The 288,358-nt window shown below is 46.7% G+C and overlaps 1 long non-coding RNA gene across 1 annotated transcript; it reads right to left on the reverse strand.

The window, feature by feature from the left end:
• Positions 1–6,529: 6,529 nt before the first annotated feature.
• On the reverse strand, positions 6,530–224,477 carry LOC141270919 (uncharacterized). Its single transcript, XR_012321768.1, has 3 exons — positions 224,366–224,477; positions 8,990–9,050; positions 6,530–7,456 (listed from the first exon to the last, which is right to left on the reverse strand). It is a non-coding gene; the product is annotated as an uncharacterized lncRNA (long non-coding RNA).
• Between the last annotated feature and the right edge of the window lie 63,881 nt (positions 224,478–288,358).

Raw genomic sequence — 288,358 nt, forward strand, 5'->3', positions numbered from 1 at the left:
ACTAGTGCATGCCCTTATCATCTCCCACCTCGACTACTGGAACCTGCAATCTATCTTAAATTCTGCTGCCCGACTAATCCATCTGTCATCCCGCTATTCCCCGGCTTCTCCCCTCTGTAAATCCCTGCACTGGCACGCTATTGCCCTAACTTTGGCATACAAAGCCATCCAAATCCTGTCTCCTCCATACATCTGTGACTTAGTCTCCCTGTACTTCCCTGCACACAACTTCCGATCCTCAAAAGATCTCCTTCTCTACTTCCCTCTTATCTCCTCTTCCTACAATAGCATACAAAAGTTCTCCCGTGCATTACCCCTACTCTGGAACTCTGTACCCCAACATATCAGACTCTTGCCTACCATGGAAACCTTCAAAAGGAACCTGAAGACCTACCTCTTCCAACAAGCATACAACCTGCAGTAACCCTAGCTCCACCATACCCTCACCTACTGTATCCTCACCCATCCCTTGTAAATCGTGAGCCCTCGTGGGTAGCATCCTCTCTCCTGTACCAGTCGGTGAATCATTTTTGTACAAGATTATTGTACTTGTTGTTTGCTATGTATACCCCTTTTCTCGTGTAATGCACCATGGAATAAATGGCGCTATAATAATAAAAAATAATAATTATGATATTTGTACTCTTGGTCAATTCATGCCACTTTTCCTGGTGTCTGCCCCTAATTTGAGCTGTGTTGTCAGCTTTTGGTCCCCCCTGAGGGTTTTGTCTATGTGTTTTATTTTGCTATATAAGTAAGCATAATAAATCCTGTGATCTCATTCACACCTTCACTCAAAAGTAGGCAAAAATAGTTTTTACTAGAAAATTCAATTCATAGAAAAGTTATTCTCCACAAATTTAATGTCCCTTATTGTGCTCTGTGGTATCCACATTCCAGAAATAATAAACGTAAGATATAAAATCTAAAAAGAAATACTATTACTCACCACTTACCTCTCTGGCTGCTCCCGATGCTCATTGCCCACTGTCTGGTCCTCCACACCTTCGTAATGTAGCATCTCCGGCCTACTGTATGCTCTAGAAAGCAGCTTCCAGCCATGAGCAGGCCCCAAAGTTTACTATGCAAGTGAAGTGACCTCTGAGGCATGCAGACAGGAGTCGCGAACCTGTGTTCACTCTTCACTGGGACTTCCACCTGCGCGTCAGAACATATGCACTGAATGCCAGGGCCTGAGGGAACACTGAGTTGAAGATGCCGTGCGACTGAGGTGCGGAAGACCAGACAGTGGTAATGGAACAGCGGGATCAGATAGAAAGTTAAGAGGTGAGGTGAGTATGGCTTTTTTTTTTCTTTTTAACCTTTTGCTAGCTCTCTACTAATTAGCAAGATGTTGGCTGAAGATTACCACCATTTTGCTGAATTCTCACTGGGTGAATTACAATAAGGCCTTCTTTACAAGTTCGTTATTCATTTTCGCATGTGGTCCATTTTATAAGGACTGCAAATATGGACACATCCATTGTATTCAATGGTGATACGCACATGACAGGTTTTTCACACGGACTGTGTGAAAAACCCGCAGACATGTCCTTTTTTTTCACGCACCCCAGAGACGAAATGCGTGCCGCACACGTGCACATTGATGACACACAGATGACATTTGTGTGTCATCAGTGTGACACATACCGGCACCTGGGAAAAGCCGTACAGTTCACTCTGTCTCCAGGAGCCGGGTGCTAAAGGCAGCTCTCATCATAGTCGCCTGGTCTCCTTGAGATTAGCGCGACCAGGCGAGGCTGATGGGAGTTTAAAAAAAAACAGCTGAGGGAAAGCAGACAGCTGGGGGCTGGTGGTAATAATCTGGGAAAGGGGCCAATAGCCTTAAAGGTTCCCTGGCTATTAATATCAACCCACAGCTGTCTGTTTAGCCTTTGCTGGTTAGTAATTATAGGGGGACCCTACGTCATTTTTTATCTGGGGTCCCCCTCGTAAACTAACCAGTAAAGTCTAAGCACACAGCTGTGAGCTGCTATTAATAGCCTGAGAACTTTTAGGGCTATTGGACCCTTTCCCAGATTATTAAGATAAACCCCCAGCTTTCCCTCAGCTGTTTATGAAAATTACAGGGAATCCTCATGCTGTTTTTTTTTATTTATGTATTTAAATAATAAATACAAGTCAAGAAAAATAAGCACACAAAGCACTGATTATATATCACACTGACATATTTCTATCTATCCATCTATCATGCTTCTCATCACTATCTAACTCTATCTTTGAACATCTTTAATACATAACACTCTTTATTTTATAAGCTGCATTTCATTCCATATGTGTCACACTGACAGCACACTTACAGCACATGGACACACGGACAGCACATGGGCACACAGACGTCACATACGTGCACACGGATGGCACACAAACACGGACCACGGATCTCACCAGCATTGGTTTTTCCAGTACCGGAATCACCAGGACGTGTGAAGGAGGCTTAAGTCTCTATTTTTGAAAAAGTCGATTTTTGTAAAATTTGAGTAGTAGAATTTGATTCCACTTAAATTCGCTCATCTCTATTGTTCCGTCTGTTATCCAATAATCCACACCAAATCCACCATTTAGCTTCAGGTGCCTCACATCTCACTTATCACAAAATATACTCACAGGAAAAAACTCATTACAATGCACATATAAAATTGTGGTGAGGTCAGCTGAACAACAGCTCAGAGTTTCGCCATTACAGCTTCTTCCAAGGGCATGACCTTCACTATTTCACTTCATTTTATGTTTTGACAAAAAATGAAAAAGCAAAACATATCTTACAGTATCTTCCCCTCATCAGTGCAAAAAGTTTCTAAGCAGTTCTGAAGAAACAAAAGGAAGAAGAAAAAGTAGATTAACTGCTGTGCTGCTGGTAAATAAATATTCCAAAAGCATACTATAGTAAGTCTTTTAGTTTGATTTGTCACGCCCAGGGGATGGGGATGACTCGGCGCCCGGGCCTTGTTGCCTGACTTTGGGGGATGTCGCGGTAGTAGGCTCCTGGGCCCGTACCCTGGGCCTCTCTTTAAAAGAAAGGGGTGGATAATTATGGTTATAAGTTCGTGACGCCACCTGTGGTTTCTGGTGAGAACCACCAGCGCTGCTGCAGCCCACTGAGACCGGTGTTAAGGCAGCTTGATGGTATAGCTCCCCACAGGTGGAGCTTGGCCTCAGGGCAGCGTAGGGAAAGGGGATGCAGGACAGGCGAGACCCAGCCGGGTCAGAGCAAAAAACAGGGAAAGACACGATAGTCACTTCAGTACCTTTTACTGATGTTATTCAAGGCACAATCCGGAGCACTGTAGGGTGAAAGGTGCCTATCAGGATCCTCCCCAGTGAGCGGGTATAGAGCCTCCTGTTTCTTGCCTTTGTGTAGTAAGTTTCTGACCTGCCTGGAGCTAGGCCTAACTTTGTCTCTGTCCTGCACCGGCTGACTTTGTGGTAGGGCCTTCTCTTGGAGTGCACACTCCCAGCTTGTGGGGCCTCCGTGACTCCTGGCTCTGTTACGTATCAGCTCTTGGGTGATCCTGGGACTTGAAGTCTTCCAGGGGTCTCCGGTTGTCTCTACAGGGGGGTATACGACCCTGTAGACGTGGACCCGGTGTCCGGTATATGTTTTCTGGGGTGAGCTTGTACAGCTCCTCAGCCCCCAATGCTACTCACTCCTCTAGCCTTCGGCCTACTCGGGGCCCTCACTAGGCTATACACACTGGCAGCTAGCTGGCTGCTTCTTCTGCTGCTCTCTGAGCGTCGGCACGCTCCTAGCTCACTAACCTGAGCAGCAACCGAGTCTGGACGTTTCTCCACTGTAGGCTGACCTCTCTCAGGCTTAACTACTGCAGGAACTCTCTCAACAGACTAGACTGAGCTGGACTCTGTATTCAGATCTGCACTTGCTGAACTCTCCAGAGGAACTAGCACCACCTTCCCTATTTATATCCCTAACGGGCTCCCTCTGGTGGTCTGAGGTGGAAGGTGGAGGTGTGTGTGTGCTGTGGGGGCCTCTTGTGGAGGAATCCGTTCATGCACCCCTCTAGGATCTGTGGCACTCGTGTGCAGCAGGGGCGCCACAGGTTCTCTAGGAGTTTTGAAGTCGTACGGACCTCTTCTTCAGGAGGACTACAATGCTAAAACACAAAGATGTAATACACATTTAAATAGTTTCCAAGGTGGGTGCCAAAGAGACTTGGGGAGCCGACCTTTGGAAGTTTTCTTTAAAAACTGCTCTTGTTCATTACTAATAAAGTATGATGGAAAAGGAAATTAAAAATATGGTTAAGGACACAAAAATAGGAGGGAGGGGGAACTGAATAACTGAATATAAAAAGTGAAATTTGTAGGGCAATTCTAGAAAAATTAGAATAAGGAGAAAGGAGCATTTAAATAAGGGCGCATTCAAGTGTTGGATTACCAAGTATAAGCGGTATCTGTGATAGGCTATGGGGCTGTTCCCATGTCTGGGATTTTTTGTGTATTTTTCACAGAGACATTTTGATCAGAGGGTCAGATTAAAATCGGCAATGCAAGTCAATGGGTCTGTGAAAAAATGGTACAGCACTCTGATATCATCCGAGTGTGGTCCGATTTTCATGGACTGTGAGAATGGAGAATGTGGAGAAATTTTTTTTTAATTTCTCCAAGTACGAGAAAAACGAATTACACTTGGATCGCACTCTTATCAAACTGTGATCAAAATAATCGGTGTGTTTTTCTCGTACATGAGAAAAACGGACTTCTGAATGAGGCCTAAATGTGAGAAGAAAAATACATTCAAGTGAAGTATATATGGGGGTTGAACACTGAAAGAATGTGGTGTACTTGTGTGAGGCAGGGAAAGATGTGCAATTGCGGAGCCTCTGGTGAACTCCATCTCAGGATATATAGTGAAGGTTGTGGACATGAGTGGGAAATGAAAAGTAAAGAAATGAGAGTATGGAGAGGATAAGTGAAAAACATAAAGTCACAATAGTGCCTTGACTGTGCGGACAGCACGAGGGACGGACATGTCATGACCGGGTACGGCTTTCTTACCGTATTTAACTGGTTCCACCTTCTCCAACGCTATACCTTACCCCCCCTCCCATGAATAAAAACACTTCAATACAGGATTCTTTGGATAAATTTGGCCACAGCTACCATTTTATTAACAAACAAACATTAACATATTAACCATAATAATAATACCAGATAAATTAAGAGGGGAGGGTTCTTGGAGCTAATAGGTCTGGCTTGTATAACACGAAAGAAATCCAACCGCCATCTTACCCTCAGCCGTGCACCACCAGCTCGAGGGCACCATACTTTCACAATACGTGAAAGATTAGTCACCTAAGAGCTCCCAGGGTAAAAACCCCGTCCAGAGCCCTGACCAAAAATTGCCAGACCACCCCCCATGTAACTTCAAATTACCTGGAATTCTCGCAAATTCCTTCTATCAACAAATCCGTACCAACTCCAAGAACCCCATCCCCCACCAATCCAGCCACTGTGACAGTCACTAAGACTCACCACCCATCTAAAAAACTGCCCTATACCAACTAGCCATATTCCCTGCATTACAGAACTTATAAATAACGCAGTAAAAAAGAGGGTGGGTGGGCGGGACTTCTCTGTCTGAGTCCTACAGAAGAATGGCCCTTCCCACACTATTCCCCATAGCCACACCTCAATCCTTATGGTGCCCGCCCCTATACTTCAATACCCAATCCTAAACCCCCGCATCTTCCGAACTCAAATCCTCCCGGCCAATCCCAGTCATGGGGGGCTTCCCTCTAGCTACGCCCGACTCCAGCCCCCTCCTGGAAACACAGCACAGGCACGAGAAGACACATCGAGCTGGAGGTAAAAAGAGCTTTTGTAATAAATTGCAAAACAGATTTGAACAATAGGTATAAAATGGTGAATATGTAAAATGAATTATTATTTATGAAAAAAATGAAAAATACGCGATATGTGTTGATGTCTGGAAAAAAAATGAACGAACACCTAAATGATGATAAATGTGAGATTTCATAATAGAAACAGAAGGAATGAAATGAATGAATAAATTTGTATAATGCACAAGAAATAAAAAAAAAAGAAGCTGTGTGTGATCTGAAAAGGGGAGAAAATATATAATCGACGAATGAAGAGAAGATAAGGGTGGGGTGGGTGAGAGTGTTATCTATTTGGCTTGTGTAGTGGAAGAAAGACCGTTCTATGCTTTCGATACAGACAGGGAAAAATAAATTAATATAACAATTTTCCATTGTGGGAGATACAAGGATACACATATATAGTTCTGCAAAAAGGGGGCTGTGTATTTAGATAGTGTCGCCACTGAATTTTGGGTCTTCTATCCTTTGGATTACGAGCTTGGAGAGAATGAAGACACAGGACAGGATGTTTGTGTCTAAACATACTCTATAAACTTTATTACAAAACACAGGGCTAATATACACCCTAAAGGCAGGAAAACGATTTGCCATATATGGTTCGATTATACAGTTTAGCTGAACAAGCGAAAAAGCTAGTTTCTGTATGCTTTAAAATATTTAATTAGACTTATCTAGTTAGCAAGGTCATTTCATCTTTCTGCAAGAACACATTATTGCTACAAGAAGAAACATCTGGCCAGGGAGAATCACGTTATCTTTTTAGCAAGGACACGCTATTGATACAAGAAGGAACATTCATAGCTGTTGTTTTCACCTAAAATAACTGTCAGACTTATATAGCATAGATGGGGCCTTTAAACTTGAGGGACTCCATCTTCTGCTATAACATTCCATCCTTTTGTTCCTTCATTTATCAATACGAATTTCTATGTTTTCTTTTACTACAACGCTGAATACACATTAGAAAAAGCTTAAAAAACAAATAAACCGCAAGACACATTAGCAAAACCTGTAAAATAGCTTGTACTATACCAGCCAACCACCCACCAATACCTTTAAACCAATTTGCGGGATTTAGAGAGGAAAATCTCTGTGTGGAATTATTAGCCAAAGTATCTGAACAGTTCACTCAAAAGTTTATCTCTTCCCATGAGACCGGGACAGCGAGAAAGGGTATGCTAGTGGACGTCACAGGGGCATGTGTACATATCCAACAATTAGCAATGGTCTGGTTTTGCTCCTTTAGTCCATCGATTAGAGCAAGATGGTGTCTAATGAATCTATTGTCATCTCCATCCATGGTGCCTAACCTAGTCCATGCACCTGTGGTCGCAAGGATGCAGGTAAGTATAAACAATGTCATCATTCTTTGTCTGCTGGTTCTCCTAGTATCTTTTTGCAATGGGACGCGTGGATCCAGGTCTCTTTTCCCTCTAGCTTAACGGCTGTACTTGTGGTCAGCAGAACTTGAAAGGGTCCGTCAAACCGTGGATCTAGGCTTTTCCTCACGTGTCTTTTTATAACCACCCAGTCTCCAGGTTGCAGCGTATGGCTGCTAGAGTCTTGATCTGGATCTGGAAGAGAACTGAAGACATTATCATGTACTTGCTTAATCTTTTTGTGTAAAGCCCTCACATAGGAACTTAGCACATGGTTGTTCATTTCTAATGCTTGCGGATAGAAACACCCTAGGCTGGGTACGTTGCCAAACAATATCTCATATGGAGAGAGTCCAGTCTTTCTATTAGGCGTGTATCTTACTGAAAACAGAGCAAGTGGTAAACAGTCCGGCCATGGTTTTCCTGTCTCAGCCATGGCTTTCTGAATTTTTAATTTCAATGTCCCATTCAGTCTTTCCACTTTACCACTACTTTGTGGGTGATATGGGGTATGGGATGCTTGTTGAATTCCTAGAGCTGACATGACTTCATTCATTATTTCACCTATGAAGTGTGTACCTCTGTCACTCTCAATTACCTCTGGTACCCCATACCTGCAGACCACCTCCGCAAGCAGTTTCTTTGCGGTTGCTGCAGCCGTGGCTTTGGCAATCGGGAAAGCCTCTGGCCATCCTGAGAACAAATCAATACAGACCAACACATATTCCCATGATCCTGGCTTTGGCAGCTGAATATAATCAATTTGCAGTCTCTGGAATGGATAGAGGGGCCGGGGGGTGTGTTTGGGTGGTGTTTTAACTACTCTACCCTGATTATGTGTAGCACATATCATGCACCCTTGTACCAGGTTTTCAATACAGGTGGAGAATCCTGGTGCCACCCAATGTTTCTGCATCACACTCATCACACCCGTTTTAGATTGGTGTGTCGGCCCATGTAGTATCTGGGCAGCTGCTGGGTACAGTGCCCTTGGAAGGCATCATCGTATCCCTTTCCCCCATACCCCATTTGCTTCATTCAGGCATACACCTTCCTTTAACCACTTATCAACCTCCTCCTTTTGAGCCTGAGCCTGCATTTAGGATAAGATGTCCTCCGACACAAAGGGGTTTTTAGGGGCACTTAACTGAGGTACTGTTGACCCTTGTTGCGGCTTACAGACTGCTGTTTTTGCCGCTGCATCTGCCATCGCATTTCCTCTGCTTACCTGGTCGGTGCGTCTGGTATGTGCTCTTACCTTTATGACAGCTACTTGTTTGGGTAGTTGTAGCGCATCAATTAACTGCTGGACCGCATCAGCATTCTTAATGGGGTGTCCTGCTGCCGTCAGGAAACCTCTTGACTTCCATATTGGACCAAAATCATGCGATATACCGAATGCGTACCTAGAATCTGTGTAAATGTTAACAATACTACCTTCCGCTAGTTTACAGGCCTCGGTTAGGGCCCTAAGTTCAGCTTCTTGAGCCGACTGGTGTGGGAGCATTGGTTCTGCCTTGATTACTGCATTGAGGGAGACAACTGCATATCCAGTATGGAAGGTACCTGAATCGTCCTGATGACGGGATCCATCTACAAAAAATTCAAAATCTGCATTTTGTAATTCATGTTCAAATACAGTAGGTAAACCTGCCGTTTCTTGTGCCATCATTTGTACACAGTCATGAGGAACTTCCTCTCTTGGATCTTCCTTAAAAAGCACAGTACCTGACTCCTCCTTTAGATCCGAGAGAGGTAACAAAGTTGCTGGATTCAGGGTAGTACACCTCTGTAAAGAAACATTGGGAGGCATTAACAGTGCACATTGTAACCTGAGATGACGTGCTGCTGAGAGGTGAGCGGGTAGCACTTGGTTCAATATAGTGTAGACATCATGAGGTGTTAGAACGGTGAGCGGGTGGTCAAGAACAATGTCTGCGGATTTATGGAGTAATAGTCCAACAGCATGCAGAGCACGTACGCAGGATGGTGCACCTCTGGCTACCGCATCCAATCTGCCACTAAAATAGGCAACAGGTCTCTGATTATCACCGTGTGTTTGAGTTAAAACTCCTGCTGCATGTCCAGCTTGTTCATGAAGGTACAGAGTAAATGAGAGCTCATAATTAGGGGTACCCAAAGCTGGAGCGGCCAAAATACGGTTCTTGAGAGAATAAAAACAGTCTATTGTCTCTGATGTTAGTACAAAAGGTGTTGGGGTAAGACAGTCATAGAGGGGCTGCATTAAAACAGAGACGGCATGAATCCACTGTCTGCAATAGGAAACAAGTCCAAGAAAAGTTCTGAGGGCTGCAACATTAATGGGGACGGTGAATGCCTGTACTGCTTGTTTGCGTGCATTTGTTAAATAACGAGCTCCTGGTGTAATGCAATGTCCCAAAAAGGTGACTGAAGATTTACAAAACTGAAGCTTATCTTTCGATGCCTTGCAGCCAGCGTGATAGAGAAACAGCATAAGCCATATAGTTGCACTATGACATTGTTTCCTGGAGGGGGCACAAATGAGCAGGTCTTCGACATATTGCAAAACAACGATATGTGGTTCAGACCATCCCTCCAGTATTTGCTGCAGACTTGCAGTGTACATTGTGGGTGAATTCTGGGCACCCTGTGGCAACACTGTCCATGTATATTGACTGCCCTGGAATGTGAAAGCAAACAGGTACTGGCAGTCAGGATGTAATGGTACACTGAAAAATGCATTTGCCAAATCAACCACTGAAAAGCAAAGAGAGTTAGAAGGTATCTATGACAGAAGAGTATGCGGGTTGGGCACAACTGGTGTTAGAAGTTCTGTGGCTTTGTTAACCAACCGGAGGTCATGGACCATTCTATATGCGGCTGGTTGTCCTGGCACACTCTTTTTCTTTACTGGGAACAGGGGAGTGTTGTAAGGGGACTGGGTTTTGACTAGGACTCCTCTCTGTAGTAATTTTTGGACCTGCTGGGCTATGGCATTCTCCTGAGCCGAGCTAAGGGGATACTGCCTCTGTTGAGGCAAGATGGCTCCTGGTTTTAATTTCACCATTACTGGTTGAACTCTTAACCTACCAACATCTGTTTTGTCTGAGGCCCAAAAATCATGTGGTACAGCCTGCTCCAATATCGGGGGAAACTCATTTGTCTCTTCTATGCTGGCAATATCTAGTGACATAATTTTGCAAAGGGTACTTGGTTTTAAACCTGGGGTCATGGTGACAGTGCCATCGGGATGATACTCAATATGTGCTTGTAATTGGGACAACACATCATTTCCCAAAAGGTTACATTGGCCTCGGGGCAATACCATGAGCTGGCTATGTACAGTAGCTCCTTGAATTTGCAGGGGAATTCTTTTAGTGACAGGGAGCAGGACAGACGGGGAATTGAAGGGTGTGGCAATGACATGATGTGAAAAATCAGTGTCAGTATATGGCCAATCACCTTGTGTAATTACTGAATTGTCGGCCCCCGTATCTACTTGGAAATCGATTTCATGTCCCCCTGGTAGGTTCACCTGCACTATACAACTGGGAGTTGGGGGTAAGGAGATGAGGGGGTTCATGTGCAAGCTACCCTCATCCTATGGGGGCGTTGTTTGGTCGGCTGGAGGACCCGTACTCTGAGCATTTGGATACGGGTTGGACCTACAGTTCTTTCTAAAATGTCCTGGCTTTTTACATCCATAACACAGTTTCTGTCCTCCTCCTTCAGTCCGTCCTCTGCCTCTGTTGTTTCTGGGGGTTGTCTCTACTATATGTATTCTGGCAGCTCTTTTTGCCTGCGCTATGTCATGTTGTGCCCCCTGAGCTATTCTAGCTAAATCTTCTGCCTTCACTGATCTCCAGTCCGGTCTACTTGCTTTTACCTTCTCTGTAATCTCTTTCTTTAGTCCATTCATGAAAGCACTTGCTAATACCCTCTCACTAGTCTTATTCCCGGGGTTGAACCCCATTTCTGACCAGGTTTTCTTTAGTGCATAGAAATAATCCTTAGGATCTTCCTCCTTTCCCTGCACTCTATCTTCTAGTGTAACTTGCTTTTCTGCTTGCCTGTCTTGACATGCTTTTACCAACGCTGCTGCGAATAGGACTCCAGCTGCTGCATCATTAGATTCTGCATCTACGGGTCTGGTCCTATTGGCATACTGTTTTTCTGTCTCATCTATCAACCTATCATAGCGGGCTTCATCTGCCAATTTTCCCTTAATTACCCCCTGCAGATCTATTCTAGTGGCATGATACGTATCCTGTATGGTGGTGATCATTCTAGCAAAACCCATAGGGGACTGGGACGGATCTGGCAGCTGGGAGATCAGTGCCAACTGCTCTGAAGGGCTCCATGGTCTATACATTAACATTGTACGAGCTTCCTGACCTGGAACCACTGCATCCCCCCCTGCTGCTGCTGCTGCTGCTGGTGCTCCTGGCACAACTACCGTCCTCATTGGGAATTGTCTAGCTGGGTGGGGTCTCGGTCCTCCACATGCCACACAGATGTCTACTGTCAAGGGATTCTGCTGTTCACATCTGGGGCAAACCCAACATTTAGTTCCTGGGAATTCTGGTACTGGGTTGGGGGTGACGTCGGGAGCGGACAGGGAGGAAAATCTGTCATTCCAGTTTTTGTCAGTCTGTAACGTCCGTCTCCTAATTCTTCAATCTTTCCTTCAAAATAAGCGCATGCATTCATCCATACATCTACTGTCCCTAACAGACCCTTATCTTTCAACCATCCATGATAGGAGTTAAAGAAGGATTTCCATTTCTCTCCATTCATCTCTCCATTCTCATTCATTCCCGCTTTACACAATATTTTGTCAATTCCAATCTGTGCCTGTTTCCCTTCTCTGCGTACTGCTAAGTCTTTGGCTATAATGCCTTCCTTGGCATTTTGGTTCCCCATTTTTTCGGTTCTCCTCACCTAGAAGAGACTCCTCAGTCACTTAGACAATGGTCACTTAGACAATGGGCCACAAAGGTTTCTGAACCATTCCACTACTAGCCTCTCTAGGACTTATACGCCAACCAGAAAAACAGACCAAAAACATCAATCCCGGGACACATCTACAACACAATCATCAGATCCATACTTTCATTCTTAAATTCTCCAAAGGATAGAAGGCAGGACTGTCAATTTATCTGAGGGATTCTACTGGTTCAAAGGGACCTGAGCCAGACAACAATCTGTTGAATTACCTGGGGAGCCGACCGCTCGGGGGTGAGGGAGTCTCTTCTATGCAGTGATATAATTAGGTAGAATATAACAGTTATTCTTACCTCAGCGCTGTATATATCACCAACAGAGAGCTTCACTCGTCCCACGTCTCGGACCGGTCGAGCACCCTTGGGTAGATTAACTCAAGGTCCCTGTTCGAGGCGCCAGCTGTCGTCACTGAATTTTGGGTCTTCTATCCTTTGGATTACGAGCTCGGAGAGAATGAAGACACAGGACAGGATGTTTGTGTCTAGACATACTCTAAAAACTTTATTACAAAACACAGGGCTAATATACACGCTAAAGGCAGGAAACGGATTTGCCATATATGGTTCGATTATACAGTTTAGCTGAACAAGCGAAAAAAGCTAGTTTCTGTATGCTTTAAAATATTTAATTAGACTTATCTAGTTAGCAAGGTCATTTCATCTTTCTGCAAGAACACATTATTGCTACAAGAAGAAACATCTGGCCAGGGAGAATCACGTTATCTTTTTAGCAAGGACACGCTATTGATACCAGAAGGAACATTCATAGCTGTTGTTTTCACCTAAAATAACTGTCAGACTTATATAGCATAGATGGGGCCTTTAAACTTGAGGGACTCCATCTTCTGCTATAACAATAGTTAATAGCGTTTTGAAAGAAAAGAATGAAGACTGGGGTTTAATATATACAATATCATTCATGTGTGTAAAGAAACAAAGATTAGTGTATAATTTCGTGAGAAAAAGAAGTAAAAAAAAGAAAAAAAGGTAATATACATTTGTGTAAGGGGTGAACATTATAATAGAGATTATTTAGGAGAGAGACAATATCAAGACCTGTGAATTGTGCATAACAAGGGAAATAATAAATAAATATTAGAGATGAACAAATGTTTCAATATTCGGTTAGGATTACAATCATCGAATTTGCAATATTCGCCGATTTATTTGTCGAATATTCGCCGAACATTACCAAACGCCATAGGATTCAATGGGGGGCAAAAATAAACGCATACACAACACCTTTAAATGGGCCAAAAAGCTGCCAAAACACATCAAATTAGAGGCAGACACCAGGAAAGTGCCATCAAATGACCCAGAGTACAAGTATTATAATTATTATTATTATTACAGCGACATTTATTCCGTGGCGCTTTACAAGTGAAAAGGGGTCACCGACTGCTACAAGAGGAGAGAGGACCCTGCCCTCAAGGGCGCACAAACAAACTACAAGGGATAAGTGAGGATACAGTAGGTCAGGGTACAGCTAGTCGTGCAGCGGTATGCTGGAGCCAGGGTTACCGCAGATTGTACGCTTGTCAGAAGAAGTGGGTCTTCAGCTTCCTTTTCAAGGTTTCCACGGTAGGCAACAGTCTGATGTGTTGGGGTACAGAGTTACACAGTAGGGGAGATGCACGGGACAAATTGGTGAGAGCCTAAATGAAGGTAAGCTTCCAGGAGCTCACAACTGAGCAGATTAACCCCTGCATCGATTAATATGAAGGCGAAAGGCTTCTAATGAGTGCAAGAGTGGGAAGAATCAGACACTGCGGTCTTCTGCCTCCTCTCTCTCACGGTAAACCCATGACACCTTGCAAGCTTCAACACAATGTTCACAACGTAGACAGCAGCGGTGGTCGGTCTCCTAGACAACAAGCTAACTCCTTTATGATGATAGAGGCCACCATCTGCTTAGATTGCTGCTTGTACTTTTCTGTGGGAATGAGCTAGTCTTCAACCAGCTTGGAATATTTCCAGTGAATTATGGCACACCATGGTATTAGCAGTGCACCCAGTACCAGAAGCGAAGCCATCCACAATTTCCTTCTCAGGAATTTTATTTGGTAGACTGAGGCTGTGTGCCCACGTAGCGTTTTTCAAGCGTTTATGCTGCGGAATTTCCGCAGCGGAAACGCTTGTGAAACGCTAGGTAATCCGCACTCTATGGTCCCCAAGGGGATTCCGCATGTTCTATGCACATGCTGCGGATTTTTCCGCAGCGTTTATGCTGCGTACAAAAATCCGCAGCATGTCATTTAATTTTGCGGAAGTGCAGCAGAACTCCCGCCATTGACTTGCATTGAGACGCACAGAAACCGCGACTGTACATTTTTACAAGCGGCTTCTATGCGTCTCTATGTGCGGATGGTACCCAGTTCTGGAGGAGAGGAGACTCTCATCCAGACCTGGGTACCATTGTACCTGTAAAAAAAGAATAAAATAACAAATAAAGTTTATACTCACCTGTCCGGCGTCTTCTCTCTGAATGCCAGCAGCGCTGAAGGACCTTCGGTGACGTCACAGTCATGTGACCGCAGGCCCTTCACCGCTCTGTCTCGCGATATGCCGGCATCCAGGAACCAGACAGGAACGAGCGCTGCAGCCACGCCGGGGCCTCGGGGGTGAGTATAGCTTTATTTGTTTTAATTTTTACGGTTCACACTGTATAAATCCATGCTGTTTGCATGGATTTATACAGTGTGACCTAGTTGTCAAGCACTTTCCAAGTGATGCTATCGCCTGGAAAGTGCTTGTCAATCTGCATGCGGAAACGCATGTGAACCCGCATGTGGATCCGCATGTATTCTGCTAGAAAAATGCATGCACAATCTGCATGCGTTTTTTGTGTGCCAGGGAGATGCAGAAATGCTGCAGAAATTTTCTGCTTCATTTCTGCATCGTGGGCACATAGCCTGAGTGGCTGCCCAAACATTAGTTTCTCACAAAGGAGCTGAAGACACCGAGTGGCAGTAGGTGCAAGTTTCTCCAACATGTTAGATATCAAAGGGAGAACAGAGAGAAGAGAGAGCAGCACCATGGCTCAGTAGTTAGCACTGCAGCCTTGCAGCACTGGAGTCCTGGGTTCAAATCCCACCAAGGACAACATCTGCAAGTGGTTTGTATGTTCTCCCCGTGTTTGCGGGGGTTTCCCTCAGGTTCTCTGGTTTCTTCCTCAGTAAAAAAGCAGCCATACAGTGTCCAAGAACCTTCACACAGACTTTTCTTAGCCAGGGATGCTTCTCGGCAGGGTTGGACATGCCCATCAGAGAACCGGAGAATCCACCGTTGGGCCCTGGCTTCTCCTTCAGGAGAGTTCATAGCGCAAACTTTGCAGCTGCTATGGGGCTCTTGAGCGGGGGAGAAAGGTGGGCTCTCAGAATCAAATCCTCTGGTGGGCCCAATGTTCTTCAGTCTGACACTGCCTCTCGGTGACAGTTGTATTTCACCTCAGCCATATTTTTTAGTTCGGTGAAAGGACTGGCATAGAGGGAAACCATATCTACTCCGACTGCCATTTCTCCCAGGAAGTCCTCTAATGCAGCTTGTTCCATAAGCAATGGCAGCCCGTTCCACATCATCTCACACTTCTCGGTGGTGCTTAGTCACACACAAAGATCTTTCTTGACATCTAAAATTTCATGACTACAGAGTTGGGAAATGATTTGATCTGCAATGCGTTTTGAGAAATAACTTGCATAAGCAAAGCCATGGTTTAGGCTGCTGAAACTCATACAGCTTTCCCACAGACTGAAAGAAGGGTATCAAGAGTTCCGAGACAGCCAAGACTTCCCTGTCCTCACCAAGAGGATGACTGTCCATGTTCTCCTCCTCCTCCTCATTATCAACGAATCTACGTTGAGATGAGGCTGGGCTGTGTAGCATCACCCTGTATAGTTCGTTGCTCCGCCTGCAATGCCTCCTCTTTAATTGTGAGCAGCGAGCGTTTCAGTAGACAGAGAAGCGGGGTGGTGACGCTAATTATGATGTCATCGCCACTTACCATCTTGGTGGAGTCCTCAAAGTTTTGGAGAACGGCACACATGTCAGACATTCATGCCCACTCATCAGCTCTTATGTGCGGAGGTTGACCTGAATTCCAACGGGTATGTTGAAGCTGGTACTCAACAACTGCCCTCTGCTGCTCACAAATCCTTCCCAACATCTGCAACGTTGATTTACAATGTGTGGTCAAATTGCATACCAGTCGGTGAGCTGGAAGCTGCAAATGCTGCTGAAGCACTGCCAGGGTGGCGGAAGCTGTAGGTGACTTTCTTAAATGGGCACACATGTGGCATACTTTCACAAGCAGCTCTGGCAGATCTGGGTAAGTTTTGAGAAACCGCTGAAGCTGAGCACATTTAGTGCTCGCTCATCACTAATGTGTACCCCGTGTGGAGAACAATATAAGCACCAAAGAATTAAAAGATGAAATGTAGCCTGCTTTATATACCATATAAAGTAAGAAAACCAATTTTGATTATATCATGTGTACCAGTATGACAACTATATCTGCACCAAATAATTAATTTCACTAGAGTAGAACTAGTATAATGAGGACCGACAACTCTTCCACTACAGCCAACCCAGCAGATGGAGACCCAATCAGGATTCTCCACATTTTCAAAACTTATTGGCAGACACCAGCGAAGTGGCATCAATTTCACTACAGTAGAAATTTTAGAATTAGGAACGACACCACTTCCGCTACAGCCAACCCAATCAGGAGTGTTCACATTTTAAAAAATTAGGGCCTAATACACCAAAGTGGCATAAATTTCACTAGAGTATAAGTAGTATAATGGAGACCGACACCTCTTCCACTACAGCCAACCTAGCAGATTGAGACACAATCAGGAGTGTTCACAATTTAAAAAATAGGGCCTAAAACCTGCAGCAGCAGAAAGAGCAGTCACAGAAGCCATATCACAGACTGCAATTCCGCAAGATCAATGCAGCACACTAAAAACTACAACATCGCCTAGTCTGTACAGTCTGCGATTGGGGTGCAAAAGTCCTTGGAGATCCATGCCTTGTTCATTTTGATTAAATGTAGGCGGTCTACACTCTCATGGGACAGCTGGCTGCGCTTGTCCGTCAGAACACAACCAGCAGTGCTGAAGACACGTTCTGAGAGAATGCTGGCTGCCGGGGATGATAAAACCTCCAAGGCATGACAGGCGAGCTCAGGCCATTCATCCATTTTTGAAGACCAAACTGTAAAAGGGTCCAAATCCTCCCTGATGGTATTCATATTGAGCTCTAGATACTCCTGCACTATCCTCTCCAGTCATTCACCACGGCATGGACAAAGACCCCTATATCGAAGCAAGTCGATGACATGAGGGGTGCGAATGGCGGAAGTGCGCACACAGCTGAAGCAGCTCATCCAGGCCAGGATAGTGGCGGAGAAATCATTGTACCACCAGGTTGAGGACATGAGCCATGCAAGTCACGTGTGTGAGCTCGCCTCGGCCTAAAGCCGCCAACAGGATCGCACCGAAATCGCACAAGGCCTTCCCTGGCTCCAGGTTCAGCAGAGACACCCATTGCTCAAACTTAGCCTGGAGAGCTGTCCACAACTGCGATCTCCAAGGCATATTAATTTGAAGACTGCCTGATTGTTGTGAGTACTGTCTGCGCAGTCGGAGGTGGTGTGGATTCATTCTGCGCTGTTGGAACGCGTGTCTCATTAAGGCAAAGGTTGAGTGCACAGGTGGAGGCCCTAGAGGAGGTGGAGGAAGCATGAAATACAGAGGTTTTTTCTGCTAGCCTTAGGGATTCCAAGATTTGTGGAGCAGCCCCTTCCCTGCCTGCCCCAACAGCCACCAGAGTCATCCAGTGCCCAGTCAGCGAGATGTAACGCCCTTGGCCATGCTTACTCGTCCAGGTGTCTGTGATGAAATGCACCCTGGCAGACATAGATTTACTCAAGGAACAGGTGATGTTGTCTGCGACATGCTGGTATAGTGCAGACACAGCTTTCTTAGAGAAGTAATGGCGACTGGGCAACTGGTACTAGGGGACTGCGACGGCCATCAGCTTTCGGAAACCATCTGTATCTACCAGGCAGAAAGGCAGCATTTCCGTGGCCAACAGATTGGAGATGGTGGAGTTCAACCTCTTAGCTTTCCATGTGTAGGATGAAACAATCTTTTACGTGACCACAACTACAGGACTGAGGGCTGGCTGCAGTGCTGAGAGAGGGCAGAGTACGGTGAACCGGATAAACTGGTGGACCATGAGTGAGGTGCAGGCGCAGATGTTACGGTGGATTGAGAAACATGTGCTGTGCTCGGTGAAACAAACACAGCAGGCATGTCCGCTTCCATTACAGCTGACGGGCTGTCACTCAGCCTAACTGGAGCGTGTAAAGAACCAGAGGTTCTGCGGTGGGAGACACAATACTTGGCACGGTAACAGAGGAGAAGAAAGAAGCAGAAGATGCATTTGATGGGGCGGCTGATGATTGTTGAGGTCCGCTGGTCTGCATTTCAATGCAGTGAGATTCCCAGCGTAACGCATGCTGATTGCGCATTTGAAGGTTCATGCATGTAGTAGTCAAATTATTGCACTTTTTCCCTCTACTGAGTTTTTTATCGCAAAGTTTGCAGATAACGTGAGTTGGCTCATCCTTTGCGGTGACAAAAAAGGCCCAGACTGGGCAACGCTTGCAGCCCCTGCGAGCTGCAGACCCGCGACTGCTGCTGGCCACAGCCACAGTTGTGGCTAAGGAAGAAGTGCTCCTGGTGCTTGTATCACTTCGTGTCTGCGCCGTAGGATGAAATGTATCCTCCTTCCTCCTCCACCTCCTCAGATGAGCTACTTGGCTGCGTGACTATGGGTTCACGCCAAGTAGGATCTTCAAACTCGTCATCATCCAATGTGTTATCCTATTCCTCGCCTTCAGAGTGACCCTTCTCCTCTTATTGACCTGACAGCACAGTACAGTCCGCATGAGCCTCAGGTATCTGAGTCTCATCAGAATCACCTCCCTCCCTGGTGGTTAACGTCTGGCGATGAGGGTCAGGAACCTGCTCGGATCCTACTTTGTCCTGCCCCCAATCCAACCTAACAAAATTTTGGACATCGGTGCAGATGCTTTCCTCCTCTTGACTCTGTGAATATTTGGAGTATACTTCTGATGCCCATGGTATAGAATGGGTGAACAGTTCTACAGATTCGCCCATCTGTGGGTTGCTACAGTCAGTTGGACAGTTGTGACGCAGGGAAAAGCAAGGTTAATTGGGGTGCCACCTCTGTGGACTCTACTGTGATGTTGAGGTGGAGGAGAGGCCACTTGAAGCAGGGCTTGCCATCCACTGGAGCACCTGCTCTTTCTGGCCCTTATCAACAAGGCATATCGCTGTGCGGCTGCCAAAGAAAGGGAGTGGAGTAGCCCGTCCAGTAACAGAAGTTGTCAGTTGTCTTCGGATAGGACATGACGGTGTTGGTTCACTAGTGCTTTCACTAACATTACCCCCTACCCCACGTATACCTTGAACACCAAGCCTATTCCCCCTTCCACCACTACCTCTATTTTTTCCACTCATGTTGCTCAGATAGTGTGGTAGGAGCATGCTATTAGATAAACAAAATTAGATTTTTTCCTCTGCAACAGTTCCGCACACATCTGAATTTCACCGGCACTAAATGACAAGGTAAGATATGGCTTTCTGTAAAACGTCATTAACAGAAGAAAGTATTTTTTTACTATGGATGAGGCCTATATAACATATGAGATATGTTGCGAACAATTTCAAACTGAGATGCCCCCTGCTGTATAACATTAGGAACATAAGAAAGTGTTTTTTTTATTGTGGATGAGGCCTGTATAACATACGAGATATTCTAAAAACTATTTCAAACTAAGATGTTCCCTGCTGTATAACATTAGAAATAGAAAAAAGTATTTTTTTTTACTGTGGATGAGACCTGTATATCATATGAGATATTTCCCAAACTATTTCAAACTGAGATGTCCCCTGCTGTATAACATTAGGAATTGAAGAAAGTATTTTTTTTACTTTGGATGAGGCCTGTATAACATAGAATAAATGCTCCAAGATATTTCAAACTCAGATCTAGCCTGCTGTATCACGTTAATCAAAGCAAAAACTTGATTTTTTTCACTCTGCATAAGCTCTGCATACAGCTGAATTTCACCGCAACTAGTGTAATACGTTTGCAACACAAAAAAATATTTTTTGTAATCTGGCTAGCAACAGAAAAAAAAATATTTTTTTACACTGAAAACAGCTGACGTTCAGTGCCACTAAAGTAGTAGGTGGCTTTTACCAGAGTGCATCATGTTTGTGACAGAAAAAAAACAATTTTTTGTAGTCTGGCTAGCAACAGAAAAAATATATATTTTTTTACTATGAATTTCACCCACAAAAAATGACAAAGTGGGCTACTATAGCTTGCACTATCACATTAGCAAATGAAAAAAAAAAGAGTTTTGTGCTCTGCACTCAGGAGCTCTGCAGAGTCTGCATACAGCTGAATTTCAACTCCACAAAATGAACAGGTGGGCTACTAGGGCTTGCTTGCTTGCTGTATCACATTAGCAAGTGAAAAAAATAAATTGAAGGGATACTGGTGCATAGAGCACAATACAAGCAGTGCACAACACCATTCTATGCCATGGACCCTGCTGTTTTTGTCTGAACCTGAGTAATTACACAAGAAAAAAAATGTGCTCCAAGGTCAATTTTACAGGCCAACAGCAGAGTACTTATCTAAACTATCTGACTTCAAAACAACCACCTATCTATCTAGCTAAAATCTCTCATTAAACAGGAGCACACATCAGCAGTGACATGCATAAAATGACGCTGAGGGAACATGGTCGCTCTTTATATAGAGAGGACATGTGATTTCAGCAGCCAATGGCAGAAGCCCTTGTGTCTAGACAGTGTGGATGCTTCTTGTGTTCTGATCTAGCCGCGGCTTTAAGTGGCTTTGCTCACTTAAAGTTACAGGAAGAAAAAAAAAAAGATAACAAGTGCGCTGCTCCTCTGACCTCTTCTGAGCTCTCCCCAACCCCTCCACTCATCTGACACATCCCCCTGCTCATCATACACAAGCACTATGCTAGCCAAACTGTTAAAAACACTGTAGTTTCCCCGCAAACATTTTCCCGCACTTATTCATAGAACGCTACCGATTTTCCCGATTTTAAGTAAATATGCTCGCCTTTTCGATCACGAATCCGAATGTGCCATATTCGTGTCGAATTTAAATTTGGAGATCGGATTTCGAACGTATTCGCTCATCACTAATAAATATATAGGGAAATGCTTAGTTAATATGGAGAGAATATGACAATTTGGTGATGTAAAAAATATATATAAAAAAATGGAGATACACATATCTATATATAAAGTATGTATAAGGAGTGCATCTGTTCATAGTGGTATATTACTGTCTTGGATATCGCTTGATAAGTCTTCTATAATAGAACATATTCAAAAAATAGAAATAAAAGATGTTTATTAGCATGAATAATAAATACAATTAAGATAAAAGGGATAAAATATGTGGTAAAAAGGATGAAAGATATATGTGTATGTGTGTGTATATATATATATATATATATATATATATAAAATGAATATATATACAGATGTGCTCAAAAGTTTACATACCCCGGCAGAATTTTTCCTTTCTTGGCCTTGTTTCAGAGAATATGAATGATAACCAAAAAACTTTTTCTCCACTCATAGTTATTGGTTGGGTGAAGCCATTTATTGTCAAGCTACTGTGTTTTCTCTTTTTAAATCTTAAGGACAACCAAAAACATCCAAATGACCCTGATCAAAAGTTCACATACCCTGGTGATTTTGGCTTGATAACATGCACAGAATATGACACAAATGGGTTTGAATAGCTACTAAAGGTAACATCCTCACCTGTGACCTGTTTGCTCGTAATGAGTAACCAAAAACATCTAAATGATCCTGATCAAAAGTTCACATACCCCAGTTCTTAATACCGTGTATTGCCCCCTCTAACATCAATGACAGCTTGAAGTCTTTTGTGGTAGTTGTGGATGAGGTTCTTTATTTTCTCAGATGGTAAAGCTGCCCATTCTTCTTGGAAAAAAGCCTCCAGTTCCTGTAAATTCCTGAGCCAGAGTGGCTCAATGATATTGAGGTCAGGAGACTGAGATGGCCACTCCAGAACCTTCACTTTGTTTTCTGCTGTAGCCAATCACAAGTCGACTTGGCCTTGTGTTTTGGATCGTTGTCATGTTGGAACGTCCAACTACGTCCCATGCGCAGCTTCAGGGCTGATGAGTGCAAATTTGCCTCCAGTATTTGCTAATAACGTACTGCATTCATCTTTCCTTCAAGTTTCACCAAGTTTCCTGTGCCTTTGTAGCTCACACATCCCCAAAACATCAGCGATCCACCTCCGTGCTTTACTGTAGGAATGGTGTTCCTTTCATCATAGGCCTTGTTGACCTCTCTCCAAATGTAACGTTTATGGTTGTGGCCAAAAGGTTCAATTTTGGTCTCATCACTCCAAATTACCTTGTTCCAGAAGTTTTGAGGCTTGTCTCTGTGCTGTTTGGCGTATTGTAGGCGAGATACTTTGTGGAATTTGCACAGTAATGGCTTTCTTCTGGTGACTCAACCATGCAGCCCATTTTCTTCAAGTGCCTCCTTATTGTGCATCTTGAAACAGCCACACCACTAGTTTTCAGAGAGTCATGAATTTCAGCTGATGTTATTTGTGGGTTTTTCTTTGCATTCCGAACAATTTTCCTGGCAGTTGTGGCCGAAATTTTGGTGGTCTACCTGACCGTGGTTTGGTTTTTACAGAGCCCCTGATTTTCCATTTCTTAATCACAGCTTGAACGCTGCTGACTAGCATTATCAATTCCTTGGATATTTTTTCGTATCCCTTTCCTGTGTTATACAGTTCAACTACCTTTTCCAGTAGATCCATTGACAATGTTTTGATTTTCGCCATGACTCACAATCCAGAAACATCAGTGGCTGGATGATAGATGCAAGAGTCTATCTGGATCCCAGAAACTCACTCAGCTTTTATGCACACACACTGATTATGAGCAAACAGGTCACAGGTGAGGATGTTACCTTTCAAACTGCTGTTCAAACCCATTTGTGTCATATTCTGTGCATGTTATCAAGCCAAAATCACCAGGGTATGTGAACTTTTGATCAGGGTCGCTTGGATGTTTTTGGTTGTCATTAAGATTTAAAAAGAGAAAACACAGTAGTTTGACAATAAATGGCTTCACCCAACCAATAACCATGAGTGGAGAAAAAGTTTTTGGTTATCATTCATATTCTCTGAAACAAGGCCAAGTAAGGAAAAATTCTGCCGGGGTATATAAACTTTTGAGCACAACTGTATATATATATATATATATATATATATATATATATATATAGTGGGGAAAATAAGTATTATTTACACTGATATAAATATATACACTGCTGATTTTGCAAGCTTTCCCACCTACAAAGAATGGAGAGGTTTATAATTTTTATCGTAGGTACATTTCACCTGTGAGAGACAGAATCTAAAAATAAAAACTAGAAAATCACATAATATGATTTTTAAGTAATTAATTGCATAAAATAAGTATTTGATCACCTACCCACCAGCAAGAATTCTGGTTCTCACAGACCTGTTAGTTTATCTTTAAGAAGTCCCACTACACTTATATACACATTCATCTTTCACACACTCCAATCACCTTTTTTCATGGTTAGCACTACACATACCTTAGTCCCTCATTCAATACAAATTTATTAGACTCTATCCATTTCCACATTATTAAGTATACTATTAAGAGTCACTGTCCTTGCTTGATACAATTTTATTAGTCTGCATACATCATTTCACCTGTTTCACACATTTGACATCATGATGAGGGCTCCTACTTTACATAATTCAACACCAACAAAATATACTCACCTATTTTAGAATAGGTACACCACCATAGAGGGATGATTTGATATGACAATCGTTTTCATATATACTACGCTTTGTGCGCATGCTTGGATGGGGACTCCTGGAACTTCCCGACACGTCTAACAAGACGCGTGCGCAACCACCATGGTGCGGCGCTGAAGGAAGTATCCCGTATGAGGAGGATGGTCATGAGCGCATGTGATGCGCCCCCTTAGCTGTGGGGTACTCAGTGCCGGGCCGGTCGTTGCTAGGGGAGATGTCACAGTGGCGGTGACCCGGTCCGTGACCCAGGGCGGTCAATCAAAAGGGGATATTTACAGGAGAATTAAAGTTCTTATATACAGTTCGTGACACCACCTGTGGTATGCGGCTAAAGGGAGCCGCCGCTGCAGAGCAGATCCTCTGGAGCTGGTGAGAATGCAGCAGAGTTGGTTTAGCTCTCCACAGACAGAGCTTAGCTCCAGGGCAGTGTAGATGTTGCTGTTATGGTGTAGTGCAGAGGATGGCGCAGATAATGATCACAGAGACAGTAAGGTGCAGTCCTCAGGGTTTACTCACGGTTTCTTAGACTTCCAGTTACCAGTACTAGAGTAACTTCCCACGGCGTCCTGTGCTTACTCAGGGAGGGGTTCAGAAAACTCCCAGGTCTCTCCGGAGTACGTAACTGGACCCCCTTCTGTGTGTTCCCTCTGGTCATTTCCCTGCACCTCACATCCAGTGTCTCAGGCCAGAGGCCGCGGACCTTGCCAGGCCACGTCTTCTCTGTCCCCTGGGTCCTCTATGGCCACCTTTCTGGTGATTAGATGTGGCTTGTGGCTGCAGTACCTGAAATACTGCAGCCTCCAGTTTCCTAGTTGAGGCTGAAGAACTCTGCTAGTTTAGGGACCGGTCCCCTCTGTGCGACCTGACCCCTCTACCTCCTGGTAGATTCAGGCGTACGGGTGGCCTCCAGCACTACCCATACCCCTGGGTCCCTTCCACGTTCCTGGAGCCTTTCCTGCTCCTCTCTCTCTCTCTTCAGTCCTGGGCCTCTCTGGCTAGGCCCTCCTGCTGAGCAGAGCTCCTACAGAGCTCCTGCTCCCTCTACTTCTCCTCTCAGACTGTCTACACTCCCAAGATGGCTTCCCACTTTATACTATTATCAACAAGTGCTCCCCTGATTTACTTCCTCCACCCACACCCACTACATGGTTCCCCCTACTTTGGTTCCCCCCACTCCAGCCAGGGACATGGCTCAGCAGGAAGCGACGCATCTTGCCCCTCCTGCCGGTCTGGAGTAGTGTAGTGTTGGATGCAGGTGTTAGGGTCCTGGGCAGTACTCCTTCCTTACCTGAGAGTGAGATACCACACCTCTGGGTGAGATGCAGTACCTCTGTGGCGACTGAACCCTCAGGGGCGACACATATGCGCCGTCTATAACACACCTCATCATCATTCTTGCACGTGACTGCACACTCGGAGCCTTAAATGGGCAATGAATCACATATATACCTACCTCTTAGTCCCCCTGACGAAGAAAAAGGGCGAAACACGTGTTGGGGCGGCAGGGGGAACATCTCATCTGCATCCACCTATTTATATTATTTTATTTCCCTACACTCATCCAATGGTGGCTTATATTCCACCCAGGCATACCACAAGAACTTAAGGCATACAACATTAGTGCACCATCTTGTGGTGAAGCTCTGCATAAGTAGTAGATTCATTTTATTGGCACCCGATGATGTCCTTTTTTTTTTTGACTTGGTGCTACTTTATAGGGGCTGTACTAACTTATGTTTAACATTACCTGTACAGTACCTATATGCTACATTCTAATTACTATGTGAAATTCATGTGATTAAGTGAAAGATTGACCAAAATTAACCTTGTTGCTGTATGTACTACAGATATACAGTTGGTACTTTTCTAGATGATTACGTGTTGTGTATCCCCAGCTGTTTTAGTTGCACTCTGATTTTTTGTATACTGTTTTTACTATATATATATTTCTTGAATAAAGATTATTTTAGGTTAAATAAACTCTTGCGTATCTTGAGCCATAATTATGCTTGTGATCTTGTTGTTGCATTGCTATATTTCAGTTCTTGACCATGATACTGATATGATTCCACATGGGAAATTATTGTATCTAATATTGTTATATTCTGTTTTATAACAGAAATGGTTCTCTTACTATGGATCTGAAAGCCAGGGAACAATCCTGACATGACAGGGCATCTGATCTTTTTAAACAGAGTGCTTCTCATAATTTTAACAATACCCACATTGACCATAAGAACCTTATGAAAAAATTCAAGTCAGGTACACAAAAAAACTCTAGTATGGTTGACTAAAGCATCTTTAGAAAATTATGGAAAACAGAAAATTATACCCAGAGGTCTAAGAATCCAATTATACCTTATGTTTGGATTAGATGACACTAGTTTGACTTCTAGGTGGGAAGCAGCTGCAACCACTTGTTCCCTAGCATTCATAGAAATCATTAATGATAAGAATGCTTCCATACTAGAAGAGATAGATAATGAATTGAACCAGCTTCAACATCAAATGATCCAAGACATCCAATCAGAACAGCTGGATACGTTTTATCAAGATCTTGGGAAAGAATTGGAGAAGTGGGAACAACAAATCAGCACTCATAAGATGAGAAAGTATCGAGGGATATGAATGATTACGATTGCTAAAAAATCTTCTATTATCAAAACAGAACAACTGAGAGTAATAAAAAGCCCCTCTACTACATTATTAATCTCGATCTCCAGCAATGCTGCCTCTGTACAGGAGCATGAATTCGCAAATCCAAAATGCTTTAGAGCAAGATATGGTGGGAGGGGAGAGGGAAATTTCAAGGAGGGCAGGAATCAAATTATGGAAGAAGAAGAAATGACCAACCAAAGGAAATCAATTTATCCTTACATTCACTCTCTTCTCATCAGATTGAGTTATTGGAAAAGGGGCTAACTTTCTCTCCCCCTCAACCCTTAGATGCCTTTATGCAATAAAAGATGTACACCTCTTTGCGACAAAACTGATCCTAAAAAGGTAACGCGAAAAATCCAATATGGGACACAGATGATGAGCAAGCAGCTCTAGCAATTCTGGAGTCCCTGGCCGAAGAAGAACCAACTAACTTGGTAAGTACATTTCCAACATACCTTTTTCACAAATCTAGAAAATTCCCTAACATCAATACCTGTTCTGCGCTAAATGTCAAACTTGTTACATGGAACAAATAAAACATGACTATGGTCCCAATCATGCAAATAAAAATCAAATGAAAATTGTACAGGAAATGCAGGGATGGCATGACGTAGTCTTTAAATTGGTGGACAAGGAGGGGGGGCAATCTGGTCATTTGGCCCAATGACCTGTATGGGAAGCAGGCTTATAAATTATTATTAGATCAGAATTGCTATAAAAAACAAAACTACAATCCACTAACGGTATTTCAAACCAAGTTGGTTGAGATATTGGAAAAAGCATATGAGGAGAGCATTATTCCTAAAAAAAACTTTTAGAAGTAATGAAATCACTCAGACCAAAGTTCTATTAAATTCCAAAGGTCCATAAAAATACAAAAATCCAAAGTGCTGATTTATTGTGTCAGGGAATGACAGTTTATGCAAGGTGATATGCCAGGTAGTAGATCACTATTTAAAACTTATTGTTGCTACATTACGCTGTCACATCCAAGACACAACTGCAGCATTGAAAAGGTTAGATGAGCTTCATCTGGAAGAGGAAAATGATCTTGGTAACGGCTGACGTAGAGGCCTTACGCACCTCTATTAAACACGCACAAGGCCTAAATGCAGTTTCATGGTTTTTACATAATAGCAATCTGTACTCGACCCTTATTGGATTGATCATGACCTTATTGGAATTCATATTAACCCATAACTAATTTACATTCAAGGATCAAGTCTTCTTAGAACTACTAGGAACAGCAATGGGGGCATCATGAGTCCCATCATATGCTAACTTGTTTTTAGGATTCTGGGAGAGGGAAATTTTGCAATGTTCCCCCACTGCAGGCACAGACAAAATACATAATTGGATAAGGTACATTGATGATGTACTTTTTGTCTAGGACAGTTCCAACGAATGTCTGAGAGAAATGATGTCTGCATTAAATACCAATGACCTCAATATTAAACTCACTTACACCTATGACATTGAGGCAACTGCTGATGGCTGATGATCAGAACAGACATCTTCCGAAAGCCAACAGCCACCAATTCAATACTGCATGCAAAATCATCACACATGCAGGCAATGATTTGGGCAATACTAGTGGGTCAATACTTAAGAGCTAAGAAAATATGCTCTACAGAAGAGACCTACAAAAATCAAGCGTCTGACCTATACTGGAGATTCAGAGAAAGGGGGTATGGTCATAGGCTGATTAGGCACGGCTAATAGGAGAGCGCTGAGCGTAACTCTAATAATTGGAAATGTTCTTGAATAAAGATTATTTTAGGTTAAATATATACTCTTGTGTATCTTAGGGCTTAATTATGCCTGCGATCTTGTTGTTGCAGTATTTTATATACACATATATTATCTTCCTGCTCTTTGTTTATTTTGTTTCTATACTCAGGGAGTCTACGCTATATTCAGTGAGTCTACTCTATTTTCAGGAAATCTATGATATACAGGGGAGTCTACACTCATGGGAGAATATACAGTGGGTACGGAAAGTATTTGGTCTGACATGCACTGTGAGCTGTGAGGTCTTATATAGACAGGTGTGTGCCTTTCCAAATCAAGTCCTATCAGTTTAATTAAACACAGCTGGACTCCAGTGAAGGAGTAGAACCATCTCAAGGAGGATCACAAGGAAATGGACAGCATGTGACTTAAATACAGTATGGGTGTCTGAGCAAAAGGTCTGAATACTTATGACCATGTGATATTTCAGTTTTTCTTTTTTAATAAATTTGCAAAAATTTCTACATTTGGTTTTTTTCTGTCAAGATGGGGTGCAGAGTGTACTTTAATGAGTAAAAAATGAACATTTTAGAGTTTACCAAATGACTGAAATGAAACAAAGAGTGAAAATTGTAAAGGGGTCTGGATACTTTCTGTACCCACTGTACGTTACTCTTAGGAGTTTACACCTATTACAGGAAAAAAAATGTAAAACAAATAAAAAAAAATGTTTTGCTTTTTTTTACAACTATTGGAGAAACTATGAAGGAGTCATGAAGCTAGGAAGGTCTGATGCTAGGGTTGGCCTTAAGTTCTCTCTTAAGATGGTTATGTGTGGAAAGGAGATTCAAGGTATGTTTCTTCTTGTGTTGTTTTGTTGTATAACAACAAAGAAATTATTCATCAAGACCTGAAAACAATAATCGAGGCTATGTGTGCATGATCAGGATTTGAAGCAGAAATTTCCTGAGCGTTTCTGCATCTCCATGGCAGGAAAAATGCTGCGGAAATACCGCGCGTTTTTGACGCTGTTTTGATGTATTTTTTAAGCATTTTTGTACATCAATGAATGCATTTTGGAGCAAAATTAAGTTATTTGGTGGGACATTGCTTAAACACTTGGAATACCGTCAGAACTGGGGTGAGTATATTGGCTAATTTAAATGATTAAAGAATGTATCTGTTGTGCTCCAAATAAAGTGTTTGCTCTGTGTCTGTGTGTTTATTTAACTCTTTACTTTACTTTAATTAGGTTTGGTCATGAAAAGGTCTGATTGACATCACCAAACAAAAGAGCTGGATGTCAGCAAGTCCCATTCACCCAATCTTCATTAGCATTTATATTAATGTAATTTATGCGGCTGCTGTGAGCTGCTATTTTTAGCCTAGGAAGGTGCCATTTGCAAACATGGTCTCTGGCTATTACTAACAGCTCACAGCTGTTTCGTTAGCTGCTAGGTCCCCACGAACAGCAACGAGCAGCGCTTTAGACACAGCATATTTTTGTTGCGTCCAAAACGCGATGTTCTAATGCCGCACTTTTGTTGTCGGTACATGTGAATCCACCGCATATAATGACACTTCAATCAGTCAAAATCTGCAGTGGAGACTGGCATGTCCCCAACAGAAATTGAAATGCTGCAGATGAGTTTGGATACGTGTCCATGGTCAGGAGCCGCTGCAGGTTTGACGCTGCGTGTTTATACAGCGTCAAACCTGCAGCGTTCAGATGTTACAGCATAGTGGATGGGATCTCTAGAAATCCCATGTCCACTATGCGTGCATCGGAGGCTGTGAATCACACGTGGACACTGACATGCGGTGCGTCTTTCAGGACCGCAGCATGTCAAATTCTCTTGCTGAGTTTCTAGTCTCTGCAACAGAAATTTGACCACTAGAATGTATTGAATGCGATAAATTCGCATGGTTCAGTGAACACATGTGGATTTACCTGCGTTCAATAGAATGCAACTTTTTGGGCGCAGCAAAAAATATCCGTCAAAAGCGCTGCTACGTCCGGATCATCGGCACAGAGCCTAAAATTTAAAAAAAAATGGCGTGAGCTCCAGCGTCATTTTTATAACCAGCAGAGGGAAAGCCAATTGCTGGAGGCTGATATTAGTAGCTGGGGAAGGGGCCAATAGCCAAAAATGTTCCCTGGCTATTAATATCAGCCCACAGCTGTTTGTTTAGCCTTTACTGGCTAGATTACAGGGGAACCCCAGAAAAAAATTTACATGGGGTCCCCCTATAAAATCTAACCAGCAAAGGCTAAACAGACAGCTGCGGGCTGATATTAATAGCCAGGGAAGGGGCCATGAATACTAGCCCCCTCCGCAGCTATTAATATCACCCCTCAGCAGTCCCAGAAATGGCGCCTCCATAAGATGCGTCAAATCTGGCACTTAGGCGCCGCTCTTTCCACTGCCCTGTAGCGGTGGCGAGTGAGGTAATGGGGTTGGGGTTCACATCAGCCTTGTATTGGTGGCTGACATGAAGCCCAGGTTAGTAATGGAGGGTGTCTATAAGACGCCCCCATTACTAACCGTGTAGTAAAGTTATTGCCGCTTTTTCAATAAAAGACATGGCCAGAATAAAGTATTTTAATGAAATAAAAAACTCACGTTTTTTTTTTTTTTTTTTAAATTATTGTACGGGTCCACGAAGCCATCGATCTTCTGAAAAAGACGGAAAATAACAAACAACCATATCCCTCACCTGTCCGCCATCAACGACGCAGTCTACGTACCGCCAACGATTGTCCCACGGCAATCCGGGTCACTTTTACAGCAGTAACATCAGCAATCACTGATGTCACTGCTGTAGAAGACAGCAATGTATACTGACAGGAGTGTAAAATCACTCCTATCAGTATACATTGCTGTGCAGGAGGTCACTGGGGTTCATCAGCAGAAGATCAGCTGATCAGCCCCGGTGAGCTCTCACTACCATCACCCTGGGAACATCTCACGTGACCGCAGGTCCTGGAAGCACAGTATACTGCGGGGAGCGAGCGCGCTCCCAGCAGTATACAGCCGGCCGCCGGGGAAAGAACATCGCCGGGGACCAGGAGGATACCGGGGGCCGCCGGACAGGTGAGTATATGGATTTTTTTTTATTTTTTACTTTTTTTTTATCTTTTTTCAACTGCCGGGTTGTTCCTGGCTCTTTGAGGAGAACTACTGCTCCCCTCAGCAGCGCTGCTCTTGCTGTTATCAGCGGGAGCGGCGGTCGGTTGAGAGAAGTTGTAGTCCTCCTTTCCCAACCCGGGTACCTTCCGCACCGCGTTACCGGAGCGTTTCCCACTCATTGGCTTTAATTGAAACGCAGCAAATCTGCAGGTATAAATATTATACCTGTGGATTTTCTGCGTTTCAATTAAAGTCAATGGGTGGGAAATGCTCCAGAAACGCTGGGCACAATGGTCATGCTGCGTTTTTTTCCGCAATGCTAATCCTGAGCGCAAATTTCGGCATCATGTGCACAGCACACCAGGATTAGCATTGCTATAGCTGACAGACCTATTAACAAGCATTTTTGCAGCGTTTCCGAGGCGGAAAAATGCAGCGAAAACGAAACAAAAACGCTTTGTGTGCACATAGCCTAATATGGCCTCAGTATTAAGAGATCGCTCACTTTGGCGAGTAGCCAGTGTATAACTCGGACGAGTGCTATGTGATATTTCATCGTATAACACTCATTAATATGTTATACTATGGGGCAGTGCTGAATAGAGTTTATTTTCACATGCCGAGTCGGCATGAGAAAAAAAAAGACACTGCATGCTGTGATTGGCAGCAGATATTGGATGGCGCGCACCCAAAAAAGTCTATGGGTGCATGCAAAACATTGGACTACACTCGGATGTCATCCGAGTGCAGTCCGATATACGCCGACTCACACAATGGAGATTCTGGAAAAATTAAGTTCTCCATCTTCTCCACACCTGTGATCTGATTCCCGCATGTGAGTTAATCGAACCACAGTAAAATGACACTTGTCTCACGCTAGCAGCAGGGTTTAAGCCAAGGGTCATTTGCAGATAGCATCCGATTCTCTCGCATGAGAGAATTATAGGATGCAACTCGCCAGTGTGAGGCAACCTTTACTCTCACAGGGAATTTGCATACTGGGAAGTGAAAGGTAGAAGTAGTACCAGCTCCTATAGTGCTCTCAGGCTGTGTGCCCACGTAGCATTTTTCAAGCGTATATGCTGCGGAATTTCCGCAGCGTAAACGCTTGAAAAACGCATGTATATCCGCACCCCATGGTCCCCAATGGGATTCCGCAAGTTCTATGCACATGCTGCGGATTTTTCCGCAGCGTTAATGCCGCGTTCAAAAATCCGCAGCATGTCATTTAATTTTGCGTTTCCGCAAGCGGAATTGCCTTTGTCCAATGCATAAAATACGCAAGGCAATTCCGCATGTGGAAAACGCGTGATAAACGCGCGAAAAATGCGCGATAAACGCGTGCGGAATTCCGCATGCGTTTTTCCGGGAGAGGACTTGCATTTATGCAGCAGAAATTTTCTGCTTCATAAATGCAACGTGGGCACATAGCCTCAGAATCAAAAGGGACCCACCTGCTTAACTATTGCTGAACTATTATGTTTGTGTAACATCCACTTCGCACGGTACTGAAATAGCATCTTGGGCCCGAGTAAAAAGAGCGAGCAGCACTTTATCAGTCTGTTTAATTATTATCAACATAAAAAATGAAGGCGGCTGTAATTAAGCACTGACCCGCAAACTAAACAACGCAGTAATGGGCAGAGGAACAGCACCGCGCTGCTGCACCAGGCGATACCACAATGTGATTTATACTTGTCGAGACGCCTACAGTATTCACAGATGGAGCCGAGCTGTATAAACATTGCACATTCATACTGTCGCTTTCATTAGAGCCTGAAACGGGCTCCATGCCCATACAGACAGCAATAAAAGACTACGAAGATCTGTTATTATTATCTGTTCATCTGTTCAGTATGATTCTAGGTGCACGGCGGCACGTATAGCTATTCCTTCATAGTCAGTGCCGCAAAACTCCTCCGTCTTTACAGCTGAATTAACACATTTTTTTACTTTTTAAACACTCTACAGTGCAGCTCACCATTATTGGCACCCTTTCATTTTTTCATAGACTGTACAATATCTTCAGAAATAAATGGAAATGTACCAAAGTTATATCCTCAGGCTTTTTTAATTAGTGGTCCAAAGTAATACCACAATAAAACATTGTTTTTCAACTTCCATGAATGAGGTTTCAGGACCAGGGTGCAACCAATTATACAACTAATTATACAGAAAATGGCTAAAATCCACTAAAGCTCAATGGCAGCCTTGGGCTAAACAGATGTGTAGTCTTCCTCTTGAATGTACAAGATGTTCTTCTCTTATTCCATGAAACTCGTCTGATTGTCTTATGTGGAGTTGAGAAGGAATTTTTCCCTTAATATTGGGCAATTCATGGAATTTTTGCTTTCCATTGGATCTACAGTGCTGGTCACCATTATTGGCACCCCTTCATTTTTTTCATAGACTGTACAATATCTTCAGAAATAAATGGAAATGTGCCAAAGTTATATTCGCAGGATTTTTTAATTAGTGGTCCAAAGTTATACAACAATAAAACATTGTTTTTCAACTTCCATGTTGCAATTTCAATGAAGAAACAGAATAAACAGCATGTGCAGCAATAAAGGCACCCCTATTTAATACTTGGTTGCACACCCTTTGGCATTGCTGACCGCCTCCAAATGTTTCTTGCAGCCATCTATAAGCTTCTTGCACTTCTCAGCTGGAATTTTCTCCCACTCTTCCTTTGCAGTTTGTTCAAGCTCTTCGATGTTTGCAGGGTTCTTTTTCCCGATGGCAGATTTCTGCTCACCCCAACAATTTTCAATGGAATTGAGGTCAGGAGTCAGACTTATTGCTGCCCATTTTAAAATAGTTCATTTTTTCTTTTTCAACCATTTCTGTGTACTTTTTGATGTGTGCTTTGGGTCATTGTCTTTTTTGATCACGCATGATCTTCGACTCAAACCAAGTTTTCTTACACTGAATAGGACATTTCGCTCTAAAATCTCTTGATAATTCTCTGATTTCACGATTCCTGTGATATGGTCAACGCCTCCAGTACCAGACACAGCAAAGCAAACCCACAGCATTATGGATCCTCCACCATGCTTACTGTTGGTAAGGTGTTATTTTCCTTATAAGCATCAATGCGCCGTCTGTAAGCAAACTGTTGCTTTGCATTGCCAAAAAAAGCTCTATTTTTGTTTCATCTGTCCACAAAATATCTTCCCAGAAGGATTGTGGTTTGTCAAGTTACTCTATGGCAAAGATCAGTCATTCCTTTTTATCATAGAATCATAGAATGGTAGAATTGGAGGGGACCTCCTAGGTCATCCGGTCCAACCCCCTGCTCAAAGCAGGATTCACTAAATCATCTCAGACAGATGTCTGTCCAGCCTCTGTTTGAAGACGTCCATTGAAGGGGAACTCACCACCTCTCGTGGCAGCCTGTTCCACTCATTGATCACCCTAACTGTCAAAAAGTTTTTTCTAATATCTAATCTGTGTCTCCTCCCATTCAGTTTCATCCTATTGCTTCTAGTCTTTCCTTGTGCAAATGAGAATAAAGATGATCCTTCTTCAATGTGACAGCCCTTGAGATATTTGTAGACAGCTATTAAGTCTCCTCTCAGTCTTCTTTTTTGCAAGCTAAACATTCCCAAATCCTGTAACCGTTCCTCATAGGACATGGTTTGCAGACCGGTCACCATTCTGGTCACTCTTCTCTGAACTTGCTCCAGTTTGTCGATGTCTTTTTTAAAATGTGGTGCCCAAAACTGGACGCAGTATTCCAGATGAGGTCTGACCAAAGAGGAGTAAAGTCCGATAATGACTTCACGTGATCTAGACTGTATGCTTCTGTTAATACATCCCAGAATTGTATTTGCCTTTTTTGCTGCTGCATCACACTGTTGACTCATGTTCAGTCTATGATCTATTAGTATACCTAAGTCTTTTTCACATGTACTGTTGCTTAGCTCTATTCCTCCCATTTTGTATATGCTTTTTTCATTTTTATTGCCCAGATGTAGTACTTTGCATTTTTCCCTGTTAAAAACCATTCTGTTAGTTACTGCCCACAGCTCCAGTTTATTTAGGTCTTTTTGAACCCTCTCTCTCTCTTCTCTAGTGTTAGCTATCCCTCCTAGCTTTGTGTCATCAGCAAATTTAATCAGTTTACCATCAATTCCATCCGTTGACAGAGGATACTACTAGCTATATTTTATATGGGGGTACTTTTTATTTTTTTTATTTATTTTATTTTTTTTTTTTTATTTTATTTTGTTCTTTCCAGTTCCATCTCCCTTTATGGAACGATATCTGATGGGTGTATTCTCATTAGAGTTTTTAATGTTATACACATATTTATGTTGTTCTTACCTACTGTGTACACTTACTTGTTAGTAAGTAATATTGCTTTTATGTAATTACTCCATTTGACTGATACCTTTGATTATTTATACTTTTCTGTCCAACATTATCTTTTTGCCCCTTTTTTTTTTTTTTCTCTCTCTTTTGCACACGGCCTCAGGTGCAAAGGTTATGTTTGGTTTTTTTCTGCTCTTCCTTTTTGAACCCTTTTTTTTTTTATTTGCTGTCTGTATATAAATGGAGTGTTTCAGTGCATACATTGATATATCTGTTGGTGCCCTGATGAAGGGGTGTGGAACACCCAGAAACGCGTAGGCATTTACCAATAAACAAGGATTTTATTATATGTTCCTGATTTGAGGATTTTTCAGTGGCGCGGACGTATATCTCTACCTTCACCGCCTTTGGATTTATTCTGGTCCTGTGGGACACCCATTGGAGATCCGCTGCAGCTGCTTTTTATATGTTATGGTGGTTGTGTCCTTACACAACCAAACCAGGTGAGCACCACCTTTTTATTATTTATTCCTATGTCTACAGGTGAAACTCTATTGGTCTTTGCGTTCTCTCTCTCTTTGTATTCACCTTTTTGAAGATAGGAACAACATTTGCTCTTCTCCAGTCTTCTGGGACTTCTCCTGTTCTCCAAGAATTTTCAAAGATTATGGAGAGTGGTTCTAAAATTTCTTCTATGATCTCCTTCAGTACTCTGGGGTGTAATTCATCTGGACCTGGAGACTTGAACTCATTTACTGTATGTTCCCTAAATATTCCCTCACAAACTCTCTGTTTACAGATAACTTGGATTCTTCTATTCCTTTAATAGGACAGTGAAGATCAGTTGATGTTACATTTTCTTTCTGAGAGAAAACAGATGCAAAATAGGAATTAAAAAGTTCGGCCTTCTCAACATCCTTTCTTACCATTTCACCATTTTCATCCTGTAAAAATCCTATAGCATCTTTAACTTTTCTTTTACTTTTGACATACCCCCAAAATCCTTTTTTATTGCTTTTGACATCTCTTGCAAGCCTTAATTCATTGTCAGCTTTAGCTAACCTGATACGTGCCCTACAGGATCTGTAGACTGCATTATAATCTTCTTTAGATATGCCTCCCTCTTTCCATTTGATAAACATTTCTTTCTTTCTTTTTAGCATGTGTTTAAGTTCTGTGTTAATCCATCCTGGTTTCCTTAAATGCTTCCTATTCTTCCTACTTTTCGGGATTGTTAACGATTGCGCTTTGAGAATCTCATTTTTAAAAATTTCCCAGCCTTCCTGGACATTTTTGTCCTTAACTCCTTAAGCCCCGAGGGTGGTTTGCACGTTAATGACCAGGCCAATTTTTACAATTCTGACCACTGTCACTTTATGAGGTAATTACTCTGGAACGCTTCAACGGATCCCCCTGATTCTGAGATTGTTTTTTCGTGACATATTGTACTTCATGATTGTGGAAAAATTTCTTCGATATCACTTGCGTTTACTTGTGAAAAAAAACGGAAATTTGGCGAAAATTTTGAAAATTTTGCAATTTTCAAAATTTGAATTTTTAAGCCCTGAAATCAGAGAGATATGTCACACAAAAGAGTTAATAAATAACATTTCCCACATGTCTACTTTACATCAGCACAATTTTGGAACCAAAATTTTTTTTTGTTAGGGAGCTATAAGGGTTAAAAGTTGACCAGCGATTTCTCATTTTTCCAACAAAATTTACAAAACCATTTTTTTAGGGACCACATCACATTTGAAGTCACTTTGAGAGGTCTTTATGACAGAAAATACCCAAAAGTGACACCATTCTAAAAACTGCACCCCTCAAGGTGCTCAAAACCACATTCATGAACTTTATTAACCCTTCGGGTGCTTCACAGGAATTTTTTGAATGTGGAAGAAAAAAATGAACATTTAACTTTTTCCACAAAAATGTTACTTTAGACCCAATTTTTTTTATTTTCACAGGGGTAACAAGAAAAAATGGACCCCAAAATTTGTTGTTCAATTTCCCCTGGGCACGCAGATACCCAATATTTGGGGAAAAAACACTGTTTGGGCGCACGGCAGGGCTCGGAAGGGAAGGAGCGCCATTTGACTTTTTGATTGTAAAATTTGCTTGAATAATTAGCGGACGCCATGTTGTGTTTGGAGAGCCCCTGTGTGCCCAAACTTTGGAGCTCCCCCACAAGTGACCCCATTTTGGAAACTAGACCCCCCAAGGCACCTTTCTAGATGCATAGTGAGCACTTGGAACCCCCAGGTGCTTCACAAATTGATTCGTAAAAATGAAAAAGTGAAAAAAAAAACACTTTTTCATTTTTACGAATCAATTTGTGAAGCACCTGAGGGTTCCAAGTGCTCACTATGCATCTAGATAGGTGCCTTGGGGGTCTAGTTTCCAAAATGGGGTCACTTGTGGGGGAGCTCCAATGTTTGGGCACACAGGGACTCTCCAAATGCAACATGGTATCCGCTAACAAATTGAATGGAAAATCGGCTCAAATTGTTAGCGGACACCACGTTGCGTTTGGAGAGCCCCTCTGTGCCCAAACTTTGGAGCTCCCCCACAAGTGACCCCATTTTGGAAACTAGACCCCCCAAGGCACCTTTCTAGATGCATAGTGAGCACTTGGAACCCCCAGGTGCTTCACAAATTGATTCGTAAAAATGAAAAAGTGAAAAAAAAACCACTTTTTCATTTTTATGAATCAATTTGTGAAGCACCTGGGGGTTCCAAGTGCTCACTATGCATCTAGATAGGTGCCTTGGGGGGTATAGTTTCCAAAATGGGGTCACTTGTGGGGGAGCTCCAAAGTTTGGGCACACAGGGGCTCTCCAAACGCAACATGGTGTCCGCTAACAATTTGAGCCGACAATTTGTTAGCGGATATCATGTTGCATTTGGAGAGTCCCTGTGTGCTCAAACATTGGAGCACCCCCACAAGTGACCCCATTTTGGAAACTAGACCCCCCAAGGCAGCTATCTAGATTCATAGTGAGCACTTGGAACCCCAGGTGCTTCACAAATTGATTCATAAAAATGAAAAAGTGTTTTTTTTTTCACTTTTTCATTTTAACGAATCAATTTGTGAAGCACCTGGGGGTTCCAAGTGCTCACTATGCATCTAGATAGGTGCCTTGGGGGGTCTAGTTTCCAAAATGGGGTCACTTGTGGGGGAGCTCCAATGTTTGGGCACACTGGGGCTCTCCAAACACAACATGGCGTCCGCTAACAATTTGAGCCGATTTTCCATTCAATTCGTTAGCGGACACCATGTCGCGTTTGGAGAGCCCGTGATGTGCCTAAACAGTGGAGCTCCCCCACAAGTGTCCCCATTTTGGAAACTATACCCCTCAAGGATTTTATTAAGGTGTATAGTGAACATTTTGAACCCAGAGGTACGGCACAGAATTTGTTTACATTAGGTCATCATATTGAATAAGTTGTCATTATTCTTGAGCGCAAGTGCTCGCTACTTGAGTTTGCATCGGGTACTCAGGTATGCACCATGTACAGCGTGTGCTCGAGTGACATGCTCGAGTCCCTGCTCCGCATGTTTCACGGTTATTAGACACCCAAAAAAAAACATGCGGGGATCGCTCGTGCATGGCAGGCAATCCCTGTAAAGTTTTTTTGGCCGCGAAGCATATGGGGCAGAGACTCGAGCATGTCACTCAAATACCCACAATACTCAATGCATACCAGAGCACCCAATGCAAACTCAAGTAGCGAGCACTTGCGCTCAACACTAGTCGCCATATCGTCATCTTTTTTTCTTACTTTTGAAAAAAATCCCAACCCCAGCCCTAACCCTAGCACAACCCTAACCATAGCACAACCCTAGCCCTAGCACAACCCTAGCCCCAGCACAACCCTAGCCCCAGCACAACCCTAGCCCCAGCACAACCCTAGCCCCAGCACAACCCTAGCCCCAAACCCAGCCCTAACCCTAGCCCAATCCTAACCCAAGAGTTTATTTTTGATGCCATTCCTTGTGCGGTATAAGTGATTAGACGACTTTATTCTTCAGGTCGGTGTGATTACAGCAATGCCAGAATCATATGGGGTTTTTATGACTGACAGCTGTCACACACTAAAAGACGCATTTTTTGTAAAATCTAGTTTTTGCATCGCCATATTTTGAGAGCTATAATTTTTCCAGATTTTGGCAGACAGTCATGTGACGGCTCGTTTTTTGCGGGATGACTTGACGTTGTTATTGATGCCATTTTCAGGCACGTGACATTTTTTGATCGCTTTCTATTCCGATTTTTGGGAGGCAGAATAAACAAAAACCAACAATTCAGGAATTTTTATTTTTTTGTTTTTATTCTGTTCCGCGTGTGGTAAAATTGATGAGGTAGCTTTATTCTTCGGGTCAGTACGTTTACAGCGGTACCACATTTGTATCATTTTTCTATGTTTTGGCGCTTATACACAATAAAAGCTATTTTATAGAAAAAAATATTTTTTAGCATCGCTTTATTCTGAGAGCTATAACTTTTTTATTTTTCGGCTGATGGAGCTGTATGGCAGCTTGTTTTTTGCGGGACGAGATGACGTTTTCAGGGGTACCATTTTTATTTATATGCGTCTTTTTGATCGCGTGTTATTCACTTTTTGTTTGGCGGTATGGTGATAAAGCATTGTTTTTTGCTTCGTTTTTTTTTTTTTTTTTTACCGTGTTCACTGAAGGGGTTAACTAGTGGGACAGTTTTATAGGTCAGGTTGTTCCGGACGCGGCGATACCAAATATGTGTACTTTTATTGTTTTTTTTTTATAATAATATTTATTGATGGGTACATTATATTTTTATTTTTGGTGGATTATTTTTTTTATTTTTTTTTTATATTTTTGCAATTTTTTTTTTTTTTTTCCACTTTCAGACAGTTTATACACTTTGTTACTTTGTCCCACTCTGGGACTTTCACTTTTTTTTCTCTGATCGCCTGCATGGCATAGGAATGGAGCACCATCCCTATGCCATGCAGGCTGTCAGCGGTGCACAGTGTGAAGATTGTTTGGAGATGCACTGCGCATGTCCAAACAATCTTCCTGCTGTCTGGTGACCCGGATGTTGTCATGACGACATCGGGTCGTCATGGCAACACCCGGGAAGCCTTTGCAGACTGCGCTGGAAGCCGGAAGAGGAGGTGAGTATCGGCGATCACCTCCTCTTGCCCCCGCAATTCCGCGATCGACTTCGATCGCAGCATCGCAGGGGTTAATGTGCTGGGAGCGGTGCAGGACCGCTCCCTGCACATAGTACCGGGTGTCAGCTGTGACAATCAGCTGACACCCGGCGGCGATCGCGCCCGCACAGCCTGTGTGCGCGCGCGATCGCGATGACGTACTAATACGGGTCTGGCTCTTAAGTCCCAGGGCACAGACGCGTATTAGTACGTCAGATGTTATTAAGGGGTTAAGGACATCCAGCCATTCTCTTTCTGAGTCGCTTAAAATCAGCCTTTCTGAAATCTAACCTTGAAGTTTGAGTCTTCAGATGTCTTCCTCCTCTAGTTATCCAAAATTCTATAATAGCATAATCGCTGCCTCCTAGGGTTCCAGCCACTTTTACCCCCTCAACCATTTCCTCCCTGTTTATAAGGATTAGATCCAAAGTTGCAGATCCCCTTGTTTTCTCCCCTACCTTTTGGAAGATAAAGTTGTCAGCAAGAGAGGATAAGAATTTGCTTGACCTGTTAGTTTTACTTGAGAGAGATTCCCAACAAATGTCTGGATAGTTGAAATCTCCCATGACGACTACGTCATATTTTTTGGAGAACTTGGTCATTTGATACATAAAGAGTTCATCCATATCTTCAGCTTGCCCAGGTGGCCTGTAGTAAATGCCTGCAATGGTGTCCTTTCCGTTGTTCTCTCCTTGTATTCTTACCCAAACAGTTTCCACAGAACTCCCAGTCTCTGCTTCAATCTCTGTGCAGATATACGCTTTTCTAACATACAATGCAACACCTCCTCCTCGTTTATCAAGTCTGTTTCTTGCAAATAAGTGGTATCCTTTTAGCCTTGTATTCCAATCATGTGTATCGTCCCACCAAGTTTCAGTGATTCCAATGACATCATATTCCTTTTCCTGCGTTAGTAGTTCCAATTCTCCTTGTTTGTTGCCCATGCTTTGTGCATTTGTATAAAAACATTTTAGTTTGTGATTGGTTTCTCTTCCTCCCATATTTTTATTATTTAGATTTTTTTTGTCTTTGTTCTTTCTTTCCACTTCCAATAGCAGAGATCTCAATAGTATTTGTCAGCTGTATATCTTTTTCTGGCCTTTTGCTTCCCTTCCCACGTTGTTCTAGTTTAAAGCTCTTCTGATGAGTGTAGCAAGGCGACTTCCAAATACATGTTTTCCAGTCTTCGTAAGGTGCACCCCATCTCTAGCAAGTAGTCCATCATATAGGTAATTCATTCCATGATCCAGAAATCCAAATCCTTGTTGACGGCACTGTGGCACCCCAGAGGGTCTGGTTGCCACAGTGGTAGTAATACCATGTCTGGGAGCAAAACAGGAGTTTCCTGGTTAGGGACACATTACATGCAACACCTCCTGCTCCAGACCAGAAAGGGGAGGATCCTGCCCTTTATAACTGGGTCTGGAGGCGGGGTTAGTCGGTCTAAGTCTAAGTCTAAGTCTGAGTCTAGTCTAGTGTCAGGAGTGAGATAGGACAAGAAGGAGCAACGAGCCAGGGACTGGAGCTGGAGTTAGCTTGTCCTGGCCAGCATACACAGAGAACCGGACACCGGAGTCCAAGGCTGTGGGACCCTTCAGGCCCCGCAGCAGATACCACAGGGCAGGGGATTGCAGGTCTCTTGGTGTTATGATCTGCTATAAGAACTAAGGAAAGATAGGAAAACTGTCCCTACAATAAGACTAAGCTGATTCCCTACGATGCAGCGGGCAACCTGTTCCTTGTGAACAGACCCGCCTTCGTCCTCAGCTAGTCTGAACGCAGACCTATAGATATAAGGGAGGGGTCCCTAAAAGTACTAAGGACTGGGACAAAATTGGACACCTCCTAGCAGAAGTTGTAGCGGAGCAAAAAGACAAAAATACTTAGAGGTCCAAGGACCAAGCAAACTATAGAGATAGGTACAAAGCACCTGGCTAGATTAAGAGTCAAAGTAACACTGAAGTCCAGCAAAGCCAGAAGGGCGGAGCTGGAATAAATAGGCAGCAGGTCACGTGACCACAAAATAGAAAAAAAAGCTAACAGGAGGGTTCTAACAGTACCCCCTCTTCTATGAGGATCCTCCGGATCCTCCAGGCCCAGGCCTATCAGGAAACCTCCTGTGAAACGCTCTGATAAGTCTAGGAGCAGAGACATCATCCGCCTTTACCCAGGAGTTATCCTCAGGACCGAAACCTTTCCAAGCGACAAGATACTGCAATCTCCCTCTATGCCTTCTGGAATTCAGGATACGAGAAATTTCATATTCACCATCTTCCACCACCGGAGGAACTGTGACAGTGGCATTCCCATCCGATACATCAGCTTTTTTCAACAAGGAAACATGAAACACCGGATTAATCTTCCAGGAGGAGGGAACCTCCAACCTAACAGCAGACTGGTTAACCACCTGAAGCACCTTAAATGGTCCCATAAACTTTGGACCCAATTTCTTAGAAGGAATTCTCAACCACAGATTATTTGAGGACAACCAAACCATGTCACCAACCGTAAACAAAGCCTCTTGACGTTCCCTCTCAAAATACCTCCTAGACTCTCCGCCAGCCTCTTGAAGGCCACAACGCACATCAGTCCATACTCTCTCCAAATCACCGGAAAAATTCTCCTCCTCCGGCACAGCCGACACCAATTTGGAGAACGAATCAAATGACGGATGTCTCCCAGTACAAAAAAAAAATGGAGAACACCCAGCAGAAGAGGATGTATGGTTGTTAAGAGCAAATTCAGCAAGTGGCAGAAACTCAGACCACCCCTCTTGATTGTCTGCCACAAAACAACGCAAAAACTGCTCACCATCCTGGTTCTTTCTTTCTGTCTGTCCATTAGACTCATGATGACACCCAGATGAAAATGTCAAATGGACTCCCAACCTGTCACAAAAGGCACGCCAAAAATGAGCCACAAACTGAGGTCCCCTATCAGAAACAATGTCGGTGGTTACGCCATGGAGTCTGACAATTTCCTTGACAAAAGCCTTAGCGAGTGTCTTAGCGCAGGGTAATTTAATGAAAGGAACCAAGTGACACATCTTGCTAAAACGGTCCACAACCACCCAGATGACAGTGAAACCCTCGGACACAGGAAGATAAGTAATAAAATCCATTGCAAGATGCATCCAAGGTGCACTAGGAACCTCCAGAGGGCAAAGCAACCCCGCAGCAGGAGCATGTGAAGCCTTTGATCTAGCACACACCGTACATTGACGCACCCATTTAATGATTTCCTTCTGCCACCCAGGCCACCAAAAACTGCGACCTACCAGTCTCTTAGTCTCAGAAATTCCTGGATGACCTGCCAACCGAGACTCATGATACTCCACAAACAACTCTCTCCTAAAGGTTCTAGGTACAAACAACCTCCCATGGGGAGTGTTAGATGGGGCATCCTCCTGGGCTTTCAGAATCCCATCTTCCAAAACAGAGTCCAATGCTGCTATCACAACTCCTTCCTGTAAAATGCTCTCCTCCTCCTCGGTACCAACCATGGGAGAAAAGCTGCGAGATAAAGCATCAGCTTTTACATTCTTTGTACCCGGGATGTAAGTAACAGAAGAATTAAACCGCAAAAAAAAAAGTGCCCACCTAGCCTGACGGGCATTCAAGCGCTTGGCAGCATCTAGATAGATCAGATTCTTATGATCAGTGAAAACCTGAATGGGAAATTTAGCACCTTCCAAGAAATGACGCCAATGTTCAAATGCGAGTTTGATAGCCAGCAATTCCCGATTAGCAACATCGCAATTAAGTTCGGTTTCAGAAAATTTTTTCAAAAAAAAAGCACAGGGATGAACCCCATCCTTGTTCTCCTGAGACAAAACCGCACCGACCCCCACCGAAGAAGCATCAACCTCGACCAAAAAAGTTCTGCCCCTGCATAAGGATGGGGGCAGAACTGAACCTCTCCTTGAGATAAACAAAAGCTTCAATGGCCTCAGCAGTCCACTGGACCGTATTCGCACCTTTCCTGGTGAGATTGGTCAACGGCTTAACAATTATAGAAAAATTCTTAATGAATTTTCTGTAATAATTGGCGAAACCCAAAAATCTCTGTATCGATTTTAAACCAATAGGCCTAGGCCATTCCTGCACAGCCTGAACCTTCACCGGGTCCATCTCAAAGCCCTCGCTGGAGATAATGTAGCCCAAAAAACTAATTCTCTGCACAGCGAACTCGCATTTCTCCAGCTTAGCAAAAAGTGAATTGTCACTTAATAACTGCAATACCTCACGTACGCTCTGCCAATGAGACTCCAGATCTGGCGAATAAATCAAAATGTCATCCAAATACACCACCACATTCTTACCAATCAAAGGTCTCAGGATGTCATTAATAAGGTTCTGAAAAAACGCTGGTGCATTGGTAAGACCAAAAGGCATAACCAGATTCTCAAAATGACCCACCGGAGTGTTAAAAGCAGTCTTCCATTCATCACCCTCCTTCATTCACAACAAATTGTATGCCCCCCGGAGATCAATTTTAGAGAACCACTTGGCCCCCACTAACTGGTTAAACAAGTCAGGAATTAACGGCAGTGGGTAGGAATTGCATACGGTAATTTTATTAATTTTGCGAAAGTCCAGACATGGACGTAAACCGCCGTCTTTTTTTTTACAAAAAAAAATCCAACAGCCACAGGTGACTTAGAAGGTCTAATGTGACCAGCAGCCAAGCTCGTCTGTATGTATTCCTCCAAGGCTTTTCTTTCAGGGATAGTAAGATTAAATAAGCGACTCTTGGGAAGAGTAGCTCCAGGAACAAACTCAATGGTGCAATCATAGTCCCTATGAGGAGGTAGAATTTGCGACTCCTCCTCTGAAAAAACCTTCCAAAAATCCTGAATAGGTATAGGTAATTCCCCTCTTTCCACAGCAGCAATGCGACCGTTACAACATTTATCATAACACTTAGGACTCCAAGATTTAATCTCGTTAGTAGACCAGTCCAGTAAAGGATTGTGCAGTTTTAACCAAGGCAAACCTAACACTACTGGAGAAGGTAAATTATTTAATACCACTAAATCCAAATTCTCTTGGTGAATACCATTAATAGTGAGGGGAAATTCAAAAACCTTGTGAGTAACACATTTCAAAGGAGTGTTATCAACAGCAACCACAGAAATAGGAGATGACAAAGGTTTAGGTTCCAATTTAAGTTTTTCCAAAAATCCCTTATCAATCACATTCAGTGTAGAACACCAATCCACAAAAACCTGACATTCAATCAACTCCTCCTGCAATGATGTACTCCCTGAACGAAATACTCCCTTAGAGTTTAAACAAGCAATACGGGCGTAACTGACCTTTTTTTTTTCTCTGTTTAACAGAAGCTCACAGTTCTTAACAAAAAGGTCAGATTTACCACAATAAAAACACAATCCCTTGCATTTCCTGAGAGTGGAGTGACATCGCCCCAATCTCCATCGGTTCTCCATCGTGCGAGCAGACCCTCTGATGACTAGGAGCTGCTATAACAGGAATTTTCTCCTCATTAACCCTGGCACGCAGTCTCCTGTCCTCCCGTATAGCTAATTGCATGGCTTCTTGCAAGTTTCCAGGTGCAGGGAAATCAATCAGCAGATCCTTAACCCTTTCACTTAGACCAGCAAGAAACAAACATTTTAACGCCGAATCATTCCATCTCACTTCAGAAGACCACCTTCTGAAGTGTGTACAATAATTTTCAACATCACCTGACCCCTGCTTTAAACATCTCAGTTGTGTCTCAGCAGAAGAGACTCGATCAGGATCGTCATACAACAACCCCATAGCAGAAAGAAAATCTTCCACGGATCTAAAACACGGATCATTAGGTTGGAGAGAAAAGGCCCATCCCTGTGGTTCCATGCGCAAAAGTGACATGATAAACCCAATGCACTGTGATTCTTTCCCAGAGGACCTGTCTCTCAAATGAAAATATAATAAACAAGCATTTTTAAAGGAAAAAAAATCTTGTTGGTTACCATAAAAAAAATCAGGCAGTCCTACCTTCGGTTCAACAAAATGCGCTCCAGGACAGCTACTCACGTGTTGCTGGAGCTCGGCCACCTCAAGAGACAATACCTGTAGGCGTTGAGCCAATTCCTGAACAGACACCATGCTGATCTCCAGATCTCGTTCCTAAGGATTTTTATTTTTTATTTTGGGCTGAACTTACTGTTATGATTTGCTACTAGAACTAAGGAAAGAAAGGAAAACTGTCCCTACAATAAGACTAAGCTGATTTCCTACGATGCAGCGGGCAACCTGTTCCTTGTGAACAGACCCGCCTTCTTCCTCAGCTAGTATGAACGCAGACCTATAGATATAAGGGAGGGGTCCCTAAAAGTACTAAGGACTGGGACAAAATTGGACACCCCCTAGCAGAAGTTGTAGCGGAGCAAAAAGACAAAAATACTTAGAGGTCCAAGGACCAAGCAAACTATAGAGATAGGTACAAAGCACCTGGCTAGATTAAGAGTCAAAGTAACACTGAAGTCCAGCAAAGCCAGAAGGGCGGAGCTGGAATAAATAGGCAGCAGGTCACGTGACCACAAAATAGAAAAAAAAACTAACAGGAGGGTTCTAACACCTGGCCCAACAGAAGCCCGGAGGCTCAGCCACACGAAAGGACCAGTACCGCCACAGAGGAGCGAGGAATGCACGAGGTCCGAGTCGTCAGCCATACGGGTGAGCACAGCACGTTACACTTAGGGACATGGGCTACAACACGACTATAAGCGGGATAGTACAGTCAGAACGGCAGGCCAGGAGGATTCTAGGATTGCTCCCAGACTGACCAGGCCCTCATCCCTAGCAAGTACTCCCGTTGGGGCCTATATAATTGCCACCAGTAAAGACCCTAGGACTGCACTGCAACGACTCCGTGTTATCATTACTGATCCCGGCACTATCACCACCATCATCCATACACGCTGCCCTGAAGCTTCACTCTTCCTGTGGGGAGTCACATCACCTTGCTGCACACACCATCAACTTCAGTGGACTGCTCCGCAGCGGCAGTTCCCAATAACCGCATTCCACAGGTGGCGTAGTCGGACTATACATAAACTACCCTGGTTTGACCGCCCTGGGTCACGGACCGGGTCGCCGCCACGGTGATAACAACCCCCAGCATCTACAGGCCTGGCTCCGGGTACCCTCATGGCCCAGGGGGCGCGTCAACTTTGGCGTTGTCGGCAGGATTGCGTGCCCGCTACCACCGGGTACTGCGTGCCTTCACAGACTGTGTCGCCTACCGTGGTGAAGATTTCCCGCCATTTGTCGCCAGTTTCCCGCCATTGGCCGCCATTTCCGGATCGCTGCACGGGAAGAAGAGGGGCGTAACCGCTGGAAACGCGCAAAGTCCAAAGCCCTGCCCCACGCACGGACGCAGCGCCAGGTCCTGGAAGGAGCCCCAGCGAGCGCTGACGTCAGAAGCAAGCGACGCCAGGTCCTCAACGGAGACTATCGCCTGCGGAACTGCGGCCTACGGAAGAAAAGTGAAAGAAGGTAGGCCACAGTTCACTAGGGGGGAAGCAGACGCCCAATATGGAGGGAACTTCAACCACCAGCGCGGCCGCTACAGCGGTAATGCCATTCTCCATGCCATATATACCGGGGGCGGCGTGGTTGCCCCAGTACTCAGGAGAGTCGCACACCCTGAGTGACTTCAAGGAGAGACTAAGCAGTTTATTTAAAGTATACCCCCTGTACGTGGAGCAGAAAGTGAGCATCCTTATAGGCCAGTTGATTGGTGCAGCCCAGAGAGAAGTAAAATCCTGGTCAGCCAGAGAAAAAGGGACTGTAAAAGAGATAATGGCCCGCCTAAAGGACACTTCTGACACCCGTACTACAGCAGAGATAAAGATGAAGCTTTATGGGTGCAAACAACGGGCACAGGACTGTGTACGGGACTATGCTTTAAACCTGCAGGAGGCGCTGAGGGCCATCAAACAGGTAGACCCTGACAGCGTGCGTGATGAAAACAGACTGTTAACTGAGCAATTTATTGAGGGTTTACTGTCCAGCGCCCACCGAACCCAGCTGCGCTAATGGCTGTGCAAAACCCTGACTTGGACTTTGCTCAGTTTAAGGACAGGGCCATCTGGGTGCTACGAGAACCAGCACCAGGTGGCGCTACAGCTCACCGGCGCCGAGCTATCACCTACCACCAGGAGGTGGCACCCTTTTCCCCGGAGCCTGTAGGAGCTGATGCACAAACTCTGGACAGTCCCCCATCAACAGACCTGCACCATCAGGTCCAAGAGCTAACTAAAAGTGTAGCTGCGCTAACCAAAACTGTGCAGTCCTTGCAGGTGTATCCCAAAGGAAAGATCCAGCTGGCTTCCCGTCCGGAGGACATCCCGTGGCGCCGACAGAAGAGGATTCCACCATCCAGAGGGAGGAACAGCGACCAGGACGGACAACCCATCTGCCGCCGCTGCAACCAGCCAGGACATTATGCAAGGTACTGTCATTTAAACGAGCAAAACCTGGGGCAGAGGGCCAACCCCCAGGCATAAGACCACCAGGCACATCAAGCTGGCGAGACAAATATGTGGGAGGACGACCGGTCCTACCTGTCGTGCTGAACGGCTTTCCAATGAGCGCGTTGCTGGACACTGGATCCCAGGTGACCACCATCCCCTACATTCTTTTCAAACGGTACTGGAATGACTCCGACATTACCCGCCGTCCAGATGAACATTTGAGCATTTATGCCAGCAATGGTCAACCCGTACCTCAGGTGGGGTTCAAAGAAGTGACCATAAAAGTTGGCAAAGTCGAACTGCCAACACAAGGACTGATTATTGTCGACATTGATCGCCGAGAAAGTCATCCCATGATAACCTTAGGCACTAATGTCATTGAAAATTGTCTTGCAGAAATAATTGTCTTATTACAGCAGGTTGCGGAAACCGCCAGTTCCAGCCAGCAGCGGGTTCTACAAAGAGAGATCAGAGCCCTGATCAAAAGACAACAGGTAGAACTGTCTGGTGGTGAAATTGGCAGTGTCAGGATGAGTGACCCATTCCCTATTGCCATGCCCCCAAGAAGTGAAATGCTGATATGGTGCCGGGCAGCAATCGGTCTCCGGGGTAGAGATTACCAGGCCCTGGTAGAGCCCGTCTACTCTGACAGTAGGCCCACCATTTTGACAGCCCGGGGGGTGGTTGATGTCCGCCATGGGAGAGTGCCGGTCCGCATCCTAAGTATTGAGGAAAAAGAAGTCCATTTGCCCCGGTATGCCACCCTAGCCAAGCTATTCATCGTCAATCACAATTCTATAAAGACAGTGGAACCATTGCCTCCATCCAAACAGGCGGAGGATAATGGCTCCAAGGGACAGATGGAGGACTGGTGTCAGAAGCTGCATGTGGGCACTGACTCCACCCCTCAACACCAAAAACAAGGAGTATACCGGGTGGTCCAAGAGTATGAAAGGGTCTTCAGTAAACACCCGCTCGACTTCGGGCAGGTAAAGGGGGTTTGTAGCACCCCGAGGGCTCGGTTGCTACAGAGGTATTGCACCTCACCCAGAGGTGTGATATCTCACTCTCAGGTAAGGATGGAGTGTGGATCAGGACCCCGACACCTGCATGCATTACACCACATTTCTGGGGGGCAGGGCGACCGATATGCTCCAAGTAGAGCACGACAGTCCCTGTCCCTGGCTGGAGTGGGGGGAGGGAACACCGAGGAAGGGGGAACCCTGTAGTGCATAGGAGGGAGAGGGCAGTTCCTGGGTGCACCTAGAGGGAGGTATAAAAGGTGGGCACCATCTTAGATCAGTGTTCAGTGGAGTTCAGACAGAGAAGAAGAGGGAGCAGGAGGTGGGAGCAGAGGCTCTGCATGGGCTTGGCTCCGCAGACAGGCCTGAGAGTGAGGCCGGGGCCTAGAGGAGAGAGAAGGAAGGAAAAGGAGCGGAGGAGGCTCCAGGAACGAAGGGACCCCAGGGGTGTGGACCGACGTGTCGCCACCGCACGCCCTAATCTACCTACGTAGGGGGGTCAGGCCAAAGGGGGAGACCGGTCCCCGAAACTAGGGGAGGCAGGGAACTACCCTCAGGTAGAAACCGGAGGCTGTGACATTTCACGTGGCGCAGCCCCTCGCTACACCCGCTAGGAAGGCACCATATAGGGTCAGGGAAACTGGCGCCAAGGTTTACCAGAGAAGGCCCGAGGCAGCCGGAAAGAAGCGAGGTCACTGGCGGGGTATGACAGGCCAGAGAAAGGACACATAAAGAGGGTCCTGTGAAACGCGCCAAAGTTATCTGGGAGTAGGCCGAGCCCCTTACCTGGTGAGCACAGTGCGACGAGGGACGTTATGACAAGCTGTAGTAACGTGGATAAAGAACTGTGAGTAAATACCCTGGACTGCATTACAGGACTCTGTGTCATTACTGCTGCTCCCGCGCACCATAACCCTCAACATCTCCACTTGCTGCCCTGAGGCTATACTCCTCCTGTGGGGAGTTATACTATTTCCTGCTGCACTCACAACATCAGCCTCAGCGGTCTGCCCTGCAGCGGCGGTTCACTCTGACTGCAATCCATGGGTGGCGAAGTCGGACATTTAATCACAAAACCCTATAAATAGACTGCCATTTGGGTTGACCACCCTGAGCCACGGGACCGGGTCCCCGCCACGCAAGGACTACAACCCCCAGCATTCGCAACGGGTCCAGGTGGCTAGCTGCAGGCCATCGCGGCCCCGTACAGCCTCAAGGAGCTGATGGCTCAGCTCCCTGAAGAAGACCCAGAGTTTCTCTGAACTGCGTTGGAGGATCTGGACCGGAGGATGGTCCAGGCGCAACGGGAAGCTGTAGCAGAATGGAGAGAGGAGATGGCCCGGCAGGTCGCGGCCCAGCAGCACGGGACGCCGCCAGCACCGGCCAGCGAGCCAGCCTCTGAGGACGAGGAGCGGAGGCCGGAAGCCGAGAGCAGCGCAGCCCTGGAAGCAGGTAAGAGGGACACCCCTGCCACCAGCTCTGATGCCACCAACCTGCCTCTGGACCCTGTCGCGGAGCCAGACGTCCCGGGCGTCGCTGCGCCTCCCCCGCTCCCACCGCCGGCACACAAGCCCCAAGCCGTGAGCACCATCGCCGAATCAAGCCCCAGGCCGTGCCCCCTGACCCTGGGTGCGGTCGGAAGCGGCCTGCTCCAGACCCGGTCGCAAGGCATGACCTCCCCAGGCGCCTTCCAGCAGCGTGCACCCCCGGTCCAGACACTGCCACCTCTAGGGACCGACCTGTACAGCCAGCTCGCCGGGCCCAATGGAGAGCCGGTCCCCTTACCAGAGGGATGGGTTCACCCTCGTCAGCGAAAGAACCTGTCCACAGAGGCCGAGGCCCCGCTTGCTCCGCTCCTGCCCGTACCACAGCCAGTCGCCATCCCCCAGCTCCCGGAGGAAGAGGTCCAGATCGAGTGGGACCAGACCGGGGAGGATCTGATGGGGTTTTCGCAGGGACGCGGGCGGCCGCAGCTCGCAGGAGGGAGTTCTGTGAGTGGGAAATCAGGCAGCTTGAGAAGGAGGAGCGGGTGCGGCGCCAGAAGACGGAGCAGCTGCAGGCCCGGAGCGCAGAGGAGAAGACGCGGACCCGCCGAAACCCCCAAGCTGCACGCGGTCCTAAAATTACTGGGACCGTGGTAAAGTTCCATCAGGAGAAAGGGTGGGGGTTCATCCAGGACCCTACTACAGACATGGACCTCTTTGTTAATAGGAGGGACGTGGAGAGCCACCAGCCTGAGGGTCACCGGGGCCGGGATCTGTATCCGGGGGATTTGGTGTCTTACACCCGGCATCGAGTCCTGCGAGGGTGGTACGCCCTCAATGTCCAGAGGGTAGAAGAAGAGCAGCACTACCATGAACCCGACTATCCAGAGGACCCGGACGGGTCTGAGGACTACGAGGAGGAGGAGCGTGCACAAGGAGGAAGCCGCTATTAAAGGAAAACGTGAGTGAACTGTAAATAGTTGCCTGTGAGGGCCCGTCTCCGGTTGGGGACTGTTGCCTGACTGTTGCCTGACTGTTGCCTGCTTGTTTTGCTGAAAGTTACCCGGAGACGGGTTAGTAATAGCCGGCTGAGGACTGGGAGCAGCCAACTCTTTGTTTGTATCCGGCCGAGGACTGGGAGCGGTCAACTTTGTAAATAGTTGCACTTCTTAAAGTGCCCCCTACTGGTTTTATAAGGAACTACAACAACTGACCTCAGAACAAAAACCTGTTGGAGGTGGCCGAAGACGAGGTCCAGCATCTGGATCCGCTACGCCCTGCAGCCACCCCAGGGCCTCCGTTGAGGGTTTGGGACGGGTCCCTCATGTTCATCTTTTACCTGTTTGCAAGTTTGCACCTTATTGAAAAAATGGACACCTACAAGAGAGTCCACTTGAAAACGTTTTATATGAAAAGTTTTATATATCGAAATGCTTTATATGATGCTTTACATGATGTATGATAAAAGAGTTCCCGTGATATTAAAAGTGCACCGTCCCTGTCCCTGGCTGGAGTTGGGGGAGGGAACACCGAGGAAGGGGGAACCCTGTAGTGCATAGGAGGGAGAGGGCAGTTCCTGGGAACACACAGAGGGAGGTATAAAAGGTTGGCACCATCTTAGATCAGTGTTCAGTGGAGTTCAGACAGAGAAGACGAGGGAGCAGGAGGTGGGAGCAGAGGCTCTGCATGGGCTCTGCTCCGCTGGCAGGCCTGAGAGTGAGGCCAGGGCCTGGAGGAGGGAGAAGGAAGGAAGAGGAGCAGAGGAGGCTCCAGGAACAAGGAATGAAGGGACCCCAGAGGTGTGGACCGGCGTGTCGCCACCGCACGCCCGAATCTACCTGCGTAGGGGGGTCAGGCCAAAGGGGGAGACCGGTCCCCGAAACTAGTGGAGGCGGGGAACTACCCTCAGCTAGAAACCGGAGGCTGTGACATTTCACGTGGTGCAGCCGCTCGCTACACCCGCTAGGAAGGCACCATATAGGGTCAGGGAAACTGGCGCCAAGGTTTACCAGAGAAGGCCCGAGGTGTTATGAACTGCTACAAGCACTAAGGAAAGAAAGGAATACTGTCCCTACAATAGGACTAAGCTGATTCTAGAGACTAGAAGCAATGGGATGAAACTAAATGGGAGGAGACACAGATTAGATATTAGAAAAAACTTTTTGACAGTTAGGGTGATTAATGAGTGGAACAGGCTGCCACGAGAGGTGGTGAGTTCCCCTTCAATGGACGTCTTCAAACAGAGGCTGGACAGACATCTGTCTGAGATGATCTAGTGAATCCTGCTTTGAGCAGGGGGTTGGACCAGATGACCCAGGAGGTCCCTTCCAACTCTACCATTCTATGATTCTATGATTCCCTACGATGCAGCTGGGAACCTGTTCCTTGTGAAAAGACCCGCCTAAGTCCTTGGCTAGTCTGAACGCAGACCTATAGATATAAGGGAGGGGTCCCTACAAGAACTAAGGACTGGGATATAGTTGGACACCTCCTAGCAGAAATTGTAGCAGAGAAAAAACAAACAAACAAAAAGTACTAGTGGTTAAAAGACCAAGCAAACTACAGAGTTAGTGTTACAACTCTCATATTAGGTTTTTTTTACTTTGCTGGTCACATGACCATTTTGGCCTATTTAATCCGGCTCCGCCCTCCTGGCTTTGCTGGACTTCATTTGTATTTACTACTGTTGAGCTAGCTTGTTGCTCTACTGCCGTTCTCTGTTAGTTTTGCTAGGTCTTCTGACCTCTATGCTTTTTGTTGTGTGTTTATCTTTGACTGCTACTATTTCTGCTAGGAGGTGTCCAACGTATCCCAGTCCCTAGATCTTGTAGGGATCCCTCCCCCACATCTATAGGTCTGCGTTCAGACTAGCCGAGGACTTTAGCGGGTCTGATCGCAGGATCAGGTTCCCCGTTACATCGTAGGGATCTAGTTTAGTTCTATTGTAGGGACAGATCTCCTTCCTTTCCTTAGTTTCTGTAGCAGATCATAACAGTAAGTCCAGCCATAAAAAAATAAAAAAAAAATAAAAAAAGGAAAGGATTTTCTCTGGGGAAAGACCTCCAGTTTTCCATCATGATCTCGGTGCAAGATTTGGCTCAACGCTTGCAGGGACTCTCTCTGGAGGTGACCAAGCTCCAACAACACGTGAGTAGCTGCCCTGGAGCGCATTTTGTGGAACCAAAGGTACGTCTGCCTGATTTATTTTTTGGCGAACAACAAGATTTTTTTTCTTTTAAAAATGCTTGTCTATTATATTTTCGTTTGAGACCCGGATCCTCTGGTGATGAATCACAGCGCATAGGGTTCATAATGTCACTTTTGCGCAAAGATCCTCAGGGATGGGCCTTCTCTCTCCATCCTAGTGATCCATGCTTTAGTTCAGTGGATAGTTTTTTTTCTGCTTTGGGTTTGTTGTACGATGATCCTGATCATGTCTAATCTGCTGAGTCTGAATTAAGACGTTTGAGGCAGGGATCAGGTAATGTGGAAAAATATTGTTCTCACTTCCGTCGGTGGTCTGCCCAGGTGGGGTGGAACAATTCAGCTTTGAAAAGCTTGTTTCTTGCAGGGCTAGGTGAAAGGGTTAAAGATTTACTGATTGCTTATCCCACACCTGGAAACTTGCAGGAGGCAATGCAATTAGCTATACGGGTGGACAGGAGACTGCGTGCAAGGGTTAATGAGAGCAAATCCTCTGCTATGTCGGCTTCGAGTCCTGAGAGGTTCTGTGCTGACAATGGAGAGCCGATGGAAATTGGGGCGATGGCACCCCGCTCTCAGGAAAAAGATCGCCGACTTTCTGAAGGCTTGTGTTTCTATTGCGGAAATTCTGGTCATCTTATTAAGAGTAGTGTTGAGCCACCCCCGTAGTGGTCGAGTTCGGTTCGGTTCGTCGAACACCCGTGTGTTCGCCGAACTGTTCGTCGAACTGTTCGTCGAACACCTTCGAACACCGTTAAAACCAATGGCAGGCAAACAAAAACACATAGAAACACATAGAAAACACCTTCAAAGGTGTCCAAAAGCTGACAAACTGCTCAGAAGACACAACTAACACATGGAAAAGTGACAAGTACATATAGTCATGCGAAAAGAAAAGAGGTGGAGGAGTAAAAGGAGGGGGAGACACAGATATAGGCATGTCATGCCCTTCTAAAATCCAAAAAGTGAGAAGCCGAGACGGCCAGTCCGCTCCTGCCCGTGCCACCTCCGTGTCGCCGGGTTTGTGCCAGAGCCGCGGTGAACCCTGACGGCCAGCCCCCCTCTCCCAATACTGGTGCCTGTCCGCTGGTGGGTCGAGAGAGCCCCCCTGTGGTGGAGGCAGCTCTAAGCTTTTTAATTTAAATTGTCCCTCTAATTTGAATGAATACACTTTAAATCCATTTACAAGGATCTATTGGAGGGCAAGTCTCATGCCAGCAGCCGCGTAATTCCAGCTCCAGTAGCGTCCACTAAAGCTGCTGCAGTTAAAAAGCTTTTATAAGGATCGAGCTCGGCTGTCCACCGCAAGGCATCCTAGTGCCAGTCCCAGCCCCTATGCCTTGGGGTGCCTCCTGATGCTCTTCACTAAGTATCCCGTGGTCCCGAAGCATTTCCTTTGAAAAAATTAAGTGTCCAAACTACAGGTGGTGTAGCTTGCTTAACAGCTGGGATAATCCGCTGACTAGCAGACACTGCTACTAGGCACAAAGTATTTCCTGGGCTAGATGCAGTTAAAAATTTGTAAGTAGATACTCTCGTTGGATGCTGAGAAAGCATTCCATAGAGTCTCCTGGCACGCCATATATGATTCTCTTAAAAAGCTTGGGGTAGGGGTCTAGGGGACCCTTTTATAGCCAAAATCACGGCCCTGTATCACAATACGTCACCTAGGCTGAAGATAAATGGAACTGTAGCACCGAGGGCTCGGTTGCTACAGACGTATTGCACCTCACCCAGAGGTGTGATATCTCACTCTCAGATAAGGATGGAGTGTGGATCAGGACCCGACACCTGCATGCATTACACCACATTGCCGTGGGGCAGGTCGACCAATATGCCCCTGAGATGGGCACGACAGTCCCTGTCCCTGGCTGGAGTGGGGGGAGGGAACACTGAGGAAGGGGAACCCTGCAGTGCAGGAGCAGGGAGGAAGCAGTTCCTGGGTGCATTGAGAAGGGAGTATAAAAGGTGGGCACCATCTTAGTTCAGTGCAGAGAAGTCTGAGCAGAAGTGGCAGGGAGCAGGGGCTCTGCATGAGCTCTGCTCCGGAGGCGGGCCTAGTAACAGAGGCCCAGGCCTGGAAGAGGGAGAAGGAAGGAAGAGGAGCGGAGAAGGCTCCAGGAACGAGGAATGAAGGGATCCCAGGGGTGCGGACGGGCGAGTCGCCACCGCACGCCCGAATCCACCTGCGTGGAGGGGTCAGGCCAAAGGGGGAGACCGGTCCCCGAACTAGTGGAGGCAGGAAACGACCCTCAGCTAGAAACCGGAGGCTCTGACATTTTATGTGGCGCAGCCCCTTGCTCCACCCGCTAGGAAGGCACCACATAGGGTCAGGGAAACTGGCGCCAAGTTTACCAAGAGGAGGCCCGAGGCAGCCGGACAGAAGTGTTGGTAAGAAAGGCCAGACAAAGGACACACAAAGGGGGTCCTGTGAAGCGCTCCAAAGTTATCTGGGAGTTGTCTGAGCCCCTCACCTGGTGAGCACAGTACGACGTGGGCAGCCGTTACCTGCAGACGTGGTCTGGATAATAAGAACTGTGAGTAAAGGCCCTGAACTGCATCACTGACTCCGTGTCGTTACTGCTGCTGCCCTGCACCATCACCCCCATCCTCCGCATACACTGCCCTGAGGCTATACTCCTCCCGTGGGGAGTTATGCTACGCTCTGCTGCACCCACAACACCAGCCTTAGCGGTCTGCCCTGTAGCGGCGGTTCACTCTGACCGCAATCCACGGGTGGCGTAGTCGGACATTTAAACATCAAAACCACATAAATAGTTCCGCCACTGGTTTGACCGCCCTGAGCCACGGAACCGGATCGCCGCCACGAAGACTACAACCACCAGCATCCACCAAAAAGGGTCCGGCTCCGGGTGTCCCAAGGCCCAGGGGGTGCGTCAGAACATTTTCATCACCTTTCACAATCACCAATGGGACAAGTCAGGGATGTCCTCTGTCCCCTCTCTTATACATCCTAGTGACGGAGCACCTGCTCTCATCAATTCGCCATAACCCCAATATTAGGTGGATTGAGGTGGGAGGCACCGAGTACAAGTGCTCTCTATTTGCTGATGATGTCCTAGTATATATCACTCAATCACATATATCCATCCCTGCTGTTATGGCTGAAATAGATCACTTTGTTACATGGTAAAATTTTAAAATCAATGCAGCGAAGTCTGAGGCCCTCGATGTCTCCCTCCCTAAATCCATATAGGATTCCATCCAGTCCAACTTTCCCTTTGCCTGGCCCTCACAGGGTATCAAATACTTAGGAATTCCTATTCATAGAGACCTCTCCCATCTATGTTATCTTAATTTTGGGCCCTTTATTGAACAATTCCATACAGACCACGGTTGGCAAGTTAGAACTGTAAGATTCACTACGTGAACCACTGGTGTTTTGTGGAAAAGCACATGTACACCGCGTTCCAAATTATTATGCAAAAAGTGTTTAGGAGTGATAAGGGAAGAATTTGTTTGTTTGTCAGTTAAACTCATTGATGGTGATGTGTGTCAGGGCTCTTTATATCACTGTAAGCAATTGCAGACACCTGTGCTAATTAGTTTGGCAGGTGTGTCCAATGAAAGGCAAGACTACTTAAGAAGGCTCTCTCACATTATTAAGCAGCCTACATTTTCTGCCAAAATGGGAAAGAAAAAGGATGTGTCGGCTGCTGAGAAGCAACAAATTGTGGAGTGTTTAGGTCAAGGCATGACTACAATCAACATTGTGCGATGATCAGGATGAAGTGTCTTGGCAATCAAGAAGTATGTAGCTGATTCACAGTACACACGTGTGCGTGCTGATAAGGGCAAATTGAGGACTCTTTCCTACAGGCAATTACGTCAGGTTGAAAGAGCAGCGGCAAAAAAGCCTTGTCATAGCAGCAGACAAGTTTTTGAAGCTGCTTGTGCCTCCAACGTCCCCCGAACAACAAGATGCAGGGTCCTTCAGAGGTTTGCAGCTGTGCATACGCCATCCTGTCGACCTCCTCTATCCACTTCACACAAGCAGAAACGGCTCCAGTGGGCCAAACATTACATGAAGACTGATTTCAAAACTGTTTTGTTCACGGATGAGTGCCGTGCAGCGCTCGATGGTCCAGATGGATGGAGTGGAGGATGGCTGGTTGATGGACACCCCACGCAAACACGGCTACAGCGCCAACAAGGAGGAGGTGGAGTAATGTTTTGGGCTGGAATCATGGGGAGAGAGATTGTCGGCCCCTTTAGGATCCCTGAAGGCGCTAAAGATGAACTCCATAATGTATGTGGATTTTCTCAAACAGCACTTCCTGCCATGGTTCAAGAAGAAGAACCGTGTATTTCACAGCAAGATCATTTTTCTGCATGATAATGCACCATCTCATGCTGCACATAAAACATCTGCATCTCTGGCTGATATGGGCATAAAAGGGGACAAACTTATGGTGTGACCCCCATGCTCCCCTGACCTCTACCCCATTCAGAACCTTTGGAGCATCATTAAAAGGAGTGTCTATGATGGCGGGAGGCAGTTCACATCTAAGCAACAGCTCTGGGAGGGTATTCTGTCCTCATGCAAAACAATTGAAGCAGAAACCATCCAAAACCTGACAAATTCAATGGACGAGAGAGTTCAGAAGCTCCTTTCGAACAAGGGGTCCTATGTGAAAATGTAACATCACCTAGAATAAAGTTTTGAGTTGAAAACTGTTTGATTTCAGTTTCTAACAACCTGCTAATGCTTATAATTTCAAAAATGACCATTTTTTTGGTCTTTATTAAAATGAAAAGGTTGATCGAAAAGTTTGGGGGATCTAAGAGTGTGGCAACCCAGTAGTCATGATTACTTCGAATTCTGACAATATGAGGGTCATGCTGCAGGTAGTGCAGCAAGAAGGCACTTATGTGTCTTGCGCATCTCGGAGCCCCAAAATTATTTTCCGGGCTAGATGCAGCTAAAAATTATTTTTAATTTTAAATCTGGTGAAGCTTATTATAGATGGCCTAATAGGATCAGTGCTGCACACTGCTACAAAGCCCAAATTATTTTCCAGTCAAGATACAGATAAACATGATTAGTAATTTGAAAGCTTAAAACGGTTGGTAGGGTGATTTTAACCAATCATCAAGCTTTTACTCTCCCCAGGATGACACAGGGGTAGAAAAGTCGTTTCGGATCCATGATTTGTTCATCTTTATGAACGTGAGTCTGTCTACATTATCAGTGGAGAGCCGCGTGCGCTTATCTGTCAGCACACCACCAGCAGCGCTGAACACACGTTCAGACAGAACGCTGGCTGCGGGGCATGACAAGATCTCCAAGGCGTAAGTGGCTAGCTCCGGCCATTTATCCAGATTGGAAGCCCAAAAAGAGCAAGGGTCCAGTGACACAGTCGTGGCTTCAATGTTTACTTGGAGATACTCCTGTACCATCGTCTCTAGGCGTTGACTATGTGTCAGACTTCTTGTCTCCTGTGGCCTTGCAAAGGATGGGCTAAAAAAGTGGTGAAATGATTCCGCAAAATTGATGTTACCAGCAGATACTGTGGTTCTGTTACGGTTTGAGTGCTGAACACTTGACGGTCCCACGGTTGGCAAGTTGGAACTGTGAGATTCACTACGTGCACCACTGGTATTTTGTGGAAAAGCACATGTAAGATTCTGCAACAGTCTCTGCTGATACTCCTGCATGCGTGCATCCCTTTCTATGGCAGGAATAATTTCTGCAAATTTACTTTTGTACCGGGGATCTAACAGTGTGGCAACCCAGTAGTCAGGATTATTTCTAATTCTCACAATTCGAGGGTCATGTTGCAGGTAGTGCAGCAAGAAGGCACTCATGTGTGTTGCGCATCCAGGAGCACCAAGTCCCTGTTGTGTTGGTGGCGAGGTAACAATCATGCTTCCTTCCTCTGTCCTCTCCCCCCAACCTCGCACAACAGAAATGTGATCAAGGTCTCCCTCATCTGATGAGTCTTCCATCAGTTCGTCCTCCACTTCTTCCTGGGCTCCTGCACCTTCCTCACTAGTTTGGCTGCTACCATGCGCCCTGGTAAAATCATCTCCCCCACCCTCACATGCCTGCCGCCCTGGTGCTGCCGACCGTCTGGACCTTGCAGATGTTAGCCCTTCCGCATACAACTCCTCCTCCTCTACTTCCTCCACCTCCTCTTGTGCCACCACCTGACTCCGAATTCTGTTTAACATGTGCTCCAGCATGTAAATCACCGGAATAGTCATGCTGATAATGGCATCGTCAGCACTAAACATCTTCGTCGCCATTTCAAAACTGTGCAGAAGGGTGCATAGGTCCCTGATCTGAGACCACTCCTCCAGCGTGATTTGCCCCACCTCTGAATCTCGTTGGCCCAGGCTATACGTCAGAACGTATTGCACCAGGGCTTGTCGGTGCTGCCACAGTCGCTGCAACATGTGCAGAGTTGAATTCCACCGGGTAGGCACATCGCATTTTAGCCGGTGAAGTGGCAGGCCCAACGACTTCTGTAGAGATGTAAGTCGCTGAGCTGCGGGATGCGAACGGCGGAAGTGAGCACACAGCGACCGTGCCCTCTGCAGAAGGCCATCTAGTCTGGGATAGTGGGCTAAAAATTGCTGGACAACCAGGTTCAACACGTGAGCCATACAAGGCACGTGTGTGACATTGCCCCGGCGAAGGGCCGCACCCAGGTTTGCAGCATTGTCGCACACGGCCTTCCCTGGTTTCAGGTCCAGTGGAGACAACCATTCATGAAATTGGTTCTCCAGAGCTGACCACAACTCCTCAGCTGTGTGACTCACATTTCCCAGACATTTCAATGTAAAAACCGCCTGATGACGTTGAGCCCTACTGCCAGCATAGTAAGGAGGTGTGCAGGATCCCTTCTGCGCAGTTAGAAAGCTTGTGGCATGACCAGACAGGCTTTGGGTGCAGGTGGAAGACCGAGAGGAGGTTGAGGAGGCAGAAGCAGTGGAGGAAAAATGACATAAAGAGGATTGACGCACAACTCGTGGGGACGGCAAGACTTGGACAGCAGCCCCTTGTCCTGCTGTCACCATAGTTACCCAGTGCCCAGTCAGCGACATGTAACGCCCCTGTCCATGCCTACTCGTCCAAGTATCTGTGGTGAAATGCACCCTGTCACACACAGAGTTTCTCAAAGAAGCGGTGATGTTGTGTGCGACATGCTGGTGGAGCGCAGGCACACCTTTCTTTGAGAAGTAGTGCCGACTGGGCATCTGGTACTGGGGCACTGCGACGGACATAAGGTCTCGAAAATCCTCTGTGTCCACCAGGCGGAAAGGCAGCATTTCTGTAGCCAAGAGCTTGCAGATGGTGAAATTCAACCTCTTAGCTTTCTCATGGCTAGGAGGAAATGGTCTTTTACTTGTCCACATCTGAGGGACCGAGGGCTGGCTATTGTGCTTAGACGGGGTTGATAAGGGTGTCCCCGGCAAACTGCCGGTCTGTGAGGAAGATGCAGGCGGACATGTTAGGTTGCCTTGATCCAAAGGTGGTGCTATCGATGTCGGACAGCGCTCAAGACCAGCTGGTGTTACCACCTCCAAAGAAAATGATGACCTGCCAATCACGCTGGCTGTTGCGGGTAAAGAGGTGGCAGGTCTGCGCCCCAAAACAGGTGTGACTGCTGTCCCCCCAGTCACAGAGGATGAAGAGGCCGCGGATGCACAAGATATGGCAGACGGTGGTTGGCCCGGCCGGCTAGACCGCATTGTAGCACACTGAGCTTCCCACTGCAACTTATGCTTCATGTCCATGTGCCGGTTCATGCATGAAGTACTCAAACTATGTATTTTTTGGCCTCTACTTAGCTTTTGCTGACAAATGTTACAGATAACACGAGTTGGGTCATCTTTATCGATCTGAAAAAATGCCCAGGCTATGCAAGGCTTAGCACCCATGCGACCTGAAGAGCCACCACGACTTGTGGTGAGAGGCAGAGTTGTGTTTGAGGATGCAGTTGTTGACGTGCTTCCAGTACTACGTCTCTGTCCAGGAAGGCGCAACCTGACCTCGTCGTCACTAGCATCTTCCTCCACCTCCTCTGCTGACCTCATCTCTTGGCTGACTGTGGGTTGACAGTAAGTGGGATCTCCGACCTCATCATCATCACCCTGTGCGTTATCACACCCGTCGTCCTCAGAGCCAACCTGTTCCTGCCCTGACAAAAAACTAAAGTTGTCGCTCCAATCAGGTATTTGAGTCTTATCATCGTCTTCCTCATTGTCTCCACCAACAGGAGTTACAGTTTGGGAATGAGGGTCTACATTATGGTCAGAACCTTCTGCGTCTGGTCCTGGATCCGACTCATAAAGATTCTGGGCATCAGTGCAGATCATTTCCTCGTCTGGATTCACAGAAGCGCTGGAGTCGACCTCTGATTCCCAGGCTATAGTATGAGTAAACAGCTCTGCAGACTCAACCATCTGTTCTACCTCATACTCAGACGGGCAGCTGGAGATTTGGGAGCTGTGAGGAAGCAAGTGCGATTTGGGTGACACCTTTGAGGACTGGAGTATTTGTGATGTTGAAGTTGATGTGGAGGAGAGCCCACTTAAAGGAGCACTTGATATCCGTTGAAGCACCTGCTGTTTTTGTGCCTCATCTGGAATTTGTAGCGATTGGCGTGGCCGTAAGAAAGGGATCTTATCACATTGTCCGCTAAAAGAAGTAGACATTTTAGTTTGGCTGGAAGATGGTCTTTCTTCTGCACCTACCCCACGGACACAACCTTTTTTCCCCTTCCCAACACGCCTGTTCCCCTTTCCACCAGCAGCAGGCCTTTTTCCACTCATTTTGGTGGTTAACTAATTCACAACTCTGGAGTTGTTTGCACAAAAAAACAATGGATGGTAACCAAGCAGAGCTGAGTGGCCAAACTGTGGTATTAGGCCAAAACTATTGGCTGGGTTAGATGCAGAAAAAAATTATTTTTAATTTGCAACCTGATGGAGGTCAGTATAGATGGACTAATAGACCAAGTCCCACACACCGCTAGAAGCCCAAATATTTTTTCAGAGCTAGATGCAGAAAATTTTTTTATTCAATTTGCAACCTGATGGAGGTCAGTATAGATGGACTAATAGACCAAGTCCCACACACTGCTAGAAGCCCAAATATTTTTTCAGAGCTAGATGCAGAAAAAAATTATTTTTAATTTGCAACCTGATGGAGGTCAGTATAGATGGACTAATAGACCAAGTCCCACACACCGCTAGAAGCCCAAATATTTTTTCAGAGCTAGATGCAGAAAAAAATTATATTCAATTTGCAACCTGCTGGAGGTCAGTATAGAAGGACTAATAGAACAAGTCCCACACACTGCTAGAAGCCCAAATATTTTTTCAGAGCTAAATGAAGAAAAAAATTATTTTTAATTTGCAACCTGATGGAGGTCAGTATAGATGGACTAATAGACCAAGTCCCACACACTGCTAGAAGCCCAAATATTTTTTCAGAGCTAGATGCAGAAAAAAATTATATTCAGTTTGCAACCTGATGGAGGTCAGTATAGATGGACTAATAGAATGATGCTATGCCCAAAAGATTTTACTTCACTAGGTGCAGTAAAAAAATTGGTATTCTATACACAGGTGGTATATCTTGCAACACAGATAGGCTACTCCACTGACTAACACACTCTGCAATAGGCCAAAAAGGATTAGCTTTGCTAGATTCAGCCAAATGCTGTGAAAAAAACTTGCACAGCACTGGCACAGACCTGCCTGGCAAAAACTGATAGGAACTGATGTAACCTAGTCCTGAAAAGGACTCCAATTACAATTAGTCTTTACTCCCACAATCTATCTATTTAAGAGCACAGACCTGCCTGATAAAAGTCGTAGGAAATGCTGTAACCTAGTCCTTAAAAGGACTGCAATCACAACTATTCCCTACTCCCAAGCAATCTGTATATTTGTGCGAAAATTGGCTTGAAATTAACAAGGTATAGCGCACACAGCAACAGCGGTGCCGTCTAACACGCAGCTGCAGCAGTGAGAAAATGGTGGCGACGGGGAAAATGGCTTGGTCTTATAGGGCAAGGACATGTGACATACACTGCCAATCACACATGCCCTTGCTTGTGTGAAAAAAAGCACTGAGCTCCGTGTGTGCGCTGCTGATAGGCTGACAGATTGCACCTCCCCACTGCAAATGCGGGAAAGAGAAAAAAAAATGGAGATCTTCATTGTTCCTGCAGAGATCCATCCCCTGCCCCTCCCCCCGCCCCGCTGTACACTCAAACTGCGTATTAACATTAATTTTCATCATTACTGAGAAAAAATCCAGTTATGATTTTGGTGCACGAACAGTTATCGAACATAACCTCGAACAGCCGAATTTTTCTCAAATTGTTCGTGTTCGCCGACCGGCTCGAACACCGCCCAAAACAGCTCGAATTTGAGATTGGCGAACAGTTCGAGTAGAACAACGCTCATCTCTAATTAAGAGTTGTGTGCTTCGTATGAAGAAAGAAAAAAAAATGGTCAGTCATGCACGTATTGCCTGTTTAAATTCTAAGGGAGTATTCCTATCTGCCACTACTGCTGCTCAGGATGAATTAATTGAATTTCGGGTATTTGTGGATTGTGGATCTACTCTGAATGTGATTGATGGGGGATTCTTGGAAAAACTTAGATTAGAACCTAAAACTTTGTCATCCCCTATTGCTGTGGTTTCTGTCGATGGCTCTCTCTTGAAGAGTGTTACTCACAAGGTCTGTGAATTTCCCCTCACTATTAATGGTATTCATCAAGAGAATTTGGATTTGGTAGTATTGGATAATTTGCCTTCTCCAGTAATATTGGGGTTACCCTGGTTAAAATTGCACAATCCTGTACTGGATTGGTCTACCAATGAAATTAAGTCCTGGAGCCCTAAGTGTTATGACAAGTGTTGTAACGGGGGCATTGCTGCTGTGGATAAAGGGGAATTGCCTGTACCTATTCAGGATTTTTGGAGAGTTTTTTCTGAGGAGGAGTCGCAGGTTTTGCCTCCCCATAGAGACTATGATTGTACCATTGAATTTGTCCCTGGAGCGACTCTTCCTAAGAGTCGTTTATTTAATCTTACTATTCCTGAGAGAAAGGCTTTGGAGGAATACATACAGACAAGCTTGGCCGCTGGTCACATTAGGCCTTCCAAGTCTCCTGTGGCTGTTGGTTTTTTTTTTGTAAAAAAAAAAAGATGGCGGTTTACGTCCTTGTCTGGACTTTCGTGAGATTAATAAAATTACTGTACGCAATCCTTACCCACTGCCATTGATTCCTGATTTATTTAACCAGTTAGTGGGGGCCAAGTGGTTCTCTAAAATTGATCTCCGGGGGGCATACAATTTGTTGCGCATGAAGGAGGGTGATGAATGGAAGACTGCTTTTAACACTCCTGTGGGTCATTTTGAGAATCTGGTTATGCCTTTTGGTCTCACCAATGCTCCAGCATTTTTTCAGAATCTTATTAATGACATCCTTAGACCTTTAATCGGCAAAGATGTGGTTGTGTATTTGGATGACATTTTGATTTATTCGCCGGATCTGGAGTCTCATTGGTGGAGCGTACGTGAGGTATTACAGTTATTAATGGACAATTCGCTTTTTGCTAAGCTATAGAAATGTGAGTTCGCTGTACAGAGAATTAGTTTTTTGGGCTACATTGTCTCCAGTGAAGGTTTTGAGATGGACCCGGTTAAAGTTCAGGCTGTACAGGAATGGCCTAGGCCTATTGGTTTGAAATCGATACAGAGGTTTTTGGGTTTCGCCAATTATTACAGAAAATTCATAAAAAAAAATTCTATTATTGTCAAACCGCTGACCGATCTCACCAGGAAAGGTGCTAATGCGGTTCAGTAGACTTCTGAGGCCATTGAAGCTTTTGTGTTTTTAAAGGAGAGGTTCACCTCTGCTCCCATCCTTATGCAGCCTGATGTGACTAAGCCGTTTTTGGTTGAGGTTGATGCTTCTTCAGTGGGGGTTGGTGCGGTGTTGTCTCAGGAAAACAAGGATGGAGTACATCCTTGTGCCTTTTTTCAAAAAAAAATTTCCGAGACTGAACTTAATTACGATATTGGTAATCGGGAATTGCTGGCGATTAAACTCGCATTTGAACACTGGCGTCACCTCTTGGAAGGTGCTGAATTTCCCGTTCAGGTTTTCACTGATCATAAAAATCTGATCTATCTTGATGCTGCCAAGCGCTTGAATGCCCGTCAGGCTAGGTGGGCACTTTTTTTAATTTTTCCGTTACTTACATCCCGGTTACCAAGAATGTTAAAGCGGATGCTTTGTCTCGCAGCTTTTCTCCCATGGTAGGTGTTGAGGAGGAGGAGGAGACCATTTTACAAGAAGGTGTTGTGATTGCTGCTTTGGACTCCATTTTGGAGGATGAGATTCTTAAAGCACAGGAGAATGCCCCATCTAACACTCCCCATGGGAGGTTGTTTGTGCCTAGGACCTTTAGGAGAGATTTGTTTGTTGAGTGTCATGAGTCTCGGTTGGCAGGTCATCCAGGAATTTCTGAGACCAAGAGACTTGTGGGTCGCAGTTTTTGGTGGCCGGGATGGCAGAAGGAAGTCATTAAGTGGGTGCGCCAATGTACTGTGTGTGCTAGATCCAAGTCTTCGCATGCTCCTGCTGCGGGGCTGCTTTGCCCTCTGGAGGTTCCTAGTGCACCTTGGACACATCTGGCTATGGACTTTATTACTGACCTTCCTCCCTCTGAAGGTTTCACGGTCATCTGGGTGGTCGTAGACCGTTTTAGCAAGATGTGTCACTTGGTTCCCTTCATCAAACTGCCTTGCGCTAAGACTTTTAAACGACTTTTAGGAAGAGTCGCTCCGGGGACAAATTCAATGGTGCAATCATAGTCTCTATGGGGAGGCAAAACCTGCGATTCCTTCTCAGAAAAAACTTTCCAAAAATCCTGAATAGGTACAGGTAATTCCCCTCTTTCCACAGCAGCAATGCGACCGTTACAACATTTATCATGACACTTAGGACTCCAAGACTTAATTTCATGGGTAGACAAGTCCAGTACAGGACTGTGCAATTTTAACCAAGGTAACCCCAAAACCACTGGAGAAGGCAAATTATTTAATACCGCCAAATCCAAATTCTCTTGGTGAATACCATTAATGGTGAGGGGAAATTCAAAAACCTTGTGAGTAATACATTTCAAGGGAGAGCCATCAATAGCAACCACAGAAATAGGAGATGACAAAAGTTTGGATTCTAATTTAAATTTTTCCAAAAATCCCTTATCAATCACATTGAGTGTAGAACCACAATCCACAAATACCCGAAATTCAATCAACTCCTCCAGGAATGAGGTGCTTCCAGAAAGAAATACTCCTTTAGAGTTTAAACAAGCTATACGGGCGTAACTGACCTCTTTTTTTTTTTCTTTGTTCAAACGAAGCACACAGTTCTTAATAAAGTGGTCAGATTTACTGCAATAAAAACACAATCCCTTAGCATTCCACTTCGGCCGTCCATCTTCTGAAGTATGTACAATAATTTTCCACATCACATGATCCCTGCTTCAAACGTCTTAATTCCGTGTCAGCAGATGAGACTCGATCAGGATCATCATACAACAACCCCATAGCAGAAAAAAAATCTTCCACAGATCTAAAACACGGATCATTAGGTTGTAGAGAAAAGGCCCATCCCTGTGGTTCTTTACGCAAAAGCGACATTATAAACCCAATGCGCTGTGATTCATTCCCCGAGGACCTGGGTCTTAAACGAAAATATAATAAACAAGCGTTTTTAAAGGAAAAAAAATCTTGCTGTTTACCATAAAAAAAATCTGGCAGTCCTACCTTCGGTTCGACAAAATGCGCTCCAGGACTGCTACTCACGTGTTGCTGGAGCTCGGCCACCTCCAAAGACAGTCCCTGCAGGCGTTGAGCCAACTCCTGAACCGACACCATGCTGATATCTGGATTACTATCCTTAGAGTGTTTTATTTTGGGCTGGACTTACTGTTATGAACTGCTACAAGCACTAAGGAAAGAAAGGAATACTGTCCCTACAATAGGATTAAGCTGATTCCCTACGATGCAGCAGGGAACCTGTTCCTTGTGAACAGACCCGCCTAAGTCCTCGGCTAGTCTGAACGCAGACCTATAGATATAAGGGAGGGGTCCCTACAAGAACTAAGGATTGGGATATAGTTGGACACCTCCTAGCAGAAATTGTAGCAGAGAAAAGACAAACAAACAAAAAGTACTAGTGGTCAAAAGACCAAGCAAACTACAGAGTTAGGTACAAGGCACCTGGCTAGCTTAAGAGTAAATGTAACACTGAAGTCCAGCAAGGCCAGAACAGGAGGGTTCTAACACGAGGTAGCCGGACAGAAGCGAGGTCACTGGCGGGGTATGATGGGCCAGAGAAAGGACACATAAAGGGGGTCCTGTGAAACGCTCCAAAGTTATCTGGGAGTAGGCCGAGCCCCTCACCTGGTGAGCACAGTGCGACGAGGGACGTTATGACCAGCTGTAGTAACGTGGATAAAGAACTGTGAGTAAATACCCTGGACTGCATTACAGGACTCTGTGTCGTTACTGCTGCACCATAACCCCCAACATCTCCACTTGCTGCCCTGAGGCTATATTCCTCCCGTGGGGAGTTATACTATTTCCTGCTGCACTCAGAACACCAGCCTCAGCGGTCTGCCCTGCAGCGGCGGTTCACTCTGACCGCAATCCACAGGTGGCGTAGTCGGACATTTAATCACAAAACCCTATAAATAGACTGCCATTTGGGTTGACCACCCTGAGCCACGGGACCGGTTCCGGGTATCCCCGCACACACGCGGCCCAGGGGGCGCGTCAGGTTCAACACCATATCCCCATGGGAGACCATCCACCCATTAAAGAAAGGTACCGGCCTGTACCGCCAGCACACTACCAAAATGCCAAAGGGATGTTGCGAGAGATGAAGGAGGCTGGGGTAATAAGAGACAGTTGTAGCCCCTGGGCAGCTCCATTAGTTCTTGTAAAGAAAAAGGATGGCACAATGAGAATGTGTGTAGACTACAGGCAAATTAACCGCATAACTCATAAAGATGCATACCCGCTACGCAGGATAGAGGAGTCACTAGCTGCATTAAAATCTGCTAATTATTTCTCTACTTTGGATCTTACTAGTGGGTATTGGCAGGTTCCTGTAGCAGAGGCGGATAAGGAAAAGACCGCATTCACCACCCCGATGGGCCTCAGCGAGTTCAACCGCATGCCATTCGGGCTCTGCAACGCCCCAGGAACCTTCCAGCGGTTGATGGAGTGCTGTCTAGGACATAAGAATTTCGAGACAGTCCTCCTGTACCTGGATGATGTCATAGTATACTCCAAGACATATGAGGATCAACTGAAGCACCTGGCAGAAGTGTTTGAAGCCCTGGCTGGCTTTGGCCTGAAGGTGAAGCCGTCTAAGTGCCACCAGCTGAAGCCCAAAGTACAGTACTTAGGACATGTGGTGAGCGCTGACGGTGTAGCACCAGACCCCGACAAGATCAGCGTAATCAAGGACTGGCCGAGATCTTCCACCAGTAAAGAAGTGCGGCAGTTCCTCGGGTTGGTAGGCTACTACCGAAGGTTTATACCAGGCTTCACCAAGATGGCAGCTCCTATGCCGACCTCCTGATAGGCCAGTCCAGAAAGGCCAAGAACCAGAAACCACCATTCAAATGGGACAAGCTGGAAGATGAGTCCTTCACCAGGCTGAAGATGGCTCACATCGGAGACGAGGTCCTGGCCTACCCTGATAATGGACAGCCCTTCATCCTTGACACGGACGCGAGCAACGTGGGACTGGGAGCGGTGCTGTCCCAGATCCAACAAGGCAGAGAAAGGGTAATAGCCTACGGAAGCAGGAAGCTCCAGCCCACAGAAAGAAACCCAGAAAACTACAGCTCCTTCAAGTTGGAGTTCCTTGCCATCGTCTGGGCTGTGACTGAGCGCTTCAAACATTATCTCGCCTCGTCCAAATTCACTGTGTACACGGATAATAACCCACTGACACACCTGGACACTGCAAAACTTGGTGCCCTGGAACAAAGATGGATGGCCCGACTGTCTAATTATGAATTCACCATCAAGTACTGGGCTGGGCACAAGAATGCAAACGCAGATGCGCTGTCCAGAATGCCTATCTTGCCAGATGGGGGAGAAGACCCAGAGGAGCTGGAAGAGATAGAAATCCCCGCGTTCCACCACCATGGGATAAAGCAGTGCTCTCATTGAAGAACAGGTGCTCTGCCAACAGAGAAGCCACGTTCAATCCATTGCCCCACCATGGATGGGCAGAAAAACAAGACAGTGACCCGGCTGTTCGCCTAGTCAAAGAGTTGCTGACACAAGCTGACTCATACCCTGATTCAGATGCTCCAGAAGAGACCAACAGCTGTGGAAAGAAAAGAGCAAGCTGTTCATCTATGAAGGGAAGCTGTGTCGAAGAACTGTCAACTCCCGGACACATGAGCTGGTCTGGCAGGTGGTAGTCCCGAGGCGAGATGCGTCTATGGTCCTGGAAGCGTACCACAATGGAGCGAGACAATTTGGATGGAAGAAGCTGGAAGTCCTGCTACGTGAACGGTTCTATTGAGTTGGCATGAGGAAAGCAGTCGAGAGGTGGTGTCGAGAATGCGGACCATGCAACCTGAGAAGAAAAGACCGTGACAGCCAGAGGGCTCCCCTGCAGCCCATTATCACCAAGCAGCCACTCGAACTGGTAGCCCTGGACCATGTGAAGCTATCCCCGAGCAGGTCAGGCTATGTCTACGCTCTCACCATCGTAGACCACTACTCCCGGCTCCTGGTAGTAGTGCCAGTCAAGGACCAAACGGCTCAGACAGCAGACAGAGCTTTCCAACAGCACTTCTGCCGCCCGCATGGTTACCCAGAACGTGTGCTAACTGACCAAGGTCTGGCCTTCGAAGCAGAAGTATTCCAGGAATTCTGCAACCTGTATGGCTGCAAGAAGATCAGGACAACGCCTTATCACCCTCTGACCAACGGGATGTGTGAAAAGATGAATCAGGTGGTGATAGACCTACTGAAGATGTTGCCCCTGGAGGAACGCAGTCTGTGGCCAGAAAAGTTGCCAGACCTGGTGGACCTCTACAATCATATCCCGGTGAATGCCACCAACTGCACACCAGCTTACCTGATGAGAGCAAGACCTGGTAAGCTGCCCATCGATCTGGATATGGGAGTTCTGACGCCAGAGGACGGCTCACCGGATGCGGATTGGGACACTGAGCGGCAACAGCAATACCGTAAGGTACAAGAAAGTGTTGAAAGAAGTATGTCCCAAGCAAGGGAAAGGCAAGAGAAGACTTACAATCAACATGCACCGCTGTTCCCCTGTCACCTGGAGAGCAAGTCCTAAAGAGGAAGAGGTGACTCCACAAGTTGGATGACCAGTGGGAGGAAGAGCCGTACACCGTTCTACCCTCAAACCATGATAACATCAAGGTGTGCCTCATAAGTAAGGACAGAGGTGAGACAACAGCAACAGTTTCCAGAGACCACCTTAAGAAATGTCTCAAGCAGCTGCAACACGCTAAAGAAGACCAAGATATCCCTCAACCCGCAGAGGGAAGTGGAAGAAATGGTCAGCACAGTACTCTGAGAATTTCCCCGGTCATGGACGCAAGTGAATAATGCCATTGTTGTGCCAGTCCTTACATTTCTCCAACCAGCCCTTCAGGGAGCTGTAGAAGTCCCAGTAGAGTTGGAAGAACCATTGGCCCCAGAGACAGAAGTTCCTCATCAGCAGACCAGGAGAATCTACCCTCTGCTAGTAGAAAGCCTGTCGTACCCACGGTAAGCCAAAGGATCCGTAGGAAGCTGCCTAACCTACCAGAGACACCTCCAAACACCTGTAGTGAGGTGAACAATGAGCTCACCACACCAGGGGTAAATACAGGGGACCAAGGTAGAACACAGACAGACAGTGTGTTACGTAGGTCTTCCAGAATCACCAGAGGTCAGATCCCTGCTCGATGGAGAATTTGAAAAGTAAAATATAACTGAAATGTTAGTATGTGTGTATTAAATATGTTTTTCCAGTTACCCGAGAGGGTCCAAAAAGACTTTCAGGTTATGGACAATGGATAACCAAAAACTGTCCTTGTAAATAGTTGCGCCTGTAATGGTGCCCCTTTGTGCCAGACCACAGAACAAAAACCAGTGGAGGTGGCTGAAGACGTGGTCCAACATCCGGATCATCAATGCCCTGTAGCCACCCCAGGGCCCCCGTGGAGGGTTTGGGACGGGTCCCTCAAACTACATCTTCAGTGGAATGGACACCTGGTTACGGACTATACCGTGACCTAAAGAGACTATAATGTTTGTAAATATTCCTAATTTACTATTGTATTTGTTAACTGTTATTTTGCAAAAAAATGCTCAGTCCCGGAGTACTGAAATTTACTAAGGGGGAATGTGGCAACCCAGAGGGTCTGGTTGCCACAGTGGTAGTAATACCATGTCTGGGAGCAACACAGGAGTTTCCTGGTTAGGGACACATTACATGCAACACCTCCTGCTCCAGACCAGAAAGGGGAGGATGCTGCCCTTTATAACTGGGTCTGGAGGCGGGGTTAGTCGGTCTAAGTCTAAGTCTAAGTCTGAGTCTAGTCTAGTGTCAGGAGTGAGATAGGACAAGAAGGAGCAAGGAGCAAGGGACTGGAGCTGGAGTTAGCTCGTCCTGGCCAGCATACACAGAGAACCGGACACCGGAGTCCGAGGCTTTGGGACCCTTCAGGCCCAGCAGCAGATACCGCAGGGCAGGGGATTGCAGGTCTCCTGGCCCAACAGAAGCCCGGAGGCTCAGCCACACGAAAGGACCAGTACCGCCACAGAGGAGCAAGGAACCACGAGGTCCGAGTCGCCAGCCATAATGGTGAGCACAGCACATTACACTCAGGGACTTGGGCTACAACACGACTATAAGCGGAATGGCCAGAGAGTACAGTCAGAACGGTAGGCCTACAACTCCACCTGGCCAGGAGGATTCTAGGATTGCTCCCAGACTGACCAGGCCCTCATCCCTAGCAAGTACTCCCATTGGGGCCTATATAATTGCCACCAGCAAAGACCCTAGGACTGCACTGCAACGACTCCGTGTTATCATTACTGATCCCGGCACTATCACCACCATCATCCATACATGCTGCCCTGAAGCTTCACTCTTCCTGTGGGGAGTCACATCACCTTGCTGCACACACCATCAACTTCAGTGGACTGCTCCGCAGCGGCAGTTCCCAATAACCGCATTCCACAGGTGGCGTAGTCAGACTATACATAAACTACCCTGGTTTGACCTCCCTGGGTCACGGACCCGGTCGCCGCCACGGTGACTACAACCCCCAGCATCTACAGGCCCGGCTCCGGGTACCCTCACGGCCCAGGGGGCGCGTCAGCACCATCGACGTAGCCAGTTGTTCACCTGTAGAATCTTATTCCACCTCATTGTTCCATGGCCATCCACTGGGAGGATGGATGAGAAGACCACCTGCACTCCCAATTCTTTCACTTTCTTGCCTAAGTCTTCAAAGTCACTGCAGATGGTTTCCAGGTCCTTTCTTGCGGTGTCATTTGTCCCCACATGTATTAGCTGGAATGGGTAGTGATCTGTAGGTCTGAAGAGTCTTAATATCCTGTCAGACAAATCTTTAATTTTTTCTCCTGGAAGACAGCACATTTCTCTTGAGGTTATGTCTGGTCTGCAGATAGCGCCCTCTGTTCCTCTCAACAGGGAATCCCCCATGACCACCACTCTCCGTTTTTTCTTCACAACATTTTTCTTTCTCCATCCAGGAGGTGTTGAGGGCTTACAAGGTTCTTCATTGTGGGCAAAGTCTTATCTTGCTGTATTTCTTTGTGGTTCTCCTGCGTGAGAGCCTGGTACTGGTTCCTGAGCAGTATAGGTGCTGACTGCCTCTCGATCCTCCTGCTTCTCTGGGTCACATGCTTCCATTCCTCTGTTTCGTCAGGTGCAGTTCAAATTTCTTCTCTTTCTGTATCATGAAGAGATAATTCTGCTCTGTCTAAGAACTCTTCACCTTCCTTAGTGATTTTCAAGGTAGTTAACCTCTCTTCTAGATTTCGCAACTTTTCCTCCAACAGGGACACAAGCTTGTGTGGCGCCCCTGAAGGTTCGGTCGCCACAGAGGTATTGCATCTCACCCAGAGGTGTGGTATCTCACTCTCAGGTAAGGAAGTAGTATGGCTCAGGACCCTAACACTGCATCCACTACACCACATTTCCAGGGAACAGGGCGAGATTGCTCCTACGGGAGAGCACAGTCCCTGATCCCTGGCTGGAGTGGGGAGGAACCACTTAGAGAGGGGGAACTATGTAGTGGATGGGTGGAGGATGTAGATCCTGGGAGCACTGTGGTAGGAGGTATAAAAGTAAGGGACCATTTTGGTTCAGGAGCAGGAGTCAGTCAGACTAAGGTGCTGAGAGGGTGCAGAGGCTCTGTATGAGCTCTGCTCCACAGGCAGGCCCAGCCAAGAGGCCTGAGCCTGGAAGAGAGAAAGAGAGAGCAGGAAGGCTCCAGGAACCGAAGGGACCCTAGGGGTACGGGCTGTGCAGCAAGCCACCCATACGCCCGCCATTACTAGAAGAGTAAGGGGGTCAGGCCAGAGAAGGGGAACCGGGTCCCCCAACCAGCGGAGACTACAGGGCTCAACTGGGAACCGGAGGCTGCAGCACTTCAAGTACAGCAGGCCGCCCACACCAGTCACTAGGAAAGTAGCCACATAGGGCCAGGGGAGGGAACACACGTCGCCAGCCAAGGCCCGAGGACACTGGACAGAGGTGCAGCTAGGTGTGAGATACAAGGAGAGAGGCCAGAGAGGACACACAGAAGGGGGGTCCTGTTAAGTGCTCCAGAGCTACCTGGGAGTCGACTGAGCCCCTCACTCGGTGAACACAGGACGACACGGGAAGTTATGAACCTGCAGTAATAACTTGGAGTGAAAGAACTGTGAGTAAAGACCCTGAGACTGCATTGCAAAGACTCCGCGTTGTCACTGATTCCCTGCACTATCACCACCATCATCCATACACGCTGCCCTGAAGCTACACTCTTCCTGTGGGGAGTTACACTACCTTGCTGCACGTATCACCAGCTTCAGTGGACTGCTCCACAGCGGCGGTTACCGATGACCGCAATCCACAGGTGACGTAGTCGGACTATTTAAACCAGATACACATAGACTACCCTGGTTTGACCGCCCTGGGTCACGGACCGGGTCGCCGCCATGGTGACTACAACCCTCAGAATCTACAAGGCCCGGCTCCGGGTGTCCCCACGGCCCAGGGGGCGCGTCACTTGCATTTCTGGCATGTGAAGTTTGGCTTTTCCACTGGCAAGTCTGTGAACATGTAGCAGGATATGCAGCTCACCAAATGGCTCCTGGACTCATCCATGTTCTTATGTCTTTTCTTCAGCAATAGTTTTTTTCCTTGGCCTTCACCCATAAAGCTCTGCTTGGTTTAGTGTGTGGCATATGGAACTTGTTGAAACCATGACCCCAGACTGTTCCAGGTTGGCCTTCAGATGTTTGATATGGTGTTTTTTTCCACCATTCGCACCAACCTTCGAAGACATCTCTTGTCAATTTTCCTCTTTCCCTCACGTCCAGGGAGGTTATTGACGGTTCCATGCTTGGCAAACTTCTTAATAACTTTGCACACTGTAGAAACTTGGATACCAAGGTCTTTGGTGATGGCCTTGTACCCTTTGGAATTCTTGTGTTTGCTCAAAATAGCAGTTTTGATGTCCTCAGACAGCTCCTTTGTCTTCACCGTTGTGACAAAGGAACAGGGTCTACCATGTGGCTTTTTAAAACACTGAAGTCATCATACATTGGCTAATTCATGTCATATGGGCACCGACAATCACAGGAGAATCTCTTTTGTGATTTACCACAGGCGAGTGAAAATGTGTTTCCATACTAAATTAATGTAAAGGGTGCCAATACCAGTGTCACAGCAAGCTTTAGGTTTTTCTATTTTTCCCTCCCATTGTTTTGGGTTTTAAATTATTGTTTATCATTTGCTCTTTTGTATTTAACACAAGTCTCTATACAAAAACCTGCTTCCCTTAATTCATTTTTTTCAGGAGATAAGTATTTTCGTTTTTTCCCCAATGTACATTACATTATTTATCCTGCGCTCACTATTTTGCTGGTGGAGTCACAGCTCTGGAGTATAATACAACATGTAACTCAGGATCAGTAGAGAATAAGTAATGTAATGTATGTACACAGTGACTCCACCAGCAGAATAGTGAGTGCAGCTCTGGAGTATAATACAGGATATAACTCACGATCAGTACAGGATAAGTAATGTAATGTATGTACACAGTGACTGCACCAGCAGAATAGTGAGTGAGCTCTGGAGTATAATACAGGATGTAACTCAGGATCAGTACAGGATAAGTAATGTAATGTATGTTACCAGTGAATCTAATAGCAGAATAGTGAGTGCAGCTGTGGAGTATAATACAGGATGTAACTCAGGATCAGTACAGGATAAGTAATGTAATGTATGTACACAGTGACTCCACCAGCAGAATAGTGAGTGCAGCTCTGGAGTATAATACAGGATGTAACTCAGGATCAGTACAGGATAAGTAATGTAATGTATGTACACAGTGACTCCACCAGCAGAATAGTGAGTGCAGCTCTGGAGTATAATACAGGATGTAACTCAGGATCAGTACAGGATAAGTAATGTAATGTATGTACACAGTGACTGCACCAGCAGAATAGTGAGTGCAGTTCTGGAGTATAATACAGGATGTAACCCAGGAGCAGTACAGGATAAGTAATGTAATGTATGTACACAGTGACTCCACCAGCAGAATAGTGAGTGCAGCTCTGGAGTATAATACAGGATGTAATTCAGGATCAGTACAGGATAAGTAATGTAATGTATGTACACAGTGACTCCACCAGCAGAATAGTGAGTGCGATTCTGGAGTATAATACAGGATGTAACTCAGGATCAGTACAGGATAAGTAATGTAATGTATGTACACAGTGACTCCACCAGCAGAATAGTGAGTGCAGCTCTGGAGTATAATACAGGATGCAACTCAGAATTATTACAGGATAAGTAATGTAATGTATGTACACAGTGACTGCACCAGCAGAATAGTGAGTGCAGCTCTGGAGTATAATACAGGATGTAACTCAGGATCAGTACAGGATAAGTAATGTAATGTATATATATAGTGACTGCACCAGCAGAATAGTGAGTGCAGCTCTGGAGTATAATACAGGATGTAACTCAGGATCAGTACAGGATAAGTAATGTAATGTATGTTACCAGTGAATCCGATAGCAGAATAGTGAGTGCAGCAAAGGAGTGTAAGGCCATGCTTTCACAATTCATTTGGTTTCCTTTTTTTGGGTCATGGCAAAAAATGGATCAAATGAAAACAACGTAATTGAAGATTTACCTGAAGGTCAGTACAGGATAAATAATTTATGTACACAATGACTCCACCAGCAGAATACTGAGTGCAGCTCTGGAATATAATACAGGATGTAACTCAGGGTCAGCACAGGATAATATATTTAAATAATGTTTTATGTGGTGCTTTGTATGTAGATTAATTCTATATATAAAGTGGTTTATTTTCTGTGTGCTGATGATGGACCTTTAAGAACACCGCTCCTAGGAATATACTGTATAATGTAATTATGCCTATTAATCATGCAGATTCTGGTACAGTGTATATTCATCTGCAGCTGTGCAATAATTAACAATAAGATCGTTAATTTTCTGGTGGTCGCACTGAATTTATATGTTGTGTTTAGCGCTAGAGCCGTTCACGGTAAGTGCAAGGCGATATGAATGCAAAGTCATAACCTGTGTGAATAGACTCCTGATGATATAGATTCATGATGGGGCATAGGACACAATGATTAGATGTAATTCTGGGAGGGCAGACGGTGAGGTGCTGCCTGTGCCCAGACTCATCTTATTTCTCACTGTGTGCTGGGTCATTGGTTTTATGGCCGCAGCTAATACACCTGACACAACAGGCAGCAGCTTCAGAAATGATATATACGCACACATATAGATATAAAGACATACAGTATATACATGCCCATATACACAAACTAAACATATATAATATATACAGTGTGTGAGTCAGGGCATATGCATGTCATAAAGCAGCTTTTAATATGACACTGCAGCTGCTGCTCTGGAAATGTATTGATTTACCATTACTTGTAGGGTCGAGCCATCCAGACAGAAGACATAGGCAACCCGCAGACCTCTACCCTTTCTCTATCCCGAGACGTGATCCTGCTGACATACATAAAATTGTATGTGACTGACAATTCCCAACAAACAGTGCAGACCCCCAGCTGGATATTCCTTTCTATTCCTAGATAGCGGAGATGTCCCCAAGAAAGCATGAGACATACTAATGAAATACAACACAACTGTTTTAAAGTTCATGTCATTTTTACAGAAAATACAGAAAAATACATTAAACTGTGAATCTATATTCTCTTATCTGTGACTGACACGTAATTCTTTAACATTCTATTCATGAACAAGGGAGATCAGGATGAACAGCACTATAGGCATTAGCCCAGTAGGATACAGCAGTTGTAATAATGGGGAAGGACATAGCCTTCCTTTGGCACTGAGGTAGTTAACAAAAGTGTTCCTGTAGTTAGACCTCTCTAAATTGTAGGTGGGCCAAGCTAAGGGGTTAGCTATAGTGGCCCAGTCAGTAGAGTAGAGGGGGGAACTTAGTGCCCTGATCAAGCCTTGAGTGTTATAGAGCTTGTTCCTGGCATAATTCCTTGTGGGCTGCAGTACCTGTAACCAGCCACAAGATGCCACTGTCACGGGTGCAGATGTCAGGTTGAGTCTGCTAGCAGTGTTACAGACAGTGATGGGGTTAATGCTGTGTGATGGCAGCCCACAGAGGGTGGGCACTTTAGGAAAATCCCTGCTTAGTTTCCAGAAGCAGGAAGTGATGATGTAGTAAGTGATAGGACAGTGAACTGTATGGGCAGCCTGACTATATGGTGGCTGCTAGGGTAGACGGGAGCTCCATACCCTCAGATCACCAGTGTAAAAGTCTCCCTACGCAAGAGTCCTGTTAGCCGGCCGGAGAAACTCAACAGAGGTATTGAGGACACGGGCACTTCTAGTCTGCAGGAAGCAGAGGAAGATAAATAGGACTCCAGGCTAAGACGTGGGGGAGATATTGGATCTGGAACACTGTTGGTATTGCAGAAGAGTCTCTTGGGCCAGAGATTAGAGTCACAGAGATGCTTCACTTAAAGAGGGAACCAGGGCTGAAGATGTTGCCAGCGCCTGTGAGGGAGATAATAACCTGTCGGGCCTTATCCATTATATATGCCTGTAAATATTGTACATATTCCTCTTCCCCAAGTAAAGTCCAAGTTCTGGTTAAGAACCTCGTGTCCTCTGAATTTATTGCTGCCCTGGTCCCAGAAGAGAAATGCCTGGAGACAGTCGCGATTGGATGGTTTGAAGTAAGTGGAGAGCACCACATACACAGCCACACATCAGAGAGAGGACACGTATTGTCTGTAGGGTGCCAGAGCGAGCAGGGGCTACAGCTCGCCCACGACTACCTCGCTGGGGCACCTTACACAGTGCTAGGGCCAGCGTTAGGGGACAGAACCCTGGGCAATTGGCCAGGGCCTCCACACTTTTGGGTGCCCTCAGCCTCTACAGCAGGAGCTACACTGATAAAAGCATTAAAACAATTGAAAAAAAAAACACATACATTTGGTATCAAAGCAGAAGAAGCTGGCACAGGGGGCACTAAGGATTGAATAATACAATGTATCTACCCAATATACTACATGGAATGATCACGGTTCAGTACAACAAAGAATGTAATCCAAGAGAAAATATTGTAGTCAATAAACCATAATAATTTAAAACATGAAATTTTAGTAAATATACAAAATACAAGTGTAAAAATAATAGTTAAAAAGTGGGAAAACCAGCAATTGGCACCACACTCAAATTACATAGCAGTGGCAATCACTATATATATCTCTCCCAGTGGCGTACCGCCAATGTCGGCAGACCACGCCACTGCTATGGGGCCCGTGGCCGTAGGGGGCCCGTGAGCCGGAAGGGCCCCAAGCAGCGTGGGAACGAGAAGCATACGTGAGTAGGAGGTTGCGGCAGAGGAGCGGGTTGCGGCAGTGGAGGAGCAGGGCACACGTAGTACCCCAGCCGCAGCTACTACGTGTGCCCGCTGCTAAAGGGACATGAATATTCCCTCTTCTCCACTTCCATGGGCATGGAGAAGAGGGAATATTCATTCTCTTCAGCAGCGGGCACGGAGGAGCGCTGAGCCGCGGCTCCTGTTAGTGCCCGCTGCTAAAGAGAAAGCATATTCACACTTCTTCACGTCCATAGTGCCGGCGTGGAGATGAGTGAATGTGCCAGCAGCAGCAGCAGCAGCTCACCTCGGCTTCTGAGAGCGCACGCTGCTCAGATGCCGACATGAGCTGCTGCAGACATGACTCAGCGCTGGAGCAGAGGTGAGGAAGGAAGGTGAGTATTAGTGTTTATTGTTTTATGTGTGCAGTGATTGGGGGATGAGGGGGCCACACATGCCAGGATACTTGGATTGAGGAGGCCACACATACCAGGAATGGGGGATTGAGGAGGCCACACATACCAGGATTGGGGGATTGAGGAGGCCACACTTACCAGGATTGGGGGATTGAGGAGGCCACACTTACCAGGATTGGGGGATTGAGGAGGCCACACATACCAGGATTGGTGGATTGAGGAGGCCACACATACCAAGATTGAGGGGTTGAGGAGGCCACACATACCAGGATTTGGGGATTGAGGAGGCCACACATACCAGGATTTGGGGATTGAGGAGGCCACACATACCAGGATTGGGGGATTGAGGAGGCCACACTTACCAGGATTGGGGGATTGAGGAGGCCACACTTACCAGGATTGGGGGATTGAGGAGGCCACACATACCAGGATTGGTGGATTGAGGAGGCCACACATACCAAGATTGAGGGGTTGAGGAGGCCACACTTACCAGGATTGGGGGGATTGAGGAGGCCACACATACCAGGATTGGGGGATTGAGGAGGCCACACATACCAGGATTTGGGGATTGAGGAGGCCACACATACCAGGATTGGGGGATTGAGGAGGCTACACATACCAGGATTTGGGGATTGAGGAGGCCACACATACCAGGATTTGGGGATTGAGGAGGCCACACTTGCCAGGATTTGGGAATTAAGGAGGCCACACTTACCAGGATTGGTGGATTGAGGAGGCCACACATACCAAGATTGAGGGGTTGAGGAGGCCACACTTACCAGGATTGGGGGGATTGAGGAGGCCACACATACCAGGATTGGGGGATTGAGGAGGCCACACATACCAGGATTTGGGGATTGAGGAGGCCACACATACCAGGATTGGGGGATTGAGGAGGCTACACATACCAGGATTTGGGGATTGAGGAGGCCACACATACCAGGATTTGGGGATTGAGGAGGCCACACTTGCCAGGATTTGGGAATTAAGGAGGCCACACTTACCAGGATTGGGGGATTGAGGAGGCTACACATACCAGGTATTGGGGGATTGAGGAGGCTACACATACCAGGGATTGGGGGATTGAGGAGGCTACACATACCAGGGATTGTGGGATTGAGGGGGCCACACATACCCGGGATTGGGAGGTTGAGGAGGCTACACATACCAGGGATTGTGGGGGCCACACATACCAGGGATTGTGGGATTGAGGGGGCCACACATACCAGGATGGGGAAATTTACCAGTAGCTGCTGCCTTTCCCACCCTAGGCTTATACTCAAGTCAATAGGTTTTCCCATTTTTATGTGGTAAAATTAGGGGCCTCGGCTTATATTCGGGTCGGTTTATTTAAAATATATGGTATTTTAAAATCAGTGAGTACGTGGTGCCCATAATACTGCAGGACTGTGGCGTGCATTATACTATATGGGGGCTGCATTTTACCCTATGGGGTGTGTAATATACTGTATGGAGGACTATGGGGAGTGCATTATATTCCATTGAGGACCATGGGAAGTTCATTATACTATATGGAGGATTATGGGGGGCGCATTATACTATATGGAGGTTTATGGGGGGAGCATTATACTATATGGAGGATTATGGGGGCGCATTATACTATATGGAGGATTATGGGGGGAGCATTATACTATATGGAAGATTATCGGTGGTGTATTATACTATATGGAAGATTATCGGTGGTGTATTATACTATATGGAAGGCTATGTTGGGCCATTATAATATTTGAGGGCTATGTGGGGGGCCATTATACTGTATGAAAGCAATTATACAGTGTGAAGGTTTGTGTGGGGTCCATTATACTGTTTGGAAGGCTGTGTGGGGGCCATTATACTGTTTGGAGGGCTGTGTGGGGGCCATGAGAGTGTATGGAGGGCTCTGTGGGGTTCACAGTTGGGGGATTATATTGTGTTAGGGTCACCATACTTTGCCGTGGGAGTTGAAGTGGGGTACAATAGGGTCATTATACTGTGCATGTGGAGGCTAATGTGGAGGAATGCACCATTGGGGTATCATACTGTTTGGGGGACACTTTTGTTGGCATCATACTTTATGGGGCAATGAAAGAGGAATCTAGGACTTCAGAAGGAGGAAAATTACTATGTAAAGGCTGGAAAGTTATGAGATCTGCTCTTCTGTGACACAGACAAATATTTTTTTTTGGGGGGGGGGGCCCAATTAGAGCTTCTGCTATGGGGCCCCATGACTTCTATGTACGCCCCTGATCTCTCCCGTAAGGACACAAAATATCGGTCCATTCCTTATTGTACATATATATAATTAGTTTAAAGGACCCTCAGCAGTCATAGTGGAACGATCAATAAAGTGATCATAATTATAATACTAGCAATAAGTCATAGTTATAATACTAGTAATATTAGTTTAAAATAAAGGTAAAGAGATTACATTATAATACCAGTAGTAGATAGGTTACCAAAAAATGGCTGCCGCAGATTACAAATAATGTAATTTAAGTATTACATACAGAGAAGAAAAAGAGGGGGGAAGTGGGAGAAGGGGGTATAGATTACCTCTTGTAAAGTGTGGTGCCAAGCCCCGACGTATTATAACTATGACTTTTTGCTAGTATTATAATTATGATCTCTTTATTGATCGTTCCACTATGAGGCTGTGTGCCCACGATGCATTTTTTAAGCGTTTCCGCAGTGGCAAAAACGCTGCAGAAACGCTTAACAAAACTCTTGGTAGAAGGCCTGCCATGTTCCCCAATGATAATCCGCATGTGCTGTGCACATGCTGCGGAAATTTCCTCTGCGGATTATCATTGCGGAAAAAAACGCATGGTAGAAGGTCTGCCATGTTCCCCAATGATAATCCGCATGTGCTATGCACATGCTGCGGAAATTTCCACTGCGGATTATCATTGCGGAAAAAAACGCAGCACTACCAATTATTTTGTGGAAGTGCTGCGTTTTCACCGCCATTGACTTGCATTGGAACGCATGGATTCCACATCACTGTATATGTAGATGCGGAATCCACGCATTCTAATGTGCGGATGGTACCCAGGTCTAGAGAAGACTCTCCTCCGCACCCGGGTACCATAGAACCTGTGAAAAAAAGAATAAAATAAAAAATAAATATTATATTTACCTTCTGATGGCCCCCAGTCTCCTTGTCTTCGCTTGCCGGAAGATCGCGGTGGACTGAAGGACCTGCGCTGACGTAATAGTCATGTGACGGCAGGTCCTTCAGTGTACCGCAAGCTGCAGACAAGGGAGAACGGAGCGAAGCAAGACTCCGGGGGCCATCGGAAGGTAAGTATAGATTTATTTTTTTATTTTTAACCATTCTTTGGGGTCATACTATATAATCCATGCCTTTTGCATGGATTTATATAGTGTGACCAAGTTGACAAGCACTTTCCAAGTGATGCTAAAATCGCTTGGAGAGCGCTTGTCAACCCGCATGTAGAAATACATGTGAAGAACGCTTTGGAAGTGCATTGAGGTGAAGGGTACATTGCTGGAAAAGGAAAAAAAAAAAAAAACCTCTTTAAATCTCTTCGTTTGCGAGTGTGAACGAGCTGCGTGTGTCCGGAGCATAAGTGCGAACGAAAGTAAGTGTGTGACTTGTTTTTCAGTGACTTTGGATTCAGGGAGTTTGGAAGGGAGGACTTAGGACTGAATTGCTGACTGTATTTCATTCTTTCTTTACTTTACTTTTTACTTAGCTGATTCCCCCGTCCATACTTGATACTTAATTGATCCCCCGTCCATACTTAACTGATCCCCCGCCGATATCTAATTGATACACTTGCACATCCCTAATTGATCCCCGTCCATACACCTATATATAAATAATTGTGTTTTGTACTTGTATATATATACTGACTGTATCCCCATATTTAGAATGACGTCCATGTTGGCCGGAGCCGTGCAGTGTACATCTTGCGCAATGTATGCATTCCGTGAGCACCCGCTCGAGGATCCATACTGCTGCGAGAGATGTGAGCATATCGTGCACTTGGAAGCCCAAATTCTGGATCTAAGTGCTCAGATAGCGATACTGAGGAACATCGACAACATGGAACGGAGTTTGCTGCTCACCGAGCAGACACTCAATGGGTCAATACTGGGGGTGGAGCATAGAGGAGAAGTGCAGGCTGAACAGGCAGGGAGCTGGATAACAGTTAGGAGGGATAGAGGGAAGAAGTATAGGAAGGCTGGTTCAGAACCGGCATTATTGGAGCACGACAGATCCTCTGACCGCCGGGGGAGTGTATGCTCCAGTAATGAGGGGGAGGGGGGAAGTGTAGGGCAGGCAAGACAGGTTCTGGTAGTGGGTGACTCTATTATTAGGGGGACAGACAGGGCAATCTGTCACAAAGACCGGGATCGCCGAACGGTGTGCTGCCTCCCTGGCTCTCGAGTCCGGCACATCGCGGATCGGGTTGACAGGTTACTGGGTGGGGCTGGCGAAGACCCAGCGGTCATGGTCCACATCGGCACCAATGACAAAGTGAGTGGTAGATGGAGGGTCCTTAAAAATGATTTCAGGGACCTAGGTAGGAAGCTTAGGGCAAGGACCTCCAAGGTAGTTTTCTCAGAAATACTACCAATCCCGCGAGCCACACAGGAGTGCCAACAGGAGGTTAGGGAGGTGAATAAGTGGCTAAAGAGTTGGTGCAAGGCAGAAGGGTTTGGGTTCATGGAGAACTGGGCCGACTTCGCGGTCGGCTACAGGCTCTACCGTAGGGACGGGCTGCACCTCAATGGGGAGGGTGCAGCGGTGCTGGGGAAGAAGATGGCTAATAGGTTGGAGGAGTTTTTAAACTAGAGACGGGGGGGGAACCAAGGAAATAGGTGGGATGTGAGGCAAGCAAGGGGGAAGGGGAGAAGTGAATATAATGAGGGTGGAGAGGGGGGTGGGGATAGTACAGTTAGATCGTTAGAGAAGAATAGGATGCTAAATAACCCCAAGTTTTATCTTGCATGCTGACCAACGCAAGAAGCCTGACCAATAAGGCGGATGAGCTGCGGGCGCTTATATCGGAGGAGAGGTATGACATTGTAGGTATAACAGAGACTTGGCTAGACGATAGCTACGACTGGGCGGTAAATTTATTAGATTATAGTTTATTTAGAAGGGACCGGAAACAGGGGAAAGGCGGAGGAGTCTGCTTATATGTAAAGTCATGTCTAAAACCCAGACTAAGGGAAGATATAGGAGAGGGAGAAGAAGGGGTCGAGTCCATGTGGGTAGAGATAGAGGGAACTAAAAATAATAATAAAATATTACTGGGGGTCTGCTATAAGCCACCCAATATAACAGAGGAGAATGAGAATCTGCTATTAGGACAAATAGACAAAGTAGCAAAACATAATGAAGTGATTGTAATGGGGGATTTCAACTACCCGGATATTGACTGGGAAACAGAAACCTGTAGATCTCAGAAAGGAAAAAGGTTCTTGACAAATATTAAGGATAATTATCTCTCCCAACTAGTGCAGGAACCAACGAGAGGGAAGGCCGTGTTGGACTTAATATTGACTAATAGGCCGGATAGAATAACTGAGGTACAGATAGGGGGGCACCTAGGTAATAGCGATCATAATATTATCGACTTCAAAATGCCCTTCAGTAGGGTTATCAATATGGGAACAACAAAAACATTAAACTTTAGGAGGGCGAAGTTTGATCAGCTGAAAGAAAGCCTTCAACTTATTGACTGGGACAAAGTTCTTAATCAAAGGAATACGAATAGTAAATGGGAAACCTTCAAAAGAATTCTGAATACTCAGTGCGAGAGATATATACCGTATGGGAATAAAAGGGCCAGAAATAAGAGGAAACCAATATGGTTGAACAAGAGCGTAAAAGGGGCGTTAAATAGCAAAAAAGAGGCATTCAAGAGATTAAAACAGGAAAACAGTAAGGAGGCACTAATGTGTTACAAGGAAAAAACGAGAACCTGTAAAAAACAAATAAAAATAGCGAAGGAGGAAACAGAGAGACGTATTGCTAGGGAAAGTAGATCAAATCCCAAACTGTTCTTTACGTATATAAATAGTAAAAGGGTTAAATCGGATAATATTGGACCGATAAAAAGTGAGGAAGGCAAAATCATAGAGAAAGATGAGGATAAAGCTAATCTATTAAATAATTTTTTTTCGACAACTTTCACAAAGGAAATCGAACTAACAGGAGAAATGAGAAGTGACAAGCTTAATCCTCCACTAAGAATGACAAATCTAACCCAAGCTGGGGTACAGAAACGCCTCAGTAACATTAAAATAAACAAATCACCAGGACCTGATGGCATACACCCACGGGTACTAAGGGAACTAAGTAATGTGATAGACAGACCGTTATATCTTATATTTAAGGACTCTGTTGAGACTGGGTCTGTGCCACTTGATTGGCGACAGGCGAATGTAGTGCCAATATTCAAAAAGGGAGCGAAAAGTGACGCCGGAAACTATCGGCCGGTGAGTCTGACGTCCGTTGTGGGCAAAATTTTTGAAAGCTTCATTAAAGAGGCAATTACGGAGCATCTTGATGCTAATAATCTTTTAATCCCGAATCAACATGGATTCATGAGGAATCGCTCCTGCCAAACAAACCTGATTGACTTCTACGAGGAGGTTAGCTCTCGAGTAGATCAGGGGGAACCAGTGGATGTCGTGTATCTCGACTTCTCAAAAGCGTTCGATAGCGTGCCACATAATAGGTTGGTATACAAAATGAGAATGATGGGGCTGGGGGAAAATGTCTGCAAGTGGGTAGCTAACTGGCTAAAGGATAGAAGGCAGAGGGTGGTTATAAATGGAATATACTCAGATTGGGTAAGCGTCACTAGTGGGGTACCACAGGGGTCTGTACTAGGCCCAATGTTATTTAATATCTTTATTAACGACATAGTCAACGGGATAAATAGTAAAATATCAATATTTGCAGATGACACAAAGTTATGTAAAACAATTAATACAAAAGAGGACAGTGCAGACCTACAGAGGGATTTGGATAAGCTGGGTAGGTGGAGCATTAAATGGCAAATGAGGTTTAACGAGGAGAAATGTAAGGTCATACATATGGGAAGGAAAAATGGAAGTCACCAGTACTGACTGAATGGGAAATCATTGGGGAATTCAGAGATGGAGAAGGACTTGGGCATCTTGATTGATAGCAAACTAAATTGGAGTGCCCAAAGTCAGGCGGCTGCTGTAAGGGCAAACAGGGTAATGGGATGTATCAGAAGAGGTATAGCTGCAAAGGATGAGAACATTGTTCTTCCACTGTACAAAGCACTGGTCAGACCACACTTGGAATACTGTGCTCAGTTATGGGCCCCAATATATAGAAAGGATATAAATGAGCTTGAAAAGGTACAAAGGAGGGCAACAAAATTAATAAGGGGAATGGTGGGACTGCAATACCCAGAGAGGCTGGCAAAACTAGGACTATTCAGCCTGGAAAAGAGAAGGTTGAGTGGGGACATAATAAATGTGTACAAATATGTTAGGGGACAGTATAGAGACCTTGCCCGGGATTTGTTCAAAAGGAGGGATATTACGGTAACAAGAGGGCATTCACTAAGACTGGAAGAGAAAAGGTTTCAGCACCAGCATAGGAAGGGATTCTTTACGGTAAGAGCAGTGAGAATATGGAATTCACTGAGTGAGGAGACGGTAATGTCGGATTCACTACACCAGTTCAAGCGGGGACTGGATGCATTTCTAGATACCAGGCAGATTTCAGCGTATACTTAAAAATAAAATAAAATAGTAGGTTGATACAGGGATTTATTCTGACTGCTGGTTTCAGAGTCGGGAGGGAATTTTTCCTCAGGTGAAGATTGGCTAAATCATTTGGGGTTTTTGCCCTCCTCTGGATCAACTTTAGCAACTACAGAACTAACAGGTCGAACTTGATGGACGCAAGTCTTTATTCGGCTTTACAAACTATGTTACTATGTTACTATGTTACATCAGCATGTCCCTGGCAGGAAAAACGCATATACAATCTGCATGTACAATCCGCATGTACAATCCGCATGCGTTTTTTCTGCCAGGGAGATGCAGAAACGCTCAGGAAAAAATCCGGAGCATTTCTGCATCGTGGCCACATAGCCTTACTGCCGAGGGTCCTTTAAACAAATTATATATATGTACAATAAGGAATGGACCGATATTTTGTGTTTCAATACACTTGGAATTTTTTTCCTGTTTTCTAGTACACTATGTGGCAGAATGAATGGTGTCTTTCAAAAGCACACATGTCTCACAAAAAACAAGCCCTCATATGTCCATGTGGATGTGGACAGAAAATCAAAAAAGTTATGTCTCTTGGAAGAAGGAGAGGAGAAAACAAAAATGAAAAAAAAAAACACAGAAAATCGCCCGGGGGTGAAGGGGTAAATTCATTGTAATAGTCATATAATAACAGCACGAGAGCTCCCTGCAGGCTTCATTCTTCGGATGTTCACGATGGGTTTACTAGCAAACTAAAAAAATAATCATATCTATAAAATGTAATTAGGGTTAGGGTAACTTCTTTATTCCTAAATGTGCAGACAGTTATCAGACAGAAGTTACAAGACAATAAGTTCAACATTTCCACTAGTGAGCACCCTAGTGACTCCATAACAAGACAAGACAGGAAGTGTTGTCATAGGGATTTTGGAACACCAGTGTGTCACCCTACCTGGATGCCACAAGTGTAATTAAAGCTGTGTCTGAGAGCAAGGGGGAGGTTCTCTGGTTAGGGGAACATTAGCATGCAATGCCTCCTGTCTCAGGCCAGTAGGGGGAGCAGGCTGCCCCTATAAAAAGCTGGTACTGGGGACAGGGTTAGAGAGAACTGGGCGACCTATCTGAGGATTCAGGTCCCAGAGCAGAGAGGGACAGTTGCATTGTAACCTAAGAGGAAGTGTGGCAGGAGAAGAGCCACAAGCCAGAGACAAGAGGCGCAGTGAGCCTGTCTTGGCAGAGAAAAGACTTACTTAACCAGACTTTGGTGTCTGAGGCTGGAAGGATTCCACATCCCCCAGCAGAGAACCAGCCCGCAAGGGACTGTACATTCCTTGGCCTAAGAAGCCTGGAGGCCCTGCCACAACCGAAGGGACCAGTAAAGCCGTACAAGGCTGGGAGCAGAAAGGAACCCACGTCGCAGGCCATACAGGCGAGAATACACGGAAAGCTCGGAAACGTGGGCTGTTATCCTATCAGGAGGAGATAGTCAGAAGGAGCGCAGAAAGCACGGTAGGCCTACACCCTCACCCTGACCAGGGCCAATTTCCCCGTTGCTCTCAGACATCCAGGTCCCCTCCTAGCCGGGACTGTTTATTGGTCAGTTTACCTGTTTCAGTAAAGACCCTGGACTACAACTTATTGTCTGTGTGCTTCTTGCTCCTCCAGCACTATCATCACTGGGACTCTCACTATCATCACTCCCACCATCCACTATACTGCCCTGGGGCCGCACTCTTCCCGTGGGGAGTCACATTACCCTAGCTGCACACCTCATCAGCCCCAGCGGTCTGCATGCAGCGGCGGTTCCTAATAACCACAAATCCACGGGTGGCGTAGTCGGACATTATCAGCAGAACATAGCAGACTACCATTGGCCTGACCACCCTGAGCCACGGAACCGGGTCGCCACTACTACCCCCTTCGTTCCCCCTATGGCCCGGATCCGAGTGCCCCACGGCCCAGGGGGCGAGTCAGCTTTGGCGTAGTCGGCAGGATTTCGTGCCCGCAACCACCGGGTACTGCGTGCCTGAAAAAGACTTTTGTAACTTACCTGTGGCAAAGTTTCCCGCCGTCCGGAGTCATTTCCCGCCATCCGGAGCCGATTCCCGCCATCAGGCGCCATCTTGGACCGTTTCCCGCCGTCTTCTGCCGTCTTCCCGCCATCCGCAGCTGCTTCCCGCCATCGGACGCCATCTTCAGGACGCCGCGCGGGAAGAAGAGGGGCGTGGACGTCAAAACCGCGCGAGATCCGAAGCTCCGCCTCACGCACCGACGCTGCGCAAGGTCCTGGAAGGGAGAGAGAGCGACGCTGACGTCATCAGGACGCGATGCCAGGTCCTCGTCCATAGGAGCAGCAGCGGAGCCGCGGCCTACAGAAGAGGATCGTCGGAAGGTAGGCCACACTTCACTAGGGGGGGAGGAAGATGTCGGACACAGAGGCGCCCACTACCACCAATGCAGCTGCAGCAGCGGTGATGCCCTTTTCCTTGCCCTACATCCCTGGAGCGGCCTGGCTGCCCAAATCTCAGGGGAGCCCCATGCCCTAACTGACTTCAAGGAAAGACTGTATAGTTTGTTCCAAGTTTACCCCCTGACAGAGGAACAGAAGGTCAGCATATTGACAGGGCAGTTAACTGGCGCAGCCCAAAGGGAGGTAAAATCATGGCCCATTGAGGAGAAAGGGACTGTGAAGGGTATTCTGGCCCGGCTGCGGGGTACCTTTGATACACGTACCTCCGCTGAAATTAAAATGAGGTTCTATGGATGTAAGCAGCGGGCACAGGACAGCATCAGAGACTATGCCCTAAATCTGCAGGAAGCCTTGAGGGCTATTCAACAAACTGACCCTGGCAGTGTGCAGGAAACCGATAAGCTGCTAACAGAACAATTCATAGAGGGTCTGCTGTCCAGCGCCCACAGGGCCCAGCTGCGCCTCATGTTCTTCCAGAACCCCGACCTGACCTTTGCCCAATTTAAGGACAGGGCCATAAGGGTGCTCCGTGAATCTGCAACCAGTGGCGCTATAAACCCCCGGCGCCCTGCTATCACCTACCACCAGGAGGCGGCGCCCTCCTCTATGGACTCCGTGGAGGCTGATGCACAGGCCCTGAACCAAGCCCCGTCGAAAGGCCTGCACCACCAAGTCCAGGAGCTGACCAGGAGCATCGCGGCGTTGACCAGGACCGTCCAGGCGTTGCAAGTGGACCCGTCAAGACCCATCAAGCTGGCTTCAAGTCCGGAGGATGTCCCGTGGCGTCGACAGAGGAGGATCCCGTCGTTCCGAGGGAGGTCCACAGACCGCTACGCAGAGGATGGACAGCCCATTTGCCGTCGATGCAACCAGCCCGGACACATTTCCAGGTACTGTAATTTAAACGGGTCCAACCTGGGGCAGAGGGCCGACCCCCCAGGCATAAGATCACCAGGCCCTTATAATTGGCGTGATAAGTACGTTGGGGGGCGCCCGGTTTTACCCGTGGTGCTGGACGGTATCCCCATGAGCGCCTTGCTGGATACTGGGTCGCAAGTAACCACAATCCCTTATGTACTTTTTAAGCAGTATTGGACTGATGCTGATATCACACGGTATCCAGACAGTAACTTGAGCATCATCGCCAGTAATGGCTTACCCGTGCAGCAGATGGGGTTCAAGGAGATGACCATTAAAATTGGTAAAGTTGAACTGCCGGCACAGGGAGTGATTATTGTGGACATTGACCGTCATGAAAGTCACCCTAAAATAACTGTGGGTACTAACATAATTGAAAATTGTCTTTCAGAAGTAATTGTAATTCTACAACAGGTGGCGGTGAATGCTAGTTCCAGCCAACAGAGAGTCCTCAACAAGGAGATAAAAGCCCTGATGAGACGGCAGCAGGTAGAACTGTCTGGTGGTGAGATCGGTAGCGTAAGACTCAGTGATCCATTCCCCATTTCCATGCCTCCCAAAAGTGAAATGATGATCTGGTGTCGGACTGCAATCGGGTTGAGAGGTAGAGACTACCAAGCCATGGTAGAACCCGTGTACTCAGACAGCAGGCCCACCATTTTGACAGCCCGGGGGGTGGTTGATGTCCGTCATGGGAGGGTGCCCGTCCGCATCCTCAACATTGGGGAGAGGGAAGTACACTTACCCAGGTACGCTACACTCGCCAAACTGTTTGTCGTCGAACACCAAGCTATCAGGGCCGTGGATCCCTTGCCTCCATCTCCACAGGCGGAGGGTAATGGCTCCCAGAAACAAAAGGAGGACTGGTGCCAGAAACTCCACGTGGGTGCTGACTCCACTCCCCTGCACCAAAAACAAGGAGTCTACCGGGTGGTACAGGAGTACGAGAGAGTCTTTAGTAAGCACCCGCTAGACTTCGGCAGAGTGAAAGTGAAAGGGATAGAACACCACATCCCCACAGGGAGCCACCCACCAATAAAAGAGAGGCACAGACCTGTACCCCCTGCACATTATCAGAACGCCAAGGGTATGCTGCGGGAAATGAAAGAAGCTGGGGTCATTAGAGATAGCTGTAGCCCCTGGGCAGCCCCCTTGGTTCTGGTGAAAAAGAAAGACGGCACCATGAGAATGTGCGTGGACTATAGACAAATCAACCGTATCACCCACAAAGACGCATATCCGCTGCCTAGAATAGAAGAGTCTTTAGCTGCACTAAAATCAGCTAACTTCTTTTCTACTTTGGACCTTACTAGCGGGTACTGGCAGGTTCCTGTGGCAGAGGCTGACAAGGATAAGACCGCCTTCACCACCCCGATGGGACTGAGCGAATTCAACTGCATGCCTTTCGGGCACTGCAACGCACCAGGGACCTTCCAGCGGCTGATGGAATGCTGTCTAGGGCACCGAAACTTCGAGACGGTCCTCCTTTACCTGGACGACGTGATCGTCTATTCGAAGACCTACGAGGACCATCTCAAGCACCTGGCTGAGGTGTTCGAAGCCCTGGCAGGCTATGGCCTGAAGGGGAAACCATCGAAGTGCCACCTGCTGAAACCAAAGGTCCAGTACCTAGGGCACGTGGTAAGCGCGGAAGGAGTAGCCCCCGACCCTGACAAGGTCACGGCAATCAAGAGCTGGCCAAGCCCCTCGAACATCAAAGAGGTGAGACAGTTTCTCGGGTTGGTAGGCTACTACCGAAGGTTCATCCCCGGGTTCACTAAGATGGCAGCTCCTATGCAGGACCTCCTGATCGGACAGTCCAAGTCCAGAAGTCAAAAGCCACCCTTTAAATGGAATAAACCGGAAGAGGAGTCCTTCCGCCAGCTAAAGTTGGCCCTCACTGGGGATGAGATCCTGGCCTACCCTGATTATGGCCAGCCTTTCATTCTCCACACAGATGCCAGTAATGTGGGACTGGGAGCCGTACTGTCCCAAAACCAACAGGGCAGAGAACGGGTGATCGCATACGCCAGCCGGAAGCTGAGGCCCACTGAGAGGAACCCGGAGAATTACAGCTCCTTCAAGCTAGAATTCTTGGCGGTGGTGTGGGCCGTGACGTAACGCTTCAAGCATTACCTGGCCTCCGCAAAGTTCACCGTGTACACGGACAACAACCCGTTGACACACCTGGACAATGCAAGACTGGGTGCCCTGGAACAGCGGTGGATGGCCCGTCTCTCCAACTATGACTTCGTGATCAAGTACTGGGCAGGCAAAACCAACGCCAACGCGGACGCCCTATCAAGGATGCCTCACTTACCTGAAGGTGACGAAGACCCACAAGAGCTGGAGGAGGTAGAACTCCCCGCGTTTCACTGGTATGGAGCCGCTCAACACTCTCACCGCGTGAAGGAGGAGGATCTAACAACTGTGATGATGAATCCCCTACCTCACCACAGCTGGGCCGAGACCCAAGATAGTGACCCTGCAGTCCGCCTGGTGAAAGATCTGCTGACCCGGGAAGACGCCCGCCTAGATCCAGATGCCCCAGAGGAAGCCAAGCAGCTATGGAAGGAGAAGAGCAAGCTGTTCCTCTACGAAGGCAAGTTGTGCAGAAGGATTGTCAACCACCGGACACACGAGCTGACCTGGCAAGTCGTGGTTCCAAGGCGGGATGCAGCTATGGTCCTGGGATCTTACCATGACAGAGCGGGGCACTTCGGTTGGAAGAAACTGGAGTTCCTGCTAAGAGGAAGGTTCTTTTGGGTCGGCATGAGAGGAGCTGTAGAAAAGTGGTGCAGAGACTGTGGCCCTTGTCACCTGAGGAGGAAGGACCGCACCAGCCAGAAGACACCCTTGAGGCCCATCGTCACCACGCAGCCTCTTGAGCTGGTAGCTCTGGACCACGTCAAATTGGCTCCCAGCCAGTCAGGATACATCTATGCCCTGACAATCGTGGACCACTATTCCCGTTTTCTAGTGGTGGTCCCGGTAAAGGACTTGACAGCCCAAACAGCGGCCAGAGCCTTCCAGCAATACTTCTGCCGTCCACACGGGTATCCGGAACAGGTCCTGACAGACCAGGGTCCAGCGTTCGAGGCTGAAATCTTCCAGGAGTTCTGCAACCTCTATGGCTGTAAGAAAATACGGACAACGCCTTACCACCCCCAAACCAACGGGATGTGTGAGAAGATGAACAATATAGTCATTGATCTCCTGAAGACGTTGCCCCTGGAGGAACGCAGCCTGTGGCCAGAAAAATTGCCGTACCTGGTAGACATGTACAACAACATCCCAGTGAACGCTACAAACTGCACCCCGGCTTACCTGATGCGAGCGAGACCAGGAAAGCTGCCCTTAGACCTGGAGATGGGAGTCCTAATACCTGAGGACACCTCCCCGGATGCGGACTGGGATACGGAAAGGCAACTGCAGTACAAGAAGGTACAGGAGAGTGTGGAGAAGAGCCTGGCCCAGGTGAGAGAGAAGCAAGAAAGACTCTTCAATCAACACGCCCCTGCTAGTCCCCTAGAACCTGGTGAGCAAGTCCTAAAGCGAAAAAGAAGGCTACATAAGTTGGACGACCAGTGGGAAAGGGAACCCTACACCGTACTGCAGTCTGACCACGACAACCCAAAGGTGTGCGTAATCATCAAGGACGGAGGAGAAACCACTAGTGTCGTCTCCAGAGACCATCTCAAAAGGTGCCCCGAGCAACTCCGTAGTGCAGAAGAGGATCAGAGTGACCTTGAACCCGCAGAGGACAAGGAAGAAATGATCAGCACCGTTCTCGGAGAGTTCCCTCAGTCCTGGACTCGCATAAATGATGCTATAGTGGTACCCGTCCTGCATTTCCTGCAACCGGCCCAGCAACAACCAACACCAGAGCCGGAAGGTGAAGAGGAGCAAGCGGTTCCAGAGGCAGAAGAGCCTGTTCCAGCAGCCCAGGAGAGTCAACCCTCTGCTGACAGTGAGCCTGCCATGCCTGCGGTAAGCCAAAGAACCCGCAGACAGCTGCCTGCCCTACCTGTACACCCAGCTGGTAGCTGTACCCCTAATGCTAGTGGGGAAAGCCAGGTTGGTCCACCACCAGACAGTGGGCTACGTAGGTCAACCAGGAGCACAAAGGGACAGATACCCGCTCGCTGGAGAATATAGAGTGTATTAAATTGTAAATAACCCTGTTGCCAAATGTTAAAATGTTTGCCAAAGTTACCTGCATGTTTATTAATAGTGTGTTTCAGTCTCTTGCAGCAACCGTAAGGACTCACAGGTTATGGACTTTTTATAACCGGGACCTTGTGTGGACTGCATTCTGAGCCTAACCCAGGAATGAACTAAGACTGTGAAGGACTTGGGGTAGGACAGACCCCCACCTGGTTAAGGCTCCCGTTGGTTCTGGTGATATGGACACCCGGTCACAGACCACACTGTGACCTAAAGAACTCAATTTGTGCGTCGTCTGTCTATTAATGTTTTATTGTTGTGCATATTGTCTTTGTTTATTGTTTAGTCCCGGAGTACTAAATTTCACTAGGGGGGAATGTGTCACCCTACCTGGATGCCACAAGTGTAATAAAGCTGTGTCTGAGAGCAAGGGGGAGGTTCTCTGGTTAGGGGAACATTAGCATGCAATGCCTCCTGTCTCAGGCCAGTAGGGGGAGCAGGCTGCCCCTATAAAAAGCTGGTACTGGGGACAGGGTTAGAGAGAACTGGGCGACCTATCTGAGGATTCAGGTCCCAGAGCAGAGAGGGACAGTTGCATTGTAACCTAAGAGGAAGTGTGGCAGGAGAAGAGCCACAAGCCAGAGACAAGAGGCGCAGTGAGCCTGTCTTGACAGAGAAAAGACTTACTTAACCAGACTTTGGTGTCTGAGGCTGGAAGGATTCCACATCCCCCAGCAGAGAACCAGCCCGCAAGGGACTGTACATTCCTTGGCCTAAGAAGCCTGGAGGCCCTGCCACAACCGAAGGGACCAGTAAAGCCGTACAAGGCTGGGAGCAGAAAGGAACCCACGTCGCAGGCCATACAGGCGAGAAAGCACGGAAAGCTCGGAAACGTGGGCTGTTATCCTATCAGGAGGAGATAGTCAGAAGGAGCGCAGAAAGCACGGTAGGCCTACACCCTCACCCTGACCAGGGCCAATTTCCCCGTTGCTCTCAGACATCCAGGTCCCCTCCTAGCCGGGACTGTTTATGGGTCAGTTTACCTGTTTCAGTAAAGACCCTGGACTACAACTTATTGTCTGTGTGCTTCTTGCTCCTCCAGCACTATCATCACTGGGACTCTCACTATCATCACTCCCACCATCCACTATACTGCCCTGGGGCCGCACTCTTCCCGTGGGGAGTCACATTACCCTAGCTGCACACCTCATCAGCCCCAGCGGTCTGCATGCAGCGGCGGTTCCTAATAACCGCAAATCCACGGGTGGCGTAGTCGGACATTATCAGCAGAACATAGCAGACTACCATTGGCCTGACCACCCTGAGCCACGGAACCGGGTCGCCACTACTACCCCCATCGTTCCCCCTATGGCCCGGATCCGAGTGCCCCACGGCCCAGGGGGTGAGTCACCAGTATAGTGCTTAATAATTCAAATTTAACTTAACTTAAGTAGATGATCCTACCAAAACATTCTTCTTACTGACACTCCAGTTTGTAAAACCTATTTTATTAAACATTTTTAGGTAATTCTTAATTAATATAAGAAATCTTGTGTTCAGAATCCTCATCTATTGGTCAGAGAATAAGTGGTTACAAAGAGCGTCTCTCTCTGGAGGACCTGTCCTGTATGACATAGACAGGCCAATGATGTAAATGGATGTGTGTGTGTCTCTGTCTGTCTGTCTGTGTATCTCTGTGTATGTGGGTTAGCCTAGACTGTATGGACTCTTGGTGGTATATACAGTGCCTACAAGTAGTATTCAACCCCCTGCAGATTTAGCTGGTTTGATAAGATGCAAATAAGTTAGAGCCTTCAAACTGCAAACGAGAGTAGGTTTTATGAACAGAAGCATAAATCTTACAAACCAAAAAGTTATGTTGCTCAGTTGAATTTTATAAAATTTTAAACATAAAAGTGTGGGTCAATTATTATACAACCCCTATGTTTAATATTTTGTGGAATAACCCTTGTTTGCAATTACAGCTAATGATCGTCTTTTATAAGACCTGATCAGGCCGGCACAGGTCTGTGGAGTTATCTTGGCCCACTCCTCCATGCAGATCTTCTCCAAGTTATCTAGGTTCTTTGGGTGTCTCATGTGGACTTTATTCTTGAGCTCCTTCCACAAGTTTTCAATTGGGTTAAGGTCAGGAGACTGACTAGGCCACTCCAACACCTTGACTTTTTCCCTCTTGAACCAGGCCTTGGTTTTCTTGGCTGTGTGCTTTGGGTCGTTGTCTTGTTGGAAGATGAAATTACGACCCATCTTAAGATCCTTGATGGAGGAGCGGAGGTTCTTGGCCAAAATCTCCAGGTAGGCCGTGCTATCCATCTTCCCATGGATGCGGACCAGATGGCCAGGCCCCTTGGCTGAGAAACAGCCCCACAGCATGATGCTGCCACCACCATGCTTGACTGTAGGGATGGTATTCTTGGGGTCGTATGCAGTGCCATCCAGTCTCCAAACGTCACGTGTGTGGTTGGCACCAAAGATCTCGATCTTGGTCTCATCAGACCATAGAACCTTGAACCAGTCTGTCTCAGAGTCCTCCAAGTGATCATGAGCAAACTGTAGACGAGCCTTGACATGACGCTTTGAAAGTAAAGGTACCTTACGGGCTCGTCTGGAACGGAGACCATTGCGGTGGAGTACGTTACTTATGGTATTGACTGAAACCAATGTCCCCACTGCCATGAGATCTTCCCGGAGCTCCTTCCTTGTTGTCCTTCGGTTAGCCTTGACTCTTCGGACAAGCCTGGCCTCGGCACGGGAGGACACTTTCAAAGGCTGTCCAGGCCGTGGAAGGCTAACAGTAGTTCCATAAGCCTTCCACTTACGGATGATGCTCCCAACAGTGGAGACAGGTAGGCCCAACTCCTTGGAAAGGGTTTTGTACCCCTTGCCAGCCTTGTGACCCTCCACGATCTTGTCTCTGATGGCCTTGGAATGCTCCTTTGTCTTTCCCATGTTGACCATGTCTGAGTGCTGTTCACAAGTTTGGGGAGGGTCTTAAATAGTCAGAAAAGGCTGGCAAAAGAGATCTTTAATCCACACATGTGAAGCTCATTATTCTTGGTGCCTGAACTACTTCTTAATACTTTAGGGGGACCAAACAGAATTCTTGTGGTTTGAGGGGTTGAATAATAAATGACACTCTGAATTAACTTTTAACGTTTTAAAAAAAAAAAAAAAAAATTTGCTGCAGTGCATTTCCCACTTCCAGGCTGATCTACAGTACAAATGTCACAATGCCAAGTTAATTCCTCATGTGTCAACCATCTAAATCTGCAGGGGGTTGAATACTACTTGTAGGCACTGTATATATGTGAAGACATATATGTGTATGTATGTGCTCTGCATACATGTGTGTATGCGCTCTGTGTATACATACTGTACATATATATATGTGTGTATGTGTTCTGTATATACATGCGTGTGTGCTATGTGTGCATAAATGCGTGTCTGCTATGTGTGAATACTTGCGTGTGTGCTATGTGTGTGTGTATACATATTTGAGTGTAACATATAATGTTTGTGTCACTTACTATGTGTGTATGTAGCATCCACATTTATAAACACTGGCAGCACAGACGATAGTTCATAGGTGTAAACATGTCGACAATCGCCCAACAAATGAGTAAAATGCTGCTCATTCATCAGGTGATTGAAATGTTTATGGTGGAACAAAAATCATTGTTCTCAGCAGTACATCTTCTGTTATAAACTGCAGACATGCTGCTGATAATATGATACTGTATGGGGACAGATTGATCTATTACTAGTGATGGGCGGACCCATGGATGTTCGGGTCCGTTGGGTTCGGACAGATGTTTTAAAAAAGTTTGGTTTGGGTAACAGAACGGTACCCGAACTCAAACCCGGACCCCATTCATTTGGGGCCCGAAAATCCTGCGTCTCCCACGCTATCATCTGTGTGACAGCGCAGGAAAAATCGTCTCTGATTGTTGGTAAGATTGTTACCGCTGATCAGAGCGTTGCGGTTCCCACGCTGCCATAAAGATGACAGCCTGTGAGCCAGCAGCTGTGACTGGTGGTAAAAAGGTTACCGCCGGTCACAGGCGACGGCTGATGAGAGTACTACTCTTATAAGCGTATGCCTGGTCTCACTGACTGATAGCAGCGAGAGCAGGCGAGGCTGATGAGAATATTCATCAGCCGGTGCCTGTGCAATAAATAAATTTAAAAAATTACGTGCTGCCCCCAGCTGTCAGTTTTACATTGGATGGTTATCAAAAATAGAGGGGTCCCATGCTGTTTTTTAAAATTATTTAAATATATCATTTAAAAAAATGGCGTGGGATCCCCCTCATTTTTGACAACCAGCCATGCTAAAGCAGACATCTATTAGATGCCTCAATTCTGGTGCTTTGCCCAGCTCTTCCCACTTGCCATGGTGTGGTGGCAAGTGGGGTAATGTTTGTGGGGCTGATTTCAGCCGGGATGAAGCACACAGGTTAGTAATAGAGAGGCATCTATAAGACACCCCCATTACTAACCCCCTGTGAAAATGAAATAAAGACACACACACAGAAATAAGTCCTTTAATAGAACAAAATACACATAAAAAATACTTTATTTGAAATAAACACTCCCCACCCCCTTTTAACCATTTATTACTGTAAAATTAAAAGAAATCAGCTTCAGTGCCAAGCACTGACGTCAAAAGGTGATCGGAGTTCATAGCCAATGAACCCCGGTCACCTCACTGACGTCAGTGCTCACTGCGTGAGAACTTTCTCACGAGCGCTGACGTCAGCCCAAAGTTTCAACAAACTTTGTTCGGGCTGCCGAATCTGAACAATACCACTTCCTGGAGAAGCCCGTGTTCAGAGTCAGTGCACGGACACTAGGTGTTTGGTACGGACCCCGAACTTTACCATTCGGGTTCGCCCATTCCTATCTATTAGTGATTGTTCTGTGCCCAACAATCTTCGCCAGCCGGTGTAAAGAGACTGGGAAACAAGCACCGAACAACTTCAATATTGTCGATCGCGCTCCTTTAATGGTCTGAACAATGTTTCTTTGTAATGGTGCAATATGTGAGCATTTAGGAACCTACTTTAAACTTTTGCCCAGGTCCCCACTTAGTCTAAAACCGGCCCTGGATGTAGGAGAAGGACAAAGACCTATTTGTTTTCTTTCTGCCCCATCTCATTATACAGCAGTGCTATGAGAGGATTTCACATTTTTAACGACTCAATATTTCAGTTGCTTTAATCCATTAGCTGCAAATTAATTGTCCACACCATGGGTTCATACTGCTTTGATCTATTGTGCAGAAATTACAGCTCTATTTGTAGGCAGTCAGCTTTCTATACATATATATTGTCCAGTGTAAGACATCTCTACAATGGGAGGTCACCGCCATCTTCATCATCTCATTATTACATTGTGAGTCTGGAAATAGTAATTTATCAGATCTACTATCAAATATCAGCTCTTTACCTTGTTCAATACAATAAGCTTCTGTATCACTTGTATGATATTCGTTAGCAGGCTACACAAGAATTTTCTGCTTAGAAAGTAACTCATTAAGTACTGTTACATCCTGTATTATACTCGAAAGCTGCACTCACTATTCTGCTGGTGGAGTCACTGTGCACATACATCACATTACTTATCCTGTACTGATCCTGAGTTACATCCTGTATTATACTCCAGAGCTGCACTCACTATTCTGCTGGTGCAGTCACTGTGTACATACATTACATTACTTATCCTGTACTGATCCTGAGTTACATCCTGTATTATACTCCAGAGCTGCACTCACTATTCTGCTGGTGCAGTCACTGTGTACATACATTACATTACTTATCCTGTACTGATCCTGAGTTACATCCGGTATTATACTCCAGAGCTGCACTCACTATTCTGCTGGTGCAGTCACTGTGTACATACATTACATTACTTATCCTGTACTGATCCTGAGTTACATCCTGTATTATACTCCAGAGCTGCACTCACTATTCTGCTGGTGCAGTCACTGTGTACATACATTACATTACTTATCCTGTACTGATCCTGAGTTACATCCTGTATTATACTCCAGAGCTGCACTCACTATCCTGCTGGTGGAGTCACTGTGTACATACATTACATTACTTATGCTGTACTGATCCTGATTTACATCCTGTATTATACTCCAGAGCTACGCTCACTATCCTGCTGGTGGAGTCACTGTGCACATACATCACATTACTTATGCTGTACTGATCCTGAGTTACATCCTGTATTATACTCCAGAGCAGCACGCACTATTCTGCTGGTGGAGTCACTGTGTACATACATTACATTACTTATCCTGTACTGATCCTGAGTTACATCCTGTATTATACTCCAGAGCTGCACTCTCTATTCTGCTGGTGCAGTCACTGTGTACATACATTACATTACTTATCCTACACCGATCCTGAGTTACATCCTGTATTATACTCCAGAGCTGCACTCACTATTCTGCTGGTGCAGTCACTGTGTACTTACATTACATTACTTATCCTGTACTGATCCTGAGTTACATCCTGTATTATACTCCAAAGCTGCACTCACTATTCTGCTGGTGGAGTCACTGTTACATACATTACATTACTTATCCTGTACTGATCCTGAGTAACATCCTGTATTATACTCCAGAGCTGCACTCTCTATTCTGCTGGTGCAGTCACTGTGTACATACATTACATTACTTATCCTGTACTGATCCTGAGTTACATCCTGTATTATTTTCCACAGCTGCACTCACTATTCTGCTGGTGGAGTCACTGTGTACATACATTACATTACTTATCCTGTACTGATCCTGAGTTACATCCTGTATTATACTCCAGAGCTGCACTCACTATTCTGCTGGTGGAGTCACTGTTACATATATTACATTACTTATCCTGTACTGATCCTGAGTTACATCCTGCATTATACTCCAGAGCTGCACTCACTATTCTGCTGGTGGAGTCACTGTGTACATACATTACATTACTTATCCTGTACTGATCCTGAGTTACATCCTGTATTATTTTCCACAGCTGCACTCACTATTCTGCTGGTGGAGTCACTGTGTACATACATTACATTACTTATCCTGTACTGATCCTGAGTTACATCCTGTATTATACTCCAGAGCTGCACTCACTATTCTGCTGGTGGAGTCACTGTGTACATACATTACATTACTTATCCTGTACTGATCCTGAGATACATCCTGTATTATACTCCAGAGCTGCACTCACTATTCTGCTGGTGCAGTCACTGTGTACATACATTACTTATCCTGTACTGATCCTGAGTTACATCCTGTATTATACTGCAGAGCTGCACTCACTATTCTGCTGGTGGAGTCACTGTGTACATACATTACATTACTTATCCTGTACAGATCCTGAGTTACATCCTGTATTATTCTCCACAGCTGCACTCACTATTCTGCTGGTGGAGTCACTGTGTACATGCATTACATTATTTATCCTGTACTGATCCTGAGTTACAACGTGTATTATATTCCAGAGCTGCACTCACTATTCTGCTGGTGGAGTCACTGTGTACATACATTACATTACTTATCCTGTACTGATCCTGAGTTACATTCTGTATTATTTTCCACAGCTGCACTCACTATTCTGCTGGTGCAGTCACTGTGTTCATACATTACATTACTTATCCTGTACTGATCCTGAGTTACATCCTGTATTATTTTCCACAGCTGCACTCACAATTCTGCTGGTGGAGTCACTGTGTACATACATTACATTACTTATCCTGTACTGATCCTGAGTTACATCCTGTATTATATTCCAGAGCTGCACTCACTATTCTGCTGGTGCAGTCATTGTGTTCATACATTACATTACTTATCCTGTACTGATCCTGAGTTACATCCTGTATTATTTTCCACAGCTGCACTCACTATTCTGCTGGTGGAGTCACTGTGTACATGCATTACATTACTTATCCTACACTGATCCTGAGTTACATCCTGTATTATACTCCAGAGCTGCACTCACTATTCTGCTGGTGAAGTCACTGTGTACATACATTACATTACTTATCCTACACTGATCCTGAGTTACATCCTGTATTATACTCCGCAGCTGCACTCACTATTCTGCTGGTGCAGTCACTGTGTACATACATTACATTACTTATCCTGTACTGATCCTGAGTTACATCCTGTATTATACTCCAGAGCTGCACTCACTATTCTGCTGGTGCAGTCACTGTATACATACATTACATTACTTATCCTGCACTGATCCATAGTTACATTCTGTATTATACTCCAGAGCTGCACTCACTATTCTGCTGGTGCAGTCACTGTGTACATACATTACATTACTTATCCTGCACTGATCCATAGTTACATCCTGTATTATACTCCAGAGCTGCACTCACTATTCTGCTGGTGGAGTCACTGTGTACATACATTACATTACTTATTCTGTACTGATCCTGAGTTACATCCTGTAGATCTTTTTATTATAAAAATGAAAAACATAACAATAATAATAACAGAAACATAACAAAATTAATAACCAGAAAATAAACAAAGTAATGAACTGGTCCAGCCGCTCCCTCTCTCCTCACACACATATTATACATATATACACAATAATAACTACCTACACCATGACATCTGGTCCGGTTACCAAACAAATAATAGCAATATAATAAACAATAACCGACAAATTATATACAAACTAATATATACATTCTTTTTTTTCTTTTTTTTTTCCTTTTTTTTAAATAAAATAAATACTAATATACAAATATATACAAGACAAAACAAAACACCCCACACTCGAGCCCACCAGTCCCTCTCCAGCACTGACCTGAGAGCTGGTCCTGCGCCTCATGCCTCAGTCCATGTCCAACGTCCATAGGACAGATCAGGCAGTGCCAGTTTTTCACCCAAATAACCAGTGTCCCACAAGATGAACCCACCTCACCCCTTTTCCCACCACGCAACCTAACACCTACACCCAAACCCATATATACAATATATACAGAAACAAACAATAGAATAACACACAATACAATAACCACAACTGACAAAGCCCAAGTTCGGTGCCTGCAGCCCTACATCACTGTCTACTGATCAAAAACAAAAATCTATGGTGTCAGCAGCAGCCCACCACCAGGAGAGGAGATGACCAGACTAGGGCACACTAAAAGAAAAGCCCCTCCAGAGGAGAACGGCCCTCCGTGTACCCAGTCTCTCATACTCCAGAGAACGCACCTTCACCAGGTCACCGAGTATGGTCCTAAACACATCGTCCACTGGGAGGATTTTCCGCTGCGTCGATACTAAGCACCGTGCGCTCCACGTGTGATACCTAACCACTGCGCTAACTAGAAATAAGGTGTAGCGGTCCCGACCACCCAGGTCCCCGAATGCTCCATAGGCCCATTCCGCATAAGAGAGACCGGCCAGCCGGGGCCAGCCAATGGAGGCGCCCACCCTGTTGTGCACCTCTGTGTTAAAGGGACAACGAAGCAGGAAGTGGTCCATGCTTTCAAGCATGGTACCACAATGCTCCCGAGGCCAGTTCCTGTCCTCAGAGCTCCTACACTTCAGATTGTCCCTCACACACAGTTTCCCTTGGAAGCAGCGCCAAGCCAAGTCCCAAACCTTCGAGGGGATCCTGATAGAATTCAAAAGATGCAGACCCACCCCAAGATCCCGACTTGGGCAATCCCTGAGCGCTAGAGGCCTCTGAAAATGGGTCAACAGAACCCTTTTGTCAAGGAGCTTCCTTGGCAGAGTCCTGACCTCCCACATTCCCAGACCCCACCGGCGAATTACCTTCAGAACCACGTTAGCGTAAGCCGGGAGATGTCCATGCGGTGTGCGTAGATCCTTCACTTGCCCTCCTGTCTCCCATTCCTGGAAGAAAGGCTGAAACCATCCCTTACAGGAGAATACCCACAGAGGAGCCCTCTCTTTCCAGAGGTTTGCAATATTGATCTTAATGAAGGTATTCACAAGGAATACCACAGGGTTAACCATACCCAACCCTCCTAGTCTCCTCGCATGGTAAGTAACCTCCCTCTTGACCAGGTTCAGTCTATTCCCCATAACAGTTGGAAGAACAAACTGTAGACCCGAGTCCAGAGAGGCTCTGGCAAGATGCACACACTGCCCAGATAGATCAGCAAAGGGAGCAGGTAAGTTTTGATCAGGTTTACCCTTTCCCTTAGGGTCAAAGACCAACCCTTCCATTGGTTCACCTTCTGAGTGGCGATCTCTAGCCTGCTGTCCCAATTTTGTTTGGGGTAATCCCCCTGGCCAAATTCGATGCCAAGAACTTCTGCAGAGACTTTGGGTTCTGGAAGGGTGTCCGGGAGATCAAAACCAGGATCTCCTCCTCCCAGCCAGAGACTCTCACACTTATCCCGGTTGATCTTAGACCCGGATGCCTCCGAGTAGCGATTTACCTCAGACATCAGCCTTTCTGCCTCCCCATCAGAGGAAACAAAAACGGTGATGTCATCGGCATACGCCACCACTCTCAGAGTGGCTTCCGGTGCTGCCCGGTCCATCCTGATCCCAGCCAACGGTCCACGCTCCACCCTCCTAAGAAGTGGGTCAATCGCAAACACGTACAGTAGCGGGCTCAAGCGGCAACCCTGGCGAACACCACACCCACCCTCAAAAGAGCTGCCAATCCAACCGTTCACAAGCGGGAAACTCTCTGCCCCAGCGTACAAGGTCTTAAGCCAATCAACGAACCCCCCCGGCAGGCCATACCTCAGAAGGACAGACCAGAGGTACTCATGATTAACCCGATCAAACGCTTTTGCCTGGTCCAATGACAGCATGTACCCCTTCCAGTGACCAGCCCTACCCTGCTCCACCGCCTCTCGGACACAGAGCACAGCACTAATTGTACTGCGGCCCGGAACAGAGCAATGCTTGGCCCCCGAAAGGAGCTGGGGTGCAAATTTCACCAGCCGATTAAACAGCACCTTTGCCAAAACCTTCCTGTCTGCATTGAGAAGCGCTATGGGACGCCAATTCTCAATGCAAGATGAGTCCTTACCCTTTGACAAGATGATCCGGGCAGAACTCCTCATTGACTTTGGCAGAGTGCCCGAGGATAGACACTCATTGAATACCTCAGTCAAGAGAGGAACCAAGGCGTCCCTAAAGGTCTTATAGAATTCAGATGTTAAGCCATCTGGACCGGGAGATTTCTTTAGGGCAAGCCCTTCAATCGCCAACTTAACTTCCTCTTCCCTGATCATCTCTGTCAAAATGCCAAGAGAGGGGTCTACCCCTGGTTCGGGGATGGCTTCAGCCAGAAAAGCCGACATCTCATCCCAATCTAGATCCCTCTTCCCCAAGAGGTGCGAGTAGAAGGATCTGACGACCTCCAGGATCCCTGATCTGGATCTTTTCAGGGACCCCGCAGTGTCAACCACTCCTGTAACAACTTTACTATTCACTGACATCTTGCAGTTTCTGTAAGGATCGGGCGAGCGATACTTCCCGTAATCCCTCTCAAAAACCAAAGATGCGTGTCTATCATACTGACACCTCATTAGCAAAGATTTCACTCTGGAGATCTCCTCGCGGCTACCTCCAGTTGAGACAAGATGCTCGAGTTTCCTCCTCAAGCCCTGATACAGGCGATACCTGTCCAGGCTCCTGAGAGCTGGCGGAAGAATCTCACCACCCTTTTCTTAAACATCTCCCACCACTCTGACTTACTACTACAAAGATCCAGTAAGGGTACCTGGCTCTGAAGAAAATCCTCAAAGGACTGTCTTATCTCTGCTTCTTCCAAGAGAGACTAATTGAGCCTCCAAAAGTCTCTTCCCATCCGGGGGGGCTCTGTAACATTCAGGGAAAACAAAATCAAACAGTGATCGGAGAACTTCACCTCAACAACAGATACTGCTGAAGAGACGGCTTCCTCCTTTAAATAAAACCTGTCTATCCTGGACCTACAGTTACCTCTATGATAGGTGAACCCCTCGTGGCCTGGGGTGTGCCGGATGTGGACATCCACCAGGCGAGCCTCACTAGCTATACTATTAAGGGCGACGCTATCATAAGTCAGCTTGTCTCTGGAACCTCCTCTATCCCGGGGCCTCGTGACAGTGTTGAAGTCCCCTCCAAAGACGACCTGCCGACTCGTAAAAAGGTAGGGCTTGATCCTCGTAAAGAGACACTTCCGGTCCCACTTAGATTGGGGACCATAGATGTTAATGAGCCGGAGCTCTTGTCCCTTCATGAGGACATCTAATATCAGGCACCTCCCCATTTCTAACTCAATAACCCGTCGGCATTCTACCGGTGCGGTAAAAAGGACCCCCACTCCGCTATACGGCTCGGCCGCAAGAGACCAATAGGAGGGCCCGAGTCTCCACTCCCTCTTAGCTATAAACACCTCTGCCATATTTGGCAGCCTGGTCTCTTGCAAAAAGAAAATGTCAGCTTCAACCCGGCTGAGAAAACCAAAGGCCGCAAATCTAGCCATATTTGACTTAATGCTGGCGACATTAATGGACGCCAGCGTCAACGGAGTGGGTACCGCCATCATTGGTGATTAAGTTAGATGGCTTTCCTCTTCCCACTCCCTTTATCCTCTGCCTCAGAGGAGGAATCCTTCCCCCTCTTTAATGACACAGAGGTGTCCATTCCAGCATTTTTCCTTCTTTTCTCGTCCTCGTCTCCGGACTCTGGGCCAGTCCCTCCCCCCAAGGACCTTGCATCCCCAGGAGAAGGAGACTTGGCGCCCCCTGTAAGCTCCGCTGAAGCCGGAACCTCACCCTCAGCCTCCTCCTCAGAGGAAGAGATGTTATCAAGGGCTTGGAACCGGTTAGAAAGACCAACCAGAGGGGAGTCGGTTTTACCTTCCTTGGTCAGAGCGGGAGAAGATGTTTTATCTCCCTTCTTTTTCTTCTTTTTGGTGCCGAGCTTACGCTTGTTCTCTAGCCACCACTTATTATCCTCATCCATACTTTCATAATGGGAGGATTCTGAGGCAGAGGCAGTTTCCTCCCTGTGGATCCTCCTGACCTCCTCATCCAACTCATCATCCCTCGGGGCCTCAGCAGCAAGACTGGCATCCAGGACAGGGGCTGCCCCAGTAGCCCGGGACTCGCCCCGCTCCCTTTCCTTTCTGCACTTGTCTAGACGCCTCAGCTGGGCAGGCATCTTTTTATTGCTTTTCTTCCCTGGCCCCTCAGCTCCCCCACCCCTGCTAGTCCCCTCCCCAGCAGAATCGGCCTCACGGCTTTCTCCCACCGGGGTCTCGACTGCATTAACGAAGGAGCGAGGACAACGGCTGAATGGGTGACCTAACTCACCACACAGGTGGCACCTAATCTCCACACAAGAGGCAGCAAGATGGCCGACACCCCCACACAACGCGCATTTCTGCACAGTGCAGTTTGCACTGAAGTGTGTGGGGTCGCCGCACCTGTGACAGAGCTTCGGTTGCCCCTGGTAGAAGACCAGGATACGATCCCTACCCAGGAAGGCAGACGATGGAATGTGGGCAACCGTACCACCTGAACGCCTAAGTTTACCATAAACGTCCAGGCCCCTGACCAGATACCAAACTCGTCGCGGTTTTTCTTTGGCATCTCCACCACCTCTCCATACCGACCAAGCCACGTCATGATGTCATAGCAAGAAAGCGACTCGTTACGAGTCATCACGGTCACTTTCTTGATCTGGTTTTGGCGAGACACTGCCTGAACGGCAAAGTCTCGCCAGCTGGGCTCATTTTTTGCCAACTCATAATTCGTCCAGAAGAGCTCAAGCCCCACTGGCCGAACAAAGCTGACATCAAACTCAGGCATGGAATAGGGATGTATCAAGGCGTAGATGTCAATCGCCTTGAAGCCCATCCTCAGCAGGAGCTCCACAACTTTAGACCTTGGAGGACATGCATCACTGCCCCTCCACTGAAGACGGACCATATTCCTACGCACACTGCCTGGCCCGGCTGTTGGGAGGGACCACACTGTATCCCCCCCTTTTTGCTCTCGGAAGGCCCCGAGGCCATGCCTCTCTATCCAGAAGGATAGATCAACCTCTCGACACTCTACCATTAGTGATCTCTCCCCCTTCTTTAGAGCCTCCAGAAGGCGCCGTTGCAACATGCCGTCCCCAAAGCCCGGAGACGAGGAGGATGCCCTATTTGCCCCGGAGGTGACACTGGCATAACTCTGGACAGGTGTTGCCACCCCTGGGGGGGCAACCGGACCAGTGACCACATCAGCCCCAACAGCATCACCATTACCCACCTCCATCTCACCCTCCACCAAACCAGCAACCACACCACTAGACAATGAATTAGCCTCGTTCACCCCCACCACCACATTCATTCCTGCTGGACCAGTAACAATGGCGGATGACATTTTGACCTCCGCATCAGGCACAAGGGGCTCAGTCACCTCCATGGAACTGGAGGCGACCTCACCCCCGGTCTTATGTGTGCCCTCCACATCATCGGTTGATAATTTCCGCTGTTTGGCATTCGGTATAATGTGCCACTGATCTTTAGCTGCTGTTAGGCGCCGCTGATCTTTAGCATCAGGACCAGCGACGCCAACACAAAATAGCACTTTCGTGGGAGGACTGGAACGCTCAGCCCCGACAGCCCCCTCACACTGCCGCCGCTTCTCAACTAAGTGATCAGCGGCAACAGCATTCAGAGGTGCCGAGGCTACCGGAGCTGCCCCGGACACCGGGCTGCTCCCCCCTCCCACTGAGGAGCGCACCACAGCATCGTGGCCTGACGGAAGGCCCGCCGCCGGGCTGCCCTCACTGTCCAGCCTCTCGGCTGATGCACCTCCTGCTGCGTCCCCGCTACTACAAGCAGAGACGGAGCTCTGCGCCTCACTACCGTGCTGTGCAATCTCCCCGCGCCTTTGCACTGGATCCACGGCAGGACCCGGGCTGGGCTGGGCAACGGGGCTTATACAGCGAGCTGAGCCTACCGCCGACTCAGGTGGTACAGGGAGGGGGGCATATACGTATCTTACCACTTCCTGCAGCTTTGGCTTGGTCTTCTTTGCCTTTTTGTGGCCCCCAGGTGCCTCTTCTGGTAGATCGTCACCAAGATGGAAGTTTTGGAGGCACACTGGGGACTCCAGGAGCTTAATCTCCGCCATTAGCGCCCCTCCCTGGCCGCTGCTGTCACTGTCCTCCCCAGAGCCGGCAGAACTGCGACCGGATGTCACTGTCGCCTGTCCTGCAGGGAGCTCGCTGCACGTGGCCTGCAGGTGACTTTGCAGGCTGCCAGGTGGGGCTTCCTGCTGGTCATCATCACTCTCATCATCCACCTGGCTCTCAGGTTGCAGCCCCATCTGCCTTTGCTCTCTGGTATCAGCAATTTCTCTGTAGCGGTCTCCATTTATTAGCTTTTCCTTGAATGGACCACTCTGCTCCCTGATGGTGGCTTTCCTAAGTTCCAGGAGATGAATTTCACTAGGTCAGTCGCTTTACCTCGGCTTGGAGCTTGGCCTTCCTTGGTTTGGAGGCCCCTGCAGGTTTTGCGCTTGTGCAGCGCAGCTCCTCCCGAAGTCTCCTGACCAGCTTACTGGCATCTTCATACTCACGGAGGTGGATCATGACCCGGGAGGCATAAGTGGACACAGACTCCCGGGGTCCCTGCAGGGAGGTCGGCCTCACCTCCGTGAGCACTCAGCTTTCCTCCGGAAGGAGCGCCATCATGCACTCCGCTGTCAGGCTTTTCCTCAATGCTGGAAGCCTTGCGGCTTCTAGGGGTCTCCACAATCCCGGGGGGAGTAGGAGCCACATTGCTGCGACTCCTGGTGGAGCGTCTCACCCCCGAGTCCTCTGATGTGCAGGCCGGTTGCTGGTTTCTTCTGCCCTCCGCCGGCCTGGTTTGGGAAGCAGAAGCCTGGGGCTCGGCTCCTTCACTCATCCCAGAAACCCGCTCCCTCCCTGGGTAAGAGAAAGAGCAGGTCCCCAGGTGGAGAGGTGTTGGTTTCTCAGAGATCAGGAGCACACAGCAGGATCTGCAGCCACCACACCCGCAATCACCACACTGACTAGCAGCTGATCAGAGCTGCACCCAGTATGCTGCTAGTGGAGTCACTGTGTACATACATTACATAACTTATCCTGTACTGATCCTCCTGAGTTACATCCTGTATTATACTCCAGAGCTGCACTCACTATTCTGCTGGTGCAGTCACTGTGTACATACATTACATAACTTATTCTGTACTGATCCTGAGTTACATCCTGTATTATACTCCAGAGCTGCACTCACTATTCTGCTGGTGGAGTCACTGTGTACATACATTACATTACTTATCCTGTACTGATCCTGAGTTACATCCTGTATTATACTCCAGAGCTGCACTCACTATTCTGCTGGTGCAGTCACTGTGTACATACATTATATTACTTATCCTGTACTGATCCTGAGTTACATCCTGTATTATACTCCAGAGCTGCACTCACTATTCTGCTGGTGGAGTCACTGTGTACATACATTATATTACTTATCCTGTACTGATCCTGAGTTACATCCTGTATTATACTCCAGAGCTGCACTCACTATTCTGCTGGTGGAGTCACTGTGTACATATATTACATTACTTATCCTGTACTGATCCTGAGTTACATCCTGTATTATACTCCAGAGCTGTACTCACTATTCTGCTGGAGGAGTCACTGTGTACATACATTACATTATTTATCCTGTACTGATCCTGAGTTACATCCTGTATTATACTCCAGAGCTGCACTCATTATCCTGCTGGTGGAGTCACTGTGTACATACATTACATTTCTTTTCCTGTACTGATCCTGAGTTACATCCTGTATTATACTCCAGAGCTGCACTCACTATTCTACTGGTGCAGTCACTGTGTACATATATTACATTGCTTATCCTGTACTGATCCTGAGTTACATCCTGTATTATACTCTAGAGCTGCACTCACTATTCTGCTGCTACAGTCACTGTGTACATACATTACATTACTTATCCTGTACTGATCCTGAGTTACATCCTGTATTATACTCCAGAGCTGCACTCACTATTCTGCTGGTGGATGCACTGTGTACATACATTACATTACTTATCCTGTACTGATCCTGAGTTACATCCTGTATTATACTCCAGAGCTGCACTCACTATTCTGCTGGTGGAGTCACTGTGTACATACATTACTTATCCTGAGCAGCAGCAGCCAGATAATGCATTAATTGCCCCGGATATTTCTGTAACATTGGCCGCTGAATGATATCTGGATACAGGAAATTATTTTGGTTCTGTGTATAAATCTTGTAATTTGTTCTGCTTGAGGACCTTGGATACGAGCAGAAAGCGCTTCTCGATCCTGTATTCTGCTCCGCTCAGCCGAGGAAAGTAATAAAAGTAAGTTTGTACCTGATGTACAATGGGGGCCGGTTCCCCAAGACGTTCTCTATAAATAATCTGGATCCCATTCCAAAATTCAAGGTATCTGGACTCTGGAGCATCCTAATGACAAATTTGATGGTGGCCTCGTATATTAAACAGGAAGTAATTCAAGTGCTCTGAGAATAGACGAGGTGCATAGAGCACAGAGAACCGTTTGTGCCAATGACGCAATATTATTTTTAATAAATGGAAATTGTATCCATGTCCCAATAAGTTTGGTTTTTTGTTTTTTTTTTGAGGGGATTTTTGCCGATCGCTAGACTTTAGCTCAGCTAAGTCTGTGAACATCCCTGAATAACGATGGTTAGGTAGGGAGAATTGACTTCTTTTTGAAAAAGTGAAATGAACAGTTACATTGACTAATCAATAGGGATATATCATAATGAATACAACTTCCATACAGTGCCCATATAACACTGCCATATGGTTCCTACATAATACTAAATGTGTAATGCTTAAATTAAAATGCTATACATTTCCTAAAATAATACCACCAGTCTACAGTGCCTGCTTAATATTGGTATATATTTCTTACTTAGATCTGCAGAAAGAAATTCAAATAAGCCCTATTACAAAATCACTAAGTAATTAAAAAATGTTATACACCTGAAAAATAGCATAACCTCAATTACAGTAACAAGGAACAGTAAATCCAAAGCATTAAAGGTGTTTCCTCATAAGCAAAGTACATTTTAATCAATAGATTTTGGAATAACAATAAGTTCCACAATTGGATGTGTTTAATTAAAATGTTCCTGTGCTGAGATAATCTTATAAATGTGCCCCTGCTGTGTACTGTGTAATGGCTGTGTCTGACCATGCAGAGCTGCTCTAGTTCATGGCCGGCACATACCACAGCTCCTTGCCAAGGAGAGGGGTGATCATAAGTCACTTATGATAAGTGAGTTTACAGATAAAACAACAGGGGCTCGTAGGTGCTGTTGTCTAATATAACACATTTCACATCATTAGGTAACACTGGTGTGTTTCTGCCACGTTTCCTGCCTTCCAAGCTTCTCATAAATCAAGTCAGTGACATAGTAGCTCCAGTGGCCATTGAACTTATATGCCACTGAATTGATTTAGGATCAGCTAACAGGAATGCAGATCGAGCAGAAACACTCAATCCTGTGATAAAACAGACAGGGAAATATGTTATTTGGAAAGTAACAGAAGTTTGCCGCTCAAGCCGCATACCCTCAGATTATAGGAACCCCAGATGTAAAGCATTAGCGAGGAAGGATTCAATCCATTTTATAAAAATAAGGTGAACTTTACTGTTGGAACCGGCATAACATATACAGTAGATAGCAGATACAGAGCTTGGTTTTCACCATCATCCTGTATTTTATCACAGAGGTGCAAAAATATTGGTTTCATGTGGTGGCACATCACTTGTCAGCATCAATATTTCAGCAATATGGCATGCCTGACTTGAATACTCCACTTCAACTAACTGTCCTTCACTGACCACATCCCACTTCTGTGCAGTGCCTATGTCCCAACCAGGCAAGCCCAGTATTTCTTCACTAAAACTACCCGGTCCGACCTACACGTTACATTTTTATCTCTACTTTATCTGTGCTGTCTTGTTACCCACAACCCACAGCAATACCACCTTGGTCTCCAGGCTGCATCCACTGCAATTCATCTTTTTTTCTTTGTCTGATCCACTTTCCAGGATGTTAAGATCCACACAGCCACTTTATCCAGTACAGATATAGGGCTTGCTACCTCAGAAAATATCCTCCTTGCACACACATCCAATATGCGGCTTAGTCTGCCATACTCCCTGTGACTGGCTTCACGTCACTACTAACTGCTGACTCCTCTAACCAAGAAGCAACTCTCTTTTTACTCCTAAAATCTCCCTCTATCCTCACAGCTGGCTAACTGTAACTCTTCTGTACCCTGCATCTATGCTGTTACTTTTACTTTCCCAACAAGCTCGTAGAGGAGCATTAATTGCACATTAAACAATTGCATCAAACATCAACATATGGAAAATGCAGCAATATAACACATGTCAGCACTATAAGATCTTCAGGATTGGGTTTCTTCTCTTTCTACACTCATACAAGTAAATAGACCTTTACATGCTCCAATATGCGTTTCACCTTGGCTTCCTCAGGGCATTAGTACTACAATAGACATATTATTGCTAAGAAGTATTAGCAAGGCTACATACAATGGCTGTGCCCATTGCAGTACCATCCCTATAGTGGTACCACTTGTCATTGAATTGAAATGCATTGTGGGAAAAGATGAAATAAATAGAAACGCATATAAATGCAACTTAGTCATCACTTTTTGGTGTGTTGGTTAATGCTTTATGGATCACTTCTACCCCTAATTTTCTAGGGATTCTAGTTTGAAGGTTCTCACCATCGATAGATGCCAAATTATAATCATCTTGCTAATTTAAGTTATTCAGGATTTATAAAAACATATGTGTCTTTTAAGTAAAATGGTATGCTGTTCAGAGTGGGACGTAGTAAAGATATTTCAATAGCGGTTCAGTAAAAGAAACAATCCCAGCAAAAATAGATTTGGTCAGGTTGTGGATTCCCTTGTAAACGTCAATTTCAAAATCAGTATAATCAAATTGCTCTGGGATACAAAAAGTCAATCCCTTCGAAAGCAGTGACATCTATACGTGTATCCTCATCTATAGGTGTATCCGGTAAATTAGTAATACTTATTATATTGATCATGGAATTTTCTTCTATTGTCTCCAAGACAACTTTTGATATTTTTTGCTGAATCTCAGCTCTTGATTTTGTCCTCTTATTATTTCCTCTACCTCTCTTTTCTTCCACCAGAATTTCAAATGTTTTGCCTAATGCCGGTAATATCTGGGGTCTAAGGGGAAACGTTTCTCTTTGTGGAGAGTGACGTGTCAGACATGGCACCCTTCACAAGGAGAAATGTTATCCTTTAGACCCAAGTCAGAGGCCTCTCATACAGCCAAATCTGATCTCATGATTTGCACTGAGGATGGGCAACACCCCGAAAAACGTGTCTGCAAATTGTGATTCTGGTTTGGCTTTTGTACTGTCATGTGACAAGGCCCATTGAAGGCTCGATATTGACTTTTAGGACTGCTACTTCCAATAGGTGGCGCTAGAGTTCAAGTCTTCCGCCTCTCTGAACAGGCAATTTGCCTGTAGTATCCATCAGGCTAGAATCAAAATCAGCGTTCCCACTAATTAGACCATTATCGATTTTTCTCAACCTTATCATTCTTTGAGTCTGGAGCTTGCTCCAATGAAATACTTTATTCATTTCAAAGTCCTGTTTATCTCTGATTAACCACTTCGCGCCAGAGCCTGTTTTTGCCTTCGTGACCGGGCCAATTTTTTCAATTCTGACCACTGTCACTTTATGAGGTAATTACTCTGGAACGCTTCAACGTATTCCCCTGATTCTGAGATTGTTTTTTCATGACATATTGTACTTCATGACAGTGGTAAAATTTCTTCGATATCACTTGCGTTTATTTGTGAAAAAATCGGAAATTTGGCGAAAATTTTGAAAATTTTGCAATTTTCAAACTTTGAATTTTTATGCCCTTAAATCAGAGAGATATGTCACACAATATAGTTAATAAGTAACATTTCCCACATGTCTACTTTACATCAGCACAATTTTGGAACCAAAATTTTTTTTTGTTAGGGAGCTATAAGGGTTAAAAGTTGACCAGCGATTTCTCATTTTTCCAACAAAATTTACAAAAGCATTTTTTTAGGAACCACATCACATTTGAAGTCACTTTGAGAGGTCTTTATGACAGAAAATACCCAAAAGTGACACCATTCTAAAAACTGCACCCTTCAAGGTGCTCAAAACCACATTCAAGAACTTTATTAACCCTTCAGGTGCTTCACAGGAATTTTTGGAATGTGGAAGAAAAAAATTAACATTTAACTTTTTTCACAAAAATGTTACTTTAGACCCAATTTTTTTTATTTTCACAGGGGTAACAGGAAAAAATGGACCCCAAATTTTTTTGTGCAATTTCTCTTGAGCGTGGTGATACCCCATATGTGAGGGAAAACCACTGTTTGGGCGCACTGCAGGGTTCGGAAGGGAAGGAGCGCCATTAGACTTTTTGAATGTAAAATTTGTCTGAATAATTAGCAGACGCCATGTTGCGTTTGGAGAGCTCCCGATGTGCCTAAACAGTGGAAACCCCCCACAAGTGACACCATTTTGGAAACTAGACCCCTTAGGGAACTTATCTAGATGTGTGGTGAGCACCTTGAACCCCAAGGTGCTTCACAGAAGTTTATAATATTGAGCTGTAAAAATACAATTTTCACATTTTTCCCACAAAACCGTTTTTCATCCCTTAATTTTGCATTATCATAAGGGTAATAAGATAAATTGCACCATGAAATTTGTTGTGCAATTTCTCCTGAACACGCTGATACCCCATATGTGGAGGCAAATTACTGTTTGGGCGCATGGCAGGGTTTGAAAGAGAAGGAGCGCCATTTGACTTTTTGAATGTAAAATTTGTTTGAATAATTAGCAGACGCCATGTCGCATTTGGGGAGCCCCTAATGTGCCTAAACAGTGGAAACCCCCCACAAGTGACACCATTTTGGAAACTAGACCCCATAGGGAACTTATCTAGATGTGTGGTGAGCACCTTTCACCCCCAGCTGCTTCACAGAAGTTTATAATATTGAGCCGTAAAAATAAAATTTTCACATTTTTCCCACAAAAAATGTTTTTCATTCCCTAATTTTGTATTATTATAAGGGTAACAGGATAAATTGCACCATGAAATTTGTTGTGCAATTTCTCCTGAACACGCAGATACCCCATATGTGGAGGCAAATTACTGTTTGGGCACATGGCAGGGTTTGAAAGGGAAGGAGCGCCATTTGACTTTTTGAATGTAAAATTTGTTTGAATAATTAGCAGACGCCATGTCGCATTTGGGGAGCCCCTAATGTGCCTAAACAGTGAAAAAACCCCACAAATGCCACCATTTTGGAAACTAGACCCCTTAGGGAACTTATCTAGATGTGTGGTGAGCACCTTGCACCCCCAGCTGCTTCACAGAAGTTTATAATATTGAGCCGTAAAAATAAAATTTTCACATTTTTCCCATATAAAATGTATTTCATTCCCTAATTTTGCATTATTATAAGGATAACAGGAGAAATTGCACCATGAAATTTGTTGTACAATTTCTCCTGAGTACGCCGATACCCCATATGTGGGGGAAAACCACTGCTTTGGTGTACGGCAGGGTTCTGAAGAGAAAGGAGCGCTATGTTGGCTGGGATAGGCAGCAGACACCTTGTCACATTTGAAGAGTCGCTGACATGCCAAAACAGCAGAAACCCCTACAAGTGACCCCATTTTGTAAACTACACCTCTCAAGGAATTCATCTAGGGAAGTAGTGAGTATTTTTTAATTTTTAAATTTATACCATTGGGCAGTGAAAAAAGCATAATTATATTTTTACCACAAAAAATGTTTTACCCTCAGATTTTACATTTTCACACAGGGCAATGGGTAAAAATGGTGCCGAAATGTGTCACACAATTTCTTCTAAATGTGTCAATACCCCATATGTGGCTGTATCGTACCGCTTAGCCATACGGTGAGATCTGGGAGGGACAGAGCGCTATTTGACAATTGGAGAACAAATTATTGTAGAATAGGCATTTGGATTTGGGAGCACAAAATTTTCTGAATTTCTTTTGGGGGGCAAGGGTCATTTTGCTTTTCCAGAGCCTTTCTGCTACCAGTAACTTGGAAGTCCCTTATATTTTTAACAGATGACGGACCTGAGTGGGGACTAGCTTTTTTTGAGGACTGAGTTGAAGCTTTTATTGGGAACATTTTACGTAACATTTATCCGGCGCTCTAGGCTGAGCACTTACATCGGGGTTTCCATATAAATTTCCAAGTGATGTAATTCAGATGAAACCCCTGCGGGATCCATTCACTGTAATGAGGCAGCAGAGTAACTCTGGACACCGTCTGGCCTCTGTTTAGCGGTGTCCTTTTTTTCAGAAGTGCACAAAACTATGGCCAACCGCACTTTTATGCACGCCTAAAACAAATGACACCGTGGGATCCCAGGCTAGACGGCGTCCACAGTGGCCTATATCTGCCTCATTACAGGGAATCTTCCGTCATGGGTTCCGGCTGAATCATGTATTTCAGAGATTTACACGGAAACTCTGGTGTAAGTGCTCAGCGCAGAGCACAGGATAAATGTGAGCAGAGCCTTACTGGGAACTTTGGGGACATAATAAACAAATCAGTAGCAGGTGAAGAATTGGTTTTATTTATTTTTTACGCCGTTCCTAGTGTGATATAACTGATTAGATTACTTTATTCTTCGGGTCGGCGCGATTACAGAGATACCAGATTTATATCGGGTTTTTATGACTGACAGCTGTCACACACTAAAAGACGCTTTTTTTGCAAAATCTAGTTTTTGCATCACCATATTTTGAGAGCTATAATTTTTCCATATTTCGGCCGACAGAGTCATGTCTTGTCTTTTGCGGGACGAGTAGACATTTTAATTGGTACCATTTTTGGGTACGTGACATTTTTTGATCGCTTTCTATTCCGTTTTTTGGGAGGTAAAATTAACAAAAACAAACAATTCAGGAATGATTTTTTGAGGTTTTTTTTTATGCCGTTCTGCGTGTGATAAAAGTGATCAGGCAGCGTTATTCTTCGGGTCAGTACGTTTACAGCGATACTACACTTACTGTATTTTTTTTTATGTTTTGGCGCTTTTACACAATAAAACAATTTTATAGAAAAAATAATTTTTTTTGCATTGCTTTATTCTGAGCGCTATAACTTTTTTATTTTTCGGCTGATGGAGCTGTATGGCGGCTTTTTTTTTGCGGAACAAGATGACGTTTTCAGTGGTACCATTTTTATTTCTATTTTGTTTTTTGATCGCATTTTTTTCCACTTTTTGTTTGGCGATATGATGAAAAAGCATATTTTTTTGCTCCGTTTTTTATTTATTTTTATTACGGTGTGCACAGAAGGAGTTAATTAGTGTGACAGTTTTATAGCTCGGGTTGTTTCAGACGCGGCGATACCAAATGTGTACTTTTTTTGGTTTTGTAAAAATATACGGATTTATTGGTTTAATATTTTATTTATTTATTTTTATTTATTTTGTGATTTTTTTTTTTAATAGTTTAAAAACTTTTTTTTTACTTTTTTTTACATTTTTTCTTAGTCCCTGTATGGGACATTAATTTTTATTTTTCTGATCACTGATCTCATGTAATGTAATAGACATGTATTACATTACATTACATGAGATCTTCCCTGACTGTTTCAGTCAGAGTCTCCTGCCAGGCTATAGCTGCAGCTGAGCCAGACAGTACACCATATATGGCAGAGCTGGAGGCGGTCATGTGACCTCCAGCTGCCATAGCAACCCCAGGTCCTGGAAGGACTCGGAGGTCTTCGGAGAGGTAAGTTGACGACCCCCTCTCCTCCTGCTGTCTCCTATATGCCGCGATCACTATAGATCGCAGCATATAGAAGACAGTAAAGGGTTAACATCACTGGGACCTGATCTAATCAGGTCCCGATGATGTTCCCTGTCAGAGCTAACGCTCTGCACCGGAATCGCAGCGCTTGCAGGACCCTGGGGGTCCTGAGCGCTGCGAGACCACCCACCGTTTTTAAACGTCGGCGCTGCACAGAGCCCAGGCAGCGCGGACGTTTATCTACAGTGGGCGGTCGGGAACCGGTTAATGTATTAATATTCTTCTCTTTAATATCAGTCTGAATAAGGAAACATTTCTTCTCCAATTTAGTTAGAAAATGAATGAGAAAATTCTGGGTCTGATTTTCTGTTAATCTGGTCCTCAGTTAAATTTTTTGTGGTTTCTTTGTATTATTTCTCATTTTGTCTCCTCATCAGGTTTAGAGGATGATTCAGATGTAATTGTTTCCACTCTTCCTTAGATCTTCTTGGTATTGTGAGGCTTCTTTATAAAACCTTAAGCCCCTAAGTATTCTATTCATTTCACTGTAAGATCTTAATGAATTAATAGTTCAGAATAGACGGACTTCTTCCGCTAAATGTGTTACTCTTAGTTCCAATTGTCCGGTACTTATCACTTGTAATTCGTCCTTCACTGTGTGAAGAAACCACCAGCATCCTCCATCTCTGCTTTCAAAGCTGTATCATGCATAACTCCTGTGGATTCATCTCCCCCACCCATGCCACTGAGGCCAGATTCATCATTGCTTTTTTGTGGCTTTTGAAAATGCACCTTATTCTCTATTCATTTTGTGCCACTTTTTTAGCTGTCTTTCTTTTTTATTTATTTTTTATTTATTATTCCCGAACAACTTTGCTTATCCAGATGTTTTAGTCCAGGGGTGAGGAACCTCCAACCCTAGGGCAGATTCCCATGCACCGCAGTGCTCAGGCCACCAGCCACATTTTACAAGCCTTTTAATCCCTTCTTTCACTGCGAGCACGTGCACGTAGCGTTCACTACTGAATGCTGCAGCACATGAATTGAAGGATTACGTCCTGACACTGGCCAGTGCCAGTGTACGGAGGTACTTTGTGGGCAGAGTTAGGTCGCGATAACCCAATGTCTCCTGTGATGTACATGCTCCAGGTCCAATGTCTCCTGTGATGTACATGCTCCAGGACCAATGTCTCCTGTAATGTACATGCTCCAGGCCTAATGTCTCCTGTGATGTATATGCTCCAACCCCAATGTCTCCTGTGAAGTTTATGCTCCAACCCCTGTGTCCCCTGTGATATATATGCTCCAGCCCCAATGTCTCCTGTGATATATATATTCCAGCCCCAGCATCTCCTATGTGATGTAGATATATATGCTGCAGCCACAGCATCTCCTACGTGATCTGTATGCTCTTCCCCCAGTGTCTCCTATGTGATGTATGTGCTCCCGCCCTAGTGTCCCGTTGTAATGTATATGCTGCAGCCCCAGTGTCTCTTATGTTATATATATGCTGCAGCTGGCCAGTGACTACATCTGGACGTACATCGTGGGCAGACTTAGCTTCAGGCCCAATGAATCCTGTGATGTATATGCGTCAGCCCCAATGTCTCTTGTGATGTATTTACTCCAGTCCGAGCGTATCATATGTAATGTATATGCTTAAGACCCAGCATCTCCTTTGTGATGTATATATAGCAGCCTCGTTGTCTCCTATGTTATGTGTACAGCAGGCCTCCCACTTCTTGAGTTCTATAAATGTAACATGAGCAGTGATGAATTTCAAACTGTTAGGAGACCTGCAGTGTAATATACATCTGTGTTATGACCAGCTCTCTGCTGCGAATTCTTTACAAAACTTATCACAAAGAGTTGACTGCACTCCAGACCGACACAAACCTGGAAAAGCAGTTGGGACTAGCATCATCTTCACTATCACCTAACATCACAGCCGCATCATAGAGAAGCAATTTCAACCATCACATTAGGGATGAATTAATTAATTGTTTGACCAAATATAGCAGGGTAATTTTCAAGTTGATAATTTTTTGCGGCCCCCAAATGATGGTAGAAATATCCAAATGACTCTTGGCAGAAAAAATGATTCCCCACCCCTGTTTTAGGCAGATTCATGAAATGCGACTTTTACCAAATGTTGTATTTTTGGGGGCACATCTCACTTCAGTCCCTGCCTGGAGTAATGTTTGTAGCGAAGTGTTCAATTTGAACAGGTTACATGAATTCTTTGGAATCCTGAGGGGACCGTTACTCAAGGCGACCATAGACCATGTGCTGCAGCTTCTCTCAGGCACACAGGGGTATTGACCCTCAGGCACAGACACTTAGGTTGTTTCACTTACTGACCAGACACACTTGACAAGAGTCCTCATAAACAGTAGAACAGTAGCATTTAATAAGAAGCCACACAGTAAGCGCAAGTTAAGTCTTATGAGCAACAGGCTCCAGGGACAAACAGTACAGTTTCCTTAGCAGCACAGCAGTTCATAGTCTTCCCAGTAGTACAGGACAGCACAGTTCTAATGCAAAGGCACATTTAATGAACACAGCAATCTTTACAGCACAGTGAGATGGAGGAGGGGTGGGGGGGTTGCTGAGGGAGAGGATCCCTGTGACACCATTTCTTCCAGTCCTTATCTTTCTACCTGACAATACTCTGCACTGCTAGTTCAGGAACTCTACCTGACCTGTACTTAGCTTTACTCCTGACTTGAATCCTTTTCACTTGCAGGGGCGCTTCTGTGAGATACAGAACACACACCACCTTTCTCTTGGGCTCCAGCCAGACAGTTAATTACTTCCATACAATCCCCCTGGGGCTCTGTTAAACCACTCCCCTTCTCCTGTGACTGTGTTAACCCCTCTAGTTGCTGGATGCTTCTGGCTGGAGCACAACTCTTCCTGTCTTATGTGCTTGTATTACTTCTAATAGTTGCTGAATGCTTTTAAAGTAACTTCTGCATGTCACACTCTGCAACAGCACTACTTCTGCATGTCACACTCTTCCCTTCTTTTTGAATGTCATCATCGACATTCATCTTAATTGGTAAATCTGACCAATTCTGAGAGAGTGGAGAAAGTTCGATAACTTTATATACAAATTGACATTGTGAAATTGGTATAACGTTAATAAACATTGATAACAACCTAATCTTACGACCTTTATATTGTAGGATGCCTGTAAGAAATAAACAATTAACACAATTAAAACAATCAGTATCTCTTCAGCTGGAGGTTTTCGTACATCTTCAACCAGCTCTCTCTCTCTATGCTTTAACAGTTCTTTGTTTCTACCAAGTCTTTTATGGCAAATCAAAGCATGTTTTCATGGAATTCTTTGAAGACCAACCTACGGAATACTTGGGTAAAACCAACTGACGGTTTTGTCCTCCTTTACGATACAGCATACTGTCTTCACTGATGTAGAGCTTCGTCCATCCTTTAATTAAAACAGATACAGCTGATGACTCATTGTCTCTCTCCCGTTTACTTGGAAACCTATTTTGGTCCACATAAAGTAGTATTCTACCAATTATCTGATCTTCTGATTGTGCTCTACGGATTTTCACTTTTGGTAGTTTTTGAATAGACCGTGGGTGATCTTGTTCTCTCGCTTTTATGGTGGTTTCCACGGTCACAGGATACCACAATGGTGTGTCTTCTTCCTGATAAGCTTGTACTGCTTGAGTAGTGCTCTCAATTGTGTAACATCCCTGGCGGCGTGCTTGCATGGTGCACCACCTCCCACCATGCAAGATTGCAATCTTACCTGTCAGTCCATGCTGCACTCTTTGTTTCAGTACCTGCTGTGTCCATGTCTCTTGTCTGATTGCTTAGGGCATCGGCGCGGCTTTCTGCTTGTTTCTTATAGCTACTGTGTGCACAGTCTTAATGTGTCCCCAGCCTATTGCTGTGAGTCACTGGATACGTAAACCCCCTCCACCCAGTAGGAGGGGCCTGAGCAACACTTTTCATCAGTGTGTTTCTTGCAACTTAGTTGCCAGGTCCTGTCCTCTATCTAGTCTGTTTCTGCCACCCTGGGGGCTGAGTACCCAGGCCTGTTACCTGTACCTATGACCTTAGTCAGTTTCCGCCACCCTGGGGGCTGAGTTCCTAGGCTCGTTCCTGTATCTTGTTCCTGGTTCAGTTTCTGTCTGAACAGTGTCCTAGTCCATTACCTGTTTGTCTCTATGTCTGCATCTTACCCTTTTCCTGCAGTATCTGAACCTGCACCTAACTCTAACTTGTTGTCTCGGTACTTCTGTTTGTGAGTTTTGTGTCCACTCGCTACTTCATTGCAAGTACTTTGTGTGTATCTGGTTCTGCTCGTTCTGTTTCCCTGCCTCTGTATCTAACTCCTGTGTTCCAGCTATCTTCTTGTGTTCTCCAGTCTGTTCCATGTGAACAGAGCCCTGTCCTGTCTACCGCATCTGCGGGTTTTGCTTTGCTCTGCTTGCTCACCGCACCTGCGGTTTTGCTCTGCTTTGCTTGTTCACCGCATCTGTGGGTTTTGCTCTGCTTTGCTAGTTCACCGCATCTGCGGTTTTGCTCTGCTTTGCTTGCTCACCTCATCTGCGGGTTATGCTCTGCTTTGCTTGTTCACCGCATCTGCGGTTTTGCTCTGCTTTGCTTGTTCAACGCATCTGCTGGTTTTGCCTGCTTTGCTTGTTCACCGCATCTGCGGTTTTGCTCTGCTTTACTTGTTCACCGCATCTGCGGGTTTTGCTCTGCTTTGCTTGTTCACCGCATCTGCGGGTTTTGCTCTGCTTTGCTGGTTCACTGCATCTGCGGGTTTTGCTCTGCTTTGCTTGTTCACCGCATCTGTGGTTTTGCTCTGCTTTGCTTGTTCACCGCATCTGCGGGTTTTGCTCTGCTTTGCTGGTTCACCGCATCTGCGGGTTTTTCTCTGCTTGTTCACCGCATCTGCGGTTTTGCTCTGCTTTGCTTGTTCACCGCATCTGCGGGTTTTGCTCTGCTTTGCTTGTTCACCGCATCTGCGAGTTTTGCTCCGCTCTGCTTGTCTACCGCACCTGCGGCTCTGATCCTGTATCCCAGTCTGTACTGGTCCCTATCCTGCCTACGCTCCTACTTGCCAGTACCCGCCTGTCTGCATGCCAGCCGTGCCTGCCTGTGCCCACCTGTCTGCATGCCAGCCATGCCTGCCAGTGTCCACCTGTCTGCATACCAGCCGTGCCTGTCAATATCCACCTGTCTGCATACCTGCCGTGCCTGCCAGTACCCACCAGTCAATATGTCAGTTTAACCTGCCTGTTCCTGCATTCCCTGGTGTGGGTCAACAGCTGTGACCGGGGTCTGACCTGGAGTAGCACCTGGTCCCTCTGCTCGGTTCCTCCCTGGTTCACGGAGTCGACTGAGCCGCCATGCGACCTTGGTCGGATCGGGTTGATACTTAGTTACGCCCCTCCAGGTACTCCTCGGTTCATGGTACAGTGGGATCACTAATCAATCTCACGCCAGTCAGTCCGGGCGCGAGTGCAACAAATTGCTTCCAGACTGATTTCCTCCGAGCATTCTTGCATGAACTCCTCAGGCTCTAGTGGCATTCTTGACAATCCATCAGCATCCGCATTGCATTTTCTTGGCCTGTACTTGATGCTGAAATTGAAGTCAGCTAGTTCAGCGACCCATCTCTGAACCGTTGCATTCAGTTTGGCTGTAGCAAGGACATAGGTCAAAGGGTTGTTGTCAGTGTATAACTCAAACTCTTTGCTGTAGTAGAGATAATCTCTAAATCGTTCACAGATAGCGCATTTCAATGCCAGGAACTCCAATTTTCCGGAATGTAGATGGTAATTCTTCTAGGCGTCTTTCAACGTTCTAGAACCGTAACCAATGACTCTCAGTTTTCCATCTTGATGCTGATACAGGGCAGCTCCCAGTCCAACTTGAGAAGCGTCACAATGAAGAACAAATGGTAAATTCAAATCAGGATATCCCAAGATGGGTGGTTTTACCAGGTAGTCTACTAGTTCTTTGAATACCTCCTGGTGGTCTGCTGTCCACAGAAAGGGCTGTTGGGATGAAACAGCATTGTTTCTTTTAAGCCCGGTCCTACCCGCGTTCTTCTTTTTCTCCGTGGGTGCTGTTGTCTTTTCTTCCGGGGTTCTACCCGGACTCCACACCTAATCCCCACCATTTGGTTTGCAAGAATGATGGTTGGGCGCAAGCCTACCTTGACTTCTTTTAGGTCCATTGTATTCTGTGCTTTCTTTACTCTATGAATCACGTTTTCCACCACGGCGTTGGGTATAGCGAGCGATGTGGCGATTGCATCCACCAACAACGCCCCTGTCTTGTGTTTCGTGATGGCCTCACTGATTACATTATAACCCAGGATAGGATCCTCTGCCACGTTCTGATCACTGATCACGAGAAAATGTACCAAAAGCTCGATGATTTTGCTGTTCTTCGTGGCCTTGAGTTGGAAAGTCACTTCCACCCAGCCTATGGAAGGGATTTCGGTCTGATTGACGGCTTTGCCGTGGAGTTCCAATGGTCCCAAGAATTCTTTTAGTGACCAAAGGCAAGTATGTGGCAGGTAGCGCCTTCTCCATTCTTCATTTAAAAGGCTCGCTTGGGCTCCTGTGTCCCACTGTGCTTTTACTAGGAGACCATCTAGCTGGCACTGTATAAAGCACCTTTCACCGATTAGGCTGATGAGGCTATCTATATTGACTGAGGAATCTTCCTCCCAGGAGTACATCGTTTGACCTCTGCAATGGGCATTAAGTAACTGATGCCCCTGTCTCCCTTGCAGCTGTTGTAGATGGGAACACACTTGGGGATAGTAGTGACGCAGCTGTTTTACCTCATGCGCCGTTCTGGGGTGTGGTGAGATTTGGATTTGCTTCTGGGGCCTCCTCAGTGTCGCAGTTACCAGTCGCCCCGCACTAGTAACCTCTTGTCTTTTAACCCAAATGACCAAGACCATTGCCGTTCCTTGGCATAATGTCCTTCCTCACCACATCTTAGACAGTGGACACACGCAGTACTCTAATTTGTTGAACGGCACGCTTCACAAGCCGGGTATCTTCTGTTTTGGAACCCACTCCTGGGTCTGAGGGATACAGGTTCTGGCCTGGAACAAATCAACTTTTTCACCTGAATCAACTCGGCTCGCAGTTCTCCTATTACTTTCTCCCAGTCAGCACTGGCAGGCCTCTCTTTTGTTGGTAATTTAAGGTTCCCTCTCGGAGGTGGCACTGGAGGGTCTGTATGATGATCTTCGGACTGCAAGGGTCTCCAACTTCAGCTGACTCATTTTGGTGATTTTAGGAGGAGAGCCTTTCTTTAACTTCTGTTCGCTCTCTGACTCCAAACTAGCGGCCTCATTCATTTTTTCAATTAGGACTTCGTCCAACATGCCAGGATCTTCTAGGTACTGTTTCAGCAGCAGCTTGATATCTTTGCTGATTAATCCCGTTCCCAACGATCTCAAGAACTTCTTCTGGATTAGTCCAGCATCAAACTTCTCTTCTATTTCTCTGGATGCAAACAACAGTCTATCCTTCAGTTCAATTGCTCTGAACAAGAAACTTTGGGGTGATTCATTATTTTTCAGTGAGAGGTTAATGAGTCGGTGGAACAATTCTGAAGTACTCTCTTCTTTATAGTGCCCTTTTAAAATCATCTGCAGCTGTTGCAAAGTCAATTGACTTTTCAGTTCTAGCATACTACGGAGATTCAGTCCTGGGTTGATCGCTTTCACCACCCCCTCAACGATCTCATCAGGCTGCTAAACTTTCTGTAAGTCTGCATCGATCTGGTGCAAAAAGTTCCTATAAGAGAGTCTCTCTTTCTGTTCACACTCTCCTGTCTGTCCCTAATCTTGAATTCTTTCCTTATGGTGATTTGTGGTGTTAGAGAGCACTGTCTCCCTGATTTATCTAACCTGAGCAGGTTAAAGGTTCTGTCTGAATCTGTCACCCGTTCAGAGGTTTTGGTCGATTCCTGCAGGGCTGTTGTTAGGGCTTTGAATTGTTCTTTCAATTCCTGTAGTTCACTCTGTGGATGGAGATTCCTGCTTTTGGTAATTGGTGCCGCCCCTCCATCCTCCAACTTCAACCTGGTTAGAAACTGTGTTAGCTCCTGGAGGAATGTCCCCATGACGTCTTCAGCTTCTTTCTCCCCCAGCTCATATATTTTTTCATTAATGGCAGCTAACAGTTGCCTGCGGTTGTGTGCTTTATAAATCTGTTCTTCTGACATCTTTATATGCTCTGCTACTGTTCTCAATTCTTCACAGGTTAACTGAAGAAGCAGCTCACTAATTCTGACCATTTGTATTTTCACATCCATTGCTGCTAGTGAGTTTACTTTAGGGCTAGTCCCTTTAACTGGTATAGCAGAGTTGAGTTAAGATGCTGTGCTGCTGTGTTTTTCCAGGCACTTTTCCTCTTCTCCCTCTACACGCTAATTCCCGCTCAGGATTCCCCGTATGGGCCACCAATGTTACACGCACGTCGCTAGGTTCAGATAGGGGCGAGACAGGTTACATGATTTCTTTGGAATCCTGGGGGAACCGTTACTCAGGGCGACAATAGACCATGTGCTGAAGCTTCTCTCAGGCACACAGGGGTACTGACCCTCAGGCACAGACACATAGGTTGTTTCACTTGATGATCAGACACACTTGACAAGAGTCGTCATAAACGGTAGAACAGTAGCATTTAATAAGACGCCGCACAGCCATTGCAAGTTAAGTCTTATGAGCAACAGGCTCCAGGACAAACAGTACAGTTTCCTTAGCAGCACAGCAGTTCACAGTCTTCCCAGTAGTACAGAATAGCACAGTTCTAATGCAAAGGCACATTTAATGAACACGGAATTCTTTACACCATAGTGAAATGGAGGAGGGGTGGTTGCTAAGGGAAATGATCCCTGTGACACCATTTGTTCCAGTCCTTATCTTTCTGCCTGACAATACTCTGCACTGCTAGTTCAGGAACTCTACCTGACCTGTACTTAGCTTCACTCCTGACTTGAATCCTTTTCACTTGCAGGGACGCTTCTGTGAGATACAGAACACACACACCACCTTTCTCTTCGGCTTCAGCCAGACAATAAACAACTTCCTCGCAATCCCCCTGGGGCTCTGCTAAAACACTCCCCTTCTCCTGTGACTGTGTTAGCCCCTCTAGTTGCTGGATGCTTCTGGAGCACAACACTTCCTGTCTCATGTGCTTGTGTTACTTCTAATAGTTTCTGAATGCTTTTAATGCAAAAGCACTACTTTTGCATGTCAGACTCTGCAACAGCACTACTTCTGCATGTCACAGTGTGACTTTTTAAACGGTGTAGGGTTTGGTACTTACTCAGCCGCATTAGAGGTAGGCACAGGATACTGTTTTTTAAAAAATGTCCAAGGCAGGTTTATTATACCTTCATAAACCGCACTTTTAGAAGTAAACAAAAGACAGCCTTGTCCGGCACAGTGTAGCAAAATACAAAATAAACAGTCCATACAATATGGCGGGTTCACCCGCTCACGGTCAGTGTCCTTTGGCACAAACACTCTGACGGTCTCCACACCTTCAGCCACAGACACTGAATGAGACACTCGGTCTCCATTTTATACACACACCCTGGAGTGGGGATATGTGAGCAGCCAATCCTCCTATCTCTTATGACTGCTCATAAAAACCAGCCCTGATACGTTCTATCAACCTTCTCAGCACTATGTGTGCTGGAGGATGCTTTTCCCGGTTTTACATCACTCCCCTCAAGGACATGTCCGGCGGCCATCTTACAACGATTTGAGATTTTTGTTGATAAAAAGTTGAATAAAATGGTCAAAAAACAATTATAAAGAGTATTTCTGATTTTGCACCAAATTCCTGAACTTTGTATTTCATTTTGAAGAATTTGGCACAAAAAATGTCTGTGAATACAACAAGAAAGAAAAAAAGGAAAAGTGAATCAAGAAATCGCAAATGATGAATCGGTCGGTGGTTTCGGTCTCACTCATTTCAGTAAAGCGTGCTCAGGTGCAACAAGAATAGTGACGCGCCCCCTGGGCAGTGCGGGGGAACCCGGAACCGGGCCTTGTTGGATGCTGGGGGTTGTAGTCACCTTGGCGGCGACCCGGTCCGTGACCCAGGGCGGTCAAACCAGTGGCAGTCTATGTGTAAAGGTTTATTTAGTCCGACTACGCCACCTGTGGATTGCGGTTATGGAGAACCGCCGCTGCGGAGCAGTCCACTGAAACTGGTGATATGCGCAGCAAGTGTAGTATAACTCCCCACAGGAAGAGTGTAGCTTCAGGGCAGCACAGGTGAATGATGGTGGTGATTGTGCACGGGAACAGTAGTAACGACTCAGAGTCTTGGCAGTGCAGTTCAGGGCCTTTACTGATGGCAATTATTAAGGTCCCGCTGGGAGTACTGGCTAGCAGTGGAGGCCTGGCCGGTCTGAGAGCAAACTAAGAGTTCCGCTGGCCAGGTGAAGTTGTAGGCCTGCCATTCTGACTGTACTCTTTCTGGCTACCCTGCTGTAGTCGTGTGGCAGCCCACGTCCCTGAGTGTACCGTGTGGTGCTCACCCGTATGGCTGGCGACTTGGGCCCTTGGTATTCCTCGCTCCTCTGTGGCGGTACCGGTCCCCTTCTTGTGGCTGAGCCTCCGGGCTTCCTATGGCCAGAGGACCTGAAATCCCCTGCCGTGTGGTTTCTGCTGCTGGGCGTATAGTCCCCACAGCCTCAGACTCCGGTGTCCGGTTCGTGGTGTCTCCAGCCAGGACGAGCTCTAATCGCTCCCGTCCCTGGCTCTCTGCTCCTGTCTTGACTACAGGGCTCTTTGCTTTGCTGCTCTGTCCCTGTCTCTGTAACTACTCCCTAACCCCGCCCTATATTCAGTTTATAAAGGGCAGGATCCTCCCCTTCCTGGCCTGGGGCAGGAGGTGATGCATGTAAAGCACTCCTGACCAGGAAACTCCTGCCTGCTCTCAGACATGGTATTGCTACCACTGTGGCAACCAGACCCCCTGGGGTGCCACACTCCCCCCTAGTAAATTTTAGTACTCCGGGACTAAACACATTCTGCAAAAATACAACAGATAACAATACATTAACATATTTACAATCATTAGGGTCTCTATAGGTCACGGTATCATCCGTAACCAGGTGTCCTTTCACCCAACAAGGTGCATTTTGAGGGACCCGTCCCAAACACTCAACGTAGGCCCCTGGGGTAGCTACAGGGCATTGATGATCCGGAGTTGGACCACGTCTTCAGCCACCTCCACGGGTTTTTGTTCTGTGGTCTGGCACAAAAGGGGCACTTTACAGGTGCAACTATTTACAAGGTACAGTTCCGGTTATTCATTGTCCATAACCTGCCAGTCCATGAACCCTGTCGGGTAACTAGAATAATACAATTAGTACTCAGGCAACAAACATTGAACATTTCAACAGTGGCAATACACAGGTATATACATCACTTTTAAATTCTCCAGCGAGCGGGTATTTGACCCCGGGTGCTCCTGGTGGACCTACGCAACACACTGCCTGTTTGTGTCCTTTCTGGGTCCCTCGTTTCTAACCCTTGTGTAGTGGGCTCACTAGTGTCTGCACTACAGGTATTTTGAGGTGTTACTGGTAGGTTGGGCAGATTCCTATGTGTCCTTTGACTTACCATGGGCACAACAGGTTCGCTACTAGCAGAGGGTTGATTCTCCTGGTCTGCTGTCGAGGAATCTTCTGCCTCCAGGGCCAATTGCTCTTCCAACTCTACTGAATCCTCTGTAGGCTCTTGAGGGGTTGGCTGGAGAAAAGTAAGGACGGGCACGACAATGGCATTATTTACTTGTGTCATGGACCGGGGAAATTCTCCGAGTACTGTACTGACCATCTCTTCCCTTTCCTCTGCGGGTTGAGGGCTATCTTGGTCTTCTTCAGCACTTTGCAGCTGCTCGGGACATTTCTTCAGGTGGTTTCTGGAGACTGTTGCTGTCGTCTCCCCTCCATTCTTACTTACAAGGTACACCTTAGGGTTTTCGTGACTTGATGGTAGTACGGTGTATGGTTCTTTCTCCCACTGGTCATCCAACTTATGGAGCCGCCTTTTTCTCTTTAGGACTTGCTCTCCAGGTGCCAGGGGAACAGCAGGTGCATGTTGATTTTAGGCCCTCTCTTGCCTTTGTCTTGCTTTAGACAGACTCCTCTCAACACTTTCCTGTACTTTGCGGTACTGCTGTTGTCGTTCAGTATCCCAGTCTGCATCTGGTGAGGCGTCCTCTGGTGTCAGGACTCCCATATCCAGGTCAATGGGCAGTTTACCAGGCCTTGCTCTCATCAGGTAAGCAGGCGTGCAGTTGGTGGAATTCACCGGGATGTGGTTGTACAGGTCCACTAGGTCCGGCAACTTTTCAGGCCACAGACTGCGTTCTTCCAGGGGCAACATCTTCAGCAGGTCTATCACTACCTGGTTCATCTTTTCACACAGCCAGTTGGTTTGGGGGTGATAGGGCGTTGTCCTTATCTTCTTGCAGCCATACAGGTTGCAGAACTCCTGAAAGACCTCCGCTTCGGAGGCTGGACCTTGATCAGTCAGCACACGTTCCGGGTACCCGTGTGGACGGCAGAAATGCTGCTGGAACGCTTTGGCCGCTGTTTGAGCCATTTGGTCCTTGACCGGCACTACCACCAGGAACCTGGAGTAGTGGTTTACGATGGTGAGGGCGTAGACGTAGCCTGACCTGCTTGGAGATAGCTTCACATGGTCCAGGGCTACCAGTTCAAGTGGCTGCTTGGTGATGATGGGCTGCAGGGGAGCCCTCCTGGCTGGTACGGTCTTTTCTCCTCAGGTTGCATGGGCCAAAGTCCCGACACCACCTCTCAATGGCTCCTCTCATGCCAACCCAATAGAACCATTCATGCAGCAGGACCTCCAGCTTTTTCCATCAGAAGTGTCCCGCTCCATCGTGGTACGCTTCCAAGACCATAGCCGCGTCCCGTCTTGGGACCACCACCTGCCAGACCAGCTCGTGTGTCCTGGAATTGACATTTCTCCGACACAGCTTCCCTCCATAGACGAACAGCTTGCTCTTTTCCTTCCACAGCTGTTTGGCTTCCTCCGGATCTGGATCAAGGCGAGCATCAGCCTGTGTCAGTAACTCTTTCGCCAGGCGGATGGCCGGTCACTGTCTTGCGTCTCTGCCCAGCCGTGATGGGGCAAGGGATTAAACGTGGCTTCTTTGGCGGCAGAGTGTTTGTCCTTCACGCAGTAGGAGCACTGAGTGATCCCATGACGGTGGAAGGCGGGGATCTCTATCTCTTCCTGCTCTTCCAGATCCCCCCCCCCCATCAGGCAAGTGGGGCATTCTAGACAGCGCATCTGCGTTGGCATTCTTGCACCCAGCCCGGTACTTGATGGTGAATTCATAGTTGGATAGGCGGGCCATCCATCTCTGCTCCAGGGCACCAAGTTTTGCAGTGTCCAGGTGTGTCAACGGGTTGTTGTCCGTGTACACGGTGAACTTGGAAGAGGCAAGGTAATGTTTAAAGCGTTCTGTAACTGACCATACCACTGCGAGGGACGCTAGCTTGAAGGAGCTGTAATTTTCAGGGTTCCTTTGTGTGGGCCGGAGCTTCCTGCTGGCATAAGCGATTACCCGTTCTCTGCCCTGCTGGATCTGGGACAGCACCGCCCCTAGCCCGATGTTGCTCGCGTCCGTGTGGAGAATAAAAGGCTGGGCGTAATCAGGGTACGCCAGGATTTCATCCCCCGTGAGGGCCATCTTCAGCTGGCGGAAAGACTCATCCTCCAGCTTGTCCCATTTGAAGGGCGGCTTCTGGTTTTTGGCCTTCCTGGACTGGCCTATCAGGAGGTCCTGCATAGGAGCTGCCATTTTGGTGAAACCGGGGATGAATCTTCGGTAGTAGCCTACCAACCCGAGGAACTGCCGCACTTCCTTTATGCGGGAGGGTCTCGGCCAGTCCTTAATCACTGTAATTTTATCGGGGTCGGGAGCCACTCCGTCAGCACTCACCACATGTCCCAGGTACTGTACCTTTGGTTTCAGTAGATGGCATTTTGAAGGCTTCACCTTTAGACCAAAGCCTGCCAGGGCGTCAAACACTTTTGCCAGGTGCGTCAGATGATCCTCGTACATTTTGGAATACACGATGACATCGTCCAGGACTGTCTCGAAATTCCGATGTCCCAAACAGCACTCCATCAGCCGCTGGAAGGTCCCTGGGGCGTTGCAGAGTCCGAACGGCATACAGTTAAATTCGCTGAGGCCCATCGGGGTGGTAAATGCAGTCTTCTCCTTGTCCGCCTCTGCTACAGGAACCTGCCAGTACCCGCTAGTAAGATCCAAAGTGGAAAAGAAGTTAGCAGTTTTTAATGCAGCTAAGGACTCTTCTATTCTAGGTAACGGGTACGCATCTTTGTGTGTTATGCGGTTGACCTTCCTGTAATCTACACACATTCTCATGGTGCCATCTTTCTTCTTTACAAGAACTAGTGGAGCCGCCCAGGGGCTACAGCTGTCTCTTATTACCCCAGCCTCCTTCATTTCTCGCAACATTCCCTTGGCATTTTGGTAGTGTGCAGGGGGAACAGGCCGGTACCTTTCCTTGATGGGTGGATGGTCTCCCGTGGCGATATGGTGTTCTACCCCCTTTACTCGCCCAAAGTCAAGTGGGTGTTTACTAAAGACTCTTTCGTACTCCTGAACCACCCGGTAGGCTCCCTGTTTTTGGTGTGGGGAAGTGGAGTCAGTATCTACATGCAGCCTCTGACACCAGTGCTCCATTTGTTTCTTGGAGCCGTTATCCTCCTCTGGTTGAGATGGAGGCAAGGGTTCCACTGCTTTTACAGAGTCTTGGTTGACGGTGTACAGTTTGGCTAGGGTGGCATAGCGGGGTAAATGTACCTCTCTTTCCCCAATGTTCAGGATGCGGACGGGTACCCTCCCATGGCGGACATCAACCACCCCCCGGGCTGTCAAAATGGTGGGCCTACTGTCTGAGTAGACGGGTTCCACCATGGTTTGGTAATCTCTAACCCTTAGGCCTATAGCTGCCCGGCACCAAATCATCATTTCACTTTTTGGGGGCATGGCGATAGGGAATGGGTCACTCATCCTCACATTACCAATTTCACCACCAGATAGTTCTACCTGTTGCCTTTTCATCAGGGCCCTGATCTCCCTTTGTAGAACCCGTTGCTGGCTGGAATTGGCGGTTTCCGCAACCTGCTGCAATAAGACAATTATCTCTGCAAGACAATTTTCAATAACATTAGTGCCCAAAGTTATCATGGGATGACTTTCACGGCGATCAATGCCGACAATAATCAGTCCTTGTGCTGGCAGTTCGACTTTGCCAACTTTTATGGTCACTTCCTTGAAACCCACCTGGGGCACGGGTTGACCATTGCTGGCATGAATGCTCAAATGTTCGTCTGGACGGCGGGTAATATCAGAGTCATTCCAGTACCGCTTAAAAAGAATGTAGGGGATGGTGGTCACCTGGGATCCAGTGTCCAGCAACGCGCTCATTGGAAAGCCGTCCAGCACGACAGGTAGGACCGGTCGTCCTCCCACATATTTGTCTCGCCAGCTTGGTGGGCCTGGTGGTCTTATGCCTGGGGGTTGGCCCTCTGCCCCAGGTTTTGCCCGTTTAAATGACAGTACCTTGCATAATGTCCTGGCTAGTTGCAGCGGCGGCAGATGGGTTGTCCGTCCTGGTCGTAGCTGTCGCTGTTCCTCCGTCTCGATGGTGGAATCCTCTTCTGTCGGCGCCACGGGATGTCCTCCGGGCTGGAAGCCAGCTGGATCTTTCCTTGGGGAGAAATCTGCAAATACTGTACAGTTTTGGTTAGCGCTGCTACACTTTGAGTTAGTTCTTGGACCTGATGGTGTAGGTCTGCAGACGGGGCATTGTCCAGAGCCTGTGCCTCAGCTCCACCTCCTGGTGGTAAGTGATAGCTGGGCGCCTGTGAGCTGTGGCGCCACCTGGTGCTGGCTCTCGGAGCACCCGGATGGCTCTGTCCTTAAATTGGGCAAAGTCTAAGTCAGGGTTCTGCAGGGCCATTATGCGCAACTGGGTTCGGTGGGCGCTGGACAGTAGACCTTCAATAAACTGCTCTGTTAACAGTCTATTTTCATCACGTACACTGTCAGGGTCCACCTGCCTAATGGCTCTCAGCGCCTCCTGTAAGTTCAAAGCATAGTCCCGTATACTGTCCTGTGCTCGTTGTTTGTTGTCCCCTTCTCTCTGACTGACCAGGATTTCACTTCTCTTTGGGCTGCGCCGATCAACTGGCCTATCAGGATGCTCACTTTCTGCTCCTCGGACAGGGGTATACTTTGAACAGGCTATTTAGTCTCTCTTTAAAGTCACTCAGGGTGTGCGACTCCCCTGAGTACTGGGGCAGCCACGCCGCTCCTGGGATATAGGGCATTGTGAATGGCATCACTGCAGCAGCGGCCGCGCTGGCGGTGGAAGTTCCCTCCATATCCGGCGTCTTCCTCTCCCCTAGTGAACCGTGGCCTACCTTCCTTCTCCTTTCCTCCGTAGGCCGCAGTTCCGCAGTCGATGGTCTCCTTGTAGGACCTGGTGTCGCACGCGTTTGACGTCAGCGCACGCTGTGGCTCCTTCCAGGACCTGGCGCTGCGTCAGTGCGTGGGGCGGGGCTTTGGATTTCGCGCGTTTTCAGCAGTTCCGCCCCTCTTCTTCCCGCGCGGCGACCCGAAAAAGGCGGACGATGGTGGGAAAACGGCAGCAGATGGCGGGAAAACTTCACCACGGTATGCGACACAGTCTGTGAAGGCGCGCAGTACCCGGTGGTAGCGGGCACGTAATCCTGTCGACTACGTCATAGTTGACGCGCCCCCTGGGCAGTGCGGGGGAACCCGGAACCGGGCCTTGTTGGATGCTGGGGGTTGTTGTCACCGTGGCGGCGACCCGGTCCGTGACCCAGGGTGGTCAAACCAGTGGCAGTCTATATGTAAAGGTTTATTTAGTCCGACTACGCCACCTGTGGATTGCGGTTATGGAGAACCGCCGCTGCGGAGCAGTCCACTGAAACTGGTGATATGCGCAGCAAGTGTAGTATAACTCCCAACAGGAAGAGTGTAGCTTCAGGGCAGCGCAGGTGAATGATGGTGGTGATTGTGCACGGGAACAGTAGTAACGACTCAGTCTTGGCAGTGCAGTTCAGGGTCTTTACTGATGGCAATTATTAAGGTCCCGCTGGAAGTACTGGCTAGCAGTGGAGGCCTGGCTGGTCTGAGAGCAAACTAAGAGTTCCGCTGGCCAGGTGAAGCTGTAGGCCTGCCATTCTGACTGTACTCTTTCAGGCTACCCTGCTGTTGTGGTGTGGTAGCCCACGTCCCTGAGTGTACCGTGTGGTGCTCACCTGTATGGCTGGCGACTTGGGCCCTTGGTATTCCTCGCTCCTCTGTGGCGGTACCGGTCCCCTTCTTGTGGCTGAGCCTCCGGGCTTCCTATGGCCAGAGGACCTGAAATCCCCTGCCGTGTGGTTTCTGCTGCTGGGCGTATAGTCCCCACAGCCTCGGACTCCGGTGTCCGGTTCGTGGTGTCTCCATCCAGGACGAGCTCTAATCGCTCCCGTCCCTGGCTCTCTGCTCCTGTCTTGCCTACAGGGCTCCTTGCTTTGCTGCTCTGTCCCTGTCTCTGTAACTACTCTCTAACCCCGCCCCAGATCCAGTTTATAAAAGGGCAGGATCCTCCCCTTCCTGGCCTGGGGCAGGAGGTGATGCATGTAAAGCACTCCTGACCAGGAAACTCCTGCCTGCTCTCAGACATGGTATTGCTACCACTGTGGCAACCAGACCCCCTGGGGTGCCACAATAGCTACTGGCAACAATGTCCATAGGAAGAGCACTCCACAACCGGCACTGCTAGGTGTACGCCTGAACAATTAAATGACCATATGCCAAACTGGAGTAACAAAATGAAAAAAACTCTTCTATGATGGTGCTCAATATTTTCTGATATATCTTTAAATAATCCAATGGTAGAAATGGAGACAGTGGCACTCCCCAATATGAAGATATATGTTTCTGTATATTTTCATTACAGCAAAAACAAATAACAGTAGCAGGGAGGGGGAGCAGTGTGAAAAGGCGAAGGCTGTTTCCCGCGCTCCTGCGCTTTTATGAAGTTCACTTCTAGAGGAAGGTGCCTATGTCACCCTTCGTACACATTAGTGCAGGGCACCTCTGTGCACCGCTCCCCCTCCCTTGCTATTATTATTTGTTTTTGCTGTAACAAAAATAAAGAGAAGCCGATATTTTTATGATGGTGAGTGTCACTGTCTCTCTTTCTACTATTTCATTATCTTTTGTAATACAGTATATGTAGTGCTTAAGGGAACTTGATTGCCAGTGAAGGATAGGTCTCACCCTATATAAGCACGCATGGAGAGATCGTCACTTAAGAGGAGCAGACGGGGAGATGTCGCTGGGGACCTATTTTGCTATTATTGCTGTCCGACTAGTCTCCAATGCAGCTCGGTCCCCGGCGGCTTTGAAAAAATGTTTTTCTTTGAAACTCTGCAGCTTTTAAATGTCGAACATACCTGGTAGAGATCATACAGCCACCCAGTGTCTGACACATGCTGCCCATGGATCAGGCAGCATGTATCAGTTGTCAGGTTCCCTTTAAACAATAATGCGTGCTGCTTGGGACTGGCTAATTGATTCCAAACTGCCACTGGATCTTTGATTTCGCAGGCAGTTAAATTCTTCTTGGTCAAACTCATCGTCCTCCACGACGTTCTAAGCATCCCAAAGGACGAATTCCTGAATCAAATCCAACCGAGTGTCGGTAGCCCTGTATTCGATCCATCAAAGCTGGCCCAACTCCTGTAGTTGCCGTTTTCTATTGAGGCTGTACAGTGGGTACGGAAAGTATTCAGATCCCTTTAAATTTTTTACTCTTTGTTTCATTGCAGCCATTTGGTAAATTCTAAAAGGTTAATTTTTTTTCTCATTAAAGTACACTCTGCACCCCATCTTGACTGAAAAAAAAAACAGAAATGTAGAAATTTTTGCACGTTTGAAGCGTGGTTGTGAAGCCTTTGGACAGTGTCTATGAACACCAGTCCGCTGCAACTTCCCCAGATCCAATGGGCTGAGTAATATCCCACTGTTGCTATCAAATGTGGAGACACAAGGGTCAGTGGGTTCTCTCGTCCGCTGGCCTGGCTGTCTTTAGAAAGAGCGCATGGACCAGGGCTCATCTCACTGAACGCCCGTACTCCTTCCCCATGGGCAGCATACTACTCATTCAACACTGGGTGAGGGTGACACAATGGGGTGATACTTTATTGGATCACCAGCAGTCAATAACATACACACACAGTCCCAGCAAGTACATAAGATTGTGCAAACTACAGAGTCTCACCCTTCCACTGGCTCACCGGGAAATAAAACATCTGCAACTTTGGGGCTTCCTAGGCTAACTATCCCAAACAGTAGCACCTCGCTTTTGGCAGGCACCAATAGAGAGGGGGTAATGGCAAGCTTAGGAAGCTGACAGTCCATTGAGGTATGTGGCCAAGTGACTTGATTGTCCCAACCTGGGTTCTCTAAATATCTTTGATGGTTCAGTGACGGTCAATGGAGTAGATCTGTATTCCTCCAGTTAAGTGGTAGCAGTGAGTAAGGAGAGACAGAGAAGAAAAGAGATGGGTGTGTGTGGAAGAAACCAGGAGGATTAACAGGAGCGGGCACACCACAGTTTAATCTATACTCTAAAGGTCAATTTGTGGATCCTGGCCTCTTCCAGCCGATAGGCAGTAACGGACGTGCCTGGACTAGAGAGCCTCAGAAGCGAGATAGTCCCTGTAGAGTCAGGTATTGGGAGCCATGGGTAGAAGCAGGAGCTTCCCCACGATAAAGTCCAGAGGCAGTTTTCCCTAGGACCAAGTCACACCGTGAATAGCACCGTGTGGGGATTAAGACTGTGGTTTACCATCTGTGAATGCCGTGTTTTGCAACAAGTGTTGTACCTGTAATCCCCTGTTTTTAAGGCCGTGCTGGTAAAGTAAATTGGTTTCTTTTTAGGCTGCGTGCACACGATGCGTTTTTCATGCGTTTATGCTGCGGAATTTCCCCAGCGGAAACGCATCAAAAACGCATGATAATCCGCACCCCATGGTCCCCAATGGCATTCCGCAATGTCAGTGCACATGCTGCGGATTTTTCTGCAGCGCAAATAAATCCGCAGCATGTTCATTAATTTTGCGGAAGCGCCGCCATTGACTTGCATTGAGACGCATAGAATCCGTGTCTGTACATTTGTACAAGCGGATTTTATGCGTCTCTATGTGCGGATGGTACCCAGTTCTGGAGGAGAGGAGACTCTCATCCAGACCTGGGTACCATTGTACCTGTAAAAAAAGAATAAAATAAAAACTAAAGTTTATATTCACCTGTCCGGCGGCTGCTCTCTGCTTGCCGGCAGCGCTTCTCCTTCCAGGACCTAAGATGACGTCACGGTCATGTGACCGCAGGCTGTCTCGCGATGTGCCGGCAACCCGGAAGAAGCCAGGACGAGCGCGACAGCACACGCCGGGGCATCGGGGGTGAGTATAGCTTTATTTTTTTTATTTTTACGGTCACACTGTATAAATCCATGCCATTTGCATGGATTTATATAGTGTGACCTAGTTGTCAAGCACTTTCCAAGTGATGCTATCGCCTGGAAAGTGCTTGTCAGTCCGCATGCGGAAACACATGCGTTAACGCATGTGGATACGCATGTGAATGCGCATGTATTCTGCAGGAAAAACGCATGCACAGTCTGCATGCGTTTTTTTCTGCCAGGGAGATGCAGAAATGCTGCAGAAATTTTCTGCTTCATTTCTGCATCGTGGGCACATAGCCTTAAAGATCGTCTTTTATTCAAAGCGCAGAGGCTCTGCACCCGTCTGAACCAAGTAAAGACTTCCACAGCATACAGCCCAAAGTACAGCACACCACACACACCCAGGGACAAGCATGTCCCCATATTTCTGTAGCGGGCCGGGGTGATGAAGAAAACACTGCGACGCTCGCCCATGACTACCACCCTGACCCCCACCCGTTACAACTACAGTATATTTGATTTTTGCTGCAAATAAAGTACTTGAAATCAAAGAAAATATGCAAGAAATACAAAAAAAGATAAGATCAACAGCAGCTGACTGAGTCATCCAGTCACCAGTTATCTATCACTCAGTTTTCACTGTTCTCCACCCTCCTATTCTCCACTCCCCCTCTCACTCATTCACAAGTTGTTATTCTCATGTCCCTGTAACTTCTGTGGCTTCTCAGTTTAGTATCATCCACGTGACAGCCCACATATTCATTCTGAGAGCTGATTATGCAAGTACCCAAACGTTCCTTTTTTAATCAAGGTCTCTTGGACAAAATCAGCTACAATATGTGGTAATTCTTTTAATAGAAAAAGTTACGAGTGTGTCCTGAGGCAAAGCAGAAACGTAGAACAAGGCGCTGTGAGATTTCTGTTACCATGTTACATTGATTGTGGTCACAGACTGAAATCACTATAGGAACTCTCATTGGAATATTCTTGATAATTGCCTCCTGGAGTTGAAGCTCCAGTGAATGATTATGTCTGGGGTTCTGCACTGCGGATTGTCTGGCATTGACCAGCAATCCGAAAACGTGTGGTCGCTGGAAATCCTGCCTCGGACTGCACTTATATACTGTATCCTGTATTAATTGAACCGCATAGGGGGTTAATGTTATCACAAGCAAACTTCTACCTGCTTCATTGTCTACAGCACATATGTCAAACTGGCCCGCAGGGTGAGTGTATGTGGCCCGCGACGTCGGCTTTGCACTTTCAACTGTATCTGCATCCTGGATGCCGAAATAGTTGAAGGCAATGATTAAACAGGGATCCATCAGCTGACGCTCCCTCCTCCATCATTCTTACTCTGTGTCTGATGTCTCAGCACAACAGGAGCGATGACATCACTACGACGTGCCCACTATGCTGAGCGCTCACTGCCGACACCGGAGCAGCAGGGGAACAATGAGAGGTATTTATTGATTTTTTTTTAATGTGGGACCATTATACCGCAGGGACACATGGAGGACCATGTGGAGCTGTATGGAAGACAATGAAGGGCCCATTGTTCTGTATGAACGGCAATGCAGGGCCCATTATACTGTATGGAGGACTATGCGGGCCCATTATACTGTATGAAAGACAAGGCAGGACCCATCATACTGAATGGAGGTTTATGTGGGGCCTATTATACTGTATGGAGGGCTATCTGGGGCGAATATACTGCATGGAGGACTATGTGGGGCCAATATACTGTATGGAGGACTATGTGGGGCCCATAATACTGTATGGAGGTTTATGTGAGGCCTATTATACTGAATGGAGGGCTATCTGGGGCAAATATACTGTATGGAGGACTATGTGGGGCCAATATACTGTATGGAGCACTATGTGGGCCCATTATAGTGTATAAAATGGAATGCAGGACTCATCATACTGCATGGAGGGCAATGCGGGGCCCATTATACTGTATGGATGATTATGTGGAGCCCATATACTGTTTGGAGGACTATGTGGGGCTATTATACTGTATGGAAGGCAATGCAGGGCCCATCAAACTGTATGCAGAACTATGTAGGGCCCTTTTTTACTGCATGAAAGACAAGGCAGGGCCCATCATACTGTATGGAGGTTTATGTGGGGCCCATTATACTGTATGGAGGACTATCTGGGGCCAATGTATTGTATGGAGGACTATGTGGGGCCAATATACTGTATGGAGGGCTATGTGGGCCCATTATAGTGTATGAAAGGCAATGCAGGACCCATCATACTGCATAGAGGGCAATACGGGGCCCATTATACTGTATTTAGGACTATGTTGGGTCAATATACTGTATGGAGGACTATGTGGGCCCCTTATACTGTATGGAAGGCGATATGGGGACCATTATACTGTATGGAAGGCTATGTGGGGCCCATTATACTGTATGGAGGGCTATGTGGGGCCTATTATACTGTATGGAGGGTAAGGTAGGGCCCATTATAGTGTTTGGAGGACAATGTGGGGCCCATTATACTGTATGGAGGGCTAGGTGGGTCCATTATACTGTATGGAGGGCTATGTGGGTCCATTATACTGTATGGAGGGCTATGTGGGGCACATTATTCTGTATGGAGGGCTATGTGGGTCCATTATACTGTATAGAGGGCTATGTGGGGACCATTATACTGTATGGACGACTATGTGGTGCCCATTATACTGTATGGAGGATTATGTGGGGTCCATTATTCTGTATGGAGGACTATGTGGTGCCCATTATACTGTATGGAGGGCTAGGTAGGACCCATTATACTGTATAAAGGGCAATGTGGGGCCCATTATACTGTATGGAGGGCTATGTGGGGCCCATTATACTGGATGGAGGTCTATGTGGGGCCATTATACTGTTAGGAGGGCTGTCTGGGACCCATTATACTGTGTGAGGATCACAGTCGAGGCATCATACTGTGATGAGGTCACCATACTTTGCCAGGGTGCGAGGGAAGGGAATATAGTAGGGCCATCATACCGTGCATGTGGAGGATACTGTGGAGGAATTCACTGTAACATATAACATATTTATATTATTCCAGTGTGCCTCATTTGTGATTATGTGTTTATTTTATCTAAGATCTATTAATTAAAATGTACTTTGTTCGTGGGACAACCCCTTTAAATTTGTTTACATATGAAAAGGTTCATCATTATATTTGATGATAAGGAAAACCTTCCTCAATTGTAGACAATTTTTTAATAAATATCAAGTCTGGCCCTTGACTTTATCCAAGTTTTTCATTTTGGCCCTCTGTGTATTTTAGTTTGACATCTCTGATCTACAGTCACAGCTTCCACCCGGAACTCATTAATAGTACTAATAAAAAAGGCATGTTCCAAGGCACAAGTGTAGCGGCAACTATGTGTAATAATGTGTGCACATCCTTAGGAAAATCGCAGCAAAACAATGCATTATTGCTACAATTGCAGCCATAGGCGGATTATAATGAGGGCAATCTGGGCTACCGCCCAGAGCCCGAGGCTCCGGGGGGCCCATGAATTGCCCCCATTATAATTCGCAATCCCATGTGCCAAATTACTGCCGTGGCCGCAGGCGGCCTGAATGATGCTGAGCCCGCCTTGTCGCATGACGTCAGGCAGAGCGGACCCAGCATACACAGTGCGGGCGGCCGGGCATGTCTATTTAACAGTTATGCCCACTCACGTCACAACGCAGCCTCTCCTAGCCGGCCGCATGATGTCTCCATCGCGCGCAGATGCTGGGCCCGCCCTGCCTCATGACGGGCCCCGGGTACCATTTGAAGCACAGCGTCGGGGGTATGGGAGCGAGGTGAGTATGTGTAGTCTTTATTTTTTTAATTATATATCCAGCTATGGGGGCTCATACTGTATATAACCAGCTATGGGGGCTCATACTGTATATAACCAGCTATGGGGACTGATACTGTATATAACCAGCTATGGCGGGGATCATACTGCATATAACTAGCCATGGAGGGCTCATACTGTATATAACCAGCTATGGGGGCTCATACTGTATATAACCAGCTATGGCGGGCTCATACTGTATATAACCAGCTATGGGGGCTCATATTGTATATAACCAGCTATGGGGGCTCATACTGTATATAACCAGCTAAGGAGGGCTCATACTGTGTATAAACAGCTATGGGGGCTCATACTGTATATAACCAGCTATGGAGGGCTCATATTGTATATAACCAGCTATGGAGGGCTCATACTGTATATAACCAGCTATGGGGCTCATACTGTATATAACCAGCTATGGGGGGCTCATACTGTATATAACCAGCTATGGGGGGCTCATACTGCATGTAACCAGCTATTGGGGGCTCATACTGTATATAACCAGCTATGGGGGCTCATACTCTATATAGCCAGCTATGGAGGCTCATACTGTATATAACCAGCTATTGGGGGCTCATACTGTATATAACCAGCTATGGGGGCTCATACTCTATATAGCCAGCTATGGAGGCTCATACTGTATATAACCAGCTATGGGGGCTCATACTGTACATAACCAGTTATGGGGGGCTCATACTATATATAACCAGCTATGGAGGGCTCATACTGTATATAACCAGCTATGGGGGGCTCATACTATACAGTATATAACCAGCTATGGAGGGCTCATACTGTATCTAACCAGCTATGGGGGCTCATACTGTATATAACCAGCTATGGGGGCTCATACTGTATATAACCAGCTATGGGGGGCTCATACTGTATATAACCAGCTATGGGGGCTCATACTGTATATAACCAGCTATGGGGGCTCATACTGTACATAACCAGTTATGGGGGGCTCATACTATATATAACCAGCTATGGAGGGCTCATACTGTATATGACCAGCTATGGGGGCTCATACTGTATATAACCAGCTATGGGGGGCTCATACTATACAGTATATAACCAGCTATGGAGGGCTCATACTGTATATAACCAGCTATGGGGGCTCATGCTGTATATAACCAGCTATGGGGGCTCATATTGTATATAACCAGCTATGGGGGCTCATACTGTATATAACCAGCTATGGAGGGCTCATACTGTATATAACCAGCTATGGGGGCTCATACTGTATATAACCAGCTATGGGGGCTCATACTGTATATAACCAGCTATGGTGGGATCATACTGTATATAACCAGCTATTGAGGGCTCATACTGTATATAACCAGCTATGGTGGGCTCATACTCTATATAACCAGCTATGGAGGGTTCATATTGTATATAACCAGCTATGGAGGGCTCATACTGTATATAACCAGCTATGGGGCATACTGTATATAACCAGCTATGGCGGGCTCATACTGTATATAACCAGCTATGGGGGGCTTATACTGCATATAACCAGCTATGGGGGGCTCATACTGTATGTAACCAGCTATGGGGGCTCATACTCTATATAGCCAGCTATGGGGGCTCATACTGTATATAACCAGCTATGGGGGCTCATACTGTACATAACCAGTTATGGGGGGCTCATACTATATATAACCAGCTATGGAGGGCTCATACTGTATATAACCAGCTATGGGGGCTCATACTGTATATAACCAGCTATGGGGGGGCTCATACTATACAGTATATAACCAGCTATGGAGGGCTCATACTGTATATAACCAGCTATGGGGGCTCATACTGTATATAACCAGCTATGGGAGGCTCATACTGTATATAACCAGCTATGGGGGCTCATACTGTATATAACCAGCTATGGGGGGCTCATACTGTATATAACCAGCTATGGGGGCTCATACTGTATATAACCAGCTATGGGGGGCTCATACTCTATATAACCAGCTATGGGGGGCTCATACTGTATATAACCAGCTATGGGGGGTTCATACTGTATATAGAGGGATGTCAGCATATTTAATAGTGCTCAATATTAAGTTATACAATTAATGTAAACAAATAATTCTAATTAATATGTTAATATTAATATTGAGCACAATGAATTTCAACCTATTGGTGCGGCCTCCACAACAGTCATGGTCTCTCATTTGGCCCCTTGGGAAAATTGATCTCCCACCCCTGCTCTATTTTGTATAATGCTATGTTATGTATAGCGCTGTACACAAGGGAAAAATTAGCTCTATCTGCTTTTTTCCATCTACAGATATGCACCAAACCACCTGTGTGTCGCTCACATGACCTATCACATGATTTGTCAAAGGGGATCATGTGACATGTCACGTGACACATCAGGTACCCGGGGGGGAGGGGCCCGCCTTCTAACCTTCTAAACCAGGGTTCCCCAACTCCAGTCCTCAAGGCCCACCAACAGGTCATGTTTTCAGGATTTCCTTAGTATTGCACAGGTGATAATTACATCACCTGCACAGGCAATAATTCCATCACCTGTGCAATACTAAGGAAATCCTGAAAACATGACCTGTTGGTGGGCCTTGAGGACTGGAGTTGGGGAACCCTGTTCTAAACTGCCCGGGGCCCTGGCTACTCTTAATCCACCCCTGATTGCAGCAAACATATACAAAGTCGCTGCAATATGGGAATGTAGCAAAATAAAGTTAACAAAAAAGGTGCAAATTACATAATGAGTAAGATGCATAACAAAAATTTACCATAAGGGTTCAGTCAGGCAGCCACATAAATCGGATGAGTGTTATCTGTTGTTTTGACGGATCGCACTCCTTCCCATTTTATTCAATGAGGTCGCAGTAAAATGATTGCTATTCACTAATTAGCTTACCGTAATTAGAAGACCCAATGCTATTCATGTTACTGACAAAACAGAAGACTTAATAATACAGCAGTGGACTTGTTAAATCACACATGTATGTGTGTCAGTAATATGAACAGCATTGGGTGTTCGAATTATGCTAATTAGAAACAACATGTGTAATCCGGAAATTCCGGCTATATAAAGACCTTCACTTCAATGCACATGTCAGTATGGCTAATGGTATACTCACCTGAAACGCATAGATGGATGTTTTAACTTGAGCATCATGATTTTTAAGCAGCACTGACGTTTTTGCACTCTAAAGAATTTATCGTGATCGTGAAGCTTGACTCTCCTCACTTTATTTTGACTTTTCTGCGTGAAGGCAAAGACGCTGTCATTTCTCGGGGCCACGAGAAGCTTGCATGTGTTTGATCTGGATTTCATTCTCTTCCAGCAGTAATATAGTAGTTATATTCTTGTACATAGGGGCAGTATTATAGTAGTTATATTCTTGTACATAGGGGGCAGTGTTATAGTAGTTCTTTCTTGTACAAAGGAGCAGTATTATAGTAGTTATATTCTTGTACATAGGGGGCAGTATTATAGTAGTTATATTCTTGTACATAGGGGGCAGTATTATAGTAGTTATATTCTTGTACATAGGGGGCAGTATTATAGTAGTTATATTCTTGTACAAAGGAGGCAGTATTATAGTAGTTATATTCTTGTGCATATGGTTCAGTATTATAGTAGTTATATTCTTGTACATAGGGGGCAGTATTATAGTAGTTATATTCTTGTAGATAGGAGCAGTATTATAGTAGTTATATTCTTGTACATAGGGGCAGTATTATAGTAGTTATATTCTTGTATATAGGGGCAGTGTCATAGTAGTTATATTCTTGTAGATAGGAGCAGTATTATAGTAGTTATATTCTTGTACATAGGGGGCAGTATTATACTAGTTACATTCTTGTATATACGGGCAGTGTCATAGTAGTTATATTCTTGTAGATAGGAGCAGTATTATAGTAGTTATATTCTTGTACCTAGAGGGCAGTATTATAGTAGTTATAGTCTTGTACATGGGGGGCAGTATTATAGTAGTTATATTCTTGTACATAGGGGCAGTATTATAGTAGTTATATTCTTGTACATAGGGGGCAGTATTATAGTAGTTGTATTCTTGTACATAGGGGACTGTATTATAGTAGTTATATTCTTGTATATAGGGGAAGTGTCATAGTAGTTATATTCTTGTACATAAGAGCAGTATTATAGTAGTTATATTCTTATACATAGGGGGCAGTATTATAGTAGCTATATTCTTGTACATAGGGGCAGTATTACAGTAGTTATATTCTTGTACCTAGGGGGCAGTATTATAGTAGTTATATTCTTGTACATAGGGGGCAGTATTATAGTAGTTATACTCTTGTACATAGGGGGCAGTATTATAGTAGTTATATTCTTGTACATAGAGGGCAGTATTATAGTAGTTATATTTTTGCACATAGGGGCAGTATTATAGTAGTTATATTCTTGTACATAGGAGGCAGTATTATAGTAGTTATATTCTTGCATATAGGGGCAGTGTCATGGTAGTTATATTCTTGTACATAGGAGCAGTATTATAGTAGTTATATTCTTGTACATAGGGGGCAGTATTATAGTAGTTATATTCTTATACATAGGGGGCAGTATTATAGTAGTTATATTCTTGTACATAGGGGCAGTATTATAGTAGTTATATTCTTGTACATAGGGGCAGTATTATAGCAGTTATATTCTTGTACATAGGGGGCAGTATTATAGCAGTTGTATTCTTGTACATAGGGGGCAGTATTATAGTAGTTATATTCTTGCACATAGGGGGCAGTATTATAGTAGTTACATTCTTGTACATAGGGGCAGTATTATAGTAGTTATATTCTTGTACATAGGGGCAGTATTATAGTAGGTATATTCTTGTACATAGGAGGCAGTATTATAGTAGTTATATTCTTGCATATAGGGGCAGTGTCATAGTAGTTATATTCTTGTACATAGGAGCAGTATTTTAGTAGTTATATTCTTGTACATAGGGGGCAGTATTATAGTAGTTATATTCTTATACATAGGGGGCAGTATTATAGTAGTTATATTCTTGTACATAGGGGCAGTATTATAGTAGTTATATTCTTGTACATAGGGGCAGTATTATAGCAGTTATATTCTTGTACATAGGGGGCAGTATTATAGCAGTTGTATTCTTGTACATAGGGGGCAGTATTATAGTAGTTATATTCTTGTACATAGGGGGCAGTATTATAGTAGTTACATTCTTGTACATAGGGGCAGTATTATAGTAGTTATATTCTTGTACATAGGGGCAGTATTATAGTAGTTATATTCTTGTACATAGTGGGCAGTATTATAGTAGTTATATTCTTGTACATAGGAGGCAGTATTATAGTAGTTATATTCTTGCATATAGGGGCAGTGTCATAGTAGTTATATTCTTGTACATAGGGGCAGTATTATAGTAGTTATATTCTTATACATAGGGGGCAGTATTATAGTAGTTATATTCTTGCACATAGGGGCAGTATTATAGTAGTTGTATTCTTGTACATAGGGGCAGTATTATAGTAGTTATATTCTTGTACATAGGGGGCAGTATTATAGTAGTTATATTCTTGTACATAGGGGGCAGTATTATAGTAGTTACATTCTTGTACATAGGGGCAGTATTATAGTAGTTATATTCTTGTACATAGGGGCAGTATTATAGTAGTTATATTCTTGTACATAGGGGGCAGTATTATAGTAGTTATATTCTTGTACATAGGAGGCAGTATTATAGTAGTTATATTCTTGCATATAGGAGCAGTATTATAGTAGTTATATTCTTGTACATAGGGGGCAGTATTATAGTAGTTATATTCTTATACATAGGGGGCAGTATTATAGTAGTTATATTCTTGTACATAGGGGCAGTATTATAGTAGTTATATTCTTGTACATAGGGGGCAGTATTATAGTAGCTATATTCTTGCACACAGGTGCAGTATTATAGTAGTTATATTCATGTACATAGGAGCAGTATTATAGTAGTTATATTCTTGTACATAGGGGACAGCATTATAGTAGGTATATTCTTGTACAAAGGGGGCAGTATTATAGTAGTTATATTCTTGTACATAGAGGCAGTATTATAGTAGTTATTTCTTGTACATAGGAGCAGTATTATAGTAGTTACATTCTTGTACATAGGGGGCAGTGTTATAGTAGTTATATTCTTGTACATAGGGGGCAGTATTATAGTAATTATATTCTTGTACATAGGGGGCAGTATTATAGTAGCTATATTCTTGTACACAGGTGCAGTATTATAGTAGTTATATTCTTGTACATAGGAGCAGTATTATAGTAGTTATATTCTTGTACATAGGAGCAGTACTATAGTAGTTCTATTCTTGCATATAGGGGCAGTGTCATAGTAGTTATATTCTTGTACATAGGAGCAGTATTATAGTAGTTATATTCTTGTACATAGGAGCAGTATTATAGTAGTTATATTCTTGTACATAGGGGACAGTATTATAGTAGGTATATTCTTGTACATAGGAGCAGTATTATAGTAGTTCTATTCTTGTATATAGGGGCAGTGTCATAGTAGTTATATTCTTGTACATAGGAGCAGTATTATAGTAGTTATATTCTTGTACATAGGGGGCAGTATTATAGTAGTTATATTCTTGTACATAGGGGTAGTATTATAGTAGTTATATTCTTGTACATAAGGGCAGTATTATAGTAGTTATATTCTTGTACATAGGGGGCAGTATTATAGTAGTTATATTCTTGTACATAGGGGGCAGTATTATAGTAGCTATATTCTTGTACACAGGTGCAGTATTATAGTAGTTATATTCTTGTACATAGGAGCAGTATTATAGTAGTTATATTCTTGTACATAGGGGACAGTATTATAGTAGGTATATTCTTGTACATAGGGGGCAGTATTATGGTAGTTATATTCTTGTACATAGAGGCAGTATTATAGTAGTTATTTCTTGTACATAGGAGCAGTATTATAGTAGTTATATTCTTGTACATAGGGGGCAGTGTTATAGTAGTTATATTCTTGTACATAGGGGGCAGTATTATAGTAGTTATATTCTTGTACATAGGGGGCAGTATTATAGTAGCTATATTCTTGTACACAGGTGCAGTATTATAGTAGTTATATTCTTGTACATAGGAGCAGTATTATAGTAGTTATATTCTTGTACATAGGAGCAGTATTATAGTAGTTATATTCTTGTACATAGGGGACAGTATTATAGTAGTTATATTCTTGTACATAGGGGGCAGTATTATAGTAATTATATTCTTGTACATAGGGGCAGTATTATAGTAGTTATATTCTTGTACATAGGGGGCAGTATTATAGTTGTTATATTCTTGTATATAGGGGCAGTGTCATAGTAGTTATGTTCTTGCACATAGGGGGCAGTATTATAGTAGCTATATTCTTGTACACATCTGCAGTATGATAGTAGTTATATTCTTGTACATAGGAGCAGTATTATAGTAGTTATATTCTTGTACATAGGGGACAGTATTTTAGTAGGTATATTCTTGCACATAGGGGGCAGTATTATAGTAGTTATATTCTTGCACATAGAGGCAGTATTATAGTAGTTATTTCTTGTACATAGGAGCAGTATTATAGTAGTTATATTCTTGTACATAGGGGGCAGTGTTATAGTAGTTATATTCTTGTACATAGGGGGCAGTATTATAGTAGTTATATTCTTGTACATAGGGGCAGTATTATAGTAGCTATATTCTTGTACACAGGTGCAGTATTATAGTAGTTATATTCTTGTACATAGGAGCAGTATTATAGTAGTTATATTCTTGTACATAGGGGACAGTATTATAGTAGGTATATTCTTGTACATAGGGGGCAGTATTATGGTAGTTATATTCTTGTACATAGAGGCAGTATTATAGTAGTTATTTCTTGTACATAGGAGCAGTATTATAGTAGTTATATTCTTGTACATAGGGGGCAGTGTTATAGTAGTTATATTCTTGTACATAGGGGGCAGTATTATAGTAGTTATATTCTTGTACATAGGGGGCAGTATTATAGTAGCTATATTCTTGTACACAGGTGCAGTATTATAGTAGTTATATTCTTGTACATAGGAGCAGTATTATAGTAGTTATATTCTTGTACATAGGAGCAGTATTATAGTAGTTATATTCTTGTACATAGGGGACAGTATTATAGTAGTTATATTCTTGTACATAGGGGGCAGTATTATAGTAATTATATTCTTGTACATAGGGGCAGTATTATAGTAGTTATATTCTTGTACATAGGGGGCAGTATTATAGTTGTTATATTCTTGTATATAGGGGCAGTGTCATAGTAGTTATGTTCTTGCACATAGGGGGCAGTATTATAGTAGCTATATTCTTGTACACATCTGCAGTATGATAGTAGTTATATTCTTGTACATAGGAGCAGTATTATAGTAGTTATATTCTTGTACATAGGGGACAGTATTTTAGTAGGTATATTCTTGCACATAGGGGGCAGTATTATAGTAGTTATATTCTTGCACATAGAGGCAGTATTATAGTAGTTATTTCTTGTACATAGGAGCAGTATTATAGTAGTTATATTCTTGTACATAGGGGGCAGTGTTATAGTAGTTATATTCTTGTACATAGGGGGCAGTATTATAGTAGTTATATTCTTGTACATAGGGGCAGTATTATAGTAGCTATATTCTTGTACACAGGTGCAGTATTATAGTAGTTATATTCTTGTACATAGGAGCAGTATTATAGTAGTTATATTCTTGTACATAGGAGCAGTAGTATAGTAGTTATATTCTTGTACATAGGGGACAGTATTATAGTAGTTATATTCTTGTACATAGGGGGCAGTATTATAGTAATTATATTCTTGTACATAGGGGCAGTATTATAGTAGTTATATTCTTGTACATAGGGGGCAGTATTATAGTAGTTATATTCTTGTACATTGGGGGCAGTATTATAGTAGTTATATTCTTGTACATAGGGGGCAGTATTATAGTAGTTATATTCTTGTACATAGGGGGCAGTATTATAGTAGTTATATTCTTGTACATAATGGGCAGTATTATAGAAGTTATATTCTTGTACATAGGGGGCAGTATTATAGTAGTTATATTCTTGCACATAGGGGGCAGTATTATAGTAGTTATATTCTTGTACATAGGGGGCAGTATTATATTAGTTATATTCTTGTACATAGGAAGCAGTATTATAGTTTTTATATTCTTGTACATAGGAGCAGTATTATAGTACTTATTTCTTGTACATAGGAGCAGTATTATAGTAGTTATATTCTTGCACATAGGGGGCAGTATTATAGTAGTTATATTCTTGTACATAGGGAGCAGTATTATAGTTGTTATATTCTTGTACATAGGGGGCAGTATTATAGTAGTTATATTCTTGTGCATACATTTGAAACCAGAAGTTTACATACACTATATAAAAAGCCACATTCATGTTGTTCTCAATATGTGACATCAAACCAAAATAAACCTTTCCTGTTTTAGGTCAGTTAGGATTACCATAATTTTTAATATTTGCCAAATACCAGAATAATGAGAGAGAGAGAATATTTTAAGGCATTTTTATTACTTACTGCAAAGTCAAAAGTTTACATACATTGCATTAGTATTTGGTACCATTGCCCTTAAACTGAATGACTTGGGTCAAACATTTGGGATATCCTTCCACAAGCTTCTCACAATAGTTGGTCAGAATTTGGGTCCATTCCTCCTGTCAAAACTGGTGTAACTGATCCAGGCTTGTAGGTCGCCTTTCTCGCACTTGCCTTTTCAGCTTTGTCCATAAATTTTCAATAGGATTGAGATCAGGGCTTTGTGATGGCCACTTCAAAACATTGATTTTGTTATCCATAAGCCACTTTGTTACCATTTTGTCAGTATGCTTCGGGTCATTGTCCATTTGGAAGACCCATTTCCGCCCCAGCTTTAACTTCCGGGCTGATGTTTTGAGATGTTGCTTCAGTATTGCCACATAATCTTCTTTTTTTATGTTGCCATCTTTTTTGTGAAGGGCACCAGTCCGTACTGCAACAAAACAATCCGACAACCTGATGCTGCCACCCCCGTGTTTCACAGTAGGGATGGTGTTTGTAGGCTTCCAAGCTTATCCCTTTTTCCTCCAAACATAATGATGGTCATTATGCCCAAAAAGTTCAATTTTAGTTTCATCAGACCACAGGACATGTCTCCAGAAATTAAGGTCTTTGTTCCGGTGTGCATTTGCAAACATTAATCTGGCTTTTTTATGTTTCCTTTGGAGTAATGGCTTCTTCCTGGCAGAGTGGCCTTTCAGCCCATGTTGATACAGTACTTGTTTCACTGTGGTTATTGACACAATATTACAAGCTTCCACCATCACCTTCACAAGGTCTTTTGCTTTTGTCCTTGGGTTGATATGCACATGTCGGACCAAAGCAGGTTAATCTCTGGGACACAGAACTCATCTTCTTTCTGAGAGTTATGATGGCTGGACATTCCCATCTTGTTTGTACTTGCATATAATTGTTCCTACAGATGAATGAGGCACCTTCAGGTATCTTGAAATTGTACCCAAGGATGATCCAAACTTGTGCAAGTCCACAATTCTTTGAAAGTGTCCCCAAGTGCAGTTGCAAAAACCATCAAGCGCTACAAAGAAACTGGCTCACATGAGGACTGCCCCAGGAAAGGAAGACCAAGAGTCACCTCTGCTTCTGAGGATAAGTTTTTCCGAGTCACCAGCCTCAGAAATCGCAGGTTAACAGCAGCTCAGATTAGAGACCAGGTCAATGCCACACAGAGTTCTAGCAGCAGACACATCTCTACAACAACTGTTAAGAGGAGACTTTGTGCAGCAGGCCTTCATGGTAAAATAGCTGCTAGGAAACCACTGCTAAGGACAGGCTACAAGCAGAAGAGACTTGCTTGGGCTAAAGAACACAAGGAATGTACATTAGACCAGTGGAAATCTGTGGTTTGGTCTGATGAGTCCAAATTTGAGATCTTCGGTTCCAACCACCATGTCTTTGTGCGACGCAGAAAAGGTGAACGGATGGACTCTACATACCTGCTTCCCACCGTGAAGCATGGAGGAGGAGGTGTGATGGTGTGGGGGTGCTTTGCTGGTGACCCTGTTGGGGATTTATTCAAAATTGAAGGCATACTGAACCAGCATGGCTACCACAGCATCTTGCAGCGGCATGCTATTCCATCCGGTTTGCGTTTAGTTGGACCATCATTTATTTTTCAACAGGACAATGACCCCAAACACACCTCCAGGCTGTGTAAGGGCTATTTGACCAAGAAAGAGAGTGATGGGGTGCTATGCCAGGTGACCTGGCCTCCACAGTCACCAGACCTGAACCCAATCGAGATGGTTTGGGGTGAGCTGGACCGCAGAGTGAAGGCAAAAGGGCCAACAAGTGCTAAGCATCTCTGGGAACTCCTTCAAGATTGTTGGAAGACCATTTCCGGTGACTACCTCTTGAAGGTCATCAAGAGAATGCCAAGAGTGTGAAAAGCAATCATCAAAGCAAAAGGTGGCTACTTTGAAGAACCTAGAATATAAGACATATTTTCAGTTGTTTCACACTTTTTTGTTAAGTATATAATTCCACATGTGTTAATTCATAGTTTTGATGCCTTCAGTGTGAATGTACAATTTTCATAGTCATGAAAATACAGAAAAGTCTTTAAATGAGGTGTGTCCAAACTTTTGGTCTGTACTGTAGGTGGCAGTATTATATAAGTTTTATTCTTGTACATAGGGGCAGTATTATAGTAGTTATATTTTTGTACATAGGGAGCAGTGTTATAGTAGTTACAGTTGTGCTCAAAAGTTTACATATCCTGGAAGAATTGTTCCTTTCTTGGCCTTGTTTCAGAGAATATGAATTGTGACAGTGTCACTGGTTTTATATGTGAGGGGAGGTATGTGTCACTCAGGATGCTCTCCTGTGTGAACTAAGACCTACTTTATTTTTCTGCCAGTGTGTTATATGCTGGTAGGCTTACTCTGTTAAAGGGTGTGCGATTTTATGGGAATGGCAAAGAGGGCGGGACGCCATTCCCCCTACCTCCCCTCAGGGTGTGGCTGAGCAATGTGTAAAAGCTCAGTCCCTTTTTTTTTTCTCTGGAGTGTGGTCTGGAGAGGGAAGTCTCCAGACAGTATTGTGGAAGCTGCAGAGCTTTTCACATGGACTTTAGCAGTGCAGTTTATGCTACCGAGAGCGGGCGGAACCCGCTCATCTATGGACTGAGTTATACTTTGTTTTGTTTTGTTTTTTCTGTTTTAACCCATAGGGGTCATGTTTGTTTTTCCTGTGAAACCTGCATGAGTTTATGGCTGATAATAAACCAGCAGAAAGGAAACCTGAGAGCATGTGTCCTGAGTCTGCCTCCAGGAGAGCCCAGCGAGTCGTCTTGCCACAGTTGGTGTGAGAGAGCGTGCAGGATTCCAGGAACACGTGTACCTGCTACAAAGACCGGTGGATGTCCTGGGTGAAGGCCGCCAGCCAGCCAGGGAAGTCCAACAGCATGGAGGAGCTCATTAAGCACCTGGTCCAGGCCCAGCAGAGCATGCAGCAGCAACACCTGCAGGCCCAGCAGAGCATGCTGCAGCAGCACCAGGAGACGACCAAACTGTTGCTTCAGCAGATCCAGTTGCAGCAAAAGTCACAGCAGCAGCACCAGCAGGAGGCGCAACAGCACCAGCAGGAGGCGCAACAGCAGATACAGCTTTTGGCGGACGCCATCCAGAGCAGGGCAGCCGCCCCACCCCCAGGGCCGACTGATGATTCTCACGTCAGGAAGGCGGTAAGGCGAGCCATGCAGAAGATGACCCCTGGGGATGATGTAGAAGCATTTCTGACTGTTTTCGAGAGGGTGGCTGATCGTGAGAGACTTCCTCCGGCACAGTGGGCAGAGATTCTGGCGCCATATTTATCGGGTGAACCCCAGAAGGCGTATTTTGACTTGGCGCTGCAAGATGCTAAGGAATATGCCAAACTAAAAACAGAGATCTTAGCACGTCTAGGAGTAAATATGGCGGTAAGAGCCCAGCGAGTTCATCACTGGGCGTATGCTAGCAACAAACCCCCTCGCTCGCAGATGTTTGACCTCCTGCATCTTGTTCAGAAGTGGCTACAACCGGAGTCCTCCACTCCGGCCCAGATGGTTGAGCGGGTGGTGATGGACAGGTTCATGCATTCCCTTCCCAAGCCAGTACAGACCTGGGTTGCCCAGGGTGATCCCCAGAACGCAGATGACTTCATCGGCCTGGTAGAGAGGTACCAGGTAGTCGAGAGATCTCTTGGGAAACCGGATGCAGTCACTTCTCCCTACTGGGATACCCAAAAGGGGGCGGGTTCACCACGGAAGGGGTCTAGAGCCACCACTGGGGGACGTCCACTCCTACTGAAGGTGCCTTTAGAACAGTTGGTAAAGATATAGTTTGCTGGCGGTGTCACAACCCTGGACATGTAGCTGCCAGGTGTCAAATATCCCCTGAGCCCATGGACTGCAGCCTAGGCAGACGGGTCTCCTATTATGCCTATCCAGCCTGTAGCGTGGACTGTCAACCCGGCGAGGGGCCGCAGGCATGTGCAGTGTCCATTAATGGAGTAAAAGTGCTTGGGCTGTTGGACTCCGGGAGTCTGGTGACCTTGATCAGAGCATCCCTTCCCCACCAGTTGATCCCTTCCAAAACCCTGGGCGTTCGGTGCATCCATGGTGACGCCAAGGACTATCCCGTGGCCACAGTAACAGTGGGGACAGACTGTGGTGCCCAGTCCCATGAAGTCGGGGTAGTAAAGGACCTGATACATCCCGTCATATTGGGCCGCGATTTTTCCTTATTCTGGGACTTGTGGGGGAAGGGAACTGGACTAAGTAGTATGGGGAAAAGCCAGGCCCTTGAAGAAGAACCCCCGACGAAGTATCAGATGGAGGAGTTCCCACTGTGCGTCCTTGTCGGTGATGAGGGTGAGGCGGTAACTGAGGAGGCCGACCTCCCTGCGTTAGATATGTTCAAAGAGAACTTTGGGACTGCTCAAGTTCGAGACCTGACCTTAAAAGGGGCGTTCGACCAGGTTACTGTATGTAATGGGGTTGCCCAAGAGCCGGGGGCCGACACCAGATTCCCCCACTTTGCAGTGCAGGGGGAGTTGCTATATCGGGTGGTCAAACTGAGGGGCGGTGAGATAGTGGAACAGCTGTTAGTGCCGGGGCCATACAGACGGCGGGTGCTAGATATGGCCCATTCACATGTTCTGGGGGGACACCTAGGGGTCGAGAAAACTCAGGAGAGGATATTGAGAAGGTTTTATTGGCCAGGGTGTTATCGAGAAGTTTAAAACTATTGTAGGTCCTGCCCCACCTGCCAAATAACCGCTCCCTCCTCCCACTTCCATAGCCCCTTAGTCCCACTACCTGTGATAGAGGTTCCCTTTGAGAGGATTGCCATGGACCTCGTGGGCCCCTTAGTTAAATCAGCTCGGGGCCACCAATATATCCTGGTCATCATGGACTATGCGACTCGGTATCCGGAAGCGGTTCCCCCAAGGAACATGTCCAGTAAAAGTATAGCCCGAGAGCTGGTCCATATTTTTGCTCGGACAGGTCTACCAAAAGAGATTCTGACAGACCAAGGAACCCCCTTCATGAGCAAGGTGATGAAGGAGCTTTGCAGAGTCCTTCAGATAACTCAGCTTCGGACCTCGGTTTATCATCCACAGACGGACGGCCTAGTGGAACGCTTCAACAAGACCTTAAAGGCGATGGTCAAGAAGGTCGTTGAAAAGGATGGGCGAGACTGGGACTACCTGCTCCCATTTCTGCTTTTCTCGGTCAGAGAAGTTCCTCAAGCCTCCATTGGCTTCTCTCCATTTGAGCTCCTATATGGGCGGCATCCAAGAGGTCTCCTAGACATCGCCAAGGAAACTTGGGAGGCTGAAGTCACACCACACCGGAGTATCATCGAACATGTCGCCCAGTTACAGGAGAGATTGTCAAAGGTGATGCCCATCGTGAAGGAACATCTCCTCCAGGCGCCGGAAGCCCAGGCGAGGGTCTATAACCGGTCGGCGAGACTAAGACAGTTCCAGCCCGGGGACCGTGTTTTGGTGCTGATCCCTACCATTGAGAGCAAGTTCCTCGCCAAGTGGCAAGGTCCATGCGAGGTGGTGGAGAAAGTCAGCAAGGTTAATTATAAAGTCCACCAGCCTGGCCGAAGAAAGCCGCATCAAATATATCATGTAAATTTGCTCAAGCCGTGGCGGGACCGTGAACCTGTGGAAACTCCTTGCCTGGGAGCCGCACCAGAAGGCAAGGTGGAGGAGGTCACTATTGCAGAGACTCTTTCATCGGCCCAGAAGCAACAGTGTCGAGAATTACTACAGCAGAATCGGTAGCTGTTCTCAGAGTTGCCGGGGCATACTCAAGTGGTAGAGCATGATGTGCTGACAGAGCTGCATTTACGAGTGAATCTGAAGCCGTATCGGATTCCGGAAGCACGACGGGAGGTGATCTCGGCTGAGGTGAAAAGGATGTTAGACCTCGGAGTAATAGAGGAGTCAAAGAGTGGGTGGTCGAGCCCAATCGTCCTTGTGCCGAAACCCAATGGAGAGTGGAGGTTTTGTAATGACTACCGCCGGCTGAATGAGGAATCCAAGTGTGACGCATACCCGATGCCCCGCGTCGACGAACTCATCGAGAGGCTTGGACCGGCGAGGTACATCACCACTCTCGACCTGACGAAGGGCTACTGGCAGATCCCCATGTCCCAGATGGCTAAGGAGAAGACGGCTTTCTCAACACCTGATGGGTGTTTTCAATACACGCGGATGCCGTTCGGACTACAGGGGGCCCCAGCCACTTTCCAGAGGGCTATGGATCGGATCCTAGCCCCACATAAGAAGTATGCCACAGCCTACCTCGACGACATTGTGGTCTTTAGCCCAGACTGGGCTAGTTACCTACCTAAACTACAGGCCGTTCTGGACGCGCTAAGGAAGGCAGGATTTACCATAAATCCAAGAAAGTGTGCCATCAGGAAGGAGGAGGCCAAGTACCTGGGCTATGTTGTTGGGAGAGGCGAAATAAAGCCGCAAATCAAGAAAGTGGAGGCAATTCAAACCTGGCCGCAACCACTCTCGAAGAAGCAGGTGAGAGCATTCCTAGGAATGGTAGGATACTACCTGCGGTTTATCCCGAATTTTGCCATGATTGCCGCGCCACTAACGGATCTTCTAAAAGGCACCAAATCAACCATGGTGAAATGGAGGGAAGAAACGGAGACCGCGTTTCAACATTTGAAGCTAACATTGTGCAAGCTGCCGGTCCTGGTCGCGCCAGACTTCAAGAAAGAATTTGTGGTTCAGACGGACGCTTCAGAGGTTGGTCTAGGGGCTGTACTCTCCCAAGAGATAAACGGGGAAGAACATCCCATTCTCTATCTAAGCCGAAAGCTGTCCTCCTGCGAGAAGAACTATGCCATAGTAGAGAAAGAGTGTTTAGCCATAAAATGGGCCGTGGATACACTGAAATATTACCTACTAGGCCGGAAGTTTAGATTAGTATCAGACCATGCCCCGTTGAGATGGTTGAGGGAGAAGAGGGGTAAAATGCCAGGGTAACTAGATGGTTCCTAGGACTTCAAGAGTTTAACTTTCACGTGGAGCATAGGCCCGGGAAGTTACATGGGAATGCAGATGCCCTCTCTAGGATTCCCTGCCTGGTGTCAGAAGGTGCTCAAACCCCCGGCTTTGGGCAGAGGGGGGGAATATGTGACAGTGTCACTGGTTTTATATGTGAGGGGAGGTATGTGTCACTCAGGATGCTCTCCTGTGTGAACTAAGACCTACTTTATTTTTCTGCCAGCGTGTTATATGCTGGTAGGCTTACTCTGTTTAAGGGTGTGCGGTTTTATGGGAATGGCAAAGAGGGTGGGACGCCATTCCCCCTACCTCCCCTCAGGGTGTGGCTGAGCAATGTGTAAAAGCTCAGTCCCTTTTTTTTTTCTCTGGAGTGTGGTCTGGAGAGGGAAGTCTCCAGACAGTATTGTGGAAGCTGCAGAGCTTTTCACATGGACTTTAGCAGTGCAGTTTATGCTACCAAGAGCGGGCGGAACCCGCTCATCTATGGACTGAGTTATACTTTGTTTTGTTTTGTTTTTTTCCATTTTAACCCATAGGGGTCATGTTTGTTTTTCCTGTGAAACCTGCATGAGTTTATGGCTGATTATAAACCAGCAGAAAGGAAACCTGAGAACGTGTGTCCTGAGTCTGCCTCCAGGAGAGCCGAGCGAGTCGTCTTGCCACAGAATGATAACAAAAAACTTTTTCTCCACTCATGGTTATTGGTTGAGTGAAGCCATTTATTGTCAAACTACTGTGTTTTCTCTTTTTAAATCTTAATGACAACCAAAAACATCCAAATGACCCTGATCAAAAGTCCACATACCCCAGTTCTTAATACCGTATATGCCCCCACTAAGATCAATGACAGCTTGAAGTCTTTTGTGGTAGTTGTGGATGAGGTTTTTTAATTTCTCAGATGGTAAAGCTGCCCATTCTTCATGGCAAAAAGCCTCCAGTTCCTGTAAATTCCTGAGCCAGAGTGGCTCAATGATATTGAGGTCAGGAGCCACTCCAGAACCTTCACTTTATTCTGTTGTAGCCAATGACAGGTCAACTTGTGTTTTGGATTGTTGTCATGTTGGAACGTCCAAGTACATCCCATACGCAGCTTCCAGGCTGATGAGTGCAAATTTGCCTCAAGTATTTGCTGATAACGTGCTGCATTCATCTTTCCTTCAACTTTTACTAAGTTTCCTGTGCCATTGTAGCTCACACATCTCCAAAACATCAGCGATCCACCTCTGTATTTTACTGTAGGAATAGTGTTCCTTTCATTATAGGCCTTATTGACCTCTCTCCAAATGTAATGTTTATGGTTGTGGCCAAAAAGTAAAATTTTGGTCTCGTCACTCCAAATTACCTTGTTCCAGGAGTTTTGAGGGTTTTCTCTGTGCTGTTTGGCGTATTGTAGGCGAGATACTTTGTGGCATTTATGCAGTAACGGCTTTCTTCTGGCAACTCGACCATGCAGCCCATTTTTCTTCAAGTGCCACCTTATTGTGCATCTTGAAACAGCCACACCACTAGTTTTCCGAGAGTCCTGAATTTCAGCTGATGTTATTTGTGAGTTTTTCTTTGCATCCTGAACAATTTTCCTAGCAGTTGTGGCCAAAATTTTTGTTGGTCTATTTGACCGTGGTTTGGTTTTTACAGAGGCCCTGATTTTCCATTTGTTAATCACAGTTTGAACGCTGCTGACTGGCATTATCAATTCCTTGGATATTTTTTTGTATCCCTTTGCTGTGTTATACAGTTCAACTACCTTTTCCCGTAGCTCCGTTGACAATTCTTTTGCTTTCCCCATGACTCACAATCCAGAAACGTCAGTGGCTGGATGAAAGATGCAAGAGTCTGTCTCTATCCCAGAAACTCACTCAGCTTTTATGCTCACACACTGATTACAAGCAAACAGCTCACAGGTGAGGATGTTACCTTTAGTACCCATTTAAACCCATTTGTGTCAAATTCTGTGCATATTATCAGGCCAAATCACCAGGGTATGTGAACTTTTGATCAGGGTCATTTGGATGTTTTTGGTTGTCATTAAGATTTAAAAAGAGAAAACACAATAGTTTGACAATAAATGGCTTCACCCAACCAATAACCATGAGTGAAGAAAAAGGTTTTCTGTTATCATTCATATTCTCTGAAACAAGGCCAAGAAAGGAAAAATTCTGCCGGGGTATGTAAAATTTTGAGCATAACTGTATATTCTTGTACATAGGAGACAGTGTTATAATAGTTATATTCTTGTACATAGGGAGCAGTATTATAGTAGCTATATTCTTACACATAGGAGGCAGTATTATAGTAGTTATATTCTTGTACATAGGGGGCAGTATTATAGTAGTTATATTCTTGTACATAGGGGACTGTATTATAGTAGTTATATTCTTGTACATAGGAGACAGTATTATAGTAGTTATATTCTTGTACATAGGAGCAGTATTATAGTAGTTATATTATTTTACATAGGGGCAGTATTATAGTAGTTACATTCTTGTACATAAGGAGCAGTATTATAGTAGTTATTAGTGATGAGCGAATGTGCACGCCACTGCTCGAGATGCACGGTGCTCTGCGAGTATTTCCGGTGTTGCTCGGCGGAAGCTCGGGTTCCCTCCCTGCATGTTTAGTGCTCTTTAGAGAGTCTGGTTGTTTTTTAAAGACTCTGCCAATAACCTCAAAAAGGCCATTTGCACCACTTGCCAGGCCAGCATTAGCATGGGTGGCAAAACTAGCAGCCTGACCACCACCAGCATAATCAGGCACATGGCAGTAAAGCACCCGACTAAGTGGGCCAAACGCAAGGGTCCCGCAACATTGTTTGCGGGTGACACCACTGTTTGTTCCGCTGTTCCCCTGTCCATGGCACATGCTAAGATGCCTCCCGCCCTGCACCTGTCATTATACACTCTCAAGTAGCAGCATCAAGAAGCACATCCATGTCCTTGTCCCAGTGCAGCGTTCAGTTGTCCCTACAACGTAAATACGTACAGTACAGACCAAAAGTTTGGACACACCTTCTCATTTAAAGATTTTTCTGTATTTTCATGACTATGAAAATTGTACATTCACACTGAAGGCATCAAAACTATGAATTAACACATGTGGAATTATATACTTAACAAAAAAGTGTGAAACAACTGAAAATATGTCTTATATTCTAGGTTCTTCAAAGTAGCCACCTTTTGCTTTGATGACTGCTTTGCACACTCTTGGCATTCTCTTGATGAGCTTCAAGAGGTAGTCACCGGAAATGGTCTTCCAACAATCTTGAAGGAGTTCCCAGAGATGCTTAGCACTTATTGGCCCTTTTGCCTTCACTCTGCGGTCCAGCTCACCCCAAACCATCTCAATTAGGTTCAGGTCTGGTGACTGTGAAGGCCAGGTCATCTGGCGTAGCACCCCATCACCCTCCTTCTTGGTCAAATAGACCTTACACAGCCTGGAGGTGTGTTTGTGGTTATTGTCCTGTTAAAAAATAAATGATGGTCCAAGTAAACGCAAACCGGATGGAATAGCATGCTGCTGCAAGATGCTGTGGTAGCCATGCTGGTTCAGTATGCCTTCAATTTTGAATAAATCCCCAACAGTGTCACCAGCAAAGCACCCCCACACCTTCACATCTCCTCCTCCATGCTTCACTGTGGGAAACAGGCATGTAGAGTCCATCTGTTCTCCTTTTCTGCGTCGCACAAAGACACGGTGGTTGGAACCAAAGATCTCAAATTTGGACTCATCAGACCAAAGCACAGATTTCCACTGGTCTAATGTCCATTCCTTGTGTTCTTTAGCCCAAACAAGTCTCTTCTGCTTGTTGCCTGTCCTTAGCAGTGTTTTCCTAGCCGCTATTTTACCATGAAGACCTGCTGCACAAAGTCTCCTCTTAACAGTTGTTGAAGAGATGTGTCTGCTGCTAGAACTCTGTGTGGCATTGACCTGGTCTCTAATCTCAGCTGCTGTTAACCTGCGATTTCTGAGGCTGGTGACTCGGATAAACTTATCCTCAGAAGCAGAGGTGACTCTTGGTCTTCCTTTCCTGGGGCGGTCCTCATGTGAGCCAGTTTCTTTGTAGCGCTTGATGGTTTTTGCAACTGCACTTGGGGACACTTTCGAAGTTTGCCCAATTTTTTGGACTGACTGACCTTCGTTTCTTAAAGTAATGATGGCCACTCGTTTTTCTTTACTTAGCTCCTTTTTTCTTGTCATAATACAAAATTCTAACAGTCTATTCAGTAGGACTATCAGCTGTGTATCCACCTGACTTCTGCACAACACAACTGATGGTCCCAACCCCATTTATAAGGCAAGAAATCCCACTTATTAAACCTGACAGGGCACATCTGTGAAGTGAAAACCATTTCCGGTGACTATCTCTTGAAGCTCATCAAGAGAATGCCAAGAGTGTGCAAAGCAGTCATCAAAGCAAAAGGTGGCTACTTTGAAGAACCTAGAATATAAGACATATTTTCAGTTGTTTCACACTTTTTTGTTAAGTATATAATTCCACATGTGTTAATTCATAGTTTTGATTCCTTCAGTGTGAATGTACAATTTTCATAGTCATGAAAATACAGAAAAATCTTTAAATGAGAAGGTGTGTCCAAACTTTGGTCTGTACGGTAGCTAACGCCCCACAGGCCACACTACTAAATTCACACATTTTGCGAATGCTTGTGCTCGAAATGTTGCCTTTTAGGCTTGGGGAGAAAGAAGCTTTCTACAACTTGATGGCGACGGCCATCCTTCGGTACTCGGTCCCCAGCCGCAACTATTTCTCCTGGTGTGCCGTCCCCGCATTACACAAGCACGTGTTCCAAAACATTAGCCGTGCCCTCAACAATGCAGTTACTGGGAAAGTCCACCTAACCACGAACACGTGGACTAGTGCTTGTGGGCAGGGACGGTACATCTTGCTGACGGCACACTGGGTTAACATAGTGGAAGCCGGAACCCAGTCAGACCTTGGGACGGAACACGTCCTCCCGATGCCGATGATTGTGGGCCCAGGGTTAATGAGGGTTTCCCCCACATTCTACAGCTCCTGCACCTCATCCTCCTCCTCCTCTTCAGCACCCATCTCTGAAATGACCACATCAGTCGCAAGCTAGAAGCACTGCAGCACTGCCTTGGCAAAGCGGCAACAGGCTGTGCTGAAGATAACATGCTTAATGCTTAGGTGACAAACCGCCCACCACTGCAGAGCTGTTGAAAGCTGTAACACAGCAGCCTGATCTGTGGCTCTCACCACTGAACATATAGCCAGGCATGGTCGTGTGTGACAATAGGCGGAACCTGGTGACGAAGAAATGACAGCCGGAGTAGATACAGTTTCCCAAAAGTCAGTCCTTTCACCGAGTTAAAAATATGGCTGTGGTGAAATACAACTCACCGACAAGCTGTGGACTGGCTTGGTACGGTCCCTGACCACATTCACTTGTCCATGTGTTTGTGGTTAGGCAGTCCTTCCCAGTAAGTGCACGGGGGTGGGCACGGGTATTGTTGTGGGACCCGTGCTTGTGGAAGGCGGAGACGACGCCGAGAGAAATAGTGGCGGCTGGGGACCGAGTATGGACACCCGACCGCCGCCATGAGGTTGTGGACAGCATCCGCCTCCACGAGCCTAAAAGGCCACATTTCAAGTGAAAGTAGCTTTAGAGGACTTCCTGGGAGAAATGACAGCTGGAGTAGATACAGTTTCCCAAGTCCTTTCACCAAGCTAAAAAATATGGCTGTGGTGACATACAACTCTCAGGAAAAAAAGCTGTGGACTGGCTCCACACCGTCCATGGTCACATTCACTTGACCACGTGTTTGTGGTTAGGCGGTCCTTCCCAGTAAGTGCACTGGCGATGGCACAGGTTATGTTGTGGGACCTGTGCTTATGGAAGGCGGAGACGACACCAGGACAAATAGTGGCATCTGGGGACCGAGTATGGACACCTGGCGGCCACTGCCATGAGGTTGTGGGCAGCTTCTGCTTCCACGAGCTAAAAGGCCACATTTCAAGTGCAAGCAGCTTTAGAGGACTTCCTGGGAGAAATGACAGCTGGAGTAGATATAGTTTCCCAATTCCTTTCACGAAGCTAAAGAATATGGCTGTGGTGACATGCAACTTTCAGAAAAAAAGCTGTGGACTGGCTCCATACCGTCCCTGGCCACATTCACTTGACCACATGTTTGTGGTTAGGCGGTCCTTCCCAGTAAGTGCACTGGGGAGGGCACGGGTAATGTTATGGGACCCGTGCTTGTGGAAGGCGGAGACGACATAGGGAGAAATAGTGGCTTCTGGGGACCGAGTATGGACACCCGGCAGCCGCCGCCATGAGGATGTGGACAGCTTCCGCCTCCACGAGCCTAAAAGGCCACATTTCAAGTGCAAACAGCTGTCAAAAATTTGGCAGTATAGTATTGTAGCCTGTGGGTGGGTGGCTGGCTGCATACTTGTGCTTGCAATCTAAGGAATGGGGTAGGGACAACTGAACGCTGCGCTGAGACAAGGATGTAGATGGTGATTATTGCAAGTCTATAACGACAGGTGCATGGCGGGAGGCATCTTCGCATGCGCCAAGGATCATTTATGATGGGCACACTTTTAGGCAGTGACCTGGGAGTCAGAGATGCTTCCAGGGGTCTTCACCATGCTGTTCCCATGTCTTTTCAGCACTGTATGCATGTGTCTGATCATGTCTCACACAGCACATGGCCAGATAAGGTTGTAAAATGTTAAAATGACATTTCCCAGTGAATGCATTTGTCTTGGTTGAAAGCAATGTAAAAGTGCATAAAAAACGCCACGTGTGAACATAGCCCAAGGTGTGGAGGAGTATTTTTGGTTTTGGTTACTTATTTTGTCTTATATACAAGTCATTACCCTGGAAAGGATGTTCTTTAACATATTTCCCAGGAAAATCCATTTTGGTTTCGTTTTTGCATGTTTTATTGTGAGTGGCGTAATACCTCTGACAACGTTGTTGACAGCAGGGCCGTAACTACAACCGGGGCAGACGGGGCACTGCCCCGGGGCCCCAACCACCCAAGGGGCCCCAAACTGATGGTAAAAAATTGTATTTTAATACTTTAATTTCTCATAAAATACCCAGCTCCTATATTCCTGTCAGACAATGTCACCCGGAGGACAGGAGAGACTATCATTTCAATAATTTCCAGGAGCTCTGCCAGCTGTCAATGAATGGAAACCTGCACTGGCCAGGAGAGTCTCATAGCACAAGATTTGTAACAATATGTTAGTGTGGAGATCACAGAGAGTTGGCAAGGCACAGTGCACACTAAGGCTGAGTGCCCACGTAGCGTTTTTCATGCGTATATGCTGCGGAATTTAGGCAGCGTAAACGCTTGTGAAACGCTAGGTAATCCGCTCCCCATAGTCCCCAAGGGGATTCCGCAAGTTCTATGCACATGCTGCGGATTTTTCCGCAGCGTTTATGCTGCGTTCAAAAATCCGCAGCATGTCCATTAATTTTGTGTTTCCGCAAGCGGAATTGCCTTGTGCAATGCATTAAAAACGCAAGGCAATTCCGCATGTGGAAAACGCGCGATAAACGCGCGATAAACGCGCAATAAACGCATGCAGAATTCCGCATGCGTTTTTCCGGGAGAGGACTTGCAGAAATGAAGCAGAAATTTTCTGCTTCATTTCTGCAAAGTGGGCACATAGCCTGACTGTAACAAACTCTCAGCACCATTGAGAGGAGACAGTGTCAGCAGATACAAATATCTCTGTGACAAACTGTGAGAAGCCCTGCTATTTAATAAACATATACAGTTATTTGAAAATTGTGCAATATTTGGAATTATTCACCTTATTAATTTTCCAAACATATTCACTGAATATTTAACTTTAAAACTTGCATCATAAGCAACAAAATCTATTAAAGGTCTTGCGGAACGTGGTGAAGACTGTGTGTTGTATACAACAATGCGTAGCAGGCTTCACCACGTTCTGCACAACCTCTAGTGATTGAAATGTTGAGGGGCCCCACTATGAAGTTTTGCCCCGGGGCCCCAAAGTTTATATTTACGGCACAGCAGTGACCTGGGAGTCAGAGATGCTTCCAGGGGTCTTTCATATGCTGTTCCCATGTCATTTGAGCACTGTTCCCATCGATTTGGGCAATTTTTAGGCCCTCTGCAGACCGCCGGGGGGAGCCGCCTGAAAAATGCTCGAGTTTCCCATAGACTTACATTGGGCTCGTTGCTCAGGTCAAGTGACGCGCCCCCTGGGACATATTCCTTTTTGAGGGGAATACCCGGCACCGGATCAGATGGGGGGGGGTTGTAGTCTCCGAGCGGCTGTGACCCGGTCCCGTGCCCAGGGCGTCAAGCTCAGTGTTATGTGGCAGCTTTACAGATGTTACTAAAGTTCTTTTGTGTCGACTACGCCACCCGTTGTAATGCGGTCACTGTGGCCGCCGCTGCAGCAGGGTCCGCTGAGGCTGATGGTGGATGCGCAGCTTGGTGGGATAACCCCCAACGGGAGGGGTATAGCCTCAGAGGGGACAGGCGCAGAGGATGGGGGTTGTGGTGGTGCGGTGCAGCCGGCAATGAAGACAGACTCGGGTTGTGCAGTTAAGGGTGTTTACTTACTGCAGATGTTGTACTGGTCACTCCAGCTGCTAGTGACCACCCGAGCCGTGCTGCGTCCACCAGGTCCTGGATCCAGCCAACCCCCAAACAAGTCCGGAGCGTGGCCCTGAGCTCTCCCTCTGTCCTTTCTTCAGCCGTCCCCACCAGTGATTCACCTAGGTCCAGCTCCCTCGGGCCTTCTGTTGGGACACCCTTGGCCCTGGGTTCCCTGACCCTTCATGTGGTGTGCCTTCGGGGTGAATATGGTGGGTGACCGTGGCAAACGCTGCCCACGATCTCCGGTCTCTGGCTAGGGATTGTTTTTGCCCCCACCAGCTTGGGTTCCGGTACCCTGATGCTGACTCCTCACCCGGTGCTCTAATTTGGGTTCTTGGGTCCCTTCAGTCTTCCCCCTCTGGGTCTTTCTCTGCTCCACTCTCTCTCTCTCCAGGGCTGCTGTTTCCTTCTCTCTCCTCTCCAACTCACTTTCTGCGTCTGAACTTGTCCTCTGCAGCTGACTGACTTCCTGCATCTGATCCTCTGCATCTGACCCTGATCTTAGTTGGTGCCCACCTTATATATCCCTCTATGTGTGAGCTCAGGTGACCAGCACCCAATGAGCTCCTATCACTACCCAGACTGCTCCCCCTATCTGCCCCTACACTACATGGGATGTACCACCCCCCTCCCACTCCAGCCAGGAACAGGCTCGGTTGTACCTGCACATTTCTAAGTGGGAGTACCGTCGGCCTGCTCCTCTGAAATGGGATGTATGTAGTGCATGCAGTCTATCTGAGCTCAGTTCCACACTCCATCCTTACCCGGGAGTGGAATATCACACCTCTGGGTTGAGGTGCAATACCCCTGTAGCAGCCGAATCCTCAGGGTGCTACACAAGCACCTGAGTATTCCAATTTGCTCAACCCGAGCATCGAGCACCCGAGCATTTTAGTGCTCACCCATCACTAGTAGTTATAGTCTTATACATAGGGGCAGCATTATAGCAGATATAATCTTGTACATAGGAGACAGTATTATAATAGTTATATTATTGTTGTATAAGGGGCAGTATTATAGTAGTTATAATCTTGCACATAGTAGCTAGTATTATACTTCTTACATTCTTGGACATACAGTGCCATATTATAGTAGTTACAGTATTTCGTGCACATTTGTACATATAAGGCAAATGCCTTGTGACTGCTTATTCAGTGTACATTATTTAGCAGGGGCAACAATTAGCAACAGCAAATGTTCGCTCCTCCCTCAAGAAATAATGTGATTTAGGTCACGTACACATGGTCAGTATTTGGTCAGTATTTTACCTCAGTATTTGTAAGCCAAAACCAGGTGAGGAACAGAGGAAAAGTATAATAGAAACACGTCACCACTAGTGATAGTGATGAGCTAGCATGCTCACTACTGCTCGGTGCTCACCCGATCATCTCACTGCACGACATGCTCGGCGGGAGCTCGGATCTCCTCCCTGCATGTTTGGCGCTCTTTAGAGAGCCAATGAACATGCAGGGATTGCCTGCCACTCACTGTAATGCCGTAGCCATGTTGGTTGTGGCATTACAGTGATTGTGTGGCCGCACAGCGTCATCAGGTCTATATCAGACCTGGCGCCGCCATGCTCGTCACAGTCAGTACGGATCAGACAGTATAGGGAGAGCTGCTGCTGCATCAGGGAGAGATTTGCTTGTTTCTAGTTAGTGTAGGTGTACCAAACTATATTAGAGACACATATCCATCTCAACAAACAGTCCTTCTGAGGACTAATCCATCTGCAGAGATATCAGGCAGGCAGTGTATATAGGCAGGCAGGCAGTGTATATAGCAGACTACAGTGCATATAGCACAAGAGGCTCCATTCCAGTTCTGTCTGCTGCTGCTGTTATATTTCTAGAAATAGGCCAAGGTCTCAGGGGCCAGGAATAATTTTTTTTGCATCATAATCTTCATTATTTGCTTAAAAAGCAATCCAGAGAACACAGTTTTTCTGCGCCATTTGCTTATTGGCACTGCAGAATGCAGCCAGGTCCTTTCCATATTACAGCGTTAAAAATCCAGCTATTTAAAGCTGTGTTTTCTCCGTCACACATATCACATATACGTTTTCAGAAAATACTGCCATTTCTGACCTCCATTAAAAATTTGTTTCAGTGTGTCAGTGAAGCAATTGACACCAGTTTGCTGTTCAAAATAGTTACCTACAGGCCAGGTATTTAAAACTGTGTTTTCTCCGTCACACGGATCACATATAAGTTCGCTCTAAATTCAGTCATTTGTAGTGAGTGTGGAAGATATTGTCCTACATTTAAAATGGGCAAGGAACGTGGCAAGGGACGGGGAACTGGTGATGGTGATGATGGTGCATGCAGAGGCCAAGGCGGTGGGCAAGCTGAAATTGTGCCACAACAAACACCCACATCTTCTCACTCGACCTTCCTGTCCCAATTAATAGGGGACCGCAGAACACCACTATTGAACAGAGAGCAGTGTGAAAAGGTTATTGGTTGGATAGCAGATAATGCTCCCAGTCACTTAGCCACCACCTTGTCTTCCACATGGTCAAGTCTCAGGAGCTGAGAGTCAGGACCACATATTCCTCACCCTGAACCTCCTTCCTACCACCATGCCGAGTGCCCAGAGACAACTGATCCCACACTTGGACACTCCGAAGAGCTGTTCACTTTTCCATTTATAGATTCGGGCCTCTCGCCCGGTCCACTTGAAGCGGGGCAAGAAGAGATTGCATGTAGCGATGCCCAAATATTTGAGCAGCCACGGTCACACGAAGGCAATGGTGGGAAAGTGTCACAAGAGGTGGACGATGATGAGACACAATTGCCAGAAAGTCAAGAGGAGGACCAGAGTGCGGAAGTGGAAGACGAGGTGGTGGATGATATAGTAACTGACCCAACCTGACAGGAAGACATGCAGAGCGAAGATAGAAGCACACAGGGGGAGGGAGGCAGAGCACCCCAACAGGCAGGAAGAAGCAGTGTGGTGGCCGCAGAAAGAAGACAGGCAACCGTTCCCCGTAACACCAACATGAAGGAAGTTGCCAGTACAACTGTTACGTCTTCCCGAGTCTGGTTGTTTTTTAAAGACTCTGTCGATAACCCCAAAAAAGCCATTTGCACCACCTGCCAGGCCAGCATCAGCAGGGGTGGCAAAACGACCAGCCTGACCACCACCAGCATGATCAGACACATGGCAGCAAAGCACCCGACTTTGTGGGCCGAACCCCAGGGTCCACGAACAGTGTCTGCGGGTGGCACCACTGCTTCTTCCGCTGTTGTGCATGCAAGCCAATCCCCTGTCCATGGTGCATGCGAAGATGCCTCCTGCCTTGCACCTGTCATTGCACACTCTAAAGTAGCAGCATCAGGAAGCATGTCCATGTCCTTGTCCCAGCGCAGCGTTCAGTTTTCCAAACCCCAGTCCTTGGAACGCAAGCGCAAATACGCAGCCAACGCCCTACAGGCCACAATACCAAATTCCCACATTTCGTGACTGCTTGCGCTCGAAATGTTGCCTTTTAGGCTCGTGCAGACGGAAGCAATGGCGGCAGCCGTTCCTCGGTACTCGGTCCCCAGCCGCCACTATTTCTCCCGGTGTGCCATCTCCGCATTACACAAGCACGTGTTCCAAAATATTAGCCGTGCCCTCAACAACGCAGGTACCGGGAAAGTCCACCTAATTGTGGACCAGTGCTTGTGGGCAGGGACAGTACATCTCGCTGACGGCACACTGGGTTAACATAGTGGAAACCGGGACCTAGTCGGAACTTGGGACGGAACACGTCCTCCCGACGCCAAGGATTGCGAGCCCTAGGTTAATCAGGGTTGCCCCCACAGTCTACAGCTCCTGCACCTCATCCTCCTCAGCCTCCTCCTCCTCTTCAGCCGCCATATCCGAAATGACCACATCAGTCACAAGCTGGAAGCACTGCAGCACTGCCTCGGACAAGCGGCAACCGGCTGTGCTGAACCTAATATGCTTAGGTGACAAACCGCACAATGCTGAAAAGTTGTGGACAGCTCTGAAAGAGCAGACAGATCTGTGGCTCACCCCGCTTAACCAACAGCCAGGCATGGTCATGTGTGACAATGGCCGGAACCTGGTGGCGGCTCTGAGACGAGGCGAGCTCACACACATACCATGCCTGGCCCATGTGCTTAACCTTGTGGTTCAGCGGTTTCTCAAATCCTACCCGGAGCTGCCGGATCTGCTTGTTAAAGTACGCCACCTGTGTGCCCATTTTAGAAAGTCACCTACGGATTCCGCCGCCTTTGCCGTGTTTCAGCAGTGTTTGCATCTTCTGGCTCACTGGTATGTGATGTCCCCACGCGTTGGATCTCTACACTGCAGATGTTAGGAAGGATTTGTGAGCAGAAGAGGGCAGTTGTTGAGTACCAGCATCAACAAGGCCATCGGTATTCAGTTCAGACTCCACACATAAGACCTCAGGAGTGGACGTGGATGTCAGACATATGTACCATCCTCCAAAACTTTGATGGTCAAGATGGTGAGCGGCGATGACGCCATAATTAGCATCACCATCCCGCTTATCTGTCTTCTGAAACGCTCTCTGCTCACAATCAAAGAGGATGCATTGCATGCAGAGAACGATGAGATGGAGCAAGGATCCATACATGGTGATGACACACAGCCCAACCTCATCTCATCCCAACGTGAATTGGGTGACAATGAGGAAGAGGAGGAGGAGGAAGAACAGGATCTAGTTTCATGCGCTATAGATGGTACTACCTGCACAACTGTCATACCATCTGTTCAGTCCGGATAGCCAAAGGACAGAGAGCAGGAGGAGGAGGAGAGCATGGTCAGTCATCCTCTTGGTGAGGACACGGAAGTCTTGCCTGTTAGCAGTCTGACATGCATGGCTAGGTATATGTTACGCTGCCTTTCCCATGACCCTCGAGTTTTCAAAATTTTGGGTGACAGTCATTACTGGTTGGTGACACTTCTAGACCCACGCTACAAGGTGAAACTTAATATCTCTTATTTCTGAAGTGAACAGGTCTACAAAAATGGGGCAGTACCAGAAGGCCCTTGTTGCGGAGCTATTAAAAAAATTCCCATCGGAAAACGCTGGCGGCAGAGGTCACAGTTCATTGGACAACCAAGGAGTGCAGGCGAGAGAGACACAACTTCAATCCAGCAGAGGCAGGGGAACACTGTCAAAGTTCTGGGAGAATTTTCTCAGCCCCTCCCATCGCACAGTACCTGAGGCGCAGGGTACTCTCACAAGGAGTGCAAAGTTTGGGAAGATGCTGAGGGAGTACCTTGCCGACCGTACCAATGTACTCCGTGATTCCTCTGTGACTTATAATTATTGGGTATCCAAGCTGGATACGTGTAATGAACTGGCTCTCTACACCTTGGAGGTCCTGGCCTGCTCTGCTGCTAGCGTTTTATCAGAGCGGGTTTTTAGTGCCACTGGTGGAATTATAACTGATAAGCGCCTCCGCCTGTCAACTGAAAATGGTGACAGGCTGACTCTTATAAAAATGTACAGGGGCTGGATTGGGCCAGACTTTTCAAATTAGCAACGTAACATAAACTCAAATCCAGTGTCTTTTTTTTTAAGGTGTATTCCCATGCACCTCTTCACACCCACACATGGGTATACGCTTTCTGATTTTGGCTATTTGCTTTTGTCCTCCTCATCCTCATCCTCCACCACCATGTCACCAGGGTGACCGTGGTCCGTGATGCAACACCCACATAATTTTTTTAAAGGGTGTTTATGATGCCCGTAAAAAAAAAATAATTATACAGTATGTTCATGTATACCCCCCAGGGGTAAATGTTTGTCAGCCCATACACTTAGTGCATGGGCATTACAAGTATAGGAGACCAGCTCCTTTCTAATGGGAACATTTTTTTATGAGGCCATTTATGTCTCTTCCAAGGGGCATTGGAGTGCCTCCCAATTTTTGGCAGCCCTTGCATTCACTGCATAGGCCAACACTATGGGAGACCCTCTCCTTTCTAATGGGAATTTGTCATTACTGTGGCCCTGCTCTGTGTGTCTTTAAATTCTTAGTGGGGTTTTTCCTAAATTTGGTCAGCCGTTGGATTCACTGCATACCCTATAAATGTATAGCAGACCCTCTCCTTTCTAATGGGAACATGTCGTACTTGTTACTGTGGCCCTGCTCTATTTGTCTTTAAATTCTTAGTGGGGTTTTTCCTAAATTTGGTCAGCCGTTGGACTCTCTGAATACCCTATAACTCTATAGCAGACTCTCTCCTTTCTAATGGGAATTTGTCATTACTGTGGCCCTACTCTATGTGTCTTTAAATTCTTAGTGGGGTTTTTCCTAAATTTGGTCAGCCGTTGGACTCACTGCATACCCTATAACTGGATAGCACTCCCGCTCCTTCCTAATGGGAACATGTCGTACCTTGTTACTGTAGCCCTGCTCTATGTGTCTTTAAATTCTTAGTGGGGTTTTTCCAAATTTTGGCAGCCCTTGCAGTCACAGCATGGGCATTACCACTATAGGGGACCCACTCCTTTATAATGGGAAATTTTTTTTTACTGAGACCCTCCTCTATGTCTCTTCAAAGGGGTATTGGATTGTATTCAAATTTTTGGCAGCCCTTGCAGTCACTGCATACGCAATAACAGTATAGGAGACCCACTCATTAATAATGGGAACAACAAAGCATACCCAGCTGATGACTCTCTAACAATAGCGAGGGCCGACTGCTGGCCTTTTAAGAATAGTAAGGGCCGCCTGATGGCCCTATAAAAATAGGCTTGTGACTTTCAGAGTCCCTCCTTCATAAATGAAACAGAATGTGTCTGATGATGTGTCACACACAACATTGCCAGATAAGGTTGTAAAATGTTAAAATTACATTTCCCGGTGAATGCATTTGTCTTAAAAAATAATGTAAAAAAAACCAAAATAATAGGATCTTTCTTTAGTATAAAAAACAGAGTCGCCAATGTAACCTCAATGTAATCACATTGTTCAGCTCCTGCACCTCCTCCTCCATCCTCCAAATGACTACATCAGTCACAAGCTGAAAGTACTGCAGCACTGGTTTGGCCAAGCGGCAACAGGCTGTGCTGAAGATAACATGCTTAATGCTTAGGTGACAAACCGCCCAGCGCTACAGAGTTGTTGAAAGCTGTAACACAGCAGCCTGATCTGTGGCTCTCACTGCTGAACATACAGCCAGGCATGGTCGTGTGTGACAATGGGTGGAACCTAGTGACTGAGAAATGACAGCCGGAGTAGATACGGTTTCCCTCTATGCCAGTCCTTTCACCGAGCTAAAGAATATGGCTGTGGTGAAATACAACTCCCACTGAAAAGCTGTTTCAGATTGAAAAACATTGTGCCCACCAGAGGATTTGATTATGAGGGTTCACCTTTCTCCCTCGCTCAAGAGCCCCATAGCAGCTGCAAATTTAGTGCTATCATGAACTCTCCTGATGTAGAAGCCAGGGCAGACCAGAGGATTCTCAGGTGGGACCGTCCAACCCTGCCGAGAAGCAGTCCTGGCTAAGAAAAGTGTGTGGGAAGGTTCCCGGACACTCTATGGCTGCTTTTTTACTGAGGTGGAAACCCACACAAACACGGGGAGAACATACAAAATCCTTGCAGATGTTGTCCTTGCTAGGATTTGAACCCAGGATCCCAGCGCTTCAGTGCTAACCACTGATTCAATGTGCTGCCGTTCACCTTCTAATATCTAACAGGCTGGAGAAACTTGCACCTTCTGCCACTCTATCTTCAGCTCCTTTGTGAGAAACTAATGTAATTGGGCCAGGGGTGGATTAAGAGTAGCAAGTGCCCCGGGCAGTTTAGAAGGCACACCCCCCCCCACACACACACACCTGATGTATCACATGACATGTCACATAAATCCCTGTGATAGATCATGTGATAGTTCACGTGAAATTAATTTGGCACAATATTAATATATTAATTATAATAATTTTTTACATTAATTGTATGACCTAATATTGAGCACAATTAAGTATGCTGACATCCCCAAAATACATTATGAGATGCTACACACAATATGAGCTGCCACAATCCTCTCATACACAGCGGGAGGCTGCACGTAGCCATCTATACACAGCGGGAGGCCGCACGTAGCCATCTATACACAGCGGGAGGCCGCACGTAGCCATCTATACACAGCGGGAGGCCGCACGTAGCCATCTATATACAGCGGGAGGCCGTACGTAGCCATCTATACACAGCAGGGGGCTGCACGGAGCCATCTAAACACAGGGGGGCGCACATAGCCATTTATACACAGCATGAGGCCGCACGTAGCCATGTATACACAGCAGGAGGCCACACGTAGCCATCTATACACAGCGGGAGGCAGCACTGTGTCATCTATACACAGCGGTAGGCCGTACGTAGCCATCTAAACACAGCAGGAGGCAGCACGTAGCCATCTATACACAGCGGGAGGCCGCTCGTAGCCATCTATACACAGCGGGAGGCTGCACGTAGCCATCTATACACAGCGGGAGGCCACACGTAGCCATCTATACACAGCGGGAGGCCGCACGGTGCCATCTATACACAGCGGGAGGCAGCACGTAGCTATCTATACACAGCGGGAGGCCGCAAGGCGCCATCTATACACAGCGGGAGGCAGCACGTAGCCATCTATACACAGTGGGAAGCAGCACGTAGCCATCTATACACAGTGGGAGGCAGCACGTAGCCATCTGTACACAGCGGGAGGCAGCACGTAGCCATCTGTACATAGCGGGAGATCGCACGTAGCCATCTATACACAGCGGGAGGCCGCACGTAGCCATCTATACACAGCGGGAGGCCGCACGTAGCCATCTATACACAGCGGGAGGCCGCACGTAGCCATCTATACACAGCGGGAGGCTGCACGGTGCCTCCCAGATACAGCGGGAGGCCGCACAGCGCCCCCCCCCGAGACAGTGGGAGGCCGCGCGGTGCCCCCCCAGAGACAGTCACGCACACACACAAACTTATACAGACATGCACACTCACTCAGACACATATAAACAGACATCACACAATGATATCTGCCTGCACACACACACTCACACACACACTCACCATCCCCCAGCTTGGCTCCAGTCGTCCAGCTCCTCTTCGGTGCAGAAGTGCAGGGCGCACACTGCGTGACGTCACACTAGCAGACATGGCCGCGCACAGGGCCGTGTCTCCTAGCTGTGACGTGGCCGGGCCAGCGCACAGGGAAGTTAACAGGTGCAGTGCTGGCCCAGCCGAAGAAGAAGCAGTGGCCGTGCGCAACTGCTGGGGTAGCGGTCCGGGCCCCCCCGCCTCTGACTGCCGGTATGTGCCACGGCGCCGCACATATTATAATGAGGGCAATCTGGCCATCGGAGCCCCGGGCCCCCCGGAGCCTCGGGTGGTAGCCCAGATTGCCCTCATTATAATCCGCCTATGATTTGGGCAGCCACTCGGTCTACCAAATAAAATTCCTGAGAAGGAAATTGGGGATGGCTTCGCTACTGGTACTGGGGGCAGTGCTAATACCATGACGTCGTACCATAGTTTACTGGAAATATTCCAGGCTGGTAGGAGTCAAGCAAATTCCCACAGAAAAGCACCAGCAGTAAGGTTCAGGGACCCGCGCTTGTAGAAGGCGGAGACAACGCCAGGAGAAATAGTGACGGCTGGGGACCAAGTATGAACATGAGTCATGAGGTTGTGAAAAGCTTCTACCTCCACGAGCCTAAAAGGCCACATTTCAAGTGAAAGCAGCTTTAGGGGACTTCCTGGGAGAAATGATAGCTGGGTAGATATGGTTTCCCGTCCTTTCACCAAGTCCTTTCACCAAGCGAATGAATATGGCTGTGGTGAAATACAACTCAGCAAAAAAAGCTGTGGACTGGCTCCGTACCGTCCCTGGCCACATTCACCTGTCCACATATTTGTGTTTACGCGGTCCTTCCCAGTAAGTGCGCTGGGGAGGCCACAGGTAATGTTGTGGGACCCATGCTTGTGGAAGGCGAAGACGATATCGGGAGAAACTGTGGCGGCTGGGGACCGAGTATAGACACCCGGCCGCCTCCGGCATGAAGTTGTGAAAAGCTTCCGCCTCCACGAGCCTAAAAGGCCACATTTCAAGTGCAAGCAACTGCCCAGAAATCTGGCAGTTTAGTATTGCGGCCTGTGGGTGGGTTGGTGGCTGGCTGCATACTTGCGCTTGCATTCCAAGTAACAGAAAACTAAGCAGATGGTGGCCTCTATCATCACCATGGCCTCACCTTGGCATTATGAACTCTTCTGAAGGAGAAGCCAGGGCCCGCCGGAGGAGTCTCCGGTTTTCTGGTGGGCCCGTCCAACCCTGCCGAGAAGCAGCACTGGCTAAGAAAAGTGTGGGGAAGGTTCCCGGACATTCTATGGCTGCTTTTTTAATGTGGATCGGACGTGCTTATGCATGTTATTTCTCAAACCGCATTGCAGATCAGGCCATTGTCCAACTCTGTAGTCATGAAATTAAATGGGCAAAGAAAGATGTTTGTGTGTCAAAGCACCACCGACAAGTGTGAGTTGATGTTGGACGGGCTGCCATTGCTTCTGCAACAAGCTGCATTAGAGGACTTCCTGGGAGAAATAACACCCAGAGTAGATACGGTTTCCCTCTATGCCAGTCCTTTTAAATTCAATCTTGAGCTGTGGTGTGGCTGGGTTAAGATTTAGAGCTTTTATTTTACATGTATACATTGTTGAACCTGATATCAACCATTTATCAGTGATTACATGACTGTATGTTGCAAAATAAAAGTTATTTCTACACATAAGATTACTTCTAAATTCCAGTTGCTTTTCTTCGTGCTCTATTTGCTCAAGCACTAAATTACATGATTCTTGGCTACCAGTCTCTTGGAGAATGATTCATCTTCTAAGTAAGGCTCAAGTGTCTTGAAACTAATTGATATGCTGCAGCCGAGAGCTGTTCTTACTGTTGAGAGTAACAAAAACATTACAAAAAATTTTGGCTACACAATATTTAATGAGCTTTGGCTCTATATATGACCACTCCAGCTAATCTGAGAGGGAAGTAATAGAGCAAGGAGAGAACACAAGCACAGTTTTGATTATCAACTAGTCCCTTACTTCATAGTAGTGGGCAAACTGCTGAACTGCCTAGGACTTCATACTTTATAGTTTTCTTTAACTTTTTATTTCATTTAGCAGGATGTTTCTATGAAACTTAAAGTGTAGCTGTCATTTTAATTTTTATTTCATAAATTAATAGTACAGTACATGTGAAAATAACCAACTTTGTAATAGATATTATCAGATAAATCTGCTTCATTCTCCTTTAGGGTGATCATTAATTTTCAAAATTCTTAATTTCTGGGTACAATCTGTATTCAGTGAAGACAGATTTTTACATTACTGAGATAGGAGTTTGCAGTTGCTGCTGATTAGATTCTATGCTGTCATCCAAAAATATTAAACTAAAAGTACCGTCGGCAAAGTTAGTTTCAAAGTTCATTGGTCCCTATGAGATTCTGAAAGTGGTCAATCAGGTGGCTTTTAGGTTGAAGCTTCTTCCATCACTTCACTTCCCTAATGTCTTCCACAGATCCCCTTAAAGGGGTTTGTCCCTTTGATTTTATCTCTCTCATCCACATCTCCTCCGGTTTCTATTGATGGTATTTTAGAGTATGAGGTACAGAGAATTGTGGATTCTCGGAAGGTCCAAAATTCCCTCCAGTACCTCATCCATTGGAAGGGATACAGACTGGAGGAGAAATCTTGGGGTCCAGCCCGATCCGTGAAGGCCGATCGTCTGGTCAGGACGTTCCATTCTAGGTTTCCTGGGAAACCTGGGGGTCCTATGGCCCCCCTAAAAGAGGGGGTACTGTCACCACTCATGGTGTCCTTAGGAGTGGCATCTCAGTCGCCCTATAAGATAAAGGGTGTGCTGAGCTGTCAGTATTCTGAATGGCAGCCCAGCTGTCCAACCTAACCAGGCCTGTGGGTTTTTCTCCAGGTGTCACCCATTTAGGGTGATTACCTGGCTATTTATCTGGCTGGCGATGATCAGAGCATTGCCACTTGTAGCCTTGCTCTGTGGTGTATTTGCTCTGTGTTGCCAGACCTTGGATTTGCCTTTTGACTACTAGTTTGTATTACCCCTTTTGCCTTTGACACACTATGACCTTGGTTACCTAACCCTTATTTTGCCTCTGACTATCTGACACGCCCCCTGGGCCGTGGGGTACTCGGTGCCGGGCCGATCGTTGCTACGGGAGATGTCACAGAGGCGGGGACCCGGTCGATGACCCAGGGCGGTCAATAAAAGGGGTTATTTACAGGGGATTTATAGTTCTTATATACAGTTCGTGACGCCACCTGTGGTATGCGGCTATATGGAGCCGCCGCTGCGGTGCAGATCCTCTGGAGCTGATGATGACGCAGCAGAGTTGGTTCAGCTCTCCACAGGCAGAGCTTAGCTGCAGGAAATGGTGATGTTATAGATGTTGCTGTGCAGTGTAGTGCAGGGGATGATGGCGCAGCAGTAATAATTCACAGAGACAGTGGGGTGCAGTCTTCCGGATTTACTCACAGTTCTCACTTAGCTCCTGGTTACAACTGCAGATCATAATTTCTCACGTCGTCCTGTGCTTACTAAGGGAGGGGTTCAGCCAACCCTCAGGTACCTCCGGAGTACATAACGGGACCCCCTTCTGTGTGTTCCTTCTGGCCGTCTCCCTGCACCTCACACCCAGTGTCCCAATCCAGTGACCGTGGACCTTGTCGGGCGACGTCTTCTCTGTCCCCTGGGTCCTCTATGGCCACCTTCTCGGTGAGATAGATGTGGCTTGTGGCTGCAGAACCTGAAATACTGCACCATCCGGTTGCCTAGTTGAATATTGCAATTCCCACTAGTTAGGGGCCGGTCCCCTCTGCGACCCGATCCCTCCACCGCCAGGTAGACTCGGGCGTACGGGTAGCCTCCAGCACTGCCCGTACCCCTGGAATCCTTCCTTCACTCCTGGAGCCTTCTCTTTGCTCCCGTTCCTTCCTCCTCTCCTTCTCCTGGGCCTCCTCACTCAGGCCCGCGCTTCCCCTGAGCAGAGCTCCTGCAGAGCTCCTGCTCCCAACTCCTCCTCTGACTCTCTCTCACTTCTTCTCCTGACTGGAACCCTTCTAGATGGTTCCATCCCTTTTTATATCACTTCTTACTGAGCTCCCCTGAACTTCTTCCTCCACCCACACCCACTACATGGTTCCCCCTATTTTGGTTTCCCCCACTCCAGCCAGGGATAGGGCTCAGCAGAGGAGCAGCGCATCTTGCCCCTCCTGCTGGTCTGGAGTAGTGTAGTGTTGGATGCAGGTGTTAGGGACCCGGGCAGTACTCCTTCCTTACCTGAGAGTGAGATATCACACCTCTGGGTGAGATGCAGTACCTCTGTGGTGACTGAACCCTCAGTGGCGCCACATATCCGTTTGTCTTATCTCTTTATATTTGATGTACCCCCCAGGTTTTTGACCTCGGTCTCCTTGACTTCACTGGCTTGTCCGTGAGAAGTGACTCAGCGTCACATAAGTTGCTAGAGTAGAAAGATCAGAATCCCCCATTATAACAAACTAGCTATTGAACCCGTTCTATGCCCGGGTGGCGAGCATCTTTATGGGTATATGCTCCCCAATCTTGGTCCATGCTCCCCCATCCTGGCATATGCTCCCCGATCCTGATCCCCCATCTAGTTATGTGCTTCTGTTATGTGCTGCCCCCATCCTGTTATGTGCTTCCCCCATTCTGCTCCCCCATCCTGGCATATACTCCATCATCCTGGTCCATGCTCCCCCATCCTGGCATGTGCTGCCACCTTCCTGTTTTGTGCTGCCCCCATCCTGTTTTGTGCTGCCCTTATCCTCTTTTGTGATGCCCCCATCCTGCGTCCCCATCCTCTTTTGTGCTGCCCCCATCCGCTTTTGTGCTTCCTCCATCCTGTGCCCCCATCCTGCGCCCCCCATCCTGGCATATGCTCCCTCATTCTGGTCCATGCTCCCCCATCCTGGCATGTGCTAGCCCCATCCTTTTTTGTGCTCCCCCATCCTGTTTTGTGCTGCTCCCATCTTGTTTTGTGCTGCCCCCATCCTGCATTTCCATCCTGTTTTGTGCTGCCCCATCCTCTTTTGTGCTGCCCCCATCCTGTTTTGTGCTGCCCCCATCCTCTTTTGTGCTGCCCCATCCTCTTTTGTACTGCCCCCATTCTGCGCCCCCATCCTCTTTTGTGCTGCCCCCATCCTGCGCTCCCATCCTCTTTTGTGCTGCCCCCCCTCCTCTTTTGTGCTGCTCCATCCTGCATCCACATCCTCCTTTGTGCTGCCCCCACTCTCTTTTGTGCTGACCCCATCCTCTTTTGCGCTGCGCCTATCCTCTTTTGTGCTGCCCGCATCCTACGCCCCATCCTCTTTTGTGCTGTCCCCATCCTCTTTTGTGCTGCCCTCATTTTCTTTTGTACTGCCCCCATCCTTTTTTGTGCTGCCCCCATCCTGCGCCCCCATCCTCTTTTGTGCTGCCCCCATCCTGCGTCCCCATCCTCTTTTGTGCTGCCCCATCCTCTTTTGTGCTGACCCCATCCTCTTTTGTACTGCCCCCATCCTACATCCCATCCTCTTTTGTGCTGACCCCATCCTCTTTTGTACTGCCCCCATCCTACATCCCATCCTCTTTTGTGCTGCCCCATCCTGCGCCCCATCCTCTTTTGTGCTGCCCCATCCTGCGCCCCCATCCTCTTTTGTTCTGCCCCCATCCTGCACCCCCATCCTCTTTTGTACTACCCCCATCATCTTTTGTACTGCCCCATCCTCTTTTGTGCTGCCCCATCCTGCGTCCCCATCCTCTGTTGTGCTACCCCCATCCACTTTTGTGCTGCCCCATCCTACGCCCCCATCCTCTTTTGTGCTGCCCCATCCTGTGCCCCATCCTCTTTTGTGCTGCCCCCATCCTGCACCCCCATCCTCTTTTGTGCTGCCCCCATACTGCGCCCCCATCCTCTTTGGTGCTGACCCCATCCTGCACCGTCATCCTCTTTTGTGCTGCCCCGTCCTCTTTTGTGCTGCCCCCATACTGCGCCCCCAACCTCTTTTGTGCTGCCCCCATCCTGCGCCTCCATCCTCTTTTGTGCTACCCCCATCCTCTTTTGTGCTGCCCCCACCCTACGCCCCCATCCTTTTTTGTGCTGCCCCCATTCTGCGCCCCATCCTCTTTTGTGCTGCCCCCATCCTGCACCATCCTCTTTTGTGCTGCCCCATCCTCTTTTGTGCTGCCCCCATCCTGTGCCCCAATCCTCTTTTGTGCTGCCCCATCCTGCTCCCCCACCCGGAGGTCGGGGGAGAAGTGTGGCACCGGAGTACGCGTGTGCCCATAACGCACTGTCAAGTTTCAACCTCCTTGCTTTGGTGGCTGGTTAAGGTGTCAAACCTTACTTACATACAAGATTTTGATCTTTCCCCACCTAATGATCTGTGTTTAATGGGCAATAAGTTGGTGCCAATTCTCTATGACAAAGTCACTGGCAAAGTACTGGAGGGAAGATGTGTAGCACTGAGATTCTTAGCTCCAGTAATTAAACATAGGAAAAAGGTTCCAGCACACGAAGGGGTTAATCAGCCATCTTTAGTCCTAGGGTGATTAAACACCTGTGGAAAGGGAGGAGGTCAGAGGATAACATCCCAGCCTTTTAGAGCATTTGTGTGTGGGGAGGGCATGGAGGTGAAAGCTCTGAGCTGTTTTGTCATGTGAAGGAAAGACAAACCTTGGGTTGTTTATTTCTGAAGCGGGTAATTACCCGTAGCAACAAGGACAGTGCCATACATTAGGTTTTGTTTTTCCTGTTAGGTCGGGAAGGCCGTGTTTGTTTTTGCTAACATTACAGTGGTTTATGCAGCACTCTTAATAAACCCAGCAGAAGATTTAAAGAGACAGTGTTCCTGTGTACCTCTATATGCAACCAAGTGAGCCGATCTACCACAGCTCCTATTAGGGTATTTTCATACGTTTTACTTTTCCCATATTTTTTCTCACTTGTGTTTGCAGCAAAAAAATGCAGCATTTTATTGTCCCAAAGTGTATGAGATGTTTGAAATCTGATGCATGTTGCTTAATTTATTCTTTGAGATTTTAAGTAGTTTCAACTCTACAGCATGTCACTTCTTTTAGCATCTTTTAGCCCCCATCCTGCGCCCCCCATCCTGGCATAAGCTGCCTCATTCTGGTCCATGCTCCCCCATCCTGGCATGTGCTAACCCCATCCTTTTTTGTGCTGCCCCCATCCTGTTTTGTGCTGCCCCCATCCTGTTTTGTGCTGCCCCATCCTGCATTTCCATCCTGTTTTGTGCTGCCCCCATCCTGTTTTGTGCTGCCCCCATCCTCTTTTGTGCTGCCCCATCCTCTTTTGTACTGCCCCATTCTGCGCCCCCATCCTCTTTTTTTGCTGCCCCCATCCTGCGCTCCCATCCTCTTTTGTGCTGCCCCCCCTCCTCTTTTGTGCTGCTCCATCCTGCATCCACATCCTCTTTTGTGCTGCCCCCACTCTCTTTTGTGCTGACCCCATCCTCTTTTGTGCTGTGCCTATCCTCTTTTGTGCTGCCCCCATCCTACGCCCCATCCTCTTTTGTGCTGTCCCCATCCTCTTTTGAGCTGCACTCATTTTCTTTTGTACTGCCCCCATCCTTTTTTGTGCTGCCCCCATCCTGCGCCCCCATCCTCTTTTGTGCTGCCCCCATCCTGCGTCCCCATCCTCTTTTGTGCTGCCCCATCCTCTTTTCTGCTGACCCCATCCTCTTTTGTGCTGCCCCCATCCTACATCTCATCCTCTTTTGTGCTACCCCCATCCTGCGCCCCCATCCTCTTTTGTGCTGCCCCATCCTGCGCCCCATCCTCTTTTGTTCTGCCCCCATCCTGCACCCCCATCCTCTTTTGTACTACCCCCATCATCTTTTGTACTGCCCCATCCTCTTTTGTGCTGCCCTATCCTGCGTCCCCATCCTCTGTTGTGCTACCCCCATTCTCTTTTGTGCTGCCCCCATCCTATGCTCCCATCCTCTTTTGTGCTGCCCCATCCTGCGCCCCATCCTCTTTTGTGCTGCCCCCATCCTGCACCCCCATCCTCTTTTGTGCTGCCCCCATACTGCACCACCATCCTCTTTGGTGCTGACCCCATCCTGCACCGTCATCCTCTTTTGTGCTGCCTCGTCCTCTTTTGTGCTGCCCCCATACTGCGCCCCCATCCTCTTTTGTGCTGCCCCCATCCTGCGCCTCCATCCTCTTTTGTGCTACCCCCATCCTCTTTTGTGCTGCCCCCACCCTACGCCCTCATCCTTTTTTGTGCTGCCCCCATTCTGCGCCCCATCCTCTTTTATGCTGCCCCCATCCTGCACCCCCATCCTCTTTTGTGCTGCCCCATCCTCTTTTGTGCTGCCCCCATCCTGTGCCCCATCCTCTTTTGTGCTGCCCCCATCCTGTGCCCCAATCCTCTTTTGTGCTGCCCCATCCTGCTCCCCCACCCGGAGGTCGGGGGAGAAGTGTGGCACCGGAGTATGCGTGTGCCCATAACGCACTGACAAGTTTCAACCTCCTTGCTTTAGTGGCTGGTTAAGGTGTCAAACCTTATTTACATACAAGATTTTGATCTTTCCCCACCTAATGATCTGTGTTTAATGGGCAGTAAGTTGGTGCCAATTCTCTATGACAAAGTCACTGGCAAAGTACTGGAGGGAAGATGTGTAGCACTGAGATTCTTAGCTCCAGTAATTAAACATAGGAAAAAGGTTCCAGCACACGAAGGGGTTAATCAGCCATCTTTAGTCCTAGGGTGATTAAACACCTGTGGAAAGGGAGGAGGTCAGAGGATAACATCCCAGCCTTTTAGAGCATTTGTGTGTGGGGAGGGCATGGAGGTGAAAGCTCTGAGCTGTTTTGTCATGTAAAGGAAAGACAAACCTTGGGTTGTTTATTCCTGAAGCGGGTAATTACCCGTAGCAACAAGGACAGTGCCATACATTAGGTTTTGTTTTTCCTGTTAGGTCGAGAAGGCCGTGTTTGTTTTTGCTAACATTACAGTGGTTTATGCAGCACTCTTAATAAACCCAGCAGAAGATTTAAAGAGACAGTGTTCCTGTGTACCTCTATATGCAACCAAGTGAGCCGATCTACCACAGCTCCTATTAGGGTATTTTCATACGTTTTATTTTTCCCATATTTTTTCTCACTTGTATTTGCAGCAAAAAATGCAGCATTTTATTATCCCAAAGTATATGAGATGTTTGAAATCTGATGCATGTTGCTTAATTTATTCTTTGAGATTTTAAGCAGTTTCAACTCTACAGCATGTCAATTCTTTTAGCATTTTCACATTTTTCCCCATTCTAACGAATGAGAAAAAACACATAAATAAGCACGCAAAATCATGGCAAATAAACAAGTTTTTTTAGGCAGCATTTTTCCTGTCATGAAACAAGTTTTTGATGCAGAAATGTCTACATAGTAACATAATAATGTAGGTTGAATAAAGACCTAGGTCCATCAAGTTCAACCTTCCTCCCCCCAATTGTACTCCCTACACTAACACTACACTAACTTACTATCTAACTAGGACTAGTCCTCACAAATGTATTATTATTACCATTTTTATTATTGCTGCACTGTACAGTCTATACAGTTTAGCAAAAACTTAAAGTATGTACATACCCATATGTTAGGCGAACAGCCGGGAGATCCACTGACACCAAGTTGTCTTCAACCAGCACTCCACTGCCTCCAATCGTCAGGACAATTACACAATTGACTGACAAATGATGGACAAGGTCCCAACTACTTTACTCTACTCCACTAAGCCGGTTATTAGGGAACTTACAGTGAAAATATAGTATATACACATTCGATTCCAGCGCATGGAATATATATATATACTCCGGTTTAGTTACTGCCAAGCTCTGCAATAACCCAAGAAAACTAGCTGCAACCACCAATCGTTTAGACAGGCCAAATGAACACCCGTTTCAGGTAGCATTTGTATTCAGGGGTTCAGTTTATAGTGCAAGAGGATCAATGCTATTAAATTTAACATATTTAATCCGAAAAGTAGGCAATGTTTATAAAAATCTACAAAAGATATCACTAAAGGGAAAAAACAATACAGTACATACAATTACATAAAATAAAAAGGAATAACAAAAGAAAAGTGCTAAACCTGTGTCACGGAAATGGTGCAGATCTTACAGAACCTCTCCTTTTAGGAAAATTATACAGAACTACAGCGAACTGTGTCTTCCAGGACTGACAATGACAATCATTCAAAATCTGCTTTTATTAGATAAAACTCATGCCCACATACCTCCCCTGGGTGACTTCAGATTGGGGTTGATCAATGGGATGTAGCTGGGGTCCCAAAAATTATGAGATCCCCAATTTTCAGGATATCTGCCCACCTGGAGGTCCCAGGCGGGAAGTATTAATGGCATATTTTCTATTATGATTTTAGCTTTCCATAGATAGAAAACATGGCATATATATCGTTATCCATCTGTCTGATATTCATTTGGAACTGATGCACAGGCCGCTCAGTGATGTTTTACTTTCGTCACCACTTAATCACGACGTCAAAAATATGACTCCCTTAACTAGAGGTCCTATGCCATTAACAAAAAAAAAACAATATTCATAACTGGCTATAATGTCTGATTTTCTTGGCCAAATGTGGCTTTGAAGAAAGGAAACTTATTTCCACAAGTGAGAAAAGTCACACCTCCCTGTATACAGGGAGCCCAGACTTCTTGTCTGCTCTTCAGCAGATAACCCACTTCAATTACCTGTTCCCAGCAGGAGACCATAGCTGAAAAGGCATCAAATATAGTGCTCTTAGAGTGCTAGTTCTTGTTCCTTTCCCAAGTTATAATTAAGCCACGCTTCAATGATCCATATAATGGTGACACGTCCCTTCTTAAGAAATGACTTTATAGATTTTACCATTACATCTATGACACCATAAATTTTGTGATTTGCTTACAGATACATACACTGGACACCATGCATGCAAAGGTAAAACAATGCACTAGAGAAAAGGATTTTTCTGAGGCTAAGGGTAGGTATATTAAGACTCTGTGTGTGGACTTTGTTCACAGATTGTTCAAAAACAAAACGAAGAGCACAAGAAGGCCAAATTTATAAGATAATTTCATACTGGATTATACTGTTCATATATACATTTAGGGGATGTTCTAAACTAAAAGTGGAAGTAGCATAACTAGAGTCTGATGGGTCCTGGTGCGAAAATTGGTCCTGTGCCCTCATAGGCATTTGGGTCAGATGTATGGGCCCTTGTAGCAATCTTGATCCTATAAAAGCATACGTGTTCACCCCCCATGTCCCCATCATGGGCCTCTTCCTATAATAATGTCCCCATCCTGGGGCCCTTCCTGTAATAACGTCCCCCATCCTGGCCCCTTCCCATAGTAATTCCTCCATCCTGGTCCCTCTATTTAAAAATGTTCCCCATCCTGGCCCCTATCTGCTATAATGTCTACCATCTTGGCCCCTTTATATAATAATGTCCCTCATCCTTGACCCCTTACTGTAATGATATCCCCCATCCTGGACCCTTGTTGTAACAATGTCCCCCATCTTGGGCCCCTTCCTGCTATAATGTCCCCATCCTGGCCCCTTTATTTAATAATGTCCGCCATCCTGAGCCCGATCCAGTAATAATGTTCCCTGTTCTGAGGCTCTTCTCTAACACTTTTTAAAAATAAATAAATGATTCTTCTTACCTTCTGCCACTCCCACAACGTGTGGCATCCTTTTATATGGCCGGCACAGACACCAGCAGCTGACTCTGGCTTGCCCGCCATGGGCGGCGGGTGCATGACGTTATTGTCATAGATGGTCCATGATAGGCACACTGATGTCTGTTGCTGGCCTCTGATTGGCCAGTGGAGTGTGTAGAGAGCTTGCCATTCTCTGCACCACTATGCATTTCAGCTGAGACCACAATCATTACGTCCCCGAATAGTGGGTTTCCTATCCCTTTCAGAGAGCAGTTCTAGGCGCCCTGTTGTGTCCATGTCCAACATTGTCAGCTTTTCTTTGGTTATCCACTCCAAACTGTTCAAAATTTCCCCCTTTCTCATTTTTGCCATTGTGACACCATAAATAGCCTAAAAAGAAAAGGTTCGCCATAACTGTGATGCAAAGAAGCATTATCTGAAATGACAATTGGTTGTTTTATGATTAGACTCCGTGCTCTGTTACCCTAATCTATAATTTACAAGGAATGTTCCTCAGAGATCCAGTGCAAGAGAAGTAATCTCAACAAAACAATCTGTGAAGACGAGTGAGGGTGTGAATGTACCTGCTGCTTGCTACCTACAAGTCCAGAAACTAATTTGTAACAATGAAATAGAGTCTGATAAAATAACATTCTCCATAAATAAAATATGTCCATTCAATGCAAGTCCTCATCTGTTGCACTGTTTAAAGGGAACCTACCACTAAATTCATGCTGCGTTTCTCAGAGCTTGGATGCGTGATTGCAGCTAGGCATGTATTTCAGTAAAACGCTGCATTGTTTCAAGGAACACAATTTGAACTGCCAGCCAGGGACTACATGGAGAGACCTGTCTAGCCCGGTGGTGAGAAGTCGGTCAGGGAACCCGCCAGACAAGGCATATCACTCTCTGTGGTCTCTGGTCGGCTTTTCAAACTATGATGTTTTAGAGAAAGACTAACCTTGTTGCAATCGCGCATCCAGGCTATGATTCATGGTGCTTGTGGTTTGGGCAGCATGAATACAGTGACAGGTTACTTTTAACTTTCTAATCAGTTTGGCAGCCAGTGCAACTCACATCCAACTTTCCAAGATTCAAGAAAAATGAATTTAAATTATTATGCACTGAAAATATCATTCTGCCCCTATGATTAAAAATATAACTACTATACTACTACCTGCTATGTACCAAAAAACAACTAATCTATCTGTTATTTATTTTACTTGCTTATGTAACTCCATTAATTCCACAGCATTTTACAGACATTATAATCACTGTCCCCATTGGGGCTCACAAACTGGATTTCCTATCAATATGTCTTCGGAGTGTGGGAGGAAACCAGAGAACACCCACACAAATGTGGGGAGAAAATGCAAACTCCTTGAAGATTTTGTACTTGGTGGGATTTGAACTCAGGACCCCAGCGCTGCAATGCTAACCACTGCACCAATAACAATGATACTGCCTCAGATACAAGAGTGTGATGGCAAACAAGATAAAATCGATATCTTCTGTAATTGTTTCAGATTAATGTACAGTACAGTCCTTACTCATAGACAAGAATACAGCTACCATAATACTGCTCCCTATGTACGAGAATATAACTACAATAATACTGCCCCCTATGTACAAGAATACAACTACTATAATACTGACCCCTATGTACAAGAATATAACTACTATAATGCTGACCCCTATGTACAAGAATATAACTACTATAATACTGGTCCTATGTACAAGAATATAACTACTATGATACTGCCACCTATGTACAAGAATATAACTACAATAATACTGCCCCCTATGTACAAGAATATAACTACTATAATACTGCCCCTATGTACAAGAATATAACTACTATAATACTGACCCCTATGTACAAGAATATAACCACTATAATACTGACCCCTATGTACAAGAATATAACTACTATAATACTGGTCCTATGTACAATAATATAACTACTTTGATACTGACCCCTATGTACAAGAATATAACTACTATAATTACTGGTCCTATGTACGAGAATATAACTACTAGAATACTGCCCCCTATGTACAAGAATAAAACTACTATTATACTTGCCTCTATGTACAAGAATATAACTACTATAATACTGCCCCCTATGTACAAGAATATAACTACTATAATACTGTCCCCTATGTACAAGAATATAACTACTATAATACTGCCTCCTATGTACAAGAATATAACTACTATAATACTGACCCCTATGTACAAGAATATAACCACTATAATACTGACCCCTATGTAAAAGAATATAACTACTATAATACTGACCCCTATGTACAAGAATATAACTACTATAATACTGACCCCTATGTAAAAGAATATGACTACTTTAATACTGACCCCTATATACAAGAATATAACTACTATAATACTGGTCCTATGTACAAGAATATAGCTACTATAATACTGACCATGAACAACATAATCAGTATAAAAGTACACCTAAGGATTCCTCTCTTTCTTCTTCTCTCTCTCTCTATACATATACAGTACATTAGTATTACTGGTCTCGCTTGTTTTAAACTATGAGATTGGACAGATGATGACAGTTATTCTGTCACATTATGTATATTTCAAGTTATTACTATAATGGACATTATAGACTCCATGAATTATTTTGTTACATTTACGATATTTTTTATATTATAATGTCATTCAGTTCAGTGATATAAATCGTCCCAACTGGGATATGTAGGGCCCTTAATCACAATAATGGATATATGATTACAGAATAATTCCTGTGTATCTGTAGCACTGTGCACATGATTTACTTAGCTGAGACATTTTAATTCCTTAATCCTGATTATTAGCCGCTACTCAGTGGGATGATGGTAATTAAGAGCAATCACTTGAGAACTACATACTGACCACTGGGCAGTTGAGTAAAGAAATGTTGAGTATCACCATCAAAATCTATCACTGCAGCACTAGAGAATGGGCATTATGCCACTGGGTCTACATGGAATTAAAGGGGTTTTGAATAAAAATAAGTTCCACAATTGAATGTGTTTTAAAAAATGTTCCTTTGCGGAGATAATCTTATAAATGTGCCCCTGCTATGTCCTGGGTAATGGTTGTGTTTGATCATGCAGGAACATGGTCTGATCATACCACATCTCCTGGCCAATGAAGGAAGCAGAAGAGTATACAGACAGGACAGCAGCTGATTCTTTTTGTGAGGCAAAACATTTCTCTGCCTGTTTTTAAGCAATGTTTTACCTCAGAGAAAGAATTAGCTGTGATCCCACACTGTCCTGTCTGTATACTCTTTTGCTTCCTCCCCTGCCCAGGAGATATGGTATGATCAGACCATGTTCCGTTCACGGTCAGACACATCTATTACACAGTACACAGCAGGGGCACATTTATAAGATTATCTCAGCACAGGAACATTTTATTTAAACACATCCAATTGTGGAAGTTATTATTATTCAAAGATCCATTAACTAAAATATTGATTAAAATTAACTTTTTTCATGGGAAAATCCCTTTAGTGTAACTCCTCTGGGTAAGTGACAAGTGGGCACTATGACATAGGCTCCATAAAGGTGCATTTACACTAGCCAATTATTGTGAAAATGGAAGGATTTCTGACTTCCATATCGCTGCTGAGCCAGACACCAATTGGAGTTCATCATAAAAAAATTAAGAAAGTGTCGTTGTGGCACTTCTACACTCTTAAAGGCTCTGCACACAGTGCAAAGCCAGGAAAAAATGATAAGGAGGGTAATACAGTCATCCATCCATAGATTCTTGTAGGTAATAACTTGTGGGCCTCATTAAAAATTTTTGAAAGTGTAGTTAATGTACACAGTGAAAAAAAGAGAAAAAAACAGCTCACCCTCCGTGAAGTCGATGGATCCAGGAGCACGCAGTCATCGCTCTGCCTGTTCTTGGCAATGTAGATTGAAAGATCAAGATGACTCAGCTCACTGGAAATCGACGTATAAAATCCAAAAAAAAAATTATTTCTTTCTTGGATAAAACATAGTGAAAATCACAATCCATACAAAAGCAGAGGGGGTACAGGGGGTACAGTATTTGCTATTAAATTACCAGACGCGTTTCGAACATGATGTTCTTAAACTTGGTATGCAGTAGAAAGCCAGGAAAAAATGATAAGGAGGGTAATACAGTCATCCATCCATAGACTCTTGTAGGTAATAACTTGTGGGCCTCATTAAAATATTTTGAAAGTGTAGTTGATGTACACCTACACTCATAAATGCTTTGCACAAAGTGCAAATCCAGGAAAAAATTATAAGTAGGGTCATCCAGTCATCCATAGACCCTTGAAGGCAACAATTGGTGGGCCTCATTCAAATGTTGAAGAGTAAAAACACTTTATGTGCTGCTGTCATCTAGGGGTGTTGAAAAGTCGGGGCTAATCCAAGCTTTGTTATTTTTTATTAGAGTGAGCCTGTCAGCACTTTCTGTTGACAGGCAAAAGCGCCTATCTGTTATGACATCCCCATCCTGGCCGCACTAAAAACCCTCTCAGACAAGACGATATCGGCAGGGCAGCACAACACCTCCAAGTCATAGAGGGACAGCTCATGCCAGGTGTCCAGCTTTGAGACTGAATAGCTGAAGGTCGCAGAGGAATTAGGGAGTATGCTGGTTTTATCGGCCAGTTATTGCTTGACCATCTTTAAAAACTTTTCCCTCCTTGTCAAAAATACCCGGTCATCAAGGCCTGGATGCTGGGATGGTGTCATGAAATTGGTCCAGACCTTTGACAGTGTACCCCTGCCTCTGCAGTACCTGGTGTGTATCTCCCTCACCTCTCCTCCTTGGTTGGGCAAGAAAGCTTGCCCCCTGCTGGTAGCGTTGTCTGATGGGAATTTTTTCAACATATTTTCCACAATGGCCTTCTGGTATAGCACCATTTTAGTAGATCTCTCCACCTCAGAAAGGAGCGATACAAGGTTCTCCTTGCAGCCTTGGTCTAGCAGGGTAAACAACCAGTACTCTTTTTTGGCCAAGATGAATGTAATGGGAGGGTCACGGGAAAGGCAGTGGTACATAAAGTCGGCCATATGTGTCAAGGTCCAACACTTCCCAACACCACCATGATGACTACTCTCCATCTCCTCCTCCATCTCTTTCTCCTCATTCCGCTCCTCAGCCCATCCATGTAGGAGAGACGAGCAAAGCTTGTGTGGGTACTAGCCTCTGTTGTGCTAGCAACCAGCTTCTATTCCACCTCCTCCTGGGTAGTATCTTCCTGTCTCATGTCTTAATCCATCTCCACCTGGTCCGCATGCAAAGCTTCATGTTTAATTGTCACTGTTTAAATAGGCACAGAAGAGGGATAGTTGCGCTGATGATTGCATCATTGCCGCTCACCATCTTTGTGGAGTCCTCAATATCTTGGAGAACCGCACAAATGTCAGACATCCATGGCCATTCTTCAGTTGTAATGTGCGGAGGCTAATCAGAATACCGACAGGTGTGTAGTAGCTGGTATTCCACAACTGACCTCTGCTGCTCACAAAGCCTTGCCAGCATGTGCAGTGTAGCGTTCCAGCACATGGTGACAGTAGTTGGTGAGCTGGAATTTGCATGCACTGCGGCCGCAATGCCAGAGCAGCGGCAGCTGTAGCTGACTTGTGGAAATGGGCGCTGACGCAGCATACCTTGACCAGAAGCTCTGGCAAATCTGAATAGGTTTTCAGAAACCGCTGAATTACCAAGTTGAGCACATGGGCCAAGCATGGTTCGTGTGTGAGCTTGCAAAGTTTCACAGCCGCCACCAGGTTACAGCCATTATCACACACGACCATGCCTCGTTGGAGGTTTAGCGGCGAGAGTCACAGATATGTCTGGTCTGTTATTCCTTTAAATAACTCTGCTGCCGTGTTCGGTTTGTCATCTTGACAAATTAGCTTCAGCAGAGCCTGTTGCCGCTTCGATGAAACAGTGCTGCAGAGCTTTCAGCTTCTGGCTGATGTGAATGGTGTCTCTGAGATAGCACATCGAAGATGGAGGATGAGGAGGAGCAGGAGTGGGTGCAGGAACTGGTGTAGGAGGTAGAGGAAACCCTGATAGAAGGAGGGCCATCAATCCTCGATGTCGGTAGCACATGTGCCGTGCCAGGGTGGAACTCAGCCCCGGCCTCCACAATGTTCACTCAGTGTGCCTTCAGGGAAATGTAGCATCACTGGCCACAAGCGCTTGTCCATGTGTCGGTTGTTAAGTGGACAATCCCAGTAACTGTGTTGGTAAGGGCACGGGTGATGTTCCTGGACACGTGCTTGTCCAAGGAGGGGGACGCTATTGGGAGAAATAGTGATGGCTGGGGACCAAGTACCGAAAGACCAAATTTGTACACCTGTAGCAGGCCAATTTTGGCTTTTATTTCAAACCAACAAAATTTCACACAAAGCAGGTTCTACAGTATATATGACAATTGCCAATTTTTGAACAACCAAATTTGTACACCTGTAGCAGGTCAATTTTGGTTTTTATTTCAAACCAACAAAATTTCACACAAAGCAAGTTGTACAGTATATATGACAATAGTCAATTTTTGAACAACCAAATTTGTACACCTGTAGCAGGCCAATTTTTCTTTTTTATTTCAAACAAACGAAATTTCACACAAAGCAGATTATACAGTATGTATGACAATAGTCAATTTTTGGAACAAAAATATTTTGTGAACTGTACCAGGCCAAGCGGTTTTTAAAAATTTTAAACAAAGAACGTTATTGAATCCATAAAAAATGTTTGAACATAAATATCTTAAGAGTGTAATTGTTGTACTCCTATACTAATAAAGGCTTTGCACAAAGTGCAAAGCCAGGAAAAAATTATAAGGATGGTCATCCATAGACCCCTGAAAGGCAACATAAAGGCTTTGCACAAAGTGTAAAGCCAGGAAAAAATTATAAGAAGGGTAATACAGTAATCCTCTTCAGGTGTCCGTTCGTCTTCTTCTTAGGGAGGCTGGTGGGACTGCCTGATTCCCAGGTGCCAGGGCTGTTAGTGATCCAGCTGTGGGTAGTGCCGGAGCCCCAGACATGTAGAAATGGGTGACAGCCCCCTTTGTCACTTGCACCATCGCCTGCTCCCGCATAGGAGGTGGGTAACCCCAAAGACAGTCTGATCTCTCGGGGGAGATAGCCCCTTCTCGAGCCACCTCGAAGAGCCTCTCCCAGGCCCATTGAGTTCTCAAGAAGGGTTCATCCTGCTCCCTTCCTTCTCTGATCACACCCACCGCATACCAGTGATGTTGCTCCTCCATTTTGAGGAACGTGACCTTGTTTCCAGCCCTCAGCTCTTGCAGCCTTCTAGGCAAGTGTTCCGTCTCTACTGCCCGCTGGTTGAATGAGATGTGATGACGGGTACCAAACTCTTCTATAAACCCCCATCTCTGCTGCCAGTCAAACATAACGACCTCCCACCAGGATGCCAACGTTTGGTACCTTGCGGCTAGTGGGCCCGCTAGCATTTCTCCAGTCCTGGTCCCAGAGGTGTATCTAGGTTTTCTCCACCTGGGGCAAAAATTCAGTTTGGCGCTCCCACCCTACCCCCACTCAAGCACATATGTGACTTCCATACTTAGTCACATGCTGACGAGCTGCTCTCCCTAATTCTCTGAATGTTCAGTGAAAAACTGAGAGAAGCAGGTTGAAAAGCTAATTGTCTTGTGACCGTAAGTATGAAAATCGAATATGAGTGAAGTGGCCATGTGATGACTGATGGAACCAGCAAGCAGAGCTGAATCCTGACAATGAGTATGTTACATTTTGTTAGGATTGGCTACAGGGCTTCATTTTATAATTAAAGGGCTTGTCCAGGTTTGGGATGAAAGTCTGCAGTCACTGTGTGTGGCTGCAGGTTTCTGAATTCTCACAGTGCATGCACTACACATTTTTAGGTTTCTTCCTTGCACAAGTATGAGATTTGTATACTTCTCGCCACATTCCGACTAGACATGTCTGGTCTCGCTCAATTCATTTTCATTGAGTGAGCCCACGCAAGCCTAGTCGGCATGTGACAAAATATATGTAAATCGCCGGCAAGAGAAAATCCTGACAGTGTTCCGTGCGCAATATGAGAATTCAGAAATCTGCAGTCACATAGAATGACTGCAGACTCATCACAAACTTGGACAACCCCTTTAATGCTCCTAACATGAATACAAATATGAGAATTAGTCAGTATCACAAAAAAACATTTATATCCAGGTACCTGATAGTTAATGTCTCTGGAGTCATTCTTTCTTTTCTTCTTCATCTTGTCAAGATTCCATGATGAGTTTTCCCATCCACAGCTCATCTCTGCAGACTTCCCTCTACTCTGGTCTTCTCTAGCACATCCCCAAACAATGCCGAACGAAGATAACCGTGTCATTATAATGCTCCTGAATAAAAATATCTGCTCTACCCTGAGCCCCTGAATAAATAATTTCCCCTCACTATATTCCCTGAACAAAATATGACCCGCCTCACTCTCCTTCTTATGGTACATGCCCTCTATACTGTGCCCCCTCATCACACTGCCCCTCCTTGGCATACTGTCCCCTCCTAGCTGTGACCTTACACTGTCACCCCATGCTACCCCCCAACACTACTGAGTCTCTATTCTGTGCCCACTTACACTTTTCTCCCCCCATACTGTCTCCTCACACTAGTTCCTTCAGTAGTTTCCTCACACGTTTTCCCCTTCCTCTTCATACTGTCTTCTCTCACATCACCCTTGCTAACCATACTGTCTCCTCATATATTAACCCCTTCACACTTCCCCCCATTTCCCATACTGTGTCTGCACACATCACATCACCCTCCCTCCCCATATTGTATCCACATACATTCCCCTCCTTCACTCCCCATATTGTGTATGCACCCATCCTCCTCATTATATGTGAACAACTCCATCAGAAGAACGTCAGCTCTAAGTCACCATCTATAACTGTACTGTACTGTAATTTCTTACATGTTCTGCAGGACTGGTATCTACCACTGTATGGTCACCATATGGTGGTAATATCAGTGTTGGTCTTTGTGGAGATTTTTTTTCAGTTACAGAAGGGTCATCTGCTGTGGTTCCCCTATACCCATGATTACAGTGCGCCACATAGTTGTAGTCAGGGGTTGGGAGCCCACTCAGATGTTTCGCCCCCCCCCCCCCCCCGAGCTGAACCCCTAGCTATGCCTCTGAACATTAGTAAATAGTAGTTTATGCAATATATAAAATAATAAATATTTTTCCAACACAAACATATAACCAACCGATCACCGGTCATTTAACACCATAGGTGGGCAGATCTTACTGAACCTTAAAGGAGTTGTCCAGGCTTTTAACAAAAGTCTGCAGTCACTTTATGTGCATGCTGTGAGGATTCTCCAGTGCCGTTGACGAGGCCAAACAGTCAATTCGACGTGCGCTGCCTCGCTCAATTCACTTGTATTGAACGAGGCAGCGTACATCTAATTGGAATATGGCCAGAAGAATGCATATTGCATTCTTGTGGTCACAAAGCCACTCAGTCTCGCTGCTGGCACCAGACAATCCTCACAGCGCGCGCTGCACACAATGTGAGGATTCACAATTCTGCAGCCACATAGACTTTAACTTTGAACAGTCCTGGATTATCTAGAATGCTGATTAAAAAGGCACTCCCATCAAAATTGTTATCCTCTTAAGATATTGAAATCATCATATTATATGGTACTTACAATTGCTCATTTTGGCCTTCTACCCAGTTAATTCTTCTCGCTTCCATTAGGTCTATGACATCACGTAATTAAAAACTGACTGGCTGAATCCTGCTAAGCTTTATATAGAAACAGTAAATCTCTTTTCCCTGCATGAGTCATCATTAGAACTACAATTCTACATCACTGTAAAGTCCCCAAAATCCACAAATACTCCCCAAATTTTGAAGAAGAGAAAGAGGGACAGACTATGGCAGTCTTCTGACTCTCCCCCTACAGATGATGACCAGCAGGGATGCTTCTGTCATGAGGCCAGATGAGCTACTCGCCTCAGGCGGCAATTTAACGTGTCTCTTAGTGGACACTGTTTTGCTGCTTCCCAGAAGTTAGATTTGGACAGGTCTCTCGAACAGTTGTTAAATTGACCGCCAGCTCAGAGAACTGATATCCTTCTTTCTGCTTTCAAATATATTTTTCATTGATGATGAAATGGTGGTTAAATGTATGAGAATGTATCTTACATGTGTTTTAATGTAATGTATTGTATTTAAGAGTTACCCTTCTGTGTCTGCAGTTCCTGTTAGTAGTGTAGACAGGATTAACTCTAAGTCCGGCCCAGATTGGGGAGGAAGATTGGGGATTGTGGGTTAGTGACAGGAATAGGAAGTTGAGTAGACAATCTAGTTTTTGACAAGGAAAGAAGTGAGAACGCTTTCTGATCCACGTAAACTGTGCCGGAGAGTGTGTGAACTCTGTTTGTGTCAGCGGAATACTCTTAGCCGGCGAGTTGGGGAAGGGAACGTTTTATCAGCATTTTTCTGAGAGTTCCTAAGGGCCTTCGGGAAGGGCCTTCGGGAACTGGAAGTGTCAACCAAGTCTTGAGAGTTGTGGGTCCAAGAAGAGACAAGTTAGCGAGGCTGGGGGCACATACAGTAAAAGAGGTAGCCACAGGCGCTTCATTTACCTGGTTCCTGAAAAGTGAGCTGAAGATAGAGAACTCAGGAAGGTGCAACTAAAGTGTTATTTTAAGCTGAGAAGATTGGAAGTCCCTAACTCTGTTTCTGAAAAGTCTCACCAACTGTGCTGCTGAAAATGAAGGCTGAAGACATGTCACTATTATGTCACTTAAAGAACAATGTCAACAATTCCTGTTTTCTGCTGTGTGTTTTTACAACCGCTAGTAAAGTGGAGTTTAATTTTATGGACTGTTGTGTTTCTCCGTTTGTCAGGTCACAATGAAATAACAGCCACGCAATGCATGGAGGGCCAGATCAACGGAGAAGTGTCCACGGTAACAGCATCACACACACCGTAGTCGACCCCAATTTTTTGTGAAGCTTGCAAGGGTACGGAAACGGAGTCCCTGGCCCATGGCTACCACCTCGGGCACCATTTACATTAGCAGCATGGAGAGGTGGCTGTGTGGGGGACACACTGAAGATAGGGACAGTATGGATGGGTGATGGGTAGCAATAGGGACAGCGCCATGGAGGACAGTTTGAGGAGGGGGCACAGCGTTAAGATGAACCATCGTTCGTAAGGAAGGGCAGAATAGCAGTTATGGTTCATAAAGGAGGACAGTGTAGTGGTTATATAGAAGTTTATAAGGGGGCAGTGTAGAGGCAATATTTTATAGGAGAGGACGATGTGGAGGCCATGTACCATAAGAGGGACAATGTGAGAGTTATATTTTGTGCAGGAAACACAGTGAAGTGCAATTATTTATTCAGGTACACGGCATGGGAGATGTTTATATTCAGGAAGCATTATAATGACACTTTTATTTTAGGGCACCATGTCAAGATTTGCGGCAGAAGGCTGCATAAGAGAGAAGTCTGCAGGGATTAACTGTGGTTGTAAAATCTCATCTGGTCTACATGGAGATAAAAGGGATGAAAACGACCACAAGCAGAGGAGACATCGCCATTAAAGTACAGGGATGTAAGTGTTTATTTGTGATAGTGACTACATCTCATCAGTACTGTTTTTCCTTTATGGTCCACCGTCAGATGATGGATTGTAATAACAATACCCAGCATCTCTTTATCATTGTTAAAGACATACCAGGAGTTGTAGGTTCATACAAGTAAATATGATGAGGTCTGACATTGCAATTGATTGCTGTATTAAGATTTGTGATATATTCATGTGCTGATGATGGTTCTGGTGCTGTATTCATGTACTGATGTTGATGATGTTGATGTATTGATGTACTGATGGTGGTTTTAATGCTGTATTAATGTACTGATGATCGTTCGGGTGATGTATTCATGTACTAATGGTGGCTCTGATTATGTACTCAGGTACTGATGATGGCTTTGGTGATGTATTCATGTACTGATGATGGTTCTGGGGATCTATCCCAGTACTGATGACTGTTCTGGTGCTTTATTCTTGTACTGATGTTAGTTCTGGTTCTGTATTCATATGCCGATGATGGTTCAGGCTCTATATTCCTGTACTAATGGTGATTCTGATGCTGTATTATTGTACGATTATAGGTTCTGATCCTGTACACATGTTGTAATCTTTAACTTGTCAAATGATATGTTATATGGCTTTGTTAATAAAGTATTGTGCTGTCTGATAAATGGAGGATTATTACAGTGGTGGCCAAAAGTATTGGCACCCCTGCAATTCTGTCAGATAATACTCAGTTTCTTCCTGAAAATGATTGCAATCACAAATTCTTTGGTATTATTATCTTCATTTAATTTGCTTGCAAGGAAAAAACACAAAAGAGAATGAAGCAAAAATCAAATCATTGATCATTTCACACAAAACTCCAAAAATGGGCCAGACAAAAGTATTGGCACCCTCAGCCTAATACTTGGTTGCACAACCTTTAGCCAAAATAACTGCGAACAACCGCTTCCGGTAACCATCAATGAGTTTCTTACAATGCTCTGCTGGAATTGTAGACCATTCTTCTTTGGCAAACTGCTCCAGGTCCCTGATATTTGAAGGGTGCCTTCTCCAAACTGCCATTTTGAGATCTCTCCACAGGTGTTCTATGGGATTCAGGTCTGGACTCATTGCTGGCCACCTTAGAAGTCTCCAGTGCTTTCTCTCAAACCATTTTATAGTGCTTTTGGAAGTGTGTTTTGGGTCATTGTCCTGCTGGAAGACCCATGACCTCTTAGGGAGACCCAGCTTTCTCACACTGGGCCCTACATTATGCTGCAAAATTTGTTGGTAGTCTTCAGACTTCATAATGCCATGCACACGGTCAAGCAGTCCAGTGCCAGAGGCAGCAAAGCAACCCCAAAACATCAGGGAACCTCCACCATGTTTGACTGTAGGGACCGTGTTCCTTTCTTTGAATGCCTCTTTTTTTTTCCTGTACACTCTATGTTGATGCTTTTTTCCAAAACGCTCTACTTTTGTCTCATCTGACCAGAGAACATTCTTCCAAAACGTTTTAGGCTTTCTCAGGTAAGTTTTGGCAAACTCCAGCCTGGCTTTTTTATGTCTCGGGGTAAGAAGTGGGGTCTTCCTGGGTATCCTACCATACAGTCCCTTTTCAATCAGACGCCGACGGATAGTACGGGTTGACACTGTTGTACCCTCGGACTGCAGGGCAGCTTGAACTTGTTTGGATGTTAGTCGTGGTTCTTTATCCACCATCCACACAATCTTGCGTTGAAATCTCTCGTCAATTTTTCTTTTCCGTCCACATCTAGGGAGGTTAGCCACAGTGCCATGGGTTTTAAACTTCTTGATGACACTGCGCACGGAAGACACAGGAACATTCAGGTCTTTGGAGATGGACTTGTAGTCTTGAGATTGCTCATACTTCTTCACAATTTGGTTTCTCAAGTCCTCAGACAGTTCTTTGGTCTTATTTCTTTTCTCCATGCTCAATGTGGTACACACAAGGACACAGGACAGAGGTTGAGTCAACTTTAATCCATGTTAACTGGCTGCAAGTGTGATTTAGTTATTGCCAACACCTGTTAGGTGACACAGGTAAGTTACAGGTGCTGTTAATTACACGAATTAGAGAAGCATCACATGATTTTTCAAACAGTGCCAATACTTTTGTCCACCCCGTTTTTTAGGTTTGGTGTGGAATTATATCCAATTTGGCTTTAGGACAATTCTTTTTGTGTTTTTTCATTGAAGACAAATTAAATGAAGATAATAATACCAAAGAATTTGTGATTGCAATCATTTTCAGGAAGAAACTGAGTATTATCTGACAGAATTGCAGGGGTGCCAATAATTTAGGCCACCACTGTATATCTGTATTTATTTTAGGAGCATTAAATTTTTGTATCTGAAGGACCCCGTTGTTGCCATTTTGGCTCTCCTTTCCCTCAGGCTGAGCTTCATAGGAGACCATGATTTATCTTATAAACTGGAATACCATAGTATAAGTCATCAGACAATCAGGTGCAAGTTCTTTAAGTTAACTTACAAGATAAAGTATGAGCATTTCTGTGTACAGGGGAGTTGGGGAAGATAGCTGTTGACCATACCACCATTCAGCGGACAGCTAACCAGTGTGTTTGGGAGACATAAGTAGCCTCTAAGGTTACAAATTATAGGTGGGAAATCTACAGCAGAAAGGGCTGCTGATCATTTGACTGATTCTTCTACTTTAATGACACTTTTCTAACTTTTGTTTTACTGTTCGCTCCCCATCAAGGACTATACATCGCTCTTACAGCCCTCCACTGTGCAGACCACGAGAGCGGAGCCCCGGATCAATCTGGAGGTGAATTAGGCATAATATTGGTGAAAAGCTGGAACTTTTTCAATTTTGTACTATTTATACTAAGAGTACAGTGCAGAAATATACTTCAGGACTACAGCATCAACCTACGTCTTAAAAGTAGGCCATTACATTGCATTAAAACACTCAAAGTCAGCCCCCGTCTCCAAATGTCAAGGCTCTTGTGTATGTTATGAAAAAACAATATAAAAAATCTGCAATTATGTTATTGAAAGTCCACTCCAAATCGATCACACATCTCCGAAGAGCACTCAAGCATTTCTTATGGTGTCCACAGTTATAGGATGGCTGCCGGGTATGACATCCGCCTGGAGGAGGGAGGAGGCGTCCCTCAGGGGAGGGGAAATAATTAGGTACACTGAGCAAGCTAACGGTATCACACATGATAAACTAGACAGACTGGCTCAGCAGAGGAGAAAGTAAAGCTAAGCTGTATCACAAATTATAGGCTTAGATACAACTGCACAATAGACAGTATCATAGATACTGGTGTAGATACAGCAGACAGCATGATAGTCTTAGATACTGCAGCTCAGCCGACAGTATCACACATGATGGACTTAGATATCGCAGCTCAGCAATAAGTACCACACATAATGGACCTAGATACAGCAGAGCAACAGACAGTATCACACATGATGGACATAGATACAGCAGATCAACAGACAGTATCATGCACAATAAATTTAGATACACTGGCAGAGCAGAAAAAAATATACAGATGCTCATCAGATAGTATCACATATTATGGTATTAGATACACAGCTCAGCAGACAATATCACAAATTATGGGCTTAGATACAAGAACACAAGAAAAGGTATCTCAGATAATAGAAATAGATACAGAATATCACATATCATAGGTTTATATATGGGGACTCAGCAGACTGTATCACACATGATAAGCTTATATACACTGATTCAGCAGGCTAGATACACTGGCTCAGCATTCGGTATCACACATAATAGACTAACCCAACAGTTAAGGAGACAGTATCCAACAGGATAAGGTTAGATACACTGACAGTAGACAAGCTGAGATGTAATGTCTTAGTAGACAATGTCACACATGATAGGTTCAGATACAGTAACAGCAGTACAGCTGTAAGTATCACACATGGCAAGCTTAGATACAGCAGCTCTACAGATGGTATCACAAATAGGATAGATAGATAGATAGATAGATAGATAGATAGATATGTGATAGATAGATAGATGATAGATGATAGATAGATAGATAGATAGATAGATAGATAGATAGATAGATAATGTGTTTAAAAAAACCCAGTCTATCAGCTGTCACGTCCCACTGCCATGTTAATATCAATGTATTGTCTTGTTTTGTTCACTTTCAGGATGACATTTGGCGGTATGTAATTGTTACACGACCGCATCATATAAATGCGTTTCTTGTCACTGAATACTTCTGCAGGGATTCCTGCCCTGTTTTCTCGTCTGCTCAAGGCAATGATTTGTGTAGAACTATATTGTACGAGAAGCTCTTATTGTCATTGACAGGAGAAGTGCAGCACACGGAGGAGCCATCTCCCCGCCGCTCATGTCTCAGCCTCCGGCAGAACATGACGGGTCCTGTTCACATTGCATGAGAATGAATGGCAGCAAGATTATTACTATTATAATTGGCAGATGACTACCATGCATCACGGACATCTTTGTCAGGAGGAACACAAGTCCCAGCACTGCCCTCCCCCATACTTACACTGTGTTCCAAATTATTATGCAAATAATATTTTCTCAGATTTTCCCAAATAACCTATATGAATTGCAGTCATTGTAATTTTCCAGTCAAATAACTATTAGAGTACAATTGAAAGGTTTTTGTACAAACTGCCTATGATAACAGTATATTTTTAAAAAAATAAAAAACTCAAACTGCACTCAAAATGCATGTTCCAAATTATTATGCACAGCAGAGTTTTCAACCTTTTCATTTTAATAAAGAACAAAAAAATGGTCATTTTGGAATTATAAGCATTAGCAGGTTATTACAAACTGAAATCAAACAGTTTTCAACTCAAAACTTTATTCTAGGTGATGTAACATTTGCACAGTGTATATAAACTGATCCACCAGACTGATGTGATTAGCTTGTCGAATTATCACATCATCCCCCATCTATAGTGATGTATGTCGAAGCTCATGACCCCAGTGCAAAAGCTCCAATGGGGCCCCTTTTCATATACTTCTTGGGCCCCTTAGGTTTCAGGGCCCGAGTACGATTACAATCCCTGGACCTATTGTAGTTTCATCCTGCCCATCTATTAGCATGTTATTCTATGGGGCTGTGGAAACAGGGCCGCCATGAGGTCATTACTGCCCTTACTGATGCATGGGGCCCAGTAAGCAGAAGCAAGAGTGGGGGCCCGATCCGGGCCCCTCTTCTTTTTGCTTCTGCTCACCGGGTCCCAGGGGCAGGATTCTGCCAATTCAGTAACTGATTGTGCGTCCTCGGACGTACATTCAGTTCAAGTCTATTGTCTTCCAGGAATTGTCTATTGTCGTGTACCGGCTTCCAGCACAGCAACAGTTATCAGCCACCAGCCAATTAGAGGCCAGCAGCTGATGTCGGCATGCACATCACCGGCATATGACATCACTGCCATGCGTCAGCGCGTCCTGGTAAGGAAAAAGTTTTTTTTATTTTTGTACTGAAAGCCACAATATGGGGGCAGAATGGAAGATAATATGGGGCAGGATGAAGACACATGGGGCAGGATGAGAGATCATATGGGGCACGATAGAGACACATGGGGCAGAAAGTAGACACATGGGGCAGCATTGAGACACCTGGGTCAGCATGGAGACAACTGAGGCAGGATGGGAGATCATATGGGGCAGGATGAGAGATCATATGAGGCAGGATGGAGACACATGGGGCAGGATGGAGACACATGGGGCAGCATTGAGACACATGGGGCAGGATGGGAGATCAGATGGGGTAGGATGGGAGAGCATGTGGGGCAGGATGGGAGACCATGTGGGGCAGGATGGGAGATCATGTGGAGCACAATGGGAGATCATGTGGGGCACAATGGGAGATCATGTGGGGCACGATGAGAGATCATGTGGGGCACGATGGGAGATCATGTGGGGCACGATGGGAGATCATGTGGGGCACGATGGGAGATCATGTGGGGCACGATGGGAGATCATGTGGGGCACGATGGAGACACCTGGGGCAGCATGGAGACACCTGGGGCAGGATGGGAGATCATATGGGGCAGGATGGAGACACCTGGGGCAGGGTGGAGACACTTGGGGCAGGATGGAGACACCTGGGGCAGGGTGGAGACACCTGGGGCAGGGTGGGAGATCTGTGGTGCCCCTGCGGGTTCAGTCACCACAGAGGTACTGCATCTCACCCAGAGGTGTGGTATCTCACTCTCAGGTAAGGATGGAGTACTCCCCGGGACCCAACCACATGCATACATTACACTGCACTCCAGAGGGCAGGGCGGGATTGCTCCTAAGGGAGAGCACAATCCCTGGTCCCAAGCTGGAGGGCGGAACCATGTAGTGGGTGTGGGTGGAGGAAGGAGTTTAGGGGAGCACTTCAGGAGGAGTATAAAAAGGGGAGCCATCTTGTAAGGGTTGTTCAGACAGTGAGAGGAGAAGTAGTGGGAGCAGGAGCTCTGCAGGAGCTCTGCTCAGGAGGAGCGGGCCTGAGTGAGAGAGGCCCAGGAGGTGAGACTGAAGAAAGAGGAGAGGAGCAGGAAGGAAGGCTCCAGAAGGAAAGAAGGGATCCTAGGGGTACAGGAAGTGCTGGAGGCCATCCGTATGCCCGAATCTAGTGGGAATTGCAATATTCAGCTTGAAACTGGAGGCTGCTACATTTCCAGGGTGTAGTTGCCACAGCCGCAATTAATCGACAAAAAGGTAGCCACACAGGATCCAGGGAACTCCAGGTTGCCCGCCAAGATCTGAGGTTACCAGCTTGGGACACTGTTTGCGAGGGGCAGGGCAAGAGAGTGAGAGCCAGCGCAGGAAGACGACTGAGAAAGGCACACAGAAAGGGGTCCCGTTAAGTGCTCTTGAATTACCTGAGGGATTGCTGAACCCCTCCCTTGGTGAACGCAATACGACGTGGGTGGTTATGATCTGCAGTTGTAACCAGGAGCAACGTGATAACCGTGAGTAAACCCTGAAGACTGCACCCCACTGCCTCTGTGAATTATTGCTGCGCTATCACCTGCACTACACTGCACAACAGCAGCTACCTCATCAGTAACCATCACCGCACGGCCCTGGAGCTTAGCTCTACCTGTGGAGAGCTGCACCAACTCTGCTGCATTACCAAACAGCTCCAGAGAACCTGCTCCGCAGCGGCGGCCCTATATAGCCGCAAACCACAGGTGGCGTCACAAACATTAAAAGAACTTTAAATCCCTTTTATTTAAACAATCCCCTTTTCATTGACTGCCCTGGGTCACTGAGCGGGTCACTGCCACTGTGACATCCCCAGCCCTGACGACCGGCCCGTCTACCGAGTACCCCATGGCCCAGGGGGCGCGTCATTTTTGGCGCTGCGAACAGGATACGAACAGACCCGTTATCACCGGGTATTGTGCTCCTAGAGACTGTGTTGTATACTAAATGTGGCGCCCGCCCCAGAAGAACGGGCGCCATTATGTGCATTATCAAGGACAACAAGGAACCTCCCATCATGGGCCGGGTCCCGGAATGGCGCCAAAAGCGCAACCTGTGGCCATATACCTAGATCTGTCAATCAGTCTGGGGAAGCCGCCTCCAGGTGTGGCCGACTGCAAGCAGCCATGGGACCGCCCCAGAAAGGGGAGAGGAGAGAAGAAACCTTGGAGACAGGGCGGAGTCTCCAGCAGTCTAGACAAACAGCAAGATGGAGAGAGGTCAGCCTGACGCTCCGTTTTGTGACCTGCAAAAAAGCGTGTCACCCCTCACCCTGGAGGGGATCCTGATGAAACTGTCCCTGGGGGATACTGCATTCCTCCGAGATGAGGCGCAGGAGCTGGGAAGGAGAATGGAGGAGGCCCAGCAAGCTGCAATTGCTGCCTGGAGAGCGGAGCTCGGGGAGATGATGACCCGGCAGCAGTCGGCGCTGCAAGTGACCCGCAGCGCCCCAGCCCCGGCGGAGCTGCGCATGGACCGGGAGGTGTCAGGCCGAGCTGAAGCGGTCCCGGGAGCAGGTAGGAGTGATGTCCCTGACGCGGCTGGCGCTGCTCCATCCCTGGTCCCCCTGCAGGAACCTCCGTCCCCGGGCGCCCACGCCCCAGATCTGCTCCTGGGCCCAGAACCGTTTATCCCGGGTGCTGGTGAGGCCGACTTGCTACTGCACCGGGAACCGTTTACCCCGGGCGCTGATGACGCAGACCTGCTACTGGGCCCCCTGCTAGAGCCACCTGCCCCTACACCCGAATGGGTGTACGGATGCACGGCCTGGGACTGGTCCGCGGAGGTAGAAGATCGGAGTCTCCCGTTGCTGCCCGCTCCTTTGCCCTCAGTCGCCCATGGGGAAGAAGGAGACCAATTCCTGTGGGATAACCCGGGGGGGACCTCATGGGTTTTCCCCGGGAGACCCGTAGGGAGGCTGCACGCCGGGAGAAGCATTGCCGGCGGGAGCTCCTGCAGCTAGAGAAGGAGCGGTGCATCAGGCGGGTGTGCTGGGAGAAGATGGAGGCAAGAAACATGGAAGAAAAGACCCGGGCCCGCAAGGCAAAGCCGGCCACGCCCGAGCCAGGTGTGGAAGGGGTGGTGGTCAAGTTTGACTTGGATGGAGGATGGGGGTTCATCCACGAGTCACAGCTTGGCACCGACCTTTTCGTCAACCAGCGGGACGTGGAGTCCCATCTCCAACAGGGACATCCGGAGCGGGAACTGTACCCCGGTGATCGAGTAACCTATACCCGCCACAGAGCAGAGCGCGGGTGGTATGAGCTGAATGTATACAGGGTAGTGGAGGAGGGCATGCCCCTGCCGTTGGAGGCTGATGACCCACCTGGGCCAGCCTATAGAGAGCAGGTGTCTCCCAGGAGGGAGCACCACTACTGAGTGATTTAAGTGGAAAATGAACTGGTCTGTAAATAGTTACCCGGAAAGGGTAAAGCAGGGATGCTGCAAGTTTAAAAAGTTTGTGTGTGTTTACTTAATTACCCGGTAAGGGTACCAGAACTTATAAGCTGAGGACTGTGAGTAGCCAGAAACTTTTAACTGTAAATACTTTGCACTTCTTAAGGTGCTTCTTATTGGTTTTATATGTAAAGACCACTGAACAAAAACCCGTTTGGTGTGGCCGAAGACGTGGCCCAGCAGCTGGATCACCTATGTCCTGCAGCCATGCCCAGGGCCTACGTTGAGGGTTTTCAGATGGGTCCCTCATGTTCATCAGATTGCACCTTGTTCAGTGAAGTGGACACCCGGCTATAGACTTCACTGTAGTTTATCAAGAAAATGTTTCTTGGAAAAGTGTAGGAAAAGTGTTTTATACATGTGAAGAAAGTTTTATAATGTTTTGTAAGCTGCTAAAGAAACATGTAACATTCAAGAAATTTGCCTCCCATAAAAGGAAGAAAAAGTTGTGTGATATTCTTCTATGGGAATGCATTCTAAAAATTTGCATGTCTTTAAAATACTTTGTTTTTACTGTACTTTGCTCCAGCACGCGGAGATGCTGTGTTTTACCAGGGGGTTATGTGGCGCCCCTGTGGGTTCAGTCGCCACAGAGGTACTGCATCTCACCCAGAGGTGTGGTATCTCACTCTAAGGTAAGGATGGAGTACTGTCGGGACCCAACCACTTGCATACATTACACTCCACTCCAGAGGGCAGGGCGGGATTGCTCCTAAGGGAGAGCACAGTCCCTGGTCCCAAGCTGGAGGGCGGAACCATGTAGTGGGTGTGGGTGGAGGAAGGAGTTTAGGGGAGCACTTCAGGAGGAGTATAAACAGGGGAACCATCTTGTAAGGGTCGTTCAGACAGTGACAGGAGAAGTAGTGGGAGCAGGAGCTCTGCAGGAGCTCTGCTCAGGAGGAGCGGCCCTGATTGAGAGAGGCCCAGGAGGTGAGATTGAAGAAAGAGGAGAGGAGCAGGAAGGAAGGCTCCAGAAGGAAAGAAGGGATCCTAGGGGTACAGGAAGTGCTGGAGGCCACCCGTACGCCCGAATCTACCAGGACATGGAGGGATCAAGCCGCAGAGGGGACTGGCCCCTAACTAGTGGGAATTGCAATATTCAGCTTGAAACTGGAGGCTGCTACATTTCCAGGGTGTAGTTGCCACAGCCGCAATTAATCGTCAAAAAGGTAGCCACACAGGATCCAGGGAACTCCAGGTTGCCCGCCAAGATCTGAGGTTACCAGCTTGGGACACTGTTTGCGAGGCGCAGGGCAGGAGGGTGAGAGCCAGCGCAGGAAGACGACTGAGAAAGGCACACAGAAATGGGTCCCGTTAAGTGCTCTTGAATTACCTGAGGGATTGCTGAACCCCTCCCTTGGTGAACGCAATACGATGTGGGTGGTTATGATCTGCAGTTGTAACCAGGAGCAACGTGATAACCGTGAGTAAACCCTGAAGACTGCACCCCACTGCCTCTGTGAATTATTGCTGCGCCATCACCTGCACTACACTGCACAACAGCAGCTACCTCATCATTAACCATCACCGCACGGCCCTGGAGCTTAGCTCTACCTGTGGAGAGCTGCACCAACTCTGCTGCATTACCAAACAGCTCCAGAGGACCTGTCTGCAGCGGCGGCCCTATATAGCAGCAAACCACAGGTGGCATCACGACCACTAAAAGAACTTTAAATCCCTTTTATTTAAACAATCCCCTTTTCATTGACTGCCCTGGGTCACGGAGCGGGTCACTGCCACTGTGACATCCCCAGCCCTGACGACCGGCCCGGCTACCGAGTACCCCATGGCCCAGGGGGCCAGTCAGATCATATGTGCCAGGATGGGAGGACACATGGGACCAAGATGGGAGGACACATGGGGCCAGGATGGGAGGACACATGGGGCCAGGATGGGAGGACACTGTTACGAAACTGGCGTAGTAGTGCTGGAAACCAGTGGCCGAAGGAGCACAAGCAGGAACAGCAAGCGGTAGTAGAAATTTTTGCAGTAGCAAAGGAGTAGTAGGAAATAATCCGTAGAGGAAGGAGAACAGTCTGGGTAAGAATGTTCAGAAGCTGGAGACTGGAAGTAGGCTAACAGCTAGACACACTACTCAAGCAATGAATGAGTGATCCACGTGGCTTTAAATAGGCCCAAACAGGAAACAAGATAGATTCCAAGGTTCAGAATCTGCTATCTTCTTAAAGGGCAATTGCAGAACACAATAGCAGCCTCCAGTGGTAAGGAGTGGGATTGCAGTACAATTATTAAGGTGAACAATAGCAGCCACTAGTGGTCAAACTGCAGAAAAACAACAGGAATTCTGACAGACACACGGGGCCAGGATGGGGGATGTTAGTACAGAAAGGGGCCAAGATGGGGGACTTTATTACTGTAGGGGCTAGTTAAGGGATATTGTTTTCATTGGGGGGAGGTCCTGTTACTCTGCAGGGTGGCAATATGTCGCTTTTTTGTACATCTGGTGCAGAGTAGACGCTGGGGAAAAATTGGGGAATGTGCTCTAGATAACTGTTATTTTCTGCAGAGTCGAGTCCTGGCTGGAAGAAGCGATGGCGGTCTATGCTGGATGAAGAAGAAAAGCGAAGATGAATATGTTCAACTAGAGACATCACTGGTGAATCAAAATGTTAGGCCACGACCCCACTATCAGTATTTGGCAAGTATACGGTCATTATTTTTTCTCAGGAGTGGGAGCCAAAACCAGATGAGGAACAATCTGAGAAAAGTTATAAAAGAAACAAGTGCACCAATTCTGCATTTATCACCCACTCCTGGTTTTGGCTTCTACTCCTGAGAAAAAATATTGACCGAATACGGACTAAATACTGATAGTGGGGCCGTGGCCTTACCAGTACACTTACACTATACAATGTATACTATGTACAGAGCTCCTGTGTATAATGTCACTGTGATCCCTGTATTACCTGTATACTATATACAGAGCTCCTCTGTATAAAGTCACTGGTGAGTCACTGTATTACCTGTAAACTTGCACTATACACTGTATACTATGTACAGAGTTCCTGTGTATAATGGCACTTATGGTAATATTAGAATTGTGTTTTTTCATTAATGATCAGTATTGTAGTATTCGGTCACTATGTGGTGGTAATATGTGGTCTGGTCATGGCGTGGCTGTATTTATTCCTTGTATGTGGTATTATTCGGTGACTATGTGTTGGTACTATGTGGTCTAGTCATGGTGTGGCAGTATTTGTTCTTTGTATGTGGCATTATTTGGTCACTATGTGGGTCACTATGTGGTGGTAATATGTTATCTGGTCAAGGTATGGCAGTATTTCCTCCTTGTATGTGGTATTATTCGGTCACTATGCAGTAATAATATGTGGTCCGGCCATGGTGTGACGGTATTTGTCCCTTGTATGTGGTATTATTGGTCTTTTTAAAAAATGTATGGGACACATTCCCTTAAAGAAAAATAAATAAAAATATACATAAAAAAGTATTGGATATTTTAAGAAATTTTTAATAGGTTAGAGTAGAGTTGGGCCTGGCCAAAAGAGTCTACTTTGTCATATGGGCAGCTTAAAACATTTTTTGCCCAAAACAAAAGCTGATGGCTGTGTATGTGATATGGTATTCGATAGGAACTGTTAATGTGTGATTGGTGAGGACATGGAGCAGAAGTGGAGGTTTTCCAAGAGTAGGCAGTGGGACTGAGGAAGGTTCGAGGGGTGAAGGTGGAGCTGGGGTGGAGCCTGGGCGGAATCTCAAAGGGGCCCAAAAATGTTGCCAGTATAGGACTCTGAAATTCCTGGTGGCAGCCCTGTGTGCACATGTCAAATTTTTCCTTGGATCTAGCGGTTTACGGAAAAAAAATAAGAGGCATGTCCAATTTTGATTTGAGGGTTGGATCAAAATCGGCAATGCAAGTCAATGTGTCCGTGAAAAAATGGGACAGCATTAGGATGACATCCGAGTGCGGTCTGATATTTATGGACTGTCAAGAAAGGAGAAAGTGGAGAAAAAAAAATTTTCTTTCCACGTCCAAGAAAAACTGATGCCACTCCGATCAAAGTCTGATGAGAATAGTCGTACCGTTATTCTCGGATGTGGAGACATTGGTTGTGTGACCTTACCCTATTGTTACGTGCACGCCGCCTAGGTTTCATGAATTCTTTGGAATCCTGGGGAACTGTTACTCAGGGCGACCATATTCTGCAGCTCTCTCAGTCATACAGGGGTATTGACCCTCAGGCACAGACAAGTAGATGCAAACACATTTGACAAGAGTCCTTCTGAATAGTTGAACAGTAGCATTTAATATGAAGCACGGCCAGTACAATTCAAGGACATTAAAGCAACAGGTTTCATCACAGTGCAGTTTCTTCACAAGGCACAGTAGTACACAGTCTCTGTTAGCAGCACAACTCCTATGCACCCTCCTTCACAGTCTCTTGAGTCCCACTATTCAGTGCACCCACCAGTGTCCCTGTCCACAGTGCCACACGCTTTACCGGATGCAGTGAGGTACAAGGGGGGTTAGAACGGAAGGATGACTCCAGTCCTCAGACGTGGTGTTCAATCCTTGCTTCTGCTAGACAACAGTTAGCTCCCCTCTCCACTACTTTCTCCTTAAGATACCACTAGCAATCAAGCGGCAGTTGCAGTGAGGGAGTCGCAGAACCCTCATCAGCCTGGTGAGGAGGTCTGCATCCTTTAAGCTCGCTCTCCAGCTCAGAACTGACACTACTCAGTCTCTCTGAGGCAGGCCCGGCCACTCCCTCTAGCTGCACCCTGTTAACACCTCTATTTGCTGGATGCTTAACAACGCCATGTGTGATATCCAGGACCGGCGTCAGCACCCGGGCAAGTGTCGGGCCCTGAGCAGGCGGGGGGACCCACTCACCATCGGGCACCCCAGCGCGCTATGGGACCCGTGAGCGGAGAAGTCTGGTGCCAGTGCCCGTGACTGGGCCCCCCCATCACCCCACTTGCTCAATGCCCCGACACAATACTTACCTATCTCGTTCCTCTGCAGCTCCGGTGTCTTGCGCGTCTCCTGACTGTGACGTCTCAGGTCAGAGGGCGCGATGACGTCTTTGCACCGCGCCCTCTGCTGAGCAGTCACAGTGCAGCAGAAAGTGGGAAGACGGTGACTCTGAGGAATCTGGAGCGGAGAAGAGCAGCAGCAGTAGCAGCCAGGAGAGGAGAGGAGAGGTGAGTATTTGATTTTTTTATGTATGGAGGCATTATAAAGGCCCATTATGTAGGGAGCATTTATATGGGGCCCATCCTTCATGGGACATCTATATGGGGCCCATCCTTCATGGAACATCTATATGGGGCCCATCCTTCATGGATCATTTATATGGGGCCCATCCTGCATGAAACATTTATATGAGTGCCAGTATACTGCATGGTGGATTATATGAGGGCCCATATTCTGCATCGAGCAATATATGGGGCCCATAATACTGTATGGAGGACTATGTGGTGCTGCCCTGTTCGCTGTGAGGATTCACCGGTTTCTGAGCCATTGTAGAATTTACAATAGATATCACTCATATAATGTAAGAAGTGAAATCTTCGGCATTGTACTATATAGATATTTTTCTGCTGTATTTTTGCATCATGAATTGTGGTATGTGTTAAAGGGGCCCACCGAGACTCTTTCGCCTGGGGCCCAGAACCTGGAGCCGGCCCAGGTGGTATCTACCCCTCACACTATGTGTGATATTCTGGTGTGTGCTTCAATTTCTCCACATTTTGTGGATTTCTGCTTGATGTCAGGGATTGTAAAGTCTTGCTTACATGCAAAGACTGGAAATTCTTTTCGACCTGGTTGGGCTCAGACAGAGACAGATCAGGTGAAACCTGTCAGTCCGGAGATATGGACAGGAAAGTTTTTTGCTCCTGCTGTGTGTAGCTCACAGGAGATTGGTACATTGAAACAAACCTTTCAAGCTGTCAAGTATAGAATAGATTTTGGACCTACTTCTATTGCCCCTACTAACACATTGTGACAAACTGTCAGCTGTGAGAACTATTAGGTCAGGACTGGTTTTAAGCCTCCTGATGTGAACCACAGATATTCCCATTCACTGACAGCAAGCAGAGATCTTCAAAAGTGGAGAGAATTAAAAGAAGGCTAAAAGACAGTAGCAAAACTTTTAATAATGCAATAACAACGCTTTATTTTCTTATAAACCTTTTAACCCTTTATGATCATCTTATCCAAGTAGCAATACAACTACAGCAGTCAAGCGACGCCGCTCGTCTCGGTCCCGTCTGTGATCGCTGTGATTCACGTCTCCAAGGAAACAATGAAATCGCTCTGTTCAATAAGGTTTGAGGTTCAGATGAAACTTGAAAAACGCTTATTAAGAGAAGCGCCTTTGCTTTCGCCGGGCGTCGCGATGGTGTGATAATAACTCACTGGAGACGCGGAGAATCCCCCGACATGCTCAGCGGGATTTATATTTCATACAGTATGTGAAGAACTAAGCCATAGAGTAAATCTCAAGAGGACGCGCTGGACATGAAGGCGAAGAAATATCGCAGTTCGCAGTAATCAGCTTCACGACCCGAAGGAGCGCAGCTTCACGTGTAACGAATGCGCCCCCCGGAGATGGACACGGTGAATACAATAATGGCTCATTAAGATGAAAAATATCTGCAGGGATGAGAAGAAAGATTTATAGACCCTTTTCTATATAGCTGTAAGATTAGATTTACTTCACCTTATAATGCCAACACTAACATAAAAAAGAATATTTTAATTAAAGATATTTTTTTTTTATTTGGGGTTGTAGGTAAAACAGGGTATCACTTATCCGCAGGATCGTAGAACAGGCTACGTTCCCGCATTGAGCTTTTGATGAGTTTTTCATGTTGCAGATTTTTTGCACCATCTCTGCACCCATTAAGTAAAATAGGTTACTTGCATGTTTTCAAAAATATGCACCGTAAAAAAACTCCACAAAAACTCATTTTGGGAATGTAGCCTTAGAATGGGAAAAAAAACACAAAATTTGAGCTTGGTTTAAGTTGGTTTACATGCAGCACATAAATGCATGTTTCACAATAGCCATAAATCAGAAAAAACCTACAAGAAGCAAAATGAACCTAAACCCTGCTGTAAATAAATGAAAAGCAAAAGTGCATTTAAATAAAATAGGGTTCTCAGTAACACTGTTTTTGATCAAAAATAGTATGAAAGCTATCCCACCGCGACAAGGTGAACTTGTTCGGCATAGTCCTACTCTGTCTAATATTAAAAAGCTATCCCACCGCGACAAGGTGAACCCGTTCGGGATAGTCCTACTCTGTCTAATATTAAAAAGCTATCCCACCGCGACAAGGTGAACCCGTTCGGGATAGTCCTACTCTGCCTAATAAGGGCAGACAAAGGACCGAACTGTGGACACCAACCAAGGGAAGCTTTAAATGTATTTTAGGGAGGCCACATCCTGGTTTGCACAGAATGCAAAAAAATACAAAGAAAAAAAAATTAGCTTGGTTTAAGATGGTATACATGCAGCACATAAATGCACATTTACACTGGCCATAAATCAGAAAAAACTACAAGAAGCAAAATGAACACAAACCCTGCTGTAAATAAATAAAAAGCAAAAGTGCATTTAAATAAAATAGGGTTCTTAGGGACTCTGTTTTTGATCGAAAATAGTATGTCAGCAAAATAGTATGCCACCAGAGATGGTGGAGATTTTTGGCACCATCTCTGCACCAATTAAGTAAAATAGGATTTGACTGACTCAATTGAAGTCAATGGGTGAAAAACGCTGCAGAGACGCACAAAGAATTGACATGCTGCGGATTTAAACGCAATGACAATCCTGACAGGAAAATTCCTGATCATGTGCACAGCACCTCAGGATTGTCATTGCATTAGTTGGCACACGGATTACCTAGCGTTTTTGGCCCATTGGCCTTAAACCCTCATCATCCATTTCAAAGACAACAAGCATTAAGCCCAAGTATGCGAATAATTGGAAATTTCAAAACAGAATTTTCTGGGCTGGCGACCCTCTTCTCAGAGTAAAACATTTTAATAATTTGACTTAAATTAACTGATAATTTCACCCACAAGCCGGCGTCCCAGTGAATAAATCTCGTCATGCATTCTGTATAAAAGGTTGACTTGATTACCGCTAATTACTTACTAATTACGAGACAGGCTTTAATAGCAGCAAATTAACTTTTACATTATGAATCTGTATTATTTCTAAACACACAGAGCGTCAACATATCATCGCTAAGTAATGGAATGGAAAAAACAGAGATGCAGCCAAAACCAAATAAGCAGCTAATATTTGGCACAATCACTGCATTCACATCCAAAGCTGCACCCAAAATCACGCAGCTTTCCTGTTAACTCTCAGGCTGCTGGAACTAACTACTGCCCCCTTATGGAGAGCAGAGCTGTGTCAGTAAGAAACAACTGGCAGCAGGAAGACTTATGAATGCAGCTTTGGGTGTGACTAGAGTATAAGTCATGCTATGTACCCCAACATTTCCATTCATTATCAGAAGGCACATTGGTAATGTGCGCTGTGCGAAGCTGGTGAGTGGCAGTGCTGTATGGGATGCTGTGCACACCAGGGTCGGGCATATCATTGGTGCAGCCACACAAGGGCCCAAGAGGAGAGGGGGCCACTTCTACCTCCAATGCAGGTGGAATTGTGCATTATGATGAGCTATTGGACTACAAGGGGCCCATATATGTTCTTGCATAGAGGCCCATTTCTGTCCGTATCCACCAGTGAATTGCACACTACTATCAACTAGAAGAATAGGACATTGCCTTCTTACTTTACAGCAAAGTCACGGAAATCCGAGTGTCATTTCAAAATCGGCAATGCAAGTCTATGGGTTTGTGAAAAAATGCCATCAGAGTGTGGTCCAATTTTTACGGACTGTTCGAAGGTGGAGAAACTTTTTTTTTTCAGATATGAGAAAAACTGATGAAAATCACTGATGAAACTGGGTCTGTTATTCTCGTATGTGAAAAAAACATGACATTGAATGAGGCATTACACTGAGAGCCATGGTGCCACCCAAACAGTACCAGTCACAGTGTACCGCCTTTACAATACCAGCTACGGCACCCCTCATATAGCACCTGTCATTGTTTATAATATACAGCCTTGGCTGTGCCCCCATGTATAATACCAGCCCAAGTGTGCCCCGATATACAGTGGTGTAAAAAAGTGTTTCTCCCTTTCTGATTTCTTATTCTTTTGAATGTTTGTCACACTTAAATGTTTCAGATCACAAAACAAATTTAAATATTAGACAAAGATAACACAAGTAAACACAAAATGCAGTTTTTAAATGAAGGTCTTATTATTAAGGAAAAAATAAATCCAATGTTACAGGGCGCTGTGATTGGCCCCCACCCTCCCACTTAAAACATAAATTAACTGTGGTTTATCACATCTTTGTTAAGCTGAGTTCAATTTTTCTTGAGTGATAACAGGTGTGATTATTGCCACACCTGTTCTCACTCAAGAAATCACTTAAATAGGACCTGCTTGACAAAGTGAAGTAGACCAAAAGATCCTCAAAAGCTAGACATCATGCTGCGATCCAAAGAAATTCAGGAACAAATGATAAACAAAGTAATTGAGATCTATCAGTCTGGAAAAGGTTTTAAAGCCATTTGTAAAGCTTTGGGACGCCATCTAACCACAGTGAGAGCCATTATTCACAAATGGCGAAAACATGAAACAGTGGTGAACCTTCCCAGGAGTGGCCGACCGACCAAAATTACCCCAAGAGTGCAGCGACAACTCATCCAAGAGGTCACAAAAGACCCCCACAACAACATACAAAGAACTGCAGGCGTCACTTGCCTCAGTTAAGGTCAGTGTTCATTACTCCACCATAAGAAAGAGACTGGGCAAAAATGACATGCATGGCAGAGTTCCAAGACGAAAACCACTGCGGAGCAAAAAGAACATAAAGGCTCATCTCAGTTTTGCCAGAAAACATCTTGATGATCGCCAAGACTTTTGGGAGAATATTCTGTGGACTGACGAGACAAAAGTTTAACTTTTTGGAAGGTGTATATCCGATTACTTCTGGCATAGAAGTAACACAGCATTTCAGAAAAGGAACATCATACCAACAGTAAAATATGGTGGTGGTAGTGTGATGGTCTGGGGCTGTTTTGCTGCTTCAAGACCTGAAAGACTTGCTGTAGTAAATGGAACCCTGAATTCTGCTGTTTACCAAAAAATCCTGAAGGATAATGTCCGCCCATCTGTTCGTAACCTCAAGATGAAGTGCACTTGGGTTATGCAGCAGGACAATGATCAAAAACACACCAGCAAGTCCAGCTCTGAATGGCTTAAGAAAAACAAAATTAAGACTTTGGAGTTGCCTAGTCAAAGTCCTGACCTTAATCCGATTGAGATGCTGTGGCATGACCTTAAAAAGGCAGTTCATGCTTGGAAATCCTCCAATGTGACTGAATTACAACAATTTTGCAAAGATAAATGGGCTAAAATTCCTCCAGAGCGTTGTAAAAGACTCATTGCCAGTTATCGCAAATGCTTGATTGCAGTTGTTGCTTCTAAGGGTGGCACAACCAGTTATTAGGTTTAGGGGGCAATCATTTTTTCACACAGGGCCCTGTAGGTTTGGATTTCTTTTTCCCTTAATAATGCAGACCTTCATTTAAAAACTGCATTTTGGGCTTACTTGTGATATCTTTGTCTAATATTTAAATTTGTTTTGTGATCTCAAATATTTAAGTGTGACAAACATGCAAAAGAATAAGAATCAGGAAGGGGGAAAACACTTTTTCATACCACTATGTAATACCAGCTACAGTATAATATACAGCCCTGGCCACAGTATGCCCCTATATATTATACCAGCCACAGTGTGCCCCCTGTAAAATGCCAACTACAGTGCCCATCATACAGCGCTTGTCGTTATGTTAAACATACAGCCATGTAGAATAGAAAAAGGGAAACAAGCACACATAGGGTAATAATGATATATTTTGTAAGTGGAATTGCGGTTTGAGGGGGTTGCTCACCTGCTTGGGTTTTGTATGTCACAACGCCAATAAATGTCTGTAGATTATTCAGCTGCTGCAGTCACGGACGCGGATGCAACAGAGAAGACAAAGACGAGACAGTGGTACTTAAACAACTATTTATTTAGTTAGCATGATAAATATGTAGGCACAGTGTCAATGATAAAAGTGAACAATGACAATACAGGAACACATCAGAACACAGTAATACAACTAAACAGAATATCTATGCAACAATATATATATATATATATATATATATATATATATATATATATATATATAGTCATGGCCGAAACTGTTGGCACCCTTGAAATTGTTCCAGATAATGAAGTATTCCTCCTATAAAATTATTGCAATTACACATGTTTTGCTATACACATGTTAATTTCCTTTGTGTGTATTGGAACAACACAAAAAAACTGAGAAAAAAGGCAAATTGGACATAATTTCACACAAAACCCCAAAAATGGGTCAGAAAAATTGTTGGTACTTTTCCAAAATTGTGGGTAAACAACTATGTTTCACGCATGTGATGGGCCATAGGAAAATCACACCTGAAACTAGATAAAAAGTTGAGAAGTTGACTCAATCTTTGCATTGTGTGTCTGTGTGTGCCACACTAAGCATGGAGAACAGAAAGAGGAGAAGAGAACTGTCTGAGGACTTGAGAACCAAATTTGCTGTACAACATCAACAATCTCAAGGTTACAAGTACATCTCCACAGATCTTGATGTTCGTTTGTCGAAGGTGTGCAACAAACCGTAATCAAGAAGTTTACAACCCATGGCACTGTAGCTAATCTCCTGGATGTGATCACCAAATAAAATTGATGAAAGGTCGCAACGCAGGATAGTTTGGATGGTGGCCTGAATCAAGTTCCAAAGAAATTCAAGCTGTCCTGCAGGCTCAGGGTGCATCAGTGTCAGTGCGAACTATCTGTCAACATTTGAATGAAATGAAACGCTATGGAAGGAGACCCAGAAGGACCCCACTGCTGATACAGAGACATAAAAAAGCTAGACTGCAGTTTGCCAAAATGTATGTGAGTAAGCCAAAATCCTTCTGGGAAAGCGTCTTGTGGATAGATGAGACACACTGGCCATGCTTCAGGGAACGAAGGAGGCCAGTGTGACGAGCGTACCGTATACCAAGTAACTCACCAATCTGGGACTTGCGGCCTAGTGGGTATTATCGTTGTCCCCTATTGGGGCCGAAAGTGTTGGCACCCTTTAAATTGTTTCAGAAAATGAAGAATTTCTTTCAGAAAATTATTGCAGTTACACATGTTTTCTTATACACATGTTTATTTCCTTTGTGTGTATTGGAACAATACAAAACGGAGAAAACAACCACACGTCACAGCCCAGTATCCAGCACGTGCTTTCCCTCTCTCCTCTGCTTTCATTGGCCACAAGCGCGCGCCGGATGCTGGGCTGTGACGTGCAGTGAAACGCCACCCACAGCTCAGTCATGTGACTGGGTCACGCCTGGGGGAATCCAGGAAATCTGGATGTTGACGGGACATCAGCGGATTTCAGCGGCGGCTGCAGTCGGGGTCACGTGATGCGGACTGAGCGGTCAGTGAGAGCGCCTCTCACAGGCAGCAGAAGGTATTTACAAATCGATGGGGGCACTAGACAATGTAGTGGACCACCTCTTTAAACACTATTGTGTGTGTCTCTTCACTCCTTCATTCCCTTACATTTGCACATAAAAGAGGATACTTTTCTGCATGTGGATTGAGGAGATGTAAGAGAAAGACGTTCTGGTAGACCGCAATGTTTAATGTGTGTAATGCTTCAAGTAGCTTATATAAACGCGTTTCCGGTTTGTACTGACCCCTTTCTCAAAGCTGAACTATATATGATGTCTCATGCACACGTTGCTTATTTTTTCGTTGCAGATTTGAAGCAGTTTCACATGTCATTTCTTTCGGGAATTTTTGCAGAGTTTTTCACCCATTCTAATGACTGCGACAAAATGCACGTGGAAAAATTGTGGTTTTAATACAGCGTTTTCGTGGCAAGAAGACACGTTTGTGATGCAGAAATATCTGCAGCAAGTACTTCACGTGTGCACATATCCTAACTGTCTCTGCCTCGGCTGAGAGGCGCCCGTGTACATCACACATTCTCCAGTATCATCTATGATGGATATATAATGTCACATAACTATATTTCACTCAAACCTGCAGCAATTTGCCCCGTGATTTTTCTAGTTGCCACCATCAGAGAAATGACACGAGATGAATGAGTTTGATGTGAAGAAATAATATCATGGACATTCCACGTGTGCGAGGGGAGCACATCTATAACCGGAAACTCTGCCGATAAATCATAGCCATCGATTCATGTCAACGGGGTCAAGGTCAGGTGGGGGTATCACATAGCAGGGGGCGATGATAGCAACCAGATCCAGACAAACCTGGGCATTAACTATACATTTGCTGGACCAATAGTCTGCCATTTACAACATCATGGTGGTCCCTAATATGACGAGATGTTGGACTGTTATATGTAATAGATTGGACGCATTTAGGGACATTTTTATTTTTTACTGAAACTGTATAAGTGCCGGTTATCAGGCCCGTACGTCAGGTTGTTGGGTTATTTTCTAGCTTGGCTGTTGACTGACTGAGCCACACTCAGCACACTGGGCCATAAGATATAGAATATTGTAACAATATATTGCCAATAATGTAAAACATTTACTACCCAAGATATAACACAAACTAAACTGGTTTAAATATAATTATTGATCACTCAGCCTTTGCAAAGTTATGTATTTTTATAATATACCTTACCTTAGTTTGTCTCCAAAGCACTAGCCTGCATTGACTTTTCATTGCCCAGTTCCATCTCCTTCAGAAGCTGCTTTTAACTGCTGCTCAGCAAGATCCATACACTATATTCAAAAAATCTATGTAACCTTCCCTTCTCTGAATCTCTCTGCTTTCTCTTTCCTGTTCTGTGAGAGGGAAAGCCCTGTACACAGACTGTTTAAAGGAAACCTGTCACCTTGGGAAAACGCTATTTATCTACAAATATTGGGTTAATCTGTAGGTAAATAGCATTACAATGCTGCCTGACTGAAAGTGTGGTTACCAAGAGGAAATAAAAATTAGTTTATTTCCACCCAGGAGCCGCTGGCTTTCAGTCATGGAGGCACGCATGAAATAGCTAAAGTCACCACACATACAGCACGGCTCACTTTATTGTACAGATATTGTTACTATATTGTAGTACTCCGTGCCACACTCAGTGACTGAAAGCCAGCGGCTACCAGGAGGAAATATGTTCATTTTCTCACAGAAGCCACACTTTCAGTAAAGCGGCCAAGCAGCTTTGTATCGCTATTAACTTGCAGATTAACCCTATATTCCATATCTGCAGGTAAATAGTGTATAAACGCAGTGTACAGATCTTGTTGTGCAGCAGTTGAAAGGAGCTTCTAAAGAAGCAAAAACTGGATGTTGAAACAGCACTGCAGCAAACTGTAAAGAAAAAGAAGTACATGTTCTCCCCGTCTGGGTTCTCCAGTTTTCTCCCACACACCAAAGACATACTGATAGGGAATTTAGATTTTGCGTTCCAATGGAGACAGCGATGATAATGTATGTAAAGCGCTGCGGAATATGATGGTACTATATACTCTAAGTAAGCATAATAAATAAATAATACATTTCAAAAATTCTTAATTTAGAATGAAAAATCAATTTTGTAATTGGGTTTCATTAAAAATGTTTGTTTACCTGCACATTGCTGGGTACAAAGGGAGTTAACAGAAGTCTTCAGTGAGCTTGTTCTGACTTTTATGTGTCCTTTTCAGTTGATTTATGACTAGTGTTGAGCGATACCTTCCGATATCAGGAAATATCGTATCGGATTGGATCGGGCCGATACCCAAAAAGTATCGGATATCGCCGATTCCGATACCGGAAACCAATGCAAGTCAATGGGACACAAATATCGGAATGAAAATAAACCCTTTCTTTCCTTGTAGGTTAATTCTACATGAAGTAAAGCAACTAAGAATAATGTAGAATGACATGAAAAGCCGGCAATTCATCAGCGGCATTCACCGGTACCCGACAATTTACAACAGAAAGAATAGAGCTTCACACATAGATTAGGTAGATAGAACCATGTCAGTCACATATATATGAAGTACAGGGACAGTGTTGCTTACTGTACTTGTCATTTAGTGTAAAGGATTTATTTTAAAAAATATTAGTGTTTTCATGCACCGTCTCTTTAAAAAAGCCGGCCGGCAATTCAGCAGCGGTACCCCACAATTTATAACAGACAGAATAGAGCTTCACACATAGATTAGATAGATAGAAACATGTCAGTCACATATATATGAAGTACTGTGACAGTGTTGCTTACTGTACTTGTCATTTAGTGTAAAGGATTTATTTAAAAAAATATTAGTGTTTTCGTGCACCGTCTCTTTAAGAAAGCCGGCCGGCAATTCAGCAGCGGTACCCGACAATTTAGAACAGAAAGAATAGAGCTTCACACATAGATTAGATAGATAGAAACATGTCAGTCACATATATATGAAGTACAGTGACAGTGTTGGTTACTGTACTTGTCATTTAGTGTTAAAATAAAGGATTTATTTAAAAAAAAATTGGCGTGGGGTTCCCCTTAATTTTAGGCTCTAGCGGAGGTTAAGCAGACGGCTGGGGCAGATGTTTGAAGCCTGGGAAGGGGGTAATACCCACGGAGCTTCCCAGGCAACTAATATCAGCCCCCAGCTGAATACCTAGCCTTTACTAGCTATTAAAATGGGGGAACCCCCCAAAAAAAATAACGTGGGGTCCCCCCTAATTTAATAGCTAGCAAAGGCTAGGCAGACAGCTGGGGGCTGATTTTAATAGCCCAGGAAGGGTGCCATGAATATTGGCCCCCTCCCAGGCTAGAAACACCAGCCGTCAGCCGCCCCAGAAATGGCGCATCCATAGGATGCGCCAATTCTGGCACTTAGCCTCGCTCTTCCCACTGCCCTGTAGCGGTGGCAGTGGGGTAATAGGGCTGGGGTTGATGTCAGCTTATAATGCCAGCTGACATCAAGCCCAGGTTAGTAATGGAGAGGCTTCTATAAGACACCCCCATTACTAACCCCATAGTCAAAGTTAAAGAAAAACACAAACACCCAGAATAAAGTCCTTTAATTGAAATAAACACACAATTCTTTATTGTTCTAAATTAAACCATACTTACCATCACGCCCATTCCAGCTGAAGCCAACGATCTCCTGCAATAAAAGTAAAATAATAAAGCAACATCATCCTTACCTTTCCATGGCTCCCACGACGGCTCCAGCTCTGCTACATCGAGATGACAGGCTGGACCGCAGCAGAACGCTGCCATCCAGCCTGTCATCCCGCAGACACTGAGAAGCGCAGGCTTGCTTGCGCTCCTCAGTGTCTCTCTGTGACGTCATCCAGATGAGCCGAGTTCATGTCCAATGAACTCAGCTCACCTCATGCACGTCACTGACAGCGTGGGAAAATTCTCACGCTGAAGTGCTGAGTGCAGGAGAATTTTCCCACGCTGTCAGTGACGTGCATGAGGTGAGCTGAGTTCATTGGACGTGACCTCGGCTCATCTTTATGCCCTCACAGCCAGACACTGAGGAGTGGAAGTATGCCTGCGCTTCTCAGTGTCTGCGGGATGACAGGCTGGATGGCAGCGTTCTGCTGCGGTCCAGCCTGTCATCTCGATGTAGCAGAGCTGAAGCTGTCGTGGGAGCCATGGAAAGGTAAGGATGAGGTTGCTTTAATATTTTACTTTTATTGCAGGAGATCGTTGGCTTCAGCTGGAATGGGCGTGATGGTAAGTATGGTTTAATTTAGAACAATAAAGAATTGTGTCTTTATTTCAATTAAAGGACTTTATTCTGGGTGTTTGTGTTTTTTTAAATACTTTACTAGAAATTCATGGTGGTCATGTCTAATATTGGCGTGACCCCAAGAATTTCGGGCTTAGGGCCAGCTGATAATGCCAAGCTGGCCTTAACCCCTTTATTATCCAGTGAGCCACCGCACCAGGGCCCTGGATGAGTTGGGTACAGCGCCAGAAGATGGCGCTTCTATGAACGCGCCATTTTCTGGGGCGGCTACGGACTGCAATTTGCAGCGGTGGTGGCCCAGAAAGCTTGGGTCTCCCTGCGCTGCGGATTCCAGCCCCCAGCTGCCTAGTTGTACCTGGCTGGGCACAAAAATAGGGCGAAGCCCCACGCATTTTTTTTTTTAATTATTTCATGAAATTCATGGAATAATTAAGAAAAAAAGGGCTTCCCTATATTGTTGTGTCCAACCAGGTACAAATAGGCAGCTGGTGGTTGGGGGCAGCCCGTTCCTGCCTGCTGTACCTGGCTGGACACAAATATAGTGCGAAGCCCCACGTCAATTTTTTTAAAATCATTTCAGGAAATTCATGAAACAATTAAAAAAAATTGATGTGGGGCTTCGCCCTATATTTGTGTCCAGTCAGGTACAGCAGGCAGGAACGGGCTGCCCCCAACCACCAGCTGCCTATTTGTACCTAGCCGGACACAACAATATAGGGAAGCCTTTTTTTTCTTAATTATTCCATGAATTTCATGAATTTAAAAAAAAAATACGTGGAGCTTCGCCCTATTTTTGTGTCCAGCCAGGTACAACTAGGCAGCTGGGGGCTGGAATCTGCAGCGCAGGGAGGCCCAAGCTTTCTGCCCCCCGCTGAAAATTGCAGTCCTCAGCCGCCCCGGAAAATGGCGCGTTCATAGAAGCTGGATGCTGTACCTGGCTGGCATACAAAAATATGGCGAAGCCCACGTCAAAAGTTTTGGGAAAAATTAATTAAAAAATAAATAATAATTTAGGGACTGCATCTTTATTAACTCCTCAAATGTCATTTAGTGTTAAAATAAAGGATTTATTTAAAAAAAAATGGCGTGGGATCCCCCATAATTTTAGTCTCTAGCGGAGGTTAAGCAGACGGCTGGGGCAGATGTTTGAAGCCTGGGAAGGGGGTAAAACCCACGGAGCTTCCCAGGCTACTAATATCAGCCCCCAGCTGAATACCTAGCCTTTACTAGCTATTAAAATGGGGGACCCCCCCCAAAAAAATGACGTGGGGTCCCCCCTATTTTAATAGCTAGCAAAGGCTAGGCAGACAGCTGGGGGCTGATATTAATAGCCCAGGAAGGGTGCCATGAATAATGGCCCCCTCCCAGGCTAGAAACACCAGCCGTCAGCCGCCCCAGAAATGGCGCATCCATAGGATGCGCCAATTCTGGCACTTAGCCTCGCTCTTCCACGCTGCCCTGGTGCGGTGGCAGGGGGTAATAGTGGTGGGGTTCATGTCAGCGCCAGCTGCCATGAAGCCCAGGTTAGTAATGATGGGCGTCTATAAGACACCCCCATTACTAACCTACAAAGTGTTAAAAAGAAAAAACACACTACACCAAGAAAAAAATAATTTATTTGAAATAAAACACACCATTTTATTTAATTCTTAGTTTACTAAAAATAATAGTTACCTGTCCACGTTCCTGCGCTGATCTCCCATGCACAGCTGTCACATTTGGAGATGGTGACAGCTGTGCATGGCTGCTGTAAGCTCACGCTGCCGGGAACACGTCCGCTCCCGGCAGCGGGAGCCACTGACTGAGGTCACCGAAGTGCATTCAGGCAGCGCAGCTCCGGAGACCTCCTTTACCGCACTGCTGTACCGTGGGAATTTCTCACGATACAGCAGGGCCGTAAAGCAGCTAACCGGAGCAGCGCTGCCTGAACTCCGGTGAACCCGCTTATGCAGTGACGGGGCTGCTTTACGGCCCCGTCATTCTAGCGGCGGCAGCGGTTCAGAGCGGTCACATTCTATGTGGCTGCTCTGAACTGGAGATCTTCGTGGGACACTCGTGGACTACTCCGGAGGGGTAAGGATAAGGTTGTGGTTTATTATTTTATATTTTATTACAGGAGATCGATGGCTTCGGGGAATTAGGTGTCTAGGTGAGTATAGGTGTAGTTTTTTATTTTTTACTTTATTTTAGGTGGCGATCGGCGGGGACAGGTAATGTATGAACTAATTTATTGTAGGCAACCACTGGCCACCAATGACATGTATTTAACATTTATTGGGGAAACAGTAGGGCAATTTAAATAGCAAGATCAGGCTGATGGGAACTACTGCTCCCATCGAGCTGATCCTGCTGGCAGGAGTGGACGGGGGACAGACATAGGCCGATGGGAGTAGTAGTGTCACATCGGCCTATGTCTGCCTGCACGCACACATCACACAGACACCGCACACACACCCCGCACACACACCCCGCACACACACCCCGCACACACACCCCGCACAAACATCGCACACACACCCCGCACACACACCCCGCACAAACATCGCACACACACCCCGCACACACACCCCGCACAAACATCGCACACACACCCCGCACACACACCCCGCACACACACCCCGCACACGCACACACACCCCGCACAAACATCGCACACACACCCCGCACAAACATCGCACACACACCCCGCACACACACACCCCGCACACACACACCCGCACACACACACCCGCACACACACACCCGCACACACACCCCGCACACACACCCCGCACACACATCGCACACACACCCCGCACAAACATCGCACAGACACCCCGTACACATACTCCGTACACACACCCCGTACACACACCCCGCACACACACATCGCACACAAACCCCGCACACACACTCCGTACACACACCCCGCACACACACACGCACACATCGCACACACACTAATCATGACCGGTCTGATGGTCTGGGAGGTGAGGCTGACCTGTGCGGCCGTGGGAAAGTTCATGTGAGTTCATGCAGTGAAGCATGAACTCACATGAACCCTCTGAGGTGGGCGGCGACTTCAAATGAACAGCTGATCGGCATCACCTGATACCTCAGCTGTTCATTTGAAATAACCGGCGGCAAAGCGCAGCACAGAACGGGAAAGCCGGCGGTGAAGTCTTTTCACTGCCGGCTTCCCCGCCCGGGTCCTTCGCTCCCCGCTCCTTGGTGCTGCGCTCCCCGCCCGGTCCTAACTTACGATCAGGATGGGGAGAGCGGAGGATCGGGGTGGGAGGCTGCGGGGAAGCAGTATGGGGCTGTGTGATTGTTTAAAAGCCGGCGGCTTTTTACCGCGCGCCGGCTTTTAAACAATCAGGAGAATTCTCCCCCGCTGGGATGGCATTCTGATGACAGGCTGGATCTCAGCGGAGCGCTGCCATCCAACTTGTCATCCTTCACAGACACTGCAGAGCGCAGGCATTATGGGAACTTCCGATTCCGGTATTCGATATTGTAAAAGTATCGGAATTAAGTATCGGAATTCCGATACCGCGAATATCGGCCGATACCCGATATTACAGTATCGGAATGCTCAACACTATTTATGACCAAATCATAGTTCAGCTCAACTTTATTCTGGTATGGTCAGCTCAGAAAAAAGATGAGTTACAGACTTTCCCTATCAGAAGGAGTTCACTGATGGATTCTCAGATAACTCATTTTGCAGCAAGCAATAGACAGTGTAAGGGCTCGCTCACACAATCATATATCATGGATGAGTGCTCTTCGATGTTTTATCGGATAGCACTTGGCCCAATGTTATACTATGGGGCAGTGCAGATTTGCGATTATTTTCTCATGCTGATCGGGCACGAGGAAACAATTGCAGAATGCTGCGAGTGGTGGTGAGACTCAGCTCACACGCACCCATACAAGTTTATGGGTGTGTGTGAAACATTGGACTGCACTCAGATGTCATCTGAGTGCCGTCTGATGTACTTGCACAGAATCAATGGAGAAGATGGAGAAATTAAGTTCTCCTGTGCTGCGATTCTCTCATGTGATCAGATCACACTCCGATAACATTCGGATCAAGCTCTGACAGAATTTGAGCCGAGTGTCATCACATAATCAGCCTGATTCTCTTGCAAGAGAATATACGGCAGTGTGAGCGAGCCCTTACATAAATGCTATATATGGCAAATGTTGCCAAATTTTTAATGAAATGTTGCAAAAATTATTTTTAGCAAATGCATTCAAGTAAAAAAAAGACCCTCAAAGTGTCCATAAAGAAAGAAATTCCTGCAATCAGGCATTTTATGATGTGGAAAGTCTGATCATCCAGAAGAGAGTTGCATTATAACGTGGAATTTTCTATCACCATCGGATAATCCATAGAATCCAATAATGCCGGGCTATAGGAATCCTACTGTAATAACATTCAGATTCCTCCTGAGCTGTGAGAGGCGAAACATCTTCATGATGTGAAAGTTTGCAATGTAGCTCACTTCTAACAGCCGTCCACTATGTTCCCCCTGAATTGTCAAAATACTATTTTTGCATTAAATACAACAAACAATAAGACTGAGCAGCTTGTGATGTGGATGGAGTATTAGATCTGAGATAAATTATGCAGCTCTGGATGTGACTGGAGAATAAGATGTAAAGTAACACAAGATCACTCTAAAATAAAAATCTGAAATCCTGATCTTTTACTGATTAAGACGTATTATAAAAAAGCCGATACAGCGAACCCGGTGCACAATGTGACAGTCAGTATGACCTGCAGTAACACCTGAGTCGTTGCCATCATCATCATCATCATCAATTGTCAGTAATCGACCATCATCTGTCTCCACAGTCAGCAGCTAATGACAGGTAGTCAGTGTAAATGTGCCTAATCATACCAGATTTCATCAATTATCAGGGCAGATTACTGCAGCGGATAATGGTACAACGTCTAGACGTAGATTCAACATTATTCCCTTCGGAAAATATATAAATACTGTATATTTGATTTTCCTTCACTACTTATATTGTTGTACATAGGAGCAATGTTATACTAGATATATTTTTACACATAGGGCAGTATTATAGTAGTTATATTCTTGTACATAGGGGGCAGTATTATAGTAGTTATATTCTTATACATAGGGGGCACTATCAAAGTAGTTATATTCTTGTACATAGGGGACAGTACTATAGTAGTTATATTCTTGTACATAGGGGGACAGTATTATAGTAGCTATATTCTTGTACATAGGAGCAGTATTATAGTAGTTATATTCTTGTACATAGGGGGCACTATCAAAGTAGTTATATTCTTGTACATAGGGGACAGTACTATAGTAGTTATATTCTGGTACATAGGGGGACAGTATTATAGTAGCTATATTCTTGTACATAGGGGCAGTATTATAGTAGTTATATTCTGGTACATAGGGGACAGTACTATAGTAGTTATATTCTTGTACATAGGGGGACAGTATTATAGTAGCTATATTCTTGTACATAGGAGCAGTATTATAGTAGTTATATTCTTGTACATAGGGGGCAGTATTATAGTAGTTATATTCTTGTACATAGGAGCAGTATTATAGTAGTTATATTCTTATACATAGGGGGCACTATCAAAGTAGTTATATTCTTGTACATAGGGGACAGTACTATAGTAGTTATATTCTTGTACATAGGGGGACAGTATTATAGTAGCTATATTCTTGTACATAGGAGCAGTATTATAGTAGTTATATTCTTGTACATAGGGGGCAGTATTATAGTAGTTATATTCTTGTACATAGGAGCAGTATTATAGTAGTTATATTCTTGTACATAGGGGGCAGTATTATAGTAGTTATATTCTTGTACATAGGAGCAGTATTATAGTAGTTATATTCTTGTACATAGGGGGCAGTATTATAGTAGTTATATTCTTGTACATAGGAGCAGTATTATAGTAGTTATATTCTTGTACATAGGGGGCAGTATTATAGTAGTTATAGTCTTGTACATAGGGGGCAGTATTATAGTAGTTATATTCTTGTACATAGGGGCAGTATTATAGTAGTTATATTCTTGTACATAAAGGACAGTATTGTAGCAGTTATATTCTTGTATATAGGGGCAGCATTATAGCAGTTATATTTTTGTACATAGGGGCAGTATTATCGTAGCTATGTTCTTGTACATAGGGAGCAGTATTATAGTAGATATATTCTTGTACATAGGGAGCAGTATTATAGTAGTTATATTCTTGTACATAGGGGCAGTATTATAGTAGTTATATTCTTGTACATAGGGTCAGTATTATAGTAGTTATATTCTTGTATATAGGCAGCAGTATTATAGTAGTTATATTCTTGTACATAGGGGCAGTATAATCGTAGCTTTGTTCTTGTACATAGGGAGCAGTATTATAGTAGATATATTCTTGTACATAGGGAGCAGTATTATAGTAGTTATATTCCTGTACATATGGCCAGTATTATAGTAGTTATATTCTTGTACATAGGGTCAGTATTATAGTAGTTATATTCTTGTATATAGGCGACAGTATTATATTAGTTATATTCTTCTACATAAGGGGCAGTATTATAGTGGTCATATTCTTGTACATAAGGGGCAGTGTTATAGTAGTTATATTCTTGTACATAGAGGCAGTATTATAGTAGTTATATTCTTGTACATAGAGGCAGTATTATAGTAGTTATATTCCTGTACATAGGGCGCAGTATTAGGCTGTGTGCCCACGATGCGTTTTTTAAGCGTTTCCACAGCAGCAAAAATGCTGCAGAAACGCTTAAAAAACGCATGGTAGAAGGTCTGCCATGTTCCCCAATGATAATGCGCATGTGCTGTGCACATGCTGCGGAAATTTACGCTGCGGATTATCATTGCGGAAAAAAACGCAGCACTACCAATTATTTTGCGGAAGCGCTGCGTTTTCGCCGCCATTGACTTGCATTGGAACACATGGATTCCGCATCACTGTATATGTAGATGCGCATTCCATGCGTTCCAATGTGCGGATGGTACCCAGGTCTAGAGAAGAGGAGACTCTCCTCCGGACCCGGGTACCATAGAAACTGTAAAAAAAAGAATAAAATAAAAAATAAATGTTATACTTACCTTCTGATGGCCCACGGTGCGCTCGTCCTCCCATGCCGGCAGCTAGCGATGGACTGAAGGACCTGCGCTGACGTCATAGTCATGTAACGGGTCACGTGATGCTGACGTCGGCAGGTCCTTCAGTGTACCAGCAGCCAGGACCGAGCGAAGCAAGACTGCGGGGGCCATCGGAAGGTAAGTATAGATTTATTTTTTTATTTTTGACCATTCTTTACGGTCACACTATATAAATACATGCCTTTTGCATGGATTTATATAGTGTGACCTAGTTGTCAAGCACTTTCCAAGTGATGCTAAAATCGCTTGGAAAGCGCTTGTCAACCCGCATGCGGAAATGCAAGTGAAGAACGCTTCACATCCGCTTGTCCCTGGCAGGAAAAACGCATGTACAATCTGCATGTACAATCCGCATGTACAATCCACATGTACAATCCGCATGCGTTTTTTCTGCCAGGGAGATGCAGAAACACTCAGGAAAAATCTGGAGCATTTCTGCATCGTGGGCACATAGCCTTATAGTAGTTATATTCCTGTACATAGGGGCAGTATTTTAGTAGTTGTATTCTTGTACATAGGGGGCAGTATTATAGTAGCTATATTCTTGTACATAGGGGCAGTATTATAGTAGTTATATTCTTGTACATATGAGCAGGGGTGGATTAAGAGTAGCAAGGGCCCCGGGCAGTTTAGAAGGCGCGGGCCCCCCCCCACACCTGATTTATCACGTGACATGTCACATGATCCCCTGTGATAGATCATGTGATAGTTCACAGGAAATTAATTTGCCACAATATTAATTGTGCTGCCTCATCTGAGAGCAGCACAATATTTTGGCCGATACCCTGATTCCAGCGATGTGTCACTTTTTCAGCAGCTTGTTGTCATTTTGAGAAAATCAGTGTTTTATCTGCTGCAGATCTAGCGGCTCTCTGAATGCTGCGCTCTGTATAGCCCCACCCACACCACTGATTGGCAGCTTTCTGCCCATGCTCAGTGTACACAGAAATCTACTGATCAGTGATGGGGGTGGGGTCCTACAGAACTTACTAGTCATCTAGTGATAATTACCTTCTGACAAATCAATGATTTTATCAAAACAACACTAAGCAGCCCAGCAAGTGACACATTACTGGAATCAGTGCCTCTAACCCTACATTATGCTGCTCTCAGATTAGGTGGCAAAAACCTGATGACAGATTCCTTTTAAAGGAGTTGTAAACACAAAAAGTTTGTATTAAAAAAAATACAAGCCATTTGTGAAATTAACTTTTTTTCATTGTTAATTCACATTAGACTGTATCTTCAACACTTTTGTCAGCAGGTCTTATTACAGACTCTGAATATGGCAGCTCTCCCCCTCTCCCTCAGCAGAAAGTCACAGCATGGTTAAAAAACGGGATCTTTTATGATTTTCTCATAATAAATAAAAAAGGACATGCAAGTCCTCCAAACTATTTTCCGTTTCTCTATAGGCGAGGTCCTAAATCTTTCTTGTTCTTTAGTTGATCACATGTCAAAAAGGCAAAACATTTACTATGAACTCGCCTAAAAAAATATACACTTGGAGAGTAATATCATCATCTGCATGTAAATATTCCTTGCTTCTAAGGGCTCGCTCACACTGTCGTATAACACGGCCAAATGCTATGTGATATTTTATCGGATAGGACTCGGCCCTATGTTATACTATGGGACAGTGCAGAACTGCGATTATTGGCATGAGAAAATAATCTCATTCGATATTCGGACCATGTGCACCCATACAAGTCTATGGGTGCACGTAAAACATTGGACTGCACTCGGATGTCATCCAAGTGCAGTCCGATGAACACTCACAGAGACTATGGAGAAGATGGAGAAATTAAGTTCTCCATCTTCTCCATATCTGTGCTGCGAGAGAATCGGATCACACTCAGTTGAAGCTCTGACAGAGTTTGAGCAGAGTGTCATTAGCATAATTGGCCCTATTCTCTTGCATGAGAGAATATATGGCTTAGTGAGTGGACCCTAAAACTGAATAGTAGTGACGGACAGGCACCTCACAAGCGGGATCCATGTAGCTCTCAGATGTCATGTAGGTAGGGCTTCATTCCATGGGGTAGGGCTTAATTTCAAGGTATATAAAAAAAAAAATGGACTTCAAATAAAAATTAAATGAACACAAAGAGCACTAAATGAATTATTTTTTTCGTATTTATGTTTGCAGCCCCTTTAAAAACCCTTTGAGGACCAAGGCACATATATATCCCATAGTTTTAAACTGGAAAAAAATTTGATTGAATAAAATTTAAGGTCCTCGAAGGGTTAAGTAGGTCATAAATTCATATGAATACTTGCTCATACAATTGCACATGCCAAAAGATGAAGAAGAACGTATACTCAGCAGGAGGCCGCACAGCGCCATCCATACTCAGCGGGAGGTCGCACGTAGCCATCTATACACAGCAGGAGGCCGCACGACGACATCTATACTCAGCGGGGGGCCACACGTAGCCATCTATACACAGTGGAGGGCGCACGTAGCCATCTATACACAGCGGGGGGCCGCACAGCGCCGTCTATACACAGCGGGGGGCCGCACGTAGCCATCTATACACAGCGGGGGGCCGCAAGGCGCCCCACCCAGAGACATCAGGAGGCCGCACGGCGCCAACTATACTCAGCAGGAGGCCGCATGCAGTCATGCACACACACAAACATATACAGACACGCATAAACACATTTGAAACACAAAAATACATACAAACAGACATCACACAATGACATCTGCCCACACACACACACACGCACAAACAGACATCACCCACACACACACACCTGCCCACACACACACACCTGCCCACACACACACACATGCGTACACACACACATGCGCGCACACACACATGCGCACACCTGCCCACACACACATGCCCACACACACATCTGTGTGTGTGTATGTATAGTGTGTGTGTATAATGTGTGTGTATGTATAGTATGTGTGTGTGTGTGTGTATAATTTGTGTGTGTGTATTTTTTTTTAAGTTAAAAACAAGTAAAATGCATGTGGCATCAATATCAAGACTCAAGATATAAGGGCATATTCACACTGAATTTTGCAATGCATTCATCTCCTCTTTCCAGGCTTCTATCTAAATCCCTGAAAAAATGGCATTCAGATGTGCCTTGACATAGCCATTGATTTGAACAAAGGCAAACAGAGGCTAAAGTCTGAATCTTTAGGCTCCATTTGCTCGGCTTTCAGATGTCTCATTTCAGACAGCACAATCCTGAATTTCAGGGATTCAGTTGTAAGCCTTGTGTAAAGACCTGAATGCAGCGCTGAATGTAGTGTGAATAGGTCCTTACATCCTACACCACCTCAGGGGATTGTTGTTATGGAGTATTGCCCCTGGGTGGCCGCAGTTATGACCACCACCAGGGCTCGCGGTCACCCACCCTAGCTTTGGTATTCTGGGGAGCTGGTATAATGAATATCTGAGAAGAGCCCTAGAGAAGCAAGAGCATTGGACAACCAAGAGGTGGTGGCCTCAAGTCAGGTGTAGTGTTCAACAGGGCAAGACTTTCTAACCTGCCCCCACACACACACCTGCCCACACACACACACACCTGCCCACACACACACACACACCTGCCCACACACATATATACACACACACACCTGCCCACACACACACACACACACCTGCCCACACACACACACCTGCCCACCCATACACACACCTGCCCACCTGCCCACACACACACACACACACACACCTGCCCACACACACACACCTGCCCATACACACACACCTGCCCACACACACACACACACCTGCCCACACAGACACACACACACACCGACAGACATCAGACACACACACACCTGCCCCCACACACACACACCTGGCCACACACACACCTGGCCACACACACACACCTGGCCACACACACAAACACACACACACCCACCTGCCCACACACACACACCTGCCCACACACACACACCTGCCCCCACTCACATACACACACACACACACACACACACCTGCCCACACAGACACACACACACTCACCATCCCTCGGCTCCATTCCTCCTGCCTGCTCTCTCTTCTTCGCTGCAGCAGTGCAGGCCGGGGCGCACTGCATGACGTAAGAGCTAGGAGACACGGCCGCGCACAGGGCCTTGTCTCCTAGCAGTGATGCGGCCGGGCCAGCACAGGGAAGTTAACTGCTGCAGTGCTGGCCCGGCCGATGAAGAAGTAGCGGCGGCCGCTGCTGGGGGAGCGGTCCGGGCCCCCCCCCCCCTCCGGCCACTGCTACCGGTATGTGCCGCGGCGGCCCGCACATATAATGAGGGCAATCCGGCATTAGACACCCCGCCCCGAGCCGCGGGCCCCCTGCAGGCTCGGGGCCCCGGGCGGTCGCCCGGATTGCCCTCATTATAATCCGCCTATGCATATGAGCAGTATTATAGCAGTTATACTCTTGTACACAGGGGCAGTATTATAGTAGTTATATTCTTGTACATAGGATCAGTATTATAGTAGTTATATTCTTGCACACAGGGGCAGTATTATAGTAGTTATATTCTTGTACATATGAGCAGTATTATAGCAGTTATACTCTTGTACACAGGGGCAGTATTATAGTAGTTAGATTTTTGTACACAGGGGCAGTATTATGGTAGTTATATTCTTGTGCATATGGCCAGTATTATTGTAGTTATATTTTTGTACATAGGGGCAGTATTATAGTAGTTATATTCTTGTACATAGGGGCAGTATTATAGTAGTAATATTCTTGTACATAGGGGCAGTATTATAGTAGTTATATTCTTGTACATAGGAGCAGTATTATAGTAGTTATATTCTTGTACATAGTAGCAGTATTATACAACCCCTGGCAAAAATTTTGGAATCACTGGGCTCAGAGGATGTTCATTCAGTTGTTTAATGTTGTTGAAAAAAAGCAGATCACAGAGATGGAACAAAACTAAAGTCATTTCAAATAGCAACTTTAGGGCTTTAAGAAACACTAAAAGAAATCAAGATTAAAAATGTGGTACTAAGTAAGGGTAATTTTTTTCAGACCAAGCAGAGGGAAAAAATTATGGAATCACTAAATTCTGAGGAAAAAAATTATGTAATCACCCAGTAAATTTTCATTCCCAAAACTAACACCTGCATCAAATTAGATCTGCTCATTAGTCTGCATCTAAAAAGGAGTGACCACACCTTGGAGAGCAGTTGTACCAAGTGGACTGACATGAATCATGGTTCCAACAGGAGAGATGTCAATTGAAATAAAAGAGAGCATTATCAAACTCTTAAAAGAAGGTAAATCATCAGGCAATGTTGCTAAAGGTGTTGGTTGTTCACAGTCAGCTGTGTCTTAAATCTGGACCAAATACAAACAACATGGGAAGGTTGTTAAAGGCAAACATACTTGTAGACCAAGGAAGACATCAAAGCGTCAAGACCGGAAAGTTAAAGCAATATGTCTCCAAAACAGGAAATGCACAACAAAACAAATGAGGAACGAATGGGAGGAAACTGAAGTCAATGTCTGTGACCGAACTGTAAGAAACCGCCTAAAGGAAATGGGATTTTCATACAGAAAAGCTAAACATAAGCCATCATTAACACTTAAACAGAAAAAAACAAGGTTACAATGGGCTAAGGAAAAGCAATCGTGGACTGTGGATGACTGGATGAAAGTCATATTCAGTGATGAATCGCGAATTTGCATTGGGCAAGGTGATGATGCTGGAACTTTTGGTTGGTGCCGTTCCAATGAGATTTATAAAGATGACTGCATGAAGAGAACATGCAAATTTCCACAGTCATTGATGATATGGGGCTGCATGTCAGGTAAAGGCACTGGGGAGATGGCTGTCATTACATCTTCAATAAATGCCCAAGTTTACATTGATATTTTGGACAGTTTTCTTATCACATCAATTGAAAAGATGTTTGGGGATGATGGCATAATTTTTCAAGATGATAATGCATCCTGCCATAGAGCAAAAACTGTGAAAACATTCCTTGAAAGAAGACACATAAGGTCAATATCATGGCCTGCAAATAGTCCGGTTCTCAATCCAATAGAAAATCTTTGGTGGAAGTTGAAGAAAATTGTCCATGACAAGGCTCCAACCTGCAAAGCTGATCTGGCAACAGCAATCAGAGAAAGTTGGAGCCAGATTGATGAAGAGTACTGTCACTGTCACTCATTAAATCCATGCCTCAGAGACAGCAAGCTGTTATTAAAGCCAGAGGTGGTGCAGCAAAATACTAGTGATGTATTGGAGTGTTCTTTTGTGTGTTTGTTTTTCATGATTCCATAATTTTTTCCTCAGAATTGAGTGACTCCATATTTTTTTCCCTCTGCTTGGTCTGAAAAAAATTACCCTTACTGAGTACCACATTTTTTATCTTGATTTCTTTTAGTGTTTCTTAAAGTCCTAAAGTTGCCATTTGAAATGACTTTAGTTTTGTGCCATGTCTGTGATCTGCTTTTTTTCAACAACATTAGTGATGATGAGCGAGCACTAAAATGCTCGGGTACTCATTGCTCAGGTCGAGCCCAATGTAAGTCTATGGGAAACTCAAGCATTTTTCAGACAGCTTCCCCCGGCAGTCTGCAGAGGGCATAAAAATTGCCCAAATCGATGGGAACAGTGCTCAAATGACATGGGAACAGCATGGGGAAGACCCCTGGAAGCATCTATGACTCCCAGGTCACTGCTGTTAACAATGCTGTCAGAGTATTATGCCACTTTTACGGACTCACAATAAAACATACAAAAATGAAACCAAAATGGATTTTCCTGGGAAATATGTTAAGGAACATCCTTTCCAGGGTGATGACTTGTATATAAGGCAAAATAAATAACCAAAACCAAAAATACTCATCCACACCGTGGGCTATGTTCACACGTAGCGTTTTTGATGCGTTTTTGCTCTTTTGAATTGCTTTCAACCAAGACAAATGCATTCACCAGGAAATATCATTTTAACATTTTACAACCTTATCTGGCCATGTGGTGTGTGACACATCATCAGACACATGCATATGTGTCACTGCAGGCCTGGATGCCACAAATATTAAAGGCTGTGTCTGAGAGCAGGTGGGAGGTTCCCTGGTTAGGGACAATTAGCATGCACCACCTCCTGTCCCAGGCCAGTAGGGGGAGCTGGCTGCCCTATAAAAAGCTGGAACTGGGGCAGGGTTAGAGAGACCAGAACCCACTTCTGAAGTGACCAGAAGGGTTCTCAGAGAAAAGGGACAGGTCAGCATCAGCTGAGGAGTCCGTGAGGCAGAGGAGAGACTGCAAGCCAGGGACAGAGGCGAAGAGAGCCGGTCCTGGCTGAGAGAATCACACAACCGGACATTGGGGTCCGAGGCTGTCAGGGTTATAAGCCCAGAAGCAGAGAACCAACCCGCGAGGGATTTCAGGTCCCTTGGCTTAAGAAGCCTGGAGGCTCCGCCACACAGAGGGACCAGTACAGCGAGGAGAAAGCAAAAGGTACCCAAGGCCCGAGTCGCAAGCCATACAGGCGAGAAGTACACGGCCAGCTCAGGGACGTGGGCTATTACACCACGAAGAGGGGGATAGTCAGAAAGAGCATAGAGAGAACAGTAGGCCTACACACTCACCCTGACCAGTGGGGTTCCCCGAATGCTCTCAGACACCCAGGCCCATTCCTAACCGGTACTACTGTTGGGTCATTGATAATATCTACAATAAAGACCCTGAACTGTTTGAAGCGGACTCTGAACTCTTACTATTGCGGCCTGCACTATCACCCCCAACATCCACCTACACTACCCTGGGGCTACACTCCTCCAGTGGGGAGTTATCCTACCTCTGTGCTGCACACCAACACCAGCCCCAGTGGCCTGCCCTGCAGCGGCGGTTATCCCTGACCGTGACTTGCTCCCTGGGCCGTGGGGCACCCGGAACCGGGCTTCAGTGCGATGCTGGGAGTAGTAGTGGCAACCCGATCCCGTGGCTCAGGGTGGTCAGACCAAATGCTGTGGCAGTCTATTTGTAGAGCTATGAATGTCCGACTACGCCACCCGTGGATTGCGGTCAAGGATGACCGCCGCTGCAAGGCAGACCGCTGAGGCTGGTGTTAGTGTGCAGCACAGGGATAGGATAACTCCCCACGGGAAGAGTATAGCCTCAGGGCAGTGTAAGAGGATGCTGGGGGTGATGGTGTAGGCCACAGTAATAAGAGTTCAGAGTCCGCTTCAAACAGTCCAGGGTCTTTATTGTAGGTATTACTACTGACCCAACAGGAGTACCGGGCAGGAATGGGCCTGGGTGTCTGAGGGCATTCAGGCGAGCCCCACTGGTCAGGGTGAGTGTGAAGGCCTACCGTTCTCTCTCTGCCCTTGCTGACTATCCCCCTTTTCGTGGTGTAATAGCCCACGTCCCTGAGCTGGCCGTGTACTTCGCCTGTATGGCTTGCGACTCGGGCCTTAGGTACCTTTTGCTTTTCCGTGCTGTACCGGTCCCGCTGTGTGGCGGAGCCTCCATGCTTCTTAGGCCAAGGGACCTGAAATCCCTTGCGGGTTGGTTATCTGCTGCAGGGCTTGCAACCCTGACAGCCTCGGACCCCAATGTCCGGTGGTGATTCTCTCAACCAGGACCGGCTCTCGTCGCCTCTGTCCCTGGCTCGCAGCTTCTCCTCTGCCTCACGGACTCCTTGGCTACAGCTCAACTGTCCCTCCTTCTCTGGGACTAGTCTCAGTCCTGAGCTAGGTCGTCCAGTTCTCACCAACCCTGCCCTCAGTTCCAGCTTTTATAGGGGCAGCCAGCTCCCCCTACTGGCCTGGGACAGGAGGTGCTGTATGCTAATTGTCCCTGACCAGGGAACCTCCCTCCTGCTCTCAGACACAACCTTTAATATTTGTGGCATCCAGGCCTGGGGTGACACATTCCCCCCTAGTAAAATTTAGTACTCCGGGACTAAACAGGAAACACAAATACAGGGTACAAATGCACGACAATAAACACAACAGGGAAGGAAATAGCAAACAACATCACATATTGAGTTCTTTAGGTCACAGTGTGGTCTGTGACCGGGTGTCCATATCACCAACAAAAGGAGAGGGTCACAGTATGATCCGTGACCGGGTGTCCATTTCACAAACACAACGGGAGCCTTAACCAGGTCGGGGTCTGTCCTTGCCCCGAGTCCTTGACAGTCTTTATTCATTCCTTTGGTTAGGCTCCGAACATATTTACAAGGAAGTCCCGGTTACTCAAAGTTCATAACCTGTTAGTCCATATATCTAGAAAAACTGGGAAAACAGTATTAATAACCAGGGTACAAACATAAAACATTAAATATATAAACTGTGCATTTAGATCTTCCAGCGAGCTGGTATTTGACCCCTAGTGCTCCGGGTTGACCTCCATAACCCACTGTCTGGTGGTGGTCTAACCAGGCTTTCCCCACTAGTATTAAGGGTACAGCTACTAGCTGAGTTTACAGGCAGGGCACGCAGCTGTCTGCGGGTCCTTTGGCTTACCGCAGGCATGGCAGGTTCACTGTCAGCAGAGGGTTGACTCTCCTGGGCTGCTGGCAAGGGTTCTTCTGCCTCTGGGGCTGCTTGTTCTTCTTGTTCTTCTGTAGGCTCCTGCTGGGTAGGCTGAAGGAAGTGTAGGACGGGTACCACTATTGCGTCATTTATCCGAGTCCAGGTCCGGGGGAACTCTCCGAGAACTGTGCTGATAATTTCTTCCTTGTCCTCTGCGGGTTCAAGGTCATCTTGATCTTCACTTGGACTCTGTAGCTGTTCGGGGCACCGTTTTAGGTGGTCTCTGGAGACGGTGCTAGTGGTTTCTCCTCCATCCTTGGTAATCACATACCTTCGGGTTGTTGTGGTCGGACTGCAGTACTGTGCACGGGTCTCTCTCCCACTGGTCGTGCAGCTTGTGAAGCCTTCTCTTCCGCTTCAGGACCTGCTCACCAGGTTCCAGGGGACCAGCAGGGGCGTGTTGGTTGAAGAGCCTCTCTTGCTTTTCTCTCGCTTAAGCCAGACTCCTCTCCACACTCTCCTGTACCTTCTTGTACTGTAGCCGCCGTTCCGTATCCCAGTCCGCGTCTGGGGAGGTGTTCTCGGGTGTCAGGACTCCCATCTCCAGGTCTATCGGCAGCTTACCTGGTCTTGCGCGCATCAGGTAAGCCGGGGTGCAATTTGTAGCATTCACCGGGATATGGTTGTACAAGTCAATCAGGTCTGGCAGCTTCTCCGGCCACAGGCTGCGTTCTTCCAGGGGCAACATCTTGAGCAGATCAATGACGATATTGTGCATTTTCTCACTCAGCCCGTTGGTTTGCGGGTGGTAAGGCATTGTCCGAATCTTCCTACAGCCGTAGAGGTTGCAGAACTCCTGGAAGACTTCCGCCTCAAACGCTGGACCTTGATCTGTCAAAACCTGTTCCGGAGACCCGTGTAGACGGCAGAAGTGTTGCTGGAAGGCTCTGGCTGCTGTTTGGGCTGTCAGGTCTTTAACAGGAACCACCACCAGGAACCGGGAGTAATGGTCCACAATCGTGAGGGCATAGATGTAGCCGGACCGGCTTGGAGCCAACTTCACATGGTCCAGAGCTACCAGCTCAAGAGGCTGCCTGGTGACGATGGGCCTCAAGGGTGTCTTCTGGCTGGTACGGTCCTTCCTTCTGAGGTGGCATGGGCCGCAGTCCCTGCTCCACTTCTCTATGGCCCCTCTCATACCGACCCAGTAGAACCGCTCTCTCAGTAGGAACTCCAGTTTCTTCCACCCGAAGTGTCCCGCTCTGTCATGGTAGGCCTCCAGGACCATTGATGCATCTCGTCTTGGGACCACTACCTGTCAGGTCAGCTCGTGCGTCCGGTGGTTGACAAGCCTTCTGCACAGCTTACCTTCGAAGAGGAATAGCCTGCTTTTTTGCTTCCATAACTGCTTGGCTTCCTCTGGAGCGTCCGGGCCAGGACTAGCGTCTGCCTGGGTTAACAGGTCTTTCACCAGGCGAACTGCAGGGTCACTATCTTGCGTTTCAGCCCAGCCGTGGTGGGGTAAGGGGTTGAACATGACGGTGGTTAGGTCTTTGTCTCTTACCAGGTGAGAATACTGAGTGGCCCCATACCGGTGGAACGCAGGGAGCTCTACTTCCTCCAGCTCTTCCGAGTCTTCTTCTCCTTCAGGTAGGTGAGGCATTCTTGATAGGGCGTCTGCGTTGGCGTTGGTCCTGCCTGCCCGATATTTGATTGTGAAGTCATAATTGGATAGTCGGGCCATCCACCGCTGTTCTAGGGCACCTAGTCTTGCATTGTCCAGGTGTGTCAGCGGGTTGTTGTCCGTGTACACAGTGAACTTTGCGGAGGCCAGGTAATGCTTAAACCGTTCTCTGACGGCCCACACCACTGCCAAGAATTCTAGCTTGAAGGAGCTGTAATTCTCTGGGTTTCTTTCACTGGGCCTCAGCTTCCGGCTGGCGTACGCGATCACCCTTTCTCTGCCCTGCTGGTTCTGTGACAGTACGGCTCCCAGCCCCACATTGCTGGCGTCTGTGTGGAGGATGAAAGGCTGGCCATAATCGGGGTAGGCCAGGATCTCATCCCCCCGTGAGGGCCATCTTCAACTGGCGGAAGGACTCCTCTTCCGGCTTGTCCCACTTGAAGGGTGGCTTTTGACTTCTGGTCTTGGATTGACCTATCAGGAGGTCCTGCATTGGAGCTGCCATCTTTGTGTACCCGGGGATCAACCTTTGGTAGTAGCCTACCAACCCGAGGAACTGCCTCACTTCTTTGATGTTTGAGGGGCTTGGCCAGCTCTTGATTACTGTGACCTTGTTGGGGTCGGGGGCTACTCCTTCTGCACTCACCACGTGCCCCAGGTACTGTACCTTCGGCTTTAACAGATGGCACTTGGAGGGTTTCACTTTCATGCTATAGCCTGCCAGGGCTTCGAACACCTCTGCCAGGTGTTTTAGATGGTCCTCGTAGGTCTTCGAATAGACGATCACATCGTCCAGGTAAAAGTAGGACCGTCTCGAAGTTTTGGTGCCCTAGACAGCATTCCATCAGCCTCTGGAAGGTCCCGGGTGCGTTGCAGAGCCCGAATGGCATACAGTTGAATTCGCTCAATCCCATCGGGGTGGTGAAGGCGGTCTTCTCCTTGTCAGCCTCTGCCACAGGAACCTGCCAGTACCCGCTAGTAAGATCCAAAGTAGAGAAGAAGTTAGCTGATTTTAGTGTGGCTGAAGACTCCTCTATCCTAGATAACGGGTACGCGTCTTTATGGGTGATACGATTGATTTGTCTATAGTCCACGCACATTCTCATGATACTACTGTTTTTACCAGAACCAAGGGGGCTGCCCAGGGGCTACAGATGTCTCTAATGACCCCGGCTTCTTTCATTTCTCTCAGCATGCCCTTTGCGTTCTGATAATGTGCAGGGGGTACAGGTCTGTGTCTCTCTTTTATTGGTGGGTGGCTCCCCGTGGGGATGTGGTGTTCTACTCCCTTTACTCGGCTGAAGTCTAGCGGGTGCTTACTAAAAATTCTCTCGTACTCCTGAACCACCCGGTAGACTCCTTGTTTTTGGTGCAGGGGAGTGGAGTCAGCACCCACGTGGAGTTTCTGGCACCAGTCCTCCTTGTGTTTCTGGGAGCCATTATCCTCCACCGGTGGAGATGGAGACAAGGGTTCCACGACCCTGATAGCATTGTGCTCGACGGCAAACAATTTGGCTAGTGTAGCGTACCGGGGCAAGTGTACTTCCCTTTCCCCGATGTTTAAGATCCGGACGGGCACCCTTCCATGGCGGACATCAACCAACCCCCGGGCTGTCAAAATGGTGGGCCTGCTGTCTGAGTACATGGGTTCTACCATGGCTTGGTAGTCTCTCCCTCTTAACCCGATTTCAGTCCGACACCAGATCATCATTTCGCTTTTGGGAGGCATGGCAATGGGGAACGGGTCGCTCATTCTCACGCTACCGATCTCACCACCAGACAGTTCTACCTGTTGCCGTCTCATCAGGGCTTTTATCTCTTTCTGGAGGACCCTCTGTTGGCTGGAGCTCGCATTCATCGCCACCTGCTGCAAAATCACAATTACTTCTGAAAGACAGTTTTCAATCACATTAGTACCCAAGGTTATTTTAGGGTGACTTTCACGACGTTCAATGTCCACAATGATCACTCCCTGTGCCGGCAGTTCAACCTTACCAATCTTGATGGTCATCTCTCTGAACCCCACCTGCGGCACGGGTTGGCCATTGCTGGCGATGATGCTTAAGTCATCATCTGGATAGCGGGTTATGTCAGCGTCACTCCAGTACCGCTTGAAAAGTACGTAGGGGATGGTAGTCACTTGAGACCCGGTGTCCAGCAGTGCACTCATGGGGATACCGTCCAGCACTACGGGTAAGACCGGACGTCCCCCCACGTACTTATCGCGCCAATTAGACAGGCCTGATGACCTTATGCCTGGGGGTTGGCCCTTTGCCCCAGGTCGGACCCATTTAAAGTACAGTACCTGGCTATGTGTCCTGGCTGGTTGCAACGGCGGCAAATCGGCTGTCCATCCTCGGTGTAATGGTCGGCGGGCCTCCCTCTGAACGACGGGATCCTCCTCTGTCGACGCCACGGGACATCCTCCGGACTGGAAGCCAGCTTGATTGGTCTTGATGGTTCCATCTGCAACGACTGTACGGCCCTGGTCAATGCAGCAACACTCTTGGTTAATTCTTGGACCTGATGGTGCAGGTTGGCAGGCTGGGATGAATTTAGGGCCTGCGCATCAGCCCCCACAAGGTCTGCGGGGTAGGGCGCCGCCTCCTGGTGGTAAGTGATGGCAGGGCGCCGGTGCGGGTTCTCGGAGCACCCGGATGGCCCTATCTTTGAACTGCGCAAAAGTCAAATCGGGGTTCTGTAGGGCCATGAGTCGCAGCTGGGTTCTGTGGGCGCTGGACAGCAGACCTTCTATGAACTGGTCAGTCAACAGTTTATCGGTGTCCTGCACGCTGCCAGGGTCAGCTTGTTTAATTGCTCCCAGAGCTTCTTGCAGGTTCAAGGCATAGTCTCTGATACTATCTTGGGCTCGCTGCTTACAGCCATAGAACCGCATTTTGATTTCTGCTGACGTACGGGTATCAAAGGTACTCCGCAGCCGGGTCAGAATGTCCTTTACAGTCCTTTTCTCCTCATCTGACCATGATTTCACTTCCCGCTGGGCTGCACCGGTTAGCTGCCCCGTCAGAATGTTCACTTTCTGTTCTTCTGTCAGGGGATAAACTTTAAATAAACTGTGCAGTCTTTCCTTAAAGTCAGTTAATGTATGGGATTCCCCTGAGTATTGGGGCAGCCAGGCTGCTCCGAGGATGTAAGGCATGGAGAACAGCATCACCGCTGCTGCAGCCACGCTGGTGGTAGAAGGTCCCTCCGCGTCCATCATCTTCCTCCCCCCTAGTTAACCGTGGCCTACCTTCCGTTGATTCTCTTCCGTAGGCCTCGGCTCCGCTGGTGCTGCTCCGGGCGAGGACCTTGCGTCGCGTCGGTGCGTAGGGCGGGGCTTCAGGTCTCGCGCGGTTTGGACGTCCACGCCCCTCTTCTTCCCGCGCGGCGTCCCGAAGATGGCGCCCGTTAGCGGGAAAACGGCTGAAGATGGCGGGAAAACGGCTGAAGATGGCGGGAAACTTCACTCAGGTATGTACAAAGTCTTTTTCAGGCACGCAATACCCATTTGTGGCAGGTTGGTCACAATCCTGCCAACTACGCCAAAGCTGACTCGCCCCCTGGGCGTGAGTCACCCGGAACCGGGCTTCAGTGCGATGCTGGGAGTAGTAGTGGCAACCCGATCCCGTGGCTCAGGGTGGTCAGACCAAATGCTGTGGCAGTCTATTTGTAGAGCTATGAATGTCCGACTACGCCACCCGTGGATTGCGGTCAAGGATGACCGCCGCTGCAAGGCAGACCGCTGAGGCTGGTGTTAGTGTGCAGCACAGGGATAGGATAACTCTCCACGGGAAGAGTATAGCCTCAGGGCAGTGTAAGAGGATGCTGGGGGTGATGGTGTAGGCCGCAGTAATAAGAGTTCAGAGTCCGCTTCAAACAGTCCAGGGTCTTTATTGTAGGTATTACTACTGACCCAACAGGAGTACCGGGCAGGAATGGGCCTGGGTGTCTGAGGGCATTCGGGCGAGCCCCACTGGTCAGGGTGAGTGTGAAGGCCTACCGTTCTCTCTCTGCCCTTGCTGACTATCCCCCTTTTCGTGGTGTAATAGCCCACGTCCCTGAGCTGGCCGTGTACTTCGCCTGTATGGCTTGCGACTCGGGCCTTAGGTACCTTTTGCTTTTCCGTGCTGTACCGGTCCCTCTGTGTGGCGGAGCCTCCAGGCTTCTTAGGCCAAGGGACCTGAAATCCCTTGCGGGTTGATTATTTGCTGCAGGGCTTGCAACCCTGACAGCCTCGGACCCCAATGTCCGGTGGTGATTCTCTCAGCCAGGACCGGCTCTTGTTGCCTCTGTCCCTGGCTCACAGCTTCTCCTCTGCCTCATGGACTTCTTGGCTACAGCTCAACTGTCCCTCCTTCTCTGGGACTAGTCTCAGTCCTGAGCTAGGTCGTCCAGTTCTCTCTAACCCTGCCCTCAGTTCCAGCTTTTATAGGGGCAGCCAGCTCCCCCTACTGGCCTGGGACAGGAGGTGCTGTATGCTAATTGTCCCTGACCATGGAACCTCCCTCCTGCTCTCAGACACAGCCTTTAATATTTGTGGCATCCAGGCCTGAGGTGACACAACCGCAATCCACGAGTGGCGTAGTTGGACATTTAAAGCACTGATTGATAGACTGCCACAATTTGGTCTGACCACCCTGAGCCACGGGATCGGGTTGCCACTACTACCCCCAGCATTGTACAGAAGCCCAGTTCCGGGTACCCCACGGCCCAGGGGGCGAGTCAGCTTTGGCATAGTCGGCAGGATTGTGACCAACCCGCCACAAACGGGTATTGCGTGCCTGAAAAAGACTTTATACTTACCTGAGTGAAGTTTCCCGCCATTCGGGGCCATTTCCTGCCAATCGGAGCCGTTTCCCACCATCGGGCGCCATCTTCGGGACGCCGCACGGGAAGAAGAGGGGCGTGGACGTCAAAATCGCGTGAGACCTGAAGCTCCGCCCTATGCTGAGACGCTGCGCAAGGTCCTGGAAGGAGATCCAGCGGACGCCGACGTCATCACCGAGCGACGCAAGGTCCTCGCCCAGAACATCGCGAGCGGAGCCGCGGCCTACAGAAGAGGATCACCGGAACGTAGGCCACGGTTAACTAGGGGGGAGGAAGATGTCGGACGCGGAGGGACCCTCTACCACCAGCGTAGCCGCTGCAGCTGTGATGCCGTTTTCCATGCCCTATATCCCCGGAGCAACAAAGAAAATGACGGCACTTCCACTGCAAAAACTAGGTGTGAACAGATGCTTACTAAGAGCAGCTACCTCCATATATAATGAACAAATAAAGTAGCACACTGTAACACTGAGTATATAGATATGAAATATGAATAGCATAACTGTTGTAGAAAATAGAAATAAATGAAAAAAATTTTTTTGACAAAATTTTTTAGCGCATGTAAATATGAAGTATGGAAAATGAATAGCATTACTGCTGTAAATAAATGAGAAATCTTAGCGCATAAATTGGCCAATTCATGTGTACCTGACAGCCGCGGTAAGGCGTTTCTCGATGTCAGGACCTATCAATGTGAATACCTCTCTAAGAGACCTCCGTCTGCTTATGTGTGGGAAAGACAGATCCTGATGCATTTAAAACAACCTGCGGCATGGGGGTGGGGGTGGGGGTGGAGTGCTCAGTCAACGCTGAATCTAGTAACAAAGAAAATGATGGCACTTCCACTACAAAAACTAGGTGTGAACAGGTGCTTACTAAGAGCAGCTACCTCCATATATAATGAACAAATAAAGTAGCACACTGTAACACTGAGTATATAGATATGAAATATGAAATATGAATAGCATAACTGCTGTAGAAAATAGAAATAAATGAAAAAAAAATTTTGAAAAATTTTTTTAGCGCATGTAAATATGAAGTATGGAAAATGAATAGCATTACTGCTGTAAATAAATGAGAAATCTTAGCGCATAAATTGGCCAATTCATGTGTACCTGACAGCCGCGGTAAGGCGTTTCTCGATGTCAGGACCTATCAATGTGAATACCTCTCTAAGAGACCTCCGTCTGCTTATGTGTGGGAAAGACAGATCCTGATGCATTTAAAACCACCTGTGGCATGGGGGTGGGGGTGGAGTGCTCAGTCAACGCTGAATCTAGTAACAAAGAAAATGACGGCACTTCCACTACAAAAACTAGGTGTGAACAGGTGCTTACTAAGAGCAGCTACCTCCATATATAATGAACAAATAAATGCTATTCATTTTCCATACTTCATATTTACATGCGCTAAAAATTTTTTTCATTTTCTTTGTTACTAGATTCAGCGTTGACTGAGCACTCCACCCCCACCCCCATGCCGCAGGTGGTTTTAAATGCATCAGGATCTGTCTTTCCCACACATAAGCAGACAGAGGTCTCTTAGAGAGGTATTCACATTGATAGGTCCTGACATCGAGAAACGCCTTACCGCGGCTGTCAGGTACACATGAATTGGCCAATTTATGCGCTAAGATTTCTCATTTATTTACAGCAGTAATGCTATTCATTTTCCATACTTCATATTTACATGCGCTAAAAAAAATTTTCAAAAATTTTTTTTCATTTATTTCTATTTTCTACAGCAGTTATGCTATTCATATTTCATATCTATATACTCAGTGTTACTATATCCCCGGAGCGGCCTGGCTGCCACAGTATGCCGGCGAGTCGCATACCTTGGGCGACTTTAAAGAAAGGCTGTATAGCTTGTTCAAAGTTTATCCCCTGACAGAAGAACAGAAAGTAAGCATACTGATAGGGCAGTTAACTGGTGCGGCCCAGCGGGAGGTAAAGTCTTGGACAGCTGAGGAGAAAAGGACTGTAAGGGGGGTTCTGACCCGTCTACGGGACACCTTTGATACCCGTACCTCAGCAGAAATCAAAATGCGGTTCTATGGATGTAAGCAGCGAGCTCAAGATAGCATCAGAGATTATGCCCTAAATTTACAGGAAGCCTTGGGAGCAATTAAGCAAGCTGACCCTGGCAGCGTGCAGGATACAGATAAACTATTGACTGACCAGTTCATAGAAGGTCTGCTGTCCAGCGCTCACAGAACCCAGCTGCGCCTCATGGCCCTACAGAACCCCGATTTGACTTTTGCACAGTTCAAAGATACGGCCATCCGGGTGCTCCGAGAACCCGTTCCAGGTGGCGCTGTAGCTTCCCGGCGCCCTGCCATCACTTACCACCAGGGGGCGGCGCCCTACCTCGCAGACCTTGTGGGGGCTGATGCGCAGGCCCTAAACCCATCCCCGCCTGCAAACCTGCACCATCAGGTCCAAGAACTAACAAAGAGTGTTGCTGCATTGACCAGGACCGTACAGTAGTTACAGATGGACCCGTCAGGACCAATCAAGCTGGCCTCCAGTCCGGAGGATGTCCCATGGTGTCGACAGAGGAGGATCCCGTCGTTCAGAGGGAGGCCCGCCGACCGTTACACTGAGGATGGACAGCCGATTTGTCGCCATTGCAGCCAGCCGGGACACATAGCCAGGTACTGTACTTTAAACGGGTCCGACCTGGGGCAGAGGGCCTACCCCCAGGCATAAGGTCACCAGGCCCGTCTAATTGGCGTGATAAGTACGTGGGGGGGCGCCCAGTTTTACCCGTAGTGCTGGACGGTATCCCCATGAGTGCACTGCTGGATACTGGGTCACAAGTAACTACCATCCCCTATGTACTTTTCAAGCAGTACTGGAGTGACACTGATATAACCCGTTATCCAGACGATGACTTAAGCATCATCGCCAGCAATGGCCAACCCGTGCCGCAGGTGGGGTTCAGAGAGATGACCATTAAGATTGGTAAAGTTGAACTGCCGGCACAGGGAGTGATCATTGTGGACATTGACCGTCGAGAAAGTCACCCTAAAATAACCTTGGGTACTAACGTGATTGAAAATTGTCTTTCAAAAGTAATTGTAATTTTGCAGTAGGTGGCGATGAATGCGAGCTCCAGCCAACAGAGGGTCCTCCAGAAAAAGATAAGAGCCCTGATGAGACGGCAACAGGTAGAACTGTCTGGTGGTAAGTAGTGTTGAGCCACCCCCGTAGTATTCGAGTTCGGTTCGGTTCGGTTCGTCGAACACCAGTATGTTCGCCGAACTGTTCGTCGAACTGTTCATCGAACACCTTCGAACACCGTTAAAACCAATGGCAGGCAAACAAAAACACATAGAAACACATAGAAAACACCTTCAAAGGTGTCCAAAAGCTGACAAACTGCTCAGAAGACACAACTAACACATGGAGAAGTGACAAGTACATATAGTCATGCGAAAAGAAAAGAGGTGGAGGAGTAAAAGGAGGGGGAGACACAGATATAGGCATGTCATGCCCTTCTAAAACCAAAAAAGTGCGAAGCCGACACGGCCAGTCCGTTCCTGCCCGTGCGACCTCCGTGTCGCCGGCTTTGTGCCTGAGCTGCGGTGGACGCCCCCCTCTCCCAATACTGGTGCCTGTCCGCTGGTGGGTCGAGCGAGCCCCCCTATGGTGGAGGCAGGTCTAAGCTTTTTAATTTAAATTGTCTCTCTAATTCGAATGAATACACTTTAAATCCTTTTACAAGGATCTATTGGAGGGCAAGTCTCATGCCAGCAGCCGCGTTATTCCAGCTCCAGTAGCGTCCACTAAAGCTGCTGCAGTTAAAAAGCTTTTATAAGGATCGAGCTCGGCGGTCCACCGCAAGGCGTCCTACCGCCTGTCCTAGCCCCTATGCCTTGGGGTGCCTCCTGATGCTCTTCACTGAGTATCCCAGGATCCCGAAGCATTTCCTTTGAAAAAATTAAGTGTCCAAACTACAGGTGGTGTAGCTTGCTTAACAGCTGGGATAATCCGCTGACTAGCAGACACTGCTACTAGGCACATATTATTTCCTGGGCTAGATGCAGTTAAAAATTTGTAATTAGATACTCTCGTTGGATGCTGAGAAAGCATTCCATAGAGTCTCCTGGCACGCCATATATTATTCTCTTAAAAAGCTTGGGGTAGGGGTCTAGGGGACCCTTTTATAGCCAAAATCACGGCCCTGTATCGCAATACGTCACCTAGGCTGAAGATAAATGGAACTGTAGCACCCCGAGGGCTCGGTTGCTACAGAGGCATTGCACCTCACCCAGAGGTGTGATATCTCACTCTCAGGTAAGGATGGAGCGTGGATCAGGACCCCGACACCTGCATGCATTACACCACATTGCCGTGGGGCAGGGCGACCAATATGCCCCTGAGATGGGCACGACAGTCCCTGGCTGGAGTGGGGGGAGGGAACACCGAGGAAGGGGAACCCTGTAGTGCAGGAGCAGGGAGGAAGCAGTTCCTGGGTGCATTGAGAAGGGAGTATAAAAGGTGGGCACCATCTTAGTTCAGTGCAGAGAAGTCTGAGCAGAAGTGACAGGGAGCAGGGGCTCTGCATGAGCTCTGCTCCGGAGGCGGGCCTAGTAACAGAGGCCCAGGCCTGGAAGAGGGAGAAGGAAGGAAGAGGAGCGGAGAAGGCTCCAGGAACGAGGAATGAAGGGATCCCAGGGGTGCGGACGGGCGAGTCGCCACCACACGCCCGAATCCACCTGCGTGGAGGGGTCAGGCCAAAGGGGGAAACCGGTCCCCGAAACTAGTGGAGGCGGGAAACGACCCTCAGCTAGAAACCGGAGGCTGTTACATTTTATGTGGCGCAGCCCCTCGCTACACCCGCTAGGAAGGCACCACATAGGGTCAGGGAAACTGGCGCCAAGTTTACCAAGAGGAGGCCCGAGGCAGCCGGACAGAAGCGTTGGTAAGAAAGGCCAGACAAAGGACACACAAAGGGGGTCCTGTGAAGCGCTCCAAAGTTATCTGGGAGTTGTCTGAGCCCCTCACCTGGTGAGCACAGTACGACGTGGGCAGCCGTTACCTGCAGAAGTGGTCTGGATAATAAGAACTGTGAGTAAAGGCCCTGGACTGCATCACTGACTCCGTGTCGTTACTGCTGCTGCCCTGCACCATCACTGCCCTGAGGCTATACTCCTCCCGTGGGGAGTTATACTACTCTCTGCTGCACCCACAACACCAGCCTCAGCGGTCTGCCCTGCAGCGGCGGTTCACTCTGACCGCAATCCACGGGTGGCGTAGTCGGACATTTAAACATCAAAACCACATAAATAGTTCCGCCAATGGTTGGACCGCCCTGAGCCAAGGAACCGGGTCGCCGCCACGGAGACTACAACCACCAGCATCCACCAAAAAGGGTCCCCCTCCGGGTGTCCCAAGGCCCAGGGGGCGCGTCAGAACATTTTCATCACCTTTCATAATCACCAATGGGACAAGGCAGGGATGTCCTCTGTCCCCTCTCTTATACATCCTAGTGACAGAGCGCCTGCTCTCATCAATTCGTCATAACCCCAATATTAGGTTTGAGATTGAGGTGGGAGGCACCGAGTACAAGTGCTCTGCATTTGCTGATGATGTCCTAGTATATATCACTCAATCACATATATCCATTCCTGCTGTTATGGCTGAAATAGATCACTTTGTTACATGGTCAAATTTTAAAATCAATGCAGCGAAGTCTGAGGCCCTCGATGTCTCCCTCCCAAAATCCATACAGGATTCCATCCAGTCCAACTTTCCCTTTGCCTGGCCCTCACAGGGTATCAAATACTTAGGGATTCCTATTCATAGAGACCTCTCCCGTCTATGTTATCTTAATTGTGGGCCCTTTATTGAACAACTCCATACAGACCACGGTTGGCAAGTTAGAACTGTAAGACTCACTACGTGAACCACTGGTGTTTTGTGGAAAAGCACATGTACCCTGTGTTCCAAATTATTATACAAAAAGTGTTTAGGAGTGATAAGGGAAGAATTTGTTTGTTTGTCAGTTAAACTCATTGATGGTGATGTGTGTCAGGGCTCTTTATATCACTGTAAGCAATTACAGACACCTGTGCTAATTAGTTTGTCAGGTGTGTCCAATGAAAGGCAAGACTACTTAAGAAGACTGTCCCACATTATTAAGCAGCCTACATTTTCTGCCAAAATGGGAAAGAAAAAGGATGTGTCGGCTGCTGAGAAGCAACAAATTGTGGAGTGTTTAGGTCAAGACATGACTACAATCAACATTGCCAAGACACTTCATCCTGATCATCGCACATACTTGAAAGAAGTATGTATCTAATTAACAGTACACACGTGTGCGTGCTGATAAGGTAAAATTGAGGACTCTTTCCTACAGGCAATTACGTCAGGTTAAAAGAGCAGTGGCAAAAAAGCCTTGTCATAGCAGCAGACAAGTTTTTGAAGCTGCTGATGCCTCCAACGTCCCCTGAACAACAAGATGCAGAGTCCTTCAGAGGTTTGCAGCTGTGCGTAAGCCATCCTGTCGACCTCCTCTATCCACTGCACACAAGCAGAAACGGCACCAGTGGGCCAAACAATACATGAAGACTGACTTCAAAACTGTTTTGTTCACCGATGAGTGCCGTGCAACGCTCGATGGTCCAGATGGATGGAGTGGAGGATGGCTGGTTGATGGACACCCCACGCAAACACGGCTACAGCGCCAACAAGGAGGAGGTGGAGTAATGTTTTGGGCTGTTATCATGGGGAGAGAGATTGTCGGCCCCTTTAGGATCCCTGAAGGGGTAAAGATGAACTCCATAATGTATGTGGAGTTTCTCAAACAGCACTTCCTGCCATGGTTCAAGAAGAAGAACCGTGTATTCCGCAGCAAGATCATTTTCATGCATGATAATGCACCGTCTCATGCTGCACATAACACATCTGCATCTCTGGCTGATATGGGCATAAAAGGGGACAAACTTATGGTGTGACCCCCATGCTCCCCTGACCTCAACCCCATTCAGAACCTCTGGAGCATCATCAAAAGGAGTGTCTATGATGGTGGGAGGCAGTTCACATCTAAGCAACAGCTCTGGGAGGGTATTTTGTCCTCATGCAAAACAATTGAAGCAGAAACCATCCAAAACCTGACAAATTCAATGGACGAGACAGTTCAGAAGCTCCTTTCGAACAAGGGGTCCTATGTGCAAATGTAACATCACCTAGAATAAAGTTTTGAGTTGAAAACTGTTTGATTTCAGTTTCTAATAACCTGCTAATACTTATAATTTCAAAAATGACCATTTTTTTTTTCTTTATTAAAATGAAAAGGTTGATCGAAGAGTGTGGGGGATCTAAGAGTGTGGCAACCCAGTAGTCAGGATTACTTTGAAATCTGAGGGTCATGTTGCAGGTAGTGCAGCAAGAAGGCACTCATGTGTCTTGCGCATCTAGGAGACCCAAAATTATTTTCCGGGCTAGATGCAGCTAAAAATTATTATTAGTTTGAAAGCTGGTGGAGCTTAGTATAGATAGCCTAATAGAATCAGTACTGCACACTGCTACAAAGCCCAAATTATTTTCCAGCCAAGATACAGATAAACATGATTAGTAATTTTAAAGCTTAAAATGGTTGGTGAGGTGATTTTAACAAATCATCAAGCTTTTACTCTCCCCAGGATGACACAGGGGTAGAAAAGTCATTTCGGAGCCATGATTTGTTCATCTTTATTAACGTGAGTCTGTCTACATTATCAGTGGAGAGCCGCGTGCGCTTATCTGTCAGCACACCACCAGCAGCGCTGAACACACGTTCAGACAGAACGCTGGCTGCGGGGCATGACAAGATCTCCAAGGCGTAAGTGGCTAGCTCCGGCCATTTATCCAGATTGGAAGCCCAAAAAGAGCAAGGGTCTAGTGACACAGTCATGGCTTCAATGTTTACTTGGAGATACTGCTGTACCATCGTCTCTAGGCGTTGACTATGTGTCAGACGTCTTGTCTCCAGTGGCCTTGCAAAGGATGGGCTAAAAAAGTGGTGAAATGATTCCGCAAAATTGATGTTACCAGCAGATACTGTTTTTCTGTTATGGTTTGAGTGCTGAACACTCGACGGTCCCACGGTTGGCAAGTTGGAACTGTGAGTTGGAACTGTGAGATTCACTACGTGCACCACTGGTGTTTTGTGGAAAAGCACATGTAAGATTCTGCAACAGTGCTCTGCTGATACTCCTGCATGCGTGCATCCCTTTCTATGGCAGGAATAATTTCTGCAAATTTACTTTTGTACCGGGGATCTAACAGTGTGGCAACCCAGTAGTCAGGATTATTTCTAATTCTCACAATTCGAGGGTCATGTTGCAGGTAGTGCAGCAAGAAGGCACTCATGTGTCTTGCGCATCTAGGAGCACCAAGTCCCTGTTGTGTTGGTGGCGAGGTAACAATCATGCTTCCTTCCTCTGTCCTCTCCCCCCAACCTCGCACAACAGAAATGTGATCAAGGTCTCCCTCATCTGATGAGTCTTCCATCAGTTCCACTGCTTCCTGGGCTCCTGCACCTTCCTCACTAGTTTGGCTGCTACCATGCGCCCTGGTAAAACCATCTCCCCCACCCTCACATTCCTGCCGCCTTGGTGCTGCCGACCGTCTGGACCTTGCAGATGTTAGCCCTTCCGCATACAACTCTTCCTCCTCTACTTCCTCCACCTCCTCTTGTGCCACCACCTGACTCCGAATTCTGTTTAACATGTGCTCCAGCATGTAAATCACCGGAATAGTCATGCTGATAATGGCATCGTCAGCACTAAACATCTTCGTCGCCATTTCAAAACTGTGCAGAAGGGTGCATAGGTCCCTGATCTGAGACCACTCCTCCAGCGTGATTTGCCCCACCTCTGGATCTCGTTGGCCCAGGCTATATGTCAGAACGTATTGCACCAGGGCTTGTCGGTGCTGCCACAGTCGCTGCAAAATGTGCAGAGTTGAATTCCACCGGGTAGGCACATCGCATTTTAGCCGGTGAAGTGGCAGGCCCAACGACTTCTGTAGAGATGTAAGTCGCTGAGCTGCGGGATGTGAACGGCGGAAGTGAACACACAGCGACCGTGCCCTCTGCAGAAGGCCATCTAGTCCGGGATAGTGGGCTAAAAATTGCTGGACAACCAGGTTCAACACGTGAGTAGAGATGAGCGGTGTTCGACTAGAACTGTTCGCCAATCTCAAATTCGAGCTGTTTTGGGCGGTGTTCGAGTTGTTCGACGAACCCGAACGATTTGCAAAAAATTCGGCTGTTCGAGGTTATGTTCGATAACTGTTCGTGCACCAAAAGCGTGTCCTGCATGTCTGGCGCTATTTAGAGCACCAATCATGCAGGGATTGTCTGCCACTCACTGTAATGCCACAGCCATGGTGGTTGTGGCATTACAGTGATTGCCCAAATCGATGGGAACAGTGCCAACAGTGAAACATGAAAAGCCGGCAATTCAGCAGCGGCATACACCTGTACCCGACAATTTAGAACCGAAAGAATAGAGCTTCACACATAGATTAGATAGATAGAAACATGTCAGCCACATATATACGAAGTACAGTGACAGTGTTGCTTACTGTACTTGTCATTTAGCGTAAAGGATTTATAAAAAAAAATAATAGTGTTTTCATGCACCGTCTCTTTAAAAAAGCCGGCCGGCAATTCAGCAGCGGTACCCGACAATTTATAACAGAAAGAATAGAGCTTCACACATAGATTAGATAGATATAAACATGTCAGCCACATATATACGAAGTACAGTGAAAGTGCTGCTTACTGTACTTGTCATTTAGCGTAAAGGATTTATCAAAAAAAATATTAGTGTTTTCGTGCACCGTCTCTTTAAAAAAGCCGGCCGGCAATTCAGCATCTGTACCCGACAATTTATAACAGACAGAATAGAGCTTCACACATAGATTAGATAGATAGAAACATGTCAGCCACATATATACGAAGTACAGTGACAGTGTTGGTTACTGTACTTGTCATTTAGTATTAAAATAAAGGATTTATTATTAAAAAAATTGGCGTGGGGTTCCCCTTAATTTTAGGCTCTAGCGGAGGTTAAGCAGACGGCTGGGGCAGATGTTTGAAGCCTGGGAAGGGGGTAATACCCACGGAGCTTCCCAGGCTACTAATATCAGCCCCCAGCTGAATACATAGCCTTTACTAGCTATTAAAATGGGGGACCCCCCCAAAAAAATGACGTGGGGTCCCCCCTAATTTAATAGCTAGCAAAGGCTAGGCAGACAGCTGGGGGCTGATATTAATTGCCCAGGAAGGGAGCCATGAATATTGGCCCCCTCCCAGGCTAGAAACACCAGCCGTCAGCCGCCCCAGAAATGGCGCATTCATAGGATGCGCCAATTCTGGCACTTAGCCTCGCTCTTCCACGCTGCCCTGGTGCGGTGGCAGGGGGTAATAGGGTTGGGGTTGATGTCAGCTTATAATGCCAGCTGACATCAAGCCCAGGTTAGTAATGGAGAGGCGTCTATAAGACACCCCCATTACTAACCCCATAGTCAAAGTTAAAAAAAACACAAACACCCAGAATAAAGTCCTTTAATTGAAATAAAGACACAATCCTTTATTGTTCTAAATTAAACCATACTTACCGTCACGCCCATTCCAGCTGAAGCCAACGATCTCCTGCAATAAAAGAAAAATAATAAAGCAACCTCATCCTTACCTTTCCATGGTTCCCACGACAGCTTCAGCTCTGCTACATCGAGATGACAGGCTGGACCGCAGCAGAACGCTGCCATCCAGCCTCTCATCCCGCAGACACTGAGAAGCGCAGGCTTGCTTGCGCTGCTCAGCGTCTCTCTGTGACGACATCCAGATGAGCCGAGTTCATGTCCAATGAACTCGGCTCACCTCATGCACGTCACTGACAGCGTGGGAAAATTCTCATTGGTTTTAACGGTGTTCGACGGTGTTCTAAGGTGTTCGACGAACAGTTCGACGAACAGTTCCTCGAACATCCCGGTGTTCGACGAACCGAACCGAACCCGAACACTAGGGGGGTGGCTCAACACTACACGTGAGCCATACAAAGCACGTGTGTGACATTGCCCCGGCGAAGGGCCGCACCCAGGTTTGCAGCATTGTCGCGCACGGCCTTCCCTGGTTTCAGGTCCAGTGGAGACAACCATTCATGAAACTGGTTCTCCAGAGCTGACCACAACTCCTCAGTTGTGTGACTCACATTTCCCAGACATTTCAAAGTAAAAACCGCCTGATGACGTTGAGCCCTGCTGCCAGCATAGTAAGGAGGTGTGCAGGATCCCTTCTGCGCAGTTAGAAAGCTTGTGGCATGACCAGACAGGCTTTGGGTGCAGGTGGAGGACCGAGAGGAGGTTGAGGAGGCAGAAGCAGTGGAGGAACTTTGAGATAAAGAGGATTGACGCACAACTCGTGGGGATGGCAAGACTTGGACAGCAGCCCCTTGTCCTGCTGTCACCATAGTTACCCAGTACCGAGTCAGCGACATGTAACGCCCCTGTCCATGCCTACTCGTCCAAGTGTCTGTGGTGAAATGCACCCTGTCACACACAGAGCTTCTCAAAGAAGCGGTGATGTTGTGTGCGACATGCTGGTGGAGCGCAGGCGCACCTTTCTTTGAGAAGTAGTGCCGACTGGGCATCTGGTACTGGGGCACTGCGACGGAGATAAGGTCTCGAAAATCCTCTGTGTCCACCAGGCGGAAAGGCAGCATTTCTGTAGCCAAGAGCTTGCAGATGGTGAAATTCAACCTCTTAGCTTTCTCATGGCTAGGAGGAAATGGTCTTTTACTTGTCCACATCTGAGGGACCGAGGGCTGGCTGTTATGCTTAGACGGGGTTGAGAAGGGTGTCCCCGGCAAACTGCCGGTCTGTGAGGAAGATGCAGGCGGACATGTTAGGTTGCCTTGATCCAAAGGTGGTGCTATTGATGTCGGACAGCACTCAACACCAGCTGGTGTTTCCACCTCCAAAGAAAATGATGACCTGCCAATCACGCTGGCTGTTGCGGGTAAAGAGGTGGCAGGTCTGCGTCCCAAAACAGGTGTGACTGCTGTCCCCCCAGTCACAGAGGATGAAGAGGTCGCGGATGCACAAGATGTGGCAAACGGTGGGTTGGCCCGGCCGGCTAGGCCGCATTGTAGCACAGTGAGCTTCCCACTGCAACTTATGCTTCATGTCCATGTGCCGGTTCATGCATGAAGTACTCAAACTATGTATTTTTTGGCCTCTACACATAACACGAGTTGGGTCATCTTTATCGATCTGAAAAAATGCCCAGGCTATGCAAGGCTTAGCACCCATGCGACCTGAAGAGCCACCACGATTTGTGGTCAGAGGCAGAGTTGTGTTTGAGGATGCAGTTGTTGACGTGCTTCCAGTACTACGTCTCTGTCCAGGAAGGCGCAACCTGACCTCGTCGTCACTAGCATCCTCCTCCACCTCCTCTGCTGACCTCATCTCTTGGCTGACTGTGGGTTGACAGTAAGTGGGATCTCCAACCTCATCATCATCACCCTGTGTGTTATCACACCCGTCGTCCTCAGAGCCAACCTGTTCCTGCCCTGACAAAAAACTAAAGTTGTCGCTCCAATCAGGTATTTCAGTCTCATCATCGTCTTCCTCATTGTCTCCACCAACAGGAGTTACAGTTTGGGAACGAGGGTCTACATTATGGTCAGAACCTTCTGGTCCTGAATCCGACTCATAAAGATTCTGGGCATCAGTGCAGATCATTTCCTCATCTGGATTCACAGAAGCTCTGGAGCTGACCTCTGATTCCCAGGCTATAGTATGAGTAAACAGCTCTGCAGACTCAACCATCTGTTCTACCCCATACTCAGACGGGCAGCTGGAGACTTGGGAGCTGTGAGGAAGCAAGTGCGATTGGGGTGACACCTCTGAGGACTGGAGTATTTGTGATGTTGAAGTTGAAGTGGAGGAGAGCCCACTTAAAGGAGCACTTGATATCCGTTGAAGCACCTGCTGTTTTTGTGCCTCATCTGAAATTTGTAGCGATTGGCGTGGCCGTAAGAAAGGGATCTTATCACATTGTCCGCTAAAAGAAGTAGAAATTTTAGTTTGGCTGGAAGATGGTCTTTCTTCTGCAGATGTTACTGTTGCTTTAACACCTACCCCACGGACACAACCTTTTTTTCCCCTTCCCGACACGCCTATTCCCCTTTCCACCAGCAGCAGGCCTTTTTCCACTCGCTTTGGTGGTTAACTAATTCACAACTCTGGAGTTGTTTGCACAAAAAAACAATGGATGGGAGCCGAGCAGAGCTGAGTGGCCAAACCGTGGTATTAGGCCAAAAGTATTGGCTGGGTTAGATGCAGAAAAAAATTATATTGAATTTGCAACCTGATGGAGGTCAGTATAGATGGACTAATAGAACAAGTCCCACACACTGCTACAAGCTGAAATATTTTTTCAGAGCTACATGCAGAAAAAAATTATATTGAATTTGCAACCTGATGGAGGTCAGTATAGATGGACTAATAGAATGATGCTATGCCCAAAAGGTTTTACTTCACTAGGTGCAGTAAAAAAAATTGTATTCTTTACACAGGTGGTATATCTTGCAACACAGATAGGCTACTCCACTGACTAACACACTCTGCAATAGGCCAAAAAGGATTTGCTTTGCTAGATTTAGCCAAATGCTGTGAAAAAAACTTGCACAGCACTGGCACAGACCTGCTTGGCAAAAAGTGATAGGAACTGATGTGTAGCATCGGCGTCCCTGCTCTCTGCTAGGCAGGGATGGCGTCCCTCTCACCTCCCCGCTCCTCACGTGGGTACCTCCAGCGCTTCTCTCTCTCGCCCCCCGGCTCCTGGCGCGGCTTCTCCCTGCGCTCCGTTCCCTGCTGTGGCCGGCGCGCGTCCCTCCTCCAGCAGAGTGCTTAGGGCGCGCGCGCACTCCCCCCCCCCCCTTCAACGGACTGCGCGCGTCTTCCTAAAAAGTCCCCAGCCAATGGCCAGAGGACTTCCCACATTTAAGGCACCTCCTCCAAAATGGAGGTGCCCGAGCAACAGTTGTCGCACTGTGTCTCCACCTCTGCTTCAGCCCTCAGGTCCCTCCGCTAGCCTGACTAGTCCAGCCTGATTTCTACCTGCTTACCTGGAAGCACCTGCCAGCACCCGCTGAGTTCATCTACCTGCTTATCCGGGTGCACCCGCCAGCACCTGCCGCGGCTATCCTCCTGCTTACCCGGAAGCACCTGCCAGTACCTGCCGTGTCTATCTGCCTGCTGGGTTGAAGGTACCTGCCTGTCTACCCAGAGACTTTCCCCGTCACTTGCCGTGAGCACCTGCCTGTCTACCCAGAGACTATCCCCGTCACTTGCCGTGACCACCTGCCTGTCTACCCAGAGACTGTCCCCGTCATTTGCCGTGACCACCTGCCTGCTTACCCAGAGACTGTCCCCGTCACTTGCCGTGACCACCTGCCTGCTTACCCAGAGACTGTCCCCGTCACTTGCTGTGACTACCTGCTTGCCTTCCCTGGGCGTCACCCGCTTCCTTACAAGGACTTCCCCTTTGTATTGCAGCTCAGAGGTTCCACCTCCCGGACCCGTTACAGTTTGCTCGGGCCATGGAACCCGGTGGCACCCAAGCTCCCTCGCTCTCGGACCTATGCCATGAACTTTCCCGTCAGAGGTCCCAACAGGAGTCCATCCTGAGCCACCTGCGTAATGTTAACTCCCGCCTGGACACACTGACTGCCTCATCGGGACCTGCTTCCAGTCACACGACTCTTACCCCGTCAGCGTCGCTGCCCATCAATACCATGGCATCCCTTCCCGGTCCCCGCCTATCCGCCCCGCCTCATTTTGGTGGAGACCCCGGTCTGGCACGAGGCTTCATTAACCAGTGCACCCTGCACTTCGAACTTTTGGCACACCAATTCACCACCGACCGGGCCAAAGTGGCCTTCATCATGTCCCATCTCACTGGGGAGGCACTGGCTTGGCTAAATCCCCTATGGGAGAGAGGAGACCCCCTGGTGTCCAACCTGCCAGCCTTTCTCACGGCTTTCCGGAAAGTATTCGACGAACCAGGACGAAAGACCTCATCCGCCTCCTCTCTGCTACGCCTCCGCCAAGGGAGTCTCACCGTGGGCCAATATGCCATACGGTTCCGTACCCTTGCTTCCGAGCTTGCCTGGGATAACGAGGCCCTGGTGTCCGTCTTCTGGCTTCTGGGAAGGCCTATCCGGCCGGATTAAAGATGAACTCGCCGGTCGGGACATTCCAACCTCCCTGGATGACTTAGTAACACTTGCCACCCGGATTGACATCCGGTTCCAGGAGCGTACCAAAGAGGTCATCCGTGAGAGGAGGTTTCCCCGCCTTGCTCCCACTTTCCAGAGACCTGTCACTTCCTCTGTAACTCCCCGGGCGCACTCGCCAGAGTCCATGCAGGTCAACCAGACCAAGATGGTCAAAACCCGTCAAGAGTCACGCCGTGCCGAGGGGAGCTGTTTCTACTGTGGCAGTAAGGAGCACCGGATCCGTTCCTGCCCGGAGAGGCCGGGAAACGCCAGTGTCTAGGATCGCTCGGAGAGGTCGTCCTAGACAAGAGTAAACCCTCTCCATCTCTGATGCTGTCGGTCTCTATCATCTGCGGGGAGAACCGCTACTTTGAGCTAGCTCAACTCGATTCTGGAGCTGCCGAAAACCTCATTTCCCAGTCCCTGGTAAAGAAATACCGCATTGCCACTAAACCTTTGGCTGAACCCTTATCTGTCGCCTCCGTGGATGGAGGGCTCTTACCGCTAACCATCCAACTCATCACCGAACCCATAACTCTGCAGGTGGGAAGGCTGCACTATGAGAGGATCTTCTTCCATGTTCTACCTGGACTCTCTCACGCCCTTTTGTAAGGCCTTCCTTGGCTCCAGAGACATGCACCCGTGCTGAATTGGCAGACCGGAGAAGTCCTTCGCTGGGGGCAGGACTGTCATAAGACTTTAGTTCCTGTTCGTCCTGCTCGTCCTTCTCCTACTCCAGCCAATCTACCCGGTCTACCGGTTCCTTATTGGTCTTATGCTGATGTTTTCAACAAGAAAGAAGCAGAGACATTACCCCCCCATAGACCATACGATTTCCCAATCGACCTGGTACCCGGCGCTACTTCACCCCGAGGGCGTATTTACCCGTTGTCCGCTGCCGAGACCCGGGCCATGTCTGAATATATTGAGGAAAATCTGGCCCGGGGATTTATCTGGAAATCTACCTCCCCGGCGGGAGCAGGCTTCTTCTTCGTTAAAAAGAAGGATGGCTCACTCCGTCTTTGTATAGACTATAGAGGTCTTAACCAGATCACGGTGAAGAATAAATACCCCCTTCCGCTCATTCCTGAATTATTTGACGGTCTGAGGGGTGCCAGAATCTTCACCAAGCTGGATCTCCGTGGGGCGTATAACCTGATCCGTATCCGCCGGGGGGATGAATGGAAGACGGCATTCAACACCCAGGATGGCCACTATGAATGCCTCTGTAATGCTCCCGCCGTCTTTCAAGAGTTGGTCAATGACATCTTCCGTGACCTTCTCTACTCCTGCGTGGTGGTGTACCTGGACGACATCTTGATCTTCTCTCCGGATCTTCCCACACACCGGAGGGACGTTCGTCAGGTCCTGCTCAGGCTCAGGCAGAACCATCTCTACGCAAAATTTGAGAAGTGCCTCTTTGAGCAGACCTCGCTTCCATTTCTGGGTTACGTCATCTCCCAGACCGGCCTACGAATGGATCCTGAGAAACTTTCTGCCATCCTGAAGTGGCCCCGACCGGAGGGGTTGAAGGCTATTCAGCGGTTCCTGGGCTTCGCCAATTACTACCGCCTCTTCATTCCGTACTTCTCTTCCTGGACTGCCCCTATCTCCACGCTCACCCGTAAGGGCGCTAGTCCCAAAGTGTAGCCGCCCGAGGCTGAAGAGGCCTTCCTTTCTTTGAAACAAGCTTTCTCCTCCGCTTCTGTGCTGCACCGTTCGGACTACAACAAAGAATTCTTCTTAGAAGTAGATGCTTCCTCCTCTGGAGCCGGAGCGGTGCTCACCCAAAAGTCGCCATCCGGGAGAATGGTAACCTGCGGCTTCTTCTCCAAGCTCTTCTCTTCGTCTGAGCGCAATTATTCTATAGGAGACCGAGAATTGTTAGCCATTAAATTGGCACTGGAGGAGTGGCGTTACCTGCTCGAGGGGGCTCTTTGTAGCACCCCGAGGGCTCGGCTGCTACAGGCGTATTGCACCTGAAACTAGAGGTGTGATATTCCACTCCCGGGTAAGGATGGAGTGTGGACCAGGACTCGGTAGGCTGCATGCACCACACACACCCCATTTCCGATGGACAGCTCAACGGTGCTCCCACTAGACAGAAGTGCAGGCACGACAGCATCTGTCCCTGGCTGGAGTGGGGAGGGGAAAGTACACCCAGTGGTGTAGGAGCAGAAAGGGGTGGGTCTCTGGGCATAGGTAGGAGCCCATTGGTTGCTAGTCACCTGGGCTCGGGTGTGAGAAGGAGGTATATAAGGTGGGCACCATCTTAGATCAGTGTGCAGTCTGAGGAGAAGTGACAGGGAGCAGAGCTGCTGCATGGGCTCTGCTCCACGGGCAGGCCTTGTCAGGAGGCCGGAGCCTGAGAGAGAGAGAGAGAGAGAAGAAAGAACAGAAAGGAAAGTAAGAAAGGAAACAAGGAACAGGAACACAGAGAAAGGCCCAGAGACACGAGGACAGAGGAAACCCTAAGGACCCAGGAGACTGCAGGTGACGGGTTGGCAGAACAGGGTACCGGAACCCAAATTGGTGGAGGCAACAAATTCCTCAGCCAAAGACCGGAGGTTGTGACCACATCTTGGTGCGACCCCTCACTACATCCACCAGGAAAGCATACCACATAGGGTCAGGGAAACCGGAGATAGGTTTCGCCAACAGAAGGCCCGAGGGAGCTGGACAAAGGTGGGTCACTGGTGGGGACGGCCAGAGAAAGGAAAGGAAGGGAGCCCTGTGCCACGCTCTGGAATTGCCTGGGAGTTGGTCGAGTCCCTTGCCTGGTGGACGCAGCACGGCTTGGACAGTCATCGCCTGCAGGATTGACACGAATAACAACTGTGAGTAAAGCATTGGAAACTGCAATTACAAGTCTCTGTGCTTCATCGCCGCACCAGCACCATTAGTACTGGGACTCTCACACCATCACTCCAACCATCTTCTACACTAGCTGCCCTGAGGCAATACTTCTCCCGTGGGGAGTTATTCCATACTCGGCTGCGCAAACTACATCAGCCTCAGCGGTCTGCAGCGCAGCGGCGGTCCCCACTGACCGCAATCCACGGGTGGCGTAGTCGGACACTTGTTACAACATTAAGACTGCCACTGGTTTGACCACCCTGGGCATGGACCGGGTCACCGCCACGGAAGACTACAACCCCCAGCGATCCGGTTCCGGGTATTCCCTGCACAACACAGGCCCAGGGGGCGCGTCATCTTCACCCGGTAATAATTTATACGGACCACAAAAACTTGGCTTACCTCCAGAGTGCCCAAAGACTTAACCCGCGCCAGGCCCGGTGGTCCTTGTTCTTCGCCCGCTTTGATTTCATTCTTCATTTCCGCCTGGCAGACAAGAATATCAAAGCCGATGCCTTGTCCCGATCCTTTCTGTTCTCCGATCTAGAGGAGGAGCCTAAGCACATCATCGACCCCGCCAAGGTAATGCAGGTGGCTCCCTTGGATCTGAATCGTCTTCCACCCGGTAAGACGTTCGTGACAGTACCTGATCGTGAGAAGGTTCTGCACTGGGGACATTTGTCTAAGCTAGCCGGCCATGCTGGCCAAAAGAAGACCCTCCAGCTTATTGCCCGGCATTACTGGTGGCCTACCATGCGCAAGGAGGTAATAGACTTTGTCTCGGCCTGTGCGTCCTGCGCCCGTAACAAGGTTCCTAGACATCTGCCAGCCGGCCGCCTTCTGCCTCTTCCCGTACCTGCTGCCCCGTGGCAGCATATAGCCATGGACTTAATAACGGATCTCCCTGTCTCTGCTGGTTGTACGGTCATTTGGGTGGTCGCTGATCGCTTCTCTAAAATGGCTCACTTCATTCCCCTGCCGGGTCTTCCGTCTGCATCTGAGTTGGCTAAGGACTTTATTCATCATATTTTCTGTCTCCATGGTCTTCCTCTCCACATCGTGTTCAATCGAGGGGTTCAGTTCACCTCTCGCTTCTGGAGAGCCACGTGTAAACTGCTGGGGGTCACCTTGGATTTCTCTTCTGCTTATCACCCACAGTCCAATGGTCAAGTAGAGCGGATCAACCAAATCTTAACCAGTTACCTCCGGCACTTTGTTAATGCCCACCATTCCGATTGGGTGGATCTTTTACCGTGGGCCGAATTCTCCTACAATAATCACGAGAGCGAATCCTCTTCCAAATCCCCGTTTTTTACAGTCTAGGGCCAACATCCCCGGATCCCGTTTCCCATCTCCCCCTCGGTGGACAACCCGTCCGGGGAATCTCTTGTTAGCGAATTCTCCACCATTTGAGAGAGTACCAGATCCGCACTTCTTCAGTCCTCCGAGCGGATGAAGAGACAGGCTGACAAGAGACGTCTGGATCCGCCCCAATTCCGTCCTGGAGATAAGGTCTGACTCTGTCACGCTGTCTCTGTATACTGGAGGTAGGGGGCCTAAGCTGACCCTAAGCTGAGGCCCTGACTAATCCCTCAACCTGGAGGTACTGTTAAAGGTACAGAGGTCCAGGCCGCCAGCGTAACCCCTACCTCCTGAGGATCCCTGCACCTAAGTAATCTAGTCCTGAGAAGGACTCCGATCACAACAAAAGGGGACAAGTAATAATATGCCCACACACAGTACTTAGACGAACGAGACAGTACAAGGGAAAAACCAAAACCACCTTGCATACAAAAACTACACAACTACAACAGAGGGAACACCAACGGGAAAGGAGATAAATGATAAAGCGAGGAAGGGAAAAAACGCTCCAAATACACTTATCTCTGAAACTCCAAATACCACGATCCGCTCTGTTAGTCTGCATGAAATGCTTTCACCGACACTTCCCTAACAGACCAGCAGGCATTTGAAGGAGTCTCACTACAGCAGCATTGATTGCAGCTGGGCGAGGCTGGACCTCGTCAAGCACAGAGAGAGAGAGAATTAACTCCCTCACTGCCGAAAAACACAAAGCACCAAAAAGTCAGCTGCGAGAAGTCAGGCTGTGTAATCGTGACGATCTTCGTGGCGACACACCCGTGACAGTACCCCCCCTTCTACGAGGGGCCTCCGGACCCTCAGGGCCAGGTTTATCCGGGTGAGTCGTGTGGAAGGCCCGAACTAATCGGTCTGCGTTAATATCCGACGCCGCAGGAACCCACATCCTCTCCTCAGGACCATACCCTTTCCAATGAACCAGGTACTGAAGGGACCGGCGATTAAAGCGTGAATCGATGACCCTCGATACCTGGAACTCCAAGTTACCATTGACCACCACTGGAGGGGGAGGTAAAGGTGACGGTACCACCGGCGCCACATACCTCTTAAGCAACGATCTGTGGAACACGTTGTGAATTTTAAACGTAGGGGGGAGGTCAAGACGGAATGCCACCGGATTAATTATAGAACTGATTCTGTACGGCCCGATGAACCTGGGACCCAGTTTCCAGGAGGGAACCTTAAGTTTTATATTCCTGGTAGACAACCATACCAGATCGTTCACACTTAGGTCCGGACCAGACACTCTCCTCCTGTCAGCCATACGTTTGTAACGGTTCCCCATAGTACTCAGATTATTCAGTACCCCTCTCCATACTGAAGTGAGTGATGAGGAAAATCGTTCCTCCTCAGGAACCCCCGAAGAGCCCCCCCTACTGAAAGTACAAAACTGGGGGTGAAAACCATATGCCCCAAAAAACGGGGACTTACCAGTGGACTCGCTCCGCCTATTATTAAGAGCAAACTCTGCCAGAGGTAAGAAAGAAGCCCAGTCCTCCTGGTTCTCTGACACAAAACACCGGAGATATGTCTCCAAGCTCTGGTTCATTCGTTCCGTCTGACCATTGGTCTGAGGATGAAAAGCCGATGAGAACGACAAATGCATCCCCCGCCGTGCACAAAACGCCTTCCAGAACTTGGACACAAACTGAGACCCCCGATCAGACACCACCTCGGAGGGTACCCCGTGAAGCCTCACAATCTCCCCAATGAACACCTGCGCAAGAGTTTTAGCATTAGGGAGAGCAGGAAGAGCGATAAAATGTGCCATCTTGCTGAACCTGTCCACTACAACGAGTATGACCGTTTTACCCGAAGACGGAGGGAGGTCCGTAATAAAGTCCATAGACAGATGAGTCCAAGGACGCTCCGGGATCTTCAAAGGTAAGAGGGCCCCAGACGGACGGGTATGTGAGGTCTTAGAGTGCGCACAAACCCCACAGGACGCGACAAAAGTTACCACCTCCTTATGTAAGTTAGGCCACCAAAACCGGCGCGAGAGGAGATCCACAGTTGCTTTACTCCCCGGGTGTCCTGCAAAAACTGAGTTATGGTGTGCCTCGATCACCTTTTGTCGCAACTGATCTGGAACAAACAGTCTCCCCGGAGGTCCAACAGGGGCGTCCCCCTGAGCCTCCAATACCTCCTCCTCCAGCTCAGAGCATACTGCCGAAACCACCACCCCCTCCTGAAGGATAGGAATCGGGTCGTCCGTATTCCCGGCCCCAGGGAAACTACGAGATAAAGCATCCGCCTTTACATTTTTTGACCCAGGATGATATGTAACGACAAAATTAAACCTGGTAAAAAACAATGACCACCTAGCTTGTCTGGGATTCAGACGTTTCGCGGACTCCAGATATAGCAGGTTCTTGTGATCGGTGATGACGGTGACCGGATGGACTGCCCCCTCCAAAAAATGGCGCCACTCCTCAAAAGCTAACTTAATGGCCAAGAGTTCCCTATTGCCGACATCGTAATTCCTCTCAGCGGACGACAATTTTTTAGAGAAAAAGGCGCACGGATGCCACTTACCAGGGGACGAACCTTGTGACAATACTGCTCCCACCCCTACCTCGGAAGCGTCTACCTCTACAATGAATGGCTGTGACGCATCAGGTTGAATGAGTATGGGTGCCGAGGCAAAACATTTTTTCAAGGAGGAGAATGCTTGACAAGCCTTGTCAGACCACCTAGAAAAATCCGTCCCCTTTTTAGTCATGTCTGTGAGAGGCTTAACCATGGACGAGAAATTACGAATGAACTTCCGGTAATAATTAGCAAACCCCAGGAAACGTTGTAGTGCCTTAAGATTCTCTGGCCGATCCCACTCAAGAACTGCCCGCACTTTCCCAGGGTCCATACGAAAACCGGACGCTGAAACCAGGAAGCCTAAAAACTGGAGTTCCTGTACGGCGAACACACACTTTTCCCATTTGGCATACAGTTTATTATCCCGCAAGATCTGTAACACCTGCCTAACGTGCTCCTGATGAGACACCAGATCCGGCAAGTAAATTAAGATATCATCCAGATATATGACAACAAACTGTCCCACCAGGCGGCGAAAAATGTCATTAACAAAGTGTTGGAACACCGCCGGGGCATTAGTCAGACCGAATGGCATGACAAGGTTCTCATAATGCCCCTCCGGAGTGTTAAACGCTGTCTTCCACTCATCCCCCTCCTTCATCCTAATCAGATTGTACGCCCCCCTGAGATCCAACTTAGAGAACCATTTGGCGCCCACGATCTGATTAAAGAGATCGGGAATAAGTGGGAGCGGATACGGATCTCGGACCGTAATCCGATTAAGTTCACGGAAATCCAGGCAAGGGCGTAGGCCTCCATCTTTCTTCTTAACAAAGAAGAACCCCGCAGCCACCGGTGAAGATGAAGGTCTAATATGCCCCTTAGCCAGACTTTCTGAAATATAATCCTTCATGGCCTGCCTCTCAGGACCAGAAAGGTTATACAACCTAGCTTTAGGTAACTTGGCCTCAGGGAGCAGTTTTACAGAACAGTCATACTCGCGATGAGGAGGTAGTTCCTGACACCCTTTCTCCGAGAATACATCCTCAAAGTCCGCCAGAAATGGAGGTAAGACCCAAGGAGTAACCGCACCGATGACCGTGTTCATGCAGTTTTTATTACAGAATTTACTCCATTGGCTTATCTCTCTGGTTTGCCAATTAATAACCGGGTTATGCTTAGTTAACCAAGGAAGGCCCAACACTATAGGAGTGGGAAGACCCTCCAACACGTAGCAAGACAACAGTTCTTTATGTATCGCCCCCACCTGAAGTTTTACGTCATGCACAGCTTGCAAAAAACTTCCCTGACCGAGAGGCCTGGCATCGATCGAGAATATGGGGATGGGTTTAGCCAACTCACTCAATCGCATACCTTGAACTCGGGCAAACCGAGCATCAACCAGATTAGCCCCGGCCCCACTATCCAGAAGAACAGATATCCTCTCAGTTCTCGTACCCACCACCACCTCCGCCGGTACGAGAAACTGAGACGAACCTAGGGACGAAATACCTACTCCCAGATTGCCGTCCACCACACAACCTGGGATCAACAGTTTTCCGACGACTCTTCACTCTGCAAGGGACGGGATGGACACCCCCCAATAAAATGTCCCTTTCTCCCGCAGAAGAAACACCTTCCTGTCTTATGGCGCACCACCGGTCCCCTCCCCTGAAATGATGTCCCTCCTAATTGCATAGGCTCCTCTGGACTGACCAGGGGAACCACCATATGAGGGGACCTTGTAGGAGGTGGAGTCATCACAGGGGGTGGAGTTATCCCGCACCTCTCCCGAAGCCGTCTGTCAACGCGAATAGCAAGGGCCATAGCGGCTTCCAGTGACGCGGGAGAGTCATACTGTGCCAACACATCCTGTAATTTGTCGGATAAACCTTGACAAAACTGGCTCCTAAGAGCCGGGTCATTCCACTGGGTGTCCGTGGTCCACCTACGGAACTCCGAACAGAATTCCTCCGCCGGACGATCTCCCTGCTGAATCCTACGTAACTTAGACTCAGCAAGGGAGATCCGATCTGGGTCATCATATACGAGTCCCAGAGCAGCGAAAAACCTATCCACTGACTGGAGAGCCGGGGAGCCCGGGGGAAGAGAGAACGCCCAAGATTGTGGGTCCCCTTGTAGGAGCGAGATGACAATTCCCACCCTTTGTTCTTCACTCCCCGATGAGCGAGGCCGCAGCCGAAAGTACAACTTGCATGCCTCCCGGAAAACAAAAAACTTGTCCCGCCCCCCAGTGAACCTGTCAGGGAGAGCTACTTTAGGTTCTGGTCCGGCTTGCTCCTGAGGATACAAAACCTTGGACCTAACGTCCGCCAGCTCCATGGACAAACTCTGCAACTGCCGAGCTAGACCGGCTACTGGATCCATGGTAGCTGGAGAAAAACTAAGTGGTCGGTGAAAATGTCACGCTGTCTCTGTATACTGGAGGTAGGGGGCCTAAGCTGACCCTAAGCTGGGGCACTGACTAATCCCTCAACCTGGAGGTACTGTTAAAGGTACAGAGGTCCAGGCCGCCAGCGTAACCCCTACCTCCTGAGGATCCCTGCACCTAAGTAATCTAGTCCTGAGAAGGACTCCGATCACAACAAAAGGGGACAAGTAATAATATGCCCACACACAGTACTTAGACGAACGAGACAGTACAAGGGAAAAACCAAAACCACCTTGCATACAAAAACTACACAACTACAACAGAGGGAACACCAACGGGAAAGGAGATAAATGATAAAGCGAGGAAGGGAAAAAACGCTCCAAATACACTTATCTCTGAAACTCCAAATACCACGATCCGCTCTGTTAGTCTGCATGAAATGCTTTCACCGACACTTCCCTAACAGACCAGCAGGCATTTGAAGGAGTCTCACTACAGCAGCATTGATTGCAGCTGGGCGAGGCTGGACCTCGTCAAGCACAGAGAGAGAGAGAATTAACTCCCTCACTGCCGAAAAACACAAAGCACCAAAAAGTCAGCTGCGAGAAGTCAGGCTGTGTAATCGTGACGATCTTCGTGGCGACACACCCGTGAAAGGCTCTCGTCCAAATATGTCCGGCTCAAGATTCCTTCCTACAAGTTAGGGCCCCGGTTCATCGGCCCACTGGAAATTATCAAGCAAATCAACCCGGTGGCCTATAAATTGAAACTCCCGGCCAACTTGCGGAACCCCAACTCCTTCCATGTATCTCTCCTCAAACCCGTGGTACTTAACTCTTTTTCCAAGACTACAGGTACGCCTCCTGCTCCGGTTTCCGCTGAAAACGAGTTTGAGGTGGAGAGCATTCTGGCCACCAAGAGGGTAAGAGGAAAGACCTTTTTTCTAGTGGATTGGAAGGGGTTTGGTCCTGAGGAAAGAACGTGGGAGCCCCGGGAGAACATCCATGCCCCGCTCCTCCTTGATAAATTTCTTTCTGGCCTAAAGAAAAGGGGGCATAAAAGGGGGGGGTACTGTAGCATCGGCGTCCCTGCCCTCTGCTAGGCAGGGACGCCGTCCCTCTCACCTCCGCGCTCCTCACGTGGGTCCCTCCAGCTCTTCTCTCTCTTGCCCCCCAGCTCCTGGCGCGGCTTCTCCCTGCGCTCCGTTCCCTGCTGTGGCCGGCGCGCGTCCCTCCTCTAGCAGAGTGCTTAGGGCGCGCGCGCACTCCCCCCCTCTTAAAGGGACTACGCGCGTCTTCCTAAAAAGTCCCCGGCCAATGGCCAGAGGACTTCCCACATTTAAGGCACCTGCTCAAAAATGGAGGTGCCCGAGCAACAGTTGTCGCACTGTGTCTTCACCTCTGCTTCAGCCCTCAGGTCCTTCCGCTAGCCTGACTAGTCCAGCCTGATTTCTACCTGCTTACCTGGAAGCACCTGCCAGCACCCGCTGAGTTTATCTACTTTCTTACCTGGAAGCACCTGCCAGCACCCACTGAGTTTATCTACCTGCTTACCTGGAAGCACCTGCCAGCACCCGCTGAGTTCATCTACCGGCTTATCCGGAAGCACCCGCCAGCACCTGCCGCGGCTATCCTCCTGCTTACCCGTAAGCACCTGCCAGTACCTGCCGTGTCTATTTGCCCGCTGGGTTGAACGTACCTGCCTGTCTACCTAGAGACTGTCCCCGTCACTTGCCGTGACCACCTGCCTGTCTACCCAGAGACTATCCCCGTCACTTGCCGTGACCACCTGCCTGTCTACCCAGAGACTGTCCCCGTCACTTGCCGTGACCACCTGCCTGCTTACCCAGAGACTGTCCCCGTCACTTGCCGTGACCACCTGCCTGTCTACCCAGAGACTGTCCCCGTCACTTGCTGTGACCACCTGCCTGCTTACCCAGAGACTGTCCCCGTCACTTGCTGTGACTACCTGCTTGCCTTCCCTGGGAGTCACCCGCTTCCTTACAAGGGCTTCCCCTTTGTATTGCAGCTCAGAGGTTCCACCTCCCGGACCCGTTAAATGATGAAACCTAGCCCTGAAAAGGACTGCAATTACAATTAGTCTTTACTCCCAACCTATCTATTTAAGAGCACAGACCTGCCTGATAAAAGTCGTATGAAATGATGTAACCTAGTCCTTAAAAGGACTGCAATCACAACTCTTCCCTACTCCCAAGCTATCTGTAGATTTGTGCGAAAATTGGCTTGAAATTAACAAAGTATAGCGCACACAGCAACAGCGGTGCCATCTAACACGCAGCTGCAGCAGTGAGAAAATGGTGGCGACGGGGAAAATGGCTAGGTCTTATAGGGCAAGGACATGTGACATACACTGCCAATGACACATGCCCTTGCTTGTGTGAAAAAAAGCACTTCGCTCCGTGTGTGCGCTGCTGATAGGCTGACAGACTGCACCTCCCCACTGTAAATGCGGGAAAGAGAAAAAAAACGGAGATCTTCATTATTCCTGCAGAGATCCATCCACTGCCCCTCCCCCCACCCCGCTGTACACTCAAACTGCGTATTAACATTAATTTTCAGAATTACTGAGAAAAAATCCAGTTATGATTTTGGTGCACGAACAGTTATCGAACATAACCTCGAACAGCCGAATTTTTTTCAAATCGTTCGTGTTCGCCGAACGGCTCGAAAACCGCACAAAACAGCTCGAATTTGAGATTGGCGAACAGTTCGAGTCGAACAGCACTCATCTCTAGTGGTGAGATCGGTAGCGTAAGGATGAGCGACCCGTTCCCCATTGCCTTGCCTCCCAAAAGTGAAATGATGATCTGGTGTCGGACTGCAATCGGGTTAAGAGGGAGAGACTACCAAGCCATGGTAGAACCCGTGTACTCAGACAGCAGGCCCACCATTTTGATAGCCCGGGGGGTGGTTGATGTCCGCCATGGAAGGGTGCCCGTCCGGATCTTAAACATTGGGGAAAGGGAAGTACACTTGCCCCGGTACGCTACACTAGCCAAATTGTATACTGTTGAACACAATGCTGTCAGGGCCGTGGAACCCTTGCCTCCATCTCCCCAGGCGGAGGGTAATGGCTCCCAGAAACCCAAGGAGGACTGGTGCCAGAAACTCCACGTGGGTGCTGACTCCACTCCCTTGCACCAAAAACAAGGAGTCTACAGGGTGGTTCAGTAGTACGAGAGAATCTTTAGTAAGCACCGGCTAGACTTCGGCGGAGTGAAAGGGGTAGAACACCACATCCCCACGGGGAGCCACCCACCAATAAAAGAGAGAAAAAAGACCAGTACCCCCTGCACACTATCAGAGCGCAAAGGGCAGCTGAAAGAAATGAAAGAAGCCGGGGTCATTCGAGACAGCTGTAGCCCCTGGGCAGCCCCCTTGGTTCTGGTGAAAAAGAAAGACGGTGCCATGAGAATGTGCGTGGACTATAGACAAGTCAATCGTATCACCCATAAAGACGCATACCCGTTGCCTAGAATAGAGGAGTCTTTGGCCGCACTAAAATCAGCTAATTTCTTCTCTACTTTGGACCTTACTAGTGGGTACTGGCAGGTTCCTGTGGCAGAGGCTGACAAGGAGAAGACCGCCTTCACCACCCCGATGGGATTAAGTGAATTCAACTGTATGCCATTCGGGCTCTGCAATGCACCCGGGACCTTCCAGAGGCTGATGGAATGCTGTCTAGGGCACCGAAACTTTGAGACGGTCCTACTTTACTTAGATGACGTGATTGTATATTCGAAGACCTACGACGACCATCTGAAACACCTGGCAGAGGTGTTCGAAGCCCTGGCAAGCTTTGGCCTGAAGGTGAAGCCCTCAAAGTGTCACCTGTTGAAACCGAAGGTACAGTACCTAGGACATGTGGTGAGTGCAGAGGGAGTAGCCCCTGATCCCGACAAGGTTACAGTAATCAAGAGCTGGCCAAGCCCCTCTAATATCATAGAAGTGAGGCAATTCCTCGGGTTGGTAGGCTACTACCGAAGGTTCATCCCCGGGTTCACAAAGATGGCAGCTCCAATGCAGGACCTCCTGATAGGTCAGTCTAAATCCAGAAGTCACAAGCCACCCTTCAAGTGGGACAAGCCGGAAGAGGAGTCCTTCCGCCAGCTGAAGATGGCCCTCACAGGGGGATGAGATCCTGGCCTACCCCAATTATGGCCAGCCTTTTATCCTCCACACCGACGCCAGTAATGTGGGGTTGGGAGCCATACTGTCACAGAACCAACAGGGCAGAGAAAGGGTGATCGCGTACGCCAGCCGGAAGCTGAGACCCACTGAAAGAAACCCGGAGTATTACAGCTCCTTCAAGCTAGAATTCTTGTCAGTGGTGTGGGCCGTCACAGAACGGTTTAAACACTACCTGGCCTCCGCAAAGTTCACTGTGTACACAGACAACAACCCGTTGACACACCTGGACAATGCAAGACTAGGTGCCCTAGAACAGCGGTGGATGGCCCGGCTATCAAATTATGACTTCACAATCAAATACCGGGCAGGCAGAACCAACGCCAACGCAGACGCCCTATCAAGAATGCCCCACCTACCCGAAGGAGAAGAAGACTCGGAAGAGCTGGAGGAAGTAGAGCTCCCTGCGTTCCACCGGTATGGGGCCACTCAGTATTCTCACCGGGTAAGAGACAGAGACCTAACCACCGTCATGTTCAACCCCTTACCCCATCACGGCTGGGCTGAAATGCAGGATAGTGACCCTGCAGTTCGCTTAGTGAAGGAAATGCTGACTCAGGCAGATGCCTATCCTGATCCGGATGCCCCTGAGGAAGCTAAGCAGCTGTGGAAGGAGAAGAGCAGACTATTCCTCTACGAAGGTAAACTGTGCAGAAGGCTTGTCAACCACCGGACACACAAGTTGACCTGGCAGGTAGTGGTCCCAAGACGAGATGCAGCAATGGTCCTGGAGGCCTACCATGACAGAGCGGGACACTTCGGGTGGAAGAAACTGGAGTTCCTACTGAGAGAGCGGTTCTTCTGGATCGGTATAAGAGGGGCCATAGAGAAGTGGTGCAGGGACTGCGGCCCATGTAACCTCAGAAGGAAGGAATGTACTAGCCAGAAGACACCCTTGAGGCCTATCGTCACCAGGCAGCCTCTTGAGCTGGTAGCTCTGGACCATGTGAAATTGGCTCCAAGCCGGTCGGGCTACGTCTATGCCCTGACAATAGTGGACCACTCTTCCCGGTTCCCTTTTGGTGGTTCCTGTTAAAGACTTGACAGCCCAAACAGCGGCCAGAGCCTTCCAACAACACTTCTGCCGTCCACATGGGTATCCGGAACAGGTCTTGACAGATCAAGGTCCAGCGTTCGAGGCGGAAATGTTCCAGGAGTTCTGCAACCTCTACGGCTGTAAGAAGATTCGGACCACGCCTTACCACCCGCAAACCAATGGGCTGTGTGAGAAAATGAATAATATCGTTATTGATCTCCTCAAGACGTTGCCCCTGGAAGAACGCAGCCTGTGGCCGGAGAAGCTGCTAGACCTGATAGACTTATACAACCATATCCCGGTGAATGCTACAAATTGCACCCCGGCTTACCTGATGCGAGCAAGACCAGGTAAGCTGCCGGTAGACCTGGAGATGGGAGTCCTGACACCCGAGGGCACCCCCCCAGATGCGGACTGGGATACGGAACGGCGGCTACAGTACAAGAAGGTACAGGAGAACGTGGAGAGGAGCCTGGCTCAAGCAAGAGAAAAGCAAGAAAAGGCTCTTCAACCAACACGCCCCTGCTGGCCCCCTGGAACCTGACGAGCAGGTCCTGAAGCGGAAGAGAAAGCTTCACAAGCTAGATGACCAGTGGGAGAGAGACCCATACACAGTACTGCCATCCAACCACAACAACCCGAAGGTATGTGTAATTACAAAGGATGGAGGAGAAACCACTAGCACCGTCTCCAGAGACCACCTAAAAAGGTGCCCCGAGCAACTACAGAGTGCAGGAGAAGATCAAGATGACCTTGAACCCGCAGAGGACAAGGAAGAAATGATCAGCACAGTTCTTGGAGAGTTTCCCCGGTCCTGGACTCAGATAAACGACGCAATAGTGGTACCCGTCCTACACTTCCTTCAACCAACCCAGCAGGAGCCTACAGGAGAGCAGGAAGAACAAGAGGAACAAGCAGCCCCGGAGGCAGAAGAACCCATGCCAGCAGCCCGGGAGAGTCAACCCTCTGCTGACAGTGAGCCTGCCATGCCTGCGGTAAACCAAAGGACCCGCAGACAGCTGCCTGCCCTGCCTGTAAACCCAGCTAGTAGCTGTACCCTAAATGCTAGTGGGGAAAGCCAGGTTAGACCACCACCAGACAGTGGGTTACGCAGGTCAACCCGGAGCACTAGGGGTCAAATACCAGCTCGCTGGAAGATCTAAATGCTGTATATTGCAAATGTTTTATGTTTGTTACCTGGTTATTAATAATGTTTTTCCAGTTTTCCTAGTACAATGAACTGACAGGTCATGGACACTGAATGGTCGGAACTGTCTTGTAGATAGTTGCACTTGGTGCCCACTTGCGAAGATGGCCACAGAAGAAAAACCTGTCCGGCGTGGCTTCCTTGTGGTCCAAAGTAGGTAGCTCAGCCTTGTCGCCACGCCCAAGGCCATGGAACTTAGGGTTTATGGAGACAGGACCCCGCACCGTTCAAAACTTCACCTAGTTGGGTGACATGGACACCCGGTCAAGGAAGCGCCGTGACCTTAATGACAAAATGTGCTTGTATATATGTTATGTTATCATTTATACCCTGTATTTGTGTTTCCTGTTTAGTCCAGAGCACTAAATTTTACTAGGGGGGAATGTGTCACCCCAGGCCTGGATGCCACAAATATTAAAGGCTGTGTCTGAGAGCAGGAGGGAGGTTCCCTGGTTAGGGACCATTAGCATGCAGCACCTCCTGTCCCAGGCCAGTAGGGGGAGCTGGCTGCCCTATAAAAAGCTGGAACTGGGGCAGGGTTAGAGAGACCAGAACCCACTTCTGAAGTGACCAGAAGGGTTCTCAGAGAAAAGGGACAGGTCAGCAGCAGCTGAGGAGTCCGTGAGGCAGAGGAGAGACTGCAAGCCAGGGACAGAGGCGACGAGAGCCGGTCCTGGCTGAGAGAATCACACAACCGGACATTGGGGTCCAAGGCTGTCAGGGTTATAAGCCCAGCAGCAGAGAACCAACCTGCGAGGGATTTCAGGTCCCTTGGCCTAAGAAGCCTGGAGGCTCCGCCACACAGAGGGACCAGTACAGCGAGGAGAAAGCAAAAGGTACCCAAGGCCCGAGTCGCAAGCCATACAGGCGAGAAGTACACGGCCAGCTCAGGGACGTGGGCTATTACACCACGAAGAGGGGGATAGTCAGAAAGAGCATAGAGAGAACGGTAGGCCTACACACTCACCCTGACCAGTGGGGTTACCCGAATGCTCTCAGACACCCAGGCCCATTCCTAATCGGTACTACTGTTGGGTCATTGATAATATCTACAATAAAGACCCTGAACTGTTTGAAGCGGACTCTGAACTCTTACTATTGCGCCGTGCACTATCACCCCCAACATCCACCTACACTACCCTGGGGCTGCACTCCTCCCGTGGGGAGTTATCCTACCTCTGTGCTGCACACCAACACCAGCCCCAGTGGCCTGCCCTTGCCCTGCAGCGGCGGTTATCCCTGACCGCAATCCACGGGTGGCATAGTCGGACATTTAAAGCACTGATTGATAGACTGCCACAATTTGGTCTGACCACCCTGAGCCACGGGATCGGGTTGCCACTACTACCCCCAGCATCGTACAGAAGCCCGGTTCCGGGTACCCCACGGCCCTGGGGGCGAGTCACATACAGTGCTGAAAAGACATGGGAACAGCATGGGGAAGACTCCTGGAAGCATCTCTGACTCCCAGGTCACTGCCTAAAAGTGTGCCCATCATAAATGATCCTTGGCGCATTGCGATGATGCCTCCCGCCGTGCACCTGTCGTTATAGACTTGTAATAATCACTATCCACGTCCTTGTCCCAGCGCAACGTTCAGTTGTCCCTACCCCATTCCTTAGAATGCAAGAGCAAGTATGCAGCCAGCCACCCACCCACAGGCTACAATAGTATACTGCCAAATTTTTGACAACTGCTTGCACTTGAAATGTGGCCTTTTAGGCTCGTGGAGGCGGAAGCTGTCCACATCCTCATGGCGGCGGCCGGGTGTCCATACTCGGTCCCTAGACGCCACTAGTTCTCCCGAAGTCGTCTCCGCCTTCCACAAGCACGGGTCCCACAACATTACCCGTGCACTTACTGGGAAGGACCGCCTAACCACAAACATGTGGACAGGTGAATGTGGCCAGGGACGGTACAGAGCCAGTCCACAACTTTTTTTGCTAAGAGTTGTATTTAGCTCGATGAAAGGACTGGCATAGAGGGAAACCGTATGTACCCTGCGTGTCATTTCTCCCAGGAAGTCCTTGAATTGAGCTTGCTGCAGAAGCAATGGCAGTCCGTCCAACATCAACTCGCACTTGTCGGTGGTGCTTTGACACACACACACATCTTTCTTTGCGCATTTAATTTCATGAATACAGAGTTGGACAATGGCCTGATCTGTAATGCGTTTTGAGAAATAACATGCATAAGCATGGCAGATCCACATTAAAAAAGCAGCCATAGAGTGTCTGGGAACCTTCCCCCACACTTTTCTTAGCCAGGGCTGCTTTTTGGCAGGGTTGGACGGGCTCACCAGAGACTCCTCCGGCGGGCCCTGGCTTCTCCTTCAGGAGAGTTCATAGTGCCGAGGTGAGGCCATGATGATGATACAGGCCACCATCTGCTTAGTTTTCTGTTACTTGGAATGCAAGTGCAAGTATGCAGCCAGCCACCCACCCAAACACAGGCCACAACACTAAACTGCCAGATTTCTGGGCAGCTCTTTGCACTTGAAATATGGCCTTTTAAGCTTGTGAAGGCGGAAGCTTTTCACAACCTCATGCCGGTGGCGGCCGGGTGTCCATACTCGGTCCCCAGCCACCACTATATTTCCCGGTATCGCCTCCGCCTTCCACAAGCACGGGTCCCACAACATTACCCGTGCCCTCCCCAGTGCACTTACTGGGAAGGACCGCCTAACCACAAACACGTGGACAAGTGAATGTGGCCAGGTGCCAGTACGGAGCCAGTCCACAACTTTTTTGGCTGAGAGTTGTATTTAGCTATTTAGCTCTGTGAAAGGACTGGCATAGAGGGAAACGGTATCTACCCTGCATGTCATTTCTCCCAGGAAGTCCTCTAAAGCTGCTTGCACTTGAAATGTGGCCTGAACATTACTGCTGGTACTTTTCTGTGGGAATTTGCTTGCCTCCTACCAGCCTGGAATATTTCCAGCAAACTATGTTACGACGCCATGGTATTAGCACTGCCCCCAGTACCAGTAGTGAAGCCATCCCCAATTTCCTTCTCAGGAATTTTATTTGGTAGACTGAGTGGCTGCCCAAATACATTTTCTCACAAAAGAGCTGAAGATAGAGTGGCAGTAGGTGCAAGTTTCTCCAGCCTGTTAGATTTTAGAGGGTGAACGGCAGCACATTGGATCAGTGGTTAGCACTGAAGCCTTGCAGCGCTGGGATCCTGGGTTCAAATCCCAGCAAGGACAACATCTGCAAGGACTTTGTATGTTCTCCCCATGTTTGCATGTGTTTCCTCCTCAGTAAAAAAGCAGCCATAGAGTGTCTGGGTGATCCTTCCCACACACTTTTCTTAGCCAGGACTGCTTCTCAGCAGGGTTGGACGGTCCCACCAGAGAATCCTCTGGTGTGCCTTGGCTTCTACCTCAGGAGAGTTCATGATAGCGCTAACTTTGCAACTGCTATGGGGCTCTTGAGTGGGTGAGAAAGGTTAACCCTCAGAAAAAAAATCCTCTGGTGGGCACAATGTTTTTCAATCTGAAACAGCTTCTCAGTGGGAGTTGTATTTCACCACAGCCATATTCTTTAGCTCGGTGAAAGGGCTGGCATAGAGGGAAACCACATCTACCCCGGCTGTCATTTCTCCGTCACCAGGTTCCGCCCATTGTCACACACGACTATGCCTGGCTGTATGTTCAGCGGTGAGAGCCACAGATCAGGCTGCTGTGTTACAGCTTTCAACAACTCTGCAGCGCTGGGCGGTTTGTCAATTAAGCATTAAGCATGTTGTCTTCAGCACAGCCTGTTGCCGCGTGGCCAAGGCAGTGCCGCAGAGCTGTCAGCTTGTGACTGATGTGATCATTTCGAAGATGGAGGAGGAGGTGCATGAGCTGAACAATCTGATTACATTGAGGTTAAATCGGTGACGCTGTTTTTTATACTAAAGAAAGATCCTATTGTTTTGCTTTTTTTACGTTATTTTTTAAGACAAATGCATTCCCCGGGAAATGTAATTTTAACATTTTACAACCTTATCTGGCAATGTGGTGTGAGACACATCATCAGACACATCCTTTTTTATTTATGATGGAGGGACTCTGAAAGTCATAAAGCCTATT

Source organism: Phyllobates terribilis, unplaced genomic scaffold (assembly GCF_046119375.1).
Source record: "Phyllobates terribilis strain yellow unplaced genomic scaffold, ASM4611937v1 Scaffold_5__5_contigs__length_657084704, whole genome shotgun sequence".
Classification (NCBI taxonomy): Eukaryota; Metazoa; Chordata; class Amphibia; order Anura; family Dendrobatidae; genus Phyllobates; species Phyllobates terribilis.